The sequence below is a fragment of the Rana temporaria genome, chromosome 4 (assembly GCF_905171775.1).
Source record: "Rana temporaria chromosome 4, aRanTem1.1, whole genome shotgun sequence".
Lineage (NCBI taxonomy): Eukaryota > Metazoa > Chordata > Amphibia > Anura > Ranidae > Rana > Rana temporaria.
The window spans coordinates 207,682,362-207,970,719 of NC_053492.1; the positions used below are offsets into that span (position 1 = coordinate 207,682,362).

The 288,358-nt window shown below is 43.5% G+C and overlaps 1 protein-coding gene across 4 annotated transcripts; it reads right to left on the bottom strand.

Annotated features, from left to right (window-relative positions):
* Positions 1–16,765: 16,765 nt before the first annotated feature.
* On the bottom strand, positions 16,766–209,506 carry LOC120936956 (testis development related protein). 4 transcript variants are annotated; one of them, XM_040349798.1, is made up of 6 exons: positions 209,261–209,506; positions 141,416–141,449; positions 141,006–141,276; positions 85,851–85,910; positions 21,047–21,150; positions 16,766–18,140 (listed from the first exon to the last, which is right to left on the bottom strand). In XM_040349798.1, exons 3-6 carry the CDS (start codon positions 141,081–141,083, stop codon positions 17,798–17,800), a joined length of 585 nt encoding a protein of 194 aa, XP_040205732.1. In that variant the 5' UTR covers positions 141,084–141,276; positions 141,416–141,449; positions 209,261–209,506; the 3' UTR covers positions 16,766–17,797. The 4 variants fall into 4 exon arrangements, with proteins under 4 accessions (XP_040205732.1, XP_040205731.1, XP_040205730.1 ...); XM_040349797.1 differs by lacking the exon at positions 209,261–209,506 and adding an exon at positions 141,574–141,591; XM_040349796.1 differs by lacking the exon at positions 209,261–209,506 and having other exon boundaries at positions 141,416–141,545.
* Positions 209,507–288,358: the final 78,852 nt, after the last annotated feature.

Genomic DNA, 288,358 nt, shown 5'->3' on the forward strand with positions numbered 1-288,358 from the left:
GAGGATGACCGGGGCCATGTATTGCAAGATTTTGGGCAACAACCTCCTTCCCTGAGTTAGAGCTTTGAAGATGGGTCGAGGCTGGGTCTTCCAACATGAGAATGACCCAAAGCACACAGCCAGGATAACCAAGGATTGGCTCTGTAAGGAGCATATCAAGGTTCTGGCGTGGCCTAGCCAGTCTCCAGACCTAAACCCAATAGAGAATCTTTGGAGGGAGCTCAAACTCCGTGTTTCTCAGCGATAGCCCAGAAACATGACTGATGTAGAGAAGATCTGTGTGGAGGAGTGGGCCAAAATCCCTCCTCCAGTGTGTGCAAAGCTGGTGTAAAACTACAAGAAATTTTTGACCGCTGTAATTGCAAAGAAAGCCTACTGTACCAAATATTAACATTGATTTTCTCTGATGTTGAAATAGTTATATTCAGCACTGTAAATACATCAGGTCCGGGGCTTCATCAGGGAATGCATGGCAAGGGACCCTTCAGCGCCCTGAACCGACGACGGGTGCCAGAAAGTCACCGCCGATCCAGGACTCATTCATCTTTATGAATGTGAGTCTGTCCACGGACTCTGTGGACAGACGGGTCCTCTTGTCCGTGACCACCCCACCTGCCGCGCTGAATGTCCGCTCAGATAGTACGCTGGAGGGGGGGCAAGACAATAACTCCAGCGCATACTGAGCGAGCTCGCGGCAGGTGTCCAATCTGGCAACCCAGTACTCCATGGGGTCGTCGGTGCTCATACTGTCAGAAGCACCGACGGACGCCATGTAGTCTGCCACCATGTGGGCCAGCCGCTGGTGGTGACTGCTGCTGCTGCTGCTGGTGGTGGTACTGGGTCGCTCTGTTTGGAAGAACATCCTCATCTCTTCCATTAGGTCCCCTGCTCGGCTGCAGCTGGGTGCAGCCACCTGCTGGGTGAGATGAGGGGGGACAACTGGAGGCCGGGGAGTTGCCTGCTCCAACCGTCTGACAATGGCTGCCTGCAGTTCCTCCATCCGGTGCTGCCTCCGGCTGGCTGGGATGAACTGCTCCAGTTTCCCCTTGCACCTGGGATCCAAAAGGGTGGCCATCCAGAAATCATCCCTCGTCTTGATGGTCTTAACCCGGGGGTCCCTCCTGAGGCATCTGAGCATGTGGGCAGCCATGGGGAAGAGCACAGCCCGCTGTGACTCCTCAATGCTGGCCAGGTGAATGAGGTGCGACTCTTCTTCCCTGAGGCGCTGCTGGTCAAACTCAGACATGCCCAACCCCCGGACTATCGGTGCCCCCAACACCGGCTCTCCCTCCTGACCAGGCCCTGACTCCGGGACGACACCAGCAACCACCTCCTCCTCCTCTTCATCATCATCCTCCTCCTCCTCCTCCTCCTCCTGGTCCTGGCCCTGGTCTCGGTGGAGCATTGCTGACTCCTCCTGCTCCACCAAGGCACTCTCCCCAGCCTCGAGCAGGCGATCTAGTGTCCTCTCCAGCATGAACAGTATTGGCAGCACGCTATTGAGGCCAATTTGCTCACTGCTGACCATCTTGGTCGCCTGCTCGAAGGAGGACAACACTTGGCAGACCTGGTTTATCTGCCCCCACTGCGCACAGGCGATGAAAGGGAGTTGTGGTGAAGCCCTCTGAGTGCCTAGTTCCATCAGGTACTCCCTCACCGCCCTTTGCTGCTCCCACAACCTCTTCAGCATGTGGAGGGTGGAGTTCCACCGCGTCACACTGTCCACAATCAGCCTGTGAAGGGGCAGATTGTACTTCCGCTGCAATTTGGACAGGGACGCGGTAGCGGTTGGGGAGCGCCTGAAGTGGCTGGCAATCCTACGCGCCTTTGCCACAATGTCACTCAACCCTGGATAAGTGCGCAGGAACTTCTGCACCACCAGGTTGAGGACATGTGCCAGACAGGGCACGTGCGTCAGACTGCCAGCATGGAGGGCGGCGAGTAGGTTGCTGCCGTTATCGCAGACAACCATACCTGGCTGGAGCCTTCGGGGTGTCAGCCACTTCTGGACCTGAGCTTGAAGTGCTTTCAGCACTTCTTCTGCAGTGTGTCTCCGGTCCCCTAAACTAACAAGCTGGAGCACGGCCTGACAGCGCACGTGCCCCACACTTGAGTAGCTACGGGGGCGCTTGCTGGGAGGCTCAGCAGCTGCGGAGACAGTGGCTTGAGGGAGACCAGCAGTTCTCCCCTGGACACCCCGGGGCGGCACCACAAGATCGGTTGCCGACGATCCCTCACCGACGCCTCGGAGGGAAACCCAATGGGCCGTGAAGCTGATGTAGCGTCCCTGCCCATGCCTGCTGGTCCAGCCATCCATTGTCAGATGAACCCTGTCGCTGACAGCGTGATCCAGCGACAGGGTTACATTCTGAACAATGTGCTGGTGTAGGGCAGGGACACCAGTCCTGGCAAAGAAATGGCGGCTGGGGACACGCCATTGGGGTTGGGCCTGCTCCAACATCTGCCTGAAGGGGTTGCTGTCAACTATGTTGAAGGGCAGCAGATGTTGGGCAATAACCCTTGCCAGGAGCCCATTGAGGGAACGCACACGTCGGTCTCCAGGGGGGAAGGGAGTGGTGCGGTCAAAGGCGTCTGAAATCGACGCCTGGCGCCGGACGGCAGTGCGGGACACAGACGTGGAGGGTGCTGTGGAAGTAGAGGTCTGGCTGCCGGTACCAGTACCTCTACTAGAGGGAGCGGGGGGGCATGACCTGCTGGAAACAGATGAAGATGTGGCAGGGGCTGCTGTACCCTGCTCACTTGTGGTGGTGGCGCTGCTACCACCACCACGCTTCATCTCCTCATACAACGCCCAGTGGTTTATCCTGAGGTGCTGGTTCAGGGCTGTGGTACCCACCCGAGCCAAACACTTCCCTCTCTTCACCCTCACTTTACAAATCCGGCAGATGGCCACGGTAGGGTTGTCTGCCACCAGGGTAAAGAAATTCCAGACAGGTGACTTCAGCACCGCCCTCCTGTCAGATGGGGTGACGCTTACTTGCACCTGCTGGGATTCGGTGCGCACAGGTGGAGCTGCCTGCTGCTGCTGCTGCTGCTGCTGCTCCTCCTCCTGACACCTCCTGCTGCCATCACCAGTGGAGACCCTGACGATGGTCTCCCTGGTGGTGACCTGGCGCACCGTTTCACCAGGGTGCCTACCTTCCCCGTCGTCACTGACGTAGTGAGCCGACGCGTCAGATGGCAACCATGATGGGTCACCCTCTTCGCCCCCAGAGATGTCAGACCAAGGGCTGAGATGTGTTGGTCTGAGGGAACCACGTGACATGGAGCCTCTAGCCTGGCTCCGCTGTCCCCTCACCCACGCCTGGGTCTGACTAGGTGCTGCTGTTTCCTGCACCAAAACAGCAGCACCAGTTTGAAGGGATGTCTCTGGGATACTGCCAGCAGGTATCCCATCCTCCTCATCCATCCCTTCAAAAAGGTCCTGACCATCAGGACAGAGCTGGAGGTCTGCCTGATGCATGGCCTCCCCCAAGAGATCCCTATCACTGTCGCTGTCGAACAGTAAGATGCTGGACTCTTGGGGGCTGGGGGGGGGTAGTACAGGCAACGGTGTAATGGTGGTACTACTGTGAGTCGGGACCGACGACTCAGTGGCACTGCTGTGCCCCATGTAGTCCACCACTACTTGAGCCTGAGATGGCAATATCGGGCGGCTGCCCGATGGGAAGAACTCCCGGATCAGGCGTACTCCCCTTGCACCCGATCCTCTACCACTAGTAGGGGCACGAGAGGTACCCCGTGCTGGCAGCGATCCAGCACTGGGAGTAACTCCCCTACCCCTACTGCCACGGCCACGGATGCCGCTCATAATTGCTGATATGTGTGTGGGGGGGTTAAACTTTATTGGGGGGGAAAATGTGAACAAAATGTGTTTTTGTGTTTTTTTTACAAGACAGGCACGCAGACAAAGACGTACACAGACAGCTACTAAACTATAAGAAAAGTAGTACACCAGACAAGGACTACAAAATTAAAGAAAAAAAAAAAAAGCACTAAACAAACACTAACTTTTTTTTTTTTTTTTTTTTAAACACAAAACACAGACACTAAACACACACTAAGCTAAGCTAGATGAAATAAATGTACACTAACAGTGTGTACACTTACTACACAAAATTTAACTAAACTGAACACAAAACTTAGCTTTTATAAAAGCTCTTTAGGGAAAACTAAACAAAATTTGAACTGAGATGCCTATCAAATATCACTGAACAGTGAACCTGCAAGATCTGACAGTAACACAAGATGAACAAAACTTAGCTTTTAGAAAAGCTCTTTTATAAAGCTCAGATCAATATGTGTTCTGAAATCTCTTGCAAATATAACTGAACAGGGAGGATTGCAGGATCAAACAGTAACACAAATGAAAAAAACAGCACAAAACAGCACAAAACGTAGCTTTGAAAAAAGCTCTTGGGTCTATTGCTTTGAAAAAAGCAGTTGATATACTGGAAAAGATCCACTGGAATCACTAAATAGCAATGCTGGTGATGATCTAAATCAATCAAGAACAAAGACACAGGAAACCAGGAAACCAGGAACACAGAAACAGCCTCCACACTCTATAGCAAGCTTCTGAATCTGCAATGAAATGGTGCTGGGAGTGAGCTTATATAATGTCCATGCAGGCAGGTTCCTATTGGTTGCTAACCTGTGACGAGTGTGGAAGGAGAACTCTGATTGGCTCTGATGCAAAAGGGCGGAGCAAATAATCGCGCAATATTCCTATTGCCGAATATTCGCATTGCGATTATTCGGCAATATAAAATGATCGCTTCAGCTACTCGGCCCAATGGCTCTAATCATACCAGCAATGCTTTCAGACGTCTATGGAGATCACTAGGATGTGATCTGTTTTAAAAATGAAACTGTAAAAATCGCTCTGATGCGGACGATCGGGGCGAGGAAAATAATCGCGCGATATTGCGTTTGCCGAATAATCGCATTGCGATCTTTCTGGAAAATTCAATGAACGCTTCAGCTACTCGGCCCAGGGTCTCTAATGATACCAGCAATGCTTTTAGACGTCGATGGAGATATCTAGGATGTGATCTGATTCAAAAAAAAAATTGTAAAAAATCGAATATTCGGAATTGCGAATATTCACCGCGAATTTCGAAATATAGCGCGATTTCTCGAATATGCTATATTCGAGTCGAATATTCGCAATGCGAATATTCGTGAGCAACACTATTTAAGAATAATTTCTACAAAAATTAAGATATTTCCTTTTGAATTAAACTGCAATCCAAACCTGTCAAGCAGGATGCAGAGGTACAGATAAAAGAAAAAGACAATACTAGAAGTAAATACTAACCATATAGAGAAGTGCTTCTACTGCTCTAAGATCTGGCACAGATATGGAATGCACCAAGCCTCAGCCAACGCTTTTGTTCCCATTTACAGCTGTCATACATCAGTTTATGACATCCGCCGTGCAATGGGAATGCTGCCACTGCCCATCTCACTTGGAACAGTCAAGTCTAACATTCTTGTCTGGACATTGGCAGAACATTACACCACCATAAATTTGGGTTTGTTATTGTAAACAGGGATGAAGAAGAATAAGATTTCAAAACAGTGTGGAGATTTGCAGGTTGTTCAACTTTCAAATGCAAAGGCAGAGTTTTGTGATTGAATTTCAGGCATTTTAATCCTGTATTTCTTGGAAGGGCACTTTTTTTTTTTTTTTTTTAACACAAATATGTTCCTAATCCTTGCTTGCCTATATAGAAATGTGTGCACAAGTTAAGTGGTGTGAAAACTGAATCAAAGCCATTACTGCTTCTCTCAAGGCACTTTGTGCCACAAGAACAATGTTATGCAATTATCCACAGCACAACTTGGCTTTCTGCAATTCAGCAGGTTCAAATGTAAGATGCTTTCTGGTTGGCGAATAAGGAATTCCACAATAGGGTACAAGCACCATTAGCTCAGTGTAGTACAGGCAACTGTTATGCTGTGACATGTCCTATTACTCAAGTTTAGAACCTCTGCACACTTAGGGCTGGTTCACACCAGAGACGTTATGGTGTGATGGATAGCGTAGCCCATGCAACCACAATGAAAAAAGTGGAGAAAAGGTAGGCTTTGTGGGGGAATCTGCAGGACACGGCGTCAATGGGACTAGATTATGATTGAGCTCTGGGGAGACAACTGTAAGACAACAGTGGGAACTGGGAAGCCAACAGGAGGATGAAAAGATAACTGGGAGAGCGAATCGAGTTTGGAACCTGGGAAAGGAGGCATTGGAAGCAGTTTATAGATATGAGGGAGGAGGTGGGAAAACACGGTTAGGTAGATTCAGGTACAATGGCTGAAAGTTACGGCGGCGTAGCGTAGCCTGTTTAGGCTACACCGCCGTAAATTAGCTAGGCTAGTAATGATTCTCAATATACTTACCTGCTAATTTACGGCGGCGTAGCCTAAAACGAGTGGGCGTAAGGGCGACTAATTCAAATGGGTTGGGGGGGGGGCACGTTTCATGGTAATGAGGCTTGACCTCACGTTTTTGAAGTTTTTTGTCACTGCGCATGCGCCGGGCGACTACATTTCCCAGTGTGCATTGCGGCTAAGTACGCCGTACGGGCCTATTGATTTAGACATGGACGTAAACGACGTAAATCCCGATTCGCGGACGACTTACGCAAACGACGTCAAAATTTCGAATTTCGCGGCGGGAACGGCGGCCATACTTAACATTACTATTCCACTAGAGCCTAGCACTAACTTTACGCGGCCTATCTCTTACGTAAAAGTACTGCGTCGGCCTGGCGTACGTTCGTGAATCGGCGTATCCCCTCATTTACATAATCTACGCCGGCCGCAATGGAAGCGCCATCTAGCGGCCATCAGAAAAATTGCAATCTAAGATACGACGGCGCAAGCCGTCGTATCTTAGATATGTTTAAGCGTATCTCTGTTAGAGAATACACTTAAACATAGGTCGGTGCAGATTCAGAGTTAGGTCGGCTTATCTGTAGATAAGCCGGCCTAACTCTTTCTGAATCTACCTATGTATATCTACACCGTTGGAGAAGGAACTGTGGAGAACGGTTGTAGAAGGAGAGCAGCAATAGTAAGATAGGGAGAGAAGAGGTGTTGATGGAAGGTTTGAAGAACAAGAACAGATCAGGAAAATAATTTTATTTAACGTGGTTAAGTGAAAAACAATGTAGGCAGAGCAGCAGACAAAAACATAAGATAGCTCAGGGAGAAAGGGCCAAGATGTGTGGTGTACAATACAGAACAGCCACATAGCAAGCCAGGAAATGTGGCCTGGGGCACAGAGGTGGTAAGAGAGGAAGGTGATGCATGTTCCCTGAGGGTGTAAAGATAAATATAGAGAAGACTAATAAGTCTTACAAAGAAAAGGAGCAAGTGACCCTCTTATTTTATGTTATACAGGAAGACTAATTATTGCACATTTGTATACTACTTTTAACATCTATGCCCTAGTCAGGATTTATGTTACAATAAAGCTTCCTGCGTTTTACATAAATAAGCGCAACATTGTCTAGAAGAAATGACTAGGACAATAGGTCTGACTTTACAGTAGCTTTAATTAAAAAAAATGAAAGTAGTAGTGGCGGCCCAAATATCAGACTAGCATGGATTGTGCTTGGCTTTTCCTCATATGTAACATAGGTGTAGTGTAATCCTTTAGAGACCTTTGCAGCACTTTATAAGGACATGCCAAAACTCACCTGTTCATTGAAAGAAATTCAGACGGATGCCAAGTACTTTTCAGACATAATGCAGAAAGAAAAACTGTGCTTAGCACAACAATGAATTAAAAATCCAAGTATAAAACATTACATATCCATGCAAAACAATTAAACAGCAGCAACCACTTAAGTCGCACCTCTGTTACCTATTTGAACTAAGGTTATGGGAACAAAGTGCCTGGCAGGTTGGGGCCGGGTGCGGGGAGAGGGGTGGGGGATGCTGAGGTGTTTTTTCTGCTGGGGATTGTATGTTTATATCTGGCTGGGATTGTCTTCATCCAGTGCAATTGCCTTGGGTCCTTCACAATCCTGTTGCTACTCTGCTCTCCATAGGTGGGGGGAGGAGCCTGGAGCCCCAATTCTTTGGTTGGCTGTGTCCTGGAGAGGGGGTTGCCTAACTCATATCTCTTTGCCATGGAGGTGAGTCTCAAAATTTTGGCCTGGAATGTCAGGGGCCTCAACCCCAAATTTAAATGATCATTGATATTAAAAAGTATAAACCACACCTAATTCTACTTCCGGAGACTCATCTCCAGGGCTCCAGTGTCCTCTTTCTAAAAAGGCTCATATTGCGGGGGCCTACCATACCAGCTACTTCTCCTATGCAAGGGGGGGTCTCCACCCTGGTCACCAAAGCTATGCCCATATCCATACATGCAGTTTGGACTGACACTAAGGGGAGGTATGTTATACTGGTGATACAGGTGATGAATAGATTTCTAACGCTTGTAAATTTGTATGTGCCTCCTCCCTTTTCGCTAGCTCATCTGGAAGACATGATACAGGCGACATATGAGGTAGCGAAGGGGAGGATCTTCATCTTGGGTGATTTCAACTCTGTATCAGACTCTGCTCTGGGTAGGCTGGGTGCGACGTTTGGCACCCGAGTCCCCCTCGTGGGGTGGATGTCTACTCATGAGTTCAGAGATGTTTGGCATTTTCATCATCCTGATATTAGGGAGTACTCCTGTTATTCGGAAACGCACAAGATGCTCTCCTGACTGAGGGTATGGAACTGGTTAGGGCAGTTTCTTATTTGCCCATGGCCCTGTCAGACCATTCCCCAATGTTGTTGGAACTCAATCTGGGGCTGAAACCAGGTATATATCATTGGTGGATGGAGGCTAGTTGGCTCCAAGAGGAATATGTGCAGATTAAGTGTGCAGAGTATATTAAGCATTTTTGGGCCGAAAATGAAAATTCTGCAATCTTCTCCAATGGGAGGCCTTTAATGCCACGCTGAGGGGGGTGTTTATAGCAGAGGTTCATGGGTTTAAGAAACAGTTGGCTTCCACAGTGCAGCTTAAGGAGACAGAGGTAATGCTAACAAATGCAGTTTATGTTAGGGACCCCACTAGTGACAGATTGCTAACTCTGCGGGAGAGAACCAGGGGAGTACCAGACTGGGCCGACGGACGGTACCACAAAACTCACCCTTGCTCAACGCAGGCGCACCTTTGAATTTGGGGACAAGAATTGTAGACTCCTGGCATAATTGGCACGGTCGGAATATGTACCGGTGGCAACCTACCTGACGGACATTGACCTACCTATGTCGACAGAAGACGAAAGTGCTGCTCTAGAAGCCAAAATTACTGTTGTGGAGGCGATTGCCTCCTTTGCCCCTCGGAAGTCTCCCGGTCTAGATGGCCTCCCCTCGGAATGGTATTGCACCTTTCGGTATGGTTTGGCACTTCGCCTGCTGAAAGTGTTCAATGCAGCTAGATCGGAGGGTAGACTATCTCCCTCCATGAGAGAAGCCTTGGTAGTCCTGATCCCTAAGGGGGGGGGGGAGGACCCTCAGGAGTGCGACTCCTATCGTCCGATCTCGCTGATGAATGTCGATACCAAAATCCTGGCCGAAATACTTGCAGGACGATTCCAAACAGTTATACAAAAATTGGTGAATGCAGATCAGATGGGATTTATCCAGGGCAGATGAATATTAGGAGACTCTTTGTGAACCTCCAGACTACCGATGTCAACTCTGGGACTAGAATAGTAGCCTCCTTAGACACAAAAAGCACCTTTGACTCCATGTGGGCATATCTGTTCCACCTTTTGGAGTCTTATGGCTTTGATCCCGTCTTCATCTCCTGGGTGCAGCTCTTATATACGGAGCCGCTGGTCAGAATAAGGGTAAATGGCATTATTTCAGACCGCTTCCCTATATATCAGGGGTGCCCACTTTCACCCCTCCTGTTTGCCCTGGTCATAGAGCCTCTAGTGGTTAAGCTGAGATCTACTCCCAGTTTGACTGGTCTAAGACTTGGGGTGTTTGAGGAACGAGTGTCACTCTACGCAGATGACATGTTGCTATATCTGCAGGATCCAGGACCCTCGCTTTCAGGAGGCTTCCAATTGATCCAAGAATTTGGGGACTATTCCGGATTTCAAATCAGTTGGACAAAATCGTCCCTCTTCCCTGTTGACGACGCAGTGGTAATTCCGGGGGATTGCCCCGTTCCTTTGTCTACCTCTTTCAAATATTTAGGGATTGAGGTTCAGCTTCCTATTTCAAGGTTCCTGGAGACCAATTTGTCACTGATTATTGGGAATTTTAGGGAGAAGGTACAAAAATGGCAGAATTTGCAGATTACTTTGATGGGACGTATCAATCTGTTCAAGATGATTTTTCTTCCTAAGTTTCTTTATATCCTCTTGAATTCCCTGGTTTTTATGACATTATAGATCAGCTCTCAAAAAATCCACTCGCCTGCTCGCATTTTGCGAGTGGATTTTGAGGGCTGGCATGTGGGCTGCCTGTGGGCGGGGGGGGGGGCACTGCCGGGAGCCTGGGTTTGTCGGACTCGGAGCGATAGTAGGGAAGGAGAAAGGAGAGACAGTGCCGCCTGGTTGATCAGCACGCAGGGAACAGCTTTAAATTTCAATAGCCATGTTCCCCGCCGTCATACATAGCCCCCTCCCCTGTCCGTGCACTTTGATAGTGGGACGGGTGATCTGTCTATCCAAGTGCCCTGACAAGGGGAAGAGGCTGTATATCTCGGTGCGCGGTGGGGAACAGCAGCGTCTCTCCTCTCCTTTCCTACGGGCCTACACAGTACACAGGTAGGTATTGGGGAGACAAAGCTGCATTGGGGACACGTGGCTGCAATGGGGACACATATAAAGTTGTTTATTTTTATAACTTAATTCTGCATAAAACATTTAAGTGTCATTTCATGAGATAATTTATGAGGGTGGGATTCGGGTCGGGGCATGGTAGGTGTTGGGTGGGGAAACTGGTGGCGAGTAACCCTTGAGGCCTGGCTAGTAGCTCAGGACTTAAAATTTTGAGCCTGTTATAGATCTTCATGCACATGGACTCCATTATTGTGGGGTTCATGAGCCCCCAGGGTCTCTTTTGCAGTTATGAAGTTACCGGTTACCATGGGGGGGCCCTTCCAGATTTGCGTTCATATTTTTTGGCCTCACAACTATCCTTTTTACACTGGCGACTTTTTTTACCGCCGACGTCCAACGCCACTACTTTGTTGGAGGCATTGGTTTCCACCTCACAAGAAACCTTGCGGAATATGGTGTACAGGAAGGGGATTCCGGGGAGAAAAGGTGGGATCAGTCATAGCACTTCCTGGTAAAGTATTTCATCTTTGCTCCCAATGGCGGAAAGATGACCCCTTGTGGCTATCCCCGAATTGCCCCTTATGGTGCAATAAATCTTTGGGGGAGTTCTTTATGCCTGATGGACAGAGGACGTGGGTAAAATATGGTATAAAGTACCTACACCACATCTGTCAGGATGGTCATCACTGTACTTTTTCCCAATTAAGGGACGAAATTTGGGACACTTAGGACCTGGAATTTTCGCTATGCACAGCTGCATCACGCAGCGATTGCAGTTTGGGAGTGGGGAAATTCGGGTACAAAATACGGATCTGGAGAGGGTTCCGATTGATCCGGATCCATCTAAGCGAGTCTCTTGATACTACAGGGCAGTTGGTTCAGTGGAAATGGGATCCACTTCTAAGCTAGGGCTCGTTGGGAGAGTTTTGTCCCGGAGTTGTCGGAAGAGTTTTGGCAGGAGGTACTGGACACGTATCTAGCGTGTCATCTCTTCTACGGACAAAATGATCCAGTTTCCTTACCTTCACCAGCAGCATTATACACCAGCTAGTCTTTACCGAATGCGCAGGAGGTAATCTGCCCTCTGTCATAAACGTATGGGGGCGGAAAGCACCTTTCTACATATGGTGTGTGAATCCCAAAAGGTGAGACCATCAAGGTCGCAGGTAGCTGAATTTATATCGGATAAGTTTGGCCTGCCTAATATTTGTTCTCCCTTACGTTGCCTCCTAGGGGGGAGGGTTTGATCAGAGGAGATTGAATGTATACACTAAATTGTTTCTTAGGATCCTGTTTTTTGGAGTGAGGAAACTCATTGCTAGGCGATGGATTCATGACGAGCAGCGGACGCTGGGGATGTGGATAAAAATAATAAATGCAACCATGATGCTGTATAGGATGACCTACGAAGCTAGGGGGCCTCAAAAAAGTTTAGGCAGCTATGGTTTAGGTGGGTGGACTCTAAGAACACGTTGGAGGAAGAGGGGACAGACATGGAGAAAGGTAGTGGGCACACTATGTACAATAAGGAAGGGCTCAGTTTTCCTCGTTCTTTTAAGCACAAATTATATGCTGGACATCCCTGGGGGGGGGGGGGGGTAGTTCTATTCTTTTTTTATGTTTTTTCTGTTCCTTTAGAGGTGGAAGGTGCGGTTGCGGGATTGGAGAGGGGGCAACTGTATCCTTCTATTCTTTGGTTTACCCTTCTGAATTGATGGTTGTTCGCCGTTTTAATCTTCAATCCCAACCTTCACTGTTCCACCACCAAAGAACACACGATGGGGGAAGTTTACAAAAACTGGTGCACACAGAAGCTGTGCATTGTAACCAGCTTATGGCTCGGTTTACACTGCCGCAACTTGGGCTTCGACGTGAGACCCCAAGTCGCATGACATGTGAAATCCCATGATAGTCAATGAGAGCTGTCTTAGTTGGCACTACTGAAGTCGCTCCAACTGTAGAAAAGGTGCCTGTACTACTTAAAAAGGTGACTTTTTATTTTTTTATACAACTTGTGCTCATAGAAACCTTAATGGAAGTCACCTCCAAGTCAGAGCATCATCTATATTGATTTGGATCTGACAGGATATTACCCAGGCTTTCCCGAAAGTCGCATCAAAGTAGTACTCAAGTTGCTAGAAAATCACCAGGAAGTCACCTGGCAAAGTCACCTGGCAAAGTCACACTGTAGAAGGTGGCAGTGTGCATCGAGCCTGAGCCTAGGTTCACATTGGAGCGATTTGTAATGCGATTTGAGACAAAAAAAAATGGCATAAGTCGCAGGCTATTGGAGGCAATGGCACCGTTCCCATCAGGGCGACGTCGATTTTGAAGCGTTGCACCGATTTGCAAAAGTAGTTTCTGTACTATTGCCGATTTCTGGTGCGACTTCAATAGACATCTGTGCATGAAACCACACAGAGGTCCATCAAGTAGCACCAGAAATCGTGCTGACCTTGCTACTTTGAAATTGCGCTACTTCAGTAGCACGATTTCAAAGTAGCATCAATGTGAACCAGGGCTTAATGTCAAAGCCTAATTGAGCTAGCTGGAGTTAGAAGTCGATTGGTTACTATGCACAGCTGCACCAGTTTCTGTATGCACCAATTTTAGTAAATCTCCCACAATAGTGGCTTACCAGAAAATGAATACCTCAGGGCATACGATGTCTTAGAATGCTTATTAGCGCAAAAGCACTCCACCAGTAATTAGAACGGTGTCTCAGCCACTCACAGCTCCATCAAACTCTAACCAGATAGCGTTCACCATAGGGAATGGAACAGAACAACTCCATAGTGCAGCATGATAAAACTCTTATTTAAGGTTCTCGCATATACGAGCAGTGAAAATGGCATATCAGCACCACAGAACCCTGCCACTTGACGTTCTTCTGTTCTTTCCTTTGGTGAACGCCATCTGACTTGAGTACATGCTGGTAGGACTCCATGTAGCCAATTGGAGATTATATATATATATATATATATATATATATATATATATATATATATATTGTCAGACAATAAAAGTTAACAGAAATAAAAAATAAAATAAAAAATGGGCAGACTATGGACTACGCTGGCTTTTTCTGGCATCACTTTTCTATGTTTTCCTGCAAAAAATTGCAGGAAATTCCCTGAAGAAAGCATGTTACCTCGAAAAGGTAAATGCAATATAGAACAAACATCATATTAGCAATATAACAACATCTAAGCAGTGATTAGAAAATATATTTTAAGCTCTTTGTGTGGGGAAGTATACGAATATATAATAGATCAAAAGGTGAAGGATAAAGATAGTGGGATTAGAATCTCGGCCCAGAAGGGTAGTTTCACTATCAAAAAGAAAAGGTTTGATAATGTCAAGAAAGCAAATCTAATATTAATGCAGTTGGTGCTATGCACGGAGTGTTGAGCCAATCACTCTGATTTATCAAACATGGCTTCTCAGCAATGTCTGGTGTATCATTTTTTCCCCTTATCAAAATATCATAAACTATTCTAATCAGGAAGAACGATTAGGGGGTAATGTGGCAATCCACCTCGGAAGTAAATTTATGAACCAATAAGACACGTATTTATAGGTACCTGTAATGTTAAAGGAATCCTCATTGGAAAGAGGTATGAAAAAGAGCATTTATTGTATAGAAGACTACAGACCAGTGTCAATCTATTGTTATTGGAGAGATTTGTCCTTGAACAGAAAAAAAGGGCTACAGATAAGATATATAAACCTGATAAGTGTTTCTTGCTGTTCTCTGGTCTATTTTGCCACAAGTGAAACTTATTTTATTTGCCATTCAACTGCCCTTGTTGCACTTTATCAAGATCCTTTCTGTGCTATGCCACTATTCTACTGAGTTTTAATAATTATATTTACATTTTTAGTTATTAGAAAAAATGGCAACATTTATGCGAGGTGGCTTAAAACAAACCCTAACACAGCACCTTTTAGGTGTACAGAGTACCGGCATACAATCCCATTTCTTTTGCCAGAAGTCTGAAATCAAACTATAGAACATCCACTGTCACAGGAGGTTCATTTTGGACAAAATAATTCCTGTATGGCTAGACATTGCTGTAACAGATTTCCACCAACTGCACAAACCTTTGACATTGTAATGCATTAATAAAAAAATAAAAATAAATGTAAAAAAACAATTAAGGCTGCAAGAGGCAATGGTCTACTTATATTTCTGTTTAAAAAAGGTACTCAATATCTAAACCAGAAATCACCCCACCATATTACAAGCAAGAATAGACACAAAAATTAAACTGTTCTAGGTGCAACTGGATTCTTTATTCAAGATGAAAAAAAAAAAAAAAATAAACATTTCATTCAGTTACTTAAACAATGATTCTAACAAAACAGTTCATTAAACATACAGAATGAATGCTACAAATGCATGGACTTACTGACTGAACATGTCAGTCGAATTGATTTCACCTTGGTAAAGTCTCAGTCACTTACCATGCGTATCAACAACTAGCAATTTTGACAAGCATGAATAATGGTACTCTTTCTTCATTTCAATAAAAAGAACTTTTATCATCCTATATATACAAAAATATCATCTAAAGAAAAGGAGTCTCACATGCAGAAAAAAGAAACATTATGCTCTTACATAATGAGACAAAAACACAATAAAAATCCTTTCGACTGTTTTTGGTCTACAGCAGAGGTAGACATTCAGTGGCTCCCTGGTGTTTGTAGAACCATCACCTTCTGACATTTTTAATGCACATTGCAGGAAGAGCCATGGTGAAAATCTTCTTAGAATCATTTCAAAACGTATAAGCTTATTCAGTGAGGCAGCACAAACAACTAACCATTTCCAAATTTTAGTAACCTACAGCAACCATGTAAGTGAGACAAGATTTTCAATTGTTTACTACAGAGACTGAACTTATGCAAATTATTCTATCTGCCATACTGAAGGATCCTGTGCGTTCATACTTCATGTTGGTAACAACACCAATGATCTTATTGCTCCTGTATACACCGAGTAACAGATGCAGAACCAGCACATCTCTACACATTAATCACATAAACACAGGAGTTATAGTTGATCACTGACTTAAAGTGAAGCTGTGCCCAGACTATAGACTCTAAAGTATTTGTATGTTAACAAAATGTAAAAGAGCTTTAAAACAAGCTCTCAATGACCTCTCCAGCTGCTTCTAAAGCCGGCCATAGACGGTTTGAATCTCGGCCGCATCAGTAGGAATCGGCTGCGATTCAAACCACATATGGGCATAGAACGCATGGAGGTAAAAAAAAGTTCAGCATTTACAATCACTTTAAAGTTAAATAAATCATCCTGAAAGCTAAAAAAAACCCTCTAAAGCCTGATTTCAGTTTCTGATAGCATGTTTACATTAGAGGACTGTCAGGCTGCCAAAATTCTGCACCCCCATACACTTCATATTCCTGATATGTGCCTGATGTACCATGTTCTTGTATGAGAAAGTATCTTGTTCTTTGTATTGCTTCCTTTATGTTAAATCCCATTGTGTTCCTGCCAGCCCCCTTGCTTCCCTTTTCAAAACTGACCACACTAAGCAGGAGAGCACACAGTGGTAAGTACTCTAGCGATGCTGGGATGTCAGTGTGCACTCCAAAGATCAGACTTGCCCTGACATGCCTACACTGTAAAGCCATTTGCTGGGAAGCTTGGTGTGCTACCGTTTCCCCTCCCTTCAGCTCTTATGCAGCTGAGAACAATGGGTATTTATAATTTTTTAAATATTTATACAAAATGTTTTGCCTTTCATTTTTATTTTTAGCTGAATGTGTTGTTTTACAAGCTGATCTTTTACAACCCCTTTAAGACTTCAGTGCCATTGTTACAAACTTTAAAATGAATGTTGCATATAGCCACAGAGATGAATTGTGTCTGGTTTTAAAATGCTTGTAATGCATGTTTAAACTGCTTTTTTTTTTTAACATATGTAAGTATTTGCTGAATTCTTGTTTAACATATGTAAATACTTTAATGTGCATATTCTTGGCTCAGGTTTACTTTAAATGTCTTCTTCCTCTGGGGGGCATTAAGAAGTATAATGATTTTGACCACTAGATAGCAAATAATGGTAAGGCAGTTTAATAAAAACTGCAGAAGGAACTTCTGAGTTGTTTACGGCTACCAGATACATGCACGCATTTTTCTCACAAGTCATATTTGTTAGAACTGTAGCATCAGAATGATTGCAATAGACAACACATTTTCTAGCACAACTTTTTTTTAATATAAAATAGCCCAACTGAGCCTTATTGTTTCAAGACAACTGAAAGCAAAGGTTGTCAAAACCTGAATAACAGGGTCAGTTTAATACAGATATTATGCAAGTAGATATAATACAATAGTCTAATGTAAAGTACATGGTGTACTTTACAGGCTGGAAAAATTAGGTTCAGACAGCTTGAATTAAAATGCTACACAAAACACATACTTTAATTTCATTCTACAAAGGCTAGCTTTTAAAAACAACAATCTTTTCATAAAAGCAACAGAAACAGGTATAATTAACTTATCAATAAATTAAGCTGTGCATCACAAATACATTATCAAGGTGAAATACAGGCACTTGACAGGTTAATGTGCAAGGCAATTTTTACCCTTTACTGGTAACAGTATAAGGCAGTCTATGTTATAGCCAGTGTATACATTCACTAAGGAATTACTGTTTGTGGTGAAACCAACTATAGTCAGGTTTCGGACTGTCACGTAGGCACAAGTAATGCCACCTTAACATTTCTCAGGTGGGTTCTCAGAGAACTATTTTTGACTTCTAATTTAAAAATAAAGAACACGAGTGCAAATTTAGTGTAGGACTCCAATAAATATAAAAGTACATAGCTATTCAATACTTAAAGAGTATTTTGGTAAAAAAATTACAGCATAGAACTTCTGAAACCTGCTACCCTCGTTGAAGATATTGCATATTGTGACACTGCAAATGCTGTCATTCTAGCTCTTCCCAGGTGTCGGTCAGGTTACCTTTGCTCCGCCTTCTAATACTAACTAGTTTGCCAGCCGACTTAATGCTCCACCTAGACGTAGTCCCTGGACTAGTCAGATTTGTGTACTTGGATGAACCCGTTTCATCTTCCCAACCTGGCCAGGAGTGGTTATCTTCTAAAGGTTCTTCTGTGAATGTTGGGTCCTCTTCCACCATTATCTGGGGGGGCTCCCAGCCCTCAATCTCATCTGCTTTCTTTGGTTGAACATTCTGTTTCATTGCCAAACTGTCCCAGAACCCGGATTTTTTCTCTGTCTTTGCTTCCTCTTTTGTCTTCAAGGAAACTCTGTAAATTAGGATAAATGCTGGTTACAAAAGTTAGAGAGGCCATAACAATTTATAACCTAATTGTATTCCTATTGACAAGAGTAAACTTGTTTTTGCAGCGTAGGCAGCCTGGTGCAGAGAAACAATGGGAAACATTTGCCCCTTCGGAAAACCCTTGGACAGTTTACACTACACAACATGCATTTTAAGACCATTTACAGTCAGAAAGCTACATATAAATAAAGTGGTTGTAAACCTCCGACATGAAAAATAAACAAATCCTTCTATAATGTGTTCAACAAAATACTGACAAGTGGGTGATCCTTTTTCCAAATCAGTGATTCTGTTTATTTATGTTGGTGTTATATCTTTCATATGGGTGTTACAAGTTGCACTAATACATACAGCTGAATAAAACAAAAACGGTGTCAGTCTTCATTTCAGGCTGCAAAGCCACAAAATGTGATTTTATAAAGAGGGTGATTCGATTCTATACCTACTGTATTTTTCCAACTGTACTTTTATCTTCCAAAATGTTTAACCCTAAACAACTGATTGTTGGACTGTTAGTTTCCTAGGGCTTTTTATGAATGCACATGGAGAAAACCGCTCAGAAGGCTGTTTCGTACTCTGTCTATACCGAACCATGAACCAACAAAGCAAATCGAAGAATCCTTGTAAGTTATAAATGGGAAATGAATGAATGTACACTGAAGCAGGCCATACACAGTTGAAATTCAAACACATTTTCTTTTTAAAATCAGAAAGTTTTTTTTTTTTTTCATCCGATGGATGCCACCATTGATTTTCGAAGTTCGGCCGACAAAATATTCATTTTGCCGGGAATATTCTTTTCTATCCGGGAATATTCTTTTCATGCACATGCGCGTTTTTTTTCTATTACATTTCTCGCACGATTCTCCCATCATTGATCAGAAAATTGTTCGTTTTTCAAAAATTTTCTGATTTCTCAAATTTGTTTGCTGCACGAAAATCGGCTGTTGCTGCAGCCCACTAACGGTGCGAAATTTGTACGAAAATTCTTTGATGCGATTTTCGAAAGAAAATTCTTTCGAAATTCGAACTGTGTATGGCCGCCTTGAGCAAAGTTATTAAAAAACACAACACTTTCGGGTTTGCCCCTATTAATCATGAGCTGAACTTAAAGATCTATGACTTTTTCTATGTACACAAAAGGTCTATTTCTCCCAAATATTGTTCACAAATCTGTCTAAATCTGCACATTTTATTGATGGCATTTTGAATGCACAGAGATACCGTGATGAGATCCTGAGGCCCATTGTTGTGCCATTCATCCACAACCAGGGCTTTTTTCAGGGGGAACTTGGGGGAACTCAGTTCCACCATCTCTGGCTCAGACACTTTGGTGCCGGCTCACCACAATCACTTGTAAACACAGAAGTCTGGTTTCTGTGTTTACAAGTGACAACTCTGCACTGTAACCACCTGAACTCTCCATTCTGTATGTAATGCAATCCTGGTATTTAATGCCCCTTTAAGACCCTTTTACTGTTTGTGAAATCTGAACGGGGTCGTGGTTGAGTTCCTGCACCTTTTTCTGAGAAAAAAAAGCTCTGTCCACAACCATCACCTCATGTTGCAGCATGATAATGCACGGCCCCATGTTGCAAGGATCTGTACACAATTTCTGGAAGATGAAAACATCCCAGTTCTTGCATGACCAGCATACTCACCGGACATGTCACCCATTGAGCATATTTGGGATGCTCTGGATCGGTGTGTACGACAGCGTGTTCCAGTTGCTGCCAATATCCAGCAACTTCGCACAGCCATAGAAGAGGAACGTACCAACATTCCACAGGCCCCAATCAACAACCTGATCCACTCTATGCAAAGGAGATGTGCTGCACTGTGTGAGGCAAATGGTGGTCACACCAGATACTGACTGGTTTTCGGAGGTGAGGTTGAAAAAAGACAAGTCCATCAAGTCCAACCTATTTGTGTGACTATATTTCAGTATTACATTGTATATACCCCAGTATGTTGTGGTTGTTCAGGTGCTTATCTAATAGTTGGCAGGAGTACGGGGTACAATTCCTGCCATATCAGTGATACGCAGCATTGCAGCCACAGCATGTGTACACCCTAGCTATTGCCAATGCAATTGAAGGGGGTAGGGGTTTAGGGGAGATTCAACCTCAAGTGTGAACTAACCCTAATAGTGCATCCAATTACAATTTTCCATTTACCACTACACCAGTTACAATGTTGCAAGACCAAAATCTCTGTTCCTGAGTACCACAAGCAACAGTTTTCCTGACCACCACCACCACACCAGTCCCAGTGTCATAGGACCAGTGTATGACAGCAACTGTGTTCCTAATAACCACCACACCAGTGCAATGTTGCTTCTGCCTGCACTAACCCTGGCCTGTATATTGACCGAGATTCTGCCTGTTGTCTGGACCAATCCTTTGCTTGCTTGCTGACTATGTCTCTGCCTGCACCTGAACTAAACCATTTGCGGCACTCCTAGAACCACAGGAAATAGAGTGTTTGCCTTTCAAAATTGAGTAATTTTATGGGTGTTTCCACTGTCCTGGTGCTCCAGGGCCTCGAAAATTATGATGTGCAGGAAAATAGATGAGTAATTTATGCTTCTTGAAAGCCCAAAGGTGCCCCTTGGATTTTGGCTATGTTGTGCAGCTAGGCTGTGAATTTTTTTTACACGTGTGGTATCCCCATAAACGGGAGGCATAGCAGAATGCATTTTGTGTTGTAATTATAAGTATGACTATGCTGTGTATGACATAACTTGTTAAAATGACACCAACCCTAGTGATGCCACCGTGATTGGTCGCAGTGAGTTTCTAGACTTTGCCTTTTTTTATTGCTCTATTTAGTGAATAAAGCCAGCATGCATCTTCTACTGTTTGTTCTTACGCTTTAGACTTGGGAGATTTGGATCCTTTTAACAGCTGCTGTTCATCATCTTTGTTGAATATGGAAGTCACATCCTTCCAGCCTCGAAAACTGGCACCTTGAACCTGGAAAAAATGAAAAAAAGGACTATTTATATAATGTGGACTTGTACACAAAGGAGGATATGTGATTTGGTGCCACTCAAGCGTATGGGACAGAATTATTTCATTTACACTTTATGTGGGATACAGCTTATTTCCAGAATCAACACTCAGTCAAACAGTACGTGCTTTATTCTACAGCCTGGAAAATCATTCTCAAAAGTTGGAACCTTTATAGCATCTTGGAAAAAAAGAAGCATTTTGAACAGACAACAATAACAGCCTTGCTGAATAATAAACATTTTCTAAAGTGTGGTACAGTTGGTTGAGCAATGTAGACACTGTAGACTGAAACTATACCTCTTCTACAGACAGCAAAGGAATAAAGGTTCATTTGTTCTGCTCTCCTCTCACATGTACTTCCAGTTACACTGAGAAGATAAACCAATGGAGAGGAGGCACCTCTTTGAAGCGTAAATAAAGGACAGACAAAATTGTAGATCTGGGCAAAAAACAAACAAAAAATAAAATAAACTTAGTAAATCTCAGCTATTAAATCTTTGCTATACACATACATTTTTAAAAAAGCCTCTTCAAAAACACTAGACGTAAAAAAAAATAATAATCAAGAAAAAGGTCTGTTGAATAGAAATCAAGTTTCTAGTTTCGGGGGGGGGGGGCATGGCCAGCGTGGCATTTGAGCAGACGCTTTTACACAGAGCTCCTGCCTGCACATTACCCTGATTCGATCTGGTTTCCAGCATAGCGAGACTCATGGCTTTGCCCCAATCTTTATGGGGAACACCCGCTGCACCTCATGTTTATACAGCCGCAATGCAATGCTGACCCGGCAAACAAAAGAGACGGCCCGTGGCCCGATTCCTAATATGGTACCGCGCCGACCTCTGCACAGAAGGCACGTGGGGAGATAAATCCAAGGAGGGAGTGAGTAATAAGCTCAAGTACCCCAAAACACTGGACCAGAGATCCCCCAAAGATATGTGCTGAAAATGACAGAGCTAACCGGGAGAGCCTGTCTGACCTTGACGTTGATGCAGGGCAAAGTAATGACGACATGGGAGGACAGAGAGACAGAGCTGGGAGCGACAGCCATATTAGCTCAGACAGACCGCTACACTGCTGAGCTGGAAGAGACAGAGGAACCCGGAGAGGATGAGGGTGAACAGCCGACCCTAGCAGCTATCCTGAGGGCTGTTAACAAGTGCACAGTCTCTATTAACAATTTGCAAGCCCACTTGGAAGGTTTAAAAGAGAAGAAGGTCAGTCTGAGAAGACAGGACCTACAGAAAATAAGAACGAACGACAGCTGCTGAGAGCAGAATCCGTGACATGGAGGACAAACTTCCCAATATGCTCAGAGAATCTCAAGCCACACCAGTCTGGCTAAATCCACAGAAATGCGTGCCGAGGACTTTGAGAAGTGTCTGAAGCGCAATAATGTGAGGATAGTGGGGCTACCTGAGAAGGCCTTTACACATCTGTATGCGATGGAAAGGACTCACAGAGTCCCCACTAGGCCATTACATCGCCCGGGACCGCTTTTAGCGAGATTACTGAATTACAGGAACAGAGAAATTATCCTGAGGCTGGCCAGAGAACCAAGAAACGTTCAGTTTAATGGTACAAGAATTTCCTTTTACCCCGATTTCTCGGCCAAGCTACAGAGGAGCAAATCACGTTTTTCTGATGTTAAAAAACACCTGCAGAAACTGCAGGCCTCATATGCAATGCTGTATTCAAAACTCTGAATTACCTCTAGGGGACAAACCCATTTCTTTAAAAAAAAGCAGCCAAAGCATCAGCGTGTCTGGATGAAAATGCTCTCAGACAAGCTCAGAGGCCAATGGCGGAAGATTGAATGCCTTGCCATCAACACTTCAAGCATACAAAAGATGTTCGTCCTTCTATCCCCCTTGGCTAAGGGTACTGCTGGAAAGTACAAGGATTTACTTTTCAAAAAGCGAGTTCAGAAATGTGTTTATTCATGGAATTACTTCTATTGTTCACTACTCAAGTTCTTAATAATACGTTTTTTTTTTATAACAGCGTACCTGTAAAATCCTTTTGAGTACATCACAGGACACAGAGTCTAATAATTACCAAGTGGGTTATATTCCACCTTCAGGTGCTGGACACTGGTGTAATCTATTAGACAGGAAGTTTCCTCCCTATATAACCACTCCCATACTGGTAGCACCTCAGTTTTTGTAGCAAAGCAATAAGCGTTCCAATATCCCCAAACAAGAGGGGCGGGAGCTCTGTGAACATTCCAAACTCATGTATTTTATGCAAACATGTGGACTGGTAAAGAAGAAGAAGTTATCCTCTGCAGACATGCGTTTACACAATCATGCAATATAGCTGTTGTGTGTTAGCAATGTGCACCAGCAACTGTGCATCCAACAGTTAGCCTGAAGCCAGCACCAGGATGAGGACCCTGTGGAGGTTTTTCTAGCAACCTATACTCCTCGGCTTGTTTTTAGGAGGAGAAAAAAAAAAAACTGATTATGCCAGTACCGAATCAGCAGAAATAAACTGTTGCAGTAATGAATGGGGTGGGAAGGTACAAGCAACCTATGGGAATTTTTTTTTTTTTTTTAAACCCCAAGGAGGAGACACAGGCTTTGGCCGTCTAGGCTAAGGGTAAGTTATATGCAGTATTAATCTCTGAAAAGACTGCAGCTGCAACTCCATAACTTGTAAGGCTTCTGATACCTCTGCCTCATTAGACTGCACCTGTTCCCTGTCTGACGGTGAACTTTCATCCTCAGGTCTTTTAATCCTCGTTTGAGGATTTAGAGCAGGGAAAGGGGCACACCCCGGTTTCTGCTTCTTGTGAGGACGCTGCGAATATAGCAGTTAACCTCTTATAGACCAACAAATGCAATGCAAAAAAAATTCCAAACTGACATATGCACCTTAGACACTGGCAAAAAACCCGAGGTGCTCCCAGTATGGGAGGGGTTATATAGGGAGGAAACTTGAGTGTCCAGCACCTGAAGGTGGAATATAACCCACTTAGTAATTACTAGACTCTGTGTCCCGTGATGTATGATAAAGAAACCGCAGTTAGCGGTTACGCAGACAGTGGTTGGGACCTGTTGTCACGATTCATCAAAAGTTCTTATTGCCAACTCAGTACCTGGGCATACCGGTTATTCAGGACCCTTACACTACCTGGCCTTCACAGGCTATTCTCCTTTCCTGTTATGCTGCACTGCAGCAGTTTGGAGCACCGTTGTGCTCGTTGGGCTGGTTTTCTTGAAACCATTTCTCCAGAGCATTAGAATGTTATGAAAGGGGTAACAGCTGCGCTTGGTGTGTGGTCTCGGAGGTCATCACTGGACTACTGGTACACGTCTGTGGAACCAATACCCCTGCTGCAGAAGGTTCCAGGGGAACTGTACTCTTCCCATTACCCTGCAATGTACATAAGAGCTCCTTTAAGATGACAACAGTATCAGTAGTTTCCTGGATTATTAGGGGGCTAAATGACCCTCTAAGAGCCGGTTCACACAGGGGCAACACGACTTCCAGCACGACTTTGGGAGGCAACTTGGACACGACTTGAGTATGAATCATCAGGCAACTTCAAGTTGCCTCCAGGACAGTACAAGGCAACTTCAAGTTGCCTCCAGGACAGTACAAGGCAACTTTAAGTCGGCTCCAGGACAGGAGGCTTTCCAGTGGCCAATCAAACAACAATCAGCTCTGTGGGAGGGAGGGGTTCGCCTGAGAAATGTATGTTATCTTCCTGTATTGTTGCTTCAGTTAAGACAGTGATCAGACTTCTGAGGCAACTTCCATTGGAAATCAATGGGTACAAGTTGCCTAGAAGTCGGATTGAAGTAGTACAGGAAGCTTTCCTGAAGTCGGAGCGACTTCAGTAGTGTACATTAAGACGGCTCCATTCACTTCCATTGATTTTTTTCAACCACACGACTTGCACCATGGTGTCTTCTTTGCTTCGTAAATACTTACCTGCAATTTGTGCCTTGCAGGAGATTCATCTCACTGCTGATTCTATTACCTGTTTAAATATTCAATGGGTGGGGAGGGAATACCACTTCACTCATACTTCATACTCTAGGGGTGTGAGTGTACTGGTGCATAGCTCTTTAGACTGAGGAAATTGATTCTGTGATAGATGGTAAGGGGAGGTATATTTTACAATGTCGTTTATACTCCCTTAAATGTTTTCTTGCTTTTGTATACATACCACCTTCATACAACAATCAGACTCTTAGAGCTCTTCTGGAATACCAAATGAAATACTCCAAGATACCACTTGATGTCCTGGGTGATTTCAATTGTTATACAGACCCTGCTTTAGATAAACATCCCCCAGTCACAGCTGGACAGGGGACTAACCGGTTTGCGCTGAAAAAAAAGTAAAAAAGAGGAGGTGGGGTGGAAGGATCCGTGGGGGGCTAAACACCCAGGGATGAAGCAATTCTCCCGATTATGTTCAATTGCAGCAGAAAGGTATATTTCAGAGTTTACATATGCCCTTTAGTGGTGCAATTGGAGGTATGCCCATCTTCAGATCTGGCTAGGGCCCAGTGGAAGTTAAATGCTTTCTGGCTTGATCTCTTCCCCTCTCAGGAGAAAATTGTATCACAAATTCTAGAATTCTGGCATATCCATACCGATGTTGTGAATACCAATAACACCTGGGAGGCCTTTAAGGTTATGCTTCGAGAAACCTTTATTAGAGAGAGTCAAGCTATTAAGCCTAACACAGATGTTGAGAGGGAGGGCATTAAACAGATGGCAGATGACTTGGAGATGGCTTTCACTGCTGACCCAAAGATAGTAATATGGTTGTCGGCCCAGGAGGCCCTTTGCCGCGTCTCTGCTTCGGCGGCAGAGATAAAAGGGATTTCTTGACAGCCTGGCTTTCTAGGGAGGAGAGTTGAGCACACTGGTTGCCTTTTAGCAAAAACTGCTCATTCCCAACACGTGTCCTCCTCCATTGGGGTGTTATGAACACACAACCGGTGAGTGACTAACTCTCCAGGCCAGATTTGTCCATTTTAGTAGATTAATATTCTTTCCTGTAGGCATCCAAACAAAGTTATACAACAGATTCCCTGACCGAGTACCTTGCTACTGTGCAACTTCCCTGCATGTCTGCCTCCTCCAAGAGGAAATTGGATGCCCCTTTGACCTTGAAGGAATTGCAGAGGGCGACCAGCACGTTACCCCAACTCCAAAGCCCCAGGAGACTGACTTACCCATAGAGGTATATAAACATTATTCAGAGTGCATACTACCTAAACTGCTGAAGGTACTTAATGATGCTAGGGAGAGTGGTGTTCTTCCTCAACCTATGACTAGAGCAAATATCATATTGATATTGAAGCCCAATAAGGATCCCCTTGACTCAGGTTCTTATAGGCCCATTTCCCTTTTGCAAAATGTCGACAAGATTTTGGCGAAAGTCCTAGCTCTGCGCTTAAACAAAGTAATCTTTACTATTGTCCACTCTGATCAATCCAGATTTATGCCCCAAAAACCAACAGCCATAAAATTGTGTTGACTTTAATATTTTTTCTATGCTCAATAAATACTTGTTTGAGGGAGAAAAAAAAGCTTCTAGTTTCCTGTGGTGGGAACACTGCCATTGGTGCACTAAAATCCGAAGTAGTTATCAGGCCTGTCCGAGGTCTCCCTTGCTGGACTACAGAACACCTCTCCCAAAAGTTGTGGAAATGAGCACTTCTTTTGTAGACTAAATCAGGAGAGCAACTTGGGGTAACAACATTGCTCCTCAATAGACAAAAGCACAATGAGCAAGTGTCAGCCTAGGCCAAAAGCGTGTCACTGGGAGCAGAGCTGCCGTTAGAAATCATGAGGACCGATACTGCCTACCTGACAGGGCCCCACTCCACCCACCCCTGAAATATAAAATTATATATTTTTTCCAGAAATACAATAAAATCGAAATTACATGACATATCCAACGCTCCCTTCCCTCACGGTCCATACTCCAGCATCCCTTTGTGTGCCCGCAGAAGCTGCCAGTAGGAGAGTAGAGGAGGGAAGCTCGCAAGGCTGCAGGTAAAAGGGGCGCACAGGGGGGGCCTGGAAAGCCGGGAGATGGAGGCAGAAGAGGATCGGTGTCTGTCAGCAGCAAGGCAGTACAGGTGGCTCACCTGCTCAGCAGGTGACCGGGCGCCCCTTTTATTCATCAGGGGAAAATAAAGGAGCAAGCCTAAATAAAAGGTGGTTAATTCAGCCACCATATCTAACAACTGATATGTTTTTGGGTTTAGGTATATTATTAGGTAATGGGAAACAGACACTAAATGGAAATTAGTTTACTAGCCAATTAGTTGTTAGTACCAATAGAACCCATTGTTCTTCTTCGGGTTAGTAAATGTTGGCTATGTGAGTTAGCTTTCAGAATGGATGGCTTATCAACAAACCAACGTTTTTTTGTTTATACATGTCTTTACATACATTTGCATCAGACTTCTTGCATTTGTTCATAAGTTATTTTTGCAGGAAAGGGATAGTACCTGATATAAGTATGAATTTGCTAACCATGGGACAGTTCCGTGCATTAACATTAATTATTTTAGTTCACTGTGCATTAATACACCTTGGAGCTGCTGGTATGAATGAAGCCCAAATCAGTTCTCCTGTGTATTTCTATGTTCAATCTGTTGACAAGAACAAACTCAAATACTAGATATACTGATGATTAAAGTGATTCTAAAGTTACAAGGTTTTTTTTTTTACACTACCTTAACAACTTGACCTCCAGAAGATTTACCCCCCCCCTTCATGACCAGGCAATTTTTTTGCGATCTGACATTGCGTTACTTCGACTGACAACTGCATGGTCATGCAACACTGTACCCAAATAAAATTTATGTCTTTTTCCCCACAAATAAAGCATTCTTTTGGTATTTTATTTTTTGTGCTATAAACAAAAATAAGCGTATATTGATTTTTTTGCACAAAAGTTATAGCGTCTACAAACTATGGTTATATATATATATATATATATATATATATATATATATATATATATATACATACATATACACACACACACACACATTATATATATATATATATATATATATATATATATATATATATATTACACACACACATATATACACATACACACACACACATATACACACACACATATATATATATATATACATATATATATATATATATATATATACATATACACACACACACACACACACACAGGATTTTTATATACAAGAGCCATGGGCCATGACCACACACAGACCATGTGCCCTCATAGCAAGTGGCAGGCTATAGGGGCAGATGGAGAAAAAGGAGGAGTGGACAGTACCGGAGGGAAACCCCAGAAGGGGGAGCTGTGCAATAGCAGGACACATGGCAGGCAAATATAAATCTCTTTATTTTAGGTATAAAAAAAAAAAGGAGCCTTTACAAACACTTTAACATTTCATATAGTTCCTGATCATTTGTTTGAGCATGGGATCAAAACCCACTTAGCACTTAGACCCTGTATTGTCTTATCTTTGGTAAAGAGGACTTGTCGCCATAGTAAACGTTGGAGCTGAACATATGCAGTTAAAGTTGACATTTGCTGAAGCTTCTTGTTTGGCATCAATCTATTCTTTGTTTTTTTAGTAATGCTGCAGCTCCGAGCCGCATCTCACTTTTACAACCCACAGAACGCAATTCATTCATTCAATATGCTCAATTCATGGCTTTACAGCATTTACTGTAACCAAAATAATTCTCATTAATGATTGTCATCTCTATTTCAGTTTTGTATTTAGCGGTTTACCTAGAGTTGTACCTCATTTACAGTTGCATACCACCTTCTCCCTTCCACAGGTCTGCTGGGTAATGAAAAACATTTTGCATGACATTTTGTATAGCACAAAGAAGCATTTGTTTTCCTCCTATCTGCTGTCTGAGACTTCAGTAGGCTTACTGTAAAAGAACAAACTACATAATTTGATTAAACAGATGAAAATGAATATCTTATAAGCAGTGGCAGTTCGTCCATAGAGGGCGCTGGAGTGCCGCCCCCTCTGGCTCTCACCACCACTGAGTCCAATAACAGATTCATGCATTGCATGAATCTATGTTATTATCGCCGCTGCCGCTGTTCTATTCAGATGGTCGGCGCTCATGTCCGGCCATCTGAATAACAGCAGCTGGTTGGCTGTAGGGAAGTGCCTATAAGTGCCAACGGCTCTAATAGGCTTTTCCGAGTACAGTCCTTGGGTCCCAGAAGCTTATACAAGGAACGCACTAGGGATGCGCTCCTTGTATAAGACTGACAGGCGTCTCAGCCAATCAGGTTCACCCATTCTGGTAACCTGATTGGCTGAAGCGTCATCGAGGGCGGGAGAAGACATCGAGGGACGGTGGAAGCAGGATGGCTGACCCCAAAAAGGTAAGTGCCGGGCTGAAATGGGGAGGGGGCATTTTACAGGGCACAGTGGCAGGCTGGCAGCATTTAACAGGGCACAGTGGCGAGTACAATTGATGGGCACAGTGGCGAGTACAATTGATGGGCACAGTGGTGACAACAATTGATGGGCACAGTGGTGACAACAATTGATGGGCACAGTGGTAACGTTTGATGGCATGGCACAGTGGTGACAATTGATGGGCACAGTGGTGACAATTGATGGGCACAGTGGCTGCGTGTAATGGTATGGCACAGTGGTGACAGTTGATTGGCACAGTGGCTGCAATTGATGGCATGGCACAGTGGCTGCAATTGATGGGCACAGTAGCTGCAATTGATGGGCACAGTAGCTGTGTATGATGGGCACAGTGGCTGCCTTTGATGGGCACAGTGGCTGCCTTTGATGGGCACAGTGGCTGCCTTTGATGGGCACAGTGGCTGCCTTTGATGGGCACAGTGGCTGCCTTTGATGGGCACAGTGGCTGCCTTTGATGGGCACAGTGAGGCTGCAATTGTTTGTTTTTTTGTTTGTTTGTTTGCGCCCCCCCAAAAATCTGGAACACCAGCCGCCACTGCTTAGAAGGGTACAAGGATGCTCCCATAAAGATTTTGTACCAGGGGCCTTAGGCTTTTATATACAGCACTGCACATCTTATTCTGTAGTTGCCTCTAGCTATGCCCACCACAAAGGCATTTTTAGCACAGGTTCTAGGATGTAAAGCAAGCTGCAATACTCTGTATGAAACGCAATGACCCTTCCAATAAACAGTAACTAAATACATAAGGTCAGGTTACAGTCAGCAGCACAGTGATATGAAAGCAAATCTATAACACTACTACAGTAAGTTTCTGCACCTCTTACAGAATACGTCTGAATTCTAAAGGTTAACCTTTTGTCGGTTGTGGCTTGGCCGACATAGCCGAGCTGCTCCCTTTGCTATATGTGCACTCAGGATGCTTCCTTCCTTTACTTCCTGCAAGCAGCAGAAAATTGACAATACTTGAACTATACAGAATAAACCTCTCCTGAGCTCATTCATGCTGTGAAGACGCTTGTCTCTACATCTTCTGCCAAGTGTCTGATTATTGCATGCTGTGAAAAACAGCACCCACAATGGCCTGGAAGGAAGAAAGGACAAGAAGGGATGAAAACCTCCAGATCTCTTTCCAGGAATTCACTGACAGGCATAACGTTTTGATGTGTATTATGGGGCCGCATATGACAGATCATTAAAGCATAACTTCAGGCAAAAAAAAAAAAACAATCTTTTTTAGCCGTGTTATAAATTACACAATCTTTACACGTACTTTGAAATGGTGCTAGCAAAGCTTCCCGATGTGTATCTATATTATCTTATGACAAACCCCCGCAAGCAGAAATCAGATTGAAATGGAAAGATTAGGCAACATGAACCGATCATGTATTATTTTATTGCATTGCCTAGTTCCAATAGTAACTTACAGAGAGATAAGAGCCTTGTAACAATGGACAGGTAGGTGACAAAGCAGTGTCAGCAGCAACATGTAGTGAAGTCATTCTGGTTATAAAAAGTAACAACCGTTTGTATATCACAGGTGTGGCTGAGCAGAATCTCAACTATACAGTCAGTTCACCTATATCAGGGGTCTCCAAACTTTAGAAACAAGGGGCCAATTTACTGCCATTCAAACTTTAGAGGGGTCGGACTGTGGCCAGTGGGAGTTAATAATGCCATAGACTCGGTGGTCAGTGGGAGTAAAAAAATGACATCATTGGTGTCAGTGGGAGGAATAGTGAGCCATCATTAGTGTCAGTGGGTTAATTCATTCCCCATCTATGGTGACAGTAAGAGGAACACTTCCCTGTCTTTTTTGTGCGTCAGTGGAAGGAATAGTGCCTTGTTTCAGTGGAATAAATGGTACCCCAAGGGCTAGATAAAGGCAAGCAAAGGGCCACATCTGGCCCTCGGGTCGCAGTTTGGAGACCACTGACCTATATAAATAACATCTGTCTGGTTAGAGTTCAGCTTTAAATACTTCTTGTATAAAATGACAATATGTTAAAGCTATGCAAATCTGCTAAAAACATTTGTAACAACTCATAAAAGTGTCAATGCCAACATACTTCTCCCGTCAATGTATTTGGGAAGTCAGCTCACCTTGTATTGCATTTATTGGCAGCACTTAATCAAATTAAATAGATACATTTTTCAATGCTTACATTTTTGACCATCAAAAAAACCCAACCTTGAACACAGATTCTTTGTTTTGTATAGAGTAAGGAAGTGAATGTTACTGCCATTACCAGAAAAGGAGGATTCATGTACACTAGCAGCTTCTAAACTTGAGTTTAGGAGCCTTTGGCTTTTTTTTGCTAATGCTCTTTAATTCAACTTCGTAAACACCTGTGTCCATGTACACATGGGCTTTTAGCAGAGTTTAGGAGCTTCCACGGTCAGGGGAGCTTCAACCTCCCTCTCCTGAACACAGGATAGGGACGCTTTGACAGCCAGACACAGGAAATTGGGGCAAAATCTGATCCGCTAATAACAGCCGTGTTCGGATCCATTCCCCATCCCCCTGCTGGATAAAATGGCAGTAAGGTATAAATGGTCAGGTGGTCTCTTTACATCCGACCACCCATAGAGGAGAGCGAGCCGTGTCTGTCTGCTCTGAATAAGTAGAGTGGACATGGATCAGCCATTCACCTCCTAAGCAGGGATCAGCGGACCTGAGCATGCCCTGTGTGAAAGGGTCCCAATTTGAATTGCTCTTCTGAAACTGTTTTTTTTATTCCAGTGTGAGGGGACCGGTCGGGTTGCCATGAAAGCCTGCCTGTTCCAGGACGTTCTCTTGGGTCCTGTTTGCAGGAATTGGCGAGAGGTAATTTCTGCTCATCTGCAGGGAACAGGGACACCGCACTACAGAAACCGTTATTTGAACACTGTATATATAGATCCAGAGCTAATCTCAGTAAAGGTAACCAATCTAAATTTGAAGTGCCATGTTGTGCTTTATTTACTATTAAAATATGCCTCTGCTCTTGGGGACATTCTCAGGTTTGGAATTCCCTGAAAGCATCTTAAAGTGGAGGTTCACCCTAAAAACACATTTTTTACATTAAAAAGTACAATAGTAAGTACATCTCATTTGGGCAGTTTTTTTTTTGCTCTGTACTTATCTTTATATCCGGATTTTGTCCAGGGCTTTCGCGTTCTGACGACTCCGGGACTGGGCGTTCCTATCCCAGCCTCAGGGTTCCGATGACTGCGGGACTGGGCGTTCCTATCCTTCCGTTCGATGATTGACGGCTTGTGAAACAGGTGACCTGTCACACAACGCGCGTCACCAGATTTCGGGAAATACCCGAGCTAAGAGTCGGCACTATACGGCACCTAAGCCCGCCGTGTAGAGCTGACTGCGCAGACGCTGTATAGTGCCAACTCGCAGCTCGGCTCTTTCCAGACGTGTGGTGACACGCGTTGTGCAACAGGTCACCTGTTTTACAAGACGTCAATCATCGTACGGAAGGATAGGAACGCCCAGTCAAGCATTCATCGGAACCCGGAAGCCCTGGACAACATCAGGATATAAAAAGGTATGTACCAAGAAAAAAAAAAAAAAACTGCCGAAATCCATCTGCTAGATGCAATTTAAAAAAAAAATTTTTTGGGTGAACCCCTGCTTTAAATATAGTATATTGCTCCTAAATCTCAGATATTGATCTCTAGTTAATTACTTGAATATACATTGTTACTGTCTGAATCGCTGATCGCCGCCATTAGTAGTAAATTGTTATAAAAATGCAATAAAACTATCCCCTATTTTGTAAACGCTATAATTTTTGCGCAAACCAAATCGATAAACGCTTGCGATTTTTTTTACCAAACAAAATTTTTTTTTTTTTTTAGATATTTTGGGGGATATTTATTATGGCAAAAAGAGAGAGAGAGAGAGAGAGAGAGAGAGAGAGAGAGAGAGAGAGAGAGAGAGAGAGAGAGAGAGAGAGAGAGAGAGAGAGAGAGAGAGAGAGAGAGAGAGAGAGAGAGAGAGAGAGAGAGAGAGAGATATATATATATATATATATATATATATATATATATATATATACCATTTTGGGTTCTGACTGGATAGAGAATAGCCAACAGTCACCGTGCCAGCCAAGCAGGATATCACTCAGAAGGTAGAATCATCTGTTCAGATGTCACTAAATGCATGAGTGCTTGCATACAGTCTGCCTTTCTGCGGCAGGGGTGTAAAACCCAAGCCAGTAAACTGTAGGCTTCTGTTGTCAATCCTTGTGGGAAACTTAGATCCAGCTTGCCGTTACACTGGAAGGTAATCAGATCTACAAAGACAACAGCAATAAGTCTAATATCATGTATTCTCCATCACACACACCAAAGACTGCAGCCAAGATGCAAAGTGTCACGTCAATGCAATGTAGGTGCACTCAGTAAATCAATGCTTATATTGCTATATCAGGTATGTTTTATTACATTTAAAATTCAGATGTTTAACAGTGGTAAAGCAGCATACTTTTCTTTCCAAGGCAAACAAATCTTTCATACAACATATGATGTGAAAAAGTCTTAGTTTAGAAGTTTAAAACTTGGCTTTCCAACACCATATATAGTTTACATAGGTAAAACATCAAAGCCACATTGTTATAATTACACATTTTTCGTACTTTGAAAAACAACTGGTATTTAAACGAAGGATCATTCCCTGAGAAGCTAATTCATAGCAAAAGTTCCGATCATAAAGGACGGCCCTGGGCAGCAAAATTTACAAGCGAACTAGAATACATACAACAAAATGACACACCTTGACATATCGCACACTAGTATCCTTTATGTTGCACTTTAAAGTGGAGCTCCAGGCAGATATTAAAAATTTAATTTATGCAGGTATGCGTTCATTAAAAATGAATCGCCTTTTAAAATGCAAATACTGTACATACTTCTCTTTTACTTGTATCAGCCTTCTGTATTCCCTTGTACAGCCAAGCTCACACTTGTATATATAGAGGGGCAGCAAAGGGAGCCTGTCAGGTGTGCTTTAGTGCTCATAAGCTTACATGGACCCAAAGGGCCTGGTATGGATTGTGGTGGGGACCTCTTTTTCTCATTTTGTTACTGCCTGCAATTGTTTTGTTCACATTCAGCTGTCATCGGGGAATCCCGCTGACAACTGATGACTCATCTGCTGTTAAGGACGCGGCAGCTAACTTGCTCCTTAACCTCCCTGGCGGTATGATTCTTTCAGATTTTAGGTGCTGAAAGCGGTACCATTATTTTGCATGGAAATTTGGTGTTTTATATTGTAAGGCTGTAATTCCTAGGAATAACTCACTTTAATCTGTCCAAACAACAGTCTAGTAGACATCCCGGGTATGATGACGTTTGAAACACAAAATCATAAAGTATAATAAATAACTATAAATAATAACAAATAATAATAAAAAATTATTACTTTCAGTGTTTGAAGACGATCTTCCCCACAAATCACTATCACACAATTCTGCAAGTGATTCCAATTTATTATCGCTGTTTTCTAGCTGCTCTAAAACCACTTTTGAGATACAGGGACACTTTTTGGTTGCTATGGACAAATCCCCAGTTTCCAGGCAGAAAGAACAGTCTTTATTATATAAAAGTGCATGCAGGTCACTGGGCAGACCACTAGGGACAAAGGGGATGTGTATTTATTTTATACAGTACTGTAATCTGTAAGATTACTGTATGTGTACTGTGTTTTTATTTTTTTTAATTTGGCGCCGATCTCCGCCCACGTGTGTCGTAACGTCGCAGAGAACGGAGCTCTGCGGTACACGGGCACTGTGTGAATCGAGCGAGGAGACAGCTCGATCACACAGCGGGGAGACATCGCAGGATGCAGGGGACAAGGTAAGTAATCTCCGCCTGGATACTGCGATGCAAACCCGAGTCTGGCTCAGGGATACCGCTTATGGTACTGGATTTCCACCCCGAGCCAGACTCGGGAATACTGCCAAAGTGGTTAAAGCGGAGCTCCACCCATTTTTGTGTTTATTAAAAGTCATCAGCTACAAAAAGTGTGACTGCTGACTTTTAAGAAACACACACTTACCTGTCTGACAATCCATCCACCCAAACCCTTGCTCACCTCTCTGCAGCGCCAACATCACTACTGTGGGCACCCGGCTGTGACAGATTGCGGCTTCACAGCCGGTTATGCACTGTGCATGCGCATCCTGAGTGGCCCGGGCACTCTTATGGGACTTGTGACGTGTCCCAGAAAATTGCTGGGAGGAAGGGGAGGAGGAGGACACACCTAGGCAGCCTGGAGCGGAAGCGGGATCTGGGTACCTGTCAAAACTAGGTACCTGCCCCCCCCCCCCCCCAAAAATTACATGCCAAATGTGGCATGTCAGAGGGTCAGGACTCAAAGCAGACGTTCCACCTTTGGGTGGAACTCCGCTTTAACAACCAGCTATTCAATGGTTATTAAAGACACACGCTGCCTCCAAAACTTTTCGGCCAAAACGCCACTGCTCCAGAATACGCTGGTAGTGGGTTTTTTCTTCCACAATACACTTACACTGCTAGAAGCCTATGTGTGCATTAACACATAGGATAACATGCTGGGGAGTTTAGAAGCAGTTAAAAAAAATGTCAGACGCCCCTGACAGTAGCGTCAAAAACATCCAGTGTGCATGAGGCCCATTATTTAAAACAAAAAAAAGTGTATAAAGTCAGGGCGTGGTGACTGGGCTCATAATGCCATTTTTTGTTGACGCTCCAAATGTTTTTCTTCTACTTCCTTGAGGATAATGAATTACAGTTATTTGCACACAAAACTGAGGCCACAATTTGCCCACACTATATAGTAGTTGGAATGCAATGTAATTTCTAGCCTTTTCTTCTTGGCCATGAGGGGGGGTAATCAGATGCATTTCTGTTAACGCACGCACACAGACACATTTCTTTGCCCAACAAGAAAAAAAAAAAAAAAACAGTACTTATTATAGACACCAACACCCAAAGTGTTTACATTGGCTTCAACATTAATGGCTACTTAAAATTTGGAAGCGCTGCAAAATCCAAATACAATACACACAACTTCATCCAAACAGGCAGGGTAACTATGGATACAGACGATAACTATGTTGATTGGGCACTTCCAAAATGTGCTCAATGAAAATATTCTACGAGATACTCATCTAATGTAGATATTTACTGCTATAGATGACATTTCGTTTGCTAAAGCACTGTGTATTCTAACAACTTTCATTTGCAGCAACTTCCTATCTACATGCATGTACTCCAGCATGGCATTTCTCAAAGCAGGCTTCATGATGTTGACAACAATGGGCCATGCCTGTATAATGTGTGGGAGACATTTGCTTGCACTCAGAGAGCTGGCCACAGATGGGTCAGTTTAGACTTGCCCCGCTGGCTGAATACACGGATCAGCGTTGGCACATATAGATAGCTATAGCCAGCAGCACTGATTGAGGGGCATTTATTCAACAGGCTAGTTGTACAGAAGGACCCAGGTTATTCAATTTTTTAAAGTCCAGAGCAGACACTTATTGGACACACCCTGCCCAAAAAATGATTCATCACTTTCTTCAATTAAATATGTACATTTCCTGCAATAATTTAAAGTCTTGGCTCAGTTAAAGGAGAAGGCTCACAGAAGCTTTATAGTGCTAAAGTTCACAGATCCGCCAATGAGGGAGACAGGATCGGGGTGATGATACACTATCCTTGTAAGTTTAACTCTTATGTCTCCCTGACAAAGTTTGTTGTGTCATCTTTCCTGCCTTTCTTTTCTCCCTCCCTAATCTGTGTTACTTTTGTACAGTCTGTTGCTTTCTTCCCCCTTCAGCTTCAATAAATTTAAAAGCAGTGAGCTGATCGGCCTCTAGTGGCTCCGATTTTAGGCACAGTGCCGAAAAAAAAAAGAACAACTGAGCATGTGCAGAGCAGGGTGAGAGTGTATTACTGGATTTTAAACAGTAAAGGCACTTATTTTTGAAGTTGTACATAGATATACCTGCAAACGGGGTCAGCTTGAAGTGACCTAGCAGGACTTGATTTTCTGACTCATATTGACCTTTATCAAGATATTTTTTAAGTAGTTTATATAAGCACACATCCAAAAATATACAGTATATTTATTTATAAAACCATGCTCTCCAATTCATGACCTCATACTTCTCACATTTCTTTAATATCAAATGAGACTGGATGATTTATTATTATTTTAATTCCATAATTCAGTCTATTTTATTGCATAATTGATTCCTTATATGTGTCCTAATGGTATGCGACAAAGGTAGAAAGACTTACAATGCAGCCACATGAAATTATGTGATATTAACTGTCCTGCTACATATGCAAGTAAGAAAATGTAATACGGATTTACTCACATAGTGGTTTTCCATAACCTATTAAAAAATATTTAATAAAATAAAAATACTTCTGCAGGGTCAAACATTTTCATTCTAGTTTACTAGAGAAGATCATTGTCATGCCATGTCAGACTACTGCTGGGGTGCCAACATGGCATGCAAGGAGGTACAGGAGCCAGAGGTAGGTAGCTGGGTGACAACTAAGAGGGGTAGAGGAAAGAGTGCTAGGGAGGCCAACCCTAAGTTGGTATACCCCAACAAATATGCCAAATTGCATGATGCTGGGGGTATACAATATCTTACAAAAGTGAGTAAACCCTCACATTTTTGTAAATATTTTTTTATTATATCTTTCCATGTGACAACACTGAAGAAATTACACTTTTCATACAAAGTAGAGAGTGTGTACAGCTCGTAGAACAGTGTAAATTTGCTGTCCCCTCAAAATAACTGAACAAACAGCCATTTAATGTCTAAACCGCTGGCAACAAAAGTGAATACAGCCCCAAGTGAAAATGTCAATATTTTGTGTTGTCCCATAGGGTTTAGGTCTGGAGACATGTTTGGCCAGTCCATTACCTTTATCCTCAGCTTCTTTAGCAAGGTAGTGGTCTTGGAGGTGTGTTTGGGGTCAGTATGTTGGAATACTGCGGCCCAGTCTGCGAAGGGAGAGGGATCATGCTCTGCTTCAGTATGTCACAGTACATGTTGGCATTCATGTTTCCCTCAATGAACTGTAGCTCCCCAGTTCCGGCAGCAATCATGCAGGCCCAGACCATGACACTCCCACCACCACGCTCGACTGTAGGCAACACACACTTGTCTTTGTACTCTTCACCTGGTTGCCGCCACACACGCATGACACCATTTGAACCAAATAAGTTTATCTTGGTCTCAGACCACAAAACATGGTTCCAGTAAACCATGTCCTTAGTCCGCTTGTCTTCAGCAAACTGTTTGCATGTTTTCCTGTGCATCATCTTTAGAAGATGCTTCCTTCTGGGACGACAGCTATGCAGACCAATTTGATGCAGTGTGCTACGTATGATCTGAGCGCTGACAGGCTGACCCCCACCCCTTCAACCTCTGTAGCAATGCTAGCAGCACTCAAATGCATTTCCCAAAGACAACCTCTGGATAACACCTTGAGCATGTGTACTTAACTTCTTTGGTCGACCATGGCGAGACCTGTTCTGAGTGGAACCTGTCCTGTTAAACCACTGTATGGTCTTGGTCAACGTGCTGCAGCTCAGTTTCAGGGTCTTGGTAATCTTCTTATAGCTTAGGCCAGTGATGAAAACCTTGGCACTCAAGATGTTTTGGAACTTAATTTCCCATGATGCTCAGCTACACTGCAGAGTGCATGAGCATCATTGGAAATATAGTTCCAAAACATCAGGGGTGCCAAGGTTCGCCACCACTGGCCTAGGCCATCTTTATGTAGAGCAATGATTTTTTTTTTTCAGATCCTGAGAGTTCTTAGCAATGTTAAACTTCCAGTGACCAATATTAGAGACAGAGCGATAACACCAAATTTAACACACCTGCTCCCATTCACACCTGAGACCTTGTAACACCAATGAGTCACATGACACCGGGGAGGGTAAATGGCTAATTGGGCCCAATTTGGAAATTTTTACTTATGGGGTACCAACTTTTGTTGCCAGCAGTTTAGACATTAAATGGCTATGTTCAGTTAAATTGAGGGGACAGCAGTGTTGTAGCATGAAAAGATAGGGGACTCAATTATTAGGAGGACAGAGCGGGCAATCTGCCATAAAGACAGTGGTCGTTGAACAGTGCGTTTACTGGGCGCTCAGGTTTATCACATCGTGGAGCGAGAGGACAGATTATTGGGTGGGGCTGGGGAAGACCCAGATGTCATTGTACAGGTTGGCACCAAATGACAAAGTGAGAGTAAGGTGGAGAGTTCTAAAAAATATTTTAGGGATTTAGGGTCTAGACTGAGGAAAAGGACTTCCAGATCGGTTTTCTCTGAATTACGACCTATGAGCCACACTAGAGAGGCAGCAGGAGCTTAGGAAACTGAATAAGTGGCTGAGAAATTGGTGTGGGAAAGAGGGGTTTGGGTTCCTGGAGAACTGGGCTGACTTCTCAGTCAGTTACTAGCTCTTTAGTAAGGACGGGCTGTACCTTAATGGGGGTTCTACAGCTCTATTAATTAGAAATATGGCCACAAAGTTGGGAGTGGGTTTAGAGGTAGCGCTAACCAGCAGTGCGCATAGGACTGAGGAGATTAGTGGAGATACTAGTGATATCATATCCATAACATCTAATCCCAGGGTTATTGCGTTACCAAATCAAAAACGGAGCCTAAGAAATCATATGGAAAAAAGCATGCACCAATACTAAACTCAGGGGAATGTTCACAAAATGCCAGGAGCCTAGTCAATAAAATGCAGGAACCAGAGCTGCCATTACACGAGGAGGATGTTGACTTCATGGGAGTAGCAGTAACTTGGTTTGACAGCTTGTATGACTGGCTAGCAAACATCCAGGGGTATTCCTCGTTTCGGAGGGACGAGGACGGTAGGAGAGGGGGAGGGGTATGTATGTCTATATATCAGGAATGATTTATGGGTAGAAGAGTGGAATGACATCAGTGATGGTGCTAGAGGGGAGGTGGAGTCAGTGTGGAACTGTAAAAGGTGGAAGTGAGTGGGAAATTACTAGTGGGGGGTAGGTTACAGGCCTTCCGAACTGAATGAAGAGGTGGAGTTGGAACCCCCTTCAGCCAGACAGGGAAATGTTGTCATAATGGGGGGGGGGGGGCCCTTCAACTATCCCGACATTGACTGGGCAGAAGGGACAGCCCACTCATTAAAGGCCCGCCAATTATTAAATGTTCTACAGGACAACATCAAGTCCCAATTGGTGGATTCCCAGACTAGAAGTAACGCATTGCTAAATATATTAATTACAAATGATACAGATCTGATTACAGATGTGCAAGTATGGGACAACTTGGGAACTAGGGACAACAGAATTATTATATTCCGCTTAAATCATAGGAAAGGGAGGCACGAGGGGAGTACAAGAACACTAAAATTTCAAAAGAGCCAACTTTTCTAAACTGCCCTCAATGTGGGACCAAATCCTTGATACATCGAACACGGGAGGAAAAAATTGAAAAAATGCTTTAGGAATATATTAACCACTTCAGCCCGGACCATTTTGCTGGTCAATGACCGTGCCACTTTTTGCGATTCAGCACTACGTCGGTTTAACTGACAATTGCGTGGTCGTGTGACGTGTTTTCCAAACAAAATTGGCATCCCCCCCCCCCCCCCCCACAAATAGAGCTTTCTTTGGGTGGTATTTGATCACCTCTGCATTTTTTTTTTGCGCTATAAACAAAAATAAAGCGACAATTTTGAAAAAAAAATAATATTTAAAAATATATATATAAAAAAAATATTTTTTCCTCAGTTTACGTATTCTACTTTTTTTTTTTTATGAAAAATAACGCAATAAGCGTTTGATTGGTTTGCGCAAAAGTTATAGCGTCTACAAAATAGGGGATAGATTTATGGCATTTTTATTTAAAAAAAATAAAAAATAACTAGTAATGGCAGCGATCTGCGATTGTTATCGGTACTGCGACCTTATGGCGGACACATAGGACACTTTTGACACATTTTTGGGACCATTGGCATTTTTATAGCGATCAGTGCTATAAAAATGCATTGATTACTGTAAAAATGTCACTGGTAGTGAAGGGGCTAACACTAGGGGGCGAGGAAGGGGTTAAAATGTTCCCTCATTGTGTTCTAACTGAAGGGGGGTGGGACAGACTAGGGGAAATGACAGATCGCTGTTCATACTTTGTATGAACATGCGATCAATCATTTCTCCCCCTGAAAGGACCGGGAGCTCGCTCTGTAACGAACGATCGCGGGTGCCCAGCGGCGATTGCGCCCGCCGGGCATTCGCCTCGGCACCAGGGGCGAGCAGAGGGCGCGCGCGCCCCTAGAGACTGCAATGCAAAATCACGTTATATTACGTGATTTTGAGCAGCCAAGCCGACCTGCCGGCGTAAAACTACGGTGGCAGGTCAGCAAGAGGTTAAATAAATTAATTACCAAGTCAGGTCAAGGTGCGTGTTATACTCCGATAAATACCGTATATCTAAATAACACGCCCAAGCTCATCTCTTTATCACACACAGCCACAAAAGGCAAGAAAATTCTTGTTGGGCAGTGTATTAGTGCTCAGACGAACACACTTAGACCGAATTTTAATGGTTTAAAGAATGTCAGGCAAAATGATCGGCCCTCACGCATGTTCACTTCATCAAATATGGCCCTCTTTGAAAAAAGTTTGGACACCCCTGTCCTAGAGGGACCACTGAAGATTGAAATGGTCAGCTTGGATGATACCCCTGGTTTATTATACGAAGGTTGTTGACCTTTATTAACTTAGAGGTCAATTGGTTAGTGCGCATTTCTTACTGTGGTGGCGATGACTGGTGGTGCACTATTTGAAGATTCACAGTTGGAGCACAAGAGATTTATTCCACATGGTGTGGGGACTGTTTTGCACGATTATGGACATTTAGAATATACATTCACTGGTTTGATTGTCGTAGCAACTTTGTTCTAGGCTTAGTTTAGGTTCCGTGTTCTTATGATTGAAATAGCTCATAAAGCCTGGTTAAAACTTCTTTTGCTCTTCCACGAGACTGAACTTCTGACCAGTTCCGTAGCCTTTTCAATTACAAAATTGAGTAATCATGTGTCACAATAAAGCAATTTGAAGTGTGTACGTGACATTACATTGCGCTTCCAATTCACTGGACCAGCGTCGTGTCAGCTCTGGATGTATTCCCCAAGCAACGCTCATACTTTTCCAAGGTGGAGAAGTTTTAACCAACAGCTTTACTCCTGTTTATTGCCAAGTTTATATTTTTATTCCACATGTATTTCCACTTATGTAAAATGTCCAACTGTGAAGGTAATTATGCAGTACACAAGATGCTGCTTTAATTTTGGATACAATTATCCTAGGTAGCTTTTAGGCTCTAAGGTTACTGTAATGTGTTTTCAATATTGTCAGTCCTGAAAGTGGAGTAACTTAGCAACGTTCATTTGTGTTTATATTCTTTATCACATCCAACTAAAGCTTTTCCAGCCATTTGCTCCTGCGGTGTTATGGATCGGTCTTTTGAAAGCACCCATGGCATCTGTTGAGCTGCGTATATCCAGGCTGTCATTGTAATGAGACTGCATCATTATCTGATGAGAAGCTATTGAAAGGCATGAGAGGAGTGGTTACCAGAGAATGTCACTGCTAGAGAGATCGCATCACTAACTAGAACGCAACAACATAAGGGCAAGTTAACTTTGTACTGTAGATGGTTGACCATGCAAATCAATTATAGGATTTTGAAAACATGTTGGTAAGACTAATCACACATTTACTGTACATTTTTCATTCAGCCTGCACTTTGAACAAGAGAAAGATCTATCAATTTTTTTCATCCATAATAAAAAACAGGGTGAATAGAGGAATCTACACAGCCAGCTATTGCATTTAGATATCCACAGCACCCATGGCTGCCTAAATACCCAAACATAGCCAATCTGACTTTATGTAGTCACTGCCTGGCCAACAAATTTCCATCTGGCTCCTCTGGTTTTATAATCAACGTTTGTCTAGAATGGTGATGCCGACAGGGTCAAACTTCGGCAGATAATTGGATGAATTTCAAGCCTAGTATGGCCAGCTTAAGACTTAAAGGTTTAATATATGTGTATTTATATAGAAAATAGGCAATTCTATATATTTATAAAAATAGAGCTGTATTTCTGTATTTAAGAGGGGGTTGTAAACCCTTGTTTTTTTTTGCCTTATTTCATTCTATGCATTAAGGTGAAAAAACTTCTGGCAGTGATCTTGGCACTTTATTTTTTAACAATTTTAAAAGGAAAAGACACTTCAATTGCTTATTAATATACAGTATAAAAGTGTTAAAGATCAACTGGATACTGGTAAGGTTATCCACTTTTTTTTTTAAAACCTACAGCGACCATTTTTCTCCCTATATCCTCAGGTCCTGCTTCATGCTTTGCATTGCTACACAATGTATGCGCTTTAAGCCTCGTACACACGATCAGAATAATCGGACATAAATTATAATCTTATCGTTGGGACAAACACGAAAAAGTTTCTACAATACCAGAGATTGTAAGATTCTTGTTTAATCTGTACAGTTTTCATCCAAAAATACAATACAAATGCACTAAAATACATTACTTTTTATTCTGGTTTACGAGATTTTTTGTACCCAATTTATTTTCGAAAAGAAGACTAGCAAAAAAACAAAAACGGATGATCATTCGTACGTAAATCTCATTGTGTGTACTAGGCTTAACTGTTTCTTCTCAGAACAGCTTTAGGTCTAGGCCAGGGGTACTCAAGTTTTTGAAGAGTGAGGGCCACTTAAGTGATTTGGTAACCAGTCATGGGTCACAATGAATTGAAATTGTTTATTTTGAATAGCATAATGAAGATTTTCCTCTCGCAGCTTCTGAATGCCAGTAGGAGGGAAAGGAGAAGCCGGCTTTCAGCAGTTGCAGGAGAAAAATGGAGAGGATCAGTTCCTGCATTTGCTGCCCCTCCTGTCCAAGTGTAAAACAAAATGTGACAGGGAGGCTGCACAGGCCCCCTGGAGCATGGAGTGGGGTCACCATTGCAATCTCTGAAGCTACATTAGTGGATGAGAATGTGTGGTAAAAAACACATCACAGCTATGGGGTTTTATCGCCTCAAACTGCGAATATAAATGAATGAGCCTATACTGAGTTACTGTGGGGTACAGCCCTGTACACCTGGGGCTTGCCTGCCGGTTACCTGCTCTTTGCCATAGACTTGCCATATATCTTGCAGGTGTGGTGCACTTTCTGAAAGCACACCCAAACTCCAGCATTCATCTGCTGTTCTTCACGCTACGTGATCTGAATTGTGTTGCAAACACCAGATGGCACTACATGCTATGGAAAGGGTGGCTATACATGGCTCAGTTAAAGAAAACAATGGGGGCAATTTGAACAATGTAGGAGACCACTGTCCTGTGTACAGATCAATTGCAGAGCAGTAACAGTAAAAACAAATTATGCATGTGGAGACTATTATGAAGAAAAAAAAAAAAGGCACTGCATGAACATTTGCGGGTCATTTTCAATTCCAAAAGAAGCAAAGGAAACAAACTTGACTACACAAGCACCGCATCTGCTCTTTGGCTCAATCTGGAAGGGACAAACAATGTAGCAAAGATAGGTGGGTAAACTTCTTGCCACCAGTTGGTGACAGATCTGTCCATCCATATATACCCCATGGTTAGATGTAATGAAAGCAGTTGTAGGGGGAGAGTCTGGTAGCCTTCCACCTGCATCACATAAGTAGATATAAGGTAATACATAAATCATTATACACTGGAGTGTTTGTATGCTGGAATATTTAAAAAAAGTAGACCAGCAACGTGGATTTCTTTGGTAATATCAACGTCATAAACTTGCAGTTTTCGCAATATAGCTCAGGTTCAAAACTACCTATGCACTACTCATTTCTGCCAGGTGTACACTTAAAACAAAGGGTCCAAGTTAAAAGCAGGGATATGGTCTTTATAAAGCCGCTAAACGGCATTGTTTACAACTCTGAAGCAAGTAAAGACCCATTTATTTTTAGTAAAGGAGCAGTGCCAGGAGATAGAGCCTGGCAACATGACCTGTCAAGACTGAGATATCCTCCAACGAATAGGACCCATTCACACCATCATGTTAAAAAATACACAATTGCATTTCCCCCCCAAAGCACATAATGCATTTGAGTTGTGTTAAAATGTAATGCAACACAATGTATTTTACATGCAGGAATATGGAAAATATGGATAGGTCACTTCAAAAACACACACACACACACACACACACACACACAGTTAAAACACACATTGCATTTTTAAAGCATTTTCCAAGCACTGTCATTGACTATAATCGAATGCACCTTTTTAAACAAACACAATAAATGCAGCAGGCATTTATTTATCGTCGACAAACTGCAGCCTGGGGGCCAGATGCTGTCCTTTGCCTACTTTCATCTGGCCCTTGGGGAATTGTTTCTCCCATTGACACCAATGATGGGGCACTATTCCTGCCACTGACACCAATGTTTGGGCACCATTACTCCCCCAATACCAATTATAGGATGCTATTCCTCCCATTGATACCAATGATGGGGGGCGCCATTATTCCTTCCAAAACCAATGATGGGTACCGTATTTATCGGCGTATATCGCGCACTATTTTCCCCTTAAAATAAGGGGAAAATCATGGGTGCGCGATATACGCCGATAGCCGCTTCCCGCGCTCAGTTTGAAATCCTGCGCCGACATATACCGAGTGCAGTACACTCGGGTACATTCGGCTAGTCTCGGCTTCGCTCGTGCTCACGCATAAACGTCACAGAGCGTGAGCGCGAGCGAAGCCGAGCCTTGCCGAATGTACCCGAGTGTACTGCACTCGGTATATGTCGGCGGAGGCGTTCGAACTGAGCGCGGGAAGCGGGGACTCGACTTGAGGCGCGCGCTGGAGAAGCCGGGAGGACACCATCGAGGCCAAAGACGGACGCCGGATCGGACGATGGACGCTGGGAAGACACCAAAACTAAGTAATACAATCATAACATTTTTTTTTAAAGGAATTTCGGGGGCAACTTTAGGGGTGCGCGGTATACGCGGGAGCGCGTTATACCGCGATAAATACGGTAATTGCTTACCCAGGGAATTTTCTTCTACAGCTGGTGCATTGTTTAAAAAGTTTGGAAACCCCCCGCTCTAACACAACACACTAATGTGAAGAGCTTTATAAATTAGAACGGTAACTCATTTTCATATGCTTTAAGCACATTGTGATCCCGTATTATAGCGCACATAAAACAGACATGTGTAAACAGTCTGAGGTTATGCAGAGAACACTTGGATGGACACTGAGTGCACCTTGTATTATGAATGTCATACAAAATTCAGGCATTGTGTGCCATAAACAATGATGTAGAAATCCTAACCACTCCCTATCATTTATAGAGCCATAAGTTTTTCTCACAGAAGTCAACCTAATTTTTGCCTCATTTTTTCAATCACTCCCAACAGTCAGCACTGTATGTAATGCCTTGTACACACGATTGGAATTTCCGATGGAAAAAGTCAGATGGAGTTTTTTCATTGGATATTCCGACCGTGTGTGTGCCCCATCGGACTTTTTTCCGCCAGAATTTAGAAAGAGAACATGTTCTTTTTTTCCCCAGACGGAAAAAATTTCATTCGTCTGTAGGGAACTCCGACGGAGAAAAAAAAAAAAAAAAAGACACACATGCTCAGAACCAAGTCTACGCATGCTCGGAAGCATTGAACTTCATTTTTCTCAGCTCGTCGTAGTGTTGTACGTCACCGCGCTCTTGACGGTAGGAATTTGGTGCGACACTGTATGCAAGACAGCTTGAACGAAAAATCAGTCAGTTTATCCCGACGGAAAATCTGATCGTGTCTACAAGGCACAAGAGTGACCTAGGCCAAAAAAAGACCCGTTTCTGAGCCTGCCTAGGACTTGAAAGGATTAAAATGTTTCAGTTTATGCACACCAAATTAATGATATCTGATAGGAAGCAAAAATGCTTGCATGCCTATACTTACGTACAGAAAAAGATTAATAAGCTATGGGGATTTATTTATAAAACTGTCAGCAGACTCTAACAAAATTAATAAGACTCCAACTCTTATTTGTCATGCTGTTTCTTCCAGGGCAGGATGGAAAGTGTTTGGTTGCTATGGGTTGCAGATGGTTTTATAAGCAAGGCCCAAGGTGTCATTTAATATAAATGACTAGGTAACAAGATGTCATACCCATTTTATTATTGTGCTGTCAAATGGTCTACTGTTTATTGTAATGGGGTAACAGAAAGTCTATAAAGATTAGATCAAGTAAAAGTGAGCCGCTTGTCCCTGAAATTCCTAATCCAAAGTATTACACATGCAGAGCAGTAGAGCTGCTTTATATTAAAACCGAACAAAGATTACTACAATATAAACAGACAAAATGGAATGCGAGATTGGGAGATATTCTTGGAAATATTTAAACATTGTATAGCTTGCATAGAGTTTCTTCAGAACTGTATATAAAGCAGATGCCAGAATTGTGAACCATTGCAGAACTTATCTGGTAGCATGAAACAGAGCTGTAGCCTGCTTACTAGTTGCTTGGCCATTTCAAGCACTGGAATAGTATGAGGTCATAAGCACAATGAGCATAAAAAACAGAACCGTTTAAAGAGACCCTGTCGTGAAAGAAATATGGATCTGCCATTTCTATCCTTGCTTTTTACTCAGCAAGCCAAGTCACAATGGTAGAGTTACCCCTGTATTTCACCTTCCTGTCAAAGTTACATAGACGGCACTGTGCAAACCAAAAGCAGTGATATTGTTGTGCTGAGGCATACTGGAAAACAATATAAAGATAAATTCAGGTATTTATGCTAGTTGTACGTTAAAATACATTTTCTTTTAAATGGTTACATACCTGGAATAAATTACATTTTACCATTTTACTTCATATTGCGCCCATGACATGATCCCAAAGGCTGTAGAGGGGGGGGGGAGAAAGGTTTGGATCTAAACCATATATTAAAGCGGGAGTTCACCCTAAAAAAAAAAAAATATTGTTGGTCTACCATCCATTCCAGCATACTAGCGTCCGCTACAGTATGCCTTTATTTTATTTTTTTGCGCTGTACTTACAGTTTAATCCTTTAGTTTCAGACTCCCGCGGGGAGTAGGCGTTCCTATGAAGAGGGGAACATGATTGACGGCCGGCTATGGTGCGTCACGGGTTCCGAAAATAGCCGAAAGAGCAACGTCCTACTCCGGCTATTTTCAGAACGCGTGACGCGCCATAGCCGGCCGTCAATCATGTTCCCCTCTTCATAGGAACGCCTACTCCCTGCGGGAGTCTGAAACAAAACTAAAGGATTAAACTGTAAGTACAGCACAAAAAAATAAAATAAAGGCATTCTGTAGCCGACGCTAGTATGCTGGATGGCATGGTACATAGTTGTTTAGGGTGAACCTCCGCTTTAAGGTCGGGTTCACACTTATCCAAGGTGGCCACTGTCCACATTTGGAAAGGGTCCTGTGAGTCTTTGGTTCCATTTCAGGTCCAAATTCAGGCAAAAATTCAAACCCGATTCACACCTGAATCGGTGTGCAGGGACACACTGTACCCCCTGCTGGGACCCACAGTAGCATCAGTGTGAGCCCAGACTTAAAGGGGATGTAAAGACAAAAATATTTTCCTCTTAAATTAAAGTCTGACAGTAGCTGATAAAGTAAAAAGTAATGTTTTGCATTATAACTAGTTTGATACCTGTTGAAATCGAGCTGTTTTATTCACCTCCGTCACTCCTGTATCATTCTCACTGACTTCCTGGTTTGCGGTGCGCATTCATTCTTGCTACATTGCGGCCTAATGGGAACTACAGTTCCCATTAGGCTTAGCCTCCAAGCCTGTGAGGGATAAGAGAGCATCTTCACGCAGGGCTGTAGTCATAGGGAGGGGGTGAGCACATTCTGCTTCCCACCATGCAAAACGGCTCAGATGCTGGTGGAAAGCAAGAAGAGGAGAGACAGGAAATGGCATTTTCAAACCTGGATTATTGTATTTTGGAGGTCAAAGGGAAAAACGAGGTAAGTGATATTTAGATGCTGTAGCTTACAGCAATCAATTGATCTAATAAAAAACAAACCTTTAGTGTTCCTTTAAGGAAAATTAACAGATTTGTGTCTGGCCCTACTCATAGTCAGATGACTTTATTGAAGGGATGCTTTACACAATTTCACCTACATACCCTTAATCTTTAGACACCGTTTAAAGCTGTTCCTAAAAAGGACCCAAGCAGTAGTAAATGCTGGTCCACAATCCTACCTTTCTAGAGCAGTGTTCTCCAAACTGTGGCCCTTTGCTTGCCTTAATCCAGTCCTTGGAGCACTATTCTGCCTACTGACACCAACAATGAAGCCCCGTTTCTCCCACTGACACCAACAATGGAGCACCATTTCTCCCATGGATACCAACGATAGGGCTATATCACTCCCCCTAATACTAAATGTGGCAATGTTTACACCCGCCAATGCCAGGAAAATGTCCACTCCTGCTGGCCAGCCTGATCCCCTCTAAGATGTGTAGGACAATAAATTTGTCATTTGTTTAGAACAGGGGTTCCCAGTGCTTCTAGAGAAAAAGAGGGAACGTGTAAAAGGAGCAAACAATAGTCAAATTCCTATATTCCCTGCTGATTCAACCCAATAAACTGTAACCAAAGTCAACTATTTCAATCTGTGGACCATAGAAGGGTACATGGCTTATCCCAAAAAATGTATTATAAAATCAGTCATTCATTATTTGGCAGAGGATTCAATGCCAGAGCATGAAAACTTACACTGGATTACACTGGATAGTTAGTGAAATATCGCCCCAAAAGGGACGTTACGAAAATAATGGCCATTCATAGCCATCTAGAGTTGACAGAAATGTGTTTACAGTTTTCCAATTTATTCAAAAACGATAATCCAATGTCTGTGGATACCTTGTAGTATGTCAATATTGTAAATAAATGGCGGAGGCAAGTGTACAACAGCATCATATCCCAATATTAAGCACATATTTCTTTAGGAGAAAACAAAGAACTGGACTTTTAGAGTTGGTTCTCACCATATGATTCACACAGGAATGTGGTCTGTGTTCCTGTGCGAACTCCTGCTGTGCGATTTGGCAACCTATTCATTTGAATGGGCTTCAAATCACACTGGACTGCTCAAAAAGTAGCACATGCTGCACCAAAGTACCGTGCAATCATTTGCCTGCAGAAGCACTAAGTTTCGATCTGCTTTAGGGTGCAGTTAACAATGTATTGCCACCTGCAGCAGATCACAAAGACAGTTTTTTAATGTGGTGTGTGAAACATGCACAGCACACTCCTTTACCTACCTTTAGCCTGGTGTAAACCAGCCCCTAAGGTGCAGGAAACTTCCCAAGAAGGTTAAAAAAATGTAATTCATCATCACCATATTAAATGTTTTCACATAAAAAATTGTATCCCCCCACACGATAACAGCATTTGCATGAACACCACATACATGTATAGCACCCTTCCCCCCAACAGTAATTACTGGCGGCTTCCAGCCTAAAACAATTCAACTCAGAGTATGGTGAGGACAATATTACAAAATTTATCAGTAGTACAGTATACTGATCAGATCGGACCAATCCTGTGGAGAGAAGCATGCATGCATGCATGCCACCGTCTAAGAAAAGAGCCCTGGGGGTATCCTTAAAATGACATACAGTATGTATAGTGGGACATTATAGTGATGAGCCCTCCTTGATGTCCTCTTTCTGCTGGCATTGCCCAAGGGCTGGGGAAAAAAAATCAATTTGAATCTTAAATCGAGTTGCGAGGGCAAAAATCGATTCAGATTTTGACCACGTCGATTTTTTTTTTATTGATTTTTTTTCATAGGACGCCTCGGCTTTGGCCTAGTCCACGGCCTTTTCCCAGGATCGCGGCGGACTAGGTCGAAGCTGCGCCCTCGCCCAATAAAAACTTAGGACCGGCGGGGTGTCTGGTCAGGAAAAAAAAAAAAATGATTCGAAAATCGCCCCGCTCTACATTGCCCTAGGTTCTCAGTTTCCTGCACCATTGTGCATTGTGCTGCATTGCTCCCCCTTGACTATTTAACTGTCTTATGATATTGCATTGGCGCCTCCTGAAAAAGCATTTTTTTGAGAAACGCATTGACACACCCTCCCACCCAATGTCAGCATACGGTACTACTGATGGATTTGTAATATTGTATCAGCGCTATATCTACTCTTATATGCTGGCAGCTGCCTGTATGACTTTTGGGGGCGTGGGGGTATGAGGTATTTGTTCTTCACAAAATGGTTATTCCTGTGTGGGGATTTATTCAATTATGAAAAATGTTTTTATGTGAAAATTTTAACATGGTGATAACAAATGAAATACTTAAAAACATACAAATAATGCGGCTTGTTCCTTCCGGAGAGGTTTCTTGCACCTTAAAAGTATTTTTCTCCTCGCTCTACTGATATATTATCTTGTAGTATGTCAATATTACGGTGTCTGAGGTGTAAAAAGGATGAACCATAAGCCTCTGAAAAAGAGCGGTAAACAAAATTGAGATACAAAACAAAGAACCACAATGGACTAAAGCTGGCCATAGATGGACCGGTCCTCGACCAGTTCAGCAAGTACGGGCCAAAAATTCATCTATGGGCAGGCTGATTGAACTGAACTTGATCCAACGATTGACTTCAGCACAACCAGTCTGTCAGAATATTTGCATGTGATCACTCCTGGCAGCTATAGATGTTAAAAGTGATCATTGTGTTCTGCCAGCAGGGAATGCTCCCCGCCAGCAGGACACAATAGCGCTGCAGGAGAGATTCCTTCCATCAATACTGAGTGCGTTGATGGGGGAATTGAGCAATTTCCTCTCCTTCCTCCCATGGTGGAAGGAAAGAAAATTGTATAATATTTGGCTTTCCTTAGTGTTTGGCCATAAACTACTAAAAATATGCTAAGAGGTTGTCATGGGCCAAAAATAAAGTATCAGAGTACTTGGCCTTCACACAATGCTGGTGTGATGGCATCAAACGGGACAAAGACTTCTGGATACTGCAGTAGATACTCTCCAGGTTTACAGCATGTGTTGCTCATAAAGTCAGTAGTTGGAGATGGGGGCCATTATTTTACCGAAAATTAAATAAAGTAATCAGCAAAGCATTTAAAATCCTCTGCACACAATCATGACAATTCCATGACCAAAGAAGTTAATGAAAAGCATGAATAACTAAATGGACACATGGTGTACAATAAAAGGAAAATGGCATGCAGAATACGAAGCATGAAAGGATCTTACACAGTGATTTCCTGAAAACAATGCCCCATATACGATTAGAATGTTTACTTCTTCATAAAAAAAATGTTCTTTTAACAAGAATGTTTTCCAGACACCATGTTCAACAATTTTACCTTAATAACAACATGTCAAAACTGTGGGCTAAACTCTGCAGTGAAGAAAAAATTATTTACTTCATCTTGCTTGAATGTGTGCTGGTATTTCATAAAAGATAAAATTCCTTTCTAGTTTGTTTATTGGGTCAGAAGAAAACCATGCAGCCAGAATGTGCTTTTCACTTTTTATCTCTAAAGAGGAACTTCAGGCATATATTAAAACTATAACATAAAAAAAAAATAAAAAAAAAAAAGGTAATGTTTAATGGTAAAGTAGCATAAATACCAGGTTTAGACCATTTCAGCCTCCAGTTCAAACCTGTACATGTGCCGGCAAGGAATGTGCTGAGAGGAGAGAACTGCCCCATTGTTGTCCTAACACAGTCTGGGAGACAGGAAGGGGACCTAGTTTTGTCACTTAAAGCGGAGTTCCAACCACAATTAGCATTTTTTAAATGTATGTCCTTTCATCCTGCGTTTTTATAATATAAATCTGGTCACTTACCATTTTACAATCCGCCGCCGATCCGCATAGATATTCAAAAAAGATAGTTTATAAAACTATGTCTACACCGTTGTCATTTTGCTTGTGGGCATTGTGAAGCCTACAAGCACTTACTTCCTGGAAGTCGTGGATGGAGAGTGATAATTGGACAGCGCACTGCATCCTGGGAAATTACGACACATTTCCCAGGAGCATTAGAGGGAGATGTCAGAATCCTAGGTGGTTTCAAAGGCAGGTTTTGTGGGACCGCATAGCAACAGGCATTTCCAGATAAGTAAAAATTAATTTATTTATTTTTTACTTTAGGTCTAATGGGCACAATAATGGAAAAAAAAATTTGGGGATGGAAACTCCACTTTAAAGCAATAGTAAACCCAACAAATGGAATCTATTGCAGCTTAGGATTAATAAGATAATATAATCAGAAAAATAATTTGATTCAGTGGCTGCATCAGTTTTCTTTAGGCTTTTTTTCCCTCCCTGTTTTCACCTGGTGATGCGGCTAGTAACAAACGCATTCTATTATACAGACACCACTCTGGCTGAAGCATCACAGGGTGTAGATTTGGGGGGTGAGTAATACTACCAGATTTAGACACACTAACACATTGAAACTGAACTCCGGCGAACGCTTGTTAAGACATTTTTTTTTTTAAAAGTAAATAAATACAGATGATTTTGCAGACTTATCTGTGTGAATGAGGCCTAAATCCGTTTGTGACTGATCATTATTTATACCATATGTGTTCAGACTTCAGGATCTCTGACTGGCTTGACCTTACATTTCCTGAACAATGAACAGAAATAGATAAAAAAAGGGCTCTTATGAGTCGCTTCCATTCGCTCGGTTCTCATAGCTCGTGAGCAGACAGTGACTGTCAGTCAACGGCTCTCTGCCCTTCCCCAGAAGGTTATCCTATGTGGCAATGCATTAGCGTTTTTTTAGCAGGGGCGTTTTCTGGCTGGAAAAAAGAAAGAACAGAACTAGTGGGTTTGAAGATTCTGCCAAACGAAAGGGACCTGAGGGACTCGTTAGAGAAGACATGGACGGCCAGACGTCTTCTACCAAAAAGTGAGAGGCCCGATACTGACCAGAGTCAAGCAAAGCTCGAAAAGTTCTATTATAGAGACCTGGTGAAAATCGTGGATTTCCCAGAACTGGGAAAAGTGGAGAGTCTTGGGAGTAAAGAGAGGATTTTGTAAATAGTTGTGAAAAAATTCATGTAGTGATTCCTACGAGATGGCGATTTTTTTTCATGGGACTTGGCAACATCTTGTAATACCACGGTGCTCTAGAAAGAGGGAAATCACTTTGGGCTTGTTCCAATTGAGGCCAGAGCTTGATGTTATGGTGAGGACACCAATCAATAAGTCGCTCGATAGTATTTATGTACATCAGGGACAGACAGATCCCCATTATGTTTGGGGAACGAGAGTTGACATCTGTGAAGTCTAGGACACTTATGGGTCCAGATGAAGTCAAAGAAAGGATCAAAAGTTGCATTTCGTCTTGCATTGATTCACATATTGTTAAAGGCAGCAGTAATCTCATTGACTCGTTCCCCCCCAAAGCAGGGAAGTTCTTGAATGCTTCCAGTGAGCATCAGTTTTTAAAGCAATCAAATGATTAAGGTTCAATGTGTTTTTAGTTTGAAGAGTTCATCTTGATCCACATCCTAGCTCGTATATAAAGTTGGTAATGTCATGGTCCACTCCTATCCAAGCCAATTTTCATCTTCTAGGGACCACCAACAGTAAGCTCCTATTAGAAAAAATCTGGTTGTGTCTTAACTGCTAAATTACTGAAGTGGAGAAAGAAGAGTACTAGGTCATATTGCTCTGTGTAAACCACATCTATTTTCATACTCATTACATATAAACAATGTGGTCTGGTGAATTATGGCCCAGCAAAACAATACTTTAAAGCCCCAAATAATAAGAATTTAAAAAGCGGCACAGTTTCTGAGAATATAATCATGCTTTGCAAATTAGTCTACAGAATAACAAGTAAAGCTGTAATTGTTCTATGAGTTAGATTAGTTATATGGAAGTCATTTACCTATCGAAATCAGTCAATGAAATTCTGGTACTAATGTACCACCAAGATGTGGAATATAAGATTGAGACATCTGCTTAAGTCAGGTAAGGTTAACCATCTTATCACATAATCGGATCTCCTCAAGCAAATTGATCTGACTGGATCATTTGGTCCGGGTACAGATCTTTGAAAGAAAATCTGAAGTCTGATATGGGATAAACCGATCTGTGAAGACACTTGAGTTAATCCTTCAATCCTTAAAGGAGGCAGAGCAGTGTTCCTTAAACTATTTATAAAAAAGTCTAACACATAGTTTTGTGTGCATTTGCTGTTTGTTCACTAGTTTATCCTTTATTAGCAGCACATTTGTATTCCCAAAGCCGGCCACAAATGCTAGCACCACAGTACAGTGGTCTGTCCCCATGTTCTAGGATACCAGTATCCATGCATATTTCAAGTCCTAGATTAAAAGTCAAATCATGTATATGGTCAGTTTAAAGTGTAAAAATACATATGGAAATCAGTAAAAAATGGTCCTTAAATTGATACTAAAACACACACTGTTTAATTTACATTGTCCCTTCCATTTCTGTATGATGGCACTAAATATTTTAATTAAAAAAAAAAAAAAACACAAGTACGTTTTTCCTAATCAATATACAGCCCTCACATGACCCAGATCTTTTCCAGCCTGTCTGCAGGAAAACATAAGCAGGAGGAGCTTCTAGTCCCCTGCCACTGCTCACACGTTCAAAACAAAAAAACAAAAACAGCCTTTGGAATACAGAGTTAAAATAAATGGTTCTAAATTGTCATACAAATATATATTTGAATTAAATCTTAATTATTTTGTAGCAACAACATGGTGTGGGCGGTATTCTGCCAGTCACAGGCTGTGTCAACATTTCTGGACATATCCCATGTTGCAACAAGGCGGCTTTCTAGGTACAAAAATGATCACCGAGCAGATAAAACAGGCCAACAGGCAACCCTTCTCTCCTTTTCTTTAACGAGAATGCTCATGCAACCACAATGTTCCCGTTTAGGAAAGGAACTGAAAAACCAGAACTATGATACTGTATCCATGTACAATCAACTCACAGATAACTATAGTCAGATTTATTCTAGTACACACAAGCAGACTTTCTGACGGGAATTGTGTGATGGCAGGATGTTGTCAAATAATCCGACCGTTTGTATGCTCCATCGGACAACTGTTGTCGGAATTTCCAACAACAAATGTGGGATAGCATGTTTTAAAATTGTCCGACAACAAATGTGTGATATCGGAATATCTGATCATGGCCATCGGAAAAAAATCTAAAGTACAAACACATCATGCTCCGAACCAATGCGAACCCTAAGACAACATTAGCAGAAGTTGCCCAAAGGGCGGCGCTAAAGAGCTGAAAAAACACGTAGTTTTGTGTATGTTGGCCAACAATGTTTTGCCGTTTGTATGCAATTCAAATTCACGGCCAACGGTCTTCACACAAAATTATGTCGGCCGTGTTTTATTGAACCAGCTGGTGTCTCCCGACATTCAGGCCGTGTACACTAGGGCACTGGTTGTTTTTTCAGAGATTAGCGCACCATCACATTCATGCTTTACTTCTGTCGGCATGTAAAAAAAAAAAACTCACTTCTCTATGAACATATCCAATAAATCACAGATCTGTATCCAATTCACTTAAAAATATCAAATTCATTTGGACATCAGCTGTGTAAAAAAAAAAAAAAAAAAATGAGCGCTGCATAATATAGACCTATGATGGCAGCTGGATGTGAATGTACAATCTAATCTTCTGTTTGGCAGAACATTCTTGTTTTTGTAGATAGAGAAGGTAGGGAGAAGAAAATGCCCAGTGCTGGCAGAAGATACTACATATCTGCAGAAGGTAGAACAGCAACGGGACAAGAATTTCTAACTAGCCTAACTAAAGTGGTTGTAAGGTTTTTTATTTTAAACAGACATGTCATATTTACTTGCTGTGTGCAATAGTTTTGCACACAGCAGCCCTGATCCTCTTTTTGGGGTCCCCTGCTAGCGCTCCTGGATCCTCCCCCTTGCCAAATGTCCCCACAGCAAGCCACCTGGTATGGGGGCACTCATGGGGGGCTTGATCCCGAGCTGTGCCGTATGTGTTTCCATTGACACAGAGCAGTTCGGCCCTGCCCCTTTGCTCACCGACTGATTGACAGCAGCAGGAGGCAATGGCCCCTGTCCAGTAAGAAGAGAGAGTGTATAGAGCTGCTGCTCTCGGGCACAGCACTGGATCCAGATTGGGCTCAGGTATGTACAAGGGGGATGCTGCAAACAGGTTTTTATTTTAATGCAAAGAATGCATTCGGGTTAAAAAAAAAAAAAAAAAAAAACCTACCTTTACAACCAATTTAAAGTGTCACTAAACCCACTTCATGAAAAACCTATCAATAAATTCTGTATTACATGCTGTTCATACTCACTCAGTCACTGAGATACATTTTTCTTTATTCTGCAAAAAAACTGATTGTTCCTGCTGTTCTCCATCTCCACCTTCTGTCTATGTCCCCAATACAGCTAGCGTTGGCAACTCTGCACATGCTCAGTTTTCAGTGAGTTTCTATGCTGAGCATTTTTCCCCCCATCACATCTGAGCAGCCCATGTGACTACAGAGTCACACATGTGGGTGTATACACAGTGGTAAATGACAGCCCACTCCCTCCTCAAATACAATGGGGGGCAGAATATGTAGATTGATGGATGCATCACCTCCCGGTTATTCCAAGACACAGGCTGGAGGGGCGTGACACAGGTTATTTCCCCAAAAAATTATAATAATGATATGAATAAACATATTTTATATTATACACACACACACACACACACACACTCCAAAAGGCATTTTATTATTATTTTGAACATGTGAACAGCAGCGGAGGACCAGAAGCTCTGCCTGACATTTTTTTCCCTGCAGACAGGCTGGGAAAGACCTGGGTCATGTGACTGCTGTATATCGATTAGGAAAAACGTACTCAGATGTGTTTGTTTATTTAATTAAAATAGTTACAGTGCCATCATCCATATACAGAAAATAAGAGATAATGTAAATGAAACAGTGTAGGGCCGAAACAACAACTACCGTATTTATCGGCGTATATCGCGCACTATTTTCCCCTTAAAATAAGGGGAAAATCGTGGGTGCGCGATATACGCCGATAGCCGCTTCCCGCGCTCAGTTTGAAATCCTGCGCCGACATATACCGAGTGCAGTACACTCGGGTACATTCGGCCAGGCTCGGCTTCGCTCGTGCTCATGCATAAACGTCACAGAGCGCGAGCTAAGCCGAGCCTTGCCGAATGTACCCGAGTGTACTGCACTCGGTATATGTCGGCGGAGGCTTTCGAACTGAGCGCGGACGTGAGGCGCGCGCTGGAGAAGCCGGGAGGACACCATCGAGGACGCAGACGGACGCCGGACTGGACGATGGACGCTGGGAAGACACCAAAACTGTAAGTAATAAAATCATATAACTTTTTTTTTTACAGGAATTTCGGGGGCAACATTAGGGGTGCGCGGTATACGCGGGAGCGCGTTATACCGCGATAAATACGGTAATCGACAACTAATCGATAATGAAATTAATCGATTACCATTTTCATAATCAATCGACCAGTAACAAAATGGGGTTAAAAAAAAAAAAATAGCCCTTTATAATACAAAAAGAGCAAATCGCTACTGTAAACAATACTTTCACTGTCACACTTAACCCCTTACAGTAGCGATTATTTACTCTTTTTGTACTAATGTTAGTTTTTTTTTAACCCCCATTATGTTACTAAACCTCTCAGGCCGGGGTCACACCTTTTTGGTGCTTTTTGCAGAAACGCACTACAGTTCATTTACATGTTTTCCTATGGGACACGTTCACATCCATGATTTTTTTCAGCTGTGTATTTGGAAAAGGGCAAGGACTTTTTTTTTTTAAAGCAAAAAACTGTACTATTTAGTTTTTTTGGTTCAATATACTTCAAACAGAGAAGCTACAGAAAAGCATGTAATGTGTTTTTTAATCTGCCCAACAACAAATTGGCCCAAAAAAAATGTAAAAAATGCAAAATCACCACAAAATTCCTTTTCTTTCTAAGGTTGTTAACCGATTAATCGAAACAATAATCGGCCAACTAATCGATTATGAAAATAATCGTTAGTTGCAGCCCTAAAACAGTGTTTATCATCACTTTAATGTTTCCTTCAATAGCAGACAGCTAGGCAGGTTTGAGGGCACCCTATAGACATGAGATCACAAAAATGGCCAAATCAGACACCTTTAATTTTTTTGTCTATGAATACCTTTACAAAGCTCACAAAGTAAAATGCCCAGCAATGGTGTAAATCTGGGTCACATTTCAAGATAACCTTCTAAAGCATTCTAGGTACAGTGGCCAGCTGATAAGTCATGTGTTAAAGTGGAACTAAACCCTCCTATCACTAACAGCCAAGAAAGCTGCCATCTTTGTCTCCGTTTGATCAGCAGTTGCATTGGAGCTGCCCATGTGATCTGGTATAACACCAGCCATTTGGCTAGACAGTTTGGTTGAAGCACAAGGCAATGTGGCATTTATTATTCATGGCCTTAAAGCAGAACTAAAACTATCTTTTTATCCATTTCCCAAAAGAGCGATAATAACGCTCAGTTGCTCGTGCTCCCAGCTAAACCGTCAAGCTATCAAATGGTTGGTGTCATAACTGACCAACAGGTGCAGCACCATGGAAACTTTAATGGGCATCCCATCTAATCTTGTTTATTTTGACATGGCAAAGCACATGGGTAACTTTGGCTGCTTGTATGTAGGCAGCCACAGTCACAGTCCTATGAGTGGCGAGTTCCTTCTTTTAAAGTCAGTGGGATAGATTCAGATAGAAGATACGATGGCGTATCTCCAGATACGCCGTCGTATCTCTGAGTCCGGTCGGTCGTATCTATGATTCATAGAATCAGTTACGCATAGATTTCCCTAAGATCCGACCGGCGTAAGTGTTTTACACCGTCGTACCTTAGGCTGCATATTTACGATGGCCGCTAGTTGGCGCTTCCGTATAGTTACGCGAGGAATATTCAAATGAGCTAGATACACCGATTCAGAAACGTACGTCCCGCCGGCGCATTTTTTTACGTCGTTTACGTTCCGCTTTTTTCGGCGTATAGTTACCCCTGCTATATGAGGCGTAGCTAATGTTAAGTATGGCAGCCGTTCCCGCGCTGAGTTTTGAAATTTTTACGTCGTTTGCTCAAGTCGTTCGCGAATACGGCTGTACGTCATTTACGTTCACGTTGAATCCAATACGTCCTTGCGACGTAATTTGGAGCAATGCACACTGGGATATTTTAAGGACGGTGCATGCGCTGTTCAAAAAAAAAAAAAAAACGTGAAAAACGCGGGGTCAAGTAAAATATAAATAAAACACGCCCCAACATCCCAATTTGAATTAGGCGGGCTTACGCCGCCACACATACGTTACGCCGCGCAAGTTCTTTCTGAATATAGAACTTGCGCCCAAAGTTACAGCGGCGTAACGTATCGGAGATACGTTACGCCCGCAGAAAGATGTGCGCATCTTTCTGAATCTACCCCAGTATCTACAATGCCGTATGAAATATGGGGGGAAAAAAGCAACATGTTCACTTCAACCAATCACAGATCTCTTTCCATTCTTCCCTAAAAAAAATAAAAACAAATCTGTTTGATGAACCAGGTAACACATTATTCATTAATTGCACTTTTTGTATGCAGTCAGCTAAAAAAAAAAAAAAAAAAAAAAAAAAAAAAAAACATTTACTTAAAAATAGCTTTTTAGTGCTCCTATTATTGATACGGTTATGTGAAATATAAAATATGTAATTTCTCCAGATTCTAATATGATAGGCCCCCCAATCCATATTTTATCCAGTCAAACATTTCAGAAATGTTCCACAAACCTAGGGATGGTTAACATTCCATCCTTGGATATTTTTACTTCATCAACAAGAGCTGGAAAATGATCAAGTATTTCATTATTGGCCAAGGATTGCTGGGCATACACTGAAATATGGTAATGGGCAGTCACCAGGCAGAGAGACAGGTAAAAAGAGAATGTGAATGTGTTTTAATAGAACCTGGCTGTATTTACAGTATTTTGCAGAGAATATCAAAATATTAATATATCCTACTTTCAACATAAAATACTGGTTGGACCAATTTGTTCACTATGAAATGCACAACAAAGGATACATTCCATGTAATCTTTTAAACAGTCGAATCAATCATTTTAAAAATGTTTTTATATGCCAAGTGGTAGTAAAGTCTGAAGCCCTGTACACACGGCTGGGAATCCCAACAGGGAAAAAACGTCGCTTTTCCCCGATGGGATTCCTGGCAAGCTTGCCTTGCAAAGCCGTGTATACAGATGGCCACTCAAAAGACCCACCGTTCTTTTGAATGGCAAGAACGCAGTGACATCATTGACTACAATGTTACCACCAATAGCCCAGCCATTGTTGCTGCTCCCTACTCTCCCCTGCAGCAGGGTGTCACTGATACAGGGAAGCCGCAGCTGCAGGAACACGTAAACAGACAAGAATGGATTCAAATTAGCCAAGTACACAGATCTTTTTTAAATTAGTGCTAGAATTAGGCATTTTTTTCCCCCACTTAAAAATTGAAAAAGGATTTTGAACACAGTACTGTCCATAGGCAATTCTGCTGCTTAAGACAAGATTCTAAAATATGCATCCCAGAAGCACCATGCATATGCTCAGGGCCGGATTAACAATGGGGCTGATGGAGCTGCAGCTCCAGGCCCCTTTCTCAAGATAGGCCCATTTGCCCATTTTTTTTTTTTAAGATTTTTTTTTTCTAAGATCGAATTTGGGGGGTTGTAGCTTGATGACCAGAGGTCACAGAAACCCTACATTTGGGGGTAGGCATGGGAAGAGCTACCCCACAACTGGTTAAAATATGGGACGGCTATCATTTATGGTTCCGGAGATACGGGCCTGCTTGCACAGCCTGTCAGAAGCTACATTCAGAGCGGCCAATATAAATACAAGCTGACACACTACAGGAGACTGATAGGATCACAGTGCTTATAATAATTATTTGTATATTACTCATGGTAATTAAACCCCTTGCCACCCAGGCCAATTCTGACACTTCTCTACTACATGTAAAAATCATCATTTGTTTTTTGCTAGAAAATTACTCTATGGTGGTCTTTGCACTTTTTATGTTGCAGGGTACAGAGCTGCACGATTCTGGCTAAAATGAGAATTGCAATTTTTTTGCTTAGAAGATAGATCACGATTCTCTCATGATTGTTGCGGCGTAACATCATCTTTCACATTAAAAAAAAAAAAAAAAATGGGCTAACTTCACTGTTTTGTTTTTATGGTTTTTATTATTCATTGAAGTGGGAAAATGCAGTGTGACATAACATATTGCAGCAATAGCCATTGTATTCCCTAGAGTCTCTGCTAAAATATATATAATGTTTGGCGGTTCCAAGTAATTTTCTCGCAAATAATATTGCTTTCTAACTTAAGAAACAAGTGTTGGACTTTAAGTGGTTAAATTTAGTTACAATGTTAGTTAGTTACAATGTTTCATTTTGTTTACAAACTTCGCAGACTGCCCAGATTTGTTCTTTACACACAGAAGTGTATCCCTTTGATCTAAGAAGGAAGTGTTAGTTACAATGTTTCCTGATAAAAACTTGGCAGACTGCCCAGATATTTTCTTTTGACAGCTGAAAGTCTCTCCACTTGTTATATGAAAGAATCAGCAAACTCTGCTGGGGGGTTGAATCGAGATCACGATTTTTTTTAACGATTAATTGTGCAGCTCTAGCACGGTATTTGCGCAGCAATTTTTCAAACATGTTTTTTTGGAAAAAAATGTTTCATTCATTAGAAAAACAGTTAGTTAAGTTAGCACAATTTGTTTTGGTATCCTAAGCGATGCTTTACATTTTTTTAGGTTACATGTTTAGAGTTACAGAGGAGGTCTAGTACTAGAATTATTGTTCTCGCTCTAACGATCGTGGCGTATGTAACCTGTGTGTATCTGGCTCTGATACTACCAGTGCCTACCCAGCCACTGACTAGTATCTCTCCCCAGCCTGTCCCCACACACCCTCTCACCTGCTGACCTGTGGATGGGGGAATCACTCCTGCAGTGTTATTGTGTTCTGCCAGTGCGTACAATGATCAGTGTTGCTAACTTTAGCTGGCAGCACTGATTGTTTTAAGAAAAAAAAAACAGGCTGGTTGTACTCAAGTTGATTAATAGATTGACTTGTGTAAAACCAGCTAGCCCATACATAGATTGACTATGGCTGGTCTCTGCATAATTGGCGTAATTTCAATCCATGTATGACCCGCTTAACCACTACTCAGTCCCTAAATATCCTTCCACTCCTGTATATAGTGCCCACTGTCATACTCTCCACACTTCTCTCCTATACATAGTACCCACTGTCATACCCTACACACTCCTCTCCTGTACATAGTGCCCACTGTCATACCCTCCACACTCCTCTCCTATACATAGCGCCCACTGTCATACCCTTCACACTCCTCTCCTGTACATAGTGCCTGCTGTCATACACTTCTCTCCTGTACTTAGTGCCCACTGTCGCACCCTCCACACTCCTCTCCTGTCCTGTACATACTGCTCACTGTCATACCCTCCACACTCCTCTCCTATACATAGTGCCCACTGTCATACCCTCCACACTCCTCTCCTATACATAGCGTTCACTGTCATACCCTCCACACTCCTCTCCTATACATAGAGCCCACTATCATACCGTCTACATTCCTCTCCTGTACATACTGCCCACTGTCATACCCTCCACACTCCTCTCCTGTACATACTGCCCCATCATATCCTCTACACTTCTCTCTGGTTTGTACTACCCTCTGTCATACCCCCTCACTCTTCCTGTACATACTGCCCATTGTCATACCCTTCACACTCCTCTCCTGTACATAGTGCTTTTTTCTGTACCCTTTGTACTCCTCTCCTGTACATAGTGCCCACTGTTAGACCCTCCACATTCCTCTCCCTCACCTGCACATACTTCCCACGTATATACCGTCCATACTCCTCCCCTATGTCGCTTACCCACAAAAACAGTTCTTTAAAATTATACTGAATACCCTCAATGTTACCAGCTCTAGAATGGAGACACTTTTGTTAGTTCAACTAAAGGAAATCTCAGTTCTCATATTTGTTCAGCCCCATTATTAGTACTCATTTAATTTTGTGATTATTACTATGATGTATAGAGCAACATCGGGGATCTCAGCTACTCTAAATATAGCATTTGTATAAAAAAGTGGCCCTGAAAATATTTTTTAAATGTTGGCAACTGTGCACTTAGGCACTGCCCAAGGACCACCGTCCACCGGGTCAGTAGTGGGCCCCATGAGAGGCTCCTGGGATCCTGTGATAATAAAGCGGTAGTAAACTTTCCTGACATTACTACTTTTTAGAGGCCCTGGGGTAGGTTATTCCACAATGTACAAGTATGCACAGCATATTAGCACATTAGTGTACACTTCAATTTTCAGACTGAGCCCTCCAGTGCTGCGATGAATCAGGCGGGGCCTGGACACTTCCATCTTCACCCGGTCTTCCTTCTGGGTTCTGTGCCTTTGGTCACTTGCCTTGGCTGGGCTGCGTTCATGTCATTCCCACGCATTTATTTATTATTTATTACACCCCATTCACACCTCCGCGAGAAAACTCCCGACGCCGGCCGCTCGTGCCGCTGGAGGGGAGAATTCCCATTGCTGTCTATGAGATGGTTCACATCTCATAACGCCGTACACCTGTGGCATGAAAAAAAGTCCCGGACCCTTTTTTTCAGGCGGCATTGGCGTTCGGCCATACAAAGCAATAGGAAGGATTTGTAAAAAAAAAGTTACACTATTCGCGGCAAAATACGCCGCGTACGCGGCGTTACTTGTCGCGGAGGTGTGAATGCAGCCTAAAAGGCCCCACCAAAATCCTCAGCACCAGGCCCATGATGTTGTTAATCTGGCCCTGCATATGCTACGGTCAGCATTTACTTCTAGGATAAGATTATCATTGTAAAAAACACTACTCTGGTATACACTCACCGGTCATTTATTAGGTATATCAGGTACACCTGCTCAATTGCTTGGTAACACAAATTGCTAATCAGCCAATCACATGGCAGCAACTCAATGCATTTAGGCATCTAGATGTGGTGAAGACAACTTTCTGAAGTTCAAACCGAGCATCAGAATGAGAAAAAAAAAAAAAAAAAAAAAAAAAAAAAGGATTTAAAAGCGGAGGTCCACCCGTTTTTTTTTTTTTTTTTTTAAAGCCAGCAGCTACAAATACTGCAGATTCTGGCTTTTAAAAAATAGACACTTATCTGTCCAGCGCGCCCTCGTTGACAGCAGACAAGGCTGAGCAATCGCTCGGTCCTCGGCTGCTTCCACCGCCATCCTCGGTAAGGGAATCAGGCAGTGAAGCCTTGCGGCGCGCCGTCACTGGTCCCTGCTCTCTCCTGTGAACAGTGTTTCCCAGAAGACAGTGCGGGGGGTCATGTGACGTGACGAGGCTGGACTCCCACGGGAGTCAGAACCCGGAAGTGGTGCAAATACCTGTCTCAGACAGGTATCTGCACCCCCTCCCCCTGAAAGGTGCCAAAATGTGACACCGGAAGTGGGGGGGGGATCCAAAAAGCAGAGGTTCACTTTTTGTGTGAACCTCCGCTTTAAGCAAGCTTGAACGTGGCATGGTTGTTGGTACCAGACGGGCTGGTCTGAGTAGTTCAAAAACTGCTGATCTACTGGGATTTTCCTGCACAACCATCTCTAGGGTAGAGAAAATATCCAGCGAGCGGCAGTTATGTGGACTAAAATGCCTTGTTAGAGGAGAATGGGCAGACTGGTTCAAGATGACAGAAAGGCAACAGTAACGCAAATAACCACTTGTTACAACCAAGGTAGGCAGAATACAATCTCTGAAAGCACAACACATCCAACATTGAAGCAGATGGGCTACAGCAGCAGAAAACCACACTGGGTGCCATTCCTGTCAGAAAACAGGAAAGGAAACTGAAGCTACAATTTGCACAGCCTCACAATTGGACAATGGAAGATTGGAAAAATGTTGCCCAGTCTGAAGAGTCTCGTTTTCAGCGGTTACATTCAGATAGTAGGGTCAGAATTTGCAGTAAACACAAAAGCACGGATCCATCCTGCTGTGTATCAACGGTTCATGCTGGTGGGGGTGCAATGGTGTGGGGGATATTTTCTTGGCACACTTTGGGCCCCTTCGTACCGATTGAGCATCGTTTAATGCCACGGCCTACCTATTGTATTGTTGCTGATCGTGTCTATCCCTTTATGACTACAGGGTGCCCATCTTATGATGGCTAGTTCCTGGAGTATAATGCATGTCACAAAGCTCAAATCATCTCACCACTGGTTTCTTGAACATGACAATGAGGTCACTTTACTTCAATGGCCTCCACAGTCACCAGATCTCAATCCAATAGAGCACATTTGTGATGTGATGGAATGGGGGGATTTGCATCATGGATGTGCAGCCGACAAATCTGCATCATGTCAATATGGACCAAAATCTTTGAGGACTCTATCCCACACCTTATTGAATTCATCCCACAAAGAACTGAGACAGTTCTGAAGGCAAAAGGGGGTTCAACCTGATACTAACAAGGTTTACCTAATAAAGTGGCCGGTGAGTGCATGTTGCCATGGTTGGTAAAGCAGAAAAAAATAAAAATGTATGCAACTGGTGAGTAATAAAGGTTCGTTAGCCGACAAAACTACTGGAGTATTTCCACTGCACCAGAGGGTCACGAGGGTTATGAGATTTGTATATTATCTCAGCAAGTGCAGTGATAGCGTCACATTACCAGAGAGTGCTATGAGAATTATACAACACTGGCATGTCCTAAGAGAAAAGAATCCTACCAGAAACAGTAGTAGTATGAGGTTGGAAGATTACCTAAGAGACTATTATGAAAGCTAAACACGATACCTAAAAGTACCATGAGAACTGCACATGAGTGCCATCAGAGCCGTTCTCTACTAATGAAATGTTGTACAAGTCTCATTTTCCCAAAAGAGATCCATGCAATCCTTAACAGCTGTATGTTACCAAAGAAACTGTCAAGGAACAGATTTATGAAGCTCTCGCCACCTAATGGCTGACTGACATCCAGTCTGGAAGTGACCTTATGTATCACATGACAGTGTATATGCAAGCCTGTGGACAGCCTCGGAAAATTATTATTATTATAATACAGGATTTACCATATTTATCGGCGTATAGCACGCACCCTAACTTTAAGAGGGAAGTTTCAGGAAATAAACTTTCCACAGCCCCCTGCATATAACACACAGGCACAGTTTACCCTCTATTTTCAGGGTAAAAAAGTGAGTATTATACGCCAATAAATACAGTAAATAGCGCCAACAGTTTGCACAACGCTTTACAACATGAGGGAAGACAGTAAAGTTACAATACAATTCATTACAGAAGGAATCAGAGGACCCTGCTCAGAGCTTACAATCTAGAAGGCAGGGTGAAGTGGAACAAAAAAAAAAAAAAAAAAAAAAAAGGTAATATCTGTGGGGGATGAACTGATGGATAAAATTAAAATACAGTTAGGTGTGGGTAGGATAGGCTTCTCTGAAGAGGAGAGTTTTCAGTGATAGTCTAAAAGCTAATAGAGTAGGAGATAATCAAACAGGTTGGGGGAAGGAGTTCCATAGGCTTGGAGAGGTTCTGGAAAAGTCCTGGAGGCGAGCAAAGGAGGAAGTGACAAGGTAACTAGAGAGCAGGAGGTCTTGAGAGGAACGAAGAGAACGATTAGGTTGGTATTTTGAAACTAGGCTAGCGATGTAGCTGGGGGATAAATTGTGGATGGTGTTGCAAGTTGTTGGTAGTATTTTAAATTAAATTTGTTGGGTGAGCAAAGCCAATGGAGGGATTGATAGTAGTAGCAGAAACAGAGCGATGAGTAAGGTGGAGGAGTCTGGCAACAGCATTAATTAAGGATTTAAGGAGGGGTAGCCTATGTAGAGATATGCCAATGAGTAGGGAGTTGCAGTAATCGACACGAGAGAGGACCAGGCAGTGAATTAAGAGCTTTGTTGTGTCACTGGTTAGAAAGGTGCATATTTTGGAGATGTTGCGGAGGTTGAGGCGGCAAGCGATTGAATGTGGGGCTTAACCACTTAAGACCCGGACCAAAATGCAGGTAAAGGACCAGGCCCCTTTTTGCGATTCGGCACTGCGTCGCTTTAACTGACAATTGCGCGGTCGTGCGACGTGGCTCCCAAACAAAATTGGCGTCCTTTTTTTCCCACAAATAGAGCTTTCTTTTGGTGGTATTTTATCACCTCTGCGGTTTTTATTTTTTGCGCTATAAACAAAAATGGAGCGACAATTTTGAAAAAAAAATTGCAATATTTTTTACTTTTTGCTATAATAAATATCCTCCAAAAATATATATATAAAAAAAATTGTTTTCCTCAGTTTAGGCTGCTACGTATTCTACCTATTTTTGGTAAAAAAAAAAAAAAAACGCAATAAGCGTTTATCGGTTGGTTTGCACAAAATGTATAGCGTTTACAAAATAGGGGATAGTTTTATTGCATTTTTATAAAAAAAATTTTACTACTAATGGCGGCGATCAGCGATTTTTTTTGTGACTGCGACATTATGGCGGAACACTTAGGACAATTTTGACACATTTTTGGGACCATTGTCATTTTCACAGCAAAAAATGCATTTAAAATGCATTGTTTATTGTGAAAATGACAATTGCAGTTTGGAAGTTAACCACAAGGGGGCGCTGAAGGGGTTAAGTGTGACCTCATGTCTGTTTACAACTGTAGGGGGGTGTGGCTGTAGGTGTGACATCATCGATTGTGTCCCCCTATAAAAGGGATCACACGATCGATGACAGAGCCACAGTGAAGAACGGGGAAGCCGTGTTTACATACAGCTCTCCCTGTTCTTCAGCTCCGGGGACCGATCGCGGGTCTCCAGCGGCGATCGGGTCCTGCGGTCCCGGAGCTTCTGACCAGGTCGCGGGTGCGCGCCCGCGACCCACGGCTGGGCTTAAAGGGCAACGTACATATATGTTGATGTGCCCAGCCGTGCCATTCTGCCAACGTATATCGGCGTTAGGCGGTTCTTAAGTAGTTAAAAGGAGAGTTCAGAGGCCAGGACTACTCCTAGAACCTTGGCATCCAGGGATGGGCTGATAGTTGTGCCATCGATTTTGACAAAGATCAGGGGAAGGTTTTGGATAGATTGAGTTTGAGGAAGTGGTGTGACATCCAGACTGATATGTGACTGTAAATTAGTGATACGCGAGGAGACGGAGGGAGTGATCTGAGGGGTAGAGAAATAGATTAGGGTGTCGTCAGCGTAGAGATGATATTTGAAGCCACGGGAGGCGATCAGCTGACCTAGAGAGGAGGAGTAGATTGAAAATAGGAGAGGCCCAACAACAGGCCGACTTCCCGATCCGGTTACTGAACTCTGGCTGGTTTGACTACGCTTACTCTTTTTACCTTTTTATTTTTTATTATTAAACACGTGTGATTTAACTGTACTTTGTCTCTGTAAAATTCATGGTTTCTGACAACTGGGCACTCTGTCCTTTTGGACCCTATAAAAGCTATGCTACAGATAGAAACATAGAAAAAAAAAAAACACAACAGTAGTCCATCAAGTCTGCCCATTTATTTTTATTTTTCTCATTTACTGTTGTCTCACTTCCTCTGCCGGTACTTTATTCCAAGCATCAACTACCTTTCCAGGGTCATGTCCCTGTGTTCTTGGTTTTGGTTTCATATGGAAAAGATGGCCTTCCTAAACCTTATTCACCCTCTTGATGTATTTGAAGGTTTCAATCATGTCTCGCCTTTCCCTGCTTTCCTCCATACTACAAATTAAGCTCCCGAAGTGGCTCACCATACGTTTCATCCTCCACACTAGGGTTGCATTGATACCAATACTAGCATTGGTACGGGTGCCGATACCGAGCATTTTCACTACTGCTCAGATGTTTAATTCGATACCCAGGCAGTCAGTGGATGATCGGTGCGGTGTTGGGAGCCGTTACAAGCATTGATCTGCCTGAATAGATTTCAATAAAGCAGCTGACAGCTGCTTCTCCTCCTCTCCGTCCCGCAGCTTTAAGATGCTTCAGTTTATGAATGAACACGAGCCGCTGTCTCCTGTCCATTCATCTTTAGTGCAGCTGAGGCTGCTGAAGAAAGGGACTGGGGAATCTGTGTGCTTAGTCCCTTTCTCCATCTCAAAAGGGTAGATGTCAGGGGTCTATTTAGACCCCCATATCTCACCAAAGCCCACTCCAACAGGGTTGATGAAAAAACAAAAAGGAAAAATTATGATAAATGATTAAAGTAAAAAATAGAAAAGAAAAGAGAAAAAAAAAAAAAACACTGACCTTCTCTGAAACTGATAAATCTTGACTAGTAATTAAAAATGAATCCTTATCTGGCACTTCCACGAATAACAGAAATCCACTAAGGAAAAAAATTCACTAAGAGGTTAATCCTCTGCATTGTGTAAAAAGATAGTGTGATCCTGTCTCTTTGATCCTCCCCTTTTCCACTATCCCCAATCCATCTGCACATGCTCGGTGTGGTGTGAATTGCCAGAGAGGTTTTTTTTCTGGGGAGGCTGCATGTGATCAGCACTGTGTCAATCAGCACTGTCCATATAGGGGGTCAGTCAGGAGTCATGCAGCCTCATAGGACAGTCGGAGGAGAATGAAAATGCCTCCTCTAAGCTTTAACCAGTGCTCAGACAGACACTGATATAAGTCACAAGACTGCTATATACTGCTGATGTGAAAAGGTATTTAGCAGTTTATAGTTATTAAAATAATTGCATTTCCATGTTCTGTGTACTGTGGAAGATCAGATATAGTGAATGCAACGTCCTGGGTTTAGTAACACTTTAAGTCTGAGGTTTAGGCAGTGAAATTTGTTTGAGTAATAGTAACATGTATGCATAACAGTAATAATATGAGGAGCCATGTTCAAAGTTAAAACCCAGTACACACAGGCCTTTACCTGGGCGCCATGATGCCACACATTACCACCTAACTATGGGTAAGCTATTTGCCTTTGTATTTCCCCTTTTACTGTACTGCATTATTATGGCTATTGTTGAATTATTATGTTTGCGTAATATTAATTGTATTAATTTGCTTTATAGATTGGTTCTCTTGAGGAAGCGGTTAATCCGCGAAACTAGTCGAGGCATAGACCAGTCTATATGTTTGTAATAACAGAAATTGCCCGGGGGTGTCCCCTACGTATGTCATTTCTTACCCAGTACCGAGATAGTCCACCCATCACCCTTTTTGGGGGGAGGGAATGTTAGAGGATCAGCTTTAGCCACTGTCCCTTGTCCCCACCCCTTCTCTACAGGCTGAATTGTCAGATGGGGCATGACCGGAAAAGGTCAGCCGAGCTGCCAATGGCTAAGAACGCTAACCAGAGTGTTCTGGCGGGGGGCATCCTACTATCAGAACACAACAGCAGCAGGGGAGATTGCTGTACTAACATTGTATTGTTAGTACAGCGACTCCGAACTGAGCGGTCAGGGTTTTTTTCACCCAGCGGGATGAACGGAAAAAAATACTGTGCTAGTGTGTACGAGACTTAACATATCTACTGGCTTGAAGGTTTACTGATGGGTTTTAAGACTACCTGCAGTTTACAGCATCAATCTTATACACTTTAGGGGGAATTTATTAAACTGGAGCAGACTCTGTAGCAGCTGTGCATAGCAATCAATCAGCTTCTAGCCACATTCTAGCGTGTTCAGTTAAGATTAGAAATACAAATAGAGAAGTTGATTGGCTGCCATGCACTGCTGTTTCAGTTTTGATGAATATGTATATTAAAAAATGATATATCCATTTTAACATGCAGTCTATGCGCATATATAAAATAAATAAAAAAGTATGAAAAAAAAATATATAAGAAAAATACAGCTGTCAGATTTCTGACACAGGTAGGAAAATGCAGGCTGATATACAATTGGTTGCTATTGACCACAACTCCCCCTTTTTATTTACAGCTTTAACTCAGCCATATACCAAATAAAATTATACAGGATGGATGTGAAATGCAAAGGAATGCCGAGCAGCTTTGAGTCAATAGTCTGAAATTCGATTACAATCCACTGTAGGACAAATGACACGTTAGCCCCAAGGTAACACACTAGATTAAAGCTCAAACTAAACTACAAGTACATGTGCCCAAGTTATTACTTAAAAACACAGCAACTGACCCATTGTAATCAAAGTCCCAAAGGTGCAACTTGTCACTTTCATCATTTTACACTGTAAGAAAAGATCACGTGCCGACCGATTTATATGTGTGGCAGGACATAATGAGCAGACTGCAACAAGCGCATTTACAAGAGTCAGCCCTACAGCAGTTTTGTAAAACAAAACAATAATCAAAGTGTACTTGAAGGTAAAAAGTGTTATTACATTGATCTATAAAATTACAACTGCACGGGCACGAAGGAGAAATTAAAGCCAGACACTTATTTACAATAATAAAGGTAATGAAGGCAAAGACAGCTCAATTACTTGAAAGTAATGAATACTCTGAAGATGCGATTCTTCCTTCTGTCACATGAGCTTCTGTTGCCCCATAGTGCTCTGCAAGTTTTCCAAGCATCTGCAGTGCTGGAGGATGGTAAAAGGCTTTAAACAAATTTTTTTTTTTTATCGGTTCTGAAGGTTAACGGTTTTCTGGAAGAGTGAAGTTAAAGTAAAACTGTGGCCAAACTAAAGAATCCCATATGCAACACAGACTGCCCATACCAGTAAGGGGTCTGAGCCAGTGTAATGTAAAGTTTGGTGTTCCCACGTGAGCAGCCCAGGTGCTGCATACAGCCTGCCATAGACATGAATGTGCCGATGTATATTTGGAGTAAAAATAGGAGTATAGCATACAGGCAAATACAAATGTATGCTGTACCCAGGTGGGAGGGGGGATGCCAGAATTCACACATTATATATATATATATATATATATATATATATATATATATATATATATATATATATATATATATATATATATATAGACGCATATGTGCTAGAGGTCTAAAGTGGGCATCTGCTTTTTTTTGCATGCTAGTCTCATATTGAAAATGAAAAAGTGTTACTAAAGTTAGAAAAATTCTCATATGACACAATACAACTTTTGAAGTCATGTGTTGTATTCAGAGGCGGCTCTCTAATTAGGTGGTCACCTAAGGCCTCGCACTCACAGGGGCCTCGCAGCCGCCTAATGATCAATACTAATTTCGATGCCATTGGATCTCTCCATCACCCCTCTCTCTCACTTCCCCCTCCCCCCCCCCCCCCTTGGCTGAATATGTCTGAGGAGGGTGCCCTGAAGTGGTGCTGATCACTTGTGTGTTAGATCCATGCGTTTTCTGCAGCCGTTTTAATTGCTTGAATTAGTTTTCCCATTATGGACGTGAGTGAGGACCCATGTCTAAGTTTTGCCTAAGGCCTCACAAAGCCTAGAGCAGCCTCTGATTGTATTGTATTGTAATGCATTATTTTGTTTTCCAAGCATGCGTGGTCTTACTCTTCTGTTTTTTTTTCAAATAAATATTGTACCAATTAAAAGGCAAATCGTTCGTTCTGGCGTTGTACAAGAAAATTTTGCGTGTTGTTCTCTTCAGATATTTTTGCATGAAGTGTCATGATGAGCCATCGAAAGCTGTGTACTATCAGATTATCCGAAAGCAGTATTTTTCATCTGGTTTTCTGATCATGTGTTCTAGGCATAAGACTGGACTTTCCGCTTTTCAAAGTACCCCCTAGAACATTTTGTAAATACCTGCATTAGAAACATTGCATAAGCACTTCCTTTGATAGGGTGACAACGCTCTCCATTTAAGTAAAATGACTGCAGTGACTTTATTCGCCGACACTGTGCTGGTTAGACACTGGCACTGTTAATAGTGGTGAGGGATCCTGGTTAGGCAAGAATACATGCCTAGGGAGTGGCTTATGTGGAGACACTATGGGGTAGATTCACAAAGGACATACACCGTCGTATCTCTGAGTCCGGCCGGTCGTATCTATGCGCCTGATTCATAGAATCAGTTACGCATAGATTCCTATTAGATCCGACCGGCGCAAGTCTCTTACGCCGTCGGATCTTAACTGCATATTTACGCTGGCCGCTAGGGGCGTGTACGCTGATTTACGCCTAGAATATGTAAATCAGCTAGATACGCAAATTCACGAACGTACGCCCGGCCGACGCAGTACAGTTACGCCGTTTACGTTGGGCTTTTCCCGGCGTAAAGTTACCCCTGCTATATGAGGCGTATATGCGGCGTACCAATGTTAAGTATGGCCGTCGTTCCCGCGACGAAATTTTAAAAATTTACGTTGTTTGCGCAAGTCGTCCGTGAATGGGGCTGGACGTCATTTACGTTCACGTCGAAACCAATGACGCCCTTGCGGCGTACTTTGGAGCAATGCACACTGGGAAATTCCACGGACGGCGCATGCGCCGTTCGTGAAAAACGTCAATCACGTCGGGTCAGGGTTAATTTACATAACACACGCCCACCTCTTCACAATTTGAATTAGGCGGGCTTATGCCGGCCTATTTACGCTACGCCTGAGAATACGGCACTTGCCTGCAAAAGTTGTGGAGGCGTAACGTAAATAGGATACGTTACTCCCGCAAAAACATACGCCATTCTACGTGAATCTACCCCTATCTCTTTGCCATGTACGAGTAAAATTACTTAAAGCATATGTTCGCCTTAAGAAAAAAATTAAATCAAATGCACATTTTTTGCAAGTTAAAATAAGTGCATTTACTATTTTTCTTTTTAGGAGCCTGGTAAGCATTGCAACAGTGATCAGCAGATCGCTGATGCAATGCAGGTCGCCTCTAGACTGTGTGAGCTATCTGGCTGTACATCGTATGAGCAAGCAGTTTCACACGGACAGAAAGAATCAACAGCACCGTGATAGTTCATTGAGAACTACAAGCCGACAGCCACAAAGGCTGACAGGACTTGTAGACTTTCTATTCACAGAATACTTGTGAATGAATGACAATTTTCACATTGTGACAGCTAACAGGGGAAGAAAATCCCCTGCTAGCTGTCAAAACGGGGTATCAGGAGGATACCGTCGAAAATACGGTCTGTGTGTAAAGCAATACAAAGCATCATGGCTCAACTTGGGTAGTAATAAATTGGTTGTTCTGCCCTAGCAAATTCCTGCTTCAATTTTCCCTCCTTGTTAAGAGTGCTGCAAGGACCAATTCAGGGGCACTTGTGCCAGACAGCAGCTGTGCATTAAAAATGAAAAAAGGAATGTGAACAGACAAAAACTCCACAATGGGTAGCCTCCATTCCTGAAGAAAACTTCACAAGAATATTATATGGTAGACCTTTTCCCATCACATTCTTCTTTGCTTTGGCAACATTTGTTTGTCTTGCTCTTTTCAATGGACAGAGCAGGACAAAAAAAAAAACATGCTCGCTACAGTGGATGTGTTCTTTAAGGTCAATGGAATAATGGGATAATCAAGTAATTAGCAGGAAAGGAAACAAAATAAAATTAAACGTCTTAAGTAAACATAATAAATCACGATAAAACAAGCACTTGGCTAGTAAAAGAATACAAAGCATTAAAGCTTCCATGATAAATACATCTTAGAATAGGGCGTTTACACAAAGTTTCCTCTACAGTTGATTTCCCCTATCAGGAAACACTTGTCTTATTTTTGGTGCAGAATAAACTAACAAGTTAGAGTGAAAGAGGCCGATTGCTTAGTCATCTCTATTCAGATCTAAATTAAATGAAATTCACACAATAGAACACATTAACACAATAGAATACATACACACAGTACTAAATACTTAAAGGGTACCAAACCCAAAACTGACTCATATGCCACCCCTGAAAGCAGGTTTTGGTTTACAAAACAAAAACTGGATTAGGAAACTTGGTAAACAATAGCATAATGCATATTTAGAAGTTAGAGGGGTTGTAAAGGTTTGTTTTACATTTTCTAAATAGGTTCCTTGTTGGTTCACTTACCTTTTCCTTTGATTTCCCTTCCAAATGTTTTTTTCCCCCCTTTGTCTGAATTTCTCACTTCCTGTTTCTCTTTAGTGTGTGAACACAGCTTCTCCCCGCAGGGATGTAGTCCCAAGGGAGGGGGCGAGCACGCTAAAGCCCTGTACACACGATCGGATATCTTATGGAATCTAATCCGATGGATTTTTTCATCGGATATCCGATGAAGCCGACGTTCATCAGTCTTGCCTACACACCATCGGTTAAAAATCCGATCGTGTCCAACGCGGTGACGTAAAACACTACGACGTGCTGAGAAAAATTAAGTTCAATGCTTCCGAGCATGCGTCGACTTGACTCTGAGCATGTGTGGATTTTTTGACCGATGGACTTCCCCACAGATGATCGTTTTTTTTCTATCGGTTTTTTAACCATAGGAACATTTTTAAACAGGTTCTATTTTCTTTCACCGATGGGGCCCACAAACGATTGGTTCGTCCGATGAAAACGGTCCGTTTTTAGCAGACAAACCGATCGTGTGTACAGGGCTTGACTTACCCCCAGCCAGAACGGCTTAGATGATGGGGGGAAGCTTGCCGAGGAGAAAAAGGAATTGAGAAATTCAGACAAAGAAAAAAAAACATTTAGAAGGAAAATCAAAAGGAAAAGTTAAGTGAACCAACAATGCACTGGCTTAAAAAAAACAAAGAACTAACCTATACAAACCCTTTAAAAGTGGAGCTCCACCCAAAAGGGGAAGATCTGCTTGTTTGCTTCTCCTCCTCCACTGTTACATTTGGCACCTTTCAGGGGGGAGCATGTACCCATTTTAGACAGGTACCCGCTCCCACTTCTAAATGACTATGCATCGGCAAAGTCACACGGATGTTCAGCCCCCACCCCCCTCTAGGCCATTCACAAAACACAGCTTCACTGACGGTTTTCCCTTACAAGAGATGGCGGCAGAAGCACCCAAGAGTCAATTAAAAAAATCGGCTGGGTTGCTGACATCACGGAATCCCTGGACAGGCAAGTGTCCTAATATTAAAAGTCAGCAGCTACAGTAGTAGTAATTTTTTGTGTGTGTGACTGAAGCTCCGCTTTAAGTAGTGAATGACATTAGGGTGACCAGGTTTGGTTGGGTACCCCAAATTCAGGAAGGTCTACTTTGATAAGTTACTTAATACACAGGAGTACGTGATCTAAAACTCAAGTGAAAAAAAGCATTGATCTTTTAATTTGTGTTCAATTTACTGTGTACAGGCCACGGAGGCCCTTTTGTGGTGGTTGCTTTAGTTCAAGGTGGCTATGCTTACTTTTTGGTTGTTTTGAACATGTTTATGACCACCAGGGCCACGCCTTATTTTAGGCGAGTTAGCATATGGTATCGTGTTAAATGCCATTACAATGTCTATTTTTGTGGGTTGGTTTACAGAACCACTGGGACAAAAACTTCTATTTCAGCATTATCACCCAAATGGTTTAAACATTCACTGACAAATGAAGCAGCATTTCAGAGTCAATCAGGTAAAGGTAGAACAGTGAAAAAACAAAAATGGTTATGACAGAAATAAAGGAGGGAGTTGGGCTGGCCCTGCCAACCTCTTGAATACCCCCATTTTTGGCATCTCTGGCTTCAGTACTTTCTTAGTTACCTGTAACAAGTATGCCACATGCAAACTCAGAACTCCTAATCTGCATTAATTAAAAGGGAAACTACAATGGTTTTTAGACAGGTATTTCTATGTTACTAGCAAAATGTGTGCTTCTCAGAACAGGAAGAGGGGAATATCAGACACGATGTTAAACAATTGCTTTATCAGGAAGCATGTACAGAAGAGGAAGGGTGCCGTAGGATGTGACACTGGGTAAGATGTGTAGGAGAGGAGAATGAAGGGTAGGACATTGGGCAGTATGTGCAAAACAGTAGAGTTGGATGTTATGACACTAGGCAGTATGTGTAGGAGAGGAGAGCCAAAAGGTTAAGACACTAGGCAGTATGTGAATAAAGAGGTGCGTGGGAGGTTATGCCACTGGGCAATATGTCAAGGAAGAGGTGTGTGGAGGGTTATGCCACTGGGCAGTATGTGAAGGAAGGTGTGTGTGGAAGGTTATGCCACTGGGCAGTATGTGAAGGAAGGTGTGTGTGGAAGGTTATGCCACTGGGCAGTATGTGAAGGAAGGTGTGTGAAGGGTAATGCGGCTGGGCATTGTGTGAAGGAAGAGGTGTGTGGAGGGTATGCCACTGGGCAGTATGTAAAGGAAGGTGTGTGTGAAGGGTAATGCGACTGGGCAGTATGTGTGTGAGAAGTTAGGATACTGGGTAGTATGTGTAGGAGAGGAGCGTGTAGAGTAAAGCACTGTGTAGTATTGTACATGAGAATAGTCCTGGAGGTTATGGCACTGGGCAGTATGTGTAGGAGAGTAGTGCCGGAGGTTAAAACACTGGGCAATATTTGTAGGAGAGGCATGCCAAAAGTTTAGACACTGGGCAATATGTGCACGAGAGTAATGCCGGTGGTTATAACACCGGGCAACATGTAGGAGAGAAGTGCTCAAGGTTATGACACAAAGGACTATGTGTAGAAAGGAAGGGTGTAAGGTATGACACTGGACAATATGTAGGGGAGAAGTGTGGAGGGTATGATAGCAGGCAGTATATGCAGAAGAGGACTGCCGGAGGTTATGATACTAGGCAGTATGTGCAGGAGAGGAGGGTGAAGGTATGACAGCAGGCCTCATGTGCAGAGACAGAGTAAGGAGGTTATGACAGTATGAGTAGGAGGAGAGGAGTGTGGTGAATACGACACTGGACAGTATGAGTAGGAGGAGAGGAGTGTGGTGAATACGACACTGGACAGTATGAGTAGGAGAGGAGTGTGGTGAATATGACATGGGGCAGGCAGTATGGGTAGGGGAGTATTGTGGTGAATACGACATGGGGCAGTATCTGCAGAAAAGGACTGCTAAAAATCAGTTGCATGGAAACAAGAATACAGAACAAATTCAAGACTTCTAATCGCCATAATGGAATCTTCAAAAGAATATGGGACTACACAGTTTAATTATATAAATAAAAAAAAAGCTATAGAAAACCCCTACTTTATGTGAATAGCTTATATTAATATAATATTGTATATGCAAAAACCCATATTTTCTTATTATATATGCAGGACCAGCTTCCTCCTCGGCAATACTGCCCCCAGTGGCTATACTTTAGCAATCCTCTTAGTGGCCATTCACACCTGGGAATTTTAGTGCGCAATTCAAGCAGCACAATACTCTCGATTAAAAATTTAATTATTCTAAATGGGCTTGTTAACACCCGAGTGTTGCACTTTTTGCATGTTGCATAAAGCTCCAAAAAGTACACAAGTTTCTTTGTGGTAAGAACGCATTTCTGGTCCCATAGATTTTAATGGAAGTGCTTAAAAAAAAAAACATAGTATCGCACATTCTTTATGTGCTCACACTTCAGTCTATGTGACCAAGAACATGCAACTCTGTACCTGTACTACACGTCTTGTGGAAAACATACAAAAAAGGTATGAAAAAAAAAAGAAGACTAAATCGTCAAGTGTAAATAGGGGCCAAGGCATCATTAAAATGGGCAGCTGAGGGGTCCAAAAGGGTGTACCAAGTTGAACAGCTCAACACACCCTTATGCATTTGTCAGGAATTTTGTTTGCATCTTTGAAGCTTGGTTCACACTAGCCTGACGCCAAAGTCACGTGACATTCAGTGCAACTCTGGCATCTGACTTTAATACAACTTTGATGTGGCATCGAAATCATATGAAAGTTGGACCAAAATAGTGCAGGAACCTTTTCTAAAGTCGGACAGACTTGTGTAGTATCAGTTAAGACAGCTGTCATAGGGAAACATTGAATTTCACATCTCATACAATTTGGGGTCTCACAAGTTGGATCCCTTGTCGCACCAGTGTGAACTGAGCCTCAGGCCACACAAGCCATTTACTTAAGTAGTGTCAATCCTTCTAATAGAAGGGCCACTGCAGTGCGGGCAAAAGCAACATGCTCTTTTGCATCAAGTCCTTAGCAAACTTAGCCTAGCTGATTTCTTAGAACCAGATCTGCCCCAACTAAAAATAATAAAACTATTTATAACACTAAATGTGGCAACAGCAGCAGGCTTGCAAATAAAATTCTCTTGTATACAGATGTCCGTTTAGGGCAACATTTGCAAACCTGTATATGAAAGGCAATCATTAATATAGGGAAGATTAAGCAAGTACAACAAAAAATAAACACACACACACACACACACACACACACACACACAGAGTTTACCTTTAGGCCTCATGGATGTTTTGGAAACTCTCCTAAAAGCAGCATTTAAATCAGAAAAAATGTCTGACGCTTGTATAAGTGTGTAACGCGTTAAGGCATCAAAAGCTTGGGCATTCATTTCATTGGCTAGAATATTATATTTATTCTGGCCATTGAAATTAATTAATGCTCCAGCTCTAAACACACCTAGCATTAGCAAGCGTTTAGATGTGTTAACACGCATTTACAAGCATTTTTTGTTAAAACTCTGCTGCTCCTGGATGCACTGGCAGTAGGGTCTTTTTTCCCTGCCTCTTAGGCTGGATTCACACCTATGCCGTTTTAGTGCTTTTTGCATTTTGCACTACAGAACGTGTTCCATAGGAAACCATGGTAAATGTACTGTAGTGCAAATCTGCAAAAAGCACCAAAACTGCATAGGTGTGAATCCAGCCTAAATGCTTCCAAACGCCTATGTGTGCATCGACACATAGGCCAACATGCAGAAGAGTTTAAAGGCATGAAAAAAAACATGATACCCCTAGGAGCAGCTGCAAAATCTCAAATACACCAACTATGCCAAAATGAGTGTAATATAAATGAATGCTTTCACATCGGAATTATAAATATTACATTGTATAATGCCAAACTAGCATTGTGCCCAAAAATAGAAATTCCATATCACAGATCAGCAAGAAGAATTCAGGGAAACATTGTATTGGACGATGAGACAGATAAATCATTACTAAAATGATACAAAGGAGCAAAGAAATAACTAGAGAAGGCCATACAAGGATTCAGCTGGTTAAAGACCAACCAAATTCTGATCCATGAATGGAATAGCTGGTTGTACACAAGTCAATCTACAGATCAATTTCTGTACAACCAGCCGGTTAGAATTTGTTTTCACAATCAGTGTCCCTGCTATAGCCAGCAGTGCTGATCAGTGTGATCTGATGGAGGCAAATCTTCCTGCTGTCAGAATACAAAGGCTCAGCAGAAGAAATCAAGTAATTTGCTTAAGTGAAAAAACACAGTGGTGGCAATTGAACCATGGTCATTTTTAGGATGTCAATGAGCACAGGGTGTTTTCACAACGTTCACTCTGCCAGTAATGTCAGTTGCAAGAAACATCTTTGACAAATTATGACACCAGGGCAGAGACAGCTACTATTTAAACATGGCCCAGACTCAGTGGCATCTGAAACAATCATTCCCTGGTTTTTCAAGGCTTCTAAAATGGCTCCAAAAAGGAACAGATGTAGAAATCACTTTCAAGGCACTCTGCCTAATGCATACGTTTATTCAAGGCAACGCCCCCCAATATCAATGCGAAAAAATAAAAGCCCATTACCCCAATCGCATTCTGCGATCCACCAATCAAAACCTACTCCAGATACCCAAAGCCAGATACAAGTCCAAAGGAGATCGAAGATTTGCAGTCCAGGGACCTCGGCTGTGGAACGCGCTACCAACCACCATCCGATTGGAGTTGGACCACTTGGCCTTCAGGAGAAGGATTAAAACCCATCTCTTCTGAGGTCAAAGGGTTTTTACCCAGGGAATGGACACAGCGACCAGAGGCGATTCAGTTCGCATGTGCTGCGCTATATACGTTTTTCACTCGCTCACTCAGAAGCAATCGTAAACCAAATGCTTGTACATTGTGTTTACAATGGTAGTCTAGTGATGTTACAGCATTTCTTGTCAATGCAGACTCCAGCAGATTTGTTCTGACCAGCCATTGCCTACAGCAATAGATCACTGCTATAATCTATTGCTGGCTGATTACAGTCAGCAATAAGGCTACTTTCACACTGAGGTGCTTTACAGGTGCTATAAGGCCCCATGCACACGAGAAGCAAATGCAAAAACATCTAAACACACGTTTTCAGCAGCAAAAAACGGCGTTTAAAACGCCTGTTTTTGCCGCGAATTTTGCGGCGTTTTACCGCGTTTGCGTCTATCAGCGTTTATACCACATAACATTGTAGACCCTCCCAAGGCTCTGAAAGCATATATTTTTAACTATTTCTGCCATTTTCATCAGAGAGAGCACTTGCATAGTTTCATTTGCTTCTCCTTTGGGAAATGGATCCCATCTTGTATTAATGCCAAGAAATCGTCCTCACGTTGCTCTCGCTGAGGCTTCAACGCCGTCGCAAACTACGCAAGAGATCCAGAGGCAGAGCTCGTCGATATTGGACCCATCCGTTGATGGCACAGAGATTTTCCATTGGCTATTTTACCAACATGTATGTCCAGCTGCGTACTTATCCAGACAAATTTTTTAATTTTACAGATTGTTCAAAGTAGAACATTTTGGAAAGAGCAATGCTGGTGGTGTATTGCATTAATGAATGATTATATATGATCTCTGAATTATCTAAATTATTCACCTAATTTAAAACAATTTTAAAATTATTTTTTTAAGCTTTTTAAATGATATTTCCTTATTTTCTGCTGTAAAAAAAGGGTACCTTTAAAAATGCTTATAAACGCAAACGCGGCTAAACACGGGTGCTGCGTTTTGCGTCTGAAACGTGAAAACGTATGCATCTGAACCCATTTTTTTGCTTCTGAAAAAACGAGCATAAACTAGCATAAACGCAACTGCCGAAAAACGCAGAAAAACGTGACTGTGTGCATGGACACATAGGATAACATTGAATGTGTTCAGGGGCAGTTGAAAAAGCTGTCCACATGCCTCTGAACACGTGTTTACCAGCGTCTCATGTGCATCTCTCCTGTCACTCCAGCGTGAAAGTCCGAGGGCTTTCACACTGGAGCGGTGCACTTGCGGGATGTTAAAAAAGTCCTGCAAGCAGCACCTTTGCAGCACTTTAGGAGCGGCGTATGCATCGCTCGTAAAGCACCCTTGCCCATTGAAATCAATGGGCAGCGCCGCCAAAGCGGGCACTTTTAACACTTTATTTGGCCGCTAGCAGGGGTAAAAGCACCCTTCTAGTGGCTGAAAATTACAGCAATCCCTTCCAATTGTGATTTAGGCACTTTACACTGAGAAGCGGGGGTGTCGGCTGTAAAGCGCCGCTAAAACTAGCGTTTTAGCGGCGCTTTACCACTGACACCCCCGCTCCTCAGTGTAAAGTGCCCTAAATCATAATTAGAAGGGATTGCTGTCATGCCAATTTGGGCCCTCATTAACTTGCCTCAACCTTATCCAAATGTTACGCTAACAATTAACGCAACTGTTTTTTCCCCCCTCATAGGTGCAAGTTGTGTTGAAAAAGGGAAATAAAGCTCTCCTAAAGTAAATCACAATAATTGAGCTTAAGAGTCGGTTCACACTAGGGCGACACGACTTCCAGCGCGACTTTCAGAGGCGACTCCGACACGACTTGAACATGAACCACAGGGCGATCTGGGGCGATTTACAACACAACTTGAAGTCGTCTCCAGGACAGGAGACTTTCCAGTGGCCAATAAAACAACAATCAGCTCTGGGAGAGGGAGGGGGAGGGAGGAGGGCAGGAGAGATTTGCCTGAGAAATGTATGTTATCTTCCTGGAAAGTCGCTTCAGTTAAGACAGTGATCCGACTTCTGAGGCGACTTCCATTGAAATCAATGGGTACAAATCGCCTACAAGTCGGATTGAAGTAGTACAGGAACCTTTTCTGAAGTCGGATCGCCTTGAGTCGTGTGTATTAACACCGCTCCCATTCACTTCCATTGTTTTTCTCTACAGCGCGACTTGGGACGACATGAAGTCGGATCGCAAGTCGCCCCAGTGTGAACCGACTCTTACCATTCCGCTTTGTCACATAAATTTCATCAGCAGACTTTGATTATATCTTGCTGTATGATAGGTTCTCATTAGGGAGATGTCAGAGGTTTATTAGACCCCTAATGTCACTAATAGACCCCAATCAAGCTAATCACGCACAGATCATGCTATATCAGTTTTTTCCCCAGCTACATCAGCTTGGAGAATGCCAGCTCTGGAACTGGGAGTGATGAAAAGCTTCATTCACTTAAGAGATGATCAGCAAACAGGCGTTTCCTGACAGCCACCATGGTCTTCCCGGAAACCCATAAGGGGCAGCAGAGTCCAGGGTATGATCAGGGGTGTGACATTGCCCCACCATAGAAGTGATCAGAATTACTTGCCCAAGAAAGTCAACAGGCAGCTGAAAAATGTCAGACATTCCCCATGCTACAGTGTGTGTGAAAGCTTTATATTGGTGCCTGAGCATTTTTTGCTCTGCAGTCCAACTACTATAAATCTGCAGAAGGATATCATCGAAGGCTCTGCTGCCTTAGTGCTACTCTCAAGAGCTGGAGAGATATTTGTCCTTGTCACTATTGTGCTGGCAACTGTTCTTTCTAGAGGGAAGTTGTACCTGAATACCTCAGTGCAACCATTTTCCTGCTTCTGTTGTATTCATTCTGTGGGTCTGTGATTTTTGTACCTCTGCTTTTGGTTTCTAAATCATGACTTACCAGTTATTTAATCACCAGTCATCAGGGGGAAAGCTCTGAGATAAATAAGCAAAGTCCTGCCTATACCAAGATGCCTGCCCACACCCAGAATGGACCATGGCAAGTAGTGCTGGAGATGCAAATTTGAAGGGAATTGTGAGTAATCGGATTTAACAAAGGAGAGGAATTGCAACCAGCCTTGAAACAGAGAAAAGTGATTGCGTTATCACTCACACAAAGCAACTGATGATGAACATAGACAATGGAAAAAATACGTAGAGTCAAGCCCTTAAAAAGGGAACACAATGTTAAGTAGAATTAATCCAGCAAGACATACCTTTGTAGCAAGCTGTGACACAGGAGACTGCAGGTCAGCTTGGAGCAGCTGGTCTTTACTCTAAAAAGAGAAAAAGTGATTTAGCACTTATCCAATTAGGAAAGCATTTTTTTCAAACACTGTGCTTTAGGTCATGCTGTTAAACCTTTTTTGGCCAACAGCTTAGTGATTAACATTACCAGCTTATACACATGGAAAACACTGCAGTGGTGCAACCAAGGAAAACTCCGTAATCCTCCGGGGTTTAAAGTGTACCTGCCACTTGTCATTAAAAGGGAAATGTATCTTAAAGCAAATTTGTGGCGAGAGAAAAATGAAAGCTGCCATTGCTGACTTTTTAAAAATATCCATGCTCCTAGGCTCTAATGCCGATTTCAGCTTCGCTACCTAGTAAGTTGTTGACTTGGAATAAACAGGCCGCTGGGAAAGGTATGAGCTCTTGTTCTGTATGCTTGTGCCCAATTACGCCAAGATCTACAGCAGTGGTTCTCAACTCTGTCCTCAAGTACCCCCAACAGGCCATGTTTTGGGAATTTCTCTTAGATAAAATGGCTATGCAAAATACCAAGCCATTGACTCAGATTTAAAGCACCTGTGAAAGATAAAGGAAAACCGGAAAACATGGCCTGTTGGAGGTATTTGAGGATGGGGTCGAGAATCACTGATCTAGACCACTACCCTGTATATTAAAAACTAAAAATCAGAGATTCTCACCTTTATTTCTATCCATGCATGTCCCCATTTAAAAAAGTTATATAAAATTGTAGAATTTCAATTTAAATGTCAGAGTAAGCAGGTTTTTCACAAGGCCTCTAAGGCTACTTTTACACTGAAAGCGCCCAGCATTCGCTAAAACTCACTGCACTTTCCTACCGCTAACGGGGAAGCTGGAGGCAGAAAGAAGAAAGACGCTTGGGCGGCGCTACCCATTTATTTTATTGGGCAGGGTGTTTTGGGAGTGGTGTATACACTGCTCCCAACCCGCCCCAAAGATGCTGCTTGCAGGACTTTTTTCCCCATCCTACAAGCGCACTGCCCCAGTGTGAAAGCACTTTGGCTATCACACTGGGGAGGCATGAGAGGCGCTTTACAGGCGCTATTTTTAGCACTAAAACACCATTGGCTGTGAGCGCAGATAAGATGCTGGTGGTGTCCCTTCGAAGAAAGCTGGTCCTTAGACCGGCTTATGTCAGAAAGACAGCTGTACACACAGCCCGAATGTGGGCTGGTTTCTGTAAAACCAGAAAATATTCAACCCATTTGTACCCAGCATAAAGCAGCACTTTGGGCTCTATGCAATTAATATGTCTGTACAATTGAACTCTCCTCCCTCATAACTAGTCTTGCTTCCTTCTGCCTGCAGCAGGATAATGACATCTGTTTAGCAAAATCCCCTGCCTTGAGTACAAAGACTGCCTTTTAATGACAAAAAGGTAAAAAAAAATTTTTTTTTTTTTTTTTACTTTTTATGCAAGATTATACTGCTGGTGATGTATAATGCGACAGGTCATGAATTAATTTATAAATGCAGACTTTTATAGTTACCGAAAAGGACCACTTTAATATTCAGAAGAAATGTACTATTCCTGATCTTCGTGGTTTTATGCCATTTCAGATGATCATTCATTATTTTTCCTCCATATCATTCTGCATAGAGCTCAACAAATGACCACTAAGCCTTCTTTACAGTTGAGATGAGCTACCTCCCCCTAAGCTCTTTTTGCTAATCACGTGCAATGGAAAAAGAAACCATGATGAACGAGTCATAATTACGGTATCTATCATGTGCTCAAGGAAGAGACACACAACCTCACATCATTTAGATTTCATTCTAAGCTCCTAAGCCAAGCCAGTAGTTAGAGACAGAGGGGAAATCAAATCTGGAGAAGCCACAAAACTATTTATGCTGCACAAAGTGTAAAAGTGTACCATGTCTGCTTTCTAACAAAAAAAAAAAAAAAAGAACCAATGTTATGAAAAGGCTTATAAAAAACGGTTTCTTCTGAAAAGCCAGCTTTCCAAAAATAAAAAATCAGAACACACCTTTTGTGCAAACTGGTCTCAGCCAAAAAAGCAATCCCTGTAGTTAGTTTGCAGAGGGGAGGCTGCTTAAGCAGGACCCAGTGGATCTCAGCCATCGATGTATGTAGAATGGGATACATTGGTTTTCAGCACCCCCAACAGCCCTCCAGATATACGATATGGATACTTGTATTGCGCAAAGCTGAACCAAAGCTGAACCCTTTCACACGGGGCGGATCAGTAATGATCCGCCCCGTGTGTCCGTAAGCTCAGCGGGGATCGCTCCGTATATCCCCGCTGAGCCGGCGGCTGACAGGGCGGTCCCTGCACACTGTGCAGGGACCGCCCTGTCTTTTCTCCGCTCTCCCCTATGGCGGGATCGGATGAACACGGACCGTCTGTCTGTGTTCATCCGATCCGATGACGGAAGAAAAAAAAAAATAGGATTTTCTTCCGTCCGCAAAATCGGATCTTTGCGGAGGCGGGTGATTACGGGTGTCAGCGGATGTTCATCCGCTGACACCCGCAATCACATAGGGACCAATGTATGTCTTTTTTTCATCCGCAAACAGATGGATGAAAAAGCAGACATACGGTCCGCACATGTGAAAGGGGCCTAAGCTAGCAATAAAGATACTTCCTGCCGTTTTAAGAATTTGTGATCTATAGATTTAATAAACATGCAATCAAGGACGTCTGACTCGTACAAACATGTTCAAGGTCTGTGACTCAAACTTTATTAAACCCAGTTGGTGCATATACTAGACAGATAACTAGCATCTTCAGAATGGTCACAATTGTACCCCTACTTACATGTTAGGGGGTTTCTCTGAGGTTCTTTTTTTAGAGACCTCTATCAGATTGCTCACAATTTCCCAATAAGATTTGCACTCATGCTCTTTCACAGCGAGTTGCCACTTGGGACAGAAGTATGGGAAAATTTCCTCCAACAGAGACACACACACAATCAAAACTCGAGAGGGACTTACCCTCTCCCGTTCAATGAAAAAAACAAAAGTTTTGGATACACTTCTACTTTAATCTGCTACATTGCACCAATAAAGAAGTTTTTAGCTCATTCTAGGGATGTAATAAAAGGCTTTTGTTTTTGTTAAAGCGAAGTTCCACCCAAAAGTGGACACTCCCTCTTATCCGATTCCTTCCCCCCTTTTGGTGCCTTTCAGAGGGAAGGGGGGGGGGGGGTGCTTGTTTGACAAGTATCCATCCCACTTCCGGGAGACTGTACCGCGGCGACGTCCCTCAGAAGTTTGGTCCCGCACAGTAGGAAACCAGCTGTTAAGCCTAAAGGCTTCACTGTCCATTTCCCTTACCATGAATGGTGGTGGCAGCAAACCGCAAAACAATAAAAAATGTGTTTGGGTACAGTGTTGCATGACTGAGTAATTGGCATTCAAATTGTGAGAGCACTGAAATCTGAAAATTGGTCTGGGCAGGAAGACAGCATACGTGTCCTGTATTGAATTGCTTATAAAAAGAAGATGGGGGGGGGAGCTGCCAGTTTACTGCCGCTCAAAAAAGGAACCTAACGCTGGAAGCTGTGCCCAAAATAAAAAGGCAGGCTCACATGAAAGCCCCCAGCAAAATCAGTACAGTACAGTGGTGATATCACCAAATCTCTAGAGACTAGTAGTCAGAGGCAGCAGTACCTTGGATTTCACACTGCAGATATACAGCTGTACAAGGTACAAGTACAGGAGTGCCTACGCACCCTCAAAGGCTAGGCACTGCTCGGAGGGATTAAGACAAAATGTCGTTTTTTTTCACAGTACTGCTTAAAAGGTACGATTAACACATCAAAACATTCACCTTGTAGATTCATGCACACAGGTATTTGTAGGCATTTTGTGAACCCAGAGTAAGTTTTCCAGCATTTTTCTTAACATGGAGCGCTGCACAGGTCACGTACAACCTGCAGCCCTATTCTTGTAATGGCGATGCGTTTTCACATCAGTATTTACCCTTGCATGTGCTACCATTGTATTTTCTGAATACGTGGGTAAGTGCCAATGCAAAAAAAGTATTATTGTTTACATGTGTATGCAGAAAATATGTCGGGCATGCATGCAGGGTAATGGCTGATGCAAAAAGCATTGGCATTTACAAGAGTATGTTTTTGTACACCAGGCTGTACACTGCATGAGTGTCTCCTGAGGCACAGGAAACTGCAGAGAAATTGAAGCTAGGTGCAAAAAAAATCTGCACATATCTGTGAGTTTGAACCTTTAGAGTTCAGGTCCACTTTAAAATATCTGAAAATAATTTGCAACCAGCAGGACTATACACAATTGGCAGTTATCTACAAAATATTCTTAACTTCGTTTTTTTTTTGTCTCTTGTTAAAAGAGAAGAATACATAAACCCAAGAACAATCTAACGTAGCCACCACATCTGCGGACTACTAATCTGCACTATATTCCATTTTTGCTTTTGGGTTTAGCTATGCTTTAAATGGGTATAGAAATTGGATAAAAGGCACTTTACAAACATGTAAAATTATATTTTGGTTTAAAAAATAAAATAAAAAATTCTGTTTGCCAGCCTAGAGAAGGCCTGATTTTGAGTGGTTGTGATGGGTTATTGCACAAAACTGGAAACCTTCGGTTATGTAAAATGGCCACACTTGCCACAGCAATTTCAAGTAAAACAGCATTGCTGTAGAACTTTGTAGAATCAATTTGTAATTCTATGCTGCCTAAATGAACAGTAATAAAGAGCAATATGTAAAGGAATTCTAAATATTTTAAGCATGTTGTGAAATAATCTGTCAGGAAGAAAGATTAGTGGGAACTGCTTGGACACATGCTGGGGGGCATTATAAACATGAGGTCAAATTAGGCATTCTGTATTGTTGACCACCACTTTGATATTTTTTTCATTATGAACTCCACAGACTGGCAATAATGTGTACCTTGTGATCGTACCATTTTCCAGCCAAACCGCCGGATGATGTCTAAAAACGTAGAGCATACCTACACTGACCGCCTCTTGATGAATTAGGTCAACCAGAGAACTCATTTGACTTGTCAATCTGCTCATCAACATTGATTTGCAGCTTCCCTAACGCACAATCGACCCAAATGAACCGATCAGACTTCTCAATAGATTACCTCCCAACAACAGAATGAATAATTGAATGTGACTGAGATTCTTTACACCCGATTCTTGGCATGCATATTAAGGCCCCTTTCACACCGGAGCGGTGCTTGAGCGGGGGTTTAAATACATGCAGCAGCGACACAGTTTTAATGCCCAAACTTCAGACCACATACCTACACGCCTGTTGGACCAAGGCAATTTTTTAATTTTCCCAATGGACCGGTTTATTCATGGATTTCTTTTTCATTACTTAAAAATGAAATGCATGCATTTTTTTGGGCAAAGTAAGGGTGTTCAAGATGAGCGTCATCCATTATGATTAGGAGGGGATCCAGAAATGGATACCTTGCCAAACCTGAGCAGAAAAGATGTCGTCACTTTTGTGACATTCATTTCTATTCAGTTTTCCTCTGCATATTGTGAGGGACACATATTAGGCCTATGGGCATGCAGATGTAAACAGACATGCATCCGCCTATATCCCTCTTCTGCAATTAGCGGACCTCCAGCTGTTGCAAAACTACAAGTCCCATCATGCCTCTGGGTGTCATGCTTGTGGCTGTCAGAGTCTTGCTATGCCTCATGGGACTTGTAGTTCTGCAACAGCTGGAGGTCCGCTAATTGCATATCCCTGGTCTATATCCTTTTATCTCCAATCCACGCAAGTCCAAAAAACAGAAAAAAAACTGCAAACCTTTTAATTTTTCTTTGGACCTAGACAGACTCGGATATAATCAGATAAAACCAGTCACATGTTAATATACACATCTGCCTGCTTCCGTTCAAATCCTTCTGGAAAATTAACAGGTGGATCTGATCAAAACGCTCATGTGAATGAAGCCCAATAAATCCATTGGTTTTGTAAACCTTTTTATGCGCCACTGAAAAAGAATAAAAATAAAAAATAAAAAGTGAAGCATAATGATCAAGTATTACCTGCAAATATAATTTTACACAGCAGAGGTTGCATTTTGACAGCCACTCCTGCCATGTAATGTAAAGCTGTCATTTTGACAGCTAGTAGTTGCTGGTAATAGCAGAAACTTGATGTGAGAATTGGGATTTTTTTGATGCATCATTGAAGGAAAAAATAAATAAAAATAAATTAAATTAAATTGTAGGGAACAAAAAGCAGAAAAAAATAATAGCTAATGGGAGGAAGGCACATTCTAGTGCCAAGTGTTAATAAGGCGATAAACAGGAATACTTGTAAAATGTCTTTACATTATGTAGATAACAAGTCCCTCATTTTGGTCTGATCTATACACGGTAGTTGTATATAAAATGCACTATTTAATTTTTCAAATTGTGTTTTACAGTGCTAATCTATTCATCTAGTTTTTAAATTGCTGGATTTTTACATTTCAAATGCGAGCATAAAGTTCCAGTAGTGGTTAAAAAAAAAAGATTTTTAATACAGCTTACCTGTAAAATCTTTTTCTTGGAGTACATCACGGGACACAGAGCGGCATTCATTACTATATGGGTTATATGGAGTACCTTCAGGTGATGGACACTGGCAATCTCAAACAGGAAATGCCCCTCCCTATATAACCCCCTCCCATAGGAGGAGTACCTCAGTTTTGTAGCAAGCAGTATGCCTCCCAAAATGGTCCTCAAAAGAGGGGTGGGAGCTCTGTGTCCCGTGATGTACTCCAAGAAAAAGATTTTACAGGTAAGCTGTATTAAAAATCTCTTTTTCTTTATCGTTACATCACGGGACACAGAGCGGCATTCATTACTATATGGGATGTCCCAAAGCAATGCTTACAATGAGGGGAGGGAGAACATCTCCAAGACAAAAGGATTTAATTTAGAGAAATACTCAAATCATAATAAATCCAACTTAGTTGAGAAAATAATCTTAAATTTTAAATTTAACTCAAAAAAGAGGAGCCCCCGGAATCCGAGGGTCTCAAACTGCAGCCTGCAGCACTGCCTGCCCAAAGGCTGTATCAGAATTCCTTCTTACGTCCAACTGGTAGAATTTTGTAAACGTGTGGACAGAAGACCAGGTTGCCGCCTTGCAAACTTGAGCCATAGAGATCTGGTGGTGTGCTGCCCAGGAGGCGCCCATGGCCCTAGTAGAATGAGCCTTTAATGATACTGGAGGAGGCAACCCTTTCAAGCCGTAGGCCTGAGTGATTAATTGCTTAATCCACCTAGAAATGGTGGACTTTGCAGCTGCCTGCCCCTTCTTGGGCCCATCCGGTAATATGAACAGCACATCTGTTTTCCGGATCTTCTTTGTAGCTTTAAGATAGGCCTTCATGGCCCTGACGATATCCAAGGTATGCAGCAACCCTTCCTTTCTGGAAGTAGGTTTAGGGAAGAAGGATGGTAATACCAAATCCTGGTTCAAATGAAAACTGGATATAACCTTCGGTAGGAAGGAAGGATGAGGGCGGAGAACGACCCTGTCCTTATGAAAAATAAGATATGGTTCCTTACAGGATAAGGCCGCCAGTTCCGATACTCTTCTTGCGGAAACTATGGCGACCAAAAATACTAACTTCCTTGTCAGTAAAACCAAAGGAATTTCAGCCAACGGCTCAAACGGTTGTTTCTGTAAACTTGACAGAACAAGGTTTAAATCCCACGGGCAAAGCAGGGATTTAACTGGAGGTTTAATACGCAAGACCCCTTGAAGGAAGGTCTTAACCAGCGAGTGGGTGGCCAGCGGCCGCTGAAACCACACTGACAGAGCAGAAATCTGTCCTTTGATTGTGCCTAATGCCAATCCTTTATCCACTCCTAGCTGGAGAAAATTTAAAACTCTATCAATGGTGAATTTGCGAGGAAGCCATAGCTTGGACTCACACCAGCCTACATAGGCCTTCCAGACCCTGTGATAAATCACCCTAGAGACCGGTTTCCTGGCTCTGATTAGGGTAGAGATTACTTTCTGAGACAGACCTCTACCCCTGAGAATCAGGGATTCAGCTTCCAGGCCGTCAAATTTAGATGCCGTAAGGCAGGGTGGAGGATCGGACCTTGCGATAGTAGGTCTGGCCGTAGAGGAAGAGTCCAAGGGTCTCCCACTACCATCCTTAAGATTAGTGAGTACCATGCCCTTCTGGGCCATGCTGGAGCTACCAGGATGACTGGTATGTGCTCCACCCTGATCCTGCGCAGCAGGCGGGGTAGTAACTGGAGCGGGGGAAACGCATAAAGAAGTTTGAACTGATGCCAAGGGCAAACCAGCGCATCGGTTCCGCAGGCCATCGGATCCCTTGAGCGGGACATGAACCTGTCTAGCTTCTTGTTGAGTCTCGATGCCATGACATCCACGTCCGGCACTCCCCATCTTTGGCAGAGTGCTTGAAAGATTTGTGGATGCAGAGACCATTCCCCCGGCCATAGAGTCTGGCGGCTTAAGAAGTCCGCCTGAAAGTTGTCCACTCCGGGAATGAATATTGCCGATATGCAGGGCACATGAGCCTCTGCCCATAGGAGAATCAAGCTCACCTCTCTCTGAGCGGCTTGACTCCTGGTTCCCCCTTGGTGATTTATGTATGCCACGGCCGTGGCATTGTCTGATTGAATTCTCACCGGGAACCCCTGCAATTTTGACGTCCAAGCCCTGAGGGCTAGTCGAGCAGCTCTGAGCTCCAAGATGTTGATGGGCAACTGCTCCTCTAGCTTTGTCCAAGTACCTTGGCGAGTGCAACCATCCAAAATTGCTCCCCAGCCTGTCAGGCTGGCGTCTGTGGTCACTATCTTCCAAGCCACTGGGCTGAAAGATCTCCCCTTCAGTAGGTTCTGAGGGTCTAACCACCAACACAGACTTTGTCGGACTCTTGATGAGAGCGGCAACGGGATATCCAAGGCCTGTGGCCTTCTGCTCCATGCTGACAGGATGGCTGCCTGCAGGATGCGAGTGTGACTCTGGGCGTATGGTACCGCCTCGAATGTGGCCACCATCTTGCCTAGTAACCTCATACATAGGCGAATAGTCGGTTCCTTTTTGCTTAGAACCAGTAGGATTAATTCCTTGATGGCTTTGACCTTCCTCAGAGGTAGAAACACTCTTTGTTGTTCTGTGTCTAATCTCATGCCGAGATATTCCAACTGCCTTGTGGGCAGGAAAGCTGACTTTTCTCGATTTAGGACCCAGCCGAACTTCGAGGTATTGGACCGTGAGGGCCACTGCTCGCTCCAAGCCGGGAGACGAGTGATCTATGACTAGGAGGTCGTCCAGGTATGCTAGGATCGTGACCCCTTGGATCCTTAGTTTGGCTAGGATTGGAGCTAGGACCTTCGTGAACACCCGGGGGGCCGTAGCCAACCCGAAGGGAAGCGCCACGAATTGGAAGTGACGCGAAGCCACCATGAAGCGTAGATATTTTTGATGTGGCTGATAAATTGGAACATGAAGGTAGGCATCCTTTATGTCTATGGACGCCATGAAGTCGTCCTTTTGGAGTGTGGCAGCTGCTGACCGCACGGATTCCATCCGAAATGAGCGGATCTTTAGGTATGCATTTACCATCTTTAGGTCCAAAATTGGCCTGACATCTCCATTGGACTTCGGGATGATGAATAGGTTGGAGTAGAAACCTAGCCCCTGTTCCAGGACTGGTACCTCTACTATTACTTCCTGGGAAAGTAGATGATTTAATGCCGACATTAATGCGGCTCCTTTCTCCGGATCGTTTGGAATCCTCGACTCCTGGAAATGAGGAGGAGGAAACTTTAGGAAATCTAATTTGTAGCCCGTGACCACGGAAGACCGTACCCACTCGTCGGGAATGCTGGCTTCCCAAACCTCTGAAAAGAGTCGCAGCCTTCCCCCCACCTTCGTGGGTGGGGGCGCCCCTTCATAAGGTTGGCTTGGGGGCTGGTTTTGCTGGTTTGCGAACCCACTGCTTTCTGCCTCTAGCAGCCTGTCCTTGAGACTTGCTGTTGAAGCCGAAGTTTGCTTTCGCAGGAGGCCGTCGATACTGTTTGGCATTAGAGGGCCCCTGCCCAGGGGAGTACTGTCGTTTAAACGCAGGCCCCTGAAACTTCTTCTTAGTTGGCAAGAGAGTACTTTTGCCGTTTGAAATGGTCTGAATGTATTTATCTAGGTCTTCTCCGAAGAGTCGTCCTCCATAGAAGGGAAACCCTACCAGGAGCTTCTTGCATGGGGGCTCGGCCTCCCAGCTCTTTAACCATAAGAGTCTTCTCATATGGATAAGGGATAACGATAAACGTGACGCTTGCTGGATAGAATCCTTAATTGCGTCTACCGTAAAACATATGGCCCTAGGGACATCCGAAAATTCTTCTGCTTGCTGGGCAGGAATAAGTTTAAGCATCTGCTTAATTTGATCCGATAATGCTTGAGCAACCCCAATCGCAGCCACAGCTGGCTGTACTACTGCCCCTGCAGTAGTGAAGGAGTTCTTAAGTAGTGCTTCCAAGCGTTTATCAACTGGATCCTTGAATACCTGTATGTTTTCTACAGGGCATGTTAACGACTTGTTAACACATGAGATGGCTGCGTCCACTGCAGGAGTAGCCCATTTCTTGGAAAATTTATCTTCCATAGGATATAGGGCAGAAAATCTTTTAGGTGGTAAGAAGATTTTATCTGGCTTGTTCCAATCTTGGAACAAAACTCCCTCTAATAGAGGGTGGATCGGAAACACTGCATTGCTTTGAGGCGCCCTCAGTGAGCCCAAAGCTGAAACCGTCGATACCTGGAGATCTGGTACTGGCAAGTTGAATGCATTATGGACCAAGTCCGTTAAGGCTTGAATCCACCAGCCCTCCCCTTGGGAGACTGCTCCAGACTCCTCTGTATCCGGATCTTCGATCCCTGAACCTACTTGGTCCTTGTCCAAGAGATCGTCCAATTCCCCTGAGGAAAGGACCTCCTCTTCTGAGGGTCCACGCTCGGGCGACGGAGATCTAATCCGTTTACTGCCCCGCATAGCTGTGGCTATCATTTTTCCCATTCTTTTCTCCATCTCTCTTAAAGAGGTGAGTAATACCTCGTCCGTGACCATCTTAGGGTTGGACTGACCCGCGCCAGCTCCAGCCCCAGATCCCGATGGCCCCAAGGCTCCCTGTGGGGAAAGCAGCGGCATAGCTTTGTCCGAGACCTCAGACTCTCTGGGGGAATCCCCAACTCTTGTACCCTCTGACCCGGATGCCATGGTACAATACCGAGGTACACCTGCTACTTATTGGTACTTGGAACTATAAAAGTTAATTGCCCAAACACCTGTTTGGGGGATAAAAAATGCTTCCTCTCCCCTAGATTACTTTTTTTTTTTTTTTTTTGTTTCAAATCCAGGAAAGAAAAAACATTCTGTCCCCCTGAGTAGTATTGCAAGAAAAACTATGAGATGGAAAGAAACAGCCTATTTCTAGGCTTGAAAACAGTCTTCTGAAGACTGCAATATTCTTTTTGGCCACTGTGTGTCCTCGGCGCCCCGTGCTGCCGCTCTGGTCTTTCCTCCCCAGTTCCAATGTATCGAATGAGCTGTTTGGAACGAAAAGGAAGGGCCGCCCCTTCCTTAAACCACTGACCCGCCCTTCCCCCCTCAGCTAAACGGCGCGAATTGCGCCTATAACACGTGAACGCGCGCGCGCGCCCGCCGATAGGGGGGGGGGGGGTTGGGGGGAAGGGAGCCTCTCTGCTCCAGCTGGAACCACGAGGAGGTCAGCGTTTTGCCTGCTTTGCAGGCTCTGAGGAGGAAGACTGATGGAGCATCGCCTGGAGGCTTGCAGGTAAGCATAGCTCTCTGACACACACATACACTTTATATTACACAGGCCCTACTCAAAATGCTTTTCCAACACTACAAGGGAGGTCACTTCTTATGGGGAAAATACACATAGAGCCATCCTATCATTAAGATATGTGACTAGTTTGCCAGATGCAGCGCATAACTTTAGGCATGTCCCCTGTGACCCCCCAGAAAAAACCTGCTAAGAACCAAGTTCCGCAAGTTTTCCCCTCACTTACCTGCTCCATGGCGCAGGACTTTGCCAAGCAAGAGGCCCAATCTTCCCCCATCTCCGTGGGGATGTCTAGACCTTCAGGCCCTGGGTTCCTATGAAGGATCCACTGTCCTGGGCCCATATAGCACTCTGGCAACAGAAAACATTAGGCACCCAAAGGTTTCTAAGTTCTGGGCCCAGGGTCCAGCTCTCTAAAAAGAAAAGCATTATGGGCTATACCCCAAGGGTTTGGGGTCCGGTTACTGACCACTTTAGCGCTGAGGCCTTTGGACAGAACCGGTTAGCTCACCTAATCCCAAGGATGCGGAGGCAAGCTAAACCATGACCAACACCTAAGACACTGGCGTAAAAACTGAGGTACTCCTCCTATGGGAGGGGGTTATATAGGGAGGGGCATTTCCTGTTTGAGATTGCCAGTGTCCATCACCTGAAGGTACTCCATATAACCCATATAGTAATGAATGCCGCTCTGTGTCCCGTGATGTAACGATAAAGAAAAATATATATATATATATTTGTGGGTTTAACCACTTTTTGTAGAATTCTCCTTTAAAAAGGGCATGGGGGCCTATGCATACATACCTTTGCCAATTTGTGTCCCTCATTCCCATCTCAAAAAGTTGGGAGGTGTGCCTTTGATTTACATACAAATAAAGCACAATACACTATTACTCAATGACACTTCCAAACTATCTGCAAGTTTCATTTTACACAGGAGCGGCTGCATTGGACAGGCAGTTCTACTATGTAATTCATAGCAATTCCCATCTGTCATTTCAGCAGCCAGTAATTGCCAAATAATAGTGTGGAGAGAATAGAGACAGGGGGAAGAAAAAGCTGAATGTAGACGATATGTCCACAAAGTTTCTTATAACCACCTCAAGTGGTTAAACATAAATCCCACCAAATCCTACTATAATTAAATGTATGCACTTCAGTCAGCCCAAAACTGAATGCTGCATATTTCTAGAGAAAAAAAGTTCGGAAGCATACCTCCATACTGAAGGCTGTTTTTTTTTTTAATGTAACCCAACAGGCTGAACAAAAAAAAAAAAAAAACTGAAGAGCTTGGGAGGACATCTTATACTAACTACCCAATGTTAGTACAGCAATAACTCCCACTGAGCCATCGTGTTCTGACAGTGGGATCCCCCCCACCCCCCCAGAACACACCGGTCAGCACTCTCAGCCATTGGCAAAACTTTTTCAGTCATACCCCTTCAAAAGAAGCTAGCCGTTGGGCCGGCTTCTGTCAGTCTGGTTGCCAAACACACAGGCTGAATGTTGATCGGTTTCTATTGAACCGGCTGATACAGTCTGATATTCGGCCCTTTAGATTTCTAGCTCACTAGCCTTATACATGTACTCTGTACAAATGTACTTTTACTATAAAAAATAGCACTATGACCTTGCAATACTGAGGTAAATGGTAAACTTTCCACATTCTCTGGAATATGTCAGTGCTATAAAAATCAATATTAAAATTAAAAAAGTAAATCCAGGGCAAACACAATTTAAAATGAAATCTTACTGAACTGTGGGTGAACAAGAGGTTTTACATATAGTCTTTATCTGTCCCCTAAGGTCACATTTTTACGTTAGTCTGCTGCAACCAAATACACTTTCATGTATGCATTAACAAGAGAAAGCATATAACTGCAGGGCCCTAGAGAGGAACGCACAGCCCCCACCCCTCCTTAAAACATTAGTCAAAACAGTAGCTCAGTACACAAACACCCCAGCTGAAAGGAAGTTTCATGTATGCAGACTCTTTTTGAAGAAGACAAGAGCATGTCAGTACATCTCTACATGTCTCAACACTTCCTCTATAACCAAGCATAATGCTGGCCAGATCAAAGTAAAGACTTTCAAACTGTCGGCTTAGTGAGAGGCGCACTTGTGCCAGATTCTACAGAAGTGACACAAAGACAGTTTTTTTGTTTTATGAAATTTATCTATCACGCTGGATTTTTTGATGCGTCTTCATTTTTGTTATTTTTAACACCTGCAATTTAAAAATTTTCCTGAGCAGAATTCAGTCTACATTCTACTACAATAGAGATTCTCAAGCTAGAATATATATATATATATATATATATATATATATATATATATATTTATTATATATATATATATATATATATATATATATATATATATATATATTATATATATATATATATATATATATATAAACATTTTAATGTAAGAATTGGAGAGAAAATATTCTCCCATGAAGTTTCACAAATGATTATGAAAGGTAGCAGAGTCAGATGGCTACTGAGTGAGTGAGTAACTTGTATAGCGCAACATATGCGAACTGAATCGAATTAAACTCAGGGCGCTTGGTATCCATTTCCTACTGTATTTTGCCTTCAGAATAGATACTGAAGAATAGGCACACCTCAAGCACAGAGCCAAACTTCTGGTTATAGACTATGGGCCAGATCCACGTACAGCGGCGCATCTCTCCGCCGGGCGCAGCGTATCTAAGATGCACTACGCCGCCGTAACTTTTTTTTTTCGAATCCTCAAAGAATTTGCGCCGTAAGTTACAGCGGCGTAGTGTATCTTTGGCGGCGTAATGGCGCGGCATTCAAATCTCTGTGATGGGGGAGTGTTTTACGTAAATACGTTGTGACCCGACGTAAACAACGTATTTTTTTTTTTAACTGCGCATGCGCCGTCCGTGGGGGTATCCCAGTGCGCATGCTCGAAATTAACCCGGAACAAGCCAATGCTCACGACGGTGACGTCATTCTACGCAAATCCCTATTTGCAAACGACGTAAAAAATTCAAAATGCGAGGCGGGAACGACGGCCATACTTAACACTGAGTACGCCACCATATAGCAGGTTTAACTATACGCCGGAAAAAGCCGAACGCATACGGCGTAAAAAAATGCGCCGGCCAGATCGCCGTAACTAGCTAATTTGCATACTCGACTCGGAATTCGACGGAAACGCCACCTAGCGGCCGCCGAAAAATTGCATCCAAGATCCGACGGCGTACTAAGACGTCTGGCGGATCGATCCGAGATGCCATCGTATCTTGTTTTGTAGATACAAAACAAAGATACAACGCGCAAAATTTGAAATTACGCGGCGTATCAAGAGATACGCCGGCGTAATTCTTTTGTGGATCTGCCCCTATAGATTTAGGCCGGCCATACAGGAGTAAATTTATTTCCTGTAACCCATGGTTGCAGGAAATAAATTTGCTCAACTCCCCCATGAACACAGCAATTTTCTAAATAGGTTCCTTTAAGCTAGTGCATTGTTGGTTCACTTACCTTTTTCTTCCATTTCTCTTCTAAATGTTTTTTTTCTTTTTGTTTGAATTTCTCACTTCTTGTTTCTCCTCAGTAAGCTTTCCCCCCCATCATCTGGCTGGGGGTTAGTCAGCCAGAACAGCTTACTGAGGAGGAACAGGAAGTGAGAAATTCAGACAAAGAAAACAAAGAAAAAAAACATTTAGAAGGGATATCGAAGGAAAAAGGTAAGTGAACCAACAATGCACTAGCTTAAAAGGAACCTATGTAGAAAATAAAAAACAAAACTTTAAGCCACATACACACTGGTAGTTTTTCTTTAACTCAGAAGGCTGAATGAAAAAAGAAAGTTGACAAAATCAGGAGGAGCTGTACTAACTATCCAACATTAGTACATCAATCATCCCTGCCATTCTATTGTGTTCTGACAGGGGGGAGGCCCCCATCCCCCACCCACTGGTGAGAGTGCCGACAGGAAGCTGGTCAGCAGACCTTTTTCGGTCATGTCCCTTCAACAGAAGGAAGCTCCAGTACACACAGGAACAACGTCGGCCAGTTTCTATTGAACTGGCCAATGCCATCTGACATTCGGCCCGTGAATAGGATTTAAGACGAATTCACTTTGCTATAACATGCCATTTGTCATTGCTATTTTGTGACTGACATTTTCTACCCCGATTTGTGGTCACCGCTGAAAATACCATTCATTATAGCAAACAACAATTGTTATATCTTTGTGAATTACACCTTAAAATAAAAAAATGGGGTATATGTAACCAATTCAAGGATAGTACATTTTATCGCCTCAGCCACTGTTAGACTAGATGGCAGTAAGAATATTAATGCATGGATAGTGAATAAGCAACAGGTAGCACATAAATAACATTTCATCGACCTTATAAGCCTTTATAGATAAGCTAGCTCTTTGCTCCTTATTGTTATTCCAGCATTTATTACAGTCATCGCTCATTTCCTGCTCAGTGCTTCACATTTCTCTTCTGTTTGTACTGGACCAATTGTACACCTTGCAGAATCTGTATTTCACTGTAGTTAATGACAGCATACCTAAACAGACAAGTATTTATTGACCGAACAGCCAGCAGTGTTAAATGTATGCAGTCATGCCAGTCCCCCTGAAGAGGCCTCTGGGGCATCATTTTAGATCATTTGTCTGCAAGACCCAAGATGTAGATCATGTATGGAAACCAAACCTATATCTAGCATACATGTGAAGAGATTACACTTGCTGCAGATATACCCAGTAGCCCAGTTTATGCACGGTACCTTGCGAATGCAGTCATTTGCATTTTCACCTCTTAGATATGTTCATTATTGTTCTTTAGTTAACCACTTGCCCACCGCCCATCGTAAAACAACGTCATGCTTTTGAAGAGGGATACCTCGGCAACGGCAGCAGCTGCTGCCACAACCGAGATATCTATCTCTTCAGTGGGCGGTTCTGTTAATGATAACGGCAGTCTCCGCGGCGGATTCGCCATGAGATCACCGTTATCGGTGGCGGGAGAGGGCCCCCCCTCCCGCGCCCTCCGCCGCTTACCGGAGCCGTCGGTAGCGGCGGAGGCGATCGGCTCCGTTCGGCAGCTGACTGGGGTTGCGAGTGAGGGAAAAATCCCCCCCACCCGTCCCCATAGCTCTGCTGGGCGGAAGTGACGTCAAAACGTCAGTCCCGCCCAGCGTCTTAAAGAAACTTTTTTTTTTGTCATTTGAAAAATCTATTTTTTTTTATTTTTTTGCATTTAAGTCTAAATATGAGATCTGAGGTCTTTTTGACCCCAGATCTCATATTTAAGAGGACCTGACATGTTTTTTTTTCTATTACAAGGGATGTTTACATTCCTTGTAATAGGAATAAAAGTGATAAATTTTTTTTTTATTTCAGTGTAAAAAATTAAACTAAATAAAAATAAATAAGAAAACCCAAAAAAATATTTTTTAAAAAGCACCCCGTCCCGACGAGCTCGCGCACAGAAGCGAACGCATACGTGAGTAGCGCCCCCACAGTAACTGTGTTCAAACCACACAAGTGAGGTATCGCCGCGATCGTTCGAGCGAGAGCAATAATTCTAGCCCTAGACCACCTCTTTAACTCAAAAAATGTAGAATTTTTTAAACGCCGCCTATCGAGATTTTTAAGGGTAAAAGTTTGAAGCCATGCCACGAGCGGGCGCAATTTTTAAGCGTGACATGTTGGGTATCATTTTACTCGGCATAACATTATCTTTCACAGTATATAATACATTTTATACATTGGGCAAAATTTGTTGTTGTCTTATTTTTTAAATTCAAAAAAGTGATTTTTTTCCAAAAAAAAAGTACGCTTGCAAGACCGCTGCGCAAATACGGTGTGACAAAAAGTCTTGCAATGACTGCAATTTTATTCCCTAGGATGTCTGCTAAAAAAAAAATATATAATGTTTGGGGGTTCTGATTAATTTTCTAGCAAAAAAATTGTGATTTTTACATGAAGGAGAGAAGTGCCAGAATAGGCCCGGTGGGCAAGTGGTTAAATGCAACCGATTATTGAATCTGCTGAAGACCTTTCCATATAATATAGACCGTAAATGAGCTCATAAAATATAGCATCACTGAGCTAGCCATTGTTTCTTCTGTGATATAGCATTTGGAACTAATAAGGCTTAGGGCACATTCACACCAGATACAATGGTGAAAATAATTTGATCCCCTGGAGATTTTGTACATTTGCCCACACACAAAGATATGAAGGGTCCATAATTGCAAAATTTTAAATGATGGACACAGAATATCAAACAAAAAAATCCAGAAAAAAACATGATACAAATGTAATAAAATGGAGTTGCAGTTCAGTGATTCAATAATTCTGGCTCCCACAGACTGACTACAGTATGTGCTCATGTGGTACACAAGTCCTGTCAATTTAAGAAGGTGCTCCTACCGACAACTCGTTATGTGTATAAAAAAGATACCTGTCCACAGAATTTTTCTCTCATTTAAACCTCACCATCATGGGCAAGACCAAAGAGCTGTCAAAGCACATCAGGGACAAGGTTGTAGACCTGCACAAGGCTGGAATGGGCTACAAGGCCATCAGCAAGTAGCATGGTGAGAAGGAGACAACGGTTGGAGAAATTATTCGCAAATCGAAGAAACACAAAATTAAATTGCCCTCAGTCTGAAGCTCCATGCAAGATTTTGCCTCATGAGGTAAGGATGATCATGAAAAAAAAAAAAAGTGAGGAACCAGCCCAGAACTACACAGAAGGAGCTTGTGAATGATCTCAAGGTAGTTGGGACCACAGTCAACAAACAAACCATTGGTAACACAATACGCTGCTATATACTGAAATCCTGCAGTGTCCACAAGGTCCTCCCTCTTCAAGATGGCACATCTACAGGCTTGTCTGAAGTTAGCCAATGAACATTTAAATAACTCCGGGAAGCATTGGGAGAAAGCACTGTGGTCAAATGAGACCAAAAGTTGAGCTCACCGTGTATAAAAGGAAGAAAAATGCTGACTATAATCCTAAGATCACCAACCCTACAGTCAATCACAGAAATGGAAACATGCAGTTTCTTTGCTAAAAGTACAGGCCGACTTTGCCACATTGAAGGGTCAATGGATAGGACCATGTATTGTAAAAACCTAGATGAGAAACTTCTTCCCTCAGCCAGAATACTGAAGAAGATGGGTCTTCCAGTATGACAATGACTTAAAACATACCATCAAGACAAAAAAGGAGTGGCTCAAGAAGAAGCACGTTAAGGTCATGGAATGGCCTAGTCCAGGTGTCTCCAAACTTTACAAACAAAGGGCCATTTTACTGTCCTTCAGACTTTACGGGGGGCCGGACTGTTGCCATTGGGAGTAGAAATGGTCCAGATGTCAGTGGGAAAAAATAATCCCCAATTGTTTATTTCAGTGGGAGAAATGTTGTGCCTCATTGTTGGTGTCACTGGGAGGAATTGTGCCCAATCATTGGTGTCATTGAGCCCCATTGTTGGTGACATTGGGAGGAATTATGCCCGATTATTGGTGTCATTGGAGGGAATTGTGTCCCATTGTTGGTATCAGTGGATGAAACAGTGCCTCAAGGGCCAGGTAAAAGCAAGCAAAGGGCCACATCTGGCCCCCGGGCCGCAGTTTGGACACCTCTGGCCCAGTCAGTCTCCAGACCTTAATCCTACAGAAAATTTGTGGAGTAAGCTGAAACTGAGTTGCCAAGCGACAGCCAAGAAACCTTAAAAAGTAAGTTCACCTTTACAGAAAAATCTGCAGGGTGAACTTACACTGGACCCCCTTACCCATCGCATCGCATCCAGTCCCACTTTATCTGAAGTTGGCAATCTCCAGTACCGACACATTGTAAAGCCGCTTTACTGGTCCGGTGTCAGAAATCCCCTGTGGCTTAATCTCCTAAACCTACCTCGTAAAAGGTACTTATAGAAGGCATTCTAATTAGTCGGCCGCGCAACATGGACCAATTAGAACCTGCACAGCCTGTCCTGTCAGCGCTGGAGAAGAGTAGCGAAAGCTGCAGGGATTTAAAAGCAGGTATACAATGTGTCAATGCGGGAGATTGCCAGCCTCGGGTACTGCAGGATCGGGTGCAATGGGAAGGGGGTCCAGTGTAAGTTCACCTTTCAGAGATCTGTAAAGAAGAGTGGACCAAAATCCCTCCCGAGATGTGTGCAAACCTGGTAACCAACTATGTTATACCTATGTGCTGGCCAACAAGTACCAAGTCGTGTTTTGCTTGGGGATCAAATACATATTTTAACTCACTGAACTACAACTCAATTCATAACGCTTGCATTATGTGTTTTTTCTGGATTTTTGGTTGATATTCTGTCTATCACTTAAAAATACACCCATGATGAAAATTATAGACCCTTAATTTCTTTGTAAGTGGGCACACTTACTAAATCTGCAGGGGATCAAATAATTATTTATTTATTTTCCACACTGTACAGTAGGATGCATTTTGAAAAGCATACCCACTGCATATAGACCAGGAATCTTAAAAACTATGGCCCTCCAGCTGTTGCGGAACTACACACATTCCATGAGGCATTGCAAAACTGACATGACTAGGCATGATGGGAATTGTAGTTCCTGAACGAATGGAGGGCCATAGTTTGAAGACTCGTGATAGAAAGTTAAAAAAAATCAATGTTAACGGAGACCTGGAACAAAAGCAACTTTAACCCTTCCCTATGCCAGAAAGCTTAGACACATGTAAATGCAAATGTGCAGCTTCTGGTGTTAATAGGTCCTTAATGTGAGTAGCGTTTATATTTGAAGAAAGCCCCAGAGACTATGTGCTTGTTTTGCATCCTCAGACTCATGTTAAAATATGGTATCACTGAGCAAGCAATTGTTGATTTTTCGGTGATACTAATTAGAACAGACCACCACACTTTATACCAAAGGAGTATTTATGACATCTGTTTTGTGTCTGGAAAGCCCCTTTTCTGTATGTCACCAGACCTGAAGTCCTGCATGTTGGAAAACCGTTTGATGCCAAGCCTGGCATTTATTGGCTTGAGGGAGAGAAGAAACAAAGTGGCCAAACATATGCCTAAGCTGTCTGTATTTGTAATGGAAAGATAGCAGATGCATACAAGTACTACATTACAGTAGATTGGTACGTCCTATTTATGCTGCAGTTGAAGATCCCAAATCAGATATAGCCTCTTTAGTAATATTAGAACCATCAGAAACTATATTTAGGCCATTAGGCCAAAACTCATTTGATTTCCCAGGGACTAAATAGAATACTTTTATCGCAACACAGTCATGAATGAAAGCCAATTGGCGCAGAGACAAAAAGCATAAGCAACCCCAATGCCAGATGGCACTGAAAAGATGAAAGTGTCCATAGACATTCAATAATCATGACCCGATTCTTGACATTTTTCTCCAGACTGTGTTACGTCGTTTAAAGCCGACCATAGATAGTCTCTGCTAAACCGGACAAATTGTTTTCAATTTCTCTTTATTGATCTTTTTCTTTATACAAAAGATTACATTTATTCAAGATTCATTACAATGTACATTTGTTTCCTTGTTATCCAAAATATAGAACCTTGTTTAATATTTATAAAAGCTTCTTCATCATAAAAATATATGTTTAAACATTCGCAGCCCCATTCACTTATTCTTACTTTCTTCCATACTCATTCATCCTATTGCCCTCCTCCCCCCTATTTAATTTTACTCCATTTTCTTCTCCCTTTTTTATTTCCCTTTATAAATATTCTTTCATTTTTATCGAGGACCGAAATTCATCCCATTTTTGCCATACTGCATTTGATTCTTTATATATCCTTCTTCTCTTATTTGTCTTTCCATATAAACCAGACAAATTGTAATCCTTCAGCTGTTCCTCTACAATAGACTTCTCTCAAACTGGCTTGTTGTAAAGTTTTCCTTCAATTGTCGGCGACAATTCGCCGCTGTATCGCTGATCAGTGTATGTATTTTGACAGTGGCGGAGTCCCCGCTGTCAGAAAACAAAAAACACAATGGGGAGGATTTCCTGCATCCACCTCCCTTATACAATAATAAAAAAAAAAAAGATCCATGTATGGCCAGTCTAAATGTATAGGGCAATATCAGAAGATAGTCCCAATTTGCATTTACTAAAATGCTTTAATATTCTGATTCATGTATTCGCAACAAAACACATTTTAAAAAAAGTATGCTGTTTGACACCTTACATAGCAGAGAAAAAGACCAAAGACTGCCGAAGGCTTTAGATCTACCTCATTGATCCATCTGAAAGCAGAAATAAAGTAGATATGAAACAGTGTGTGTCCCATGGCCTCTGTATGCTGTGGATCAAAAGACCTTTTCCATATTAAGCACTGGGCTTAAACTATAACGTGTTAAAAAAAAAACACAGTAACCTTCAAGGCTTTCGTTTAGTGTTCAAATGGTCTTTCCAGGCACCTGCTTCAGAATATAGTAAGCACTACACCAGCTTTACAGTATGTAATTGGACAATTTGATTTGAGACTGAAAATAACCACCTTAAATACCTGGAGCTACTGTAAGGCAATCTCCAGCTTGCAGGCTTTTCCCCTGTTGGCCATTACACCTTTGTGCAGGTTCAATAAATCATTTTAAATTCTGCCATCATCTCAGATTGAAGAGATGCTGAAGGTAAGGGGCATCAATCATCACGTACAACCCACAGAGCCACCAAGTTTTCAAAAGTTTTAGACTTTATTGAAGCCAAAATGTGAAACAGAAGATTACAAGCAGACTGACAATTTTTAGCGCACTCATGCATAGTCCAAGCATTGAAAACATCACATTTGACCATGGGCATGGAATTGGACTGTGTAGGACAGGGATAAGCAATTAGCGGACCTCCAGATGTTGCCAAACTACAAGTCCCATGAGGCATAGCGAGACTCTGACAGCATTAAGCATGACACCCAGAGGCAGAGGCACGATGGGACTTGTAGTTTGGCAACAGCTGGAGGTCCGCTAATTGCTTATCCCTGGTGTAGGAGTTCTTTCCTAAATGTTCCATAACATTTAGTAGGAGGACACGCGCATGAAATCCATTTCACCAGGACCTTCACTGCACAAGTGCTCCACACATACACTGAGTACACTGGAACAGCAAAAAAATTGAGGCATTTTTAGGCGACTGGTATGCTGGTAAACAGGGAGATAATCAATTATTCAAGAATGCAGAGCGGAATCAACAAGAATTCTCCAAATTAAGTTCACATAGTAGCTTTTTGTGTATTTTATTAATAATTTAAACTAACATGTCATAAATAATTGATTAATGGAATTGAGCACATGTAACATTATGAATGAGATAAGCTCATAAGGCATCAGCACCGTGTTTTCACAAGTGAGATGGTATCGCCTCTTTGCTATCTGTGCCTCAGACTGCACAATCAAGAATTTTCAATGGAATTCTGTGTGTCCAGAATGAAAACAATGCTATTTGCCAGAATAAAGTCATTGCACGTGTTTGTAAAAGGAAACAATAAGCTTTAGAAACAGCAGTTTGCCAACTGGGTATAAAACATACTAATTGGTAAATACAAACAATGTGGTTTTGGGGGCATTACTCTGCAACATGGTTTGTTTAAGATTAAAAGTCGTTTCTTCGTTTACAGGTAGGTGAAGTAAGGGTCAATTTGCTATAACGCACACATTAAGGGAGGTTCACCCTAAAAACTACTTTCTATTATTACATTGGCCCCCCACATTACAATACAATTATGCCTATTATGTTTTTTTTTGTGCTGTACATACCTTGGTACAGCCAATTCACCCGTGGCTTCCGGGTTGCAAGTCCCACGGAAGTGGGCATTCCTAACATGCTGTTGATTGACGTGATGACCATAAACTAGCTCCCCCGCGTCGCGTAAGCTGCGTCACGATTGCCGAAAGGAGCCGAACGGCGGTGCGCAGGTGCAGTATAGCGCCGACTCGCCGTTCGGCTCCTTTCGCCAATCGTGACGCAGCTTACGCGACGGGGGGGGGGGGGAGCTCGTTTTTTGTCATCACGTCAATCAACAGCATGTTAGGAACGCCCACTCCCGCAGGACTTGCAACCCAGAAGCCACGGGTGAATTAGCTGTACCAAGGTATGTACAGCACAAAAAAAAAACATAATAGGCATAATTGTATTGTAATGTGGGGGGCCAATGTAATAATAGAAAGTCGTTTTTAGGGTGAACCTCCGCTTTAAAGTGGCTGCAAACCCTTAAAAAAAGGCTAATCTGATCAGGTTTCCTGTCACTTTTAATAGTTCATTTTGACCAAGCTGCTCCAAATGAACTATTTCCTTCACTAAGTGCTGCACTGACTCCAAGTACTACATGTAGTTTCAGCTACATACATACAGTACACAGACCCGGGCTACAGCTATGAGACAGACTTTCCTCTCACACCAAGAAAAGATAGAGTTGGTCCGAGCAGAGCTCAGCCATTTATAGGCAGCTTTATATTCTGAAATTGACTATAAAGCTTCCTCTGATTGGCCCGTGTTGGAGATTGTGATGTCATCTTACAGAAAAAAAATATGTAGGCTGCTTTAGTTATAAAATTGCAAGTTCTGCACTTCAGTAACAAACCTTGAACATGCAGACAACACGAAGAGTTGCAATTCCTTATATCTGCATACTGTACATGTGTCTTTGGCCTTCTAAAAACAAATGCATCAGCATGATGGGCAAGAAGTTATCAATTTTAACCGCTTAAGCCCTAGACCATTTTGGTGGATAAAGACCGGGCCACTTTTTGCGATTCGGCACTGTATTCATGTTATATCCTCTGTGTTGAGAGGGAGACAAGACTCTGGTCTGGTACAATGGATGTTTATTCGGTACAGGCTGTACACTGCAACATGCATCCCAGGACATTACATATCTCTGCTTTCTACATGTGCTCTCTCTAAGATGGCTACTATGCCCCTTGACCCTTGTCATCACTGCTGGGTGGAGCCAGCCTTAAAGTGCCAGTACATGTGGAACCCTTCAGGTATAACAATTCAATTGTTCAGTTCTCAGTGCAGAGGCACCGGGGACAGATACAGCAAAGGCAAGTATAACATTTTTATTTTTTAAATATCCTTTACAATCACTTGAAGTGATTTTTGATTGATTGCCTGTCTTTTATTTCTGTCTGAAATGGTCTAAGGGAATTTCGAAAAAACAAGGTTGTAGGAAATGTTCTTGCTGCCTTCCTTTGGACACTAAAATGTGTTGTCCTCGCCTATTGCAGGAAACTGGGAGGTCTGATTCCATACTCCTATATTTTATTGTTTTTAAAAAGAAAAAACAAAAAACGGCAACTCCTCAGCTAAATAAATCTAAAGACGCCTTTGGCATTACTAAATACATATTAAAACAGAACTATGTCAATAAGTAAACCTATGCTTATACTCCATAGGCTTCCTAAGAAGAGGTATACATCAAACTGAATTAATGAGCTTCTTCTGGAAGAATGTTACGGTTTGGTAATGTTTGTAAGGAGCTCATGCTAATGCATGTCCTATGGGGAAAATGAGGTATAGTCTGGACAGTTATTCAACTCATTGCATACACATTCACTAATGTGTATGTGACATATCATGTATGACATCATTTTACTTCAGTAAAGCCACGATGAGCTCAGTGCCCACTGGTATTATAAATTCCAGTTCTCTAGTCTGTTGATTTTGATTATTAGATTTTTAGCTTCATGCGTCAACAAAAATGTGTGTGTCTTATTTAGAATAGTAATATGCTTGGGCAAAAAAGAACCAGCATACAGTAGACTTATTATAGCTGTTACAGTAACAAGTGTGACTACATTATATAACCAAAAGTATTGGGACATCTGCCTTTACACGCACATGAACTTTAATGACATCCCAGTCTTAACCTGTAGGGTTCAATATTGAGTTGGCCCACCCTTTGCAGATATAACAGCTTAAACTCTTCTGGGAAGCCTGTTCACAAGGTTTAGGAGTGTGTCTATGGGAATGTTTGAGCATTCCTTCATAAGTGCATTTGTGTGGTCAGGCACAGATAATGGAAAAGAAGTCCAATTCAAAGGTGTTCTATTGGGTTGAGGTCAGGACTTTGTGCAGGCCAGTCAAGTTCCTCCACCCCAAACTCGCTCATCCACATCTTTAAGGATCTGGCTTTGTGTATAGTCATGTTGGGACAGGAAGGGGCCATCCCCTAACTGTTCCCACAAAGTTGAGAGCATGAAATTGTATAAAATGTCTTGATATGCTGATGCCTTACAAGTACCTTTCACTGGAACTAAGGGACCAAGCCTAACCCCTGAACTCCCCCCCCTACCAAATGATTTGGACCAGTGCACAAAGCAAGGTTCATAAACACATGGATGAGCGTGTTTGGGGTGGAGGAACCTGACTTTCTTTGAAATACACTTGGACACCTTGGCTGGTGGAGCAGTCCCTGGGAGCAGAGCTGTTCGAAAAAGTAATAATAGGAAAAAATAGGAGAAAGAAAGAGACAGCTCAGCCCATGCAGCCAAACGTTCTGGCGGAGAACGCAAGGGTTTATAACCACTTTAAAGTGCAATTCCAGCTTACACCTAACCAGCCTTAAAACTGTTTCCAATACCCTCCTAACCAGTGGCGGCTGGTGCTCTATTTTTTTGGGGGGGCGCAAACAAAACCCCAGTCAACCCCCCCCCCCCCCCCCCCCCCCCCCGCCACTCGCAGACAATGGGACCTGCAGACAGACAGAGAGACAGATAGATAGATAGACAGACAGATAATAAAACAAATAGATAGATAGATAGATAGATAGATAGATAGATAATTAGGCAGATAGCTATAGATAGATAGATAGATAGAGGGAGGGGGAGGGAGCGAGAGATAGAGCTATATATAATTAGATAGATAATTAGATAGAGAGACAGATAGATAGATAGATAGATAGATAGATAGATAGAGAGACATAGCTAGATAGAGCTATAGATAAATAGATAATTAAACAGATAGATAGATGGAGGGAGGGGGAGAGAGATAGAGCTATAGATAATTAGATAGATAGATAGATAATTAGACATACAGATAGATAATTAGATAGATAGATAGATAGATAATTAGACAGACATATAGATATAGATAATTAGATAGATCGATAGATAGATAGATAGATAATCAGACAGACAGATATAGATAGATAATTAGATAGAGAGCGATAGATAGATAGATAGATAGATAGATAGATAGACAGACAATTAAACAGATAGAGAGAGACAGAGAAAGAGAGAGAGAGAGAGGGAGAGCGATAGATAGATAGATAGATAGATAGATAGATAGATAGAGCTGTAGATAGATAAAGAGATAGAGCTGTAGATAGATAATTAAACAGACAGATATATAGATATAGATAGATAATTAGATGGATATAGATAGATAGATAATCAGACAGACAGCTAGCTATAGATAATTAGATAGACAGACAAATAGATAGATAGATAGAGACATAGAGATATAGAGCTATAGATAGATAGATAGATAGATAGATAGATAGAGACATAGAGCTATAGATAGATAGATAGATAGATAGATAATTAAACAGACAGATAGATATAGATAGACAGACAGATAATTAGATAGATAAATAGATAGATAATTAGACAGAGGTAGCTAATAGATAGATAGATAGATAGATAGATAGATAGATAGATAGATAGAGATATAGAGCTATAGATAGATAGATAGATAGATAGATAGATAGATAGAGACATAGAGCTATAGATAGATAGATAGATAGATAGATAGATAGATAGATAGATAATTAAACAGACAGATAGATATAGATAGACAGACAGATAATTAGATAGATAAATAGATAGATAATTAGACAGAGGTAGCTAATAGATAGATAGATAGATAGATAGATAGATAGAGAGAGAGATAGATCTATAGAGAGAGAGAGATAGATAGAGCTATAGATAGATAGAGACATAGAGCTATAGATAGATAGATAGATAGATAGATAGATAGATAGATAGATAGATAGAGCTATAGATAGAGAGATAGATAGAGCTATAGATAGAGAGATAGATAGATAGATAGATAGATAGATAGATCTATAGATAGAGCTATAGATAGATAGATAGATAGATAGATAGATAGAGCTATAGATAGAGAGATAGATAGATAGATAGATATGGCTATAGATAGATAGAGAGATAGATAGATAATGAGAGAGAGAGAGAGAGAGAGAGAGAGAGAGAGAGAGAGAGAGAGAGAGAGAGAGAGAGAGAGAGAGAGAGAGAGAGAGAGAGAGAGAGAGAGAGAGAGAGAGAGAGAGAGAGAGAGAGAGAGAGGCAGGACAGGCAGGACAGTCAGATAGATTAGATAGACAGACAGAGATAAGAGATTTGTAAAGCACAGCTGCAGGACGCAGGCACTCTAAGCCCTCACACACATACAGGAGATGTGAAGCACGGCACCCTCCCCCTCCCTCCTGTCCTCTCTCAGTCCGATCACAGTACAGGCTGAGCATACAGCATAAGGTGCTGGACATGATGGGGTGGACAGGACAGACAATGAGACAAATAAAGTGTTTTTAATAAAGTTAATTACCTTAGAATCCTCCTGGAGTCAAAACCGACAGTAACACTGCCCTGGGGAAAGCACCGCCCATTTCCTTCTGCAGTGAGGAAGCAGCAGGACCCAATTAGAGAGGAGAGTGGAGACACTGGAGAGTGATTGGCTCATGGCGCACAGCACATAGCCACAGAGCTTAAAAAAAAACTGCAAATGAAGCGTCTTGCCTGCTGCATTGGCATGACGCTTCAATGATGCTATAGCAGTGCTCTGAGTCTTTGACCGGCGCTCACCCTGAACATGCACCGTCTTAAAGGACCTTTTTTTTTCTTAAAGGGCCCAAAAAAAAAAAAATTTTTTTTCATTTTTTTTTTTTTTTTTTTTTTTTTTTGGCTTTGGGGAGAGGGGGGGCGGCGCCCATGCGCCCCCTATGGACGGGCCGCCACTGCTCCTAACATCTAACCTGCCTAAGAATTATGTATTTTCAGGCCGCTCCAGTCCAGTCACACGATTCCCATGTGTCAGCCAGCGGCAGGGGAGAGGAGAGAGTGCTTGACAATGGCTAGTAAAGCCTGGAAGCAGTGACACTTACCATAGGCTTCAATTGACCATCTGTTGTCAGCACCATCTCCCCCCTGCAGCCACACTGGTTGACATAGGGGAGCCGGATGGTGCAATCAGACCAAATCGTCCTGAAAATAGGTATATACAACTTTTTTACACAGGTTAGTCAGCATGGGTGTTAGGAAGAGGGGGCCAGATTCACAAAAGGGATATGACGGCGTTTCTCCTGATACGCCGTCGTATCCCTGTTTCTATCTATGCGACTGATTCATAGAATCAGTTACGCATAGATATCTCTAAGATCCGACAGGTGTAATAGTTTTACACTGTCAGGTCTTAGGATGCAGTACCGCGGCCGCCGCTGGGGGGAGTTTGTGTCGTAAACCAGCGTGGGGTATGCAAATTAGGAGTTACGGCGATCCACAAAGCTTTTTCCCGTCGACGCGAGAGTTAGATTTCCGTCGCAAAGATAGTGCACCTTTAACATGGTGTAAAAGTACTCCACCATGTTAAAGTATGCCCGTCTTTCCCGCGTCGCTTTTGAATTTCTTTTAAATCTTTTATTTTTCCCGGCGTAAATCTTTTTTCACGTCGCCATTCACAAAACGTCGGCGCGTCGTAATTTTGCGCAAAGCACGTCGGGAAATTTGTGACGGGAGCATGCGCAGTACGTCAGGCGCGGGAGCGCGCCCCCAATTTAAATGGTACCCGCCCCATTTGAATTGGACCGCCTTGCGCCGGACCTGTTTACGATACACCGCCACAAATTTCCAGGTAAGTGCTTTGTGGATCGGGCACTAAATCGGAAAAATTGCGGCGGTGTAACGTAAACCGGTTACGTAAAATTGCGCCCGCTGTACGTGAATCTGGCCCAGGGAGTGGTCAGTTTTAAGGATAGTTAGGTGTAAGCTGGAATAGCACTTTAATGCAGAAATATTTACCTCCAAGGCAGATCTAACATAGGTTGTCACTGCACCTGGAAAGTCACATGGTGACTCTGGGTCCCCAAACACATTACAGTCTGACCATACAATTAACATTAGATTTACAAAAACAATACAATATAAGGGCCTTCCTTAACTATGCAATACTGTAGTTTTTTTTAACTAAACAGGCTGACCCTTGCACTACATAGTTTTTGGTAGATCTAAAGGATATTGTATAATCAAATTGTAATGTGTGGGGTGAGCCTGTCCTGGCAATAACGTTTCTGGATTTTCCCTTCCTTCCTCCCCCTGATGAGCACATGTCAACCACAACAGGAAGTAGGTAATCACCAACAACAATTAAAACTTAAAAAAGGTGCCAACTGCTCAGTGTCCCCTCTGTAGGTACCGGATATGCCCTTAATTTATGCTTTGATGGGAGCACAGATAAATAAAAGCAATTTTTGGCTGAAGTTCAGGTCCTGAGTCGAAGCTTGCAAACATTGCTGGCAGGAGACTCTCACAAGATGGCCCCATAGATAGCCAGCAGAGGATTTCCTCTACGGGATATAAAGATGGTGGCAAACAGTGGTGTACTTGAGGCAAGGCAGGTTAGGCAGGATGGGTAATTCTCCATTTTTTTTTTAACTATATCTTGCAAACAATAGTGAAGGCATAGTTGTCGAACAAGTTACCGATATCCAAAGTTAACTTGGTCAATGAAAAGTTTACGGATAAATAGCAGGGAAACCATGGCAAATATTCAGAGTTTGGGATCCCTCTGTCCTCTCAAGGGACTTCGAACCATCACCTTCTTGAACAATACATTTTGGAGCGGCCATGGTCAGGGTCTCTGGGCTGGTCTGAGGTTGTCCCCCCAACCATCTATCCTTCTCTTTCCTTTCACTCTGCCCCCGTTTTGTCCCTCTTCTTTTTTTTTTTGTTTCTACAATACAGAATGCTCATTGACATAATTCTTACCGGGGCCAGGTCCCTACCGAGGAGCCTTGTGATAGGAATAGCAATATGGTCTGTTGTTGCTCTTCATACAAATGTTTACAAGGCTGACAAGCTATTTGTTATTGTATGCTTCAGTGTTCAGAGAGGTGAACCTATATTTCTTTCCCAATGTTTTTACCTGAAGCACCTTATTGTATTTGTACTTTTCTTTACTACAATCAAAAATATTCAACAAAAATATGTTATTCTTGATCTTGTACATGTCAATGTTGTAAAAAATGTATATATTTTTTTGTTTTTGGATACAGTGGAGGAGATGGACACCTATGAGGTTTTTATTGCTGTCTGTTTCTCTCCCATAAGGAAGATTCGCCCTCTCGATTTGTCCGGTTTACCATTATCATTCAAAATGAAAGTAAAAGAAAATTCCAAATTTTAGGTTGTCCCCAAAAAAGTAATAGAGGGGGGGACATAGATGGCAAAAAAATAAATTTTGCATATAGTTCTATTTTAACACAATATATTATACAACATTAAAATTATTTTTAGCACACACATCCTGGTAAATTTTAAAGACAAAAATTATCTTGAAATATCCCCTTGATAGCCTGGTAGAGTTTTAACTCATCGGGGTGCTGTAGCTTAATTGTCAAATTAGCAGGCTGGAATTGTGTACCGATTAGGGCTACGCTTCCATTGTACTAAAAAGTCCTGGACTTGGCTAGACTATTTAAATGAAACAGCAATTTTTCTTACCAACCAAAGAGCTGATATTCACTGGTGCTTTCCATTTTACTTATAAAACATCATATTATGCAGCGATGTACAAATTAATAATTGAAATCTAAGGTTTTATTATTTACCTTCCACTGGGCCAAAAATACAAAGGCTTTGGAAGGCCAATTTTATTCGACATTCTCCTATTTTAATTCAACATTACCATTATACTGCTTCCATCAGGTAGCTGGCATGCACCCCATGGTCCGCCACATAAAAAAGGAGGAGATTGATGACCATACAACCAATGCTCACAAATCCCCTAGTTCTACATCCTGCATAAAAATTTGGAGATGGGACCAAGAACAAGAAGTATTACAAATAAACAGGTTTTATGTTCAAATGTTTTATTATAATTGAGAATACACCGAGCAATAGCATACCCCCCCCCCTTTTTTTTTATGTTAGAAACTCTATTTGTTCTTAGACAGCACGAAAAAAAAAAAGTTTCACTTCCATTTGTATTTATAGAGCTTTAGTCAGTTTCTTTGTTTATTTTAGGATGTTTTTTTTTTTTTCAAAGCTCCATCTACAGTCCTACCAACTTCCTGTCTCAATGATCACCATCATTAATAAAAGAAGTGAGAAGAATCCCTCGACAGAACTTCTCCCCCTTCAAAACTCTACGATATATAGATATAGATATATAGCACGGCACAAAAATATCCCCCTGTACTAAAAGATATAGAATCACTGAACAGGAAGCAAAATACTTTATCAAAAATAGATACAATTATTGAAGCAATAACCAAATATACAGTACCCAAAGGAATATATCAATATCCAACTTTTACACAAATACATGATTAAATTTTTTTTTAAATCAAACCCAAACAAAACCCTTCCATCAGTCTGCAAATAAGGAAATAGACCAGCTTCTGAAAGACTCAATAAAAGCGCTACGCTGGAATGACCCAGGTCACCAAGCATTAAAAGTGTGATGATAACATTAGACAAACTAAAGAACAAGGTGCTATATGAATAACAATTGACCAGAATACTAAATAAATGATATGCTGAAAGCCTGGAGTCGGAGTATAATATAGCACCTTGCTGGGTAGCGATTCACAGGTCAAACAATACAGCAAGACTGAGGGAGAAAAAACTCCATGAGTATCATGGCCTCATCAGGAGTGAGGGGTGCCATTTGGATATTTATCTGCTCTTTGGAATATTTATTATTTCAACAAAATAAAGAATATTTTTGTTAATACAGTATTTGACCTAGTGTTGTAGCAGTTTTTATTTTAGTACATAGGGATATGGTTGTGGTGTGCTTGTATATGGATTTGTCCCTTTTACCTTCTACCTTCCAGTGGTGAAGGTTCTTCCATGTAATGCTTATTAGTGTTGTGACGGATACAACAAAGCTTTGGTGCCCAACCTCGGGGCCTTTTAGTACTTCGGGCCCTTTCGCACGGGCGAACCATATGTCCGCTTTTTCATCCATCCGTGTACGGATGAAAAAGGGACATACATTGGTCCCTATTCATCCGCTGACACCCGATCTCGCATTCCTCCGATTCTGCAGATGGAGGAAAACCCTATTTTTCCCATCCGTTTGCGAATCGGATGAACACGGACAGATGGTCCGTGTTCATCCGATCCCCCCATAGAGGAGAGCAGATAAAAGACAGGGCAGTCCCTGCACAGTGTGCGGGGACCGCCCCCCCCCATCATCCGCCGGCTCAGTGGGGATCAACGGAGCGATCCCCACTGAGCAAGTGAAGGTTCACGGGGCTGATCATTACTGATCCACCTCGTGTGAAAGGGCCCTGACTGTGTGGCTCTGAAGCCCCAGCAGTCACTAATAAGTGTTATTCCTGCCCAAGAGCTTACCCAGTCCTGATCAGAGCATGACCTGGAACAGTAGGAGAAGGGATCTTGGACTTCAACTCTATGCCATGAAATTGGTGACATGGGGATTTTCTCTGGATCTCACACAAGTGAGGATGTGAGAGAAAGTATACTCTGTACCACACAGTGCCTTGAAAAAAGTATTCACACCCCTTGAAATTTTCCACATTTTGTCATGTGACAATCAAAAATTTATTTTATTGGGATTTTATGTGCAGACCATCACAAAGTGGCACATAATTGTAAAGTGGAAGGAAAATGATAAATGGTTTTCAGTCAATACTTTGTAGAACCACCTTTTCGCTGCAATTACAGCTGTAAAATTCTTTTTGGGGATGTCTCTACCAGCTTCGCACATCTAGAGTGTGACATTTTTGTTCATTCTTTGCAAAATAGCTCAAACTCTGTCAGATTGGATGGAAAGCATCTGTAAACAGCAATTTTTCAGGTCTTGCCACAGATTCTCAATTGGATTTAGGTCTGGACTTTGGCTGGGCAATTCTAACACATAAATATGCTTTGATCTAAACTATTCCAATGTAGCGCTGGCTATATGTTTAGGGTCGTTGCCCTGCTGGAAGTGGTATGAATACTTTTTCAAGGCACTTTATGTGCACTAGAAAAACTGTGGCATGGTATTCTAGGCACTACCAAAATGGTGGCAACTCTGCACATGCTCAGTTTTCAGCGAGGTTTCTATGCTAAGCATTTCCTCCCCACCACATCTGAGCAATCCATGTGATTATAGAGTCTCACATGTGGGTGTACACATTGGTAAGTGACAGCCCACCCCCTCCCTCTATGCCCACAAACCATCTAAACACAATAGGTGTGAGATATTAAAATGTAGATTAATGGTGGATTCACCTCCCTCTTAGGGCTCATGCATACAGGACATTTTTACAGCTGCTTTTAGGGGCAGTTTACTTTTTTTAACTGCCTCTAAAAGACCCTCCATGTTAGCCTATGTGTCCATGCACACAAAATGCCAGCGGTGTTTGGAGGCTTAAGCGTTTAGGGGCAATAAAAGGAAAAAAAAAAAAAGCCTGTGCTTCAAGGAGTAGTAAAAAGGAGCAGTAAAAAGGAGCTTTAAAAAAACACAGCTAAACGCGTCAAGCCACATTTACATTATAAAGTGTATTTGATTAAAAACGCCCAAAAACGCAGGAACACATGCAAAAAACGCAGGAAAATGCACAATAACGCTAATGTAACTACTGTAGTGCTGGCGTTTTTAAAAACGTCCGGTGTGCATGAGCCCTTATTCTAAGACACAGGCTGGAGGGGCGTGACATCTGCCACACAATATTTCCACAAAATAATAAAGACTTAATTTAAAATATACAGTATATTTGTATGCCAATTTAAAACATTGATAATATTAAATTTTTACTCTGTATTGCAAAGGCTGTTTTTTTATTTTGAACATGTGGCCAGCAGCAGAGGACTAGAAGCTCCTTCTTAAGCTGCTTATGTTTCCCTACACACAGGCTGGCATAGAGCTGGGTCATGTGACAACCGTATATCGATTAGGCAAAAGGTATTTTTTTTTTTTTTTTTATTAAAACAATTATAGTGCATTATCCACATACAGAAATAGAAGGGATAATGTAAATTAAACAGTGTGTGTTTAGTATCAATTTAATGTAACATTTTCTCTGGTCTTTAAAAATGTATCAAGCTGTGGGAAACAAGTATGGACAGTTATTTAGAAAAAGCACTGATCTGTAAAGGGGGTTGTAACAGCAATGGTGTCTGGTTTTGTAGTTACTATGATGTGGTTGCTGGCGATGCAGGATAATCAGAGGTTCCAGCATGATCTTGCCAGTACATGTTTTACCAATTATTGTCCTTGCAAATCTGAGTTATAAGTTTTGGGCAGATTCAGCCAGGTCACAATGTAGGTGGCTTAAAAAGGTTTGCACAATTTCACACTGAGAAAGCTAAAGTTTAAACAAAATGTTTATCCACTGCACTTATATTAAATTTAAACTGAATGTGTAAGCTATTTTAAACTTTTGAAAAAGTAAAAGTCCTGTCAAAAAGAGATACAAATCACAGTGCATCTACCTTTATAAATAAGAAAATGCCTCCTCTGTGTGGCGCTCTAAATTTATTTTCACTTTGTTACTAGGAGCCTAGGCTAACATCTGAACAACTGTCACACTCCATTTTCATGGACAGCTTTTTTAAAAAATAAAAAAACAAAACACACCACACACTTATTTGTCCTGTCCATTTAAGTCAGTGGGCAGGACAACTGCCTGTGAAAATACGGCAGTGGGTGGTATAGCCTGTGATTTCTTCAACACAGTTTCCACCCATCACTACTGCCCACATCTTTAGTAATTGGCTGCTAGGGCTGCCTGACATTTTGGAAACCAATTAGAGGTTACCTGCAGCCCCATCATTCAGAGGGAGGATGGAACATTCTCCTCCTGGCCACCTCCTAGCTTGCCTCTAGTTGCCAAGAATGGACCCTTATGTAATGGGGGGGGGGGGGGGCAACTTTGGGCATCCTGATGGCCCATAGCTGTACTTAAATGAAAGTAGAACTGAATTCAAAACTTTTTTTTGGATAAAATAAAAGGGGTGGATTAAAACCCATTTGTCCCCCCCTCCTCATCTATGCCCCATTGGGGAGATTTCCCTGTCCAGGAAGAGAGGTATTCCCTCCAAAGTGCAGAAATCTCTGGTTGTCACAAGAGCTACTGTATCTATTGAAAAATTAGCCCCACTTTTGCTGTTCTGGATTAGTCATTTTCTTTCACCATCGATGAGCATAGTAAAAACAGGACAAATAGAAAGGGTGAATCCCCTGAACAGCAGCACAGGCAGCAAGAAAAACAGCACTAGAAACATATTTTAACACCTCACTACTATAAGGATCAATTCTGGACCACAAGTACTGATCCAACAGAATGATAATCCTCAAAAATCATGCAATATCACATTTGATATCACTGGAGTCCCTTCGACGCACATTGCACGCCACACACAATAAGACTCACTTTACAAAGCTCAACCCCTCAATGGAAGAACGTAAAACGAAATCTTAACAGCTGAACCCAGTTTTGCAATGTAGGCATGTGTTAGTAAAACTGTATATACAGCATCTTTGCTACCACTTTGTGTATCCAGATAAAAGTTCTGCCTTACAGAGTGATGCATAGTAAGTCAGTAATAAGGTCGACTGCAGAGAGACCTCAGCTGCACCATATTTTCCCAACTACGGTTTTAGTAAATTAACCCTGTTGCGTTTTGCTGGGGGGGGGCGTCCTGACGAGGATAACATAGAGATTACTGGTTAGAGGCTACGATAGCCATGTGCAATTAATTGCATGCACAAATCAGACAGGTTGATTGTGCCCAAGTTGATCAATTTCAGCCTGCCCATACTTGGTTTGAATCTCGGCCGGTCCCTGCCAGCTTTAGAATCTTAAAAGAGAAGTATGGTTTTGATCTTTTTTCCTTAATCATACTTACCTAGGTGGATGCAGTATCGGTCCGAACACTGCCGATCACTCGGTTCACACAGCTCCATGAGCAGAGAGCTGCTGTCAATCACAGCTCTTTGCTCTGCTTCCGCCTCACTTCATTGGAGCGCTGGGCTGTGGAGGGGGTGGGGCGGTGGGCTCAGGCTCTCAGCAGCTAACTGAGAGGCCAAGCCGGATTTTGGGCCAAGGATCTGGTGGATCCTTACTTAGTGGTTGTGATGATGCAGTGCCTATACTGACTTTCTGTGACGTCAGAGCGGACTTCAGCCTGCTCTCTGCTGAAAAAGGGTCACAGGAGTGCAAAACGAACTGCACTCCTGTGGTACACAGGAGAAGTACAGCCAAACGAGCTTTGGCTATACTTCTCCTATAAATGGCTTTATTATGCTTATCAAGCACTGTGTTGCCTAGGGCTAAAGGATATATTAAAATCATGAATGCCTAGCCAAAAAGTTTTGTGTTGTATTTTGGCAAAACTGGATTTCCACGAGTGGCCAGTTGTGGATAAAAAACATTTGTGCCACCATAGGTACATGTTATCGTCCTCGATTTAATCCCCACAAAATCAGATTGTTGTGGCTTTGCTTATTCTTTTAGGGCCAGTTTACACCAGACGCAGTTCCGTTCAGTGAGCATTTTTTCTGCACAAAACGCATGCACTGTGTTTTCCATGTATTCCAATGGCTCTAGTTCACAACATGCAGTCAGTTTCCGGTCAGTTTCTGGTGCAGAAACTGACTGCATGGTGTGAACTAGAGCCATTGGAATACATGGAAATGGTTAGAACGCAAAAGCATCGGTTCCAAACCTGCGCATGCTCAGAATCAAGTCGACGCATGCTTGGAAGCATTGAACTTCATTTTTCTCTGCACGTTGTTGTGTTTTACGTCACCGCGTTGGACTCGATCGGTTTTTTAACTGATGATGTGTAGGCACATCAGACTGCTTCATCGGTGAACCGATGAAACTAAACTTCAGTCCGTTTTCATCAGTTTGGACTGATCGTGTGTACAGGGCCTTAGGGTGTTTATGGCCTCCCCAACTCATCACACCTGTCAAAAATAACATAAAGGCATTTTAAAAGCTTGAGTTTAAACCTATAAATGGTAGCACCGTTTCAGATTTCTTCTTTTTACTAGCTTATCAGAGGATGTCAAAACAAATCAGAGCCAACAAGGCGTAACATGTGTCTAATTAGAAAGGGAGCGAAATGCTGAAACAAAAAGCTACCCAATCTGCACATCAGGAACTGAAGAGGAAAAGTATTCCGGCAAAGACACTTCAAAATCTGTTTATTATACACAGGTCATGCAGAAATGCTGGAATTATTGAATGTATAAAAATATGTATAGCTGGCAGAGCCTCAGGCTCAGAGGATGGTCCCTTAACATTCAAAGAAGTGTTATATTTTAAATGGTCTGTTGCCCTTCCAGGGGGGAAAAAGAAAAGTGCCTAGAAAGCAAATGATCACATTGACAGCTTATACCTGGAAGGTAACACTATGTAATGTCGGAACTGTCTTGTAGCTGGAGAGAAAAAGGTGTAACAGGTACTAAATGAGGATACAGAATACAGTGGGGCTGAAGTATTACTAGAAATAGAATATATTCACTTTACAAAGTGTCACTCACACTGAACTTGGACTGATTACAGACAGCTTCCAGTGGAGGTTTCTCATGAAGAGATTTAGTGACACAAAGCTGCTGTGGGCACCAAGTCATTAGTCACGAGCAGTTTGGTTCTGATGAAGTGATGTCATGCAGCATCCAATAAATTCTGCCTTTCCTTCTGCCACATTGCAAAGGCACAATTCAAATTGGTGTACCAAAAAAAAAAAAAAAAAAAATCATGCATAACAGTACTGTTAGACAGGACCAATTTGGTCATTTTGCAGGCTGGCTAGTTAGTGTGCTGGGAAATCTTTTATTTAGAGAATACAAATTGTTGCCATATAGCAAAAAACAAACCAAGACAGTTTTTACATTAGACACTTTTGGAGGGGAGAGCGGGTACCTGGTTTTGATAGGTAATTGCTCCTACTTCCAGGTAAGATCATTGCAGCGATCTCCGAGTATGTTCAGCCCCTCCTCATTTCCCCTACAGCCTTCTGAAACACAAACAGGTTCCAGAAGATGACAGGACCATTCAGAAAGCACAGTGCGACACTTAGTGAAGATGCTGGCGCCTGCACCCAAAACCGATTGAAGAATTGGCTCGGGGTGCCTTGCTAAGGGTTGTTATATTAAAAGTCAGCAGCTCCAGTATTTGTAGCTGCTGACTTTTTTTTGCCTAGACTGAAGCTCCTCTTTAACCACTTCAGCCCTGAAGGATTTACCCCCTAAAGCCAAGGACATTTTCTTGCAATACGTCACTGCACTGCTTTAACTGACAACTGCGCGGTAGTGCGACATTGTACCCACATAAAATGTACCCAAATAAAATGTATGGTTCTTTTATTCCCACAAATAGAGCTTTATTTCGGTGGTATTTGATCACCTCTGCGGTTTTAATTTTTTTGTTTATAAACAAAAAAAAAAATAATCAATATTTCTTACTTTTTGCTATAAGTAATATCCCTTTTTAAACACACTTTTCTTCATCAGTTTAGGCCAATATGTATTCTACGATATTTTTTTTTTTTTACAAAAAGCACACACATGTTTGCGCAATTATAGTGTCTACAAAATAGGCGATATATTTATGCCATTTTTTTTTTTTTTTTTACTAGCCATGGCGGTGATCAGCGATTTTATATGGGACTGCTCCATTGCAGCGGACAGATCTGACACTTTTTTGGGACCAGTGACATTTCTACAGTGATCAGAGCTAAAAATGGATCACTGTAAAAATGACATTGGCAGGGAAGGGGAAAATCACTAGGGGCGATCAAGGGGTTAAGTGTTCCCTAGGGAGGTGTTTCTAACTGGGGGAAATGTACTGACTGGGAGTAGAGAGATTGCTGTTGCTGATCACTAGGAACAGACGATCGCTCTCTGCTCCCCTGACAGAATGGGGATCTGTTTGTTTACAATGTTGTTTACTGGCTCTCTGTGGAGCATCGCAGGTGGCCGGTGGACATCGTGCCTGCTATAGCAATTAAACGGTCCACATAACGGTACACCGATTTGCGCAGCCGAGTCAACCTGCCGCAGTATAACTGCGGGGGCTGGTCAGCAACTAGTTAAAGCCCACCAATAGCCTAAAGTAGTGCGCATGGACACAAAGGATAACACTATGTAGCTTCTTGGAGCAGAAAAAACAGCTAGTGTGAATGGAGCCTAATGCCCTGTACACACGATCGGAATTTCCGATGAAAAAAGTCAGACGGAATTTTTTCATCGGATATTCGGACCGTGTGTGGGCCCCATCAAACTTTTTTCATCAGAGGTTAAAAAAAAAAAAAAAAGAACATGTTTTATTTTTTACGACGGAAATTCCTATCGTCTGTGTGGAACTCGACGGAGAAAAAAACACACGCATGCTCAGAATCAAGTCGACACATGCTCGGAAGCATTGAACTTCATTTTTCACGGCTCGTCGTAGTCTTTTACGTCACCGCGTTTTGGCACGGTTGGAATTTGGTCCGACAGCGTGTATGCAAGACAGCTTGAACGGAATTCCGATGGAAAATTCCATCAGGTTTTATCCCATCGGAAATTACGATCGTGTTTACAGGGCATAAGCCTTATGCTGTGCTGCCACATATATGCCACATATATGCATACCTTTCTACTGGCACCAGGCTCAATCGCATGCCCCCAGCATGGAGACCAAGCTTTCTCTGACAGCCCTTAGTCTCATAATAGGGATCAGGAGCCCTAGGAACTGATAACTGTAATTGGCTATCACAGTGATGGTGTTATCCATCACTAGCAAGATAAGCCTCCCCTGTATGGTTCCTTTTACATGAGCCCTGTCTGGTTTGTTCAGCAGGGGGATCCATAAACAGATGTCCCCTGCTGGATCAGAGCACAACTTTGGTGACATCTGTCCGTTTAGTTTTTTTCTGCATTTTGACAGCAGAATTTTCCTGACCTGTTTTAAAATTCTGGGCATTTGTTTACATTAGGCCTCATTCACACGAGGCGGATCCGCTCAGTGGCCTTCGCCAGCTCAGCGGGAGATCAAGGGCAGCGCTGCCAAACTGCCAGCAAAGTGGCACTTTGCAGGTCCTTTTAACCCTTTTTCGGCCGCTAGTGGGGGTTAAAAGCATCGGTAAAGCCACGCTGAAAATAGCATCGCTTTACCGTTGATGTCCAGGCGCTTTCGGTGTGAAAGCCCTCTTAATGTATACATACTTTTATTAACATGTGTGCTGTGGCTACTTTTTTATGTAGTCTGCATACCCATGAGGATCTGCCAGCATCTGATGAACACTGCTGCACTGAAATTCAAGCTCTGACTCCCCTTTCTACCCATCTTGCTCTCCTGGTTGATAAGGCTGCTGGTTATTTCAACAAAGCTTGTTCCATCCAGCCGAATTCCTGACCTTTCAGCTGCATCTGACTCTCCAGCTGCATTAGTCCTTGAGTTGCTTCCCCTCCATTACCAAGGACGGTTTCAGATATCTTTTTGCACACATACCATTATCATCATCGTTACCATCTATAAGAAATAATTTCTGACGTGTCCGATCCTATGAGAGCAGAGAGGATTACCTTTTCTTATTAACCACTTCCTGCCCAACGACATCATATGACATTGTGAGTGGGGATATCTGAATGATGCCTGCAGTTAGACATCATTCAGATATCCTCTTTTAGAGCTGGCGATTCCTTGCACCATATGAACAAATAATAGCAGTTGTTAAGCTGCTTGATCTTTCTTACAGGCAGTGGGAGGCGATATCCTCCGATGCTTCTTCCAGCTCGCCCGCATGATCGGTGAGAGGTCGAAGGAATCGACCGGTGCCCAAAGCTTACCATAGAGAATCCAGTAGGCCAGATGGCCCCCGGACATCTCTATGAGCTTTCGGAGGGCTGACATGATGTTATGATATCACGCCTGGCCTCAGCATTTAAAAAAAAAATTTTTTTTTGTTTTTCAGGCTTCCCAGCCTAGAGATGAGATGCAGGGACTTATTGAACCCAGATCTCGGTGTAAAGAGGACCTGTCATGCACTATTCCTATTACAAGGGATGTTTACATTCCTTGTATTAGGAATCAAAGTGATCAAAATAAAGCAAAAAAAAAAAAAAAAAAAGTGTCAAAATAGAGAGAACATGCAACCTGTAAAAAGTTTGAAAGCGTCACCTATGGGGATTTTTCTGTACCAAAGTTTGGTGTCTTTCCACAAGTGTACACAATTTCAAAAGCGTGACATGTTAGGTATCTAACATGAAAAACAAATGCTGCTCCAGGTGAGTGATGGAACCAGGTAGGCTGGGGAATGGACTCCTCCCAGGGGTGCAAGCCTTGGCTCACCGGCTGTGCAATATGGATAAAAAGGAATAGATGGTTGCACACCGAGGTAGTGATGAATCTCTTTATTGTAAAATCCATAACATGAATGACACCACAGGACAGGCAAAGTGGTAGATGTAGGGGGGGAGGGTGCTTTGCTTCCAATCAGCTGTCACACAATGTATGCCAAGAGTCTCCTCCAACTGCTGAAAAACGGAAGAAAAGTTCTGAACAGGGTGTGTACTTTCTAAAGAATATAGAAGGCTGAAGACAGCAGATAGAGATGTAAAACTTATGTAGGGAGATTTGTTTCATCTCTGTGTATCATCTGAGGCTGCTCACTTGGTGTATGTATGTATGTATGTATATATATATGTATGTGTATATATATATGTATGTGTATATATATATATATATATATATATATATATATATATATATATATATATATATATATATATATATATATATATATATATATATATACACACACATACACACACACACATCCATCCACTTTATTGTGTTTAGATGAATAAAAAATAAAACATTTTGCCTCAACAAGATTTGGGTAAGATTAAAAAACAAGAACAAAAAAAAAAAAAAAGTTAGGCAATTCCACATTAATATGCAGCTCTGCAGCGTGAAATCACCTAAAATCACCCTTTGAATTCCACGACACCGCTGCCTTCAGGAAGATCTTGTAGTATTGCAAGCACATGGCATCATACCTCTACACTACATCACTGGGGTTTTAATTCAGGATCGCAAGGACACACTAGTGATGTAGCAGGCAGGGCATGCAGCAGAGAGATGTGGGCATGATGAAGATTCTAGCTCTGAAAAAGCATGAAGAATGGCTGAAACTACTATGCCACATCTGTGGACTTTGTTTTTTAGGTCCCAACGGGTTCTCTTTAAGATTGCAAGTCTAGAACAAAACCGTGAAAAAAAGCAAGCCTACACTAAAACAAAAGTAGCATCACTATGAAGCACCTTCTGCCCCTACAAAAAACACCAATATTTCTAAATGTGTTTTCCAGAAGAAAAATATAACTGCTAAACTAGCTGGGTGTGTTTACAAAGATTATCTCCACAACAATAGCTTGTATAGCAATACAGCCATGTGGTGTGGATCTCCTGAGTATTGCTGAGACTGATACACATGCGATAACACATTAGCTACCAGCCCAAGATAAGGGACGCTGGGAAAGTCATGTCCCTTGCTGCCTGGGGCACCAAAGCATGTTCGGTGTTGTACTCCGAGATAACTAAAACACAAAAGTCTGCTTACACTGTAAACTGGGCAACAACAAGATCGTTCAAAGAGCTTTGCCTTCTGCGTGACAAGTAGGTTAGCTGCTGCACAGCTGGCCATCTTTATGCGACATCAAAACAATTATGGCATGAAACCACCAAGGCCAAACATACTAAATTAGAATGCGTGACAAACCTTAGGAAACTTACCAGAAGAATATATTAGTTGTCACTGGCAACATATCAATTTCCAGGAACACTACCAGCGAGTTAAGCAGGGGCAACTAAGTAATTCATGATCCAAGCTACTGTAATGCTTGGTACACACAGAACACACTGGTTAGCGCTTGCAGCCATTGCCTGCAAGCGCTGATCAGCTGCTGGTTTTCCAGCATGCCTGTTTGACAGAAGCCGGGCGTTAGGCTTCTGTCCAATGGGCTGCTGCACACACAGGCCACATGTCGGCTGGTTTCTGTTAATCTGGCCAATACCAGCCAAAATTCAGCCAGTGTGTACCAACCTTAACCACTTGGGATCCGCCTGCCGTCAATTGACGGCTACAGTGCGGATCCCAATTTCCAAACCGCCGTCAATTGACGGCCGCCCCTTAGGGCGGTCCCCGCGCGCGCTCCAGAGCGCGCTGCGGGGAAAATCTGTGTTGGCCGTGTCCCTCGGACACAGCCAATTACAGATCGCCGCGAACGGCCAATCAGAGTGGCCGTTCGCGAGGCGATCTGTGCGGCCAATGAGAGAGGATCTCATATGTAAACATATGAGATCATCTCTCATTGCCGTTTTACACAGAGACAGCGGTGCTGTCTCTGGAGAGGAGACGGATCTGTGTCCCTTGTACATAGGGACATAGATCGGTCACCCCCCCAGTCACCCCCCCTCCACCTACAGTTAGAACACTAAGCAGGGATACATTTAACCCCTTCCTCACCCCCTAGTGTTAACCCCTTCAATGCCAGTCACATTTATACTGTAATTAGTGCATATTTATAGCACTGATCGCAGTATAAATGTGAATGGCGCCAAAAATGTGTCCGATGTGTCCGCCATAACGTCGCAGTCCATTAAAAAATCGCAGATCGCCGCCATTTCTAGTAAAAAAAATAATTAAAGAAAAATAATTCTGTCCCCTATTTTGTAAGCGCTATAACTTTTGCGCAAACCAGTCGCTTATTGCGATTTTTTTTTTTTTTTTTGCCAAAAATATGTAGAAGAATACGTATCGGCCTAAACTGAGAAAAAAAAATGTTATTTTTTTTTAAAATTGGGATATTTATTATAGCAAGAAGTAAAAAATATTGTATTTTTTTCAAAATTGTCTCACTTTTTTGTTTATAGCGCAAAAAATAAAAACCGCACAGGCGATCAAATACCACCAAAAGAAAGCCCTACTTGTGGGGAAAAAAGGACGTCAATTTTGTTTGGGAGCCACGTCGCACGACCGCGCAATTGTTAGTTAAAGCGATGCAGTGCCGAAAGCTGAAATTTCACCTGGGCAGGAGGGGGGTATATGTGCCCAGTAAGCAAGTGGTTAAAGGAACACTAAAGGTTCGTTTTTTATTAGATCAATTGATTGCTGTAAGCTAGAGCATTTAAATATTACTTACCTCGTTTTTCCTTTTGACCTCCAAAATACAGTAATCCAGGTTTGAAAATGCCATTTCCTGTCTCTCCTCTTCTTGCTTTCCACCAGCATCTGAGCCGTTTTGCATGGTGGAAAGCAGAATGTGCTCACCCCCTCCCTATGACTACAGCCCTGCGTGAAGATGCTCTCTTATCCCTCACAGGCATGGAGGCTAAGCCTAATGGGAACTCTAGTTCCCATTAGGCCGTGATGTAGCAAGAATGAATGCGCACCGCAAACCAGGAAGTCAGTGAGAATAACGATTCAGAAGTGACGGAGGTGAATAAAACAGCTCGATTTCAACAGGTATCAAACTAGTTATAATGCAAAACATTACTTTTTACTTTATCAGCTACTGTCAGACTTTAATTTAAGAGGAAAATATTTTTGTCTTTACAACCCCTTTAAGACAACCACGTAATCTTAACCAATATAGTGTCAAAAGGACCACACCAAAGTCCATGTTTCACATGAACACAGATGCACTTGCCTGCACAGTATAAAAAAAAACAAACAAAACAAACAAACAAACAAACAAACAAACAAACACACACACACACACACACACACGTATATTAAGGCACTCAGAAGTCATGAGTAATGCATACAGCCAGCAATCTGACAAAAGCAATGACAGGCTGAAATATACAGCAGCTGTACACATCTGGGAAGTACTCACACACAGGGTCCTAAGCGCCAAACGCAGAAAGTTCACATTCAAGCAAACATCTCTATACGCACGCGGCTCTGTACACCAGTACTGCCCGGATATGAACACAGCCACTGCTTATTTCAGCCCGTCAACGATGTTGACATTCTTCTGCCAGCGAGCCGTATGCACCACCTGCAAGTGCCAGGTACTGAAAAATGCCAAACAATTATATTCTCCTGTGTGTGATAGTCCAAGTCAAAAGTGGATATTAAATTTAGAACCTTGCTGCCCTCTAGGATTTGGGTTGTCCTCAGAACGCTGTGAAAAAAATTATATAAAAAAAAAACTTCCAATTCGCAATAGTGTGAACCCAGCCTAAAGCATGGTTTGGTCTGAGCACTGACAGGCTGACCCTCCACCCCTTCAACCTCTGCAGCAATGCTGGCAGCACTCAAATGTCTATTTCCCAAAGACAACCTTTTTTTTCAGATCCTCAGAGTTCTTTGCCATGGAGGTGCCATGATGAACTTCCAGTGACCAGTAAGAGAGTGAGAGCAATAACACCAAATTTAACACACTTGCTCCCCATTTACACCGAGACCTCGTAACACTAATGAGTCGCATGACACAAGGGAGGGAAAATGCCTAATTTGGACATTTTCACTTGGGGTGTACTGACTTTTGTTGCCAGCGGTTTAGACATTAATGGCTGCTGTTGTTATTTTGAGGTGACAGCAAATGTACACTGTTATACAAGCTGTACACAATACATTACATTGTAGCAAAGTGTAATTTCTTCAGTGTTGTCACATGAAAAGATATAATACAATATTTACAAAAATGTGAGGGGTGTACTAACTTTTGTGAGATACTGTATTACAGTCACTGTTTCACAGTATAAATGATTATCTGCTCTTTTTGTACGGTAAAAGGGCTTATTTTAACTTTTTTTTAACTCCGTGATGACAGTTGATACAAACAAAAAGCATGTCACTGCTGCTAAACATCTTATGCTGCGTACAAACGGTCGTTTGAAAAATAAAGACATTTTTAAAAACGTCATTTAAAAAGACCTTGTGGGGAAAACGTCATTTTAGGTCTTCTGAAAAACGAAGAAAAAAAAAATTCGAACATGCTTAAATTTTTTATGTCGTTTTTCAAAACATCGTTTGTGTCATAACAAATGATCGTGTGTGGGCTAAAACGACGTTTAAAACAACGTTTTTAAACCCGCGCATGCTCAGAAGCAAGTTATGACGCGAGCTTGAAAGGAACAGAGTGCCGCCGTATGTGCTGAACGTAACCACGCTTTGCTAGAGCATTTTGAAAAACGTTTTTTTTTTCCCCCATGAGAAACAACAATGTTATTTTACAAGACAAAAAACGACCGTGTGTGCGCGGCATTAGGCCTGTTTTTTTGGCGCTTTTTGCAGAAACACACTATAGTTAATGCATCATGGTTTCCTATGGGACATGTTCACATCTAGGCTTTTTTTAGCCGCTGCGTATTTGGAGAGGGTCAAGGACATTTTCAATGCAAAAAAAACTGTGCTTTTTTTGGGTTTCATAGACTTCAACAGAGAAGCTGCAGAAAAACATGTAGTGCATTTTTGAAGAAATTTGTGTTTTTTTAATCTGTCCAACAACAAATTAGCCAAAAAAAAAAAACAGAAAAATGCATATCGCAGCAAAATTTCACATGCAAAAAGCAATGTAGAAACTGCACAGGTGTGAACCAAGCTTTAAGCCGGCCATACCCGTATCGATTTTCGGACGAGAATACTCATACAAAAAGATCTTTGTACATTCTATGAACAAAAGAATGTCCTTTAACTTCTTGAGGCCCGCGCTATAGCCGAATGACGGCTTCAGCGCGGACCTGAAAATCCAGGAGGACGTCAATTGACGTCCGCCCCTTTGCTCGTTCCCCAAACGAGCAGCGGGGAAATTCTGTGCTGGCCGTGTCCCTTGGACACAGCCAATCACAGATCGCAGTGAACGGCCAATCAGAGTGGCTATTTGCTATGCGATCTGTGCGGCCAATGAGAGATGATCTCAAATGTAAACATATGAGATCATCTCTCATTCATTGCCGGCTCACACAGAGACACTGACAGCGTCCTGTCAGGGAGAGAGGAGACCGATCTGTGTCCCTTATACATAGGGACACAGATCCATCACCTCCCCCAGTCAGAACACTATATAGGGTACACATTTAACCCCTTCTTCACCCCCTAGTGTTATTCCCTTCAATGCCAGTCACATTTATACAGTAATTACTGCATGTTTATAGCACTGATCGCAGTATAAATGTCAATGGCGCCAAAAATGTGTCAAAAGTGTCCTCCATAATGTCGCAGTCCCAATAAAAAAAATAAATAAATAAATCGCAGATCGCCGCAATTACTAATAAAAAAAAAAAAAAAAATAATAAATTCTGTCCCCTATTTTGTAGGCGCTATAACTTTTGCGCAAACCAGTCGCTTATTGCGATTTTTTTACCAACAATATGTAGAAGAATACGTATCGGCCTAGACTGAGCAAAAATATGTTTTTTTTTTTTTAAATTTGGCTATTTATTATAGCAACAAGTAAAAAAATGTTGTCTTTTTTTTTAAATTGTCGCTCTTTTTTGTTTATAGCGCAAAAAATAAAAACGGCAGAGGTGATCAAATACCACCAAAAGAAAGCTCTACTTGTGGGGAAAAAAAAAACGTCAATTTTGTTTGAGAGCCACGTCGCATGACCGCGCAATTGTCAGTTAAAGCGACGCAGTGCCGGAAGCTGAAATTTCACCTGGGCAGGAGGGGGGGGGGGGGGATATGTGCCCAGTAAGCAAGTGGTTAAAAACATTTCACTTGCTTTTAAAATTCCATTTTTAAAAACATTTAAAATTTCTGAACGAAAACCACATACACGGTCGGTCTGAAAATTAGTTTGACCAAGAAGCTTTCTATTCTGCTCCTTCAAATTTCCCCGTCGCTGAGGTAGAAAAGAATGTCAATTTGACCCCCACTAAAAATTAGAAAAATCAAAAACGAACGTTCTCAAAATTAATTTTTTTTTATTTATTTTTTAAAAGGAAGACATTGTTTTTGTATGACCAGCATATAGCTGGTTATTTTAATTTACCACTGCATAATGATATTTAAGAATACATTTTTTTTTTTTTACACTTTACATATTAACTAAATTATACACCACACATTTGAGGTTATTAACCGATTAATTGAAACAATAATTGGCTAACCAATCGATTATGAAAATAAGTTAGTTGCAGCCCTACTTATATGAAAAAGCAAAAGATCTTTTATAGCATTAGTGTACCTTGTACTCATGAGACATCACTGAATGACTGTGTAAGACACCAATAGCCATTTGACCCCAACTTGCAGACAGCACAGTGGCTTAGTGGTCACCATGTCGGTCTTGCAGCACTGGGGTCCTCTGACCAAATCCCAACCACGACACCTGCACAGAGTTTGCATGTGCTCCCTATGCTTGTGTGGGTACTCTTGTTTCTTCCCACACACCAAAGACATGCTGGTAGGTCAGCTGGCTCCCGTCTAAATTGTATGTATACATGTGGGTTAGGTACCTTAGAATGTAAGCTCCTTCAGGGCAAAGACTGATATGAATGTACAGTATTTAACTTGTTACATCCCAACCAAAGTGTACTGAGATAACCTCCATAAATGCACTGCACATTGAAAAACCTTGCGATTGGTCCTAGTGTGCTCTTAGTTTGTCATACAACTACCGTATTTATCGGCGTATAACACGCACCCTAACTTTAAGGAGGGAATTTTCAGGAAAAAAAACTTTAACCGCGTAAAACACGCAGGCACAGTTTACCCTCCATTTTCAGGGTAAAAGTAGTGCGTGTTACACGCCAATAAATACAGTAATGTTACTTTTTCTTTATTAAAAACGCATAGATCACGCAACCTTCCACTATCCCTGGCATAGAGGCATTATAGGGGGAAATTATTTAGGACCCATTCACATCTAATGCAGTGGGGTGCACTCCAACTGCATAGAGCATGGGTCTTCAAACTACGGCCCTCCAGATGTTCAGGAACTACAATTCCCATCATGCCTAGTCATGTCTGTGAATGTCAGTGTGTTACAATGCCTCATGGGATGTGTAGTTCTACAACAGCTGGAGGGCCGTAGTTTGAGGATCCCTGCCATAGACAGTCCGAAATAAAGGTAATCCTTTGGGCATAGTTCACATCATTGCAGTCAAAAAAGAAGTAGAGCATGTTGCATTTTTCTGCATCGCAAGCACGCAGAAATGCACTGCAACACATCACAGTGCACATAGAAGCCTAAGAAAAGAAAGAAGTGACCTCACAGGACAAATGCAGATAGGAAAATAAAAGGTCAACTGCATGTAGATGCACATACACACATCAAATGCATGTATAATTGCAAGGGGAAAAAAAATGCACAGTAGATGTGCAGTTTCTAGTAATAATGGACCCCAAGGCCGGGTTCACATATATGTAAATTGGATAGGGGTTTCCCTGCATCCAATTTGCATACCATGCAAGTGTGAATAGCTCTTAACGGAGCCGAGTCACACATGTCCGGGGTGGCAGGAGTCCGGATTGAAAAAGGGTCCGGTTCAGGTGAGAATTCAGGTCCCTAAACCAAAGAACAGACACACGTCGGACCTCAGGCACGAACCCGCAGCCCACATATATGAACCCAGCCTAGGTTCACACTGCTGCAAATTCAAAATTGCGCGGTTTTACCGCGATTTCAGGGAATGCCAGTCTATAGAGCTGAATTTGCATCGCACAGGGATCAAACTCGCACAGGACACTTTTTTCCTGCAGCTTAGATTCGCACTGCACTGATGTGAACTGCACTAATGGAAAACAATGTTATTTTAATGACTTGCGAATTTGAGAAATCGCAACGGCTCAAATTAACAATTGAAATTCGCAGCAGTGTGAACCCGGCCTTAAGGCTCTGTTCACACCTAGGTGTATATACGCCTGAAGCGCGACGCCGCAGCAGCCTCTAAGACGCTGGAGGGATGATTTTACATTGCCCTCTATGGAGATGGTTCACATCTCCACCCCAAACGCCGAAACGCCTGAAGCTCAAAACAAGTCCCGGACCTTTTTTTCAGGCGGCGTTCGGCATAGGAGATGTGGACCTGGGGGTAAGCTACATTCACAATCGCAGCGTTTTGTCGCCGCAAATCGTGGTACAAAACGCCGCAATTTGTCACCGCAATTCGCGGGACAAAACGTTGCGATTAGGTACGCCAAGGTGTGAATGCAGCCTTAGGCTGGGTTCACACTACTACACTACTTTCATCCTACTTTGCTCTGTGTTCAATGTTTCCCTATGAGAGCGTCTTGTAGCGTCCTACACAAGTCGGTCCGACTTTGAAAATGCTCCCTGTACTACTTTTGGTCCTACATTGATCCTACTTCAGGCCCATTGAATATCATTGAAGTCGGACCAAAGTAGTATCCTGTTCATGAAAGTAGGATGGATGTAGGACCAATGTAGGATAAATGTAGGACCAATGTAGCAGAGCAAAGTAGGATCAAAGTAGTGTAGTAGTGTGAACCCAGCCTGAGGCTGGAGAAGGTAGAATCAAGAGCAGCTGTGCCTGGCAACCAATCAGCTTCTAGCTTTCATTGTCACGGGTAACACTAGGAGCGGATTGGTTGCAATGCACAGCTGCTCCAGATCCTGATGGTTATAGTTTTAATAAATTGCTCCCAATTGTTTTACACAGATTGCTTTGATTCAGGTCATTTGTAATGAAATACTAGAAGAAATGGCAGAATATTGGCATCTGTATGACCACCATTGGGGTAGATCTTTAAAGTCCTGCTCAGGTGACAGCTTTGCCATTTGAAAAAATACCAACACTCTTTACATCAGCCATTCACAACCAGGCTTCCCCTAGGTCAGTGTTTCTCAACTCCAGTCCTCGAGGCATCCCAACAACGGGTCATGTTTTCAGGATTTCCCTAAGATGAAACAGCTGTGGTAATTACTAATGCAGTGAAACTGATTAAATCACCTGTGCTAAATAATGGAAAGCCTGAAAACATGACCTGTTGGGGGCACACCTTGAGGACTGGAGTTGAGAAACCCTGCCCTAGAGTGTGTTTGGTTTAGGCTGGATTCACACCTATGCAGTTTTAGTGCATTTTGCAGATTTTTACTACAGTCCATTTAACATGGTTTCCTATGGAACACGTTCTGTAGTGCAAATCTGCAAAATGCACTAAAAATGCATAGGTGCGAATCAGGCCTTAAACCCAAAACCATAAATGTAATATATTGCAGCTTACCAATCAGACAGGATGGCTGCATTGATTTTCTTTTTTAGGCTTTATTCCCCCTGCTTTCACCGGGTGATCTGGCCAGTAACACCTCCTGTATTAGCAAGACAATGCTGAGGTTCGATCTTTATAATCAGTTAGGCTGGATTCACACCTATGCAGTTGTAGTGCTTTTTGCAGATTTACACTACAGTCCATTTAACATGGTTTCCTATGGAACACGTTCTGTAGTGCAAATCTGCAAAATGCACTACAACTGCTTGACAGCAGTTTTTTTTCCTCTTACAATAAAGGCTTTACATAAAGTAAAGCTAATAGGGCTGTGGAAATTAACTATTAAATTCATCGATTAATCTTTAATTTTTTTGATCAATCAAAATTATTTTGATTGGTACTCACCTCTCCACCGCCTTCCGGGTCTTCAGGGAGTTCCGTCGGAGATCCGGTGACGTCATGGACACGGCTTGCTGCGTCCATCTGAAGGGTCCTTTGCTGCGCCTTCATATCTGCATGCCGGCAGGACCTTACTATCTGCCACACGCAAGGGCTGTTACACTTCCCTCTATCACTTCCCTCTATCAACCTGGGATTCTACAACCATCCACTGGGAGTTGTGATAGTTCCCTTCACGTGCCGACAGACTGATGTTAACCTCTCCTCATCTGGATTCAGCAGTGGCATCGTTGTACACATTTTTATACCAGTATCATACTTCGCTACATGTTTTTATGACTGCTTTTGCTAAAAGTAGTTGGATCTGTTTGTGCGTTATAATTCATCGAAATTAGTCGATTAATCGATCAAAAAAAAAACAAAAAACGATTAATCGAACACAAAAATTTTGATCAGTAACAGCCCTAAAAGCTAATAATTGTAAGCACCCCTGCCAGTTTCAATGGTTTGTCCGATTTATATGTCCTGTTAAAAAAAAAAAACAGACTAACTGGCCAGATCACCGGATGAAATAATAAAAAGAAGAAAGGAAGACTAAAAAGGAAAGCCAATGCGACCATTACATCTAGGAATTTGTAAGCTGCAATATAATAAAATGTTTGCTTTTGGGTTTAGGGGCCCATTCACACCACATGCAGTGTTTTTATTTCTGCATCCAAAACGCATGCAAAGGAGGTTTTATGGGTTCAAATGGCATAGTTCACATCAGTGCAGTGTGTTCCAGTTAAAAAAAAAAAAAAAAATTCATGCACAGACCTGGTATAAAAAAAAAAAAAAAAAAAAAAAAGGGGGGGGGGGGAGGGAATGCATCAAACATGCACCGGAACGCATCAAAAGTGCAATTTAAAGCGCCCATGTAGAAACGCAACCAGAATGGATCTGAAGGACGTTTTGTGGTGTGAATGGGCATTAATGCCGCTTTAGGGCTGCATTCACACTTTGGCGAATGTGTGTAAAATTGCTGACTTTATATTCACGAAAACCTCCAAAAATCACCTGTTGTACTGCATTATCATTCATTGTTAGTGGCACCCCAAACACAACAAAAAGGACGCATGTTTGTCACGCAAAAAGATGTGCAGAAAAAATAAAAAGTTGCACAAGCTACTTTTTCGTGCAGAGGGCAAACCGTTAATTTTCATCCGTGTAGCGCAAAAACATGGTGAAATTTTTGCGCACGTTCACAAAACGCTGTCCAATGCAGCCTCAGCTGTGGCTGACTGACCTCCTGTCAACTCCACTTAGAGCCAGCAGCATGACACCAATGACCTGTAAGGTGCCATTCTGAGCACCACTGGATAGAAGGGTATTTCTCCATATTAGCTACCAACGTGAGGGGCATTTTCCCCACTGATCGCTATTCAATCGATTTTAGCATGGGGGGGCTCTCTGAGACCGGATACCTCCAAGGGTTCCTCTGGGATAACAGGGTTGCTTTAGATTGTAAGCTTCCAGGAGCAGGACCCTCCTGTATTGAAACTGGCATTAGATTGTGAGATCCTAGGAGAAGGACGCTCCTATATTGAAACTGCCTTTAGATTGCAAGCTCCTAGGGATCAGAACTTTGCTGTATTGAAACTGGCTTTAGATTGTAAGCTCCTAGGAGCAGGACCCATCTGTACTGAAAGTGGCATTAGATGGTAAGCTCCCAGGAGCAGGACCTACCAGTATTGAAAGTGGCATTAGATTGTGAGCTCCTAGGAGCATGAAGCTCCTGTATTGAAAGTGGCTTTAGATTGCAAGCTCCTATGGATTAGAACCTTGCTGTATTGAAACTGGCTTTAGAGATTGTAAACTTCCAGGAACAGGACCCATCTGTACTGAAAGTGGCATTAGATTGTAAACTGCCAGGAACAGGACCCATCTGTACTGAAAGTGGCATTAGATTGTAAGCTCCTAGGAACAGGACCCATCTGTACTGAAAGTGGCATTAGATTGTAAGCTCCTAGGAACAGGACCCATCTGTACTGAAAGTGGCATTAGATTGTAAGCTCCTAGGAGCAGGACACTCCTGTACTGAAAGTGGCAATCTGTACTGAAAGTGGCATTAGATTGTAAGCTCCTAGGAACAGGACCCATCTGTACTGAAAGTGGCATTAGATTGTTAGCTCCTAGGAGCAGGACACTCCTGTACTGAAAGTGGCATTAGATTGTAAGCTCCTAGGAGCAGGACCCCTCTGTACAGAAAGTGGCATTAGATTGTTAGCTCCTAGGAGCAGGACACTCCTGTACTGAAAGTGGCATTAGATTGTAAGCTCCTAGGAGCAGGACCCCTCTGTACAGAAAGTGGCATTAGATTGTAAGCTCGTATACACTCCTGTCTTGTATTGCGATTGTCCCACCCCCCTTATTTGGGGTAGTAGTAGCAGAGGGCAGAGAGGATGGTAGGAAAGGTTGTAGAGGTGTGAAGAGGTATGAGGAGGTGATTACCTGAAGCTCAGGCTGAGTGTGGTTCTCCTCATCAGGTGTATCCTCTATGAGAACTTTGCTCTTGTTCATCTTCCACATGGTGAAGGCTCCCAGGCTTGCTTGTGTACAGGGAGGAATGGTGAGGTGCAGGCCAGGGACACACACACAGGACTGTTACACTTTATACAGGGCACAGCAGTAACTCCATCCTGGAAACCAGAGACCTGCTTCTCCGCTCACTCCACTTCTCTTGGAAGTAATCATCACCGTCCTGGGGAGGAGGAGGGGCGAGCTAGGAGAGAAGGGGGAGGGGGAGAGAAGAGGAGGAGAAATGAGAACATGATAACAGAGCAGGACATACAAGAACAATGCATGGAATGGGGGGACCCCCCCGTGACGTCATTGCCGGGGGGTCAGAGCTCAGCACTCACCTCATCTACATGCTGTGTCCGGGAAGATGGCGATCTGTGGAGAAACAAAAAGGAGGTCATGAAACGAGGACATGTAAACAGATCCTGGAGGAGGAGGAGGGGGGCTAGGATGACATTGGACGGAGAGCTGAGGTGTCCTGTTTCCCTTCTATACTCACACACTGCTCTACACCGAGAAACTTCTATGGACGGTGTACACCGAGCCCTGTACTCCTCCGTGGTGCCCCCTGCTGGGAAGAGCTATGTATACACCGGGCACCACTCCGCTCTACATCTACACACAGCACTTCAGGGGAACGAGAGACACCCACACTCAACCTGGGAAGAGACACTACCCATTCCCGACCCCTACACTCTGTGTCACACACTCCCAAACCCTTCACCCTCTGTGTCACACACTCCCGACCCTGCACTGTGTGTCACACACTCCCAAACCCTTCACTCTCTGTGTCACACACTCCCAAACGCTTCACTCTCTGTGTCACACAGTCCCAAACCCTTCACTCTCTGTGTCACACACTCCCAAACCCTTCACTCTCTGTGTCACACACTCCCAAACGCTTCACTCTCTGTGTCACACACTCCCAAACCCTTCACTCTCTGTGTCACACACTTCCAAACCCTTCACTCTCTGTGTCACACACTTCCAAACCCTTCACTCTCTGTGTCACACACTCCCAAACGCTTCACTCTCTGTGTCACACACTCCCAAACCCTTCACTCTCTGTGTCACACACTCCCAAACCCTTCACTCTCTGTGTCACACACTCCCAAACCCTTCACTCTCTGTGTCACACACTCCCAAACCCTTCACTCTCTGTGTCACACACTCCCAAACCCTTCACTCTCTGTGTCGCACACTCCCAAACCCTTCACTCTCTGTGTCACACACTCCCAAACCCTTCACTCTCTGTGTCACACACTCCCAAACCCTTCACTCTCTGTGTCACACACTCCCAAACCCTTCACTCTCTGTGTCACACACTCCCAAACCCTTCACTCTCTGTCACACACTCCCAAACCCTTCACTCTCTGTGTCACACACTCCCAAACCCTTCACTCTCTGTGTCACACACTCCCAAACCCTTCACTCTCTGTCACACACTCCCAAACCCTTCACTCTTTGTGTCACACACTCCCAAACCCTTCACTCTCTGTGTCACACACTCCCAAACGCTTCACTCTCTGTGTCACACACTCCCAAACCCTTCACTCTCTGTGTCACACACTCCCAAACGCTTCACTCTCTGTGTCACACACTTCCAAACCCTTCACTCTCTGTGTCACACAGTCCCAAACCCTTCACTCTCTGTGTCACACACTCCCAAACCCTTCACTCTCTGTGTCACACACTCCCAAACGCTTCACTCTCTGTGTCACACACTCCCAAACCCTTCACTCTCTGTGTCACACACTTCCAAACCCTTCACTCTCTGTGTCACACACTCCCAAACGCTTCACTCTCTGTGTCACACACTTCCAAACCCTTCACTCTCTGTGTCACACACTCCCAAACGCTTCACTCTCTGTGTCACACACTCCCAAACCCTTCACTCTCTGTGTCACACACTCCCAAACCCTTCACTCTCTGTGTCACACACTCCCAAACCCTTCACTCTCTGTCACACACTCCCAAACCCTTCACTCTCTGTCACACACTCCCAAACCCTTCACTCTCTGTGTCACACACTCCCAAACCCTTCACTCTCTGTGTCACACACTCCCAAACCCTTCACTCTCTGTCACACACTCCCAAACCCTTCACTCTTTGTGTCACACACTCCCAAACCCTTCACTCTCTGTGTCACACACTCCCAAACCCTTCACTGTGTGTCACAAACTCCCAAACCCTTCACTCTCTGTGTCACACACTCCCAAACCCTTCACTCTCTGTCACACACTCCCAAACCCTTCACTCTCTGTGTCACACACTCCCAAACCCTTCACTCTCTGTGTCACACACTCCCAAACCCTTCACTCTCTGTCACACACTCCCAAACCCTTCACTCTTTGTGTCACACACTCCCAAACCCTTCACTCTCTGTCACACACTCCCAAACCCTTCACTCTCTGTCACACACTCCCAAACCCTTCACTCTCTGTGTCACACACTCCCAAACCCTTCACTCTCTGTGTCACACACTCCCAAACCCTTCACTCTCTGTCACACACTCCCAAACCCTTCACTCTTTGTGTCACACACTCCCAAACCCTTCACTCTCTGTGTCACACACTCCCAAACCCTTCACTCTCTGTCACACACTCCCAAACCCTTCACTCTCTGTGTCACACACTCCCAAACCCTTCACTCTCTGTGTCACACACTCCCAAACCCTTCACTCTCTGTCACACACTCCCAAACCCTTCACTCTCTGTGTCACACACTCCCAAACCCTTCACTCTCTGTGTCACACACTCCCAAACCCTTCACTCTCTGTGTCACACACTCCCAAACCCTTCACTCTTTGTGTCACACACTCCCAAACCCTTCACTCTCTGTGTCACACACTCCCAAACGCTTCACTCTCTGTGTCACACACTCCCAAACCCTTCACTCTCTGTGTCACACACTCCCAAACGCTTCACTCTCTGTGTCACACACTTCCAAACCCTTCACTCTCTGTGTCACACAGTCCCAAACCCTTCACTCTCTGTGTCACACACTCCCAAACCCTTCACTCTCTGTGTCACACACTCCCAAACGCTTCACTCTCTGTGTCACACACTCCCAAACCCTTCACTCTCTGTGTCACACACTTCCAAACCCTTCACTCTCTGTGTCACACACTCCCAAACGCTTCACTCTCTGTGTCACACACTTCCAAACCCTTCACTCTCTGTGTCACACACTCCCAAACGCTTCACTCTCTGTGTCACACACTCCCAAACCCTTCACTCTCTGTGTCACACACTCCCAAACCCTTCACTCTCTGTGTCACACACTCCCAAACCCTTCACTCTCTGTCACACACTCCCAAACCCTTCACTCTCTGTCACACACTCCCAAACCCTTCACTCTCTGTGTCACACACTCCCAAACCCTTCACTCTCTGTGTCACACACTCCCAAACCCTTCACTCTCTGTCACACACTCCCAAACCCTTCACTCTTTGTGTCACACACTCCCAAACCCTTCACTCTCTGTGTCACACACTCCCAAACCCTTCACTGTGTGTCACAAACTCCCAAACCCTTCACTCTCTGTGTCACACACTCCCAAACCCTTCACTCTCTGTGTCACACACTCCCAAACCCTTCACTCTCTGTGTCACACACTCCCAAACCCTTCACTCTCTGTGTCACACACTCCCAAACGCTTCACTCTCTGTGTCACACAGTCCCAAACCCTTCACTCTCTGTGTCACACACTCCCAAACCCTTCACTCTCTGTGTCACACACTCCCAAACGCTTCACTCTCTGTGTCACACACTCCCAAACCCTTCACTCTCTGTGTCACACACTTCCAAACCCTTCACTCTCTGTGTCACACACTTCCAAACCCTTCACTCTCTGTGTCACACACTCCCAAACGCTTCACTCTCTGTGTCACACACTCCCAAACCCTTCACTCTCTGTGTCGCACACTCCCAAACCCTTCACTCTCTGTGTCACACACTCCCAAACCCTTCACTCTCTGTGTCACACACTCCCAAACGCTTCACTCTCTGTGTCACACACTCCCAAACCCTTCACTCTCTGTGTCGCACACTCCCAAACCCTTCACTCTCTGTGTCACACACTCCCAAACCCTTCACTCTCTGTGTCACACACTCCCAAACCCTTCACTCTCTGTGTCACACACTCCCAAACCCTTCACTCTCTGTCACACACTCCCAAACCCTTCACTCTCTGTGTCACACACTCCCAAACCCTTCACTCTCTGTGTCACACACTCCCAAACCCTTCACTCTCTGTCACACACTCCCAAACCCTTCACTCTTTGTGTCACACACTCCCAAACCCTTCACTCTCTGTGTCACACACTCCCAAACGCTTCACTCTCTGTGTCACACACTCCCAAACCCTTCACTCTCTGTGTCACACACTCCCAAACGCTTCACTCTCTGTGTCACACACTTCCAAACCCTTCACTCTCTGTGTCACACAGTCCCAAACCCTTCACTCTCTGTGTCACACACTCCCAAACCCTTCACTCTCTGTGTCACACACTCCCAAACGCTTCACTCTCTGTGTCACACACTCCCAAACCCTTCACTCTCTGTGTCACACACTTCCAAACCCTTCACTCTCTGTGTCACACACTCCCAAACGCTTCACTCTCTGTGTCACACACTTCCAAACCCTTCACTCTCTGTGTCACACACTCCCAAACGCTTCACTCTCTGTGTCACACACTCCCAAACCCTTCACTCTCTGTGTCACACACTCCCAAACCCTTCACTCTCTGTGTCACACACTCCCAAACCCTTCACTCTCTGTCACACACTCCCAAACCCTTCACTCTCTGTCACACACTCCCAAACCCTTCACTCTCTGTGTCACACACTCCCAAACCCTTCACTCTCTGTGTCACACACTCCCAAACCCTTCACTCTCTGTCACACACTCCCAAACCCTTCACTCTTTGTGTCACACACTCCCAAACCCTTCACTCTCTGTGTCACACACTCCCAAACCCTTCACTGTGTGTCACAAACTCCCAAACCCTTCACTCTCTGTGTCACACACTCCCAAACCCTTCACTCTCTGTGTCACACACTCCCAAACCCTTCACTCTCTGTGTCACACACTCCCAAACCCTTCACTCTCTGTGTCACACACTCCCAAACCCTTCACTCTCTGTGTCACACACTCCCAAACCCTTCACTCTCTGTGTCACACACTCCCAAACCCTTCACTCTCTGTGTCACACACTCCCAAACCCTTCACTGTGTGTCACAAACTCCCAAACCCTTCACTCTCTGTGTCGCACACTCCCAAACCCTTCACTCTTTGTGTCACACACTCCCAAACCCTTCACTCTCTGTGTCACACACTCCCAAACCCTTCACTGTGTGTCACAAACTCCCAAACCCTTCACTCTCTGTGTCACACACTCCCAAACCCTTCACTCTCTGTGTCACACACTCCCAAACCCTTCACTGTGTGTCACAAACTCCCAAACCCTTCACTCTCTGTGTCACACACTCCCAAACCCTTCACTCTCTGTGTCACACACTCCCAAACCCTTCACTCTCTGTGTCACACACTCCCAAACCCTTCACTCTCTGTGTCACACACTCCCAAACCCTTCACTCTCTGTCACACACTCCCAAACCCTTCACTCTCTGTGTCACACACTCCCAAACCCTTCACTCTCTGTGTCACACACTCCCAAACCCTTCACTGTGTGTCACAAACTCCCAAACCCTTCACTCTCTGTGTCACACACTCCCAAACCCTTCACTCTCTGTGTCACACACTCCCAAACCCTTCACTGTGTGTCACAAACTCCCAAACCCTTCACTCTCTGTGTCACACACTCCCAAACCCTTCACTCTCTGTGTCACACACTCCCAAACGCTTCACTCTCTGTGTCACACACTCCCAAACCCTTCACTGTGTGTCACACACTCCCAAACCCTTCACTCTCTGTGTCACACACTCCCAAACCCTTCACTCTCTGTGTCACACACTCCCAAACCCTTCACTCTCTGTGTCACACACTCCCAAACCCTTCACTCTCTGTGTCACACACTCCCAAACCCTTCACTCTCTGTGTCACACACTCCCAAACCCTTCACTCTCTGTCACACACTCCCAAACCCTTCACTCTCTGTGTCACACACTCCCAAACCCTTCACTCTCTGTGTCACACACTCCCAAACCCTTCACTGTGTGTCACAAACTCCCAAACCCTTCACTCTCTGTGTCACACACTCCCAAACCCTTCACTCTCTGTGTCACACACTCCCAAACCCTTCACTGTGTGTCACAAACTCCCAAACCCTTCACTCTCTGTGTCACACACTCCCAAACCCTTCACTCTCTGTGTCACACACTCCCAAACGCTTCACTCTCTGTGTCACACACTCCCAAACCCTTCACTGTGTGTCACACACTCCCAAACCCTTCACTCTCTGTGTCACACACTCCCAAACCCTTCACTCTCTGTGTCACACACTCCCAAACCCTTCACTCTCTGTGTCACACACTCCCAAACCCTTCACTCTCCGTGTCACACACTCCCAAACCCTTCACTCTCTGTGTCACACACTCCCAAACCCTTCACTCTCTGTGTCACACACTCCCAAACCCTTCACTCTCTGTGTCACACACTCCCAAACACTTCACTCTCTGTGTCACACACTCCCGACACCTGCACTTTGTGTGTCACACACTCCCAAACCCTTCACTCTGTGTCACAAACTCCCGACACCTGCACTTTGTGTGTCACACACTCCCAAACCCTTCACTCTGTGTCACACACTCCTGACCCCTGCACTCTATGTGTCCTACACTCTCTGTGTCACACACTCCTGACCCCTGCACTCTATGTGTCCTACACTCTCTGTGTCACACACTCCTGACCCCTGCACTCTGTGTGTCCTACACTCTCTGTGTCACACACTCCTGACCCCTGCACTCTGTGTCCTACACTCTCTGTGTCACACACTCCTGACCCCTGCACTCTATGTGTCCTACACTCTCTGTGTCACACACTCCTGACCCCTGCACTCTGTGTGTCCTACACTCTCTGTGTCATACACTCCCGACCCTGCACCCTGTGTGTCACACACCCCTGACCCTTGCACTCTGTACATTACCCATGTCTGACTCCTACACTCTGTGCATTACCAATTCCTGCACTCTGTACATTACCCACTCTTGACCCCTGTACTCTGTGCATTACCCATTCCTGCACTCTATATGTTACCCACTCCTGACCCCTGCATTCTTTGCATTACATATTAATGCACTCTGTACATTACCCACTCCTGACCCCTGTAGTCTTTGCATTATCCATTCCTGCACTCTGTATTTTACCCATCCTTGACGCATACACTCTGTGCATTACCAAGTTCTGCACTCTGTACATTATCCACTCCTGATCACTGCAATCTGTTCATTGCCCACTCTTAATCCCTACACTCTGTGCATTACCCATCCCTGACCCTTGTACTATGTACAGTGCCGGCTCCTGACCCCTGTACTCTTTGCATTACCCATTATTGCACTCTGTACGTTACCCACTTCTGACCCCCTACACTCTGTGTATTACCGCTTCCTGCACATGAGGCTGCACTGATGGCAACTAATGAGGCTGCACTAATGGGCACTAATGAGGCTGTACTGATGGGCACTAATGAGGCTACACTGATGGATACTGATAAGCTTTATGTTAATATTGTTAAAGTTGTTAATATTTATTTTGTAACTAAATTCTGTATAAAACATTTAACAGTGTACTTTCATGAGATAATTTACAAGGGCGTGTTTAGGGGTGTACTTAGGGCGGGGCAGGGTAGAGGTTGGGTATGGTTACTGGTGGCGAGTAACTTTTAAGGCCTGGCTAGTGGATCAGGACTTGACATTTTGAACCCTGGTAGGGACATGCTGAAAAAACAGCATCCGATCAACGCTGGCAGCCAATCACTGATCAGTGCGTTCTGCCGGACGGGCAGTCCCCCTCTCAGAACACAAAAGCACATCGGGGGGATCGCTACACTAACATCGCTTAGTATGGTAGTCTCTACGTTTTTTAATGTTCAGCCTGCTGGGTTGAAGAAAAAATAACTAAAATGCTAGTATGTACCCAGCATAAAGTAAGTATTGCTGCTTTTATTTCCTCTTCAACATACCTAATTTTTAGGGTAGCCCATTCAATGCTCTAGATTATTAATTTAGCTCTCTGGCTTTATTACAGAGACATTGACCCAGTACAAACATGCAGATCAGTAATGTCAGACGTTCTTATCTACATTTTAAGGCGGACATACACGGTTCGAATTTCGAAAGAATTTTCTTTCGAAAATCGTATCCAAGAATTTTCGTACAAATTTCGCACCGTTAGTGGGCTGCAGCAACAGCCGATTTTCATGCGGCAAACAAATTTGAGAAATCCGACATGTTGAACATTTTTTGAAAAACGAACGATTTTCTGATCAATGATGGGAGAATCGTGCGAGAAATGTAATAGAAAAAAAAATACGCATGTGCAAGAAAAGAATATTCCCGGAGAGAAACGAATATTCCCGGCAACATGAAGGTTTGGTTGGTCGAGTTTCGAAAATCAATGGTGGCATCATCGGATCACAAAAAAAAAAAACTTTCTGATTTTGAAAAGAAAATTTGTTCGAAATTCGACCGTGTATGGCCTGCTTAACCACTTAAGGACCGCCTCCTGCAGATATACGTTGTTAGAATGGCACGGCTGGGCACAAGCACGTACCTGTACGTCCTCTTTAAGTGCCCAGCCTTCTGAAGCTCCGTGGCCGCGGGACCCGCAGACCCAATCGCGGCCGGAGTCCCGCGATCGGTCCCCGGAGCTGAAGAACGGGGAGAGCTGTGTGTAAACCCCGTTCTTCACAGTGGCAGCTTCATTGATCGTGTGTTCCCTGATATAGGGAAACAGGATCAATGACGTCACACGTCCAGCCCCGCCCCCCTTCATTTAGAAAAACATATGAGGTCACACATAACCCCTACAGCGCCCCCTAGTGGTTAACTCCCAAACTGCAATTGTCATTTTCACAGTAAACAATGCATTTTTATAGCATTTTTTGCTGTTAAAATGACAATGGTGTCAAAATTGTCCGAAGTGTCCGCCATAATGTCGCAGTCATGAAAAAAATTGCTGATTGCCGCCATTAGTAGTAAAAAAAAAATTTTTTATAAAAATGCAATAAAACTATCTCCTATTTTGTAAACGCTATAAATTTTGCGCAAACCAATCGATAAACGTTTATTGCGATTTTTTTTTTTTTACCAAAAATAGGTAGAAGAATACGTATCGGCCTAAACTGAGGAAAAAAAATGTTTTTTTATATATATTTTTGGGGGATATTTATTATAGCAAAAAATAAAAAATATTGCATTTTTTTCAAAATTGTTGCTCTATTTTTGTTTATAGCGCAAAAAATAAAAACCACAGAGGTGATCAAATACCCCCAAAAGAAAGCTCTATTTGTGGGAAAAAAAGGACGCCAATTTTGTTTGGGAGCCACATCGCACGACCGCGCAATTGTTAGTTAAAGCGACGCAGTGCCGAATTGCAAAAACTGGCCAGGTCCTTTACCTGCATAAAGGTCCGGGTCTTAAGTGGTTAAAGGACACCTCTAGCTTTGATACAATTGTTTTTTAAAGCCTGACTCTGGAAAAAGTGTAAATCCTTGCTTGCAGGGGGGCTGGCACTGCAAGGGTTCAATACTTGTTTAGGTCTAGGGAGAGGGAAAACATTATTTTCAGTACTGTGATCCTTCAACTTTTCATGGAAAGGATCACAAATAGATATAAGGAGTTGGAAAAAAAGAAAAACAATATTTTCAGCTATAGGCCTAAAGGGCCAAATTCTCAAAAAAGCTGCCTAACTTAACTTTCAGCAGTTAAGTTACACGGCCTTAAAATTTCTACCTAAGTGCCCGATCCACAAAGCACTTACCTAGAAATTACACGCCGTGTAACTTAAGTGCCTCCGTCGCAAGGCGGTCCTCCTCTCCGGGGGGCGATTACGATTTAAATGAGGCGCGCTCCCGTGCCGGCCGTACTGCGCATGCGTGTGACGTAATTTTCCCGACCTGCAACGCGCGAACATAATTTACGCCGGGCTTTGTGGATTGCGACGGGACAATAAAGTTGCGACGGGTGAAAAAAAATAATACGCGCCGGGAAAACAAAAAAAAAAAAAGAAAAATTGACAGCGTCGCTCGGCATGCATTCCTGAGAGGGAGAACTCCATGCCAATTTTCAAAGAAAAAAACGGCATGGGTTCCCCCCCCAGGAGCATACCAGGCCCTTAGGTCTTGTATGGGTTGTAAGGAGACCCCCCCTACACCGAAAAATTGACGTAGGGGGTCCCCCTACAATCCATACCAGACCCGTATCCAAAGCACGCTACCCGGCTGGCCGTTGGTTGTCGGGGTCTGCGGGCGGGGGGCTTATCGGAATCTGGGAGTCCCCTCAAATAAGGGGGCCCCCAGATACCGGCCCCCCACCCTAAGTGAATGGATATGGGGTACATCGTACCCCTACCCATTCACCTGGAGGCAAAGTGATAGTTATTAAACACACAACACAAGGGTTTTTAAAATCATTTATTAGTCTGCTCCGGAGGCCCCCCTGTCTTCTTTAGCTCTAATACCAGGGGGGGCTTCTTCTTCCACTCTCCGGGGGTCTTCTCCGCTCTCCGGGGGTCTTCTTCTATCTTCGCCGCTCTCCGCTGTTGACTCGGCGCACCCCGGTTCTTCTGCAGCTGTCCGGTGCCTTCTCCTTCAGCGCTGGCTGCCTGCTATCTTCGTGTGTTAGCTCAATTACTAGCAGGCAGCCAGCGCGGTCTTCTGTGACGTCATGTTCTTCTCTTCTCTTCCCTTCTTCCGATGTTGACTCGACGCCTCTTCTCACTGCAATGATGGAAGCGCGCCTTGCATCCCATTTATATAGGCATCACCGTCCCATCATGCTCCGGTAGGTACCCACGTGGGTAGGCACCCACCACATGGGTACCTACCGGAGCATGCTGGAGAGCGGAGAAGACCCCCCCAGAGAGCGGAGAAGACCCCCCCCGGAGATCGGAGAAGACCCCCGGAGAGTGGAAGAAGAAGCCCCCCCTGGTATTAGAGCTAAAGAAGACAGGGGGGGGCCTCCGGAGCAGACTAATAAATGATTTTAAAAACCCGTGTGTTGTGTGTTTAATAACTATCACTTTGCCTCCAGGTGAATGGGTAGGGGTACGATGTACCCCATATCCATTCACTTAGGGTGTGGGGCCGGTATCTGGGGGCCCCCTTATTTGAGGGGACTCCCAGATTCCGATAAGCCCCCCGCCCGCAGACCCCGACAACCAACGGCCAGGGTTGTCGGGAAGAGGTCCTGTCCTCATCAACATGGGGACAGGGTGCTCTGGGGTGGGGGGGCCCGCAGTGCGCCCCCCTGCCCCAGAGCACCCAACCCCCCCATGTTGAGGGCATGCGGCCTGGTACGGCTCAGGAGGGGGGGGGCGCTCGCTCGTCCCCACTCCTTTCCTGACCGGCCGGGTAGCGTGCTTTGGATACGGGTCTGGTAAGGATTGTAGGGGGACCCCCTACGTCGATTTTTCGGCGTAGGGGGGGGGTCTCCTTACAACCCATACCAGACCTAAGGGCCTGGTATGCTCCTGGGGGGGGAACCCATGCCGGTTTTGATTTTACAAATTGCCGTGGAGTTCTCCCTCGGGAATGCATACCAAATGCCATCGCTTGAATGGGCTTTTACATGGTGTGACTAACTTTCCACATTGTAAAACCAGCCCTAGTTTTGCGCAAGCAAATCGGAACTTACGCAGAAATCACAATGCTGAAATGCTTTGTGGATCTTCTTAAGTCCTCATTTGCATACTCAAAGCGGCATTTCAATGAGAAATGCCCCCAGCGGCGGATGCGGTACTGCATCCTAAGATCTGACCGTGTAAGTGTCTTACACATGTCAGATCTTCTGCCTAACTTTGGAAAAAGCCTTTTGAGGATCGTTTCCAAAGTTAGGCACAGAGATAGGCAGGCTGAACAGCAGTTCCGCCTGCGTATCTCTTTTGAGAATTTGGCCCAAAGTACTTGAGGACTTATTACGTAAAGAACATAGAAGAGAATTTGGAAAGTGGTGAATGGATGGATTGGTGTACTATGGAATCAATCTTGCTATTTTAGTACACTACAGGACCCTGAACTGAGAGCAGAGGAAGGGTGGATTCAGTTAAACAGGGAAGTATGTTAAAAGCCATAACAAATGATTAAACACACAGGACATGAGGTAACATGGAGCATGGATATTTACTGGATAAAATTAGCCCGGATTACTATATAGGTATTCTATTTTAGCATGAAACTTTTTGCAGGGTTCGTTCATACAGTATAAGTATTCATATGCTCATGCAGCAATGGTTGTACTCCAAAGCTGGCAGTGCACTCTGTATTATTCACAAGCAACATGAAATGCCTCACACATCTCCTCTGTGTATGTTTACCAGAATAGGTAATCGTCCAAATGACCAGACAAAGGAGTACCTGTAACTTGGAGTTTACTAAACAGGTTCAAAGTTAGAAGCAGTAATGCAAAACAGGATCAGGATGACAAGGAGCATGCATGCACTGCAAAATAACGCAAAACAGATTAATGCCTTCCTGCTCGGCCTATAGCAGAATGACAGCCCGGCTTTACCATCCTGACTGGGCATCATATGACATTCTTCGCATCGCAGTGCTCGTGTGCTCCCCTGGGGGACACAGCACATCACTGATCAGGGTAAAGAGCCGATGATGTAGGTTCTTTACAATGTGATCAGCTGTGTCTAATCACAGCTCATCACATGTAAACAAATGCTGATTATAGGCTAATTCGCATTGGCTAATTCACATCGGCATGATCCTTTTGTGCCAAGGCCAGGAGGTCCAGAACTCCAATTTGAACTTGGGAGCCCCATCTGCTTACAGCCCCGGTAGTAGAGATCCCATGGGAAAGGACAGCGTTCCATTTGAACTTTGTCCTGACCCAGGGGTCATCACTATGATCCCTGGTGCATTTGGGGATTCGAGTGGGGTAACCAATGCGCTGGGTAGACCCGAGGGACAGGTACAGGGCAGATCGGCCTCTAGCAACAGAGGGAGAGAATGCCCTGGCATCAGGGTACCTGCACGGACCAGGGGCTCTGGCATTGGGCGGTCAGGTGTCCCAGCATTGGGACACAGGCTGTTTTTGAGAATATGCCTTTGGTGTTGTGCCTCCTTGGGGATCTGACCATCAGAGAACCCAGCCAGTTTTGGGACCCTGGCGGCGTGGTTCTCATCAGGCCTTCAGACATGGACAGTGGAGTGCTCAGTCAGCTTGCAGACCCTGGTGGTGGGGCCCTATGGAGCATCCAGCGGCCACTCCTTAAGGGGGGGAATCTGTTAGGATTAAGTTCACCACCTGCTGGTGGACCTATCCTATTGTGGGCTGTTTGCTGCAGCTCCAGTGTCCACCAGCAGGTGTCTCCCAGTAGCCAGCAGGCTGATGTAGTCAGGCAAATTGGTGTTTAGCTGCCGGGGGCTACTTAACGCTTCTCCTCCCTTCCCCCGGCGCATCAAGATTCTGGTCCCTTCCTTGCTGCCTGTTCCTGATGCCTAGCCTGATCTGTACCCCTCTGCCTTGTTCCTGCCTCCCCTGCCTTGCTTCTGTTCAAGTACCCTGTTGAGATCCCCCTTCCTTGCAACCTTGCATTCCCTGTACTCGTGTCCCTTAGATGTTTTTTGTAAACAGATAGTTAGGTTCATTTGTTATTTGTCTTTTGGGGTTTGTTCATGTTCATGTTTACTGTTTGCTGTGTTCATTGTTTGCTATTTTTCACTGTAAATAAATATCACTTTAACCACTTGCTTACTGGGCGCATATACCCCCCTCCTGCCCAGGTGAAATTTCAGTTTCCGGCACTGCGTCGCTTTAACTGACAATTGCGCGGTTGTGCGACGTGGCTCCCAAACAAAATTGACGTCCTTTTTTCCCCACAAGTAGAGCTTTCTTTTGGTGGTATTTGATCGCCTGTGCGGTTTTTATATTTTGCGCTATAAACAAAAAAGAGCGACAATTTTGAAAAAAAATACAATATTTTTTACTTGTTGCTATAATAAATATGCCAATTTAAGAAAAAAAACACATTTTTTTTTCTCAGTTTAGGCCGATACGTATTCTTCTACATATTTTTGGTAAAAAAAAAAAAAACGCAATAAGCGCAAAAGTTATAGCGCCTACAAAATAGGGGACAGAATTATTGATTGTTAAAAAAATTTTTTTTTACTAGAAATGGCGGCGATCTGCGATTTTTATTGGGACTGCAACGTTATGGCGGACACATCGGACACTTTTGACACATTTTTGGCGCCATTCACATTTATACTGCGATCAGTGCTATAAATATGCACTAATTACAGTATAAATGTGACTGGCATTGAAGGGTTTAACACTAGGGGGTGAGGAAGGGTTTAAATGTATTCCCTGCATTGTGTTCTAGGGGGGTGGAGGGGGGGTGACTGGGGGAGGTGACCGATCTGTGTCCCTATGTACAAGGGACACAGATCGGTCTCCTCTCCAGAGACAGGACGCTGTCTCTGTGAGAGCCGGCAATGAGAGATGATCTCATATGTTTACATATGAGATCAGCTCTCATTGGCCACACAGATCGCATCGCAAACGGCCACTCTGATTGGCCGTTCGCGGCGATCTGTAATTGGCTGTGTCCAAGGAACACGGCCAACACAGAGTTTCCCCGCTGCGCGCTCTGGAGCGCGCGCGGGGAACGCCCAAAGGGGCGGACGTCAATTGACGTCCAGTTGGATATTCAGATCCGCGCTGTAGCCGTCATTCGGCTATAGCGCGGGTCTCAAGAAGTTAATATATATATATATATATATATATATATAGTATATATCCTTTGTTTGGTCTCAGTTCCCTTGTGTAGCTATGTCTGGTCTTCTTAGCTGCTGATCCTGACAGCTTTGCTCAATGCAGGCTCAATGGAAGGATACACAGAAAACAATTGTTTTCCTTGTGCCCCTTTTACACAATGCAGCTGTGTTGGTGTATGTTATGTAAAAATGCAACAAATCTGTAATTTTATGTAGTGCAACACACAAAACTGCATGTCACCACACCACAACAATGTGCTGTTGTGCATAAAAATTAAGGAATTGTCATTTTATGACATTTAAAAAAAAAATAGGGAGTGTAATGTATTATAACAATGCATCACACCTCCCCTACTCAATGCACGCCAGAGCACCTGTGTTATATGGACCATAACAGAGGCGTAACTACAGGGGTCACAGTGGTTACAATTGTGACCCGGCCCTATGCTCCAGGGGGCCCGTGTGACTCCCCTGTACACCTGGATAGAAGGAGCGGCAAATAACGAATCTATTTTCATCCTTCTACCGCTAAAAGTCTACTTCTCCTATCCCTCACATAGGCATTCAGCGGCTGCAGGAGGAAAATAGAGGGGTATCGGTTGCCTTTATATGCTGCCCCCCGCCACCACTTCCATCCAGTTCCCTCCACATTCTGCTGCCCCATGGGCCCCTGCGCTCTCTCCTGGACCCTCTGTGTGCTCTCCTGGCCCCCTCATCCCCCGCACTGGCTTCCCCTCTTTCCTCTCTGTCGTAGTTACGCCTCTGGACCATAAAGTGCATCTACTGGTGTGAACATGCCCTAAAACATATTTATAATTAATGTCACAAAGATTTGTTGGACCCCGTCATGTTATTCCTTTATGTAACTGTGTTAGCAATGTTTAAATGCATTGCTAAAGGAGAACAATGTATTTGGAAATGGAAATGGGAAGGCTATGATAAATGTGATGATAATAGTCATGGCCCGACTTACGAACATTTCCGGATTACAAACAAGACCAAAGTCCCCAACGTAAGTCGGGGACCCCCTGTATTTGTAAATCGTTATCATGCCCCCCCCACCCGCAAGCGTCTTTTCTCCAGTGAGAATAAATCTAGTGTTTGCAGTCTCAACTCAATGATGTCAAAAAAGAATGTTCAGATGACGTCAAAAAAGAATGTCCTGATGAAGTCAAAAAAGAATGTCCTGATGAAGTCAAAAAAGAATGTCCTGATGACGCCAAAAAAGAATGTCCTGATGACGCCAAAAAAGAATGTCCTGATGACGCCAAAAAAGAATGTCCTGATGACGTCAAAAAAGAATGTCCTGATGACGTCAAAAAAGAATGTCCTGATGAAGTCAAAAAAGAATGTCCTGATGACGCCAAAAAAGAATGTCCTGATGACGTCAAAAAAGAATGTCCTGATGACGTCAAAAAAGAATGTCCTAAGGAAAAAAAAGTTCTACAGACTGTACATGATTTACACAGCACAATAAAGTTTCTCTTGGTACAAAGGCAGGAAGGAAATATTTTGAACCAGAGTCACAAATGGGCTTCCAGGCCCCTGGGGCCTAGTAGTGGGTGCTTTTTCTGCGGCTCCTGTTGTCACACCATTAGTTGGTATTTGAAATAATGTTTTTAAGGTCTGTTTAGACTGCGCGTTTACAACTCAACCATGAATTTTGCAACTTCTGCGTCTCTGTAGTAAAATCTCTTTTCATGCGTAAGAATCCCATCAGATAAAAGAATCAATTCCTAATTTCCTTCCTGTCCTTTATCTCTCAATCTCATCTGTTTTACCCAGAGCACAGAGTGACACCCATTCCCTGCTTTCCGAGGACAAAGGCAGAGCAAGTTAGATCAACCCAGCCACACATAGCCTGAAGGGGTTAGCAGGGAGTGTTTCTTTAATGCTGCCTTCAACACTGGACCTTTTTTATTATTGTTTTTTTTTTTTAATCAGTTTGCTTTGGAAAGGCCTCCTGGAAAGGACTGCAGAAAAACCATTCAAAGCTTAACATTCCATTGACCCGTACTTAACACAGACAAACATTACAGCACAGAATGCAAGGAAATATATACAAAATTTCATTTTATATGAATTCTTTAGCCGAGTACATCTATTTACAGTGAGGTTAACATCTTTCTTCTTAAGGGAAAACATTTTCCTTTTACGAGAACCCACATTAGAGTCCTGAATGTATGCCTGCCTCTCCTATCTGACAGGGGGTTTGCCCACACTGGCAGTTTTAACTGTACCTGGGCATGGTTCACCCCCTTGGTCCGGTTCCTTTGTGTAGTGTGAGTGCATGTCTGGGAAAACTTAGAAGAGGTGGTGAGGGGCACAGTTCACATAGAGTCTGGTACGGTTGGCTTCAGTGCAAATTGTGCCTGAGCACAGAACTCTTCATAGATCACTGAGCACAGAAGCAGGGATCACTGTGGTCAGTCTGGCAGAGGCAATGACGTAAGCATGCCTGGGAACGCTTTCCTATAGCACAGAAAGAGCGTAAACCAGTGGGAGAGTGGGAACAATCGAACTCGGTTCAACCATGCCCAGTGTGAATACACCCTAAGCCAGAAATATCAAGGCTGAAGTTTAGTGAAATTTCTTTCTTTGGTGGAATAGTACCTGGGACTATATTTATCATAAATGAAGAGTGTCCCCCGCAGGCCCGGACTGGGACAAAAAAAAAGGGCCGATGTTCTCAAGGGTGATGGGATATTCACAGAGTTGGTCCTCTGCACTGTAATGTAAAGGGAGAACTGTGATATAAAGGGGACTGCACTATAATGATTATAGTGGCCCTTTATAAAGCAGTCTCCATTATATCACAGTGCTGTTTTACATTACAATGCCCTTAGCAATTACAGCCCCCCATCACAGTGCCCCTTGCAGTCATGTCACCCTTCCCCCCTTTTTGCTCTAATTACAGTGCCCCCTTTTACACTCCCCTGCACAGTCCTACCTTCAGCAGGTCAGAGGCAGGATTAAGCCTGTGTGTCTTCTCCAGGATCTCCCACCCAACTGATGATTACCCACTTGTTAATATGAAAAGACTTCTGTGTGGATCTCCTGCTCTTTCCACCCCCCGTTCTGCCATTGTTGGCGGTGGAGAGTTGGGAGAGGAGACACAGGCATTGCCACATACCGGGAGGTAAGTATCGTCCCTTACCTCCCACTATGGTCATCAACAGGCACTGATCTGTACCGGTCTGCGGCTTGAGGATTGGGCACCCCTGCATTAGTCAGCTCTTGTTATGCAGCCCCGGCCCTCCGGGCAAATGCCCAGTGTACCCTATGGCCAGTCAGGATCAGTTCCCCTGTGCCAGTGGCTGCTGTGTTCAAATGAGATCTAAAGTTCTCTGCCATTGATACCCCTGCAGCAGTGATCTTCTGGTGCTGCAGGGGTTAATATGAGCGGCTGCACCTGTGACAGGCACTCGTCAAGTGCCAAATATGTCAACCTTTTCCACCCTCTTACTCCATTCAGAGAAACCATATTATCGGTTCCCACAATGAAAAGCATTCTGTGACTAAAGGAGACAGACCTTTCATTCATCCACCTGTCCTCCATTCACAGAGTGCTTCTCATTGGCGAACTCCGCCTCACCGCCACTGAGTCAAATAACATAGATTCATGCATTGCACGAATCTATGTTATTTTCGCCGCTGCCGCTGTTATTCAGATGGTCGGCGCTCAATGTCCGGCCATCTGAATAACGCCAGCTGGTTGGCTGTACGGAAATGTCTATCAAAGCCAACAGCTCTGATAGGCTTTCCCAATACAGCCCTCGGGTCCCGGAAGCTTATTCTCGGAGCGCACAGACTGTAGGCCCCTTGAATAAGATGACAGGCGTCTCAGCCAATCAGGTTGGCCGGTTCTAACCTGATTGGCTGAGACGCCTGTCAGTCATCGAGGGCGGGAGAAGACATTGTGGGACGTGGATGCCTAAAACCAGTAAAGGTAAGTGCCGGGCGGGGGGGGGGGGGGGAGAAAGCAATTTACAGGGGACAATTGGCACAGTGGCTGCGGTTAATGGCATGGCACAGTGGTGACAATGTATGGCACAGTGGTGACAATGTATGGCACAGTGGCTGCGTTTAATGGCATGGCACAGTGGTGACAATGGATGGCACAGTGGTGACAATGGATGGCACAGTGGCTGCGTTTAATGGCATGGCACAGTGGTGACAATGTATGGCACAGTGGTGACAATGGATGGCACAGTGACTGCGTTTAATGGCATGGCACAGTGGTGACAATGTATGGCACAGTGGCTGCGTTTAATGGCATGGCACAGTGGTGACAATGGATGGCACAGTGACTGCGTTTAATGGCATGGCACAGTGGTGCAAATTGATGGCACAGTGACTGCATTTGATGGCATGGCACAGTGACTGCGTTTAATGGCATGGCACAGTGGTGCGAATTGATGGCACAGTGACTGCATTTGATGGCATGGCACAGTGACTGCGTTTAATGGCATGGCACAGTGGTGCGAATTGATGGCACAGTGGCTGCATTTGATGGCATAGCACAGTGGTGCAAATTGATGGCACAGTGGCTGCGTGTGATGGCATGTAACAGTGGCTGCGTTTGATGGCATGTAACAGTGGCTGCGTTTGGGCACAGTGAGACTGCAATTTTTTTTTTCCTTTGCACCCCCCAAAAATTTTGAGCACCAGCCGCCACTGTAGTGCAGCTTCTTTAAATTGAGCAGGGTGAGGGAAAAAGTGGACATAGTTGGCACTTGACAAGTGCCTGTCACATGTGCAGTTCAAATTAACCGCTTCCAGACTTCCCTATTGCAGTTTTACTGCTACAGGGCAGCACCTGTGCACCAGATCATGGTCATTATACACAGCAGAAGCCGATTGGTGGGTGTCGGTACTCAATGTCTGCCGGCACCCGCCGATCGCCGTAGAGAGAGAGAGACAGAGCTGCGATCTGCCTATGTAAACAAAGCTAAACACTGTTCTGACAAGGGAGAAAAGATGGGGTTTGTGTCCCTGCAAAGCAGATAATAAATTCCATCTCTTCCCCTAGTAAAAGCACCTCACGCAGTATAGTAAAACACTGGTTAGGCATACAGTTAACCCTTTGATCGCCCCTGATATTTATCCCCTTCCTATCTAGTGTCATTAGTACAGTGACAGTGCATATTTTTAGCACTGATAACTGCATTAGTGTCACTGGTTCCTATAAAGTGACAGTGTTAGAAATGTCTGCCGCAATATCGCAGTCCCATGATATATATGGTCACCACCATTAATAGTAATAAATAAATACAAATATCCTATAATTTGTAGACGCTATAACTTTTGTGCAAACCAATCAATATATGCTTTTTGGGATTTTGTTTACCAAAGTTATGTATTAGAATACATATCGGTCTAAATGTATGAAGAAATTAAATGTTTTCAATTTTTTTTTATTGGCTATTTTTATAGAAAAATTAAATAATGGTTTTATTTTTCAAAATTGTCGGTCTTTTTTTGTTTATAGTGCAATAAATAAAAATAGCAGAGGTGATCAAATACCACCAAAAGAAAGCTCTATTTGTGGGAAAAAAAAGGACATAAATATTTTTTGACTACAGTGTCGCATGACCATGCAATTGTCAGTTAAATTAACGCAGTGCCGTATCGCAAAAAATGGTCTGGTCATGAAGGGGGTAAACCTTCCAGAGGTCAAGTGGTAAACTACCACAGCAAAGACTGCTGTTAGAAATCATGGTGCCCCATACAGAAATGTTAAGTAATAGACCACCCAGTTATGCCACAGCTGGGACACCAAAGAAATAGTAGACTGCTTTGGTTATGCATGGACATAGGCACGATTGGTATCGATCATTCACTGTGTTAATTTACTAAAAAAAGGGGCTGGTCAATTACAGGAACTATGCCCTGTGTGTCTCTCCCTGCAGCAGCTGAAAACTGATGGGAAGGAGAGGGGGAGAAACTGGCTTTCAGCTGCACCAGAGAACCACACAGGGTATCATTCCTATAATTGCCCCTCCCCTGCCATACCGATCTTCCTCCTTGTCCTGCTCACATCTGATTGCCCCTGCTGTCCGGGCCCTCCTGTGTGCCCGGACCCCTATAGAAGGACCAGTGGTTTCCTCTTATCAGAAGCACCAGAAGATCACCCTGCAGGGGTATCCGGGGGCAGAGGACTTCTGATTTTAACCAAGCACAGCAGCCACCAGCATACAGGACACTCTTCATTCATGGTAAGTTCCATCCCCGAAGCTGTTTTTTTTTTTAATTCACTAAATTTCAGCTTTAAACAGCAGATAGTAAAAGGTAACAAATGAAATGAATCGGTGAAGTGGAGTTGCTCCCCAGGATTTTCAGTCCACTTAGGCCGCGTACACACGGTCGTTCCAAACCGATGAGAATGGTCCGAAGGGCCATTTCCATCGGTTCACCGCTGAAGTGGTCTGATGTGCGTACACACCATCGTTCCAAAAACCGATCGGGTCAGAACGCGGTGACATCAAACACACGACGTGCTGAATAAAACAAAGTTCAATGCTTCTAAGCATGTGTCGACTTGATTCTGAGCATGCGCGGGTTTTGAACCGATGCTTTTCTGTACTAACCATCGGTTTGGACCGATCGGTCAGCGGTCCATCGGTTCGATTTTGAAGCATGTTTTAAAATTTTGGACCGAAGGAAAACAGACCGATGGGCTATACACACCGTCGGTTTGGACCGATGAAACTGAACATCGGTCCATTCTCATCGGTTTTGTCCGACCGTGTGTACGGGGCCTTAACTACTTGCCGACCGCGCACCGCCATTCTACGTCGGCAAGTTGGCTCTCCTAGGCGAGAGCACGTAGTATAATGTCCTCTCTTTGAGCCGCCACTAGGGCGCGCGCGCGCGCCCCCCGCTCGCCCCCGACTCCCGTGCGTGTGCCCCCGGCGGGCTCGATCGCCGCCGGGCACCCGCGATTGCTCGTTACAGAGCGGGGACCGGGAGCTGTGTGTGTAAACACACAGCTCTCAGTCCTGTCAGCGGGGGAAATGCTGATCTTCTGTTCATACAATGTATGAACAGAGGATCAGTGTTTCCCCTAGTGAGGCCACCCCCCCCACAGTAAGAACACACCCAGGGAACATACTTAACCCCTTCCCCGCCCCCTAGTGTTAACCCCTTCACTGCCAGTGGCATTTTTATAGTAATCAACGCATTTTTATAGCACTGATCGCTATAAAAATGCCAATGGTCCCAAAAATGTGTCAAAAGTGTCCGAAGTGTCCGCCATAATGTCGCAGTACCGAAAAAAAATCGCTGATCGCCGCCATTACTAGTAAAAATATATATTAATAAAAATGCCATAAAAATACCCCCTATTTAGTAAACGCTATAACTTTTGCGCAAACCAATCAATAAACGCTTATTGCAATTTTTTTAATGAAAAATATGTAGAGGAATACGTATCAGCCTAAACTGAGGAAAAAAAATGTTTTTTTATATATTTTTGGGGGATATTTATTACAGCAAAAAGTAAAAAATATTCTTTTTTTTTTCAAAATTGTCGCTCTATTTTTGTTTATAGCGCAAAAAATAAAAACTGCAGAGGTGATCAAATACCACCAAAAGAAAGCTCTATTTGTGGGGAAAAAAAGGACGCCAATTTTGTTTGGGAGCCACGTCGCACGACCGCGCAATTGTCAGTTAAAGCGGCGCAGTCCCGAATCGCAAAAAGTACTCTGGTCTTTGGGCAGCAATATGGTCCGGGGGTTAAGTGGTTAAAGGGGTTGTAAGGAATTTTTTTTTTTCATAATAAGCATCCTTTTCACTTCCTCATTGTTCATTTTTGCTCAGAAGTTGCTCTATTTCTTCTCTGTTCTGTTCACTTCCTACTTGTCTGATTGTTACTCACCACTGTGAAGGGAGGCTTTACTGCGGTGGTCAGTAACGTGCTCGCTCCGTCCTGGGAACTACATCTGTGCGGCAGGACGCTCTCTACGCGTTAGAGACTTCAAGGAGGTGTGAATTACTGGAAGTGCCGCAATGCATACTGGGAAATGTAGTTCTTACATGAACGAGCGCCGCAAACCAGGAAGTGAATGAGAGAACAGAAACTAGAACACCGGAGGTGATATAGATTAAGGAATTTAATGGGTATTTACTCGTTTTTTAACATAATCATTACACTATTCTGTCTGTCTACCTTGAAGACATTAATTTTAGGCAAAACATTTTTTTCCTTTACAACTCCTTCAAGTAGTGGCTCAAGCTTTCACTTGTGCCTTTTGGAGTGACTTTTGCTACAGTAATGTGCATTTCTGTGCTACATTTGCTTTGCATTTTGCCTTTCTGTCTTTATGAGAAGCAACATAGAGCCTACAAAGGCCTGGGTTGACAGTACCTGATTTCCTATTTCCCAGTCTTGGCAACTGCTATTCCCAAGACCCACAGCAGCAAACCTGTGCATTTCCTATACAGGGGAAAAAAAATGTTTGTGTAACGCCTTTTCCCGCAGGGGCCGCTGAGTGTAACCAGTTCTTTCCCAAAACAGTGCAGAGACAGGCAGACACGCAAGAACAGTCCATACACTCTAGCTCAATACAAAGTCTAGGAGATGTCTTGCTTTTTGTATTTATTGCCGAATAAACTTAGAAAGGGTATGAGTGGTATGGAATAATTCAGGAGCACTATGTAGGAACAGAAGGACACACTATCCTGTGCTAAGCTTCTCCGGACAGCCTTTACACCAGTGGTAAAGTAAGATAGCCAGTACTGAGACCTTGGGAGGACTGTTTTAGCCAGAATCACCACAGGCACTTTTCACTTAACCACTTCGTTACTAAGCCTGTTTTTCAGATTCAGTGTTTACGAGACTAAAACAGTTTTTTTTGCTAGAATATTACTTAAAACCCCCAAACATTATATATATATTTTTTTCTAACACCCTAGAGAATAAAATGGCAGTCATTGCAATACTTTTTGTCACACCGTATCTGCGCAGCGGTCTTACAAGTGCACTTTTTTTGGAAAAAATTCACTTTTTTAAATTAAAAAATAACACAACAATAAATTTGGCCCAATTTTTTTATATATTGTGAAAGATAATGTTACGCCGAGTAAAATGATACCCAACATGTCACGCTTAAAAATTGCGCCCGCTCGTGGCATGGCGTCAAACTTTTACCCTTAAAAATCTTGATAGGCGACGTTTAAAAAATTCTACAGGTTGCATTTTTTGAGTTACGGAGTAGGCCTAAGGCTAAAATTATTGCTCTCGCTCTAACGATCGCGGCGATACCTCACTTGTGTGGTTTGAATACCGTTTTCATATGTCGGCGCTACTCGCGTATACGTTCGCTTCTACGCGCGAGCTCGTCGGGACGGGGCGCTTTAAAAAATTTTTTTTTTTTGCTTTTCGCATTTATTTTTACTTATTTTACAATTTTTAACACTGAAATAAAAAAAAAAAATTATCACTTTTATTCCTATTACAAGGAATGTAAACATCCCTTGTAATAGAAAAAAGCATGACAGGTCCTCTTAAATATGAGATCTGGGGTCATAAAGACCTCCGATCTCATATTTGGGCTTCAATGCAAAAAAAAAAAAAAAAATTTGGAAATGTCATTTTTTCAAATGACAACAAAAAAAAATGTCTCTTTAAGAGGCTGGGCGGGACTGACGTTTTGACGTCACTTCCGCCCAGCAGAGCTATGGGGGACGGGCGAAGGAGATTTTTCCTTCAGTCTCGTCCCCGCTCAGCTGCCGGATGGTCGCGATCCCCTCCGCCGCTACCGACGGCTCCGGTAAGCGGCGGAGGGCGCGGGACAGCGGCGGGAGGGGGGGGGGGCCCTCTCCCGCCACCGATAACGGCGATCTCGTGGCGAATCCGCCGCGGAGACTGCCGTTATCGTGTACAGGACCGTCGGCACTAAAGATGGATACCTCAGTTGTGACAGCAGCTGCTGCCGTTACTGAGATATCCATCTTTAAAAACAGGACGTATTTTGACAATGGGCTGGAAAGCAAGTGGGAGGACACCAGCACTCAGTCACTAGGGCCTGGAGCTCAGGTCTAGTGATGGACGAACATCTGACGGAGCGGTTCGCGAACGCTAACCGCAAACTTTGGCAAATGTTCGCGAACCGCAAGTCGGTGTAGGGAGAGGTTGCTGTTTGGAGCAGGACCAGGCTATATTGAATCAAAAAGCTATCTAAAAGGTCCACAAAAGTCCTTTTAAGGACTGGTATATGTGTACTACTTGCTGTGCAGTATACAGGCATACCCCGCTTTAAGTACACTCACTTTACATACACTCGCGAGTAAGGACATACCCACGAGTGTATGTAAAGTGCCTTACAAGCACTGTACAGACATTTTGCAGCCACAGTAGAAGGAGCTGAAGCTCAGAGAGCATAGCCCGCCCTGTTCCAGTGTGCCCCTGACACCCCCAATACAGCCCCTGAGACCTTAACTACAGCTCCTGACACCCTCACTACACCCCCTGATCCCCCACTACACCCTATAAGTGAAAAAAGGTATTGTTTCACTTTAAGTACATTTTCGTTTTACATACATGCTCTGGTCCCATTGTGTACTTAAAAGTGGGGTATGCCTGTATAGGTGTAATACATTCATATACTTTTTGTCAGTGTAGGGACAGGTTGCTGTGTGCGGAGCAGGGATAGAGTGTAGTGACACAAATCGTTACCTAACAGGTCCACAAAAGTCCTTTCAAGGACTGGTATAGGTGTACTATTGTTTGGTGTGCAGTATATAGGGGTGTAATACACTTATAATATACTTTTGAATATAGAAAGCATATTATAGTGGATTTGTATTGTGCAGCATTGTGACTGGTGGTGTATTTGGTTACTGCTGAATTTTTGCCTCTTTCGCTGCGTTACCTCTGCTACACACATTCACAAAATTTCCTAAAAATAAAGTTTCATAACTGATGCGATAAACCAGCGGCCCCCCAAAACGACAGATTGAAGCGGGGTATTATCTAAAAATATACTTTCATAATAGTGTATTTGGGAACTGCAGAATTGTTGTCGCTTTCGCTGCGTTACCTCTGCTACACACGGTGCCAAAATTTCCTGAAAAAAAAAAGTTTAATAACTGGTGCGATAAACCAGTGGCCCCCCAAAGCGACAGATTGAAGCGGGGTGTTATATACCTTCTTCCCCATATACTGTGCTTCTCTGGAGACTTTTGTCACAGGGTCATTTAAAAAATGACAGGCAGAGGAAGAGGCAGGCCCTTCCGCAGGGGTGGTAGGGGTAGGGCAGGAGCACCAGGCCGGAGCCAAAGTGGGAAGTGGCACAATGTTCGTTCGATTGCGTCAAAGGACGCACCAGACTTGGTTGAGTGGCTCAGCACCAACACCACCACCATCTACCCTCCGCTTGAGTCACAGGAATTATTTTCTGATCCATCAGAAGACATTTCCGATGCACAGCCATTCTTGGCATTGGATCAGAAAGAGGAGGTAGCAACAGCCGGCACTCAGCAGTCTGACAACAGTACCCAGATCAGCCCAAGGAGGTTGGTGCCCGCTGTTGCTGCCTACTCCTAGATCTCTATTGTTAGTGATGGGGAGGGGACGTCGATGATGACGTGTCTACAGACGTCACGTGGGTGCCCACAAGAGAGGAAGAGGAGGGGAGTTCAGAGGGAGAGATGGACCAGCAGATAGGGAGTAGAAGCAGGACGAACTTACATTGCACAGGAGGGACAAACCAGACTCCTAATGTATCAGGAGCGAGCCATCAACCATGTACGGTCACATCTGGCGCTCCCAGGATGCCGGCCCATGGCTCCGCAGTGTGGGCTTTTTTTAACGTGTCCGCTGCAGACAATAGTGTTGCCATCTGCAGCCTTTGCAGTCAATGCATAAGTCGCGGTAAGCCCAACAGTCACCTAGGGACGACCGCCTAAGAAAGGCACCTGGCCTCCCATCACCGAGCCCAGTGGAAGCAACGCCATCAGAACCCACAAAGCCACACTCCATGCTCTCACCGTCCAGCCTCTTCTCCCAAGATCCCCAGAACCTATTCGACATGCCAGGTGAGACGTTGCCATGCTGTGCTGCGTCTGTTGTGCCTGGAGGATAAGAGCCACACTGGTCCTGCACTCCTTTCAGCTTTGCGTTCACAGGCAGATAAGTGGCTAACACCGCTCAATTTGACAGTTGGTAAAGTGGTGTGCGACAACAGTGCCAATCTGCTGAGCGTGCTTAAACAGGGCAAAATTACACACGTGCCATGCATGGCACACGTCCTGAACTTGGTTGTGCAGCGATTTGTTGCCAAATACCCTGGGGTCCAGGACGTCTTGCAGCAGGCCAGGAAAATCTCGGGAAGTCTGAGGAAGTCGCAATGCTGGATGAATTCCCAGGGGGGGCTACTCCACCTGAGACAAGTCAACAATGGGAGTCTGAAGAGGAGTCAGAGGAGGATGGTGCCGGGGCGGAGGAGGAGGAGCAAGAAGAGCATGCTTTAAACCTTTCTGGGATCCCTGGTGTTGTCCGTGGATGGGGGGAGGAGAACGAGGACGACATTGTCCTGGATGATGAGCAGGAGCCAGGCCAGTACAGCGCTCCAGTTTAGTGCAAATGGGGGCCTTCATGCTCCAGTGTTTTAAGAGGGACCCCCGTATAAAAAGCATAAAGGGCAAGGACCAGTACTGGGTGGCAACGTACTTAGACCCCCGGTACAAACAAAACATGGTGGAAATGTTACCACCATCACAGAGGGCTATCAGAATGCAGCACTTCCAGGCCTTGCTTCGAGAAATGCTGCATTCTGCTTTTGCATGCGTTGGCAGAGGAATTTCCACTCACAGAGAAACAGTTTTGGGTACCAATCCAACAGCGCCTGCAAGAAGAGGGCGGTTTGAAGATGTGTTGGTCACTAATGATATGAGATAATTCTTTCTGCCGACCCATCGACAGCTGTCCTCCGGATCCAGCATCAGGTGTCCGACTACATCGAGTTAACGGCCGATGTGGACGCACTGAGAAGTGATGAACCCCTGGACTACTGGGTGGGCAGGCTTGACCTCTGGCCAGAGCTTGCACAATTTGCGCACTCGCCTAGCTCACAACAGTGTTGACTACCTCACATTTATAAAAATGAATAAGGCATGGATCTCGGAGGAATTCAACACATGTGACCAGTAGACCATGTTTCATTCAAATTCAGGTGAACGCCTGTAGGATAATTTTTGGGTCTGTACTGGCCGGCACTTACTTCTGTATCCAGTGAATGCCTTATGTACCACCAGCCACAGAATACAAAGTTGTTTGCGGTTAGGGGTGAGCCGAACACCCCCCCGTTTGGTTCGCACCAGAACCTTCGAACGGACCGAACGTTCGCGCAAACTTTTAGAACCCCATTGAAGTCTATGGGACTCGAACGTTCAAATTCAAAAGTGCTAATTTTAAGAGCTAATATGCAAGTTATTGTCGTAAAACGGGTTTGAGAACCTGGGTCTTGCCCCAGGGAACATGTGTCAATGGAAAAAAAAGTTTTAAAAACTGTCGTTTTTTCTGGAGCAGTGATTTTAATGATGCTTAACCCCCCTGGCGGTATTCCCGAGTCTGACTCGGGGTGAGATTTTCATACCAAAAGCGGTAACCCCGAGTCAGACTCGGGCTTGCCTCGCTGCAGCAGCAGACAAAGTTACTTACCTTGTCCCTGGATCCAGCGATGCCACCGCGCTGTGTAAGCGAGCGGGACCTCGCTCGATTCACACAGTGTTCTCCTGTGCCACCGATCTCCGTTCCCTGCGACGTTACGACGCACGGGAGCGGAGAACGGCGCCAACTTCAAAAACGTAAACAAACACCTTACATACAGTATACTGTAATCTTATAGATTACAGTACTGTATGTAAAAAATACACACACCCCTTGTCCCTAGTGGTCTGCCCAGTGCCCTACATGTACTTTTATATAATAAAAACGGTTCTTTCTCCCTGCAAACTGTAGATTGTCCATAGCAACCAAAAGTGTCCCTTTATGTCAAAAATGGTTTTAGATCAGCTAGAAAACAGCGATAATAAATTATAATCACTTGCAGAATTGTGCAATAGCGATTTGTGGGGAAATTCGTCATAAAAAAAAAAATAATGACAGCAACAATTCTGCAACTGAGCAATCATTTCAGTGATTTTGAGTTGATTACATTATTGAATAATTTTTATTAGAATTATATTTTTATTTGTTATAATTATTTATAATTATTTATTATATTATAATTTATAATTTTGTTTTTAAAAAAATGTCATACCCGGGATGCCTACAAGTCTCTTGTTTGGTCAGATTCAAGTGAGTAATTCCTAAAAATTACAGACCTACAGTATAAAACGCCAAATTTCCTTGCAAATAATGGTACCGCTTTCAGCATCTTTTTTCTGAAAGAATCATACCGCCAGGGAGGTTAAAGTGAAAAAAAAAATGAAAAAATGTTTTTAAAAATCGTACTTGCTGGGTGTTACTATAAGAAAAAAGTCATTTAAAACTGCTTGCGGCTTTAATGTAATGTCTGCAATATGGATGAAAATCATTGAGAAAAATAGCATTTCCCAGCCCCCCTCCCCTCAGGTCATTACCAGCCCCTTTGGCCCTATATACTTTGAACAACAATATACAGGCGGTGCAAACAAGACAGGGACTGTAGATTTGTTGTTAAGTATAATCTGTTTGTAATTTTGAACTGGAACTTTTTTAAAGTGTAGCTAAATTAGTTTTTTTTGGTGCCCCTCGGGCCTCCTGACTGTGTTTTAAAGGTTCAACTTCACATCTATGCGATGCATCAGAGTATGTGTCTTGCTCAAGAACAGCCTATTAATTTAATGTGTGTGTAAATAAAAATAAAAAAATAAAAATCACAAAAATGCATGCTAACAAAAGCACCATGCATTTTTTTGAGAATGGTGAGAAAATCGTGATCTTCATTCTAAACAAAACAATCGTGATTTTCATTTTTCCCAGAATCGTGCAGCTCTACTGCCTTTAGGAATTAATATGAGAAACACCAGCAAATCTATTGACGTAGCTTTAGGTGCACACTGTACAGAGGACACAGACAGTACACCACATGAAAATACTGCAGCTAGCACAATCACCTGCCTGCCTGTCAGTAAATTAGGAATAGCGGATCTAGCTAAACTCAATATAGTGTATGAATATATATACACAACACCTGGGATGCATATATATCCTCTACACACTGTAACTCTAACTGACTAGCCTGCCTGCCTGCTCTATCTAACTCCACAAAATGACACTCTCTCTCTCTGTAAACCACCAACACACTACATAAGGGCAAATTCAAGGCAGCATTATATAGTGTGGGGCGTGTACTAAACCCCCTGAGCCATAATTGGCCAAAGCCACCCTGGCTTTGGCCAATTATGGCTCTCCATTTTTTGCAAGCTGTGATTGGCCAAGCATGCGGGTCATAGTGCATGCTTGGCCAATCATCAGCCAGCAATGCACTGCGATGCCGCAGTGAATTATGGACCGTGACACGCCATTTGAATTTGGCACGAATGGCCCAAAACATTCGTAATTCGACGAAAGATCAAACATACGATGTTCGAGTCGAACGTGAGTTTGACTCTAATACAAAGCTCATCCCTATTTGCTGTCAGGTGAACGCCTGTGGTCGTGGACTAATTTTTGGGGCCTGTAATGGTTGACACTTACTTCTGTATAGGGTGAATGCCTAATGTACCACCAGCCACATAATACAAAGTTGTTTGCTGTCAGGTGAACGCCTGTGGCCGTGGGCTAATTTTTGGGGCCTGTTTTGGCCGATACTTACTTCTGTATCCGGTGAATGACTATTGTACCACCAGCCACAGAATACAAAGTTGTTTGCTGTCAGGTGAACGCCTGTGGTCGTGGGCAAATTTTTGGGGCCTCTAATGGCCGACACTTACTTCTGTATCCGGTGAATGACTATTGTACCACCAGCCACAGAATACAAAGTTGTTTGCTGTCAGGTGAACGCCTGTGGCCGTGGGCTAATTTTTGGGGCATGTAATGGGCGGCACTTACTTCTGTATCCGGTGAATGACTATTGTACCACCAGCCACAGAATACAAAGTTGTTTGCTGTCAGGTGAACACCTGTGGCCGTGGGCTAATTTTTGGGGCATGTACTGGCCGGCACTTACTCCTGTATCCGGTGAATAGCTTAATGTACCTCCAGCCACAGAATACAAAGTTGTTTGCCGTCAGGTGAACGCCTGTCGGCTAATTTTTGGGCCTGTAATGGCCGGGAATTACTTATGTATCCGGTTTTTCACTTAATACTTCTGGTAGGTCAGTTTCCATGTTGTGGGACTATTTGTGCACAACTAGTAAGTATTTTGTGGCTGCAAATATGACCTGCAGGTTTTTAATATTCGCCTGCCATTAAAGTCAATGGGGCCCCGCCGCGAACTTGCGGTTCGAGGACATTTGCCAAAGTTTGCGGTTAGCATTCGCGAACCGTCCCGTCAGATGTTCGTCCATCACTACCAGAGCTTAGTAAATGAGGTAACGCTTCACTTTGCAAAGACTTCCCAATCACATGCAAGCAAAATAAAAAAACTGCATTTATGCTTCCACGTGATTGGATGATGGAAGTCAGCAGAGCTTCTGTTCATTTACTAAGCCATGGAGCAACTGCTCTTGCAGAGTGCAACTGCAATTTGCAAAGTGCACAGTCTATTTGCCTTCAGTAAATCAACCCCTATATTTCATAAAGGGGTTTGAGATGCTGAGCATACAGGTAAACAGTCATTTATTTCCGTTGTGGTCAGTAAGACCAGTATATAAGGAAAGGCATTATTTTTTTATTAGTCAGTTCACAATGTATGTTTTTTCAGCCAATAAATATTTTCCTTTTTTGTCATAGCTTTTAAGTCTGCATGTGGTATGATACATAAAATAATGTGTTAAAGCAGGAGTGTTATGGATGTGGCAACCAGTTATTACTATTATTTTGTGTTATTAGTGTATATGGGTACTTTGTATTGTTCATGGAAGTGTACAAAACAGACTGTATAATTCCGTTCTGTTTCCAAACAATGATTGGGGCAGTCTAGACTTGTTCTGTTCTTGTTAGGGCTCCTCTGTAGCTTTTGTTCATTAGGTAGTTTAGATCATTTGAAGAAAAATTATACCTCCATCAAGGCATGTGTCATCCTGAAAAGGATGCAGTCATACCAGTGAATGTTGGTAAAACAGCTGTCGTTTATGTTTATAATAATAATATTATATCCAGGTGTACAAATACAAGATATCAATATTTTTAGGAGCACATTTTTTTTTGTCATGGGTGGAATTCAGTGGATCAAACACATTCACATTAATGGTAATGAACTTTCTGAAACAGTGAATAGAAGATATGGGGTGGCTTATAAATCAGTTTACATCTAGATTGTAAGCTCTAGCAAGCAGGGCCCTCTGATTCCTCCTGTATTGAATTGTATTGTAACTGTACTGTCTTCCTTGATGTTGTAAAGCACTGTGCAAACTGTTGGCACTATATAAATTCTGTATAATAATAATAATAATATTGATCTAAATTGTTTCAATCACTAGAGAAGATTTAAAGGAGCCTTCTGCTAGCCATACATGGCTAAACCAGAGAACGCAAATCAATATCCCTATCCACCGCTAAACAGCCTAAACTTACCTCAGAACGAAGCCCCCGTATCAGAGCCCAGTCTATGCCGAGGGAGCTGACATCTTGCCCTCTGCATGTCTTCTGGGTTCGCGGCTCCGGCGATGTGAGTGGCCGGAGCCGTGATGAGTTTTCTTCCCGGCAGAGTCCGGCAACGCTGCCGGACCTTTAGCATTCAGAGCGCATGCACCGCTGACGTCAGAGGCTGCATGCATAGGGAATATCTCCTAAACCGTACAGGTTTAGGAGATATTAATTTTACCTACAGGTAAACCTTATTATACGCTTTAAAGCTAAAGTGTCCAAAGATTATTTGTAGTGACCGTTTCTGCTATTTATGTACTTTGTATGTAAATTAATTAAATTTGTTGTAAACACTTATGCCGCGTGCACACGCTCAGAATTTCCGACAACAAATGTTCGATGGGAGCTTTTGGTCGGAAATTCTGACTATGTGTAGGCCCCATCGGACATTTGTTGTCAGAATTTCCGTGCAGCTCTGGTAGTTCGCCTGCATTTCTGGTCTCCCACATTCTCCTCTGGTCCCTCTGTGCTCTTCTGGTCCACCCCACGCTCCTCTGTTTCCCCCCATGCTTCTCTATTTCCCCCCATGCTGCTCCTGTCCCCCGTGTGCTCCTCTGGTCCCCCGCGTGCTCCTCTGGTCCCCCCAATGCTTCTCTGGTCCCCCTCATGCTCCTCTATTCCCCTGTGCTGCTCTGGTTCCCCTGTGCTGTTCTGGTCCCCTGCATGCTCCGCTGGTCCCCCACATGCTGCTCTTGTCTGCCATGTGCGTCCCAGTGTGACTCCTGAGCATCATGTCTGTATTCAGACGCGCTGCATAACTAGGCAGGGAGAGGAGGTGACTGCTGTGCAGGGGGCGTGAGACAGACAGAGGAGCGGAGGGGGAGGTGGTCTGCTGTCACTGAAACCGGCTCACTGAGCTATCGGCCCTCCGGGAAACTCCTGGTAGTCCCGATGGCCAGTACATGCCTGGAACACCATATCAACCAACTGCTAAAAATCACTTAGTTGCTATAAAAATTAGCTTGTGGTATGATTATACTTGCCACCCACCCCATCTGCAAATACTTGGGTTGATTTACTAAAGGCAAATAGACTGTGCATTTTACAAAGTGAAGTTGCACTCTACAAGAGCAGTTGCTCCAGAGCCTAGTAAATGAGCAAAAGCTCTGCTGACTTCCATATAGACAGAAAAAAGAGGAGCTGGTGTGAGGTGGGTGGAGGTAATGTATTCAGTCCCAAATAGTATTCACACAACAAAAAAATTAACCCACTGGACTTTTAATAACTTACACCTCAAACGTGATATATAAAAAATATGAAAAATGTATTAACAGATATTTAAAAACAGAACATAATTAGGGTTGAGCGAACCCGAACTGTACACCAGCATTGCATATGTTCCTGTGAGATACTCTGCATATTACACCAGCACTGCATATGTTCCTGTGAGATACTCTGTATATTGCACCAACACTGCATATGTTCCTGTGAGATACTCTGCATATTGAAACAGCACTGCATATGTTCCTGTGAGATACTCTGCATTAGATACTTTAGGGAAAGGTTCCTGATTGTTCGTATAGGGAGAGAAATATATAGTCCTGCTTCACAAATCATATTGCACCAGCACTGCATATGTTACTGTGAGATACACCCTTTATATACTTTTCTTCTATTGTGCTATTCAAAAAACATCCATTTAGGGAAAAAAAATTTTTTTACAGTGTTTCTTACAGTGTTTTTAGTGTTTCCTCCATATCTGTATGTGTGAGATAAACACTTTAGCCAGCGTTCTTCTATTGTTCTATTCAAAAATCACCCATTTAGGGCAAAAATATATATTTTGCAGTGTTTCCTCCAGTGTTTGCAGTGTTTCCTCCATATCTGTATGTGTGAGATAAACACTTTAGCTAGTGTTCTTCTATTGTTCTATTAAAAAAACACCCATTTAGGGCAAAAATATATATTTTGCAGTGTTTTCTCCAGTGTTTCTCAGTGTTTCCTCCATATCTGGACGTGTGAGATAAACACTTTAGCTACTGTTTTTCTATTGTTCTATTAAAAAAAACACCCATTTAGGGCAAAAAAAATATTTTGCAGTGTTTCCTTCAGTTTTTGCAGTGTTTCCTCCATATCTGTACGTTTGAGATATACCCTAACCCTGACCTCGTCCTCCTAGGTCAAGATTATTATTATTATTTTTTTATGTTATTTCCCTATTCATTTATTTGCAGAGTACTTGCCATGCTCTTACCAACATTTAGCTGAAATTTGCAGCCCTCTAGCCCTTTCCATTAGTTTTTTAGAGACATTTTAGTGGTCAAAAGTCCGGGTCCCCTAGGACTTCAATGGGGTTCAGGGTCAAGTTCGGGTCCCGAACCCGGACCTTTTTCCGAAGTTCGGCCGAACCCGTCGAACCCGAACATCCAGGTCAGGGGTCAAGTCCTGGGGAAAAAAGTGTGGGAACTCCCACCCAAGATCCACTTCCACACCAAAAAAAATAAAAAAAATGATACGCTCATATGCATAATTACTAAACCGCATGTTTTTTTTTCGATCTACTGTACCTTAGTAATCCTTTATGTTACTGTCCGCTTCCTGTATATGGATTCATCGGGTAGTGTGCGGATATTCCGTCACTTCCTCGATGCCGCAATGTCTCCTGGGAGCTTTTGTCATTGTTCCCAGGAGACATTGCGGAGGTCTGCCGCAAATTATCGCGGGATTTAGAAAGAACTTGCTTGCTTCGAGGAAGTGACAGAAAACCCGCACACCATATACAGGAAGCGGCCAGTAATATAAAGGATTACTAAGGTTCGCCTGCCCCTGACAGTGACTCGAGCTGGGCATCGCCGCTTAGTGAAGGATTGGCTCGGCGGCCTGGCTGCTCTCGGCTGCTCTAGTCCAGCAAAGGGAACAGAGTTCCTGCTGTGAAAAAAGTGCAGGAACTCCGTTCCCACGCATTCCCGCAGGACTTGAGCCCTGATCCAGGTGTCCGCTCAACTCTAAACATAATACAAAAATATAATGAGCATCATAGATAGTATTCAACTGAGATCAACAAAGAAACCTTTCCATAGAACCTACTCTGTATATAGTACATAAAAAGGAAAAATCTCACTTCTTAAGGAGAGACACAGGAAAGTATCTGGAGATAAAGAACACAAATGAATATGCAAAAAAAAAAATCATATGTGTTCTTTATCTCCAGATGCTTTCTTGTGCCGAAACAGAAAAGGTCCTATGCGCCGCACATTACTGCAAGATCCTGTGGATATGTGAAATGACAGCCTCAGCCCGGGCTCCAGGAAAGCCATTCCCCTAATGCGTTTTGTTTCACCCCTGAAGCTTAATTGTGATTACATTTTGGGGTGAAGTGAAACACATTGGGGGTGTGGCTTGGCTAGCGCTCAGGTTAAGGTTGTCATTTCACATATCCAAAGGGTCTTGCAGTGATGTGCGGCGCATAGGACCTTTTTTGTCGATTGTATCATTGGAGCTGAAATGAGCTCTTTCCTTGCCAGCATCCCCAATGGTGTATTACAGAAGAGGACCTAGCTGGAGCCTTGGGCTGCACCCTCTATTTGTTGTCTGGTCCCAATTAGCAGTAGAGAACTGAACCAAGTTAGTCATCAACAAAAGTAGAAGTTTTGGATTATACCTAAAACGGTCCTTAAAAACTTTTACTACAGTGTCTTTAGTAAGCCATTAACCTCCCTGGCGGTAATCCCGAGTCTGGCTTGGGGTGGCATTCCAGTACCTTTAGCGGTATCCCCGAGCCAGACTTGGTATCCCATTGCAGTATCCAGGCATGGTTACTTACTCTGTCCCCTGGATCATACAATGTCTCCCCGCTGTGTGAGCGAGCTGTCTCCTCTGCTCGATTCACAGTGCCCGAGTGCCACCGAGCTCCGTTCCCTGCGACATTACGACGCACAGGGACGGAGATTGGCGCCATATTCTAAAAAGTTAAAACACAATACACTTACAGTATACTGTAATCTTACAGATTACAGTACTGTTTAAAACAATTACACACACCCTTTGTCCCTAGTGGTCTGTCCAGTGCCCTGCATGCAGTTTTATATTATAAATACATTTTTTTCTGCCTGGAAACTGGAGATTGTCTATAGCATGGGTCTTCAAACTATGGCCCTCCAGTTGTTCAGGAACTACAATTCCCATCATGCCTAGTCATGTCTTTGAATGTCAGTGTGTTCCAATGCCTCATGGGATGTGAAGTTCTGCAACAGCTGGAGGGCCGTAGTTTGAGGATCCCTGGTCTATAGCAACCAAAAAGTGTCCCTTTATGTCAAAAGTGGTTTCAGATCAGCTAGAAAACAGCGATAATAAATTAGAATCACTTGCAGAATTGAGCGATAGCGATTTGTTAGGAAATTCGTCATCAAACACTGAAAGTAATGACAGCGACAATTCTGCAACTGAGCAAATTTTAGTGTTTTTGATTTGATTACATTATTGATTATAATTATTTATTATATTATAATTTTTGATTTATGATTTTGTGTTTCAAACTTTATCATACCCGGGATGTCTACTAGGTTGTTTGGACAGATTTAAGTGAGTTATTCCTAAGAATTACAGGCCTACAGTACAAATCACCAAATTTTCATGCAAAACAATTGACATAATCATACCGCCAGGGAGGTTAAATGGTATCACCATAAATCTATACTACTTCTCATAAGTAGAAATAGTAGCTCACTAATTAGTTTCATTTGTTGCCTGGCATTTCTCTTTAAACTCCAGTGGTGAACCCTCTTTAGTGGTAAGGTGATCCAAACCCTTCACACCTAAAATCTTTGAGGCTTGGAGTATATTTCTACTGAGGCCCTGTACACACGATCAGTCCAAAATGATGAAAACGGACTGAAGGTCCGTTTCATCGGTTAACCGATGAAGCTGACTGATGGTCTGATGTGCCTACACACCATCAGTTCAAAAACTAATCGAGTGCAACGCGGTGACGTAAAACACAACAACGTGCAGAGAAAAATGAAGTTCAATGCTTCCAAGCATGCGTCGACTTGATTCTGAGCATGCACGGGTTTGGAACCGATGCTTTTGCGTACTAACCATCGGTTTTGACCGATCGGTTAGGCGTCCATCAATCAAATTTTAAAGAAAGTTCTATTTTTTTTGACCGAAGTATAACTGACCGATGGTGCCCACACACGATCAGTTTGGACCGATGAAACTGACCTTCAGTCTGTTTTCATCAGTTTGGACTGATCGTGTGTACAGGGCCTAACTTTCTAAAAGGTTCATATGCTGGGAATAGTTTAACAATCAGTATTGTTAAACTATTCCCAGCATATGAACCTTTTAGAAATATACTCCAAGCCTCAAGGATTTTACCCATGTCAAGCAACACCATTCTCATGGTATTTTTGCATCCTATGATGCCAGCAGCCTAAATTTAGCTGCAGAAGTATGGTAAATTAAACCTATACAATAGGAAAAAGAATCTCTCCTTCTTTGTGGTTTGCCTTCTTGTCTTATAGCCCTAGGCTCCTGATTTTTCACATTCCCCACATACTTGTGTTTTCTCTAGGCCCTCTACTTCCCCCCCACAACCCTAAAGTATATCCATAGTCTAATTAGCTTTCACCCATAATGAACTTAGAGTGTGTTGACCTCTATTAATGTATTAAGGACAAAAAAATGTAATGTGCATTGGAGACAAGGGTTACATGTAAATGGCTGGGCAGATTTATACTTTGTACTTTCTGTACCTCTAGACCAGTTGTATTGCCCTTTTTCTTTCACCTGATTTATCCATATTCTTTTCTCATTCAATATACTATATTTGAAGCAAACGAATGATACAAAAAATTACTCACATTGTGCAACAACGATAGGCATAAGGTAAGATACTTGATGAAAGTTAAGAATATATTAGGACAATATAAACAGCAAGAGTAGATATAAAACACCATTAGTCTGATCACTAAAAAAACTGGATGAACCCTCTGCACACTGCTATACCCTTTCAAGCAAACTTTACAATAAAAAAAAATTAAATATAGATATTTAGTTCACACATATTGCAATACATGTTTAAGCTGGCCAACTGTGTCAAAGTAATCCCTCTTTAGCCAGTCCTACATTGCTTTGCCACTGCAAATGCTACTGTGGACACTATGGGGGAGAGCTACACGGTTTACTTTAGGTCTGGCCACTGACCTGCAGTACAATAGAAACAAGATACTGTATACAGTACCTGTGCTCAGATCCCAATAGCTTGTCCATGCATATAGAGTACCTGTCCGTGAGAATGTGTTTCCAGCACGACCGTATCGCGCTGGTTCTCGGCGACAGGGTGCCGACATCTTGCACTCGCTGCAATAGGAAAAGCACATTCCAGCGAGCGCAACATAGAAGCAACGGGGATCCGACTTGGATTCCCGCCAATACTAGACGCCGTGTTTGGTATGAATAATGAGGGGAAACTCCACGCCAAATTTTAAATAAAAAAACGGCATGGGTTCCCCTCCAGGAGCATACCAGGCCCTTAGGTCTGGTATGAATTTTAAGGAGAAGCCTCCTCCAGGACACCCGGAGCATGCTGGGACTGTGACGTCATAAGAGGCCTATATAAATCGTTGCGCACCGCACACCCGGCATTACAGCGGAAGGGAGCGTCGAGTCAACAACGGAAGAAAAGAAGAGGGAAGAAGGCGACAAGGAAGAGCGGGCTGCCCACCGCTAGTAAAAGAGCTTCAAAGAAGATAGCGTCGGCCAGCCCCGAAGAAGGCACCGGAGAGCGAGCGGGAGAAGAACCGCGCAATGCGGAGACAATGCTGGAGAGCAGAAGAAGAGACTGGAGAAGACGACCCCCAAAGTCAGAAGAAGACCCCCGGAGAGCGGAGAAGTCGGAAGAAGACCCCCGAAACTGACTAATAAATTATTTTTAAAACCTGCGTTGTGTGTTTTTTGTTTGGACACTTTTCCTCCAGGTGAATGGGTGTAACAGCTCTGGTGAATGGGAGTGAACCACAACTGCGGATAGCTAAGATTTCAATGCACTTCTCTATGTTATGTGAGATCTCAGTATTGGACCCCAGGCGTCACTCCAATCAGAACACAGGAGTTCGGGGGTTCTCTACATCATCTCTCTCTCTCACATAAAGGAATGCATTGAGCTTCTAGGGGTGGACGCATTACAACATGCATCCAGCACCTAGCATTTTAAAAGGGTTACGATGCACGTATAGATTCCAATGCACCTCCTTATGCAAGTGATTATCAGTACTGGACCCCAGGCGTCACTCCAATCAGGAACAGGAGTTTTGGGGGTTCGATTCATCATATCACTTAAAGCGGAGGTTCACCCTAAAAAACATGTATATACCATTCCATCCAGCATACTGCCGACATGTACAGTATGCTGGGTTTTTTTCCGCTGTACATACTGTTGTATAGCTATTTTCCCCCCGGCTTCCGGGTAGTGGCTCCCGCGGGAGTGGGTGTTTCTATTCAGAGACTAAGTGATTGACGTGATGACAAAAGCTTCCCCCGGCGCATAATGCACGTCACCAGTTTCCAAAAGAAGCCAAATGTCGGTGTGCAGGCGCCGTATAGAGTCGACTTGCAGTTCGGCTTCTTCCGGAAACTGGTGACGCGCATTATGCGCCGTGGGAAAGCTTTTGTCATCACGTCAATCACTTAGGCCTTGTACACACGACCGAACATGTCCGCTGAAACTGGTCCGTCGGACCAGTTTCCGTGGACATGTCCGACCGTGTGTAGAGCCTACCGGACAGTTTTCCGGCCTACCGGACAGGTTTCCAGCGGACAAAGGTTTCTTAGCATGCTAAGAAACTTGTCTGCTGGAAGCCTGTCCGTCGGACATGTCCGATGGTTAGTACGACTCATCGGACATGTCCGCTGGCCAGAAATCCCGTGCATGCGTCAAATTGATTCGACGCATTCGTGGAAGCATTGACCTTCCATGTCAGAGAACGTCGGTGTCGTCTACGTCACCGCGTTCTCTGTCCGCGGGGATTTTGGTCTGATGGTGTGTACACACATCAGACCAAAACCTCCCAGCAGACATGTCCGATGAAAACGGTCCGCGGACCGTTTTCATCGGACATGTCTGCTCGTCTGTACAAGGCCTAAGTCTCTGAATAGGAACGCCCACTCCCGCGGAAGGCACTACCCGGAAGTCGGGGGGGGGGGGGGAAATAGCTATACGAGGGTATGTACAGCGGAAAAAAAAAAAAAAACAGCATACTGTACATGTCGGCAGTATGCTGGATGGAATGGTATATACATATTTTAGGGGGAACCTCCACTTTAAACATAAGGAAATGCATTAGGCACTAAGGGAGCAGGTATAAAATACCTCAACTCTTAGCATAGAAAAGATAAGGTGAACATGTTCAGTAACTTAGGCCCAGATTCTCAACCGAGATACGATGGCGTATCTCCAGATACGCCGTGTATCTCTGCATTGAGCCGTCGTATCTATGCGACTGATTCTTAGAATCAGTTACGCATAGATATCCATTAGATCCCACAGGCGTAAGTCTCTTCCGCCGTCGGATCTTAAGTGCAATTTTTTTTTTGGCCTGCTAGGTGGCGCTTCCGTTGAAATCCACGTTGAGTATGCAAATTAGCTAGATACACGAATTCCCGAACGTACGCGCGGCTGACGCAGTAAAGTTACACCGTTTGCGTTAGGCTTTTCCTGGCGTATAGTTGCCCCTGCTATTTGAGGCGCAGCCAATGTTAAGTATGGCCGTCGTTCCCGCGTCCAAATTTTAAAAAGTTACGTTGTTTGCGTAACTCATCCGTGAATGGGGCTGGACGTCATTTATGTCCACGTCGAAACCAATACATCCTTGTGGCTTATTAGGAGCAATGCACACTGGGAGATTTCCATGGACTGCGCATGCGCCGTTCGTAAAAAAAACGTCAATCACGTCGGGTCACAGTAGATTAACGTAAAACACGCCCCCCCTTCCACATTTGAATTAGGCGGGCTTACGCCGGCCGATTTACGTTACACCGCCGCAACTTACGGAGCAAGTGCTTTGAGAATACAGCACTTGCCCGTGTAAGTTGCGGCGGCGTAACGTAAATCAGATACGTTACGCTGCCGCAAAGATACGCCAGTCTACGAGAATCTGGCCCTTAAGGCACAGGCCCACAAGTAAGAACTTATGTCAAGCACGTAGTAAATGGGGTTTGTGATACCAACTAATAGTTGCATACGAAAGGCATATATAGCTCAGATTAATTTGAGAGTATATGTTCCTTTAAGAAGTTCCACATCAACAGGCAGTAACATAACAGTCAGGCCAAAGCAGTATGTTAATATCTAGCAAGCCAGAATTATATTCAACGAATGTTTAGAGGCAATATATGTAGCAGGTCTTTCTAAGGTACTACAGATGGAACAATTGCTACTTTTGCAGGGCTTGAAGTTAACAGCAAAGGATTCCGTAGTGTAGAGTGTCAGCAGGGAAGATCTTTCTAGGTGTCCCCAGCAATGACGGCCTGGATGTAGAGAGGATGATGGTAGAATGTCCATTAAGTGGCAACCTGGCTTGTTGTCCAGTGTGGAAGCAATGGTGCCAGGATTGTAGCGTGGCCGTTAGGGCTGACAATAATAGAACAGCGTGTGTAATACACGCCGTTCTGTTTATAGTGGCAAGGCATGTGTGCCGAATGCAATGCTAATTGCATTCGGCACTTCCGCGTTCCAAGCTGGAACGCACACGGCGCAGAGCAATGAAGTCATCGCACGGTCGCCGTATGCGTTCCAGCGTGGAACGCAATACAGCAAGGCGCCGTTTACAATGGGTAGGGATACGATGTACCCCATACTCATTCACCTAGGGTGGGGGGCTGGTATCTGGGGGCTCCTTTTTTAAAGGGGGCTCCCGAATTCCGATAAGCTGTTTTTTTGGCGTAGGGGGCTTATCCTTACAATCCATACCAGACCTAAGGGCCTTTATGCTCCTGGAGGGGAACCCATGACGTTTTTTTTTTTATTTGGCGTGGAGTTCCCCCTCATGATTCATACCAAACACAGCGTCTAGAATTGGCAGGAATCCAAGTCGGATCCTCGTCGCTTCTATGTCGGCTTTTTCCGTCGCGGCGAGCCGGCTCGGCGCTGGCTCCCGCGATGGGGCACGTAGGTGGTCAATCTCGCAGAGAAAAGGAGCGAGATTGACACAATATCGCAGTCACCTACTGTAATCTACCAGGGGTGTGACCACATATTAACACTAATACTGCTTGAACCATCTACACATTGCTATACCCTTTCAAGCAAACTTTGCAAGACAGAATAGGGATATTTAGTTTTTTTTGCCTCATGTTGGCATGGTGTCCTCAGCAGCATTTGCAGTGGCAAGGCAGAGTAGGACTGGCTACTAGGGATGAGCTCTGGCATGTTCGCACACTCCACGTGCAGAGCCCGCCAGGAAGTCTGCACGATGCTGCACTAATCACAGGCAGGGAGACATTGTCCCGATGCTCGGCTGCAGAGATCGGGACATGTCTCCCTGCCTGTGGTTAGCGCAGCGCCGTGCAGACTTCCTGGTGGGCTCTGCACGTGGAGTTTGCAAACACGCCGGAGCTCATCCCTACTGGCTACAGAGGGATTACTTTTATGCAGTTGGCCAGCTTAAACATGTATTGCAATGAACTAAATATCCCAATTTGTTATTGCAACATTTTGCTTGAAAAGATATAGCAGCGTGCAGAGGGTTCATCCAGTATTTTAAAGCGGTAGTTCCCCCTCCAAAAAATTGTTACCCTTAGATTGATGCTCGTTTTGTCTAGGGGAATCGGCTAGTTGTTTTAAAATCGAAGCTGTACTTACCGTTGTAGAGAGCGATCTTCTCCGCCACTTCCGGGTATGTTCTTCGGGTCTGGGCGTTCCTTCTTGATTGACAGGCTTCCGACGGTCGCATCTATCGCGTCACGATTTTCCGAAAGTAGCCGACCATCGGTGCGCAGGCGCCGTATAGAGCCGCGCCGACGTTCGGCTTCTTTCGGCTACTCGTGACGCCATGGATGCGACCGTCGGAAGCCCGTCGGAAGACCGTCAATCAAGAAGGAACGCCTACTCCCGCAGCCCATACCCGAAAGTGGCGGAGAAGATCGCTCTCTACAACGGTAAGTAAAGCTTTGATTTTAAAACTAGCCGATTCCCCTAGACAAAACGAGCAGGAATCGAAGGGTAACAATTTTTTGGAGGGGGAACTACCGCTTTAAGTGTTAATGCATGGTCACACCCCTTTAGCACCTGGTAGATTATATGTATGGACAAGCTATTGCATACTTGCCAACTGTCCCGTTTTTAAAGGGACAGTCCCGTTATTTGGGACCTAGTCCCGGCTAATTTAGCCTGCCGGGACTTGTCCCGGCTAGTGGGCAGTGCTCGAGTCCTGCAGGAATGCATCCCGGTCCCTCAGGGACTGGCCTTTGGCTGCTTACACACACAGCCCCGTCCACCACACACTCTGCCAATCAGAGCTTCACTTACATCATGCTGCAGAGCCCTGTTCCCGATATCCAATGAGGGCACTGCTGACATCTCCCTCCTCAGCCACCATGTGTGCCTGGCTCTCAGTACTCTGTGGGTGTGCAGCGATTGCTTGGAGGAGCATCAAGATGCCGGGAGGAGGGGGAGACCCAAGATGACAGGGGTGGAGTGCTTAGGACTGGACACAGGTGAGCTGTGTCATTGCTGCTCATTAGTGTCTCTGTACTGTACAGCATAGAGGAGCTGTATACTGTGTCCTGGGGGCAGACTGCATGTGTGTTAGGACAGACCTGAAGTGTGGATATGGGATGGGCACTTCAAGTTACTGCTCTGTCATCTATTAGCTATGTAGGTATGAAGAGTTATGTACAACTTGGGGGCCCTCCACCACACTATTTACTTGCCACAGTGATGAAAAAAAAAAGGTACAAGCTCCAGATCCTGTTAAGAGTTTTTGCAGGGCTAAGGACTCCATACTTACCTCCACAATCTCTGACCATCTCCTGTATTATGACCACACAGTCTCTGACCATCTCCTGTATTATGGCCGCACAGTCTCTGACCATCTCCTGTATTATGGCCGCACAGTCTCTGATCATCTCCTGTATTATGGCCGCACAGTCTCTGATCATCTCCTGTATTATGGCCGCACAGTCTCTGATCATCTCCTGTATTATGACCACACAGTCTCTGACCATCTCCTGTATTATGGCCGCACAGTCTCTGACCATCTCCTGTATTATGGCCGCACAGTCTCTGATCATCTCCTGTATTATGGCCGCACAGTCTCTGACCATCTCCTGTATTATGGCCGCACAGTCTCTGATCATCTCCTGTATTATGGCCGCACAGTCTCTGATCATCTCCTGTATTATGGCCGCACAGTCTCTGACCATCTCCTGTATTATGGCCGCACAGTCTCTGATCATCTCCTGTATTATGGCCGCACAGTCTCTGATCATCTCCTGTATTATGGCCGCACAGTCTCTGATCATCTCCTGTATCCTGGACACACAGTCTCTGACCATCTCCTGTATTATGGCCGCACAGTCTCTGATCATCTCCTGTATTATGGCCGCACAGTCTCTGATCATCTCCTGTATTATGGCCGCACAGTCTCTGATCATCTCCTGTATTATGACCACACAGTCTCTGACCATCTCCTGTATTATGGCCGCACAGTCTCTGACCATCTCCTGTATTATGGCCGCACAGTCTCTGATCATCTCCTGTATTATGGCCGCACAGTCTCTGATCATCTCCTGTATTATGGCCGCACAGTCTCTGACCATCTCCTGTATTATGGCCGCACAGTCTCTGATCATCTCCTGTATTATGGCCGCACAGTCTCTGATCATCTCCTGTATTATGGCCGCACAGTCTCTGACCATCTCCTGTATTATGGCCGCACAGTCTCTGATCATCTCCTGTATTATGGCCGCACAGTCTCTGACCATCTCCTGTATTATGGCCGCACAGTCTCTGATCATCTCCTGTATTATGGCCGCACAGTCTCTGACCATCTCCTGTATTATGGCCGCACAGTCTCTGACCATCTCCTGTATTATGGCCGCACAGTCTCTGATCATCTCCTGTATTATGGCCGCACAGTCTCTGATCATCTCCTGTATTATGGCCGCACAGTCTCTGACCATCTCCTGTATTATGGCCGCACAGTCTCTGATCATCTCCTGTATTATGGCCGCACAGTCTCTGACCATCTCCTGTATTATGGCCGCACAGTCTCTGATCATCTCCTGTATTATGGCCGCACAGTCTCTGATCATCTCCTGTATTATGGCCGCACAGTCTCTGACCATCTCCTGTATTATGGCCGCACAGTCTCTGATCATCTCCTGTATTATGGCCGCACAGTCTCTGATCATCTCCTGTATTATGGCCGCACAGTCTCTGATCATCTCCTGTATCCTGGACACACAGTCTCTGACCATCTCCTGGTTGCACAGTCTCTCTCTTTTTTTATACACACTATTAGTTTTAGAAATTCCCGAGGGAACCATTATCACACATTGTGGTGTTTTTTTTTTTTTTTTGTGTGTGTGTAATGCATGTAAATTTTGGAGCTGTCCTCGTGAACTGGCACTTTACAATGAATGTTGCACTTTATTTGTTTTATATATATATATATATATATATATATATATATATATATATATATATACATAAATTATGCACGCACACACACATTCTTTTTATTTTTGAGGTGGGGGGTGGTCTTGGGTGAGTTCCCACACTTTTTTTCCCAGGACTTGACCCCTGCTAGTGGGGAAGGCATGTGCGGCTTCAGGGCCTCTCCAAATATTACCATGATGGGGGTTTGTCGGGTCCTCTGAGCTCAGCACAGTTCTCGGTCGGAATAATGCAGGATGCAGCGGGAGTCTGAGCGAGACCTGCCGGCGGCAGCCATGACTGAGCGGAACACCCGGGGGCCGGGCGTGGTGACTGCACTAGGAGCGTCTCCTTTCCACCACAGAGAGGAGGGGCTAAGCCAACTCCTAAGAGACTTGGTGAGTGCTGCACTTTACACAGCATTATGTGTGAGCCTCTGTGATTTATTATTGTGTTAGTAAACAAGGTGGTGTGTAGGGGTTCTAGTCCAATGTATCGTGTCTGATAATAGAATAAGTAGGCAAAGATTATGCGGAGTGGGTGGAGCTTCGGGGAAGTGAGTGTGGTAATTTAATTAATAGCTGTGCTGCAAAGTGTCCCTGGAATTTTTTTTCAAATGTTGGCAACTATGCTATTGGGATCTGATTGCCTGATCAGATGGCAGAGCAAGCAGGTACTGTATATCCTTCAAGTTATAAGAAGGTAACTGTTATTTTATGTAACTTGTCAGGCCCTCACCCACATTTTTTTAAGGTAAACATTTACAGCATGTGAGCTGTTGACTTACTGGTATTTTCCTGTATATCCTAGCAACCGCAAATTAGCATTTTAGTCTTAAAATCCTTATTTGTAGGCAGTGTGAACAAGCACAGCTGGTCCTCCATAGTAATAAATAAGTGGATTGTCAATAAGTGATTTTCCCTCTCAAGGCTAATGATGGGGAATGTCCCGACTGCTGCAAGGGAATGGTGGAAAAGATTATTACTGCAGAGTAAGTATGCATTATTGCTATAGTTAGATTGCAGCCTGTGAGAGAGATCTTCAAGAATTAAGGTGTACAGGGAAGAGCATATTTTCAACAAACCAGCATATTAAATTTAGTAATTATTAGCTAGATTCAGAAAGAGTTAAGCGGGCGTATCAGTAGATACGCCGTCGTAACTCTGAATCTGCGCCGTCGTACATTTAAGTGTATTCTCAAATTGAGATACACTTAAATGTAGCTAAAATACGACTGCCTGCGCCGTCGTATCTTAGCTGTCTCGTTACGCCGGCCGCTAGGGGCGTGAACGCTGATTTACGCATTCTAGGCGTAAATCAGCAAGATACGCCTATTCACGAACGTACGCTTGCCCGTCGCAGTGAAGATACACCGTTTACATAAGCCGTTTTCAGGTGTAAAGTTAGTCCAACAAAAAGCTGGCCTAGCCAATGTTAAGTATGGACGTCGTTCCCGCATCGAATTTTGAAAATTTTACGTTGTTTGCGTAAGTCATCCGTGAATGGGGCTGGACGTAATTTACGTTCACGTCGAAACCAATAAGTCCTTGCGGCATACTTTGGAGCAATGCACACTGGGATATGTCCACGGACAATATTGTCGGGTCACGATTCATTAACATAAAACACGCCCCCCAGTTCCTCATTTGAATTAGGCGCGCTTACGCTGGCCCATTTACGCTACCCTGCCATAACTTAGGAGGCAAGTGCTTTGTGAATAGTCTGAAATAGTGTGAAAGTAGTCTAAATGTGTGGGTGTACTTACTTTTTCCACATAACAAATCTGCATTTTTGTTCATTTAGATCATGGAGATGAATGTCAGATTTATGTGTCATTTGTTCAAGTTTATCACCTTTATCTGTAGGCACTATTTAACCTCCCTGGCGGTATGATTATGTCAGATTTTTGGGTCTCAAAGCGGTACAATTGTTTTGCATAGAAATTTGGCGTTTTAGATTTTAGGCCTGTAATTCTTAGGAATAACTCACTTAAATCTGTCCAAACAAGAGTCTAGTAGACATCCCGGGTATGATAAAGTTTGAAACACAAAATCATAAATTATAATATAATAACTATAAATAATTATAAAAAAAATAATAATATAATAATTATAATATGATATGAATGAATTTCCCCACTATTTCACTATCGCTCAATTCTGCAAGTGTTCTAATTTACTATCGCTGTTTTCTAGCTGGTCTCAAACCACTTTTGACATAAAGGGACACTTTTTGCTTGCCATGGACAATCTCAAGTTTCCAGGCATAAAGAACAGTATATATAATATTAAAACTGCATGCAGGGCACTGGAGAAAACACTAGGGACAAATGGGATATGAAATAATTTCATACAGTAATGTAATCTGTAAGATTACAGTGTACTGTATGTATTGTGAATTTTGTCATTTTTGAATTTGCCACCAGGCTCCGTCCCCATGTGTCGCTCGCAGGGAACGGAGCCTGGCACACAGACATCGAGCGAGGACACAGCCCACAGACTTAGCGAGGGGACATAGCAGGATCCTGGGGACAAGGTGAGTATACTGCACCAGGATCCTGCAATGCAATCCCGAGTGTGGCTCGGGGTTATCGCTAATGGTACTGAAATTTAACCCCCGAGCCACACTCGGTAATACCGCCAGGGAGGCTAAATTAAAGCGGAGGTCCGTCAAATTTGTTTTTGTTAAAAGTCAGCAGTTACAAATACTGCAGCTGCTAAATTTTAAAATAAGGACACTTACCTGTCCAGGGCGCCCGCGATGTCGGCACCCGAAGCAGATCTCTCCCTTGGCTCTCGGATGCTGCCGCTGCCATCTACGGCTAGAGAATCAGGAAGTGAAGCCTTGCGGCTTCACTTCCTGGTTCCCTACTACTGTGCTTGCGCGAGTCGCGTGGCGCGATCTGAATGGTCCCTTCTGTCTTCTGGGACCTATGTGTCCCCCAGAAGACAGCGGGGGGAAGGAGGAGGCGCCGGACGTGGTGTAGATAGCCGCAGATAATGCGGCTATCTATGCCCGGAAGTTGGTGCAAATAACTGTATTAGACAGGTATCTGCTCCCCCCTCCCTGAAAGGTGCCAAATGTGACACTCGAGGGGGGAGGAATCCGGACAGCGGAAGTTCCATTTTTGGGTGGAACTCCGCGTTAAGATCTAATGTTTGCTTGTTCAAATATGGGGAAAAGATCAACAATATTCATGGGTTGTACTTACTCTTTTTACATGACTTTAAATTCCTGTACAAAGTTGTTAACATCATTTTTTTATTTGGAAGACAAATACTTCTTTATTTGCAGCAGTGGATTAAAAATCCTGAACTGTGGCTCAACACATATTATGGAAATATTAAAGCAGAATGGAAAAGTACAGGTTAGAACAGTCACAAAGATTTTAAGAAAAGTCAGGCTGAGGTTAGAAAGTCAGGCCAGTTGCTTAGTTTTGGCAAAGATCAATAACAATAACAAGTCCCCTACATACGTACCTTTGAGTTGAGAACTTTCAAAGATGCGAACATGTTTTTTCATTCAACCCAGCAGGCTGAACGAAAAAAAACCCGGACAGATCGATGTACCAACACAAGCAATGTCGGTGCAGCGATCTTCACAGCTTTTCTATCGTGTTCTGACTGAGGGACTTCCCTCCCGGAATGGAACTCCTTCTAAAGTAGGGGACTTACTGTCACCAGGTTGATTTAACAGTGGAAACAAGGCAATTGCCAGAAAGATAAACTGATTTACTAGGGTTAATGAACAAATCATGTAAACAGAGGAGTGTGTGTGTGTGTGCAAATGAGGTTGATTTAAAAGATTTAAGTATAAAAATAGTACAGTGGGGCTAAATTAATAGATTTGAGGATGGAAGTTGTAATGTTGCTCATACATATTAGTTGGCTATGCATCATCAGAATTTCAAGAATGTCAGGAATTTCAGCCTGTGCTCATTCGACCACAGTGCTTAAAAATATCAGGTTATTTACAACTGACCTTCAAAAGATTGTTCATGGTCAATTCATTTTTTAGTAAATTACCCTCAAAAACTATACCCTAAACATAAGAAGTCAACGGCAATATACACAGAATAAGACATTAGAATTAGAATCCCGTAAACAAATTACAATGTGGACATGTATGTATTTATTACATGAGCATGAATTCTTTAGATCTTTGCAGACATTCCCCAGCACCACTCTTATATCAAGAGGCAATAGCTAATGGGTGGAAACAATCCAGTTGTTCCAGTAGGATATTCTAACTGTAAGGATCCATCAAAGTCAGTGATAGCCAAAAAAAATTCATGTCAAAATGTGACAAAAATGGGTGAGAATTGTTTAAATCTATATTTCAGGGAAGGGACTTAACCACTTAAGGACCGCCTAACGCCGATATACGTCGTCAGAATGGCACGGCTGGGCACAATCACGTACCTGTACGTGATTGTTAAATGCCCAGCCGTGGGTCGCGGGCCAGACCGAAGCTCCGTGACCGCGGCCGTTCGACTCGCGGACCCGATCGCCGCTGGAGTCCCGCGATCGGTCCCCGGAGCTGAAGAACGGGGAGAGCCGTGTGTGAACACAGCTTCCCCGTTCTTCACTGTGGTTCCGTCATCGATCGTGTGTTTCCTAATATAGACCTACAGCCACACCCCCCTACAGTTAGAAACACAGATGAGCTCACACTTAACCCCTTCAGCGCCCCCTTGTGGTTAACTCCCAAACGGCAATTGTCATTTTCACAGTAAACAATGCATTTTTAATGCATTTTTTTTGCTGTGAAAATGACAACGGTCCCAAAAATGTGTCAGCATTGTCCGAAGTGTCTGCCATAATGTCGCAGTCACGAAAAAAAATCGCTGATTGCCGCCATTAGTAGTAAAAAACCGTTAATAAAAATGCAATAAAACTATCCTCTATTTTGTAAACGCTATACATTTTGTGCAAACCAATCGATAAACGCTTATTGCGATTTTTTTTTTTACCAAAAATAGGTAGAAGAATACGTATCGGCCTAAACTGAGGAAAAAAATATTTTTTTATATATTTTTGGGGGATATTTATCATAGCAACAAGTAAAAAATATTGAATTTTTTTCAAAATTGTCGCTCTATTCTTGTTTATAGCGCAAAAAATAAAAACCGCAGAGGTGATCAAATATCACCAAAAGAAAGCTCTATTGGTGGTAAAAAAAGGACACCAATTCTGTTTGGGAGCCACGTCGCATGACTGCGCAATTTTCAGTTAAAGCGACGCAGTGTCGAATCGCGAAAAGGGGCTTGGTCCTTTACCTGCATTTTGGTCCGGGTCTTAAGTGGTTAAAGTGACACTATAGATACAGTATCTCACAAAAGTGTGTACACCCCTCACATTTTTGTAAATATTTTATTTATCTTTTCATGTGACAACACTGAACAAATGGCACTTTGCTACAATGTAAAGTAGTGAGTGTACAGCTTGTATAACAGTGTCAATTTGCCATTCCCTAAACATAACTCAACACACAGCCATTAATGTCTAAACTGCTGGCAACAAAAGTAAGTACACCCCTAAGTGAAAATGTTAGGCCAAAAAGTGTCAATATTTTGTATGGCCACCATTATTTTCCAGCACTTCCTTAACACTCTTGGGCATGGAGTTCACCAGAGCTTCACAGGTTGCCACTGGAGCCCTCTTCCACTCCTCCATGATGACATCACATCTGGTGGATGTTGGAGACCTTGAGATCTTCCACCTTCTGTTTGAGGATGCCCCACAGATGCTCAATAGGGTTTGGATCTGGAGACATGCTTGGCCAGTTCATCACCTTTACCTTCAGCTTCTTTAGCAAGGCAGTGGTCGTCTTGGAGTTGTGTTTGCGGTTGTATCATGTTGGAATACTGCCCTGTGGTTCTGTCTCGGAAGGGAGGGGATCATGCTCTGTTTCAGTATGTCACAGTACATGTTGACATTCATGGTTCCCCCAATGAACTGTAGCTCCCCAGTGCTGGCAGCACTCATGCAGACCAGACCATGACACTCCCACCACCATGCTTGATTGTAGGCAAGACACACTTGTCTTTGTACTCCTCACCTGGTTGTGGCCACACACGCTTGACACCATCTGAACCAAATAAGTTTATCTTGGTCTCATCGGACCACAGGACATGGTCCCAGTAATCCATGCTTGTCTTCAGCAAACTGTTTGCGGACTTTCTTGTGCATCACCTTTGGAAGAGGTTTCAATCTGGAATGACAGCCATGCAGACCAATTTGATGCAGTGTGTGGCGTATGGTCTGAGCACTGACAAGCAGACCCCCCACCCCCTCAACCTCTGCAGCAATGCTGGCAGCACTCATACATCTATTTCCCAAAGACAACCTCTGGATTTGACGCTGAGCACGTGCACTCAACTTCTTTGGTCGACCATGGTGAGGCCTGTTCTGAGTGGAACCTGTCCTGTTAAACCGCTGTATGGTCTTGGCCACCATGCTGTTTCAGGGTCTTGGCAATCTTCTTATAGCCTAGGCCATCTTTATGTAGAGCAGCAATTATTTTTTCATATCCTCAGAGAGTTCTTTGCTATGAGGTGCCATGTTGAACAATAGCACCACATTTAACACACCTACTCCCCATTCACACCTGAAACCTTGTAACACTAATGAGTAACATGACATCAGGGAGGGAAAATGGCTTATTGGGCCCAATTTGGACATTTTCACTTAGGAGTGTACTCACTTTTGTTGCCAGCAGTTTAGACATTAATGGCTGTGTTAAGTTATTTTGAGGGGACAGCAAATTGACACTGTTATACAAGATGTACACTCACTAATTTACATTGTAGCAAAGTATCACATGTCACATGTTGTCACATGAAAAGATATAATATAATATTTACAAAAATGTAAGGGGTGTACTCACTTTTGTGAGATACTGTATCCTTATTCTCCCCAAATACTCCTTACACAATCACTTTTTATTGGCCTGTAATCTATTTTTCACAACATTGTTTCTTAATTTGTTTTTCTGCCTCCTTGTAATATCCTTCGTGAGCTACAATCCTTTCCTTTTCCCCCTTCACTTCCTCCTCAGTGAAACCGTGGAAAAAAATAAATAACAACCCGCTAACAGGAAGTTGGATCACAGTAACAACAAAAAAAAAAAGAATGTGAAGATTTGGAGGAGGCTGAGAGCAATAAAGGCATACATATATAGCACCCTCTGTCTTAGGTAGGTAGGTTTCTATAGTAGTTCTGTTTTTGTTACAGCCAGTGCAGGTAAATTTAGGCAGGCCTAGCTGTGAGCTAGCCTGTTTGTTTTTGATCTGGGGGGTGGGAGTGGTCTTGAGTACAGCAGTAGGTGACTGATATGTACTTCATCTCTCTGACGCCTCCCCTGTTTCTAGAGGGTTCTGGAAGAGAGACAGGGCAGAGGAAGGGAGTGGCATGGAGTGTATCTGGGAGCCCTGACCAATCCCTAACTAGGATTGTCAGGGGAAAGCCTCCTATATATACTCATGGTCAGCCTGCTGTGGAAGGAGTTGTCAGGTGGAAGAACTAGCGAAGGAGTGTTAGTCTGTCGTGGCCCTTGAGGGAGCCCACTTTCTAGGGGTGGTGAACTTGGGTCTGGAGCTGAAAAGGAAACTCTCCATAAATGGTCATTGAGATGTGTCTGTAACAGGAGCAGGAAGAGGACAGCGGGGAACATTTCCAGGCAGGTTACTAGGAGGGATCCATTCCGGGGTCAGTTAGTGACAGACACAGTGGAGAAGTCTGGGAGAGACATGCCAGGAGTGGATGTGAAGCCAGAGAGAGAGGATGCGATGTCACCAGTGTTTGAGTCAAGTTTCTGCTGCCAGGAGGGTTGGCAGGACTTGCACAGGACTGTCTGGGATCAGTAGTCCACCAAGCTTTACAGCTAGCACAAGGAGAATTATTCTCATTGCTAAATCAATTGGGACTGCAGACCCCTGCCAGCAAATGGCAGTTATCGAACTGTTAGGACTCATTCAGAGTTTTGGATAAGTTCTTATTGAGGTTCTCTATTTGCTCCAAGGCAGGATGGGAATGGGACATTACATTGGCTCTATAGCTGAGGAGGTGTGGGAGGAGACTCTTTGGTCCCTTCCTCTCGCCTCTCTTTCTCCATATAGATTGACTCTGATTTTAATTTTACACAAGGTATATAGAACTCTGGAATTTTTGTACTCTATAGGCTTGAGAACTGATCCAGCATGGGGATCTGGTGACACCAATTTCACGTGGTGTAATGTGGAGGCTTCATTTCCAATATCAGTGAGCCATCAAAGGCTTTATCCATTTGACATATCTAGCTGTGAATATGTTAATTTCGGACTCTATTTAATGTTATCACTCACCTATTCACTGGGTGCTCCTTTATTGTATATATGATATGCTTCATTCTAGAGTGCCACTGTTTACCTACTATACCTATTACTGCTTTCTGGTAAATCTGTGATTATTTTAGATTTTTTTAAAGTGGAAGATGGACTCTTATTACGTTTTTAAATTTTATGAATTTTAAACTGTATTTTATGGTGCAAAGGTAGGATCAAAAGTGGGCATATTGGGTTAAGATTCTTTTTATTTTTTATCCCTGAGAGGCCTGTGTGAAGAATTGCTGTTTAGGCTTGGCATGCGACACGAAGCTGGAGTGCATGCATGGACGAAACTGGGCTGCAGACAGATTCTGCTTGCTGAAGAGTGTCATAGAGAAGCTGGTTAGAAGTTGACATTTGGATATTGTAAGAAGGAGGCTCAGGTATTTTTGTCTGTTTACAGAGGGACATCATTTAGATTCAGGAGCAAGAAAGGTGGAAGCTTTGCAAGGGTCACAGATTCATCTGGCTATTCCCGGTACATCAACATCTATTTTTAAAGGTCACTCTTATATTACCTTCTGCTGATTTAGTATGTCTATCCTCCTATTTCGTATCTTAGTGGTATCTTGCACCCCTAAGTCCTCTCACCAGTTTGAGTACTGCATTCAGTGGTAAAAAGTACTGAATTCCCATAGTTTGTGGATTTCAAGTGTTTCTGTGGACATTTTTTTTTTTGGAAAATGCAAGAAAGGATGTCACAGAGTTATATTTTCAATGGAAGGACCTGTCCTATTTTGTCAGGAGAGAAAGATTGTTGGTATTTGTGCCAAGGGATCTTTCTGGAGGGAAGCTTTGGTGCCAGAACTGTGAAGAACATGGGCGTCCGCTGAACTTTTTTCAGGGTGGGCATCATTTTAAGGTCATCCATGCTCGGTCCCTTTTTGACAATGTCATTAAGGGGAGGTGCTTAGTCATTATCACATAAAGCGCAGGCATGCAAAGGTTTGAAAAACCTGATGCTACTATCAAGCAACTAGCAACTTTGAATAACAATATCATAAAAAATGAAGCCCCCCCCCCAAGGGAATAACAACCCCCTCTCTGTCAGCTGGAGCTAGAAGAGAGGGAGAACGGTTCTAATTGGATTCGCCGTGCCGCCGCCTTGTTTCCTGCCCGCTGTTTTTCTCACCGAGGATCATGGAACTGATTTCTAAGGGGGGGGGGGCAAGCGCCCACCCTTGCCCTATGGAGCGGACACCCATGGTGAAGAAGGTGCTATTTGCTTTTTAAACACATGAGCAATCCACTGGGGAAGACAACCCACACTGAACCAGCGAAAGACAAGAAGGTGTACTATCATCTCTTTGGGCATACATCAGTGGCAGGATCTAGACCCAGCACATCTAAGTCTGTTGACCAGTTGGCTAATGTTTGATGGACTTACTATATAAAAACTTCCTGCCCAGTATTTTCAGCATGGACCACTACACCAGGTACCCTGCTGAGGCTTTGGAGTGTACAGCACCCACTGCTGAGAGACTAAAGACTTGGGTCACTTTAAATGGATCTGCTGAGGCTGGCTGCAGCAATAGTTCATTAACCTTTGGTCTGAGTATGGTCAGCTACTACCACAGCCGCAGTAGAGGGACCTAGACCAGAAAGCCGAAAAACACTTGGAAAGAAAGTTAGCTCCATGGGAGATTCCGCTCTACCAGAAAGTAGAACCTCTGGGATTCTGAGTAGTGGTGGTGGGATGTTAGGTTTACCCCAGCCTAATCCAGAGAAAGACCAGCGTTGAAGTTGGAAAGAAGCATTTAGGAGAGGGAAATCTTAGAAACTTAGTACTTAGTACTACTCTAAGAGGTCATGGCAAATCAATCAAAGTATGCAGCTGAATGCTGGTAACTGCATATCTGGGCATTTTTCTATGTACAAGGACAGATGAGCGGCCCTGGATGCACATCTATCCCTATACCCAAGTAAATTCTTGGGTTTGTAGTTACCAATGTACAGCTGTAACTTTTCCTTTATTTGCACAGGCAGGTGTATGCAAACATCTGTCATTCCTGGGTTCATAGGTATGTTTGTTTCTTATAGTGTCTGGCATCAATGTGCAATGTTCATCAGCATCTACTGTAATTTTAGAATTCTCTCTCATAGGAACTAATGCTGATTCAGTATATCTGTCTTCCTTTTGGTATCCTGCACCCCCAATCCTTTCTCTAGTCACAGTACTGCAATAATTAGTAAAAAATCAAAGTGACTGCTGCCTGATTATTGCCAGAGGTTTGTCAGTGGGCTGTTTGGTCCATATGTAGGTCAGAAAGCCACGGGACCGGTAGAACCCAATTATTTTAAGTGGCTCTATAGTGAGTCATCACTATACAACTACACAATTTTCTTTTTTGGATAGAGTAGGGAAAAGTTAAAGCCTTTGTCATTTTATTTTTGCTGTATGTGTTCTGTTTGGGAGATTTCCTTCACTTTCTGTTGAGATATGTTTGGAGGAAATCTCTACAAAGCAAGGCGAATTCCCCTTGTGAACTTTGGGGGTTGTTTAGCTCTGCGGGATTAAGTGCGTAAACCGTTAACGTTGAACCAAAAAGGGTTTTTATATGTGACCAAACCAAAAATAACGCTTTATTCAGCACACAGGGAAAAATATGAAAGTAAAAGTCCGCTTGTCTCCAGCATAAACAAAAAAGTCTGTTTTTCTTCAGCACAGCAATGAATTAAAGCAAAGGCACATACGGTTTTAGGCAGGTCTTCACCCGCAGAACTTCCAGTCCTTGCTGACCCTTTATCAGCTTCTCAGAGGTACACAGCTTCTTCAGACAGGTACACTCCCATACTCATCACCTCCTCTATCAGCACTTCCTGTCTTTTAAGCTGTTTTCCTGGAAGTTCTTAACCCCCTGTGTGCTTGACTGCCAGTGGTCAGGAGAGGAGGCTCTTTCCCTCCCGAACGTCACTTTAGAGCCTTGGAAATTCCGGGCCGCAAATGATACTCTAACAAGGACAGAGAGGACTGTAGGCCATCCTCTCTGGATCAACTTTTACTGCCCGGAATTTCTCACCCCCTCTGGGTGACCTCCTGAACACTATACCATTGCCTTAAAGGGACAGCACTCCAAATATTGGCGCCCGTCTAGGACCCAACCCTGGCGTCCTGTACACCCTCTTAAGTCTGGTACACACTAGTAGGGCTGAACAAAAAAAAAACTTGAGAGCTCAGGTCATAGCCACTGAACTAGCAATCTCCCCTGCTGTTCTATTGTATGCTGTCAGAGGGAGGGCCACCCGCCAGAACACTCAGGTCAATACTCTCAGCCAGTTGATCGGGAGCTGAATGGCCATCTTCTTTCGGGCTGACTGCAGTAGTCACGGGCTGACATTCGGCCAGCGTGTACTAGGCTTTGGACAGCTATCACCAGAACATGTGTCCCCATTAGAAGATTTTCCTGCACATTTTGTTCTAATGACAACTGCAAGATAACATCCCTTTATATTCTGTCTGGATGACAATGGAGATCAGTGCCATTCTTCCATAAAGGTGCAGCAACATGCAAGGTTCATATTAATTCCAGCAACCAATACATCAAACAGATGTAAGAATGTTAGCACTTCAGTGCTAACAGGTTAGATACACAATGGGAAGGGCCATTAACTATGCAAAAAAATCCCTTGGCACTCAGCCGTGATAGCCAACAAAAGAATCCCAATTAAAACCTGTTTCTAATATTTATAATATATGTTATTCTTTCATGTGAATAAAAATAGGGTGTTTCCATTTGGTGGTTACATGTGCAGGTATGATTTGACCACCAAAGGAATTTTCTTACAAAATATCATCCTATAAATTAAGGTTTCCCGATGGCGCATATTTATTTCCATGGAGGGGGAAGGTAAAACACTGCCAAACACAAGAGAGTGTCTGATGAAGCGGCAGAGCACCAACAGATGATATGATTGTTTCCCAGTCCCAGCCATAACCGCTTTCATCGGGAAGCAATCATCACTTTTATTTATGGGCATCTTTACAGTGAAGAACCCATCACAAATGATTGCTTCTTATTGAGGATGTATACAACTTGCTCTCTGATTGTCAAATACCCTTTCATATTAGTATTGTGGAATTAAGGGTGATACCACTTGTTGGATAACTAAATCAATTGTAGTGCAAGCTTTTGAACCACGCTGGTCTTTGCTTCAGGCAATAAGCCTTAATACAACACTCTACTGCTGGTATAATATTATTAAGCAATGCTGTCTCTGTCAGGCCTTGTACACAGGACCGGACATGTCTGCTGAAACTGGTCCGCCGACCAGTTTCAGCGGACAGATCCGATCGTGTGTACAGGCTAGCGGACAGATTTCCAGCGGACAAATGTTTCTTAGCATGCTTTTTCCGGCGTATAGTTACCCCTGCTATATGAGGGGTATGTGCGGCGTATCCTATGTTAAGTATGGCCTTCGTTCCCGCGCCGAGTTTTCAATTTTTTACGTCGTTTGCGTAAGTCGTTCGCGAATACGGCTGGACGTAATTTACGTTCACGACGAAAGCATGACGAGTTGCCGACGTCATTTGGAGCATGCGCACTGGGATTCAGTCGCGGCCGGCGCGTGCGCAGTTCTTTCGGCACAGAGACACGCTTCATTTAAATGATACACGCCCCCTACCCGCCGAATTTGAATTCCGCCGGGTGGATTTACGCTACGCCGCCGCAACTTTACAGGCAAGTGCTTTGTGAATACAGCACTTGCCTGAAAAACTTGCGGTGGCGTAACGTAAATGAGTTACGTTACGCCAGCAGAAAGATCCGCTGATCTTTCTGAATCTGGCCCTATAAGACTTTATAAGTCTCTTCTGGAAAAAAAAAAAAAAGGTGTTCTTACCCGCTAGAAAACCTTTTCAATCTGCATACTAACTGTGGTGCATGCTCAGTACAATGTACAGTCCTGTAATTTGTAAGAATGGTGCCAAGTTAATGGAACTCTAGTGCTCATCCTCAGAAGTAACACCTTAAGAGCCAACCCAGTAGGCGGAGCATCAAGCCAGTGGACCCAGAAGAAGAGGAAACCAGTGGGAGCTTGGATCTCATATCACTGGAGTAGACTGGGTCTGCTATAAAAGTTCAGCTGAAAGCTGACATAAGCACACAGGCAACTGTGACAGTTATCATAATTATTTATTTATTTATTTATTGTGCTCTGCAGCAGACTGGAAAAGGGCTTTAATGTGATCCTGCTGTGTTACTCCAAATGGCCAAAGCGCATGTTCACTTCACCTACCCATATGTTTTAAGGAAAACATTTAGCAATAACCACTTGATACAGAAAAGGAGAATGGAAATGAGCATCCCACTAGTATATATTTTTGACATTAAAGTAATACTAAATCCAGGACCATGCATTCACTATATCTGGTCTCCCACAGTACACATAACATGGAAATACAATACTTTCAGTAAATATAAACTGCTAAATACCTTTTCTCATCAGCATAAAATAGCAGTCTTGTGACTTCTATCAGTGTCTGGTTAAAGCTTGTAGGTGGAGTATTCATTCTCCTCTGCCTGTACTATGGGGCTGAGGACTCTTGACCCTCTTTTTGGGCAGTGCTGATTGGCCCTGTGCTGATCACATGCACCCTCCCAAGAGATATACAAATCTCTAGCAATACACACCAAACTGAGCATATGCAGAGTGCCCCCAAGGCTCTGTACTATCAGGAGATGGATTGTGGAAGAAGGGGAGGATCATAGAAGACGAGATCAAACAACCTTTTTACACAATACGGAGGATTAACCCCTTGGGTTCCACAGTGAGTATAACAAGCATGCTATGCTGCATATATACACTGATTGTACTGTTGTGGGTTTAGTAACACTAATGAACCAGATTGGAATTCTATCAATAGTCAGACTGCAATATCACAAAACATAGATTATAATTTATTTACTGACTTTACTTTCCCCTAGTAAATTATGATTAAGGTGACTTTATCACATGCAGATATGTTGAGTGAAATTATTTGGTGGTCCCATCCCCACTTCTCAAGAGCATAGTTTTGCTTAACCCACAGAACTATCTAAGGCCACAGTTTTTGGCCAGGGACCAGATTCAGAGACATAATTACTTTACATCAATATCTCAGCAGAATAAAAAAGCCAGAAGGAACTCAACAGCCCATCAGAGATTATAGCACAAGTACACATGAGAGTTTAATCTCTTGTGGTCATGATATTTAACTCTTTGTTTGCAAGTGCCTCAGCCAATGTCAAATTAACAAATAAAACAAAGGCTAAATTCCACGCTCACTAATATATAGCTTAATCATGTGTAGCCATGCCCCCGTAGGGGTTGCTGAAGTAGTGGTTTACCTGTCACCCTGCCCAGACAGACATCCATCTCTCAGTCACTCAGAGAACTACAACAGTCTTTGTTTTTTTGAGGGGATTGAACTTGGATGGGAAATAGGGAATTATGGGATGCCCAGAAATATTCAGTGCAAACTTGCTTGGGACATCTATATACCGTCTATATACACTCCAGTATATACACTCTCCAGTCTTTTCTCCAGCACAAACTCTTGCTTAACATCTTTTATCCTTCACTCCTTCAGCACGTCACTTGCCGCACACCATTAGTCCTCCAGCACTTCACTTGCTGCAGACTGTTACTCCTTCAGCACTTCCCTTGTTGCAGACTTTTACTCCCTCAGACTAGCTAGCACCACATGGTTAGGCCTAACACTCACTCAGCCAGGCCTCAGTAAACTGCCCTTTGTGGGCAGGAACCTTAGGCCCCTGTGATGTAGAAATAGTTCAGGTGCTAACTGTCCTCTGTTCAGCTTTCAATCCCAGATAGCTCTCCTCAGGCCCTGCCAGCCAGCTCGGCTGCAATGACCTCTTTCCACTGCCCTTCCCACAGTCCTCACTTGTGGTTCTGCACCTATCTCTCAAACTGCAATCTCCCAGTTCTCTCAGGCGTGCCTCCACAGTCCTCCCACCTGTGCTCCACTCACCAGCCCTCCTGGCTGAGACCAGTTGTCCTCTCTGGAGACTTAGCAGTGCTCACTCCTGTTGTCCTCTCCTTGCTCTCTCATGTGCCTCTCTCTTTCCAGGCTGGATCCACCCAAGCCCCAGCCCAAGGTCACCCTCCCAGACTGGGGAGCTCCCCGTGGGCCCAGCAGCCTCCACACTCTCTCATCCCAGCTCTTCCACCCGACATCTCCTCAGCAGGGCTGACCCCTGATTTTTTAAGGAGGCCTGTCCCTTGCCAATCCAGGTTGGGGATTGGTCAGGGCTCCTTAGAAATACCCCAGGCAGCTCCACCTCTCCTCTCTTCCTCTCTTTCCAGAACTTTCTAGCAAGCGCTAGAAAGAAGATGGAGGTCTCAGTGATGCTACCTGTGAGTCACTAGCTGCTACCCTGAGCCACTCCCAGCTTATAATGAAAACAAACAGGCCTAGCTACCAGCTGCCTAAATGTTCCTACTCTCCAGAAAAATCCTTACTCTAGCACCTACCTAACTAGAGGGTGCTACACATGTTTGTCTTATATGCCTATCAGTAGTAATTTGGTCAGTGTTCTCACAATTACGCTTGTTAAAATTGTCTCATCTAGCATACAATAATAAAAAAAAAATTCTGCTCTTCAATTCTTGCTGAGCATGAACACTAGAGGGAGAGAAAAGGATCATTGTAACCTATAAATACACACAATGCAAATGATAATAGAAATCCTGGTCTTGCAGAATTCCACCCAGCTTTGTCATTTTATAGTCTCAGGTACAAAGACCCCCCAAAAAAAAAAAAAAAAAAAATATATATATATATATATATATATATATATATATATATATATATATATATATATATATATATATATATATATAAAATGTTTTTTTTCCCTTGAGCTGAAGTGAGACTTCTGACTTTTCCCCACATTCCTTGCACCCAGCCCCCCCCCCCCCCCAAGATTCTTTGTTTGATTTAGCTGAAATTGTCCAGGGGCATTCCAAAAATGAAACCAATTTACAGTTTGTAAATGTACCCTTGTAGGCATTTTCCTTCTAGAGCTGGGTATATAAAAATCACAGGATAGAAATCTAAATAATGAACAATACAGGGACCAGAACACAAGATACCTCTTGTAATATACCACATTAAATTGTCCTGTAGGTTTTATGTTGTTTTTTCACATGAACCTGGAAGATTTAAGGTAATGACAAGTGCACAGTGTAATACTGGTTTGAAATACATCAGCAAATATTGGAAATTGATATCCACCCAGCCATCTTTCACAGTTGTGTGACATAACCATATCTGTGTTGCTGTCTTTCATGCAAGGGCATTACTGGAGTCTCATAAAGTCAGTTACTGCCATGAAGCATGACTACTGTTATCATGGCCAAAGGTATATCAATGCTCTACTGAACAGGAGTTATTCATTTTTTTATTTTTCTGACCACAATGAATATATTACATTGTTTTAGAATAAACATTGTGATTAGGGTTGAAACCATGCTTCAAGAAGAAAACAAAATACTTTTGGAAATATACATACCAAAATTTAGTTTGAGAGGGAAAGGTATCAACTATATTTTTACTTTCCCACACATTATTTCATTGAGTCAGAATGTAGCTGGTTCCCTCCTAGTTGGGGTTAGTGAAGGACCACTTATTAGTTCCCTTCCATAATCAAACCGTGGCATTCTCCATCTGCCAACAGGAAGCCTACATTCGATTGGGCCATGTGTTAATGGCCACTTTGGATCCTGCTAGGTGACCAGAGGTCACCCAAGTTTTGGAAGCCCACTCACTTTCTTTTCGGGATCTTACTGAATACTCTGAAGCGATTCTGAAAATGTTGCCAGCACACGGGACAAAAATGCAAAAACACTGCTACAATGCATGTCAACACTCATAAATTACGAGTTATTGGACTCATCAAGTTATTGGACTGGGTACATGGGGCGAAAACCGGGTGTAAATGATCAGTTCGGTAGGAACCGGCCGACTTTCGGCCCATATGTACAGCTCCTGGTGCAATAGCAGACAGTCTGTCGAATAAGCATGCTGGAAAACTATCCGATTAACGCTCACAGCCAATGGTTGTGAGCGCTGATCACTGTGTTCTGGCAGGCAGGGGGCAGTCCCGCTATCAGAATACAATATATCATTGGGGGAGATCGCCACTAACATCGGATGTGTTAGTACAGCCTTATGTAATTATTTATTTTCGTTCGGCTCGCTGGGTTGAAGGAAAAAAACTTCACGTGTGTACCCAGCATTAGGCTCACTTCTGTGTGCATACTTAATTTTATAGCAGTAAAAAAAAATAAAGTGACCCCCGATTTACATTCACCTTGCAAAGAGAGGATACTTAGCTTAGTGAACGATCTGACTGAAATCCTGTTTTTGTTTTTTTTCTTGCACAAATGATTACTCTTTGCAAAATGAATTTTTAATTTGTTATTTTTCACTCACTAAGATAAGTGAACATGCTCGATTTTTTTAGTAAATGAACTCCACCGTCTCAAAAAGAAATGCAGTACATACTTGCAAAAGGTACAAAGTGTTTTAAATGACATACAAGTAAGCAAAGGGGATAAAAAAAATACAGAAACATTACTGCACCTTTGCTCAAGAGGTTCAAAGTACAACTAAAGCCTCGTACACGCGACCATATTTTCATTGGGAAAACTGCCATGAGAGCCTTTGGCCTGGAAAACCGGCCGTGTGTATGCTCCATCAGAGTTTTCCCAACAGGAAAACTGCTGGGAAAAAAAGGGTACCAGCTCTCTTTTTTCCTGCCGGGATTCCCAGTGGTTTTTACCCCGGCAGTTTTCCTATGGGAAACACTGCGATGGAGCATACACACGGCCGGGATTCCCGACCAAAGCTCTCATGGCAGTTTTCCTGTTGGGAAACCCGGTCGTGTGTAGGGGAAAAAGTTACTGAGCAGGTTCTCAGTTTTCCCCTCGGGTTTCCCGGCGGTAAAAAGTCCGCCGGGAAGCCCGTACGTGTGTATAAAGCTTTAGGGGAAAACTATAAGAGGGGAATTTCCATTAGGGGCACTAGTTCTGATAACCCTGGTGGGGTCATAAGAACCCCCCTTTTAGTGTATTTCCTCTTACTTCCTGTTTTGGCTTTGGGACAGGGCAGGAAGTGAAGTGTCTCTCAAATAGGACACAGATAGGAAAACTGACCTGTGTTATAACTTTCCTTTACTCTATCCAACATTACTGGCTTTAGTCCTTCTTCAAAACATTGAGCATTTGCTACTCAAGTCAGAAACACCAGGAATGTGGACAAGTATTGAATTTCAGTACTCTAACTTAAAGGGGTTGTAAAGGATTTTTTCTTTTCCCTAAATAGCTTCCTTTACCTTAGTGCAGTTCTCCTTCACTTACCTTATCTTTCGATTTTGCTTTTAAATGTCCTTATTTCTTCTGAGAAATACTCACTTCCTGTTCTTCTGTCTGTAACTACACACAGTAATGGAAGGCTTTCTCCCTGGTGTGGAGAACGCCTCTTGAGGGGGGAGGGGGCAAGCAGGAGTGTCAGGATGCCCACTAACACACAGCTCCTTTCTCTATCTGCAAAGTAGAGAGCGCCCTGACTTGCCTGCTCGCCCCCTCCCCCCTCAAGAGGCTTTCTTCACACCAGGTAGAAAGCCTCGCATTACAACGAGTAGTTAAAGACAGAAGAACAGGAAGTGAGGATTTCTCAGAAGAAATAAGGACATTTAAAAGCAAAATCGAAGGATGAGGTAAGTGAAGGAGGACTGCACTAAGGTTAAGGAAGCTATTTAGGGGGAAAACAATCCTTTACAACTCCTTTAATACAAAGTACAGTTGCTGGCCCTCACCTTCCTCCAATCAGAGGTGAGGACACAACAGTTGTGTGCTAACATATTTTTTATAGGCATATTTAGACTTCAGAGACATTTCCAAACCCACATGACTATACAGAATTACAGTGTATGATAGAAATATATATCTATACCTAGCAACTATGGCAGTCATTATTTTACATGTAGAGGTCAAACATGAATATGTGAACTGTTGTGGTCCCAGAGAAACCTTTTCTAAGTGCATCCTTTCAGGGCACTCTTTAAATCCTTTGTGCAGCCAGTATTTTAGATTAATTACAATATAAGGTATGAAATATGTTTCTTGGGATCTCTTTTCCTGAAGCAAAGGCCTCGGAGAAGACTCCAGGTAACCATCTCATGCTGTAAATACATCCACATTACATACAGTATCTCACAAAAATGAGTACACCCCTCACATTTTTGTAAATATTTTATTATATCTTTTCATGTGGCAACACTGAAGAAATTACACTTTGCTACAATGTAAAGTAGTGGGTGTACAGCTTGTATAACAGTGTAAATTTCCTGTTTCCTCAAAATAACTCAACACACAACCATTGCCATGCCATGTCTAAACCACTGGCAACAAAAGTGAGTACACCCCTAAGTAAAAATTTCCATATTGGGCCCAGTTAGCCATTTTCCCTCCCAGGTGTCATATGACTCCTTGGCGTTACAAGGTCTCAGGTTTAAATGGGGAGAAGGTGTGTTAAATTTGGTGTTGTCGCTCTCACTCTCTCATACTGATCACTGGAAGTTTAACATGGCACCTCATGGCAAATAACTCTCTGAGGATCTGAAAAAAAGAATTGTTGCTCTACATAAAGATGACCTAGGCTATACGAAGATTGCCAAGACCCTGAAACTGAGCTGCAGCACTGTGGCCAAGACCATACAGTGGTTTAACAGGACAGGTTTCACTCAAAACAGGCCTTGCCATGGTCAACCAAAGAAGTTGAGGGCACGTGCTAAGGGTCATATCCAGAGATTGTATTTGGGAAATAGACATTTGAGTGCTGCTAGCATTGCTGCAGAGGTTGAAGGGGTGGGGGGTCAGCCTGTCAGTGCTCATACCATACGCCGCACACTGCATCAAATTGGTCTGCATGGCTATTGTCCCAGAAGGAAGCCTCTTCTAAAGATGATGCACAAGAAAGCTCGCAAACAGTTTGCTGAAGACAAGCAGACTAAGGACATGGAATACTGGAACAATGTCCTGTGGTCTGATGAGACCAAGATAAACTTATTTGGTTCAGATAGTGTCAAGCTCGTGTGGCGGTAACCAGGTGAGGAGTACAAAGACAAGTGTGTCTTGCCTACATTCAAGCATGGTGGTGGGAGTGTTATGTCCTGGGGCTGCATGAGTGCTCCCGGCATTGAGTGAACCATGAATGCCAACATGTACTGTGACACACTGAAGCAGAGCATAATCCCCTCCCTTCGTAGACTGGGCCGCAGGACAATATTCCAACATGATAACAACCCCAAAGATGACCACTGACTTGCTAAATAAGCTGAGGGTAAAGGTGATGGACTGCGCAAGCATGTCTCCAGACCTAAACCCTATTGAGCATCTGTGGGGCATCCTGAAACGTAAGGTGAAGAAGCGCAAGGTCTCTGACATCCACCAGCTCTGTGATGTTGTCATGGAGGAGTGAAAGAGGATGCCAGTGGAAACCTGTAAAGCTCTGGTGAACCTCATGCCCAAGAGGGCTAAGGCAGTGCTGAAAAATAATGGTGGCCACACAAAAGATTGACACTTTGGGCCCAGTTTGGACATTTTCACTTAGAGGTGTACTCACTTTTGTTTCCAGCGGTTTAGACATTAATGGCTGTGTGTTGAGTTAGTTTGAGGGGACAGCAAATTTACACTGTTATACAAGCTGTACACTCACTACTTTACATTGTAGCAAAGTGTAATTTCCTCATGAAAAGATATAATAAAATATTTGCAAAAATGTGAGGGGTGTACTTCACTTTTGTGAGATACTGTAGGTGTTAAATAGCCATCTGCTTGATATGAATACATACCCACTACCATTTGTTTGCCCGTTCTATGCAGAGTTAAGATTCTAGCGCATCACAATGTCATTGAATACACTGGTAAGTTTTTCTTTAGACCACTTTTCAGCAGTTCACTATTAGGTGGGCAAATAGAGTATTGACCTTGCAAAGCAAAAAATGGGGTGTACTATGTCAGATAACTGGTGAAGCAGTTTTTGTCCATTGTTTCCACATCTCTAATAAGAAGCCCAGGTTCTTTTGGCTAGTTTGTTATGGTTACACATGCTCACCTTTGATCCAAATGAGACTCGGTTAATTTTATGCAGTTATTTTCCTCTCATTCATATAAGATCTAGTAAAAGAAAAACTTTTAAACGGTAAAAGAATTATAAATGAATGAGCTCTCATTTTAAACCACAGATCTATTGTATCAGGTTTTGACAAGGGTTAGCTGTTAATAAATGTACTGCTGAAGCTGTCCCTGATTGATTTAATTCTGACCCAGAAATGCTTGTGAGACCAGGCTATTATTCGAGCTTTGCATTCCTGTAACACTATCCTGCCAAGGTCAATGTTATCCTACACACCTCAGTCATGTACTTATCCCACATGTCCTCATACATATGGCCTTTTTTTCCATTGCATGCTGCTAACGGTACCAAAACATGCTTAAATCATAGGTTAAACTTTTAATAAAGTCAAGCTTGGGTGGGGGTAAATTGCAGATGAATGAGAAATATTTACTTACAGTCTTTACAAAACCAGATATGAGATTTGGAACTTTAGATCCAGCGCAATGTCTCTGTTCTTGATCCAACGTGCACCTTCATCCAAGGAGATAAAATGTGATGCAGTACCAGAAATATTCAGTATAATGAATGAAATGCCGGTCACCTTAAACTCATCGCCCCTCTTCTCAGCAGGATGACATATTTCTGAGAAATCCAGCAATAGTGATAATAATTAATTCATACCATGAAACGCGGCAGCTCATGTATGGAGATCATTAGTAACGGGTCTGTTAGTGCTGTAACAGCTCAGCCCATCCTGCAGCTAACAGACAGACTGCAATCTCATCCTTTACACGCTGCTACAGCTGTGGAACTGCAGAGGCCTGATGTTTAGAGCTTCTGCAGGCTAAGTGCTCAATAGAGGTTAAATACATGTAATCACCACTTCCCACAGCTCATCCACAAGGATGAAAAGCCACATGGCAATGATAGATTAATATAAGGGTGAAATGTGTGCTATTTGAATAAATTATTATGTTAAAGGGAAAGTGTTATGAAATCTATAAGAAACTAATAAGTTAAATTCAACTATTTCAGTTCCAAAATGTTTTACTCTTATGCCGCGTACACACGATCATTTTTCGGCATGAAAAAAAAAACGAAGTTTTTAAAAACGTCATTTAAAATCATCGTGTGTGGGCTTCACATTGTTTTTCGGCTTCTGAAAAACAACAACAAAAAAATTCATACAGACTATTACCTAGTAAGGATGTGTATCAATGGACTTTCTCGGTACTGATAACATGAGTCAATATAATAAAAAATTACATTTATTATACATAAAAACATACAATGTTCCGTAAATAAAACAAAGCTAGGACTAGCAACCCCACATAGCGATACAAAGGTGTTATTTCAAACGGAAGGAGCCATGAGGTATCAGCAGTTGTGAGGAGGAGTCCTAGAAGAACCTCTACCGGTTTCGCGGCGAACCGCTTCTTCAGGAGCTCCTCTGTGTCTCTCCTAGGGCTGAATGCTGGGATGCTGCATGGCAGTGTGGTAACCGGACTTTTGGTTCCCCTATACCTCCACTGACTAAGTGCTGGAGAATTCTCTGCTGCAGTCTTCAGCTGATTACCCTCAGCTGTTTGCCCTTCAACATCCATTACTTGCCATGATGCCTGCTCCCTAGCTGCCCTTATTCTATTGCTTTTACCAGCATAGACTTTTACCTATTCTTTGTTCCCCCTTGTTCGCTACGGTGGACCTTGGTCAACGAATTTGCACTGCGGTTTCTGACTCCGGACCATTCCTCCTGAAGAAGCGGTTCGCCGCGAAACTGGTAGAGGTTCTTCTAGGACTCCTCCTCACAACTGCTGATACCTCACGGCTCCTTCCGTTTGAAATAACACCTTTGTATCTCTATGTGTGGTTGCTAGTCCTAGCTTTGTTTTATTTACGGAACATTGTATGTTTTTATGTATAATAAATGTATTTTTTTATTATATTGACTCATGTTATCAGTACCGAGAAAGTCCATTGATACACATCCTTACTAGGTAATAGTCTGTGTGAGTCTGTGGTACTAGCAGCCACTACCCCTCTATTCCTGGTGTCCCTTTATTTCCTACCATTCTTAATGGAGTAAGCACATTCATCACGCTGTAACAGACAAAAAAGCGTGAATCGTCTTTTACTAACAAGGAATCAGCTAAAAGCAGCCCAAAGGCGAATAGAACTTCCCCTTTAGAGTGCCATCGTACGTGTTGTACGTCACCACGCTTTGTTCATCATTTTTTAAAAACGATGGTGTGTGGGCAACGTCGTTTTTAATGATGAAGTTGGAAAAACTTCGTTTTTTCGACATGCTGAAAAACAACGTTTTTTTTCATACCGAAAAATGATCTTGTGTACGCGGCATTAGAAAAAAACATGTAGTAATAAATATAGTTATTCATGGATAGCTTTGTGGTTAATTAATGACTTTGCTTGAACATCCACCGTATCCCTTTGGACCATATAACCATTGTCTCTTTATAACTTACATTGGCTTTTGCTTCTAATTTTTGCTCAACATACCCTAAGAATTCCCATGACTGATTCTTAATGAATCATGTGCTTACCTGTATGAATTATTTAACAGTATTGCTAATAGGAATATCACTCCAAGGGAATTGCACTACAGGACAGGAGAGTGCCCCGTGCAGAATTTAAGACAAGGGCACGCTAGTTTCAGTTTCCCTGATTGTTCAAGTGCCTAAATATATGATAGTCCAAAATGCAGCGCTTCAGTGAAGATTAATTTTATATAAGTGATAGTCCATGTGATAAAAGTCAATGTGAGATGAAAACTGATATAAACCTCCACCAGACTTCAATGTGCAAGGGAAAAGCACACCACACCAACGTGCTATCAATCTGCTTACCAGAAAGATATGACAACAGGCAATGTAATCATATAATGCAGAATGTCAGTGGTAAAAGCAACACTCCAGAATTGATAGATAGATCATAGGAATATCCAGGGTCATCAACATCAGAAATACCTCCAGGACTCACAAGAACAGGTAGGTATATCGTGCAATCATCAGCGGGAAATTACCCAGTATGAAGAAAGAAGCAACAATAGTGAAGCCCGTAAAGGTAAAACATACGGTATTTATTGTAGTCTACTTACAGGTAAAAAGGAACATCATGACATAAAAAAACTCTGCGGCTCTCATCGTGCTTGCATCGGCCAGCCTGACAAGTTTCATCCTATGTGGATATCATCAGAGGCGTGATATATGAGATGCTGTCAGTAAATAATCTGAAATTAGTGAGTATCTTTATGCATCTCCAGCTTCTCTTTGGATATAATGACCTGACAGGTTGGAAGACATAGTTCAGTTGTTACTGCTTAGCCCCAAGATCCTGCAGGTGTCTGAATGTACTTATCTTACCCTTCTCATGTAAGATTAGCTTCCTGGTATACAGTAGGACCCACTCCACTGTTTCACCAAGTGTGACAACCAACTTCCAGCAGAATGAGGCTTAGTAAAAAAAAAAAAGAGACAAATCACAGTCAAAGAAGCAGATGGTTGAGTCAGGCAGCAGACTAATAAGATCAGAAAACATGCTAATGGTCAGTTTAAGCCGCAGGAGAAGCAGAGAGTCCAAATACAGGTGTTACCTGAAAGCAATATCAAAAAAAGTAAATATAAAAAAACTCCACACATTATGAGCTTATGTGATAAAACAATGTAAAACTTATTATGTGAATAAATATGTGTGTATAGATATATACACAAAAAAGTGAATGAATCACCTATCACTGCTGCCGCCTTAAATAAATGCATTAAACAATGCAAGTGTAAATATTAATCAATTTACAGTAGCTCTGTGATAAAAGAAAAGCAAACAAAACAGTCTCTTATTGGTGTGTAAAGTCCACCAAAAAAAAAACACAAAGCACTGCTTCGAATTCTTCCCCAAAAAAAAATCTCTTTATCCAAACAAAAACACAATCCATGCTCAAGTGGTTCCTGTCCCTTAAAGCGGGGGTTCACCCTAAAAAAAAATTCTAACATTACATCCAGCTCACTACCGACATTGTCAGTATGCCAATTTTTTTATTTTTTTGCTGTACATACCTTGTAAAGCTATTTTCTTAGCCGGCTTCCAGGTAGTGCCTCCCGCGGGAGTGGGTGTTCCTATGCCGCAGTTAGTGATTGACATGATGACAAACACTACCCCCCCTTCGCATAAGGAGTGCCACGAGTTGCTGAAAGAAGCCGAACGTCGAGTCGGCGCTATACGGCGCCTGCGCACTGACATTCGGCTTCTTTTGGCAACTCGTGACGCTCCTTATGCGACTGGGGGACGAGGGGTAGTGTTTGTCATCATGTCAATCACTAACTGCTGCATAGGAACGCCCACTTCCGTGGGATTCACTACCCGGAAGCCGGCTAAGAAAATAGCTTTACAAGGTATGTACAGCAAAAAAAAAAAATCGGCATACTGACAATGTCGGTAGTCAGCTGGATGTAATGTTAGAAATTTGTTTTTAGGGTAAACCCCCGCTTTAAAATGATTGTAAAGTCTTGGTTTTTTTCTATAAAAATAACAAACATGTTATACTCACTTGCTCTGTGTACTGGATTTGCACAGTACAAAATCCTCCTCTTCTCGGGTCCCTCTTCTGTGCTCCAGGCCCCTCCCTCCTGTTGAGTAGAAATAAGCCGAACACCCCCCCGTTCGGTTTGCACCAGAACCTGCTAACAGACCAAAAGTTTGTGTGAACTTTAGAACCCTGTTAAAGCCTATAAGAACTCGAACGTTTGAAATCTAAAGTGCTAATTTTAAAGGCTAATATGCAAGTTATTGTCCTATAAAGTGTTTGGGGACTTGGGTCCTGCCCCAGGGGACATGTATCAATGCAAAAAAAAGTTTTAAAAACTGCAGTTTTTTCGGGAGCAGTGAATTTAATAATGCTTAAAGTGAAACAATAAAAGTGAAATATTCCTTTAAATTTCATACCTGGTGGGGGCGGGGGGCTTGTCTAGTGAATCAGCGCATGTTTCCCGTGCTTAGAACTGTCTCTGCACAAAGTGTCATTTCTGAAGGAAAAAAAGTCATTTAAAATCACCCGCGGCTATAATGAATTGTCGGCTCCTGGCAATTAGGGATGAGCTTCGAGTTCGAGTCGAACTCATGTTCGACTCAAACATTGCCTGTTTGGCAAACAACGAACAATTTGATGTGTTCGCGGCAAATTCGAAAAGCCACGACCACCCTGTTAAAGTCAATGGGAGAAATCTAAAGTACTAATTTTAAAGGCTAATATGCAAGTTATTGTCCTAAAAAGTGTTTGGGGACCTGGGTCCTGCCCCAGGGGACATGTATCAATGCAAAAAAAAAGTTTTAAAAACTGCAGTTTTTTCGTTTTATTGGTGAGGCGGAGCCACCCGTCACGTGACCCGCCCCCTCTGACGCAAGGGGGAAGCCAGGCTTCCCCAGTGACGTAGCAGAGGGTGCATCAGAGGGGGACCGGGTCATGTGACATGTGGCCCCGCCTCACCAATAAAAGAAATGTCACAGCTTCAGCCACGTCATTCGCCGGGCTGTGTCCGGCGGAGAGAGGAGGCGGGCGACGCTGCGCTTTGGATCCCGGATGATCTTCTCATCGCTGGACCGGAGAGGAGATCACCCGTCGCTGGATACAGACAACGTTGGAGCAGGGAGCGGGGACCGAGTGGATTACCATCGCTGGATTTTTTCTCTTTTTTTTAAATTAATAAAGGACCTTTTTCTACCGTGTGTGTGTTTTTTACTAATATTTACACTTCCTTTGTGAAATGGTAGAGGTACAATGTACCCCATAACAATTCACATGGGGGGGCAGGATCTGGGGGTCCCCTTTGTTAAAGGGGTCTACCAGATTCTGATAACCCCTCCGCCCGCAGACCCCCACAACCACCGGGCTAGGGTTGTGGGGATGAGGCCCTTGTCCCCATCCTCCCCATTTTGAGGGCATGTGGCCTGGTACAGTTCAGGAGAGGGGGGGCGCACTCTGTCCCCCCTCTTTTCTGCGGCTGGCCAGGTTAACGTGCTCGGATAAGGGGTCTGGTGTGGATTTTTGGGGGAACTCCACGTAATTTTTAAGGGGTCTGGTATGGATATTAAGGGGAACCCCGCCGTGAATTTAAAAAAAAAAGCGTGGGGTTCCCCCCAAATATCCATTCCAGACCCTTCAGGTCTGGTGTGGATTTTAAGGGGAACTCCACCCCAAATAAAAAAAAAAATGGCGTGGAGTTCCCCCAAAAATCCACACCAGACCCCTTATCCGAGCACGCATCCTTTGGCCGGCCGCAGGAAAAGAGGGGGGGACGAGAGAGCGCCCCCCTCCTGAACTGTACCAGGCCACATGCCCTCAACATTGGGAGGATGCTTTGGGGGTCTGTGACCCCTCAAAGCACCATGTCCCCATGTTGATGGGGACAAGAGCCTCATCCCCACAACCCTTGCCAGGTGGTTGTGGGGGTCTGCGGGAAGGGGGCTTATTGGAATCTGGAAGACCCCTTTAACAAAGTGGATCCCCAGATCCTGCCCCCCCCCCCATGTGAATTGGTAATGGGGTACATTGTACCTCTACCATCTCACTAAGAATGTGTAAAGAATTGTAAAAATAAAACACACACCGTGGAAAAAGCCCTCTATTAAAAAAAAAAAAATCCAGCGGTGGTAATCCACTCTCGGTCCCCGCTCCAACGTTGTCGGTATCCTGCGACGGGTGATCTCCTCTATGCCAGGGTCCAGCGATGAGAAGATCTCTTCATCCAGGTCCGGATCCAGAGCGCATGCATCGCCGGCCGCCTGTCTCCACCGGAGACTGCCCGGAGAATGACGCGGCTTGAGCCAGTGACAGCTCTTATATAGGTGAGGCTGGGCCACCCGTCACGTGACCCTGCCCCCCTCTGATGCACCCGCTGACGACGTCACTGGGGAAACCCAGGCTCTCCCTTATGTCAGAGGGGGCGGGGTCACGTGACGGGTGACCCCGCCTCACCTGTATAAGAGCTGTCACTGGCTCAGGCTGCGTCATTTGCTGGGCTGTCTCCGGCAGGGCTGGACTGGGACAAAAATTTGGCCCTGGACTTCATCCAGACTGGCCCACTTTGACAGGTCTCTCCCACAGCGGCCGGACAACTCACGCCCCCCCCCCCCGGCCACCCAAGCCCCCTCTCCCCCTTCACTAGCCACTAGCTGTTTTACTTTGTTAGAGTAAAACGGCTGGTACTGGTACTCTTATAGGCAGTACCCGTGGGAAAGCTAGACATTATTTCACCTGGGGCAAAGAATCAGTTCGGTGCCCCCCCTTATGGGACAAGATTAGGCAGAAGCGAGAAACTCCCAGGCCATAGCTGTTGAGTCAGCTGTCTGTCCCCTCCCCATGCTTCTCTGTCGTCCCCCCTGCTCCTCTGGTCCTCCCCCTGCTTCTTCCCCCCCATAGTTAAGCGCTGTGGGTAGGGAGATAAGGTGAGCGCTGCGGGAAGGGAGAGACAGAGGAGGGGGCGGCGGTCCGTTGTCACTTAAGCCGGCCCACTGAGCCATCGGCCCACCGGGAAACTCCCTGTAGTCCCAATGGCCAGTCCATCCCTGGTCTCCGGTGGAGACAGGCGGCCGGCGATGCGTGCGCTCTGAATCCCGCACCTGGATGAAGAGATCTTCTCATCGCTGGACTCCGACAGAGAGGAGATCACCTATCGCAAGAGCGGGGACCGAGAGTGAATTACCACCGCTGGATTTTTTTTTTTTTAATTAAGGACTTTTTCCACGGTGTGTGTTTTTTATTTTTACAATTCTTTACACGTTCTTAGTGAAATGGTAGAGGTACAATGTACCCCATTACCAATTCACATAGGGGAGGCCGGGATCTGGGGGTCCCCTTTGTTAAAGGGGTCTTCCAGAGTCCGATAAGCCCCCTGCCCACAGACCCCCACAACCACCTGGCAAGGGTTGTGGGGATGAGGCCATTGTCCCCATCAACATGGGGACATGGTGCTTTGAGGGGTCATAGACCCCCAAAGCATCCTCCCAATGTTGAGGGCATGTGGCCTGGTACGGTTCAGGAGGGGGGCGCTCTCTCGTCCCCCCTCTTTTCCTGCGGCTGGCCAGGTTGCGTGCTCGCATAAGGGGTCTGGTGTGGATTTTTGGGGGAACTTCACGCCATTTTCTTTTTAATTTGGGGTGGAGTTCCCCTTAATATCCATACCAGACCTGAAGGGCCTGGTAATTGATTTTTTTTTGATGAATGACTTTTCTCTGAATTGCCGGGAGCCGACAATTCATTATAGCCGCGAGTGATTTTAAATGACTTTTTTTCCTTCAGAAATGACACTTTGTGCAGAGACAGTTCTAAGCACGGGAAACAAGCGCTACTTCACAGGCATATTATACACCCCTCTAAAGGAATATTTCACTTTTATTGTTTCACTTTAAGCATTATTAAAATCACTGCTCCCGAAAAAATGGCCGTTTTTGTCCCCAAACACTTTTTAGGACAATAACTTGCATATCAGCCTTTAAAATTAGCACTTTAGATTTCTCCCATAGACTTTAACAGGGTATTCCGCAGTTTTTCAAATTTGCCGCGAACACTCCAAATTGTTCGATGTTCGAGTCGAACATGAGTTCGACTCGAACTCGAAGCTCATCCCTACTGTTGAGTGCCCCCACAGCAAGCAGCTTGCTATGGGGGCACTGAGCGGAGTCACAGTTTCATGTGTCCATTCAGACACGGCGCTATGGTTTGGCCCCTCCCCCTCTCTCTCCTGGTTGGCTAACTGACTTTGATTAAACAGCAGCGGTAGCCAATGGAGCCGCTACTGTGTCTCAGCCATTCAGGAGAGAGAGTCCCGGAGGGCCGAGACACTCATGTGCATCGCTGGACAGAGATGGGGTTCAGGTAAGTATTAGGGGGACACAGAAGGCTTTTTATTTTAATGCATTAAGATAAAAAACCTTCTGCCTTTACAACCCCTTTAAAGAAAGTCACTCACCAGAGCGCCATGCCTTCCACTTTAATGGTTAGCATGAATTGCTTTTGTATTTAAATAATCACTGTCAGAATCCTTTATGCTTCACAGTATTTCTCTATTGCTCTCCAGGGGGCCCCTCCAAAGGAAGCTGATCCTGCCTGGTCTGGGTGGCTCTTCTCCAGAGAGGTGCTGAAGTCCAGCTTCGCACACCAGATCCTGTACAGAACACCCTGGGAGACTGTGTTGTTTGCTTTTATTTTTATCACAGCGCTACTGTAAATTGATTAATATTTACACTTGGATTGTTTTTGGATTGCACACAGCAGATCAGCAGGCCCCGGCCATGAATCATTGGTTGGGACTTGCTCACAGCCAGGGGGGGGGCGCACATGCACGCCCCAAATCCAAAGGTAGGTAGCGACGTACAGGAACGCCACTTTACCTACAGCCGCCGCTCGCCCGCAGTACATTGCGAGCAGGCGGTAAGTGGATATTTAAAATAAAATATTTATATAAAATTTGGCAAAGCACTCCAAGCCCCAACCTCAATCTCAGGATGTGTGATTTCTAAATGTTCCCAGGTATAGGCGTGATAACACGTACCAATGAAAACATTAAAAAAAAATACCATACGGTGCAGAGGGGGTCTTTTCATACAGCTTTGTGGGAAACAATGAAAATGCACAAATTCTTTCAAAACCATGCTTGGGGAATGCTTTAAAGCTGTATGTAAGCTGTATGTGGTTATACAACACAATACAATTTTTACAGACAGTCTCAATGACAGTGTAAAAGTGGATATTTGGCTGTGGAGTTGTTTTTTTTCATTTACTGTTATATTGGCTTGCATACAGCAGCAGAACCATATTGAATTCCATGCTTGAAAAAAAAAAGTCTTATTCCAAGTAATTTTAGCAGCAACGCATTCTTTTTCATCAAGCAGTTATAGCCCTGCCTTTACCAGCAGCTAAACCAATTTCAAACACTCTTTAATAATTAAGAGACTGCAGATGACACAACAGTGTAAAACGGATCAGCAGCAGGACAATGTTTAATGAGCAAAGCTAGGCCCAAATTAAATAGAGACCAAGGCCCGGATTCACAGACATCGGCGCATATTTATGCCACCGTAGCGTATCTCCTTTATGCTATGCCAACGCAGCACAGAGAGGCAAGCATGGAATTCACAAAGCACTTCCTCCCAAAACTGCGCTGGGTTTCCTAGGCGTAAGCCGGCGTAGGTGGAAGTGGGCGTGAGCCATGCAAATGAGGCGTGAACCCATGTAAATGATGGGCCGAGCGCCAGACAGATACGTATAACGAATGGCGCATGTGCCGTCCCGTGGACGCATCTCAGTGCGCATGCTCAGAATCACGTCGGAAAAACTGCCTAAGATACGCCGGATCACTGCCTACGGCATGAACGTAACCTACGCCTAGTCATACTCACGTCCAACATAAACTCTGTAAAAAAAGGGGGCTTGTGTTCCCTGGTGCAGCCCTTTTGCATGGATGCTGCTGAGTTACACCTGCTTTATGGGGCTTAACTGTACGCCGGACGTACAACTTAAGCGCACCAGTCGTAGCCTGCGTCGGGCACATGTACGATCGTGAATTGGCGTATCTCCCTCATTTGCATATTTGAATAGAAAATCAATGGGAGCGCCAAATGCGTCCAGCGTAAATATGCGCCCACTCTACGCCGGCATAGGCAAGTTACGTTGGTGGCCTGTTTTTAGGTGTATCTTAGTTTTGTGGGCCCGGCGCACAGATACGACGGCGCATATTTGCACTTACGCGGCGTATCTCGAGATACGTCGGCGCAAGTGCTTTGTGAATCCGGGCCAACATGTACAGTTTAGATCTTTACTACAACAATTAGGTCACTTCAGAGGATGTACAGTACATTTGGCCAGTGACAATTTTAATCAGGCATAATAGGCCTAAACAGTGTATGCCTATTTAATTTATTTTTTTACTGTGGGGATGGGGGTGCAGTAAACTAAAAAAAAAACATAAAATAAAAATCAAGACATAAAAAAAACCCCAAAGACTTGCAGCAACAAATAAAATAATCAGTTTGACCTAATAGAAAATGCCCTATCAACATAAGATAAAAAAAAATAACATACCCAAAAATAAATGAAAACTTCAAAATGCTGCCCCCTGAAGCATAAGAAAAATCTTGCAGCAAGAAAAAAAAAAGTTTTGGGACAGCTAAAAGTGCCTTCTGGTCTCAAATCAATCGAAAATTAAAAAAGGTGTTTGCCTTGGGTGGCATTTTTCAGGGGCCCCCTCGCCATCCGTGTGGGTGTGATCAGAAAGAAATCTGGAGCGGTATCACAGAAGAGCAGGAAATAAATTTGTGCAGTGCTCTCACACTCCATTAACAAGGGGAGGACTCGGTCAGGCAGGCACTGCCCAGGGGCCCCATGAGAGACTCCAGGGAGGATGGAGTAAGTGGTCTGGTCCTGTGAAAGAGAGAGAGAGGCCAAGAGAGCCCGGAGAGGAGGACACACCCGAACTGGTGAGAGAACTTTGGGCAGGGGTCGGCATCAGTTCAGCAGCACCACCAACAAGTAGGTGGCATCTGTGAATTGCTTTTCTCTTGTGTCATTGAGAACAGCGATGCCAAAGCTTCTCCTGCACTGCTATCTACATCTATCCACCTCCCAGCAGGATGCCTGGCTGCTGTTTCACCCAAATGCAGCTGGAAGCCGATTGGTCTGCTGCTCTGTCACTTAGCTCTGCACCTGCCTCCTCCTGAAGTCCAGGCTGTGTGAAAAATACAATGTAAAGACTGGAGAATTAAATGTCTGCTGGAGCAAGGGTGATAAGAGCCAGTGGCCCCTCTTGTCACAGTTGTACACTGAACCCTGTTTACCATCAATGGTGAACATTTGTGGGTACAGGGGGTGTATGGGGTGAGTTTGGACATTGGGGGTGCCTCTCACCCCCTCAACTCTTTCCCCCTACCTCTCTCTCTCCCCCTCTTCTCTCCCCTCAACTATTTCCCCCTACCTCTCTCTCTCCCCCTCTTCTCACCCCTCAACTCTTTCCCCCTACCTATCTCTCTCCCCTCTCTCTCACCCTCCCTCTCTCCCCACCTCTCTCTCCCCCCTCTCTCTCACCCCCACCTCTTCCCCCTCCCTCTTCCAATAGCCTCTGATTCTGGGGCACTCCCATAAGGTGTGGAAGAGTGATCCCAGGTGACCACATCCCCTGAAACTAAGGGGTAAGGACTGTGGAAAAAATTTAGCTAGGCGTGTTGGCACTAAGTACCAGCGGGAAAGGACCTTGATGTTTGCTTCAATTAAGGAGATGTTGAGGATGCCTGTGAATGCGCTTGCGAAGTGGGAGTGCCAGGTGTCTAAGTCCCAATCAATCTCAAGGTCTCATTCCCAGCTCTGCATGTATGTCGCTTTCTCCAGCGGTTCAGCTAAGGCTGAGTAGATCAGGGAGATTCCCCCTCTCATATCCATGCCTATGGAACACCATTGTTCATATGGGGTGACAGTTAGAGGGAGCGAGTCTTGGGAAGAGATTGAGTGAAGAAAGTGGGCTAATTGGTGGAAGCAAAAATTTTCAGAGGCAGGCATTTCAAGTTTCGAGGTGCAGTGACTAAGTTAAAGGGGGCCGTTCGAGTTAAAAAAGCGCCCTTTTCGATAGAGACCTTTATCAAGCCACCACTGAAATGCCTTGATATCCATCCCAGGAGGGAATAAGGGATTATTGAAAATATGGGCCAGGGGGTGCCCCTTGGATGTTAAGGTGTTTCATTTATGCAGTGAATCGCATAATGCAATTAAGTGAGAAAGGGCAGGATCGGGGCGCCATATGATGAAGTCGATAGTATAACTAGGGATAGCTTGTCTTTCCATACCTATCCAATCAGGTTTAGGGCCTCTGGAATATATGGTTGAGATCTTTCTTAGTTGTGCTGCCTGGTAGTACCACCAGAGATTAGGCAATTCTAGGCCCCCTTTCCGTCTGAATCTAAAGAGGGTCTTTTTAGGATGTCTGTGATTTGATTTGCCCCAAGTGAAACGGATTGTTGAAGACTGTAGGTTATTGATATGGAGTTTGGGAACAGGTATGGGAAGAGATCGAAAGAGGTATAGTAACCTTGGGAGGAGGGTCATCTTGATGGCATTGATTCTTCCTAGCCAAGACAATTTGTGTAGTGACCATTGATCAAGGTCATTCTTAAGCTTCTTGAACATGGGTGGGTAGTTGTATTTATATAGTTGGTCTATATTGGAAGTCAGGTGGACGCCTAAGTATGGGATAGAGTTGGTACTCCAGGAGAAAGAGAAATGGTTCCGTACTCTATCTACTAGGGATGAGGGGTAGAGACATTGAGGGCGAGAGATTTGGACATATTGACTTGCAAACCTGAGACCTGTCCAAATTTGTTAAGGAGTTGTAAGACATTAGGTGTTGAGATGAGAGGGGAGGTTATAAAGAGGAGGACATCATCCGCAAAGAGCGCGCATTCGTGTAATGTAGGGCCACATTTGACTCTGTGGATGTCCGGATGGCCTCTAATAGAAATAGCTAAGGATTCTATCGGAATGGCAAAAAGGAGAGGAGAAAGTGGGCAACCCTGTCTAGTCCCTTTGGTGATAGGGAAAGGGTGAGAGAGGTGTCCTTGGAGTCTGATCTGTGGTCTGGGCCGGGAATAGAGGGCTTTAAGAAGGTTAAGAAATTTTGAGCCAAAACCCCACCTTTCTAAAGTGCTGAATAAGTATGGCCAGGTGACAGTGTCAAAGGCCTTTTGGAGGTCAATGGATAAGAGAAAGCCTTCTTGTGATGAGTTGCCATCCCAGCCTGACATCAGGAGGGATATGATATCTATAGCCCTTCTTATCTGGTCTGGACCCTGCCTCCCCGGGATGAAGCCTACCTGGTCTTTATGTACATAGGACCCTATGAAGGATCCTAATCTATTGGATAGGATTTTCGTCATTATTTTCAGGTCGTTGTTAATTAATTATATGGGTCTATAATTGCTCACTAGGCTTTGGTCCTTGCCAGGTTTGGGGATGACAGAGATGTATGCTAAGTTAGCCGCTGAATCTAAGGGTGGATCCTTATTAAGGGAAATAAAAAACTGGACCAGATAAGGAGATGGGAATCAGTTATAGATTTATAATACTGTGTCGAGAAGCCATCTGGGCCTGGGGCTGAACCTCTTTTTAGCTCTTTAACCACTTAAGGACCAGCCCATGTACATATACGTCCACAATATGGCACGTACAGGCACATGGGCGTATGGGTACGTCCTCGCCTATTAGCGGGTGGGGGGTCCGATCGGGACCCCCCCCGCTACATGCGGCGGTCGGGTCCGCTCGGGGAGCGATCCGGGACCACGGCGCGGCTATTTGTTTATAGCCGCTCCGTCGCGATCGCTCCCCGGAGCTGAAGAACGAGGAGAGCCGTGTGTAAACACGGCTTCCCCGTCCTTCACTATGGCGGCGCATCGATCGCGTCATTCCCTTTATAGGGAAGACACGATCGATGACGTCATTCCTACAGCCACACCCCCAAACAGTTGTAAACACATACTAGGTGCACCCTAACTCCTACAGCGCCACCTGTGGTTAACTCCCAAACTGCAACTGTCATTTTCACAATAAAGAATGCAATTTAAATGCATTTTTTGCTGTGAAAATGACAATGGTCCCAAAAATGTGTCAAAATTGTCCGAAGTGTCCGCCATAATGTCGCAGTCACGAAAAAAATTGCTGATCGCCGCCATTAGTAGTAAAAAAAAAATAAAAAATAAAAATGCAATAAAACTATCCCCTATTTTGTAAACACTATAAATTTTGCGCAAACCAATCGATAAACGCTTATTGCGATTTTTTTTACTAAAAATAGGTAGAAGAATACGTATCGGCCTAAACTGAGGAAAAAAAATGTTTTTATATATGTTTTTGGGGGATATTTATTACAGCAAAAAGTAAAAAATATTGCTTTTTTTTCAAAATTGTCGCTCTATTTTTGTTTATAGCGCAAAAACTAAAAACCGCAGATGTGATCAAATACCACCAAAAGAAAGCTCTATTTGTGGGGAAAAAAGGACGCCAATTTTGTTTGGGAGCCACGTCGCACGACCGCGCAATTGTCTGTTAAAGCGACGCAGTCCCGAACTGTAAAAACACCTTGGGTCTTTAGGCTGCATATTGGTCCGGGGCTTAAGTGGTTAATGAACCCTCTGACTTCCTCTTCAAAAATGGGTGCTTCCATTATAGATCGATGTGAGTCGGAGATTTTGGGGAGTGGGATTATGTCTAAGAAAGTGTATGTGTATTGCTGGGGGTAGAACCTGAGTATAGATTTGAATAGAACGAGTGGAATGCTTCCAGGATCTGTTTGGGGTTTTGGGTCAAGGTACCGGCTAGTGATTTAATTTTGGGAAGGGTGTGAACTCTGAGCTTAGGTGAGAGCTTTGCTGCAAGTTGGGGGCCAAATTTGTCTGAGTGGAGACAGAATCTGCCGCTCACCCATTTTAAGTGTTTTTCAGCGCTTGAGGTAAGGGCTGTATTCAGGGCAATTCTAGCTGCATTCAGTTGAGCTAGAGATGAAGGTTTATTTTTATGCGTCTTATGCCTCGTGCACACGATCATTTTTCGGGTTGTAAAAAACAACGTTTTTCAGCCTCTAGAAAAAACTATGTTTTTTTCAACTTCATCATTAAAACGACGTTGCCAACACACGATCGTTAAAAATAAATGCTCTAGCAAAGCGTGGTGACGTACAACGCGTACGACGGCACTATAAAGGGGAAGTTCCATTGGGATGACGCCACCCTTTGGGCTGCTTTAGCTGATTTTGTGTTAGTAAAAGACGATTCGCGCTTTTCTGTCTGTTACAGCATGATGAATGTGCTTACTCCATTACGAACGGTAGTTTTACCAGAACGAGCACTCCTGTCTCATAACTTGCTTCTGAGCATGCGCAGGTTTTTCACATCGTTAAAGCCCACACACGATAATTTTTTACAACTCGAAAAACAACATAATTTAAAATGTCGAGAAAAAATAGAGCAAGTTCGATTTTTTTTTTTTACGTTTTTCAGAACCCGAAAGATGCTCTGAAGCCCACGCACGGCCATTTTAAATGACATTTTTATAAAAAGGTTGTTTTTTAAAACCCGAAAAATGACCGTGTGTACGCAGCATAAACTCATGGCTTGAAAGTTTTTCTCTAAGTTGGTTAAATCCATTTGTTTTTCTCATTTAAGGCGTGATGCTAGCTGGATAAATTTACCCCTCATTACCGCTTTATGGGCTCCCCATAACGAGGTAGGAGATATGTCTGGAGTATCATTTATGCGAAAGTATTCCTGTAGATCTCTTTCGAGCATAGTACAGTGTACTGGGTTGGTGAGGAGAGTCTCATTAAGACGCCACTGGGGAGCACTTGCCTGGTTAAAAAAAACAGTGATCTTAAGGGTAACTAAGGAGTGATCTGAACAAGGGACTTCACTTATCGAGGCCTGGGATGCTAAGTGGATATCTGAAGAATATAGGAAAATGTGATCTATTCGTGCATATGTCCTATGGGGTGCAGAGAAATTAGTAAAGTCTCTATCAGTAGGATGTTATTCCCCATGAGGAGTGAAAGAGCCGGGCTATACGGAGGCTCTGTTTGGGGGGCCGTTTTAAACGGGTTCTGCCTTGTGCTGACTTATCTAGAAGGTGATCAAAGGCTACGTTTGAGTCACCGCCCATGATCACCTTACCTTCGAGGTGGGGAAATAGGGAGGATAGCATGGAAGAGAAAAAGGATGCTTGGCTTTTTTTTGGGGCATAATAAGAAATTAAGGCGAATAGTGCACCATTTATATGGCCCTTGACCAGTATGTACCGTCCTTCACTGTCCGTTTGGAGATGAGGACAGCAACCCTCTCTTTTTTTATCATCTGAGTTGGCTAGGAAAAAGGTAGGGTCATTTTGGTGGTGAAAGGTGGGGTTAAAGCTCTTAGGGAAGTGGGTTTCCTGGATTAGAACGATGTCTAAATCCCTAGAGTGGTAGTTATGGAGGGCCTTTCGCCTTTTAATCAGGGAAATTAAACCTTGTGTGTTATGAGAAGCAATCTTAAGGGCCATCTGTTTGGGGGAAGTGTCAGCCATGGATGTGAGGGGGTGAGTGCGAGTGTATGCGTACATTTCTTACCCGGTCCATTCGAGTAGGTGCACCCGTCCGGGGAGATCGGAGCGATCCGAGTGTCCGAGTAGACTTAAATCGGAAAGCTCTTCTTGAAGGCACCTGGTGGGGGGAGAGAGAAGGACAGAGGAAGTAAGAAAAAACAGAAAGAGAGAAAAAAGTTGAAGAGAGAGGGAGAGAACGAGTCCAGTGAGTAAATATCCTGGACTCTCTGTGAACAGGGTTGGAGAGCCAAGACTTGCTCCAGAACCGTATAGATTGTAGGGTCCAGTTTAAGGGCAACCCTAAATGGGGTTGCATTCCTGGTGTCACCAGGGAAGGATAACTCCTCAAGGTCACAGCAGGTGGAGTGGCAAGCGGCCCCACTCCGGCCGCAAGGCCCCCCAAAAAAATGTAAAATTAGGGGAGGATCCCGGGAAGGGGTAATCATGTATCAAATAGCAGGTGCAAGGTAAAAAGGGGTCAGGGGTGAAGAAGGAAACACTTGTGGGAGAAAAAAAAGTACCAATCCTTATGGTCCTAGTCCATGGCTCCAATGGATAACTGCAGCCCTCATCGAAGGGTTAACGGTGTGAAATAGTGGACCTTGAGACAAAATGTAAAAAGGTAACAAATTAGGGGGGGTGGAGAAAAGGATATATTAGTACAGGGAGGACAAATCCAACAGATCCAGAAAAGGACTAAGTGGGTGTAGGAGTAACCACTACACCATCGGAGGTTCCGATACAATCGGAAGGGTTAGAATCCGACCCCAGGGGACAGCCGGCCCGGTGCTCATTTGGGGGGAATAGAGTCACGATGTCTCTTCGGGTGTTGTTTCACCCACAGCAGAGTAAGGGGGCTTGTCAGAGAAACATATTAGATTCTGAACACTAGATGGCAGCAAAGTTGTCAGTGGGAGCTGTCAAAGAAACCTTCAGCTGCAGACTGGCTGTCACATGACACGCACCACATGACTTCCACATGACTTCCTGGCTGCCTATAAAGCTGAGCAGATGCTCAAAGGAAATTTGCTGGTTTGTCTTTAGCTTCCTGTACCTGAGTTCCTGTTTCCTGATTGATTACCTGCTGTGACCCGGATTGACCCTGATTACCTGCTGTGACCCGGATTGACCCTGACCTACTCTGATCTTCTCCTGGACCCGACCTGCTTCCTGTGTTTGACCCTCAGCCTGGGACCCGGATTCACCGTCAGTCTCCTGTGCTTTGACCTTCTGCTTATGACCCAGTTTTGCCTCCTGTCTCCAGTGCCTTGACCCCCAGTCTGTGACCTGGATTGTCTGCTTACCTGTGTTTGAGCCTCAGCCTGCTCTGGACTTTCTACCTGTCTTCTTCTGCTGGACCCTGATACCCATCGGTCCATGCTCCAGTTCTACAGGACTTCCACGCAAGCTCTACCTTGCCTGCTGGTAGCTTGTGCCTCTTGGTGCCATCCACCCTCTGTAACACCTCCAGGGGGCAGACTGTGCTTAGTCGCAACAGCGAAAGGCTCTCGGCATCTCGGATTTGGTAAGTACCATATTCTGATAGTACAAACCAGCCATTTCAGAGGCTGACACAGCGCGTTCTCCTCTTGAGATCCTGTGCCAGCAGGTCACAGCCCTCACCGATCGGTCCAGAAACTTCAGGAAGGCTATGCCCAGATTGACGGTCGTCTCCAGCAACATTCAGGGTCACCTGCACCAACAGCCGCAGCTCCTGTACCCACCAGCGGGGCCGCCTCTTCTCAACCTACATCAAGCCCCACAGTGATTATGGCTTCCCCTGAGCCCAGGGTGCCCACGCCGGATCGATTTTCAGGCGGCCGCAAAAAGTTCAGAGCCTTCAAAAATGGCTGTTCCTTGTACTTAGCCCTTCAGCCCAGGACTTTTTCGTCTGAAGTAGTTAAAGTGGGATTTGTCATCTCCCTGTTGTCCGAAGAGCCACAGGCTTGGGCCCACAGTCTGATGGAACAAAGGAGCCCTCTTCTGAATTCTTTTTGAGAGTATGTCTCAACTCTACGATGACCCTCAACGCACCGCTACCGCTGAAGCCGTACACACCCTGTCTCAAGGGGGGAGGCCGGTAGAGCACTACACCGCTGAATTTTGCAAATGGTCAGCTGATACAGGGTGGAATGAGCCCGCTCTTAAATACCAGTACCTCCAGGGGCTGTCAGAAGCCTTGAAAGATGAGTTAGCCAGGATTGAAACTCCAGTCACTTTGGAGGATCTAATCCAATCCGCTACCAAGTTGGACAGGCGCATGCTCGAGCGGCGCATTGAGCGCTTCCAGGCTCTCCAACCTAGCTGGATGCTTTCTAAACCTTCTTCCGTCCATCCATCCTTTGCGGTGACTCCTGTCACCCCTGCTCCAGAGCCTGAGCCCATGCAGCTTGGATTGGTCCGTGCTCCTCTCACCCCTGAAGAGAAGCAACGATGGCAACAGGCCAACCTATGTCTGTACTGTGTGGGAACTGGTTATTTTCTTCGTACCTGCCCTGTGAGACCCCGTAAGTCACGCTCACAGTTTATTTTGAACTTTTTAAACACTGGTCTGTCCCAGACTTATGTCACCCTCTCTGTCTCCTTACAGCTAATGGAAAAGTAAATTCATCTACCAGCAATTATTGATTCTGGAGCCTGCAGCTGTTTCCTAGACACTTCACTGGCCCAAGAACTACACATTCCCCTGCAGATCAAAGAACAAAGCCTCCAAGTCTACCTGGCTGATGGGTCTCTTCCTCGTTCTGGACTTGTCACACAACAAACAAGGCCCTTCCTTGTCACCACGGACTCCGGCCACCAGGAGCTTCGACATCATCTTCTCCCCCATGTTTCCCATCATCTTGGGGCTCCCCTGGCTACAGGCACATGAACCTTACATCAATTGGAAAAAGAAGGAAGTCTCCTTCTCCTCTCCATACTGTTTCCAACATTGCCTTCCTCCAGCTCCGGTCTCCTGTCTAACCGTGGCAAATGCACCTGCACCTGACAATCTCCAGCACGTCCCTCCGGTATACCTCGAATTTAGGGACGTCTTCGATTAACAAAAAGCTGACTGTCTATTACCTCATATGTCTTACAACTGCCCCATTGATCTACTACCAGGTTCCGAAATACCCTTTGGCCGCATCTTTCCACTATCAGAGACTTAACTGATGGCTCTTGGAAGGCTCAGGAGTAGCCAGGCCGAAGTTTAGCTGACGTCCTTCTTAAGGTGGACCCCTGACATACAGGTGGGAGCCCTGCACTGTCCAGAGATCAGGGGGGTCTCACCTAGGCTAGGGGTTTTGCTGAAAATAGCTGGTGAAAGGGGCGCTGGAGGACCGGAGTGGTGCGGAGCTCCCATCTAGCGTGGTGACCCGGAAGTCCAGCGCATGTGCACTCTGCATTCCTAAGTCTTTAGGCTAAATGTACACATGGGGGGTTCCTCCTATCTTAGCATTTTGCCTTACATAAATTCATAACCTCTATAGATTTGTTTAATATGACTGTTCCACTTTGTCCATAGATGATCACAACTACTGATATGTGCTTATACTTACCTAATTTCCCATGGATGTTTTATAACAAACTTATTTTCCTCTTATTTTTATCAAGATATTATCAGTGGGTCAATAATTTGAACATGTATTAACTGTGTCAACTATTCTTTGTATTTATAAATCTATGACATTTTTCTATTGAAATATCAATTCATTGTGTAATATTTGGCTTTAATGAAAAGTCTAAAAAAATATCGTATAGCAGAATGTATTAAAATGAAAAATGAAACTTATATGACTATGTAAACCAATTAAAGGCATGTAGTTTTTCTTACCTAACTATTTGCTTCCGTGTGCTTCATACAAAGTCCTGCCCCTTTCCCCCCCTACTTTTAATTATTGAACCGGGATGGAGGCTTGGATCCACAAGGTCCCAACCTCATTTAAAGTCTCCAAATTCCCATTATTACTTGACAGAAATATACTGCTTTAAATGGCACGTAACACACAGAAATTTACTGCGTTAAACATGCAGTAACGCACAGAAATAGACTGCGTTAAACTGAACTATACAGCAGTAAACCTGCCCTGACAAAAAAAAAGTGGCACTAATGTAAAAATGAATGGTCACTACACTCACACTGAACTATCACTAGATACACACTAGACTGATATTCTACACTGACAATAGAATCAGAATATCACACTATAGTACATTAAATGTCTAATAGCACTGAACAGAACCGTGTTCTATCTCTCTCCATGCCAATATCACACTGCAAATGCCCGCTATTGAAATAATGCTGTTATAGTGTGGGGTGTGGCGAAGAGCAATGAGCCATGATTGGATAGAGTCATCATGACAATGTCCAGTCATGGCTCTGACAGTGCTATGTGCCCTGAATGGGCAAAGCTTTCATTGCTTCAGGGCTTCCAATGCACTATGCAGCGATGCCAATTCAGATGTGTACAATATGTACATTTACTGTTGTAGACTTTGGTCAGTGCAAACTGTGACAGATGACAGAGCCAGAATATAAAAATATTGTCCAAAAAATGTGTGTTAAAAAAAAAAAGAAACAACTGAGATTATTGAGCAGAGTCATAACTAAAGCCAAAAAACCTTTGGTGCAAAATCTGAATTGTAAAATGTTACTCCTTTTGCTGTGTGTTTAGTTAGGTGTTCTGTCCTTGTGCCCCATTCATTAAATCATGTTTCACACATGTAATGAAGCAAACCATAATCCGTACCCTACGGTGTCTATTCCCTGCATAAGATGTCTGCATGGAATACAGTAGTAATGCTCAATGATAATAAGTGACACTACTAAACTGTGTTTTCCTCTTTATGCTTATAGAATTATCTATATAGAAAAATCATAAATTGCTTCACAGAACAGGCCAGGGGTGTCACCAAGAGGGCACCACTGATATAGAAGAATTTCTAACCTCAGAATTTTAAAATATCCTTCCTTGTAGATTTCTGTCACTGAGAATGACATTTGTCTGAGATCATATAAGACCTATCATTAGATTTTGTAGGACGTAGCATATACTTCAGATTGTGACATGCTTGAAATCAATTTACTGGTTACTATGTGATTAGCAGCACCAACAATCCTTTTATAGTGACATGTTTAAAATCACTTGCACATTATTTAGTTTTATATTTACAGCTAGCAAAACACATGTATTTTAAAATGATATACACTACTGTGCAAACATTTGGGTAGGTGTGAAAAAATGCTGTAAATTAACCACTTGACCTCCAGAAGGTCCCTTCATGGCAAAACCATTTTTTTTTTGCTATTGCTATTACTGCACTGTGCTACTTTAAGTGACAATTGCTCAGTGATACAACACCAAATAAATGTATATCTTTTCTTTTGGTGGTATATGATCACCACTGGGTTTTTGTCTTTTTTTATTTTATTTTATTTTTATTTTATTATATATATATATAAAACTCAATGTGTGTGTGTGTGTGTGTGTGTATGTATGTATGTCCAAACGGCTAAAGATATTAAAAAAGTCCCATTCACCTCTATGGGAAATACATGTTACTTCATGTTCCAGCATCACGTCCAAACGGCTAAAGATATTAACATGAAACTTGGCACACATGTTACTTATATGTCAGAAACAAACATAGGATAGGTGGTTTAACCCTTACCCACCCCCATTTGCCATGGTCGGGCTTTTCCTTTAAAGTCCCATTCAACTCTATGGGAAATACATGTTACTTCATAACTTCCAAACGGCTGTAGATATTTCGATAACACTTGGTCACATGTTACTTATATGTCCACTTAAACTATAGGATAGTTAATTTATCCCTTAACTACCCCCATTTGTGAGGGTCTGGGTTTTTGTTTAAAGTCCCATGCCTGGAGATATTTCAATAATACCTGGTACACATATTACTTATATGCCAAATAAAAATATATGACAGTTAAATTAACCCTTACCTACACCCTTATATAAAAGATGGGTATATTTATATTACTATGATTTTCCTCCCCAAAAGGTTAAGATAGGAAGACCGGGCAACGCCGGGTATTCAGCTAGTATAAATATATTCTGGAGTTTATGCAGCTTTTAAACAGCTCAGACTTTCTAACTGCTTATCACATTTCTTAACCCCCCTGGCGGTATTCCCGTGTCTGACTCGGGGTTACATTTTTGTGCTGCGATCGGTAACCCCGCGTCAGACTCGGGCTCGCCTCGCAGAATCCACAGGCTTGGTTTACTTACCTTGTCCCTGGATACAGCGATGCCACCTCGCTGTGTGAGCGAGCGTGTGCTCGCTCGATTCACACAGTGCCTCTGTGTGCCGCCGATCTCCGTACCCTGCGACGTTACGACACACAGGGGCGGAGAACGCCGCCAAATTCAAAAAGGTAAACAAACACCTTACATACAGTATACTGTAATCTTATAGATTACAGTACTGTATGTAAAAAATACACCCCCCCCCCCTTGTCCCTAGTGGTCTGCCCAGTGTCCTACATGTACTTTTATATAATAAAAACTGTTCTTTCTGCCTGCAAACTGTAGATTGTCCATAGCAACCAAAAGTGTCCCTTTATGTCAAAAATACTTTTAGAGCAGCTAGAAAACAGCGATAAATTATAATCACTTGCAGAATTGTGCAATAGCGATTTGTGGGGAAATTCGTCATAAAAAAATAAAAGTAATGACAGCGACAATTCTGCAACTGAGCACATTTCAGTGATTTTGAGTTGATTACATTATTGAATAATTGTTATTATAATTATATTATTATTTGTTATAATTATTTATAATTATTTAAAAAAATTATAATTTATAATTTGGTTTTTAAAAGAATTTCATACCCGGGATGCCTACTAGACTCTTGTTTGGACATATTTAAGTGAGTTATTCCTAAGAATTACAGGCCTACAGTATAAAACAGTATAAAACACCAAATTTCCTTGCAAATAATGGTACCGCTTTCAGCGCCTAATTCAAATGAGGATGGGGGGGCGTGTTTTATGTTAATGTTTGGTGACCCGACGTGATTGACGTTTTTTACGAATGGCGCATGCGCCGTCCATGTACATATCCCAGTGTGCATTGCTCCAAAGTACGCCGCAAGGACGTATTGGTTTCGACGTGAACGTAAATTACATCCAGCCCCATTCAAGGACGACTTAAGCAAACAACGTAAAATTTTCAAATTTCGACGCGGGAACGACGGCCATACTTAACATTGGCTAGGCCAGCTATTTGTTGGAATAACTTCACGCCGGAAAAAGCCATACGTAAACGACATTAAAAAATGCGCCGGGCGCACGTACGTTCGTGAATCGGCGTATCTAGTCATTTACATATTCTACGCCGAACTCAACGGAAGCGCCACCTAACGGGAAAATTGCACCCTAAGATACAACGGCGTAGGAGACTTACGCCGCTCGTATCTTAGCCTAATCTAAGCGTATCTGGTTTGCAGAATACGCTTAAATTAACGCCGGCGTTGATTCAGAGTTACGACGGTGTATCTACTGATATGCCGGCGTAAACTTACCTGAATCTGGCTATAATTATGCATGTACAGTCACTGAGGTTGGAACTGAAGCTGCACCTTCTCCCATTTAAAAGGTGAAACCTCTTTTCCTTCCAAAGAGACACATCCAAAGTGCTGAAATATAAAGCAATAATCATCATTTTATTTATTTTTTGGACTGCAAGGCTAAGGAGAAATAACTATGTACAATTATCCCTCTGCTGTGGTAGAAGTTGCAGAACACTACCAGAATAAGGCAGTCCATGCTCACGTGGGAGCAAAACAGTAGAACAAGAGAATAAAAAAAAATCTTTTCCCTCTTCTTCTTTCCGCTAATGATAAAGCCGTTGGGACCCTATCCTTACTAACTATTATCCCCCCTACTTGTAGAACCTTGGGTCAGGCAAAGTGATGATGTCCCCTCGCTTATTTGTAGTGGTAATGGAAAAAACTTGATCCACTTTTCCGGGACATTTGAGGACCACTCTGTCACTGAAAATGTACCGACCAGGACTCCAGTCCTTCAAGCAATCTTCAAACCGATGGCTCGCCCTTGGCACATTTAAATGTTCCCAAATTGCGTCCTTGTACCAGTCCTCTCTCTTTTCTTCAATTACGAACATGAGAGCTGGAGGCACGTAGGGATATTCCCACCCGTAGTCCATGGCCACCTTTCTCATTCTCAGGAAAAAACGAAAGACCCACCCAGGCCCGGATTTACTCCCTTTGCCGCCCCAAGGCCAGGTCCTTCAATGCCGCCCCGCCTGCGCAGTACAGGGGGGACATTATCCGCCGAGGGACTTTTTCGGCAGGACACTTCGAAGCGGGGGGTTGTTGCTGCCAAAAATGACATTGAGCATTGGGGGGTGCTGCTGCCGAAAATGACAAAATTACATTGAGAACCGGGAGGGGGGTTGCTGCTGCCAAGAACTATCTCACCTCCTCTTCCCTCTGTTTTTTCTCCTCTCACCATCCGCATGACAGGGGGGAACTCCCAATATGAATGTAAAAGTGTCCTCTCCTCTCAGCCACAGTGCCGCCCCTGCACCCACTGCCGCCCCGAGGCCTGGCCTTGTTGACCTTGTCTGCAATCCGGCTCTGGACCCACCTCTTCTGAAAGACCGGTACGACTATGGATGCCAAGCGCCTTGAGGCGATTAAGTTCGCATTTGTTGCGCTATACAAGTTACTCACTCATTAGGATGTGTTGCAGGTGGGACAGTTTCGGCAAGGTACGGGGGGGTCCAAGTCTTAGCAAGACAATAGCATCAGGCGCTCTTTTAAACACAGGCAAAAGAGCAGGCATGGGGTTGACCTCTGTAACACTGGTGCTTGGCACCTCAACTCCCCATGTCAGCTGCGGGACACCCGCATGTGGTTCGGCAACCCTGGAGTGTCTTTTGTGTTTGCAGGTTTGGCAACCCGGGAGTTTTTACCCCGCTGTGACTCGGGAAACTCCGGCTCAAACCATTTATCATCTCCATAATGATAATGAGTCCAGGTCAGAAGTGTCATACTCCTCAGCAGGCAAACACACACATTTTCCAGCAAAGGTATTGACCTTGTCATGCGTAATGGCAGGTGGGTCTCGACCACAGCCGTGGGAGACTCCGACAGGGCCCATCTTTCCAACAGCGTGCCAAACAGAGACCACATTAGTAACCGATGTCTCCATTGTGGCATCCGCTTTTACAACAGGTACACACTTTTTGTCTTCAGCATCTCTTACCTCCGGTGACTCGATCGGTGTAGCAGCCGATGGCAAAGTCAATGTAGATTAGACAGTCACTATCTCCGGAGCAGCGATCACAGTACCTTGTACTCCTGAGGGGATTCAGTCGGTGGCTCCACTTGGAACAAATAGTCCCGGCACTTCTTGCACCGAGCAAAATGCAAAATCCGGACGGCCAGCTCCGAACAGCGGGGGCAGGACAGTCCGAGGGCCCCCACGCTGCCACTGGAAAACAGGACGAACTTCCCCTGGGTCCGCATTCGAATTCCGGTATCTGTCAGGGGTACTCCAGCAGTAGCAGACATCGCGTTGACTCCCGGCATAGACATTGGGGGTCGCAGCCTTTTAAATGGCGTTGATGGCACAGACATGTTTGCACGTCTCTCTCTTGTGGGCGGGCAATCACTCTGTCCTTTGGCGCCAAACTCGCCCTACGTCTCAAGCAGGGGTCGGTAACTCCAACCACTCTGAGTTGTTTTTCCCACACGTTGCAGGCGCACTTCAATGGCGACGTTAACTCTTTCCCCTCTGGCACAGTTTAACACCACGACAATTCCTTGCATTAATGACAGAATAAAACTTCTGAATTCAGGTATTCGAGGTAACAATCTATCCCGGACGAGCCTCCACGTGTAGCACTACCCCCGGAGTGTTTTGGGTGGCACATTTACCTCGTGGCTCTTCCAAATTCCTATGGTGAATGGTGCATATAGCAGAAGTAAAGGAATGTCCACAACAAGTGTCTTTTTCTGTGCTCTTTATTACCCAACCAGGTAAAAAGAAATAACTTGTGGTGAGGAAAGTAGAGTTGAAAGAAGAAAGGAGAATAGCAAATTCAGGCGTAGCAATAGGGAAACAGTCCTGCTCCCAAGTGTAAAACTTCTCTGCGCCACTCCTGCTTGAATTGGTATAGCGTACCTGGACAGGCCTACCTCACTGACCTGGCAGCCAGAGAATCGCTCGAACCTTTGAGGAAAAGTCTCTGCCACAGACCCTCCTTAGAATGAACGTCAGGGAGACACCTCTTCCACGGGCCCTCTCTGATTGCAGTTACGGAGGCAATCCTCCTTAGGTGAATTACGTCTGTATCTCCTTCTTAACGTCGCCCAGGTTTCGACTGACAGGTGATCAATCCTTCAGTGTCCGGCTACCTTGATCCCCGGTGGTTTGTCTAAATCCTTTTGGACCGCCAGCCTCTCATTGGCGCTCCTCAGACGGACTCCCCACTGAACAGCTATACCGCTTGGGATCCTCAGAGGTGGGAACCCAGTCGTTTACTGGGTCCCCGTCGCTGCTCAAATGCTCCGGACCAACATGGTCACGGAACCAGAAACACTGCGTGGCATGCACGCCCTGGGCCAGGTAGGCCATAACGCCGAGGCGCAGTGATGTGGTCAACCTAAAGGTGGGTGCCACACTGGACGAAGAAGAACCAGAACCAATGGCGTCTGTCCCATAAATACCCTCCCCCAGCATGCACAGCAAGGCTCAACCCTCCTGATTGGCTGCTGGGGAAGAGCACCCAAACCTCGACTCCACTGCTGCCATCTTCCGCACTGGGGTGGGAAGAACACCCCAGCACAACAGAATGAGCCCACAGCACAGCCAAGCTGAGACAGAGACCTTGTTTTGAAACATAACAATTTGGATCAGAGTCTACAAGATTGAATAATGGTCAGCAGAGCTTCAAGTGTTACTAAAGGCACAAAAATGTAAATTAAAATAATAAACATGTTATACTCATATGCTCTCCCCCATCCTCCTATTCTGGGGTCCTCCACTGGCGATCTTGGCTCACCCTCCTCTTCATGTACCCCCATAGTGAGCCTCTTGCTATGGGGGCACATGTGCTTGTTTTCTCCCGAGCTGTGTGTGTACTTGCTTGCTCCTTGTTCCCGAGCCATGGCTTGGCCCTGCCCGTGCTTCCTCCTTACAGCATTTAATTGACACCAGCAGGAGCTAATGGCTCCTGCTGCTAACTGAGTTCCTGTGTGAATAGGAAAAGAGGGAATAAAAGATGTAGCCGTGCACAACTCCGAATTGATTGAGGACTCAGGTAGGTATTTAGGGAAGAGGAGGAGGACAGAAATTCACTACGCTCTGGGGAACAGCCTATTTGAGTTTAGTATATCAACTCCACTGTCTTTTTCATTGTTGCCTACCACTCTGGAATCTTGAAATAAAATAAAAATAATTTAAGCTGCAGAATACATCTGTTGCTTTCCACAATATAGTGAGGCCAATCCCCAGACATGATCATTGTCAGGGTAGGGTGCTGGGGGGAAGGCCAAGCCCTTTCTAAATGTTAGAATTTGTATAGAGAAGTTTTCCCCAAACGTTTTATCATAGAGAAACCCCTGAAATAACTTTCCCATCTCAGGGAACCCCTGTTAATAATTATTTTATCTGCAGCTCACATTATATTAGTGTAAAGGTCACTTGGAAGAATAGCCCTTATATTTATGGTCCTTGGAAAGAATTCCCCCATAACAAATAGGATTATTGTTGTCAGTGGTTACTCGTCTGTGAGACAGAAGTTACTCATTGCTCAAAGAAACCCAACAACCTCTACAGGAAACCTAAGGTCACACAGAACCCTGTTTGAGAAAGACTGGTATAGAGGTTTTTGTAGGCTCCCAGGACAGATTTGGGTACCTGGCAGCCCTACATAAAGGGAGCAGGCTATGTATGTTGCCTACTATCAGCCTAGTATCAGGCATACCCCACTTTTAAGTACACAATGGGTTTTTATTTACTAAAGCTGGAAAGTGCAAAATCAAGCTCACTTCTGCATAGAAACCAATGAGCTTCCAGGTTTTATTACCAAAGCTTAATTGAACAAGCTGAGGTAAGAAGCTCATTGGTTTCTATACAGAAGTGACCCAGATTTTGCACTTTCCAGCTTTAGTAAATAAACCCTGTTGAGTACTTAAAAGTGTATACAATTTAGCCCTCACATTTGATCTAATTTATGCACAGGGCATCTTTAAAGTGAAATATGGCAATTGTCATCTTTGATAATTTTTTAAATAATATATGTTCCAGGATAATTATTCTTACCATTGATGCGTCACTTATTCAAAATAAGCATGCATCCAAACATATATTTTTCTTGTGATTTTTTTCAGGTCAGTGACCCAATAAATACAATCATCTCCTATGATAATACTTTAGTTGTGCAGAGAAAATCTTACTTTAAAGTCTGAAACATTATGTTTTCCCCTTTAATGGTCTCAGCAAAGCCTTTAGATATACATATATTACAAAGAAATATTAATAGACTAGGTACATGTGTGAGGTTGGTGCTCTGACAAGCTATGAGTACAGGGTGTCCTCTAGTGGACTACTCATGAACTTCACACACAGTTCATTTGCTGCCTATTGCAAGCTATTTACTCTATCTCACTGGAATATACTTATTTTTTTTCAATGTTTCAGTTAATTATATTCTTAAATACAGATCAGCCTAATGTAAATAATTTCATGGACGTCTGTTAAGATTTTAAAACCTGATTAAACATTCAATTTAAATCTGAACTTTAGGCATATATGAAAGACAACTTAATGCAGCCATGTAATCATTAAAACACAATTACATTTATTTTTCAAATACAAGCAATGTAAGTACCTGTATCTGAAGTCATGTGCTGACAAAGAGCCAATAGCAGGGGAAAGAATAGTGACAGAGGGATGAACTCATCAATGTGCTGCTGCTGCTGCTGCTGCTGCTGCTGCTGCTGCTACTGCTTTCACTGTTCAGTACCAAGCTGGTCTAGAATGACCTGGGCTCATAGGAAGTGGGTTGAATGATGGTGGCCATCAGACTAATGACATCTAGCTGTCGAAAAAAATGTTACATCACCCTTTGGTTAAAGTGTTTCTAAAGGAAGAACATTTTTACCTTAAAGTGGTTGTAAAGTCTTGTTTAAAAAAAAAAAAAAACAACATACTTATACTTACTTCCTCTGTGGTTTTGCACAGAGCAGCCCAGATCCTCCTCTTCTCGGGTCCCTCTTTGCTACTCCTGGCCCCTCCCTCCTATTGAGTGCCCCTGAAGTCAGCAGCTTCCTATGGGGGCACTGGAGCTGAGTCACAGCTCTTTGTGTCCATTCAGATATGGAGCCGTGACCTGGCCCTGCCCCCTCTCTCCCCTGATTGGCTGACTGACTTTGATTGACAGCCGTGACAGCCAATGGCAGTGCTGCTCAGTCAATCAGGAGGAGTGACCAGCTTAGAAATTCATGGACATTGCTGGAGAGAGTTGGGGCTCAGGTAAGTATTGGGGGTGCTGGGGAGGCTGCTACACACAACAGTTTTTTTTTATCTTAATGCATAGAATGCATCAAGATAAAAAAATAAAAAACGTCTGCCTTTATAATTCCTTTACTGCATCTACTGCATTATGTTAAAATGTTCCAGTGGAGGCATCCACATATATGTGGAGAGAAGTATGTGTAAACTTTGTGCTTCACATTTTAAACTGTTGTAAAATGGGTCCCAATAGATGCTGATATAAATGATGTGAATATTTGGTCCTGTAGAGTTTTTTTTTTTTACAGAATACAAATGCAAAAGAGAAAATGTGTATTTATAAACCATTATTCTGATACCTCAGGGCATCAATAAAGGAGTGTCCAATGTTCTTGTGAATTTCATATAACTTGATATTATTATTAAAACATGAGTAGTTCCTGTTTGTGTTGTTCCTCCTGTTCGCTGTGTCTTGCCTGCTTTGTTTTTTATCTTTTCCATCTTCCATAAAAAGAAATTATAATAAAAAATGTTTTTAACATCTCTCTACCCCTGTGCTCGCACGCAGTAGCGGACACATACGTAGGTTACGCCCGCATATGTAAATGGTGTTCGCACCACACGTGAGGTATTGCCGCAAATATTATAGCGAGAGCAATAATTTTTGCGCTAGAATTCCTCTGTAACGCTAAACTGGTAACCTGTAAACATTTTTAAAGAGTTGCCTTTGGAGATTTTTAAGTACTATAGTTTGATGCCATTTCACAATTTTAAAGTGTGACATGTTAGGTATCTGATTACTCATCATGACATCATCTTTTTTATATTTTACCCTATAATTTGGGTTATATTAGTGTTTTTTTGCATTACAATTCAATAAAGTGTGTATTTTTCAGAAAAATTGCAATATCCACCATTTTATTCTCTAGAGCACAGGTGTCAAACACAAGGTCCACGGGCCGAATCCAGCCCTCAAAGCCATTTCATGTGGCCCTCGCACCTCTCCTGCAGCTGAAGTAGAGCTCCAGCCCTCCTCTAGTCTATTTTCAGACCATTACTTTCTGCTTTCAAGCAATGTGCCCAGCTTTTTCCCAGCAGCAGCATAAGGTAAGGGGGGGTGCACTGTGATGTAAGGGAGAGTGGGGGACTCAACTTCTGACGGTGGGGTGGCTCTTGACATCTAATATAAGGGGAGGGGATGCGCTGGACATCTAATCTTACAGATACAACCGGCCCTTTTGAGGGCAATCATAATTCTGATATGGCCCACAATGAAATTGAGTTTGACACCCCTGCTCTAGAGCCTTTGGTTAAAAATATATATTATTGTTTGGGGTTCTGAGTATTTTTCTAGCGAAAACAATTATGATTTTTACATGCAGGAGAGAAATGTTCGAATTGGCTGGACTGGAAGTAGTTAAAGCAGTGAATGTTTGCATCACCAAGATAGGCCCTGGCAGTAGGATTCAACATAAAGCACATTCACCCAAACAGCAAGTTGCAGACTGTCAGTAACATGTTCTCATTTAGGCTGCATTCACACCTCGGCGTACAAAATCGCAGCGTTTTGTCCCGCGAATTGCGGCGACAAATAGCGGCGTTTTGTACTGCGATTTGCGGCGACAAAACGCTGCGATTGTGAATGCAGCCTTCACCCCCTCTATGGAGAACGCCGAACGCCGAAAGCCGCCTGAAAAAAAGGTCCGGGACTTTTTTTCAGGCGGCAGGCGTACGGCATTCGGCGTGGAGATGTGAACCATCTCCATAGAGGTGCATGTTAAATCATCCCTCTGGCGTCTCGGGGCTGCAGTGGCGTCGCACTACAGGCGTATATACGCCTAGGTGTGAACGGGGGCTAATAATAAAAGATTCCAGACTGATACCCTGACTGTCAGCTCAGTCCAGTTGGGTCCCCATTGATTCTGTCTCTTTACACTTTGTGTAACTGTTATTGGTCGTATAGGATACTGTGTGCTTTATATACTGGAACCAAACTCCTAGCAGAAAAAGGCATCAGTTTATTTCTACTGTTTGACAACTGATAAGGGGTCACTGTCCTTTTCTGACTCTTTCACAATATGCCTTGTGTGGATATGGTGTTTGATCATTTTTTTGTGATAGTAACACTAGTCAATTGACTAAGATAAAAGAGAGGCAACACAAGACAGTTGGCCTGGGAGGCAGACAAATAAATAAATCTGGCCCTGTTGAACATTGTATTATCAAGGTTTGAACATATTATTATGGTTGCAGTATTTTACTCAATTTTGATGATGGTGTAAAGGCAATCATGTTAACCTATGGGGGGGGGGGGGGGGCACTAGAAGGCTCACCAAATAAAGAATTAGTTTGTGGAGGACTAGAGGACTGAACAATATGCTTGTTACCCCTGCAAAAGGAGGCAGATAATCATTTGGACATATTTCCTACACATATTCATTCTTTACCTGCACATTTACAAATGCTCTAAATACACACTTGTAGTGAGGTCTGAGGGATAATTTTTTTATTTTCCAAATAATTGAGACATTCTAATGCCTAGTACACACGAGAGAATTTATCCTCCACACGAGAGATAAATCCTCTGGCGGATTTTGATCTCCTGGTTGTACTAACCAGGAGATCAAAATCCCTGCGAAATTCCGTCCGCGGTGACGTGTCGCGCCGTCGCCGCGATGATGACGCGCCGACGTACGCGACGTTGTGATATAAGGACTTCCACGCATGCGTCGAATCATTACGACGCATGCGGGGGATGGATTCGGACGGATTGATCCGGTGAGTCTGTACAGACCAGCGGATCAATCCGTTGGAATGGATTCCAGCGGATAGATTTCTTAGCATGTTAGGAAATTTTTATCCGCTGGAAATCCATCCCCGGGGACAAAAATCCGCGGAAACAGATCCGCTGGATTGTACACACCAGGGGATCTATCCGATGAAACCGGTCAGCGGATCAATTTCAGCGGATCGATCCTCTCGTGTGTACGGGGCCTAAGACAGTTGAAAATGGTCCACTGTACTGAATCTGTTCTAAAACCAATAGCTTCTTTACCATGCAAGCTTTAACATGCAAGCCTTTAGAAGTGTCTGATTTCCTCCTTTCTTTTTTTTAAACTTCGGCTCCAGTACTAGCCATGCTAAAAACACATGCCATAGGCGTGCCCACGGGGTGTGCCGGGTGTGCCCAGGCACACCCTAATCATCCCTGCTGTGCTCTTTAACATACACGATGTCAGTGTGTGTAACAGTCACTCAGTCGCAAATACAGCTGTGTACTGAGTAGGAGCCTGGGAGGAATGAGCAGGGAGGGAATTAGCCCCCACCTCCTCCACCTACTCCTGATCACTGGTTGCTATAGCCGCTTGGCGTCTGGCAACCAGTGACGTCACTGCCCACATTGCAAGCAGAGGAGGATTTCACTTCCTCCTCCTCTGCGCTAGTGCTGCTGGGGAGTCACTGTTGGTTCTCTCTCTCGCCTCCACTCCAGTGACTTGCTTGCTGCTTCTGTGGGGTGTTTCTGTTCCCACAGCTGCAAGGAGTGTCTCCCTCTCACTTCCTCCCCCCTCCTGCCCACCTCACACTAACACACTCACGGACTGAAGCCCCCCCCCTTCTCCTTGGCTCGGATGTCAGGAGGGAAGGAGGGGGAGGAGAATGGACACACAGCACTCAGGAGGATGGCACTCTGAGGTCAGAACATAATCTTAATGCTTGGCACTTGCAGGAGAAGGAGAAGGAGACACAGAGACAGGGGGCAAGTGGTCAAAGATGAATACTTGCAGTGATTTTGGGGGATAAGAGCATGCTGTATGTGCTAGGGGGCACTTTAGGAGGGAAGAGAAATTAATTTTTTATTCAACCCCTCCTTCCAGCTCAATTTCTCTCCCTTCCTAAAGTGTGCCCCTAGCATACAACATGCTCTTATCCCCCAAAATCACTGCAAGTATTCTTCTTTGACAACTTGCCCCCTTCCCCATCTTCAGAGACAAGCTGTCTGCTATTTAGGGGACAAATGTACCATCTGGAAACTTTGCTAGAGATTCAGGGCAATTGCTCCAGGTGCCAGTGCCCCCCTGTCAGGCAAGTTAGTGAAGCCAAGTGCCTGACCTTTTTTCAGCAATGGGCTCCAAGGCTCAGGGCTGGTTCTTACCACAAACCACATAGGAACATGTTGTGCGTTCCTTTGCAATTCACAAGCCTTCCAGGTGCTGTGCGATTTCAGCCCTTTCATTTGAATGGCCGGTCTGCACCAAGAGCTGTGCATGCGCTACTTTACAAAACACACAGCAACTGGATCGCATGGTACTGCTGATCATACATTCTGGTGCAGGCAAACACTGCATTTGTTGCCTGCATTTGGGTAGTCATTAACCCCTTGGCACCGGCCACACACAAATATGCGGCTTCTCTGTGCCTGGGCCTTGGCAAAGAGAGGTCACATATTTGAATGAATTGCGATCAGTAGCACTGTGCCGAGAGTGAACGCCCTGAGCACCCCCTTCACAGTTACCGGCATCTAAGCGAAAGCTTGCGATTGCTGTAAGCGATCAGGAGATTTTGGATCGTGTGTGCCAGGAGGCAAAGTGTAAAGGGGTTAAGTTGACACCACTACACTACAGATTGCTATGGTTAAAACAGACCCTTAGTCCGGATACACAGGTTTTCATTTGTATTTCAGGAAAGTCCCACCAAAATCTTGCACACGGGCCCGCTGATTTTATACGCCCATGCCCCAAAAGTCGGCAAAAAATGTCAAAAATCATCTTTTTGTGGGGGTGGGGGGTGTCCCTGAATGGCAGTTTGGAAATGTGGTCACCCTACCCTCTGGCCTTGTGACTCATCTCCATTAGAAGCAGGCAGCGGAGTAGCCTGGTTAGCGGCAGTGGAAGGTGAGTGGCTTTAAGCAGCCTGTTTTGTTTAATCAAGGTGAGCAAGTGTGAGAGTGACAGCACTGTAGATGGTCTGTGGACAAATGCTTTTCACCTTTTTGGACTCCTATGACTCTAATCAGGTGTTTCCAAAAAAATTCCCCCGAGCACTGAATTTATATGCCAAGGGGTGGCGGGATTTGCTGGAGTGTCTATAGATGTTGGCTGATGGAGTCTCTATTGTCACTGGGTGATCTATTGATGCTGGGGAAGTCTATTACTGCTGGTGGAGATGTCTTGTTATTGGGGGATCTATTGTTGCTGGGGGAATCTAACAAATTTATTTAAAGCAGTAAATACAATTCAGGATATTAAAACATGACACTTATTAAAAAAAAAAATCCTACTTACCGTTCAGTTTTTAAAATTGCTTATTTGATTTAGAGATTTATTTAAAAGCGTTGTTTATGTTAAGATTATTTAATTAATAAGTTAAAAAAATCATGTTTGTTTACATTGATAATTTTTTTTTAAATGAAAAATGTTTTAATACATTAAAAAATGTTTGTTAACATTTATTTATAAGAGTGTGGAGAGAGAGAGAAAAAGAGAGAGAGAAAAAGAAAAAGAGAGAGAGAGAAAAAGAAAACGAGAGAGAGAGAAAAAGAAAAAGAGAGAGAGAAAGAGAAAACGAGAGAGAGAGAAAGAGAAAACGAGAGAAAGAGAAAGAGAAAACGAGAGAAAGAGAAAACGAGAGAGAGAGAAAGAGAAAACGAGAGAGAGAGAAAGAGAAAACGAGAGAAAGAGAAAGAGAAAACGAGAGAAAGAGAAAGAGAAAACGAGAGAGAGAGAAAGAGAAAACGAGAGAGAGAGAGAGAAAGAGAAAACGAGAGAGAGCGAGAGAAAGAGAAAACGAGAGAAAGAGAAAGAGAAAACGAGAGAAAGAGAAAACGAGAGAAAGAGAAAGAGAAAACGAGAGAGAGAGAAAGAGAAAACGAGAGAGAGAGAGAAAAAGAAAACGAGAGAAAGAGAAAGAGAAAACGAGAGAGAGAGAAAGAGAAAACGAGAGAGAGAGAGAAAGAGAGAACGAGAGAGAGAGAGAGAGAAAGAGAGAACGAGAGAAAGAGAAAGAGAAAACGAGAGAGAGAGAGAAAGAGAAAACGAGAGAGACAGAAAGAGAAAACGAGAGAGAGAGAAAGAAAACGAGAGAGAGAGAAAGAGAAAACGAGAGAGACAGAAAGAGAAAACGAGAGAGAGAGAAAGAAAACGAGAGAGAGAAAGAGAGAACGAGAGAGAGAGAACAAGAGAGAATATGAATGTATAGCTATCTATACATAGGCACACACACACATGAACGTGTTTTTGAGATTTCGTTTGAGGTGCACACCCTAATGCAATAGGCTGTGCACGCCTATGACACATGCCCAGGAATTAATTTATGTTGGAATAAATTTGCACATTAAGACAAAAAGTTAACCAGTTTTTGAAGATATATTGGCAGCCTTATGCCTTGAGCATCAATATGGCTCTAGACGGCTATTAGGTAATATGAGCAATCTCATGATTAGTCTCCAAAACCAAAATGCATTCACTTTGAGCTTAGTGTTTTCTACGGTTCATTTGCCATGCAAAAACTAGAATGTCTACACTGAACCACAGAGTTGGCACAATAAAATATAAGATTTATTGGGCAGGGTTTCTTAAGTGTTTATTTAAAAGCAAAGAAATCATTCCATCAGGGTATATACCGCAAGCTGTGAATTAGAAGCAGTCCAATTTCCTTGTTGCAGTTTTTCCCCATAGCAGTTAAAGTACCCTAAGGTTATAAAAACAGAAGCACAGTGTCCAAACCAGTCTTACATTGGTTTTACTTCTCACTGTTCTATAACAGTATTTATTTCAAAATTGGTCATCTAGATTCATTAGTTTGGGCTGTCACCAATCTTTGCAGATAAAATGTACAAGGAAGTGAATCATTCATGTTTGACATACTAATGCCTAAAAAAATGGAAATATGCAGCTCAACTTGTTTTGTTCTCTGGAATAATGATCTAATTTTTGTTTTATGTCCAAAATTCTGGCAAAAGGAATATCAGAATCTGTCACAGTTTAATACATTGCTATAGTGCATTTTGTTGTATTCATTGATATTCTTTAACCTCAGAGAAAATTAATAAAAGCAATATAAATAGCTTATTTTACTGAAAAAGCTGTTTATTTAGTTGCGTGTCTGTAGGCTGTTAATGTAGCTTGTTTTATTTGATTCATAAATACACATTTCCAACCTTTTACTTGTTTACTTCAGTGCATCACAGTTCAACTTTTTGTTACTGGTTGTTGACAGCTAATAGCCTGAGGCCCCGTACACACGACAGAGGAACTCGACGTGCTTGGCACGTCGAGTTCCTCGTCGAGTTTTGGGATGAAGCCGCCGAGGAGCTCGGCGGGCCGGCTTCTCCCATAGAAGAACGAGGACAACGAGAAAATAGAGAACATGTTCTCTATTTTCTCGTCGAGTTCCTCGGCGGCTCCATCGAGCCAAAACTGTACAGACGACAGAGATTCTCGGCAGAATCCGGGTTTTGACCGAGTTTCTCGGCGAATTCTGCCGAGAATCTCTGTCGTGTGTACGAGGCCTAAGATGAATATGGCCCTTCTTGCCATATCTCATGACTTTCTGAGAAAGATTTTCATGGCAACGTCTGAGGCCTCGTACACACGACCGAGAATCTCGTCGTAAAAGAAACATCGTTTTCCCCGATGAGTTCCTTGTCAGGCTTGTCGAGAATCTTGACAAGCTTTCTTTGCGTACACACTGTCAAGACAAAATCTCGTCTTCAAACGCGGTGACGTACAACACGTACAACGGCACTATAAAAGGGGAAGTTCGATTCCACTGGCATAACCCTTGAGGCTGCTTTTGCTAATTTCATGCTACTACGTGTTAAGTAAAAGTTTGTTACAGCATGACAAATGTGGTATCTCCATTACGAACGCTACTTTTACCTCAAGGTGCGCTCCTGTCTCATACTTTATTCTGAGCATGCGCGGGTTTCAAAACATACACACAAATGTGTTTCTCGTCGAAAACCAGCCCGACGAGAAACACGACGAGGAAATTGAGACTCCCGAAGAGAAAAAAGAGAACTTGTTCTCTTTTTTTCTCATCGAGATCCACAACAGTTTTCTCTACAAAAAACATACACAAAACCGTTTTCCTCGGCAAAAAAGCTCTGCCACCAAGTTTCTTGATGGATTTTGTCGAGTATAACGGTCGTGTGTACAAGGCCTGAGCATTGCCCTGCTTCACAATGACCAGGACTTGTCTACACATAGTTGCAAAAGCATTTTTAAAATGTTTTACAAAATGTAGTAATAACGGAACCAGAGATACAACAGTTGCTACTAAATTTACCTGGCAAAGCTATTACTTTAAAATGAATGTGCTAAGTATCTCCCTCTCCTGCCACCTGTGTCACTGAGCATCACTCTGCTTTATCAAAAATCTTTTCCTGCTCCAGGGGACATTTATCAATGCAAGAACACGTTTTAAAAATTGGCATTTTTTGAGAGCAGTGATTTAAATAATGCTTAAAGTGAAACAATAAAAGTGAACTATTCCTTTAAATTTCATGCCTTGGGGGGTGTCTATAGTATGCCCGTAAAGTGGCGCATTTTCCCTGTGTTTAGAACAGTCCCGCAGCAAAATGAAATTTTCAAGGAAAAAAGTTATTTAAAACTACTCGCGGTCTCGGCAATACAGATAAAACTCATTGAAAAACGGCACCAAAATTAAAAAAAAATTGCGTGGGGTCCCCCCAAATTCCATACCAGGCTCTTCATGTCTGGTATGGATATTAAGGGGAACCCTGCGCCACATAAAAAAATGGCGTAGGGATCCCCCCAAAAATTCATACCAGACCCTTATCCAAGCATGCAACCTAGCAGGCCGCAGGAAAAGAGGGGGGATGAGAAAGCATCCCCCCTCCTAAACCGTACCAGGCCACATTCCCTAAACATGGGAGGGATGCTTTGGGGTCTGACCCCCAAAGCACCTTGTCCCCATGTTGATGGGGACAAGGGTCTCATCCCCACAACCCTTGCCCGGTGGTTGTGGGGGTCTGCGGGTGGGGGGCTTATCGGAATCTGGAAGCCCCCTTTAACAAGGGGAGCTCCAGATCCTGACCCCCCATGTGAATTGGTAACGGTACATTGTACCCCTACCATTTCACCAAAAAAGTGTCAAAAATTAAAAAAAAGACAAGAGACAGCTTGGGACAAGTCCTTTATTAAAGAATAAAAAAATAAAAATGTCCAGCGATATAAATCCACTTTGCCGACGACTGAAAAAAATAAGCCACAACAGTTCCACGTCCATGGGAGGCGGCTGCCGAGTGATGCTTCTTCCGCCGTGACAGCTGTTATATAGCAGAAGGCGGGGTCACCCGGTGACGTAAATGGGTGGCTCCACCCCCTCGGACAGCACAGGGGTTTCTCCGCAGACCACCACAACCACCTGGCAAGGGTTGTGGGGATGAGGCCCTTGTCCCCATCAACAAGAGGACAAGGTGCTTTGGGGGTCAGACCCCAAAGCATCCTCCCCATGTTGAGGGCATGTGGCCTGGTATGGTTCAGGAGGGGGGCCGCTCTCTCGTCCCCTCTCTTTTCCTGCGGCCTGCCAGGTTGTGTGCTCAGATGAGGGTCTGGTATGGATTTTTGGGGGGACCCCTACGCCATTTTTTTTTATTTTGGAGCAGGGTTCTCCCTAAAATCCATACCACAGGTCTGGTATGGATTTTGAGGGGATCCCTACACCATTTTGTTTAAAACAAATTGGTGCAGGGTTCCCCTTAATATCCATACCAGACCTGAAGGGCATGGTATGGAATTTGGGGGGACCCCCACGCAATTAAAAAAAATTGCTTTGGGGTTCCCCTTAATTTTCACACCAGACCCAAAGGGTGTTTTTTTTCTTCTATTTATTTTGTGGTTGATTTGAGGGCAACAGTCACTTTTAACTGCTGTCCTATCCAAATAAAACTTTTTTTATTTTATTTTTTGCTGCTAAGCCCACAAAAAATATGGGCTTTTGTTTCGGGGTAGTATTTTGGGGTTTTCATTTCTTTTTTTTTAATCTGATGCCGATAGGACCTTTTGTTTAGATTTGAAGTTCTTAAAGTGAAGCATTCACTGTTTATTGGCCATATATTCCTTAAGCTGCCTTTTGTTTGCTGCATGCCCCTTTGTACCAAAGAGGGAAGCTCGGGATAATATTCTGAAGACCAGCCTTTTGATACACCATGCACGGAGATCTAATGCCGCGTACAGACGGTCGTTTTTTGCGATGGAAAAAAACGACGTTTTGTAAAACGTCATTTAAAATGACCGTGTGTGGGGAAAACTTCGTTTTATGTCTTGAGAAAAACGACAAAAAAAAAATTCGAACATGCTCGAATTTTTTGTGTCGTTTTTCAAAACGTCGTTTTATGTGTCAATTAAAATGATAGTGTGTGGGCAAAACGACGTTGAAAACAACGTTTTAAACCCGCACCTGCTCAGAAGCAATTTCTGATACGGGAGCGCTTGTTGTGGTAAAACTACTGTCCAGAATGGCTTCAGCACATTCGTTCGTTTTAATAGTGATGAAGAAAAGACTGCGCAGCATTTGACACAATGCATTTAAATGCTACACTAAAATCCTAGTTTGTTGTGGCTCATCTTGTTACATAGTTCTGACAACCTTTTTTGTTTTTAAATTTTTTTTTTTTTTTAGTTTATGCACATCTCCATGTCCCTTATTTTTTTTTTTGGGTTGTTTAATGTATTTGAGCAAATGAATACCATTTTTAATGTTTGTTATTTTGGAGTGTGTGAAGTGACCACAACAACATAATATATTTTTTGGCTAATTACCCACAAGGAGGTTGTTGTCCCTTGTTAATGTTTGTTTTGCTTTTTGTTTTGAAATGTGTTTGCCTCCTCACTAATGATCTCTATATATTTGAAAAAAATACACATGTTAAATTTTTAGCCGAACCAACAAATACATTTATTCCTGTATAAAATCAATAAAATAAACTTAAACACATCTGGCAAACAAAAAAAAAAAAAAAAAAAAAAAAAGAAGCCAGGAATAAAGTAAAGGAGACCCTGCTTGGATTTTTCAAGGCAAGGGTCCACCAAGCAAATAATCAAGGCTGGCAATGCCAATGTTTTGGGATTAGGGGCACCATCTCCTCACTTCTTCTTCTTTGGTTCAGTCTTCCCTGCAGTCTTCCCTGCAGCCTTCCCTGCAGTCTTCCCTGCAGCCTTCCCTGCAGCCTTCCCTGCAGTCTGCCTGCAGTCTGTGGCTCATCTTGTTACATAGTTCTGACAACCTTTTTTGTTTTTAATTTTTTTTTTTTTTTTTAGTTTATGCACATCTCCATGTCCCTTATTTTTTTTTTGGGTTGTTTAATGTATTTGAGCAAATGAATACCATTTTTAATGTTTGTTATTTTGGAGTGTGTGAAGTGACCACAACAACATAATATATTTTTTGGCTAATTACCCACAAGGAGGTTGTTGTCCCTTGTTAATGTTTGTTTTGCTTTTTGTTTTGAAATGTGTTTGCCTCCTCACTAATGATCTCTATATATTTGAAAAAAATACACATGTTAAATTTTTAGCCGAACCAACAAATACATTTATTCCTGTATAAAATCAATAAAATAAACTTAAACACATCTGGCAAACAAAAATATATAAAAAAAAAAAAAGAAGCCAGGAATAAAGTAAAGGAGACCCTGCTTGGATTTTTCAAGGCAAGGGTCCACCAAGCAAATAATCAAGGCTGGCAATGCCAATGTTTTGGGATTAGGGGCACCATCTCCTCACTTCTTCTTCTTTGGTTCAGTCTTCCCTGCAGTCTTCCCTGCAGCCTTCCCTGCAGTCTTCCCTGCAGCCTTCCCTGCAGCCTTCCCTGCAGCCTTCCCTGCAGTCTGCCTCCTCGGGGGCTGGGTTTCATGAGCCAAGTTTGTGGCAGGAACCAGAGCAGGCTCAGGAAGAGGAGGAGAAGGATCAGGAGCAGGAGAAGGATCAGGAGAAGGAGCAGGAGAAGGAGCAGGAGCAGGAAGAGCAGAGAGGACAGGAGTGGCAATCAGCCCAAGATCAATATTGTCATTTAGGTTGCCCAGTGAGGCCATGCTTATGGCCTTGAAGATGATGTATTTGCAGCGCACACGCTGGGCCCGCTCTAGATTTTTTAGCTTGGCTGCGATGAGCGCTGCGAATCCCTCTTCTTCAGACGGTTGTTCTCTGATGGCCGCAGTTGCTTGACGGAGCATGGCCTGGGTCTCCTCCTCCATTTGCATCAGTCTCCTTGTCCTTTTTCCTGGAACGCGAAAAAAAAGGAACTGGGAGATGAAATCCCGCCTGCGGGACTCCTGTATCCCACTGGGGTCTGCCACCTCCTGGCTCCGAGTGGCCTCTGCCTCACCCTGTCTCCTTGTTGGGCCTGCCACCTCCTGGCTCTGAGTGGCCTCTGCCTCACCCTGGCTCCCTGTGGGGCCTGCCTCCTCCTGGCTTTGCTCTGTCTGTGGCTAAAAAAAAAGGATCTTATTTTATTTTTTGTCTTCATTAATCACACACATTTTACAGATCATGACATATGCGAAGTGAATGCGGAAATATATTTAAATGAGGCCCGCCATCCCTAATTATGTGGCCCCTTACCCAGCTTCAGATATTTGCCCCCTGGAGTTGTGTGGAGGGGGGGGTGTTTGATGCTGACTGAACCTGCTAAGTAGGGTGCCTTTCTCAAAACTAGGAATGTCTGTTTTCTAATTTTTGGTTTGGCAAAATGATAATTAACCCAAACTTTGTTAGATATCTGTGACCCCTTCCAGGTGTCTAGCGTTTACCCCCCTAATGGCGTAACATAAAATTACCCACAATCATTATGACCTCTGCATTTATGTATCTTGTCCCCATTCTGTTTTGCCCGTATTGGCTATTGATATTTTAACAATGTTTTGCCAACTCAGATACATTTTAGACCACTTGTAACCTACATTTCTAAGCATTATTATACTTTGCATTTCATTAATTAGTATTAAAATGCAATACCTGGCTCCATGGGTCACAATCTGTGTCCTCCATGAAGTCTTGATCTTCATCTGATGTAGCCTGCTCTTGGCTGCAGGGAACACTGGACCGATTCCTTGGGGGAAGGGTAGACACGTATGCCCGGGTTTCGAGTTGGTCATCAATGAACTGCATCTGACTATAGTACCACAGGTTGGTTTGGTAGATGCTGTCAGCTGCAGCTCCAGATCTCATAGAGGCCAGGACTAGTGACCGTTGGGTCCTGTAGGTGCCCCTAATCGCATTTATTTTATTTTTGACAGTGTCAGTTGTTGCGTGTGGGAGCCTTGGGCTAACAAATGCAAGCAGGGTCTCCAGTGCTTGCTTCCTGGCATTTTTGTTTTTATTTATTTTGTTTTTTGTTTGCCAGAGCACAGGAAGTTCTTTCCAGCGTTGGATAAAGTCCGAGAAGAATTCTGGGTTCTTGAAGGGGTCCATTATTTCTGTATGTAAAAATTTGCAAAAAAAACCTAGTGTCAGTAAAGCCACTACTACTACAACAAGCTTTTACCCCAGGGATCTGCAATTAGTGGACCTCCAGCTGTTGCAAAACTACAAGTCCCATCATGCCTCTGCCTCTGGGTGTCATGCTTGTGGCTGTCAGAGTCTCGCTATGCATCATGGGACTTGTAGTTCCGCACCAGCTGGAGGTCCGATAATTGCATTTCCCTGTTTTACACCATATCTTCTAGGCCACAAACTGATCCACTCTTCACTAATAGAAATGTCAAAAATATAGTTACGTACCGTCGTATTTACCGATCGTTTACTTCCGCCTTCTTCCACAGACTGTGTACGTTGCTTTCAATGACGTCGGATCCCTTTAAACACTGCGCACGTGTGACGCAACGCACAATACCCCGCCCCTGACGTTCCGTCTCGTCCTTTACACGCCCCTTTCTCGATCTTTTTTTGTGGGTGTGATTTATGGTGGTTGAAGACATGCAGCGAAATATGTCAGGCTCAAGCCATGAGGTAGGCCAGGCCCAGGCAACAGGAAGATCCAGGCGGAGGTACAAGGCCAAAAACATGGCAATCGCGAGATGGTCGCGATGGTCACCATCTTCACTAATGAGGACTATGATGGGAAGCACGGGCCTTACCTGCACCCCAATAAGGTGAAGGCGGACATTACGGCTAAAGTAATTAGAAGGCTCCGGCAGAAATTTGGAGAACGCAGGTCTAAAGAACAAATAAGAAAGAGGTGGTCAGACCTGAAAAAAAGAGAGCCAAAGCAACTTCAGGAAATAAAAAGATTGATTAGAGCAAAAAGTAAGTTCATTTTATGTGCCGTAATTTTAGGTGTTTGTTCTTTGTGCCATGTGCTTTTCCCTTCAGGTTGAAATGTATTTGTGTGGGCACAATAATTTGTCGTATGAGTTGTCGTTCATTCGTTAATTTAGCTAATATTAAACGACGATCTTCCCGATAAATTGCAACATGCCTAGTTCACATGGACAAATTGGAGTGCAATCACTGTATCAGCCACAAATAAAAACGTATTTGTCTGATTTATGTTAGAACGAACGACGACTCATACGACCAGTTCCTGTGTTCCCAAATATTCCACTTTACACAAAATTTTGGGGTTGAATGTGACATCAATTTGTAAACATTTATGTAGATGTTTACCTAATTAGATCTTAATAATTTATATCTAAAATATGCACAAAAAAAGGAAAATTTATTATCATACTTACCGTAATTTTCCTTTCCTGATAGACTCCATGGCAGCCTACGTGTGGGTTAATCCCGCCTCCTCTCCAATGTGATAGGACCCCATACCCATAAAAGTTAACTCACCAATAGACTCAGTGTTCCGTAACTATCCCGACTCCATAATTTCAGGGTGGGAACTCCGTCTGCCATGGAGTCTATCAGGAAAGGAAAATTACGGTAAGTATGATAATAAATTTTCCTTTTTCCTGACTGACTCCATGGCAGCCTACGTGTGGGAAATAACTAGCCAACACACGGGTGGGTATGCTGAACAGAAATATATTTAATTTGTCCCGTCAGCCGACAAGACTGATAAACCAAAATTTACAGAAGACAGTGCTGCAGGTTCAACACAGTAATGGGACATAAAGGTGTTTATAGAAGACCAAGAGGCCGCTCTACAAATAACATCTGGCGCCACATGACGGGCTGCTGCCCAGGAAGCTGCCATCCCTCTCGTGGAGTGAGCTGTTACCGCCTGCGGAGGAGCCAAGCCCTTTGCACAATAAGCCTGTTGTATCGTTTGGACGATCCAGGATGCGATTGTTCTTGAAGATGCCTTCTTCCCTTTGTTCTTGCCTGAATGCAGGATGAACAGGTGATCAGAACGTCTGAATGTGGATGTAATTTGAAGATATTCAGTGAGTATCTTGCCCATATCCAGAGGGTGAGTCTCATCAGAATCCGGGTTTTTAAAGGTAGGGAGAACTACTTCCTGATTCTCATGGAAAACCGACAAGACCTTCGGTTTGGAGCCCAGCATAGGTATCAGAACCACTCTGTCTGGAAAAAAGGTGAGAAATGGCTCCTTGTGACCCAAAAAACCGATCTCGGACACTCTCTTGGCCGAGGTGATAGCTACCAAAAAGGCTACTTTGGCTGAAAAGTTCTTCAATGAGGACGGGGAAGGTCCCGACATACTAAGTCCATTCAAAAAGTCAAGTACTAACGGGAGATCCCATTTGGGGAATCTTGGCTTCCTCAGAGGTCTCAATCTTGAGGCTCCACGAAAAAATTGTTTGATTAGTGGATGAGTTGCCCAAGGGATTCCAGAAAAGGCTGAAAGTGCTGAGATTTGAACTCTTAGAGAACTTACAGACAGGGGTAGGTCTAGCCCTGATTGAAGAAAGCTCAGGATGTTTTGGATTTCTGGGTTCTTGAAGGAACTGCCCGCGGTTAAAGAAAATTCCACAAACTTAGACCAAATTCTACCGTACACTTTATTTGTGCTTCCTTTCCTTGAGCTCATAAGGGTAGAGATCACCCGAGAGGCGCAGCCAAGGGATTCTAGCCTTTCCCTTTCAAGAACCAGACCGCTAGTTTCATTTGTGCCGGACAGGGATGGAGGAGTGTCCCCTGGGAGAGAAGGTCTGGTCTGCATGGTATTGGAATTGGGTCCTGAAGACTCAGCTGGACCAACAGAGGGAACCAAGGCCTGTTCGGCCAGTATGGAGCCACCATTGTGATTTCCACTTCTTCCGCTAGAAGTCTCTTCAGGAATTTTAGAATTATTGGGATCGGGGGAAAGGCGTACGCCCTCTGAAACCACCATCGATCCGTTAGGGCATCTGTCCCGATTGCCTGGCTGTAGTAACCCCTCGTGTAGAAATTCTTCAATTTGGCGTTGTTCGGGGAGGCAAAGAGATCCACTTGGGGATTGACTCCCAGTGATAATATCCAACGGAAAGACTGGTCGTGGAGAGACCATTCGTTGACGTCCACCTGAGTTCGTGACAGGAAATCCGCTTGGGAGTTCTGAATGCCTGGAATGAAAACAGCCGTCAGGTTGACCAGGTTCACTTGGGCCCATTTCATAATGGGCTCTACTTCCTGGAGAAGGGATGAGCTCCGAGTCCCGCCTTGTCTTTTGACATATGATACTGCTGTGGTGTTTTCCATCCTTAGAATTACTGACTTTCCCTTCAGCAGTTGTGAAAAGGACTGTAGGGCACACCAGGCCGCTCGAAGCTCCAGGGTGTTCGAGCCTGGATTGTGGAGGCGAGCGTCCCACCTGCCTTGCGCCATGCTTGTGCCGCATAAGGCCCCCCAACCGGAGCCACTGGCATCTGTCGTCACTGTGACCCACGAAACTGGAGCGATGGAGTGACAATTCAGCAGATTCTTCGGTTGAAGCCACCAGAAGAGGCTGCCCCTCATTGACGTGGAAATGTGGATCCGTTGACTCATGCTCCCTGACTTCCACTGCCTGAGAAAGCCGGATTGGAAGGGACGTAGCCTCCATAGAGCCCATTTCACCATCGGTGTTGTGGATACCATTGTCCCAATGATCTTCAAGCATTGATGAGCTCTTAGGTGGCGAGTACTCAAGGCCCGGGAAATCCTCTCCTGAATTACCGGAATCTTCTCTGCTGGTAGAGAGATGGTCTTCCTTACTGTGTCGAATTGAGCTCCCAGATAGGTTAGACACTGAGTTGGCTCTAGATGGCTTTTTGCCAGGTTCAGGAGCCACCCGAATTCGGATAAGGTCGAGATGACCTGATCCCTCTGTGCCAAGAGAAGGGTCTTGTCTTGGGACAGGACCAGGAGGTCGTCCAGATAATGATACAGACGAATCTTCTTCAGCCTGATGAGAGCTACCAGTGCCAAAAGAACTTTGGTGAAGACCCGTGGGGATGTTGTTAGGCCAAAGGGTAGGCACACGAACTGGAGGTGTTCCTGGTTGACATAGAACCTGAGGTACTTGTGCAGCTCTGCTGCTATTGGGACGTGGAAATAGGCATCCTTTAGGTCCACGGAAATCATCCAGTCGCCTGGCTGTATTGCTTGTTGGATGGTTGATAGAGTTTCCATTTTGAACTTTTTGTGTGTTATAAATTTGTTCAAATATGTCAAGTCTATGACTGGGCGCCAGGTACCGTTCTTCTTTTGTACTAAGAAGAGAGGGGAGTACACCCCAAGAAACTGTTCGTCTTTTGGGACGTGTACCACTGCTCCTTGAATCTTCAGGAGGTGAATGTAGTCTAGAAGGACCTGTTTCTGCTCCAGTGACCCTGGAAGAAGGGTGGAGATGAACTTTGGACAGGGAGGACTGGAAAAGGACCATGTGTGTCCTGAGGTCACGGTCTTGATGACCCAAAAGTCCTTGATTGAGGCCGCCCAGACGTGCCGATAAAGGAGTAGACGAGCTCCCACACGATCCGCTTGGGCGGGCGTTGTCTCAAAAAGATTTCCCCTTGTCGCGTCCAGTTGACGCCTGAGTAGTTGGAGTAGGTCTCCGGTAGGAGCCTCTACCTCTGCTCCAATTCCTTCTGTAGTTTCCACCAGGCCTGTAAGCGCGAGCTTCCCTAGCGCGGTCCGGGCTGTATCGCCGGAATTGAGGCATTTTTCTTCCCGATTGGCGCTTGTCCTGAGGAAGGAAACCAGACTTGCCGCCCGTGACTTTGGAAATGGCATCATCTAGCTTGTTGCCAAACAGGGTTGATCCTTCAAAGGGAATCTTGCACCAGTTCTGCTTCGAAGATGGGTCAGCAACCCAGGGGCGTAGCCAGAGGGCCCGTTTCGCGGTCACAGAAGAAAGCATAATCCTGGCTAACAGGCGGATTAAGTCAACGGAGGCTTCGCCCAGGAATGCGACCGCCAGTTTTAACTCTGCCGTGGCTGAGTTCTTGGCTAGTTCTTCAGAGACGCCTTTGAGGAAAGAATCGACATTTTCCGTCCAGGCTTCCATGGCCTTTGATAATGCCGCTAAAGCTAGAGCCGGTTTGCACGCTGTGCCCGCAAGGCCATAAATTCTTCTGAGGTCCTGGTCCATTCTTCTGTCCAGGCCATCTTTGAAAGAGACGGAGTCAGCAATAGGTAAAGTGACATGTTTAGCCAGTCTCGTTACTGCCGCATCTACCAGAGGAACATTTTCCAAATGTTTGACCTCCTCCTGCTTGAAGGGATAGAGCCTTGAGGCTTTGTTAGCCATGGAAGATTTTCTGTCCACCTTGCTCCATTCCTCTTCAAAGATACCCTTCAGTTCGGATAGAAACGGGAACGTAGGGCGTTCTTTTCCCAAGCGCTTAAAGTATTTTTTCTGCTTGGCTGGAGAAGCAGGTTGTTCCTCCCATAAGAGAGCCTCCTTAATCGCTTTGACGAGTGGCGTCACCTGCGCGAAGTCAAATTCTAAGCCTTCTTCATCACTCTCTAGGTCACCCTCAGGAAAAGCCGGAGTGGAGGCTTGAGGCCGGGAAGGACCTGGATCCTCTAGGATCTCCAAGTTTGGAGAAGCAGACCCGTCAGTGTTGGTCTGAATCTGCGTGTGGGGCATGTTCTCTCTTAGAGTTCGTTGAACCACACGTTCCACCAGAGACTCGATGCGATGACCTTCAGTCTCTTTTTCCCTAACCGCATGGGCGTAGCATCGGTCGCATAATGATTTGCCCTCAGGGACACGAGTGTCACATCCCCAGCAGGCTCTGCGATCAGAGCGACTTTCATGGCGGTGGGAGCGGTGTCTTGAGGAGGAATGTGATCTTCTCCTCCGGTGGGAAGAAGTAGATGGAGATCTACGCTTGGACCTCGACTTTGAGGAAGAAGAAGTGCGTTGCGGACTGGCAAGGTCTTCCGGTTCTGGATTGGAAGGGCTAAATAAAAAACATTTAGGGAGGAAACTGTCAATACACATGAAAATGTGACTAGCAGCCCCGAACCCGAACCCTTTCCCGCACATACCTTGTGCGTGAGGGCTGGCCGCCTGTGGACGGTGACTGGTCCATAATTACTCTGGACCTGCGTACAGTGGATGGTAATTCAGGATCAACAAGAAACCTATGGTGCCGAATAAAAATACATTAAATAAAAGTGTGCTGTCCCCTTAAGAAGAAATTCTCTGCTGCTGTTTTTTTTTTTTTTTTTTTTAAATAAATAAATAAATATATAATCAACTAAATAAAATTCATTAAGACAAATCAATTAAGTTTACATAGTGATTTAAATAATTAAATAATTAAATACATGCAGATAAATATAGGCAAAAAATAGGAGCATGGTAAAATCAATAAGCCAGAAGCAACACTCACTGACCTGGCAACCAGAAGGGAAACACCCAGACACTCAGCTGCTCGCCTGAAGGGAGACCCAATGATCATAGGCGAGCAGCTGATTTTAAATCACCCGCCGGTGACGTCACGCGTCCTCCACGAACGCGCCTGCGCAGTGGAACGCAATCCCACGGCGCCTGCGCGGCCGCCGCGGGAATCGACGGACTGCGCATGCGCGACCAAGCCTCGCTCTGAGGATGGATACGGCGCATGCGCGGGGCACTAGCGATGGGGAATCAGGAAGTCACAGGCGTGCTGGAACGCAGAGGCGCTCCAGCCGCCATACACACACAACACAAACAACACAGAGGCACGAATAAGCGACTGCCATGGAGGAAATATATATAGAAAGGGACCTTGCCAGCCGATCCTAGAAGTCTTCAGCACATGCCACAGCCACAACCAAGTGTGCTGGGAAGCTCACCACCCGCCCATGGCTGGGATCCGAGCTGCACCGCTTAAAGTGTGCTCTTTTCCATTCCTTGAAGAAAACGATTTTGATCCATGGAGGAGGAAAAAAAAGGAACACTGAGTCTATTGGTGAGTTAACTTTTATGGGTATGGGGTCCTATCACATTGGAGAGGAGGCGGGATTAACCCACACGTAGGCTGCCATGGAGTCAGTCAGGAAAGGACAGTGTACTCAGCAGAGGATTATACACATAGGGATTTCTTTGGTTTAAAATTGTGATTTAAAGTTTCATCCCTCTAAAATTTTACCATTCTGTTTTCCCTTTCTTCAATCTCGTAGGGCGAAAGGAAGCATCAAGGCAGGACGCAAGTTCGCAAGCCACACCCCCGAGGGATCTTGATGAAGGGGAAGCTGCCACCACATCTGGTAAAGTATCATATATACGAAAGATACACAGGTAATGTAGATGTAGGAGAAACATATTTGTAATACATGGTTTGCTTGCACATTTCAGGAGCAAGTCGTGCTGGGTCTTCACTTAACAAGGACACTGCCCAGCTCCTCATTGCAGAAATTTGGTCCTGCCGGGAAAAGAATGAAGACCTCCAGATAGCAGCCCGGAAAATAATTAAAAATGCAAAAAGTGTTGAGGTCCAGTTGAAAAATCTCCTAGATGTTTTGGGTAGGGTGTGAATAGTTTTTTTGTTTTGGGATATTCTTGAACCATTTTTAGTTTTTCAAATTTTTTGTCCTAAAAAACGAGCTTAACAACCCCCCAAAAAATGTGATTTTACCTGATTATTTATTAAAAAAAAAATTTGATTTTACCTGATTATTTAATCGAAAAAAAAACAAAAAAACAAAAAAATTTGATTTTACCTGATTATTTAATCGAAAAAAAAACAAAAAAATTTGATTTTACATGATTATTTAATATAAAAAAAACTAAAAAATGTGATTTTACATGATTATTTAATATAAAAAAAAACAAAAAAACAAAAAAATGTGATTTTACATGATTATTGAATATAAAAAAAACAAAAAAATTTGATTTTACATGATTATTTAATATAAAAAAAACAAAAAAAACAAAAAAATTTGATTTTACATGATTTAATATTAAAAAAACAAAAAAAAATGTGATTTTACTTGTTGGACCAACAACAAAATACATGTAGATATGTGAGAAGGAAAAATTTGGTTCACAAAAGTTGGAAAATAAAAATAATGGAGATCAAAAATTTTGTGGCTTGTTATTTTCGATCAATGCTGACATTAAACCTAAAAATTTTAAATTTATGCTGGGAACATCTAACAAGGAAGGATATTTAGTCCATCCAAAACACATGCAACTATGATAACCTAGGAGACAAAGAAAATACACAAACATTCAAAAGAATAAAAAAAAACATTAGAATGTTTCTTGCAGAAAATAATTATTAGGTTCATTCACCCAAGATCAGGCATTGGAATGGCCCCCCTACCCATATAATAGTCAACATAGGCCTGGCGCACTGCACGTGCGTTTCGGGGGGCCAAGCCTGGATGGCCTGCCTCATGGGCCGCCTCTGGGACATCAACTGCCTCATCAGGCAATAATGTCAAATAATTTGAAGAATGTCTTCGTAGAAAGTTATGTAATATACAACAACATAAAATAATATTGTTCCACTTATATTCTGCCATGTTTATGGCGGTTAAAAACAGGCGAAATCGACTGACCATGATGCCAAACGCATTTTCAACCACTCTTCTGGCTCTGGCCAGCCTATAATTAAAGACCCTCCTCTCAGGGGTGAGGGCACGTTGGGGAAATGGCCTCATGAGGTGGGGACCCAAGGCAAACGCCTCATCACCAATAAAAACGAAGGGCAGCCCCTCTTCATTATCCTCCGCACGTGGCAATGCAAGGTCCTCCGCCTGAAGCCGTTGGCCAAACTCGGTCTCGGCAAAGACCCCGCCGTCTGACATCCGCCCATTTTTCCCCACATCAACATAAAGAAAGTCATAATTGGCAGACACCACCGCCATCAGTACGACACTGTGGAACCCTTTGTAGTTGAAATAATGGGATCCAGAATGGGGTGGTGGCACGATGCGGACGTGCTTGCCATCAATAGCTCCTCCACAGTTTGGAAAATTCCATCGCTGAGAGAAGTCCGCTGCCACAGTCTGCCATTCCTGTGGTGTTGTGGGGAACTGTAAATAAAGCATAAAAAATTGTAAGATAGTACATTACTAACAGAATATCACCAAAGATTATTGGATCCTAAAAATAAAAAAATTAGTTCAGGTATTATTGTAAAAACAACAATATTAAGGGATCACTAAGCAGATTAATCACACCCTCTCATGGTCAGAAAAATTAACATAAAAGTGTGATGGGGGACCCCCCCCAAGATGAGTTTGTGACCTACAAAAATTGCTGGTTTAACATCAAATTAATGAAATTAGACAGTTACAAAAATAACATGGGGGGGGGGTTGGTTTGGTCGTGCACTACAATTGAGGGGAAAAATCAAGGGAGATATAGGGACTAAGCTAGGTGGGTTTGCCACTAACAAAATAACACAACATGGACATGTTGGCTATATAAAAGATGCATGTAGGACCAAAAAAAAAAAAGCATGCATGGAGACAAAGGTAACATTCCCAGCATATTATTAAAAAAAGGTTAATTAGGGACTGTTTAAAAAAAATTAAAGATTAGCATAGTTTATGCATTTAAAGGACAGAACTTACCTTAATATAGTCCTCCTGCAAAACCTGGATTATGGCAGAACACGTCTCCGGGATTATGACGCCCAGAGACTGGGGGGAGATGCCCGTAGAGAACTTCAAGTCCTGAAGACTTCTCCCTGTTGCAAGGTATTGCAACGTAGCAACTAGCCGCTGCTCAGCAGTTATGGCTTCCCGCATATTGGTGTCCTGCCTGGTGATATATGGCGACACCGAAGCCAAAAGCTGCTGGAATACGGGATCAGACATCCAAAGAAAATTCCTGAAATCATCAGGGTTATTTTCTTGGATCTCCCGCAGCAGAGGCATATGAGAGAACTGGTCCCTGCAAAGAAACCAGTTCTTGGCCCACAAAGTCCTTCTCGCCCTCCTCAAGGACCGGAGATGGGATGCAGCACACATCATAACAACATGCACAGCACAATCTCGGCGACGAGAACGTACCCGCAACATGGCTAGAAAAACGGTCGTCAAATCAGATCGGACTCCAAATTACGCCCTGAAGTACAGAAAGGCCTCTGAAGAACGACCTGCAAAACAGCAACGTGCACACAAGAACGCACTTGCAAAACAAATACGTCCTGAATACAAGCACTGTATCACAGATCCGACTACAAATACACAAACTGTACGACAGAAAACGAAATTTAAAGCACAAACACTGAAAAGCGCGAATCGTCTCTCACCAAACTTTTACTAACACGCAGCAACACGATATCAGCAAAAGAGGCCGTCTTCCGCATGGAAATTACCCTTTATAGTCCCGTCGTACGTGATGGACATCAGCGCGCATTGCTAGAGATTTTTCAAAAAACGATGGTCTGTATGCTACGTCGTTTTTGAAAATGAAGTTTCAAAAACGTCGTTTTTTACATCACATAAAACGTCGTTTTTTTTTCATCACAAAAAAACGACCGTCTGTACGCGGCATAAGAGTTCGCTCTGTCTGTTAGCCTTAGACGCTGAGAAGGCGTTTGATCGTTTAGATTGGAAGTTTATGGTAGCATTATTGGATCAAATAGGACTTCCAGGAGAGTTTATACAAAAAATAATGGCCCTTTACTCAGCTCAGTCAGCAAGAATAAAAGCGAACGGGACATTATCTTTACCTGTGAAAATCTCGAATGGGACACGCCAGGGTTGCCCACTGTCATCATATTTGTATATTCTGGCCATGGAATATCTAGCGGTTGCCCTCCGGTCAAATCCCTCAATTCAGGGGATTGAGGTGGGCAAAAACTCATATAAACTGAGTATTTTCGCAGAAGATCTACTTCTATATGTATCCAACCCAATAATAGGTTTCCCGAATATTATCTATGAATTAGAACAATTTGGTCTTTATAGCAACTTTAACACAAATGTCGCAAAATCCCGCTGCCTGAACATCACATTATCAGTAACGGATAAAGAAATGTTAGAAAATAACTTTCCCTTTCAATGGGAGTCACAAGCTCTTAAATATTTAGGAGTGAATATTACTTCTCAAGAGGAAAAACTGTATGAGGTCAATTATCTCCCCTTACTCAATTCTACAATTAAAAGATTGCAGCTTTTGGCTAATGGGAAGCGCTCATGGTTAGGGAGAATGACAATATACAAGATTGATATTTTACTGCGTTTTCTATATCTATATCAAACGTTGCCTATAAATCTGCCCCGGACCTTTTTTGGAATACTAAGATCAAGTTTACTTCGCTATTTTTGGCGGAATTCATCGGCAAGATTGCAATATGATATTTTGGTAAAGCGCAACCTGAGGGGGAGCTGGATTACCACAGATGGAACTATATTATATAGCTTCAGTATTGGCTAGAATAATGGACTGGATCCACTCTGGGAGCACAAAACTATAACCATAGAACAGCAAATAATAGAGTCTACGCTGGTCTCTCTTCAATGCACCATACCCAAACTGCGTTTATTGGGACAAACACTCCCACCTTTGATCCAGGGCTTATTAAAAGTTTGGGATAGGACGGTAAGAAGATGGGGTGTTTCCTCAATACCAGGTCCACTCACCCCAATAATGGGTAATCACGAATTTTCACCAGGTATGTTACCAGATAGGTTTCTAAGATGGATAAGGCAGACCCCATCTCCGATCATACAAGCCCTGTCATCAGAAGGACTCCTGCCACTTAATAAGATAATGAACAATGAACGCAAATATGCTGGTCAGTAGTTCCATTATTTCCAGCTTCAACACTATCACAGACATCTTTCTAAAATGACTCTACTACATAGGGACCTAACACCGTTTGAGTCCCTGTGTAGTGGGGCTACAAGATGTTCTAGTACTATTTCTACGATATATGATATATTTTTATCTTGCGCTTCCCCATCTAACCTGTATTACGTTATAGACTGGGAGAGAGAATTGGGTTATTCAATCTCTGTAGAAGAATGGAAGAAAGCTTTTTTGTTAACCTTTAAACCGAGTTCTGCGACTTTCATACAAGAAAAGAATTATAAAATACTAACTAGATGGTATAGATGCCCGGTAAGGTTACATCGAATTTCGCAGATCTATCCTGGGGAATGTTGGCGATGTGGAGGAGATAGTGGTACAATGATCCACATCTGGTGGACTTGTCCTCAGATTAAAGAATTTGGGGATTCTGTATTCCAAATCTGTTCTTGCGTTACAGGTGTATCCTATCATAAATCTCCAGAAACAGCTCTATTATCCATATATCCAGGGTCACTGCGAGAGGTCACAAAAGGACTGATCCCACATTTAATCTCTGCAGCACGAATAACTAGACCTAGACATTGGAATACAACAGTAGCTCCCACTATACAAGAGTAAGTAGCTGAAATTAACCAAATAAAAAGAATGGAGGAAGTAACGGAAAATAATCAGGGAAACTCTCAATAGTTAATGGAAGTGTGGCTACCATGGATCAAGTTCTTGAACGTGGATATCTTGAGATGTTATTTGTGAAAAAAAGCGTGAAATAAGCATAAGCCTGAATTGGATTTGAATGGGCTTGATGGGTATGGCACGGTGGGGGGGAGGGGGTATCCCAGAGGAATATGTAGGTGTGTGTATGTCTGTAGAGGTGGTTTTTTTTTTGTCTCTCTTTTTCTTTTTTTCCTGTCTTACTCTCTCTGTGTTGTGCTTAGGTAGGAGTGTATCAGAAACACTCGATAATAGTAAGAAATTAATATGGAAGAATGGGAAAAAACTCATTGTAGTTAGGATTTTGCTATAACGGTCTTCTCTCTTTGTTTAGTATTCTTGTCTTTATAGATATCCAGTGGTTATGTATTAGAGAGTAAGACCCTGAGTCATGCTCGGCGAATAATCCTCATTTAGAATGGCTATGCATGTCTAGGTTATTTTTATATGCTATGAGTGGAACCTGGGTGTAAAAACCAAAATATCTAATTCAATGTGATTAAAGAAAACATTTTGGCCTAGCCTTCCTATTTAAATTTTCTTTCTGTTGGTCTATTTTAAATCACTTGCCTGTACTCTTTTTTTTTCTAGTGCATTTTCTCCAATCTTTTCTCATTAAAAACGTTTTGCTGCTGACCAATTTTATACTGCTGTTTCATCTGCCGCCCCTAAATGTTAATGAGAGCTTGATAGAATCTGGTCAGCAGCAGGTCAGTTTTGCATCAGCAAGAACAGGGGAAACCACAGTGAACTACTGCCCAATTTATATTTGCCAATCAAAGTGGACCTATTATCGATGATGAAAAAGCATGTGTCACTGCTAAAGCAATCAAAAAAGGCTTTTTTTTAAAACTGCAATGAATCAGATTGTGGTGGTGGTGCTGCTGTATGTAAGCAAAGCTAATTGTAAAAGAAAAAAATCAATTCCACAGCCAAATATGTAATGCCAGTGTACACGGTCGCTGAGAATCTGTGTAGAAAATCATTCCATAACACCACAAGCAGCTTCAAGACATCTCCACAGCATGTTATTAAAGGATTTGTTTAAGTTGCTCTCAAAGCCACATGAAAAGACCCTTCCAGGCTAAACAATAATTTTTTTATTTTGCATTGGTTCATGTCCTGAGCGGAGGTGCCTAGATTCCCATGCCTTTCTTGACAGAGGTTTGTCTATTAGCATAGAAATAACCATCATTTAAGAAAAATGGCCCCCCCCCCCCTCGGGATTTAGCTATTTATATTATTGCACCAACAATTTACGCAGTGCTTTATACATATACAGAATATTTTACATTCACACCAGACACTGGTCACATTCATACATACTAGGGCCAACTAACCTACCAGCATATCTTTGGTGTGTGGGAAGAAACACACTCAGGAACAGGAAGAACATACAAACTCCATGCAGGCAGTGCCATGGTTGGGATTTAAACCACTTAGCCACTGTGCTACCTGTAAGGTTTGGGTGCATTGAATTTGAACAAGATCCACCAAACCCTTGGTGAATCATACTTCTCCCATCACTACTTACAGATACCAAAGCCTAAAATGATCTATTTAGAAATAATATAAAGAAAGCAAGGGTAAAGCAGTTGGGACTTTGAATGAGGCAGTGACCTGGTAAGCAAACTTTCTAGGACATATCCCCTACTTGCAGCTCATCTCCCCCTGTTACTTCTTTCCCATACTCTTTTTACCGACAATTACCTGTATTACTATGTATCATATAGAAGAAACTACTTTTTTTAAGTTGGCTAAACGCTAAGGATGGAAAAATAAACTCAATTTATCCCTCTAAATGTGCCAGCCTTAGCCTTCTGTTCCCCTACCCCACTTCTTTGTTCTTTTCTTTTTCTTTCCATAGTGGTACCAAAATCCAGATTAGCATATGTTATAGTTTTTATATTTGAAATATCACTGGATACCTCATCCAATAATGAATTCAATTCTGTGTCATTAAGAAAATAGTCAAGGTTTATTTGATAATTTTTTTATTGATATGTGGAACTTTTAGCAAAAGTGTATTGTTAACCTGAGTATGTGTATGTATTCATCTACATTATCTGTTTGTACTTGTCAAAACCAGTGGCGGCTGGTGTTTTTTTTTTTGGGGGGGGGGGGGAGGCAAAAAAACACCCCTCCTCCAAGTGGCTGGCACCACCTCCCCCCTCCTCCCCGCTGTTTGTCAGTCAGTCTGGGTGAGTAGCGGGTGGCGTGCGCCATGTCCTCTCCTTCATTGGCGACTTCCAGCGTGCCGCTCCTCCCCTCCTCCTAGGTGTCCAATAGGATTGCCTGTGCTTTCAGTTAATTGGGTGACAGGTGTCAAAACCCACTTCCTGATTGGCCAGGTGGAGGATCAGTGTTACAATAGCGAATGTTCATTCGCTGTTATAACACACCAGGATGAGCTGTGAGTGCATTCTCTGTGCACCGGGGGGCATGCGTGGAGCCCACCCTGTTTTGAAGCCCATTAGAGCCTCTGGCTCTAATCAGTGCTTCAAAAAAACACCCAACCGGCATTGGAATCCATGCATCCAACACCCTAAAAGGTGCCGGAAGCATGGATAGGGGGAGGCGGTGATGAATAGGGAGGGAGGTGCCCGTGCACCCTTAATGGACAGTCCTCCTCTGGCCAAAACGTTAATAAATGTAAGGATGAAAGATTTATACTGCGCTAAGTGCCCAAATGTGAATGATAAATAAAGTAAACAGCTGCACTCAAAAAAAACACACAAAATACAAGTGATAGAATATTCAATTAACAATAACAGAAGGTTTAATTGAATTTGAAAACTTTAATAAAACCTATTGAACAGAAAAAAATTAACTACCACCAGTCATTTTCTTATGTTTTTTTGCCTGTAGATTACATAGAAAATAAAATAATTTTTGCAAGACAACATTGTCAACAGACAACGTAGTTTTTTACAAATAAATTAAATAAATAATGTGTGTATTACCTTGTTATCTTAAGCAAAAACAAAGTTATTGCTGAATACATAGGCCTATAGTGGAGATATTAAAAGTTTTTGTCTATAAGGTATAAAAATGGAAAGAGAACTGAAGAGATTAAATTACACGTACCTTTAAATTTGATTTCCAGTAATTACAAACCTGTAATTTATTTTGGCACATTCCACTTTGGATCTCAGTTCCTTTCACTAGGACCCAATGCCAGTGATCCAGTGTATGCAGAGTATGTTAAAAAACGGGAGGGAGGGAGAATTACATAAATTAAGTAAATCAGCAACAAAATTACATCTATTGTACATCCATTGGATATCATAATGTCTCTTACAGACTGTGAGGCCCCATACACACCATAGAATCCATCCGCAGATAAATCCCAGCAAATGGGTTTCAGCGGATAGATCCTATGGTGTGTACACGCCAGCGGATCTTTTTCCGCGGATAAATCTCCCCTGGGATGGATTTCCAGCAGATGAATATTTGCTGACATGCACAACATATCCATCTGCTGAAGTCCATCCCAACGGATGGATCCGCTGGTCTGTACAGACTCACCGAATCCATCCGTCCGAAGGGATCCCCCGCATGCGTCGCAATGATTCAACGCATGCGTGGAATTCCTTATATGACAGCGTCGCGCCCGTCGCCGCGTCATAATCGCGGCGACGGCGCGACACGTCATCGCCAGAGGATTTCGGCGCGGATTTCAATGCGATGGTGAGTACACTCCATCGCATTAAAATCTGCTGAAATCCTCGAGAGGATTTATCCGCGGAAACGGTCCGCTGGACCGTATCCGCGGATAAATCCTCCCGTGTGTATGGAGCCTGAGTCTGCAACAAAATTGACACTGCAGATGAGATGGCTCTTCACTCAAATACACACACAAATAAATAGTCCTTAGGGACAAGTTCAAACCTTCCTTAAAGTAGTTGGGGCGGAAATTTACAAATCAGGTTACAATCCTACCATGAATCTGTCTCACTGCTTTGTTCAGCATTGGCTTTCTGTGCAACACATTTGATAAAGGCTCCCCAGTGGGTAAATTTAAAGGGCATTTGTGTCATATATATATGTTTTCAAATGTATCCAATAATAAATGTATTGCTGTTAATTTTACAAAATGTGATCAATATAGAGAGTTTGGGAGAAGGTTTCACAGTTCAATTAAGTATCAAAAATGTTTAAAAGTTTGAGTAAAATTTACAGTATTGGCTAGAGTTAATTAATTATTTTCTACAGTAATTTTAAACTGAGCAGTATTTTTAGGGACATACATTGTGCGATCTGAAATAAATCATTTAATTTACATAACATGCCCAAAACTTTGAAGATATTGGGCCAGATCCACATACCTTTACACCTGTGCCGCGTATCAGAGATACGCTACGCCGCCGTAACTTTTCCGGCTTTGGTTCGAATCCTGAAAGCTTGCACGCCGAAAGTTACGGCGGCGTAGTGTATCTCTCGCGTGTAATTCAAATCGGCGGGTAGGGGGCGTGATTCATTTAAATGAAGTGCGTCCCCGCGCCGAATGAACTGCGCATGCGTCGTTTTTTGTTGAGTTACGTCCATTCCTATTCACGGACGACTTACGCAAAAATTTTTTTTCAAATTTCGACGCGGGAACGACGGCCATACTTAACATGGCAATTCTATGTATACGCCAAAAAATACCAGCTTTAACTATACGCCGGAAAAAGCCGACTACAGACGACGTTCGAAAATGCAACGGCGGTGCGTACGTTCGTGGATCATCGTAAATCGCTAATTTGCATACCCGACTCGGAAAACGCCACCCAGCGGACGCCGAAGTATTGCATCTTAGATCCGAAGGCGTACGAAGACGTACACCTGTCGGATCTAACCCAGAAGCCGTCATATCTTGTTTTGAGGATTTAAAACAACGATACGACGCAGGAAATTTGAAAGTATGCCGGCGTATCAGTAGATTGTTTTAATTGTGAAGCAAACAACAAATAGGACAAATAACAGAAAAAGTCAATGTGCATAACTACTCACCCCCCTAAAGTCGATACTTTGTAGAGCCACCTTTTGCGGCTATCACAGCTCCAAGTCGCTTTGGATAAGTCTCTATGAGTTTGAAACATCTTACCACTGGGATTTTTGCCCATTCCTCCTTGCAAAACTGCTCCAGCTCCTCCAAGCTGGATGGTTTGCGCTTGTAAACAGCAATCTTTAAGTCTGACTACAGATTTTCTATTGAATTGAGGTCTGGGCTTTGATTAGGCCATTCCAACACATTTACATGTTTCCCCTTAAACCACTGCTTTAGCAGTGTGTTTGGGGTTATTGTCCTGCTGAAAGGTGAACCTTCGTCCTAGCCTAAAATCAGAGTGGTACAGGTTTTGCTCAGGAATATCCCTGTATTTAGCAGCATCCATCTTTCCCTCAACTCTGACCAGTTTCCTAGTCCCGACTGCTGAAAAACATCCCCACAGCATGATGCTGCCACTACTATGTTTTACTGTGGGAATGGTGTTCTTTGGGTGATGTAATGCGTTGGGTTTGCACCAAACATAGCATTTTCTTTGATGGCCAAAAAGTAAAATTTTAGTCTCATCAGACCAGAGCACTTTTCTCCGAACATTTTGGGAGTCTCCCACATGCCTTTTTGCAAACTCAAAACTTGCCATTTTGTTTTTTGCTGAAAGTAATGGCTTTCTTCTGGCCACTCTGCCATAAAGCCAAACTCTGTGGAACGTATGGCTTATTGTCGTCCTAAGTACAGATACTGCAGCTCCTCCAGAGTTACCTTAGGTCTCTGTGCTGCCTCTCTGATTAAGTCCCTCCTTGCCCAGTCCGCGAGTTTTGGTGTGCGTCTGTCTCTTGGCAGGTTTGCTGTTGTGCCGTGTTCTTTCCATTTGGTTATGATAGATTTGATGGTGCTCCTAGGGATCATCAAAGGTTTGGATATTTTTTTTTACCCAACCCTGACTTGTACTTCTCCACGACATTGTCCCTTACTTGTTTGGAGAGTTCCTTGGTCAAACACTGCCATCAAGGTTAGTGTTGCCTCTTGCTTAGGTGTTACAGCCTCTGGGGCCTTTCAAAAAGGTGTGTATATGTAATGACAGATCATGTCACTCTTAGATTGCACACAGGTGGACATCATTTCACTAATTATGTGACTTCTGAAGGTTATTGGTTGCACCAGAATACATACGCACATACCAATTATCAGTTTTTTTATTTCTGAAAAATAGTTTTATGTATCTATTTTTCTAATTTTACTTCACCAACTTAGACTATTGTGTTCTGATCCATCAAATATAATTCAGATTACAAAAAACATTGAACTAAAGGCTTTAATGTAACAAAATAAGTAAAAAGCCAAGGGGGTGAATACTTTTGCAAGCCACTGTATCTGATTACCATTGCAGGCTATAGCAAGCAGTGCTGATCAAGTGGGGAAAATCCAACAGGGCAGTTCTGTACAAACTCTCTGCCCATACATGGATCGAACTTCAGCCAGCCCTTCCTGAATCGACCGAAATTGATCCTTGTATGGCCAGCTTTACATGGGAGAAGAGCACTAATGAGAAGTTTAATGAAAAAGCGTGTTTTCAATTTTGGGTGGAAGAGCATTGGTGTGAAGTTTCCTTTTTTTGGAGAGTTATAGGGGAGAAGAGTAATAATAAGAAGCTTTCTATGACCAATTTAAAGTGATAGTAAAGCTTCATTAAAAAATAAATAAAAATAAACATGTCATGCTTACATGTAGATTTAGAGCGCGGCTCAAAAGCTGTAGAATAACAGGTATCCCTACCGGTATTCAGAAAGTGGGGGCAGGCATAGTCATACACCGTCATATACACATCTAAAGCACTGGGTCAGTTTTGAGCGGCGTCTTACCCCACATATGTCCATATGTCACATTTACCAACTATGTGCAATGGTTTTGAACAGAGCAGCCCTGATCATCCTCTTCTGGGGTCCCCTGCAGGCACTCCCGTGTCCTCCTTCTCTTGGTGTGCCACCACAGAAAGTGGACACAGACAGAGCAGCTCAACCCCGCCCTCTTGTCACACACTTTGATTGACAGCATCGAGAACCAATGGATACCACTGCTATCAATCTGTCCTGTGAGGAGGGAGAGAGCCATTGCCCTCATGTGGCTCAGGGAGGAATTCTGTGACACAGAAGTTTTTTTTTAATGAAAAAGATCTATAGTGCTGGGTCACTGTGTGCATTTGATTTAAATTATTATATATGTGGTCTAGTATATTTCTGGATGTTGTGCAATATGAAATGACACTAGGCGGTGTGTTTTTTTTTCTTTGTTTATTTTAAAGGGTTATTTAAGCCATACTGATTTATATTGGAGTTTTCAGTGATACTTTGTTTCTGATTTGAAAAGGCGCTGCATATGTTAGAATTTATTGTTCTATTATGCACTAGGGTTTTTTTTTTTTTGTTTAAATGCAGCAGTCGGGGGGAAGTATGATTTAATCTTAGAGAGTGCAGAGTTGGGAATTATATCTTAGTTTAATTATTTATTTATTTTTAGCATTGTGTTTGTTAGACAAATTAGATTTTCATTTCCACAGTAAATGCAGCAGGCTTCAAATGTAAACAGTAAAATGCTATTAACAAATTGGTACAATCCAAAAATAATGGTATTTAAGCATGAATTTTAAATGCTGTTATATTTTTTTTATATCATTTTTCCTTTTTAATTTGCTGAGACATACTATAAGCCAAAAGCAGTCTTGTATTTCAGGTTAACTCAGGAAATGTTAATTTATCATGATGTCTAATAAAGTTTTGCGGTTTTGTGTTACTCTTGTCTTATAACTCCATAGATTTTCCAAGGCTTGGGGAAATCACTGATGAGGTCACATTTGTGATGTCATGGGAATTACATTTATCACATTGAAAGTGTAGTTTTCAACTGTGATTTCTCACTTTGATCATATGTAAAGTGATAAGGTGTCTACAGAATGTAATGAAACTAATGGCTCTTTGGAAATTTCCTGGATCCTCTTGTTGACAGCCTAGTTTTAGGTAATACCTGAGCACCCTATTATTTATAAATGTTGGCTCAGCACAAATCTACCTTATTGTAAATTACCACATGTAATAAAGTCAATCTATTCTCTGAGGCTTAAACAATATTTAGGAACAATGGGCCAGATTCACAGAAGAGATACGACGGCGTATCTCTGAAACGCCGTCGTATCAATGCGACTGATTCATAGAATCAGTTATGCATAGATAGCCCTTAGATCCGACAGGTGCAATTGTCTTACACCGTTGGATCTTAGGATGCAATACCTTGGCCGCCGCTGGATGGAGTTTGCGTCGTATTTCAGCGTCGGGTATATAAATTAGCAGTTACGGCGATCCACAAAGGTTTTTCCCGTCGTTACGTCGGCACAAGTCTTATTTTCCCGTCGCAAAGTTAGGGGTGCTATTAACATGGTGTAAAATTACTCCACCATGTTAAAGTATGGCCGTCGTTCCCGCATCGCTTTTGAATTTTTTTTTTCCCGGAGTAAGTACGTTACGCACGTCGCGATTCACAAACACTTCGCGCCGCCGTAAGTTCGCGCAAAGCACGTCGGAAAAATTGTGAACGGAGCATGCGCAGTACGTCCGGCGCGGGAGCGTGCCTAATTTAAATGGTATCCGCCCCATTTGAATTGGGCGGGCTTGTGCCGGACGTGTTTACGATACACCGCCACAGGTTTACAGGTAAGTGCTTTGTGGATCGGGCACTTACACCGCCGCAATTTTTCAGTGTAACGTAAACGGGTTACGTTACACGGCCGCAATTCTACGTGAATCTGGCCCAATGTACCCTAGCTGTATGGATGAGATACTCAGTATTATACCTCTCTTCAATGTCTAAGGCATGTAAAGTATAGGTCATGTTCTTTTTAAGCCAAATCCAAAGTAATGAAGATGGTTCAATTGGTCTATACTTCCTTTAACTCTTTTACATCCAAGGACAGGCAAACATTATATGTTGGTGCCTCGAAAGCTAGACCTGTTCCTGGGTATATTTGACCCGTTGATTCCAATTTTTCTCAATCAGCTCTAGTTTTTGACTTACAGCATGAATGCCATGTACCACTCTTCACTCTGCTCACCCATCAAAAATCAGGATACAAATATATAAAAATACATTGGGGTAGTTCAGGCAGCACCATCTTAAAGCAGCCAAAACCTCTACAGTGCTCCATCTGCAAAAATGAAAAGATATGAGTGGTAATATACACACACCCTTTATATGATCATAACTATAATACAACTAATAAATGCCACTTTAGAATCCCATGTTTCCAATGTTACATACATGGAGTAGTTACATAGCTGGTAAGGTTGAATAAAGACAACAGTCCATCCAGTTCAACCTGTGATGTAAAATGACAATTGGAAGCACTCACTATATTCGCAAAAACACAAACTAGGTAACAGAAGAATATATTGATCAGCAAATAACCCTAAAACAGGTCCGAAAAGCAAGGCACCAAGAAAAAAGGCTCAGGCCAGGCTCCTGCAGACTGTCAGTATAGCTGTCTGCCCTTACATCTGATACGGGCAGGCAGTTACCGAATGACAGGAAGTTAATGAACTACCTAGAGTGCTCATCCGAACCCTGATAGTTCATTGAGAACTACAAGCCATCAGCTGCAAAGGCTGATGGTAGTTTTAGGTAGTTTTAGTTCATTGATTCACTGGTAAATGTACATGAATGATGTGACTGTGTGGGCAGAGCCTCGCATGGGCGCACGCTTTTTGAATTGCCACAGCGGGTGCGGGGAGATGATCCCTGGCCCACTGTCACAGGGAGAGGGCGGTTATTGAGGAAAGAGCAAGCAGATGTTGAACATGTTACATCATAAATATGGGTGTAACATGTTCAGAAAGATGAATTTATCCTTTAAGATGTGGTCATTTTAACTCCCGACTCCACTCCAACTCCAGGCTATGATGTATACTGATCCTCTCCAAAGCTCTGCAGGATGCAAAGACATCTATCTTATCCATAGGAGGTTTAGAATCTTGTCAGGTAATTTGTGTTTTTAAAAGGATTTTCAGATTCTATCACTTCCTCAGTCTACTACTGATGCCATCCCAGGACACCAACCTGCACATTGCAATAGTATGGTGCACTGAGCAGGCAGGGGTGGGTCTAGTGCTATAATCTGCTGCCCTATCTGCAGGTGCTATGCCACTAGGTGTCTCCTTCAAAACATCCAGTGGTGTATTTTTTTCCCCTACTTCCCCCCCTTATACTGGCTTTGACCAAGCCTGTTGAAAGTATGTCTTCACTGAAGTTTGTAGTTTTTACCAGGGACACATGTAACAGGGTGACTGTACAAGTGTGAGACAGGTGTCACTCAATAACAGGGAGTTCTTTTACAAGGACCATGGTGGCAAGATCACAAGTTATTCTTTCACTGAAAGCTGAAAATGTTCAAAGAGGAAAAACAACTTTTGTTGTCGTATTAACGCGTTAAAGGGGTTGTAAAGGAAAAAAAATGTTTCCCTAAATAGCTTCCTTGACCTTAGTGCAGTCCTCCTTCACTTACCTCATCTTTAAATTTTGCTTTAAAATGTCCTTATTTCTTCTGAGAAATGCTCACTTCCTGTTTTTTTGTCTGTAACTCACCACCGTAATGCAAGTCTTTCTTCCTGGTGTGGAGAAAGCCTCTTGAGGGGGGAGGGGGCGAGCAGGAGTGTCAGGACGCCCACTAACACACAGCTCCTTTTTCTATCTGCAAAGTAGAGAGTGTCCTGACTTGCCTGCTCGCCCCCTCCCCCCTCAAGAGGCTTTCTCCACACCAGGAAGAAGCCTCGCATTACGAAGACAAATAAGGACATTTAAAAGCAAAATTGAAGGATGAGGTAAGTGAAAAAATTCCTTTACAACCCCTTTAAATATTTGGAGATGTTTGGGATAGGGTTTAGATTTACTTTTATTTACAAGGTATACTTTTAATTATTTATAATAGTATGCAACGGTTTAAATTTGTCGTTTTTAGTGCTCAAATCTGTTGTTTTCCTGTTCCTTACCACCAACAGTCACAATATACGCTCCACAAGATGCCGTAAGGTTCGACTTTTCCAAATCACATCAAGCACAGACCTTGAAACAGTCAAAATGCACTTGCTATGAGTTACCGTATTTATCGGCCTATAACACGCACTGGCGTATAACACGCACCTACATTTTAAGAGGGAAATTTCAGGAAAAAAACTTTAACTAAACAACTTTGAATTAAAATAAGGGGCAGTGCTCATCAATGCAGCCTGTTTAGTGCGCATCTGCAGCCTGATCATTGCCCATCTGCAGCACATCTCACCAATGCAGCCTGATAAATGTGGCATGATCAATGCCCATCCCATCATGCAGCCTTATCAATGCCCATCTCATCATGCAGCCTTATCAATGCCCATCTCATAATGCAACCTTATCAATGTCCATTTTTAGCCTAAATGCAACCTCACCATTAATGCAGCCTGGACAGTGCATGAAATCACAGAGCCGTCATCTCCTGTTCGGCTCACTCACTCGGATTTTACTTGGCAGTCACACAGACACACACAGTCCTGTGATAGACAGAACACTGGTCCAATGCCAGTGGCGGAGGCAGGACTGTGTGTGTGACGTGAGGGCCAAACAGGAGTTTATGGCTCGTGAATTCCAGCTGTTCGGCTCTCACTCGGCAGTCACACACACACAGTCCCGCCTCCGCCATCGGCATTGGACCAGCTCCTGTGATAGACAGAACACTGGTCCAATGCCAGTGGCGGAGGCAGGACTGTGTGTGTGACGTGAGAGCCAAACAGGAGATGATGGCTCGTGAATTCCAGCTGTTCGGCTCTCACTCGGCAGTCACACACACACAGTCCCGCCTCCGCCATCGGCATTGGACCAGCTCCTGTGATAGACAGAACACTGGTCCAATGCCAGTGGCGGAGGCAGGACTGTTTGTGTGACGTGAGAGCCGAACAGGAGATGACGGTTCGTGAATTACAGCCGTGTTCGTCCCCCTCTTTACCTTCCAAGGTACACTATCGGCATATAACACGCACCCGCAATTTCCCCCCTATTTTCAGGGAAAAAAAGTGTCCAGGCTCCGGGTTAGCACTCTCTGACAATGGCGGAGAGCATTGTCCGGAGTGTTCTGGCAGGGGGCCATGCCCTGTCACAACACAATAGCACAGCAGGGGAGATCGCTGTACTAACGTTGGTTAATACAGTGGCTCCTCCTGAGCTGTAAATTTTTTTCATTCAGCCCTGTACGAGGTTGTGTGTACAAGGTTTTAGTGTTCCAAAACTTGAAATCTACATACTGCTTCAGAATGCACTTCCCAACAAACTGTACTGAATTTCTGATGGGGGGCTCAAAAACAGAACCCAACTCAAATTGTGGCAATCCACAGTAAAGAATATACTTTTTCATAAATATATGATACAAAAATTTTATTAAGTGGGTCTGGACCTCACACAGTTTTTGCACATGAAATGAGGGGTTGTAATGTGCCCAGTGCTCTAGGCTGAAATAGTATATATTAAGCTGATATATTAAACGTATCAAGTGGATTTACAGGTGCTTTTGCAATCCACATGTTTTGTTTTATAAGTAATCTTTATTATTTCTACAGAAGAATGGATACATATACAGAACACCTATAGTCTATTGCATTTTATAAAAATATAAAAAGTTCTAAAAGTTTGTCACAAAAACACATTTTAAAAAGAATGGGCATCACAGTAATAACAGGTGATTAGTCATTAGATTCTAGAAAAATTTTACATGTTGCAACTATTGCTGATATTTTATTAATGTAATTTAATGACAGGCAAATAAATATCTGTGTTTTACATTTATGTCTCTGTAAAAAAATACTAGGTCTTAGAAATCCAGAGTGTCTGTCCATAACTTGCTATTTAATCATCTGTCGTGTACTGTAGCTGGAGATCCAGATTCCAGACACACCTAATAAAAAAGCTGCTCGCTCTATTAGCGCGTCCGTTCCATTGATAATTATTTTCCCGGCCGTCTGGATCTAGAGAAAAAGAACAAAAATTTAGTCTGCAATGCACATTAGCACTTAAAACTATGCAGAATAAAAGTATAGAGACGGTTTAAGGATAACCAGACATTTGCAGAAGATACATGGATTGATTTAAATCAAAGTATAATAGGGTCTGTATACTAAAGCTGGCCATACACTAGTAGATTTTCGAACATATGTGTGCATAAAAATTATTAGTACATTTGATGACTTTGCAAATGTCGTTCAAAAGTACTTCAACATTTCCTTTGCTTTTACATTTAATTTTGGAATGAATGGACTTGCCTGAAGAAACACAATAGGGTTGATTTACTAAAGGCAAAAAGACTGTGCGCTTTTCAAAGTGCAGTTGCCCCCTGCAAGTGCACTTGTTCCAGAGCTTAGTAAATAAGGTAAAGCTTTACTTTGCAAAGATTATCCAATCATGTGCAAGGAAAAAAAATGTTTTACTTGCACATGATTGGATGATGGAAGTCAGCAGATCTTCTGCTCATTTACTAAGCTCTGGAGCAACTGCACTTGCAGAGTGCACAGTCTTTTTGCCTTTAGTAAGTCAACCCCTCAGTGTTTTTCATGCTGCTCCCTCAAAATTTGCTCATCACTGTGGTCAAAAAAACAAATGTTGATTTGAACAATTTGAAAATCAAACAAATGTTCTTGAAACTAAACATTTCTAACAAAATTCTATAAGTGATTGGCCAGCATTAGAAAAGAGAATGTTCACTTTGTACAAAAAAGTAAATGTTGCTTTTACATGATTGGATAATTGAAATTAACACAGCTTCACATTTTCCAGTGTCCAAACTGGCAGAGGCAAAGTAATACGTCTGAAAATGACCCAGTCACGTGACCCAACATACTTTTTCTGGAATGGAAGTGGTTCTAAAGACTAAAGGTAAGGGTTCCCAACCTTTTGAAGAGCAAGGGCCACTTAAGAGACTTGGTAACCGGTCCCAGGTCAGTGGAGTGGGCGGGTGACAGGTCTGTGTCCACTCAGCATATGCACAGCGGACACGGATACAGCCCACTGTACTCTATGGGCCCTCCGATCCAATCCATCCAGATGGAAAGGGATGGATCCCCTTCTGTTTTTTTTTTTTTTTGCAGATTGGAGGCAGGCTGGTGTAAACGTACACAAGTCTGTTTACATCTGCCACTCCATAGAGGTGAATGTAGGGTCCGATTGGGTCGCACTGATTGTGTGAAAGGGCATAAGGCTGCTTTCACACTGAAGCATTACAGTTTACCCACACTGCGGGTGCAGCGCAGTGCACCAGTGGCTTTCTTGGGTTAGCTTCACTTTGCCAGAGACTTCTATTATATCCTGTTGGTGTGGTGCACTTTCGGAAAGCGCACCAAACCCGTAGATAATAACAGAAGTCTATGGCTCAGTGCAATTAACCCGCAGGCACACTGTGCTGCACCTGCGGATCAGTTTGAAAGCAGCCCAGTAACAACTGCAGAACAGATATGCCCAAATATACACTGTGATTTTAGTAATAAACTTCCCTTTAAATAACAGTCTATCATTCAGGTTTCATCGGCTGTTGCTGTCCCAGGCAGAGTGTATTTGGTATCAATCCACCTCTGACAGGAGCCAGTGCTATACAGGAAGCTTCGGCTTATGCAACTTCTCCACAGCCACTTGCTTCCTTTACCCCAGGCTTCATTCCCAACACTGTGGCACTTTAACCCCTGGCTAAAGTTTTTTTTACCTTAATGCATTCTCTGTTTTAAGGTAAAAAAAAATAAAAACTCTGAGTGCAGCTCCCCCAGCCTCTCCCTATGCTTAACCAAGTCCAATCTCGAGCCAGCAATGTACAGGAGAGCAGCGGCTCAGTCACTTCTCATTGGCTCAGAGACCACAGTGGAGCCCTTGGCTCCTGCTGCTGACAATCACAACCAGTGAGTAGGGAGTAAGGACGGCGCAAAGACACACTCTGGGGCTGATTTACTATGCTCTGTGCGCTGCGCTGGTTCATGCCTTAATTAGTGCGCCGGGTGAAGCCTTAATTAGGCGCATGAACCAGCGTAGCAGCCGGCGCATTGAAAGTAATATGTAAAGCCGCGCCAAACTCCCTATAGAAGTCTATGGGAGAAATCAAAAGTGTTCATTTTAAAGGCTAATCTGCAAGTTTTGTCCTAAAAAGTGTTTAGGGACCTCAGTCCTGCCCCAGGGGACATGTATCAATGTTTTTTTTATTTTTTAAAACGGCCGTTTTTTCGGGAGCAGTGAAATTAATAATTCTTAAAGTGAAACAATAAAAGTGAAATATTCCTTTAAATTTCGTACCTAGGGGGGGTGTAATGTCATCATGTGAAATAGCACATTTTTCCCGCACTTAGAACTGCCCCTGCACAAAATGACATTCAGAAGGAAAAAAGTAATTTAAAAATTCACGCGCGGCTATAATGAATTGTCGGCTCTGACAATTCTAAAGGGATTCATTCATAAAACAAACAACAAAATGTGTAGGGGTTCCCCCAAATTAAATTACCAGGCCCTTCAGGTCTGGAATGGATATTAAGGGGAACCCCGCCGTATTTTTCTTCCCCGGACGCCGCGATTGAATTTGATTTGGCCGCCGTGTTGCGCTCCTGGGACCCGCCCCCCTCTGACGCCACAAGTAAACTCCTTAGAAGGTCATGTGCGTCAGAGGGGGGCGGGGTCACAGAGCGTCACACGGCGGGGGAAATCAATTTCAAGCGCGCCGCCCGGAGAAGAAGATGCCGCTGCTTCCAATTGAAGTTCCCGCCGTGTCACACTCATGTGACCCCGCCCCCCTCTGACGCACATATGCCACACGCGGACTTTCATATGAGTTTACCTGTGGTGTCAGAGGGGGCGGGTCCCAGGAGCGGGAACACGGCGGCCAAATCAAATTCAAGCGCTGGGTCCGAGGAAGAAAAAGATGTGGACGAGAAGGCTGGCGGACGGACGGAGAAGAAGACAGGAGAAGACACCGGGCAAGATGCGGGACCAGAAGGCTGAAGGACGGACGGAGAAGATAGAAGAAGACGTCGGGCAAGATGTGGACGAGAAGACCCAAGAAAGAAGCAGCGGAAGAAACCCGAAGGAAAGAAGATTTTATTAAAAGATTTGTCAAAAACTGGCTACTGTCATTTTTAACACTTTTGACATTTTTTTGGGGGTGAAATGGTAGAGGTACAATGTACCCCATTACCATTTCACATAGGGGGGGGGCAGGATCTGGGGGTCCCCTTTGTTAAAGGGGTCTTCCAGATTCTGATAAGCCCCCCGCCCGCAGACCCCCACAACCACCGGGCAAGGGTTGTGGGGATGAGGCCCTTGTCCCCATCAACATGGGGACATACTCCCCATGTTGAGGGCATGTGGCCTGGTGCGGTTCAGGAGAGGGGGGGACCGCACTCTGTCCCCCCCTCTTTTCTGCGGCCGGCCAGGTCAACGTGCTCGGATAAGGGTCTGGTGTGGATTTTTAGGGGGACTCCACGCCATTTTTTTTCAATTTGGGGTGGAGTTCCCCTTAAAATCCACACCAGACCTGAAGGGCCTGGTATGGATATTTGGGGGGACCCCACGCCATATTTTTTTTGGTTTTTACGGCGGGGTTCCCCTTAATATCCATTCCAGACCTGAAGGGCCTGGTAATATAATTTGGAGGGACCCCCATTTTTTTTTATTTTTTTTTATTATTTTTAATGAGCAATGACTGTATTCTTTATAGCCATGAGTACTTTAAACTTCCTTTTTTTTTGTTTCACTTCAGAAATGACATCTTGTACAGGGACAGATCTAAGCACGGGAAACATGCGTGCACCCCCCCTCCCCCCTGTATGAAATTTAAAGGAATATTTCACTTTTATTATTTCACTTTAACCACTTCCATACCGCGCCTATTCTGGCACTTCTCTCCTTCATGTAAAAATTATATTTTGTTCCTGGGAAATTACTCAGGACCCCCAAACATTATATATAATTTTTTAGCAGACACCCTAGGGAATAAAGTGGCGGTCATTTTTTATTTGATTTCCAACGGTATTTGCGCAATAATTTTTCTAACGCCTTTTTTTTTTGGCCCAAAAAAAAAACACGGTTCATGAATTAAAAAAAAAAAAAAAAACAGTAAAGTTAGCCCAATTTTTATGGATAATGTTAAAGATGATGTTACACCGAGTAAATAGATACCTAACTTGTCACGCTTTAATATTGCACACACTCATGGAATGGCGCCAAACTTCGGGACATAAAAATATCCATAGGCGATGCTTTTTTTTTTTACAGGTGACCAGTTCAGAGTTACAGAGGAGGACTAGGGCTAGAATTATTGCTCTCGCTCGCGACGCACGCGTCAATACCTCACATGTGTGGTTTGAATGGTGTTTACATATGTGGGCGGGACTTACATGCATATTCGCTTCTGAGTGCGAGCTTCTAGGGACAGGGGCGTTATTTTTTTTTTTTTTTTTTTTTTTTTTCTCATATTTTTCTTCTTGCACTTTTTGTCACTTTTTTTGATTTTGGATCACTTTTCTTCCTATTACAAGGAATGTAAACATCCCTTGTAATAGGACTAGTGTGTGACAGGTCCTCTTTATGGAGAGAGGCGGGGTCAATAAGGCTGGAAAGCATGGTATTGAAAAAAAAAAAAAAAGATCTCATGCTTTCAGCTGCAATCATGTTCGTTCAGCACAGTGGTGTAGTGTATAGCACTTTGACCTAGCAGCAACAGGGTCGCTGGTTCGAATCCAGCCCGTGACACCATCTGCATGGAGTTTGCATGTTCTCCCTGTGCCTGCGTGGGTTTCCTCCCACAATATAAAAACACGCTGTAAATCGGATCCGGTCTAAATAAGCCCTAATATGCAGTAGTATATTTAGGTTTTGTTCTGCCCTAGGCCTGACTACATATCTGCACCTCCTAATAGAAAAATGACCCACCCCTTCCTGTCAAGGTCACACCCTGTTTTTGTATGACCCGCCCAGGAATTTTCAGGGGACCCACACACTAGTTCTGGGGGGGAGGGAGGCACTGGATTCCCTTAACCACTTCCATACCAGGCACTTACGCACCTTCCCGCCCAAGCCAATTTTCAGCTTTCAGCACTGTCGCACTTTGAATGGCAATTGCGCGGTCATACAACACTGTACCCAAACAAAATTGGCGTCCTTTTTCCCCCACAAATAGAGCTTTCTTTTGTTGGTATTTGATCACCTCTGCGATTTTTTTTTGGCGCAACAACTAAAAAAAGACTGCAAATTTTGAAAAAAAAGGTTTTTATTTTTTTCTGTAAATTTTTTGTAAATACGTTTTTCTCTTTCAATTACGGGCACTGATATGGCGGCACTGATGGGCACCGATGAGATGGCACTGATGGACATCGATGAGGTAGTACTGACGGGCACAGATGAGGTGGCATTGATTGGCGGCGCTGGTATGCGGCACTGATGGGCACTCATGGGCGGCACAGATGGGCACTCATGGGCGGCACTTATGGGTGGCACTGATGGATACTTATGGGTGGCACAGGTGGGCACTGATAGGTGGGCACTGTGCATGGATGGGCACTGTGGGGTGGCACTGATGGACACTGTGGGGTGGCACTGATTTTCTCAGGTTGCCAGTCAGTGCCCATTTGTGGGCACTGATTGGCATCTTTTTTTCTTTTTTTTTAATGCTTTTTTTTTTTTTTCCATATTTTTTTTTTTTGCCCACCCTGGTCCAGGGTGGGCATCCCTGGTGGTCCAGTGTGGTGATCCGAGGGGGGGCTGCGCTGATAAACAATCAGCGCAAACGCCCCCTGTCAGGAGAGCCGCCGATCGGCTCTCCTATACTCGCGTCTGTCAGACGCGAGTGAGGAAGAGCCATCGATGGCTCTTCCTGTTTACATCGTGATCAGCCGTGATTGGCGCGCGGCATGAAATCCTGCAGGACGTCCTGTCAGGATTGTGTAACCACTTCCCGGACGTAAATCGGCCATAGGCTGGGCGGGAAGTGGTTAATTTGCATAGTTTTTCTCTCACTTCCTGTTTGGCTATGGGGCAGGAAGTGAAGGCAAATCTCCCCAATTGGACACAGATAATACAAAATAAACTGACAGGGCCTATAACCCTCCCTCACTCTATCCAAAATTAAAGAAAATAAAACGTGTTGATTATAGTTCTAGTTTAAGCACAACTTTCATAAAGTTTTATTGAGAGCCCTAAGAAAATATAACCATGCCAATAGGCCAGGATAGAGCGTTGCTAATATGTATGAATGCGTGTGTTAAAGCACCCCACCCAATGTTAACTAAAAAATTATTAATTTGCAAATAAGTATTATCTGCTCATTTTTTGGGGATGTCTGCACCCCTGATAGTGAGAACATTTGTGAGGTGTCTTCACCCTTTCTAATTCAAATTCATTCACTTCCTGTCACATAGCCAAACAGGAAGTGAGGGTAAAACCTTACTAATATCTTTTCTTGGGGACACAGAGATCAATCTAAATAGTTTCCCATTATGTAAATTGCACTCTAGCATTTTGCTGTGTACACCCCAAATTATTAGGGATCTTGGACTTTGGGGTCCATTTACTAAAGGCAAATCCACTTTGCACTACAAGTGCAAAGCAAGGAAGAAAACAAAACAACTTTGCTTCTACAGGATTGGATGTTAAAACCATCAGTGCTTCCTCTCTGATTTTCAGCAACTATGCTTGTACTACAGAGTGGCTTTGCCTTTACTAAACCCCAAACTAAATAATCATTTGGGGCAGGGATCCTCAAACTACGGCCCGACAGCTGTTGTAGAACTACACATCCCATGAGGCCTTGTAATGCACTGACATTCACAGAAATGACTAGGCATGATGGGAATTGTAGTTCCTGAACAACTGGAGGGCCGTAGTTTGAAGACCCATGATTTGGGGTGTACACAGCAGTGCTGGAGTGCAATTTGCTTAATGGGGACACTAGTTAGATTGACCTGTGCCCCCAAGAAAAGACACTGGTAGGGTTTTAACCTCACTTCCTGTTCAGCTGTGTGACAGGAAGTGAAGCCAATTTTAAGAAAAGGGACACAAAGCTCAACCCAAAAAAAAAAAACACAAGCAGGGGTTCTAACACTCACTTGGCTTCCCTCAAACACCCACAATTAGAATAGGATTGCCTTGCCCTAGATTTAAGCACAGTGCTGTAAATCAGCACTTCAAGCCTGTCCACCAATAGCCCCCCCCCCCCCACAGGCCATGTTTGCAGGTTTTCCTTCATCTTGCACATGTGCTTTAAAAGACAGTCTGGACAGCAATTCTTGATAAGAGAAATCCACAAAACATGTCCTGTTGGGGGTACTTGAGGGCTGAGGACCACTACAGTTAAAAGAAAATACTTACCAGTCTGTCTTTAAAGTCATGGGGAATAAACATGGCAAACATTTCATGATTACACACCAGGAAAGAAGCTTAGACAAAAATCACACCTAATTTGTTAGGCCCAAACCTATTTCAGCTGCAGCTGTCAAAATATGTTGCATGAAAAAGTAACAAAAAACAAACTTCAAAATTTTAAAGTAATTTTTATTGGTCAACAAAACAAGGAAAGAAAAAAAACAAACAAACACACACAAACAAAAATACATTTCAAAACTCAAAATAAACAGATTTAAAGTCACAACATCTTCACAATTTTTTCATAAAATAAGGCCACAGAGACAAATACATCAAAGTGAACATCATTTAAAAATAAACACAAACCATTGGCAAAATAAAAACCCATGCAACAAACCACATTTGTGTTCCGCAACAGCATTTCTGCCTGCCCCTATGAGGGCAGCTGAGGACTGATCGATGCACGGTTTTTATAACATGTGCTAGTAATGAAGCAATTGAAATCACATGAACAAATTGCAGTCTCTAGTGTGGGTGAGCTTACACCTGGTTAATTAACCCAACCCACGCTCTATGACCACCCAAGTGATTTTCACCTTTTAAAAAGAAAGGATTTTTTCTAAGTGTTTGAGCAGACTCAGTTCATCACACATGTAGGAACAAAGCTGCAATGGCATGAGAGTTTTTTTTTTTTTTCCCCTGATCTCATGCTTTCCAGCCTGGCCCGGTCATTGACCAGCAATATGGTCCGGGGCTCAAGTGGTTAAAAATTAACAAAACACTAAAGTTAGCCCAATTTTTGGTGATAATGTGAAAGATGATGTTACACCGAGTAAATAGATACCTTACATGTCACGCTTTACTATTGGAAACACTCCTGCAATGGGGCCAAAATTCATTCCGTGAATATCCCCATAGGCGACCTTTTTCTTTTTTTTCAGGTTACCAGTTTATAGTTACAAAGAAGGTCTAGTGGTAAAAGTATTGCTCTCGCTCTAACGCACGCGTCAATACCTCACATGTGTGGTTTGAACGATGTTTATATATGTGGGCGTGACTTGCGTAAGTCCCGCCCACATATGTAAACACCATTCAAACCACACATGTGAGGTATTGACGCGTGCGTTAGAGCGAGAGCAATACTTTTGGCACTAGACCTTCTTTGTAACTATAAACTGGTAACCTGGAAAAAAAAGAAAAAGGTCGCCTATGGGGATATTCACGGAATGAATTTTGGCCCCATTGCAGGAGTGTTTCCAATAGTAAAGCGTGACATGTAAGGTATCTATTTACTCGGTGTAACATCATCTTTCACATTATCACCAAAAATTGGGCTAACTTTAGTGTTTTGTTAATTTTTAACCACTTGAGCCCCGGACCATATTGCTGGTCAATGACCGGGCCAGTTTTTGTGATTCGGCACGGCGTCGCTTTAACTGACAATTGCGCAGTCGTGCGATGTGGCTCCCAAACAAAATTGGCAACCTTTTTTTTCCCCACAAAGAGAGCTTTATTTTGGTGGTATTTGATCACTTCTGCGTTTTTTTTTTTTTTTAGAGCTCTAACCAAAATTAGAGCGACAATTTTAAAAAATAAAGAATTATTTTTACTTTTTGCTATAATAAATATCCCCAAAAATATATATTCTAAAACATTTAAAAACCCTCAGTTTAGGCCGATACGTATTCTACATCTTTTTGGTTCCAAAAAATCGCAAATAGCGTTTAGTGTTTGGTTTTGGCAAAAGTTATAGCGTCTACAAAATATGGCTTTTTTTTGTTTTAACTAGTTATTTCGGCGATCAGCGATTTTTATCGGTACTGCGACATTATGGCGGACACATCGGACACTTTTTTGGAACCATTGGCATTTTTCTAGCGATCAGTGCTTTAAAAATGCATTGCTTACTATAAAAATGACACTGGCAGGGAAGGGGTTAACACTAGGTGCGAGGGAGGGGTTAAATATGTTCCCTGGGTGTGTTCTAACTGAAGGGGGGGTGGGACTGACATGGGTAAATGACAGATCGCTGTTCATGAAGGGGAACTCCAGACCCAAAAAAAAAAATAACGTGGGTTCCCTCCAGGTGCATACCAGGCTCTTAGGCTTGGTCTGGAACATAAGGGGTTAAACCCGCGCAAAAAAAACAGCGTGGGGTCCCCCCCCCCAAGATCCAGACCAAGCTCTTATCCCAGGCACGCAGTCTGGCCAGACAGGAATGGGGGTGGGGACGAGCGAGCGCCCCCCCCCTCCTGAGCCGTACCAGACCACATGCCCTCAACATGGGGGAGTGTGTGCTGTGGGGGAGGGGGGCACTGCCCCCCCACCCCAAAGCACTCTTGTCCCCATGTCGATAGGGACAAGAGCCTCTTCCCGACAACCCTGGCCGTTGGTTGTCGGGGTATGCGGGCGGAGGGCTTATCAGAATCTGAGAGGCCCCTTTAATAAAGGGGCCCCCAGATTCCGGCCCCCCACCCTATGTGAATGAGTATGGGGTACATTGTACCCCTACCCATTCACCTGGGGAAAAAAAAAATGGAAAAAAATAATACACCACACACATTTAAAAATTAATTTATTAGTCAGCCGGGGGTCTTCTGCCGGGGCCCCCCACCACCACCCCATTAGGCCCCGGGCTTCGCCATCTTCTGCCGGAACCCCCTTCACCAGTGAGGCTCCTTGCCTTTGGGGAGGGTCCCGGGCTTCGTCGGTTTCTGCGGGGGGGGGGGGGCACTTGCACCCCACCCCCGTCT

Excerpts from the sequence above, each read along its gene's own strand:
- LOC120936956 (XM_040349798.1), bottom strand. The coding sequence starts at position 141,083 with ATGTGGAAGATGAACAAGAGCAAAGTTCTCATAGAGGATACACCTGAT. Across the intron at positions 85,911-141,005 it reads ACACTCAGCCTGAGCTTCAG|AGTAAAGACCAGCTGCTCCA; the intron begins GTAATCACCTCC and ends TTCTCTTTTTAG. Across the intron at positions 21,151-85,850 it reads TGTCACAGCTTGCTACAAAG|GTTCAAGGTGCCAGTTTTCG; the intron begins GTATGTCTTGCT and ends CATTTTTTCCAG.